This window comes from Barbatula barbatula, assembly GCF_947034865.1.
Source record: "Barbatula barbatula genome assembly, chromosome: 16".
NCBI classification, from domain to species: Eukaryota; Metazoa; Chordata; class Actinopteri; order Cypriniformes; family Nemacheilidae; genus Barbatula; species Barbatula barbatula.
The window spans coordinates 3,788,849-4,077,206 of NC_136779.1; the positions used below are offsets into that span (position 1 = coordinate 3,788,849).

The 288,358-nt window shown below is 38.9% G+C and overlaps 4 protein-coding genes across 11 annotated transcripts; 2 read left to right on the plus strand and 2 right to left on the minus strand.

Moving 5' to 3' along the window:
• The first annotated feature begins 12,165 nt into the window (after positions 1–12,165).
• sdk2b (sidekick cell adhesion molecule 2b) lies at positions 12,166–238,542 on the plus strand. The gene is made up of 45 exons (XM_079477253.1): positions 12,166–12,245; positions 171,595–171,754; positions 181,878–181,984; positions 184,751–184,898; positions 192,286–192,419; positions 192,818–192,929; positions 193,115–193,305; positions 194,829–194,912; positions 195,936–196,130; positions 197,117–197,233; positions 197,493–197,660; positions 197,808–197,910; positions 199,718–199,894; positions 200,899–201,035; positions 202,219–202,366; positions 202,883–203,023; positions 203,575–203,756; positions 204,424–204,539; positions 206,730–206,925; positions 207,070–207,168; positions 207,510–207,701; positions 208,786–208,907; positions 209,005–209,114; positions 209,272–209,422; positions 209,506–209,743; positions 210,757–210,872; positions 211,163–211,352; positions 211,509–211,607; positions 211,837–212,031; positions 212,757–212,958; positions 213,450–213,553; positions 214,154–214,224; positions 214,863–214,998; positions 215,532–215,588; positions 217,404–217,505; positions 217,591–217,706; positions 218,180–218,366; positions 219,430–219,567; positions 220,824–220,985; positions 221,112–221,237; positions 222,001–222,165; positions 222,258–222,398; positions 223,863–224,001; positions 228,033–228,162; positions 236,771–238,542. Exons 1-45 carry the CDS (start codon positions 12,206–12,208, stop codon positions 237,179–237,181), a joined length of 6,555 nt encoding a protein of 2,184 aa, XP_079333379.1. The 5' UTR covers positions 12,166–12,205; the 3' UTR covers positions 237,182–238,542.
• Positions 238,543–242,174: 3,632 nt separating this feature from the next.
• On the plus strand, positions 242,175–259,446 carry cdc42ep4b (CDC42 effector protein (Rho GTPase binding) 4b). The gene is made up of 2 exons (XM_079477239.1): positions 242,175–242,437; positions 255,510–259,446. The coding sequence occupies exon 2, from the start codon at positions 255,704–255,706 to the stop codon at positions 256,688–256,690; it is 987 nt and encodes a 328-aa protein (XP_079333365.1). The 5' UTR covers positions 242,175–242,437; positions 255,510–255,703; the 3' UTR covers positions 256,691–259,446.
• Positions 245,415–263,957, minus strand: LOC306906110 (uncharacterized protein). 8 transcript variants are annotated; one of them, XR_013787807.1, is made up of 5 exons: positions 263,498–263,957; positions 263,280–263,387; positions 262,358–262,447; positions 245,762–246,833; positions 245,415–245,664 (listed from the first exon to the last, which is right to left on the minus strand). XR_013787807.1 is itself a non-coding variant. In XM_079477237.1 (5 exons), the coding sequence occupies exons 2-5, from the start codon at positions 263,547–263,549 to the stop codon at positions 246,927–246,929; spliced, it is 318 nt and encodes a 105-aa protein (XP_079333363.1). In that variant the 5' UTR covers positions 263,550–263,568; positions 263,806–263,916; the 3' UTR covers positions 245,536–246,926. The 8 variants fall into 8 exon arrangements, 7 of the variants coding, with proteins under 7 accessions (XP_079333362.1, XP_079333363.1, XP_079333361.1 ...); XM_079477237.1 differs by having other exon boundaries at positions 245,536–246,994; positions 263,498–263,568; positions 263,806–263,916; XM_079477238.1 differs by lacking the exons at positions 245,415–245,664; positions 245,762–246,833 and adding an exon at positions 259,304–260,433 and having other exon boundaries at positions 263,498–263,568; positions 263,806–263,951.
• Positions 263,958–264,599: 642 nt separating this feature from the next.
• On the minus strand, positions 264,600–269,106 carry LOC306905384 (zinc finger BED domain-containing protein 4-like). Its single transcript, XM_079475955.1, has 4 exons — positions 268,954–269,106; positions 268,746–268,793; positions 266,832–266,882; positions 264,600–266,673 (listed from the first exon to the last, which is right to left on the minus strand). The coding sequence occupies exons 1-4, from the start codon at positions 268,994–268,996 to the stop codon at positions 265,223–265,225; spliced, it is 1,593 nt and encodes a 530-aa protein (XP_079332081.1). The 5' UTR covers positions 268,997–269,106; the 3' UTR covers positions 264,600–265,222.
• Between the last annotated feature and the right edge of the window lie 19,252 nt (positions 269,107–288,358).

Here is a 288,358-nt window from a genome sequence, read left to right on the forward strand (position 1 = left end):
ATTAAATTAAAATTACTCTACAGTTAATGAGCATTTGTTTGTTTATGCCACTGAATCTCTCTATACAGTTATTTTATACAAGAAATATTGTGAACGGATAACAGGGTCTATAAAATGTAATTTAGGTGTAGTAGCAAAATTTGAGGTTTAGTAATAGTGGTGGGGTCGTTGGGCTAGTTTTGTCAGATCTGGCAGCCCTGCATACAGTTAGCTGTTTATTTGCTCTCCATTTAATATCATTGCTTTCTGAGAGAAAAAGTGGAGATGTTAAAGATATCTCATCTGGGATGCTTCTGTTGTAAATAAGCAGACCTTGTGTGTTAAAAGCAGGATTACAAAAACATTAGAAAATTGGGTTAAAGTGTCAGAGCATGTTTGCTAACAGCGAAGACACAGCTTTGACTAAAAGCTACTTTATTATAATTCTGACATTATCGTGAGGCAAATGTCAATTAAAATTAATCCGAATGTGACACATTGACACCACAACACAGAGCTATAGCCATTTGTAGCTTTGTGTGTAGGGTGATTTAGCCTCGCCGCCGCTAACTGGGTTTCTTTTATTTGTATGGAGAGATAGCAAAGTTGACAGCTAGTTCTCCACACATCGAACATGCTGGACGCAAACGCTCGAGGTTGTTAAGAGAGTGTTGTATGTATAAGAACATATGGGTCTACCTTCAATAATAAGCTTTGAAAAATTGCTGTATAACTTTTAATGCAAATGCGCTTATAATCCGTCCAACTTTTAATCGGCCATTTCTCATTGTTACGTTGTCATTTTGTCAAACCCACTTTCTAAACGCATTAGTACCGTAAAATATAATTGGTAAGTCTGAACTTGTTTCCCAAATCATTAAATTTGCAATTATGACTTCATTGGTGATTATACGAGTCACTTTGAAGTCCAGCTATGGTTAGTACAAATGCCATAACATCTAAAGACCCCTAAGGTTTTTCCGACAGGTCGAACCTTTTTCTAAAGGCAGTCATTTTTCTGTGAGGTGCAGAACCTCGGTTGAAGCACCTAGTGCCATTTGAACCCGCCGCTCTTCATTTAGAACAGTGGAAACTACGGTTGTCAGGGAAACCAGCGGAGCCTTTTGAACCAGGAGTCTGCGGAGGTCAGAACTAAACTGCGAGGGCTTGGAAGCATATTTCTAACTTTCTCTTTCTCTGTTCCTCCGACCTCCCATGAAATCAAGAGGTGGAGAAACATCAATGATTCGTTTGATGTTGGTGTCCAGCGGACTTACTATTCTTTCCAATTACCACAAGGCTTCTGTTCGTCTGTGTGTGGATTTCTGTGTTGTTGTCCGTGTGTCAGCTCCATAGTAGATATTTTCAGGTTGCTCTATTTTAATCTCGGGTCCTCTGAGGTTTGAGGGAGAGACGGTTGACTCAGGTTGGCGATATGGATTGGATTACTTCACAAACACATAGCTGTGAAATAGGCCCTTTTTACAATGATGCCGTTCAACTTTCGCCTTTCACAAAGCAGTGTATCATAACTTCCGTTTTACCAACGGCCAAGAATTTACACCAGTGACTGAAAATACGACTGGTCAAGACATCGGTAAGATTTTTATTGTGTTTAGTATCAGGCATGTTAATATTTCGTAACGTTATTGACTGACAGAACACTTATTCGAGTACTTATCCAAGCACCTTCGCTAACGCAAAAAGAAAACACTTACTTTCATAATCAAAAGGGGAATGTTCAACAAAGAATTTGTATCCTTTATCTAGCTTTTGAACTTGTCACCTAGCCATACTTTTGGTAGCTATGCAATGTGGTAAACTCCATTGAGGCGCTAGCAGAAGTAACGATACACTGCTTCGCGGCAGAACGGAAGATGCGTGATGTCATGTGAAAAGGGCCTATTAGAGAATACGGACGCTACACAGCACATATATACAAGACGTGGCTCTTTGCTCCCAATTCAATAAGTTTTGAAATAGGAGGCTTCGTTTCGGCTTTGAAAGAGATTAATATTAATTTTCCCCTTTTCTGCAAATAAAAGGCCAAAAAGACTCTGGATTTATCGACAGCAGCTCTGCAACGGCTCACATGCTTTGTCACTTCTGGTTCATCCTTGAGGATGTGTGCACAAATATCAAGTGGCTTAATATAACCTGAGGTCTTGTAAGATTTGTTCTGGAGCTTTTGCATATTTTTGCGTGAAAATATGTAATGTGATGACACAGGAGACAGTGAATTTGTGCAAACATGTTTCCTGAAGTCTTGAGAAAGTATTTGGAAGAGTGTGAACAGATGGTAAAACTTTTTTTTATCAAATTTTTTATTGTAATTTTAATTTGTTTAGTTTTTTCTTTATTGTCTATTTATTCATATTTATATAAACTATTTTTACGTTTAAATAACCAATTATACATATTTCAATAATAAATTATTTATATACACAGCCGCATAAAAAATTAACAGACCATTTTTCTTTCTTTTTACTTTAAAAAAGTTACTATTTATATGTGTTTAGGTAAAATTATAGTCAACTGCTAACAATATTTTTACCAAATTTCAAAAAAACATATATGGGTAACACTTTATGCATTTTTATGTATCAATTTACTATGAACTTACTATTACCTTTTCCTATGTCCGACATCAGCCAGAGCGCTCCCACTGTACTAGTGAATATTTTCCATGAAATAATAATTTCTGGAAAAAATTACACATGCTTTCAGCCAAAAGCAATAAGAAATTCGGCAATATGCATTTTTACTACGTAATAAAGATCGATGCTCAGCCTAAAGGCTTGTCCACACTGAGACAATAATCGCTCGCGTTTATCGTCAACGTTTAACACCTCATGACTAAATAAAGTGTGCATTTTGCAAACCAGCGGGCAAAATGGCAGGCATAAAAGTGTAATTTTTTTAAATACGCCTCAGGGTCGTTTTTTTGGTTTGATGCAGCACTTTAAAAACTGGCCTACCAATGAGATTGCCGTTTTTGTTCACATAGCACTAAAGCACAAAACGGTCTTGCCGAGCACACATTGACGTATAGGAACAAGATGTATTCTTCTTCTGTGTGACAAGAGCGTGTCAGAAGACAGACAAAGGCCACTTCCGCTTCCTTAGCATGTCCTAGGACATACATAATGTTTTGCTACACCCTAAAATGTATATCCTTTTCCAATACAAAACAGTACACACTTTTAGTGCATAGTAGGCGAATTGGGACGCAGCAATAAAGTTGTGTGCCGGGGTATTTCTGTTTTTCATTAAGCGCCACCCATGTCAGGGAGGGAATTTGCATGTCATGAGGCTCATCGCCAGAGAAAATAATTTGGGTATGAATGCAGAAAAATGTCTCAAACTGCTGGCGATAAGCATGTGCGATAATCGTCCCAGGTTTGAAGTAGTCATTGCTCCCTGGGCTTGTTGTAACAACATAACGTCTGGATAGCGCCATTGGTTTGTGACACGCTTAGGGAACGGGTGAAACTGTGATTATGACCATAATGATAGAATTTGACCACAGATAAAATTCGGGCAGTGTTGATGAGATGCAGTCCTTCAGCGCGGCAGTCAGTCTAGGAGTCTGTAATTGTTGTACATTATGACAACTAAGATTCACTTGCGAAGCACTTTTTTAACTCTACTGTTTCATTTTCTGAACAAATGGCGAATAGCAACGGGGGTCCCCTAATATCGGCCTTATGATTGATCTGGTCGCCTGTCAATCAAACTCCACGCGAGGGGTCAATTATGATTTGAAATGCACCGTGTAATGCAATTTTTTATTTGGTCATAATTCTTTGAAACAACATTTAAGGTATTACAACACATGCTTTGAACAATTACAATGTATCATACCATTTAATATCCCTTTATAATGTATTATACATAAAGGCTTAAAGTAAAGTGTTACCAAATATTATATATACATATATTTCATATATCGCAATGTTTCTTTTAAAAATCTTGGATTAAAATATTCTTGGTTCTTTTGAAGAAGTTTTGAAGAAGGCTGTTAACCAAACAGCACTGGTCTCCATTGACTTCCATTGTATGGACACAAAAAAACTAAGACATTTCACAGAATATCTTTTGTGTTTGCCTAAGAAAGAATCACCTGAAGGTTTTGACAAGAGGGTGAATAAATGATGACAGTTGACATTGTACAATAATAGCATAGAGGATAAAAAGGAAAAGCATAAAACAGCATTTTTAACCTTATAGCATAAGAGGAAATTATGCATATAAATGTGTGTGCGCTTGTGTTAAGGGAACAGCGTATTAAAACTAACTCCGCTCCATATGTCTCCTGCACTTACAGAACCGAGAAACTGAGATCCTCAACTGCGACCTACACCAGCTGTCAGGAGCTCACTGTCTGCAACCCGCTAAAACACAGAAGCTGAAAAATCTTCTCATTGATAACCGAGTTCCAGCACTGGTTACCAGCACACAGCCGAAATGGATGTAGGTGTCATGGCTGTGCGACTCCTACACACATATGTACATCTCTAACTCCTCTCTGCTCTCTTGATCTCTCTTCAGCTTTCTCACAGAGTTTATATCGTCCTTTCACCCTGCAGTCGCTCCCTGTGTTTGGAGGAGAAGTGAAAACTTTGGTTACAAGTTTGGTTTCAGTGCCAGTGTGTTTTGGTGTAATGGCTCTATAACATTGCTGAACGGGAAAGTCACAGAACAGTGAAGTTAGAGATTTTTTTAGTAAAAGGTTGTTGTTGTATTGAATAGAACGCAGGGTAGTTATTACAATGTGAATTCGCGCTATTGCTACTAACGGACATAGATCAAACAATGAATTACTTCAAAGTCTTTAAAAACTTTAAAGGTTGAGTAGACAATCCTGTCTAGAATCCTACTCTTTTTGTCATCCTGGTTGGAAGTCTCTTAACATCCATATAAGAATCAATAAGTAAATTGATACGTTTATATTTTTATAATTATATATCGTCTGTGAAAGGCATAGGACCGAAAAACTTTGCCTCGGCCAATGATCATTAAGCATTTCAGTGATGCGCTTTCAAACTTTTGACCAGGGGTGCGTTTCCCAAAAGCATTGTTAGCAAAACATGGTCGCAAATTTCGGCATCGTTACACGATTCAAATGTTTCCCAAAACATTTGTTCTCAAACAGCATCGCAAAGTTGCGTGGTTGGAACTACAGGTCTAGAGCTTTGGTTAAAAGCAGAGTTCCTTATTACTATGACACGTAGACTTACATACATCATGCTTTTCAGCAAGGTGAGCAAGCAACATGCCGTGCATTTGATATCCATCATTCTAAATTTACAAATTCAATTTGACATCTTTTAGTTTGAGAAGAAAATAGAAGCGTTATTTTTTCAAATGCGCATGTGCCTGGGCCTACATGCTCAAGGGCCCTGGGGAAGAGCAAAAAAACGATCACAAAAATAGTTTTCAGATGCAGCGAACATAATTTACAGCCATAAAATGACATTAAATAGATCTAAACGTATTAATTAAATGATGGCATTACTCCACCGCCTATCTGATGTCATGTTGTTGAACCAACATTGTTCAAACGACAGATGTGCGACAAAGTTGCTATGTTTTGGGGAAAATTGGTGAATTGCTAGTTAGTTTCTCAAACAATGCATCGTACTATGGTGGTCAACCCCAGTACTGTACATTCATACCGCCCCATTCAGTAGCATTGGGTAGTCCGTTAGGAATGATTCATCTGAATCTATATCTATATCAATCTATATTAATACAGATGATACTACGTAACCCCAAAATTCTTCATTCTCAATCAATATAATAACTGTCAGTGGGGCACCCATTAGAAGAAACTTTGAATACCATTCATCATTTATCTTAAACATAAAGTCAGAAAGATGAAATATTATTCTTAATGTCTAGGACAGAAAAGTTCAGCTTTTTCTTCTGTCGTCTCTAGGTCTGTGTGAAATTAGTGAAAGAGCTTTGTGGAGTGGCAGTGCTATAGAAAGACAATAACACTCGATCAGAGCTGCTGTCTGTCTTCGCTTTCATCTTAAAACTTTTTGGCCCAAGCGTAACCTCTCGGTCGCTGACACTGTGTTCGATAAGGTGATGTCACCAAGGTGTAAGAGTGTCAGACCGTCACGACTTGTTTTATTCTCTCACACTCAATCCCTTTTTCATCCTCTCTTCTGAGAAACAGAAAGCAACAGATCGAAGTGGATGTGAGACTTTTGGTTTTACAGGATGAACTGACACACAACTTTATGCTTGTCCTTGACTTGTCGGCGAGATGTTTGATGTACACCTACAAATCCTGCTCTGCCGCCATCATGTGTGTTATAAATGTCACACAGCCGACGAGAACACCTAGAATCGATAAAAAAGCTATTATTTACACCTACTCTGACCAGCCTCAGTCCTTGGCTATGCAGTCAAACTTTAAATACCAATAAAGTGGGCTGTTTTTCGCTCTGTAAAGTTTCTCTCCTCTCATTTTTCAACTTATTTAATTCCAATGAACTTCTCTGGCTTTTCACCCTCTCACCATCTGTCATAATGTCCACGGTTAAAGCTTCATATATTAACTAAGTCTGTCCATCAGCTTATTAATGTCCTGCAAGGATACGAGGGCTCCCTCTTCCTGCATCCTCACATTGTTTACTCCTCTAAGAGTGTGACAGCGTATGACAAAATTACTTGAGAATCAGAAGCTTGCTGATGCGTTCCATCTTTGTTCTCTTCGAGTTTACTTACAATAAAATATTTTTCCTAAGCACAATTTTTTATCTTTTTTATCGCTGTCCTGTAGCTCAGTGGTTAGAGAATGGCGTTAGCAACACCAAGGTCATGGGTTAGATCCCAGAGATTGCACATACTTACATTATACTATTCATTTTGTTTCTAAGTCGTTTTGGATAAAGCATCTGCCAAATGCATAAATGTAAATGTATCTTGTTTTCCCGTATACTTTACATCAACACATGTTCAGTTAACTTTAGCTTTCAGAGATAAATATTTTTCTTACCTTCACGCTTAAAAATAAAGGTGCTTAAAAGGTTCTTCACAGCGATGCCATAGAATAACCATTTTTGGTTTCACAAAGAACCATTCAGTTAAAGAACAATCTCTTTCTTACTTATTAATAATCTAAAGAACTGTTTTTCGTGATGGTCAGTTATTTTGTGTGCGTATAGTGTAAATCTAATTTCTGAAAAATATTCTTATTTAATGTCCTGAACTTGCTTCTGAAGTATATTCATGTTGTGTTATGGATGTTTTGATATTTTTACTCGGGGAAAAGACAAAATATGAAACTTAATAACTGAGTTACTTTACAACACTTTACGATAAGGTGGTATTTGTTAACATTACATAACGAATTAGCTAACATCAAACAATATTTCTACAGCATTTATTCATTTTTTCATGTTGAATTAAACATTTTTTTCTCACCCTCAAGTTGGCCAAGAACTGTTCGGTTACAAGCATTCTTCCAAATATCTTTCTCCGTGTTCATCAGAACAAAGACATTTAAACAGATTTGGAACAACTTGAGTGTGAGTAAATTATGACAGAATTTTTTTATTTCTTAAATAATAATATAATGCTTTAAAAGTAACATATCCCAACACACTCTTTCCAACTTTACTGTACTTTAGTTTCACTGTTCCCTGAATTATTCAGTACTGTATCTGTCAATCCAGCACACAAGCGAACCTGTAACATTCAGTTTGGAATCCTCCGTACGCCAGTTTCTTCATCCGTACCTGCTGTGTCTCCAGCTCTGAATATCAAAGGTGAGTTGGGGAATTATGTGTTATAAAGACTTGTTGAACTGAGCAAATCACTTCATCCATATGTGGATTTGATGAGGCTCGGCGAGCATGCGAATAAGGATATGCTAGGAAGTCAAAGACAAGAAAGCAAATGTTAAATGACTCTGATATCAATTGTCAAGAGGAGAGAATAACGCCTTACATTGATGGGTTTAAATGAAAGAACAGTTCATGTTAGATCAGGTACTTGAAACATTACCTTAACTCTTGCTTGTATGTAAGGATAGTGATTTAAACAAAGCTTTAAACATTGCTCTTTAGACTTGTGCCAGAGAGGAACCATTTTCTCCTAGTAACCCCATAGTAACTTACTAAAATGTTTGCAGAAACAACATTAGAAACCAATTATCCATGTTATAAGCAACCACAACACTGCAGCAGGTATTCTAACCAAAACTTGTTTTGTTTGGTCTGTCACTGCACTCTTTCTCACATAATTCTTTAACCTCCATATTGTGATTGAAAGAAAAATGAATTTATGGATTTCTAACTTCTCTTAATTTGATCCTCCAATGGTGAATTCTCTGGCAGTCTTTCCAAAAAGCAGCACTGTTCCAGACCACAGACCTTGTTCTGCTTTCAGCACCCCCCGTCATATTTCACGAAGACTTTGTTATGTAATTCTGAAGCGATACATCTCTTCTCTTGTCTGTTTTAAGATTTGTACTCACAGAAATGACTATAGTCGTCAAACTTGTTCATTATAAGGGGGCATGCAAATTTTTGTCCATAAAGTGTACATGTCATTCAACAATAAGATGTGTTAAAAGCATAACCGTGGAGCCAATTGATTTAAGAAGAATTACTGTTCAACATTCGGCATTTTTACAGTAATGTTTTTACAGTGTGGCAATATTTGATTTGTTTGGAATTACGGGAATAGATAAACACATTTAGTGGTTATCTATTCAGACACTACAATTCCATATAGCATTTAAACTATAGGGACTTTTAGAATTGACTGTTTTGTGATGGGTTACATATTTTATGCTTTTTTAAATATAAACAGAATGCCATTTTATCGATAGAAGTCACGCCGCCTTGTAAAAAGAGCCAACCATCAATTGTAAAGACCAATGATTCTTTAGGGGAGGGGCTCTGTACAGTCTTGTGAAAAATGCAATTTGAGCTTAAGACAAATTTAACTAAATTAGAGTGACCATACGTGCCATTTTTCCTGGACACGTTCTGGCCAGCATTTCGGGTGCGTCCTCCGGTGGTCGCATTTGTCCTCATCAAGGTTTATTATTTCAGGTTTTATTTTGGAAAAAAGCAACCGTTACATTCCTTTCAAGGTAAGAACTGATCTACATTGATTTAATCGCTTTTAAATGTATAATATTGCATCGAAATAGATTGAAATGTATAATATTTTTTTACATGAAATGTGAGAACCTCGATGATGTATGCGGTCGACAAATGCAACTTCCAGAGGACGCAGCTGAAATCCTCACCAGGACGTCTCTGGGAAAAATGCCCAACATTTCCTGTTGCTTTGTGTCACGCACACTATATGTTTTACTCTGTTACCCTAAACTCAAGTAACTTTATTTTGGAACAAAACAGGAATTATTGCAAAATGTGCCTCCGTTTTGTTTCCATTTTACGGTGGTATGATTTACGATCATAATCACATGCTCTTTGGCTTTATTTTATTTATTAAAATAATTGTTGCCCCGGGTTCACTCCAAACGTCCCTGCACGTTCTATAATCTTGTGCGTGGTAAAGGTTAACCAGATCAGATTGATGTCCTTGATGTCCTTAGCCAATCATAAGGATCAATTTGAAGTCTACGCTCCTTTTCCCAGTCCTCGTTTATAATAGAAATAAAGTGGAAATAATTGCTGAATGAACACGCTTCTACCCAAACTTTCTCAGCGCTAACCTGCGAGAGGTCCAAGTCTATAACATCTACAGCTCCAGTGTCACATCTCCCCAGCGACGGCTGGTCGACATGTAGTTCTCTCTACCTAGCCGTAAAGCTACTTTACAGGGTTATTCACAGATTAGCTCGGACCCTCTGACATGTATGATTAACCCAAAGGAGTGCTGCTTGATGTGGAAGTTGTTTTTCCTTCAGGCCAAAGGAGATCAATACTCTTTGAAGTGTGTGTGTGTGTGTGTGTGTGTGTGTGTGTGTGTGCATGTGGGCGAGCAGGCTCTGCAGAGGGAGAAATCAGACCGGCAAACTAGTCCACTGATGCCTGATGCCAGTTTGTTCTGCAATCTGACCTCCATTCTGGTGAAGCACTTACAGTACATACTTATAGATTTGAAAGTGCTCTAATTTGCATATTTGTGCGTGTGTGCGATTTGCAAACTAACCCGTAGTTTGTGAAGGTGTACGTTCTAGGACCTAGTGCTCCAGAACATGACAGGAGCAAGACTGCAGTCGTGGATCAGACTCACTGTCAACATGACATTAACTATTCTATTTTGGTATAGATACAAATCTGAATTTTAATTTAGACTGTTATTGAATTCAACATAGAAATGTCACAATTAATTGCAATTCATTATCTATCAAATTAGAATTAGAATACAGTAGAAATTATGCATGACAACATACCCCGATATAACTTTTACAGCATGACCCGACATGACATTTATAAAAACACCCTTGTCCTTTAAACTTGATGTTTTGTTTCTCTCTCAATTTCTTGATCTCAAAGTCTCTATTTGTGCTACAAACATCCATAAATTGCTAATATGAGATCTGCATTCCCAGGCAAAACGCACTTTCATTGCTAAATGAATCAAATGTAATTTGAAAGTAAACCTGGTTTGAGGTATGGGTTTGGGAATGAGTTCAGATTTTAAATTAGACTACAATTGAATGTAATGGAAATAAATGTATACTTGCAGTTAGATCTTTTCACTCGGCAGTTTCTGTCCAAAAAGACTTTAGGGGAAAAACAAGCCCAAATGATTAAACACAAAGCCAACTCGACACAAACATTTGGTGAAATGTTGATTTGCACTCGTTCGTATTTGCATTGGAGGAATATTGAGAACAGTTCTGCATAAAACAAACAAAAGACTGATTGATGGGCAGATAAAGACACAGATGGCCAGCCAGACAGATAGATAGAAGCAATTGTAAAATAGATTAATAGAATAAACCTGTTTCACAGTACGGAAAAAGCGTGAGCCAGTCCGATTATAAGCTCCTCTGCAACAGACTGTGCCTCTGATATACTGTCCTGATAAAAAAAATATATATAAAGCTTGAAATGCAAACAAAAAATACATGAGATGTATAGGAAACGCGTGAATGCCCAAAGGTCATGCATATTGAGTTAAGTCATCTAAAAGTCAATGCCAATCACTTTCATGTCTGTAGACACGTGGCTAAACAAGTGACCTTATGTACGTTTCACTCTATTCAGTATTTATATAATTTGAGAGAGCAATGCAGTGCGTAAAACACACACGCACTGATTCTGACGGCATTTATCCGTTCAGTCCGTGTAAGCGTTAACTATACACGTTCATTCCCGTGCATTCAGCAGCCAGCGCCCGTGTGTCTCACAGTGTGTCTTATTAGAGCTCACCGCGCGGTGGCACCGTGCATCAGCCCCCTCCGTGCGCATCGCCGTCTCCGACCCGCTGCTCATATGATGCTCAAGATCTTTAGAGGTTCATACCGACGGGTCGGTTCCAGCGAGACACACACCGACCGCGGTTTGATGTTCTACGCTTTCTGTTTCCAACAGCATGGTTCCTTTGGACCAAGCGGCACCGTGGCGTACTAAAACGGGACTTGGAAAGTTACTTATGCCGAAGGAAGCTTATTCTGCGTCTGGGTGGACTCTGTGAACGGGAGGTTCGTCACTCGTGTTGGAAATAACGAGCTGCAAAGCAAATTTGAAAAAAAACTTTTGGTCTATCGGGAAGACGTGAATTTTTGCATGAATGACTAAATGTGACTTAACGTCCTTGCGCGCAGGATTGGGGATATAGTCGTTGATAAAACATTTGTTGAATGAAACGCCGGTAACTGCGGTAGAGTACAGGCACTGGATGTAACATAAAAAGTCACCGAGAAAACAAACCCCTTGCAACGGAGTGCGCGCAGCTTCTCAAAGTTTTCGCATTTTAATATCTTTACAAACTTGGACCTACAAGGGAGTTCAGAAATATTAGAGTCGTACGCATTAATGTGCCATATGGCTGAAGGATCGGTCTTTAATTGAGTCGCACAACACATTCATCGCGCAAAGGAGCAGGACGCGCCAGGAACCGCAAAGGCTTCAGAAAATTACGCACCGTCCAACGCTCACAACTGTGGAGCAACATGTACCCGGCGTGCCGGACAAACCTGTTCAATATCTCTCCATCTGCTCTCCTGGCAATGTTTGGGAAATCGGGCAAACCGAGGAGGAGACCCTGTTGGATTGTAATGTTGCTGTCGGTGGTCCTTCAGCTGGCATCAGCGCAAGGTACGGGGCTTCAAGTTATTGTACTCTCTGCAGACCATGATGGACTTTGTTAGAGTCTTGACTGGCAAGGTCTCTAGTGACCTCTAAACCTAAGAGACCGGGACAATATAGGCTTGGAGTTTTATCAAAATGTGGTTTTGTATAATTTCAGTTTATTGAAAATAATGCAACGGAATGCATTTATTGATTATTAAAAACCGAGCGCGTATTCCCTTGCGCGTGTACAGTTACATTTAACTGTCTTTTTGGGGATGATAAGGAGAACGTTTGATAAGTCTTCAGGCATAAGTAATACATATTTTTCCTCTTCTTTTCATACATTTTACGTCTCTCTGCCACACGTACACGCACTCTACATCCGTTTAAGATTATGAGAAATAGCCTGCATGGAAGTGTAAGTTCAGACCTCACGCAGCCAGTGCGTTATTGCGCGCACCAGGTTATTTATACACGACATGGCTACGAAATTAGGCTTAGCAATTTAACGAAGTCTGTAGATTAAGCATCAAAATTAATGGACTCCATGTTTTATTACTACACCTAGCTGGAGAGCTTTGCGGAACAGAGAACTTTCCAAAGCTTGCATTGATTTTCTTGCTCATAAAACTGTGTCAGATGCATGCTCATCCAGCGTGGCTTATCAGACTGCTCACAGCCTCTTCTAAGAGAATTAATGAGAGGATGATTAAGTATTTGTTAATTAATCAGACTGCAGGCTCAAAAATGGGAGCTTGGCACCCAACCGGACCCTAATGTACCAGTGTAACATTTCTGAATGTAACTTTTTTCCCAACAATACGGACCATTAGATGTTTTACCAATGCCGTGGGCACATGTGCACCGTAGATGCATGCCATTAAGTATAGAAAGTATCCCCTCGAGTTGCTCAGCGTGTGTAGCACAAGGCCTTTTAACTGGCCACTTGTGGTAATTTACCTCTCTTCTCAGCTGATAGCCTCAAGCAGAGAAAATTGTTTTCGCTGAAATTTTCCAGACAGCAGGCGAGCAACACAACTGTCACTTTTCTGCTTTCTGACTAAACAAAGGATTTAAGCACCATCATTGAACGCTCTGCATTGGCCAAACACATTCGCAGTCACATTTTCTAATATCTTCCCATGCGACGTATTTCCCCCATTGCGATGCGATGCATTTATTACGTATCGCTCCAACTTTCTTTAACATTTCTGTGGCTTGCAGCGTAGCTGGGTTGCAAAGGCAGGTAGTTGTTATGCAAGCTCAGGTGGGAGTGTTAGGAATGCATGAGAGGTGCAAACTCTAAGCCACGGTTCGGGAAAACAGGCTATTCTGTAATGCTGCCTGGAGAGGAGAGCACGGCATACAGGGATGTGCCATATATCCATCATTCATGAGTGTATGCAGCTGTCTAACCTGACATTTACAATAAAGCGATAACTTACACATTGGATTAGGGCACCGGTGTGTGTGGAGTAAAAGAGAGCCAGGTGTGACACAGAGATTCTTTATGGTACCAAGTGTTTGTGTCGTCAGTGGATTCGTTCTCCACTTTGGATAAATCTCGCAGGTGCTATCGTTCCTGGGGTTTGGCGCTCTCACCTTAACCAGATTCAAACAGATTCCCACCACATGGCCTATTATCACGGTCTCCCAATCTTGGCAGGGTTTTAATGAAAAATCTATTGAGATGTTTCCACTCAACGGAGGTAATGAAGAATGGTATTACCAGACAGAACTGTGAGGGCCGGTTGTTCTGATTCCGTTGTACAGACGGCATAAATAAGTGTTTATCAGAATCTTGATGAAGTGCGTTTTGTTATATTAAACAGCAGGGACATTATTATTCAAGTAGTTCAAGTATCACAATTATTGCTCATACTTACCGCCAGGGATTTAAACAAAGCCCTAGATGAAATGCTTCACCAGATGTTTTGTTCATTTAGGAAGCAGAACGCTACATCTGCAGAGCCTCGCTGAGAGAAGACTGTGGTGTGCTGTTAGCAGAGGAAAATAAACAGAGTTTATGGGGGTGTATGTGTGATGTGAATGTCATGATTGAAATGTGTATCAGCTGTTTAGGTTACCTAGATTATCTCGGCTGTCGTGTTGGGGAATTGTGTGTCTCAGGCTTTCAAAATGTGAAACAGCATTGATTTTGGTGTCAGGTGTCTGGTAGAAGAATGCATGTAACCAAACAGTGCTTGGACCTCATTGACTACCATAGTAGGAAAAATGACAATGGTAGTCAAAAGTGTCCCAGAACTGTTTGCTTTCTTACATTCTTTCAAATATATTTTGCGTTCAACACAACACATACATTTTTGAAGCAACTTTTCCTACTATGGTTGTCAGTGGTGGCCAAGAACTGTTTGGTTACAAGCATTCTTCCAAATAGCTTTCTTTGTGTTCATCAGAAGAAATACATTTTATACAGATTCGGACTACATTCTTGGTTGAACTGTTCCGCTTCTGTCTTATTTTGATTCATTTGAAGACATCTCAAGACCCCCTCTGATGTTTGTTGAGGCCAGAATGGCAGGAAAATGATGATAATTAGTCTGGGCTCTGTGGTCAGTCTATTCTTACGCATCTTAAGTCCGTCACAACACGGCATAATAGAAAACCCTACAAGTGAATGTCATTCTCTGCTCGGCTGTACTGTTGAAGTGAAGGTAATGACACATTGATTGGAGGTGGTTGTGATTTGATGATGCTCTTCAACTAAAAGCCTTGTCATTGACGCGCTGTATTTTTCCCAGAGTGCCTCGACGTCGTAGATATGAAGCACTTCAGGAGAACATTTTCTGTCAATTATACCGCGTATGTATCTAAACCATAATTGGTCTCTCCTCATATGACCTCATTTCCAGTGTAGACTTGCCACGGGCGGTGGAAAGAACCGCAGGCTGATGGGGCTTAAGATGTTTTTTGTAAAGCAGAGATTGTTTTTATACCTTTACTGTTTTTAAGGGAACAGTTCACCCAAAAAAAAAATTCTGTAATTATTTTCTCACCCAGAAGTTTTCAAACCGATATACATTTTCTTATTGTGCTTAACACAAAGAAAGATATTTGGAATGATGCTTGTAACCAAACAGTTCTGGGGCACTATTGACTTCCATAGTAGGAAGAAAAACTACTATTGTAGTCTATGGTGCCCCAGAACGGTTGAGCTTCTCACATTCTTAAAATAAAACAAATATTCTTTTGTGCTCAGCTGAACAAAGAACTGTATAGAGCTTCGGAACAATGATGACCAAATGTACTTTTTTGGGTGAACTATCCCTTTAAGTTTTCCATGTAAGGCAGTGAAGGATTGCTAAAATATAGGACCATTTTGGGTTTTATTTCCAGTATTGCTTTCATAACATTTCAGCATGTTTTAAATCATATTTTTCTATGCATCTACAGTTGTCCACTGATCTTAGAACAGCCCTTGAGACAAGCTTAGACACAACGACAAAAGATCACACCAGGGTATTTTAGGCTTAGAGGTACATTTGCTGTGGTTTTCAACTCAAGATTGACAGATTGATTCGCGGTGTCCAAGAGCCTGACCTTGGCGAGTCTAGAGTTTTCAAAGCCCAGCTAAATATCAGTTAAGTTGGCTTCTATTGGCACTTACTGTAGGAAGCCGCTCTGTATGAACAGACTTATCGAGTCCTCTTTACTTTTTCATAAAGATCCCCTCTGGCTCTCGACTTTACCTTTTTATAAAGATCCCCTCTGGCTCTCCACTCACCTCAGAATCCAGAGACAGAGGGGAGGAACTGTATCGATCCAGTGTCTTCCTTTATTCACTCCGCTATGATAAACAGGGCAGGTGTGAAGCTCACCCCTACCACTCCCTGTTGGGTCAGTCTGGGTCTACAGGGGGGCATGGCTTTCTTCGGACATACTGTTGCCATGGGCGATGCCTCTGGCCATTTCCGTGCCCGAATACCAATTGAACAAACTTCAATTGCTGTGTGGATTCTTTGGTTGTATCAATGGCTCGCATGTGAACTGAAATGAACGTAGCACACTCGGAACATGTTGGGCAGTGTTCCAGCGATAGACTTTTCTGTGTTATGAGGAATACATGTTAAATTTTATTTCAAAAAGCACTTTTTAAATGCTTTCTTATATAATTCTTTGCCTTTCGATTTTAGATCTGAGTTTGTTACGCTCGCCGTGGCACATCAAATGTCAAGGGTGGACTGGTTGGTTTCTCTCTGAGCTTTTTCTGTTGTTTGTTAATGCGCGATTTTATAAACAAAAGAGAATATTTGTGTCTTGGATTGATATCAGTTGAACAGACGTGCACTAGTTTCCTGATTTTATTGCCACAGATTTGAAAACTTTTTAAATTAAAATTTTCAATGTATTTTAATTAAAATAGTTATTTTTATACTGTATTGTTTGCTTCAAAGCAGATTCAAAAGAAGAAGACGAAAAGTGTATATAGTAAAAACGGAGAAGAATGCAATTCATGGTATATTTGCAAAAGTAAAGAGGACCACACTAAAAAGAGCAATGTTAGAGAATTTGACCTTATAGTTTGTATTGTTATTCTGCAGTTTTGGGGTTTCTTAGAGGAATATTTCACCTTTAAAATGACAATTCTGTCATCATTTTCTCACCCTGTCATTTTAAACCTGTCTGGTTTTTTAAGCAAACTTTGTAAAATTTTGGAAACCAAAAACCATCCCTTGACTTCTATTGTATGAACACAAAACCAATGCAAGTCAATGGGGACCCACGGTTTTCTGTGACCAACATTTTTCAAGATATCCTCTTTTGTGTTCTGCATAAGAAAGTTACACAGGTTTAAAATGACAAGAGGGTGTGTCAATAACGACAGAATTTTCATTTTGAAAGTGAACTATTCCTTTTATTAAATTATTATTGTGTTGATCCGTCATAGGCTTTTGCCTGATACTTTTCCACTTTTGCTACAAAAAACCTTTCTAGCTAGTTATAGCATCCGAAAATGTCAGAGAGCAGAATATCTAGTCTTGAGGGGATGGCTTCTTCTGGTGTACAGTACTTTACAGTTTCCCTGTGGAGCTTAAAGACACACTGTGTCTCAACAAACCTTGAGAAACGTAATAGAGTCCGTAGAGAAGTCCTCACTGAAACCTTGGAGAATTGGGTAGTGTATACATAGCACCTAGTGTGCTGGTATTTTGGGCTCTTCGCATTGAGGTCTGCAAATATTAAATGTCTAAACCTTTGGGAGAGAATGAAATCAGAAATGAAATGTCACCGATATTTTTTCACGCCAATCAGATAATGAAATGTTGACTAAATCACGCTCAGTTTAATATATCTGCCTACATTTATGATTTCTCCCTCTTCTGCTCTTTTCAACCGATGTGTTTGTATTATGATGAGACACGTTAATCCTTCACTCTCGCTGTGAAAAGAAGCAACGGTTAAATGCTCGGACAAATCCATCTGTAAATGGAGCCCCTTGGACTCGTGCGTGCCAACAAATGCAGACAAACGCGCTCACACACACCGACGCACTCCCGAATACTAAGTTCAAGGACTGTGCCAGGGAGGCATTTAGCCAAGGTACATGTTTTAAATGCTCGATGTGAGCGCACAGAAGCAGCCGTTATGCCTTCTCGGTGTGTGGAGTCACGGTCGCTGAAGAACAAACTAGGAAATGTCACTGGGGACAGACTTCTGGTGTGACACAGTTCCATCTCAGACATACATTCTTGGTGTATTTTGCCGTTGCGGGGTTTCACAAATTCTCACGAAAGTCTGTGCTTGCTTAGGCCCTGTTATTTACAACTGTGTTTATTTAAAGGTCCCGTGTATGAAATTTAGCGCCGTCTAGCGGTGAGGTTGCAAATTGCAACCAACGGTTCACTCCACCCCTCACTTTTGAAGGCTGTTGACACAGATCTAAGATTTCGTCACGATTTCACTTCTTTGCCGAAGGAGATAACGTATTTACAAAACGCGCTCTGTAGAACAGTTTGTCAATTTGGGCCACTGTAGAAACAAGATAATAGAAATAGCTCATTCTATGGCCATTAAAACATAACGCTTTATTATGTTAGGTCTTAATACGCCTCTGAACGATTAGTTATGTATATTATATTGCATTTCAGTCAATGAATCCTCCCAAAAAATTTGACACCTACGAAAATACTATCTTTTTTGTCGAGAAAAATAAAGTCGTACTGGTTTGGCACTGCCTTAATGTTTACCAAGGCGTGAAAATGCGAAGCATTCTTCAGAATCGAGATAAAGTTTAAAACAACAGACTATAAGCATATTTTATACATCTATCATTTTGCCTGAGGTTGAAATCAACCGCTGGACAAAAAAACTAGTGAAAGTGTGAAATGTGTGTTTTAGAAGACAGAAAGACTGAGACACATCAGTGATAAAAAGAAAAGAAACAGCTAATGATGCTCGTAAATTCTGAAGATAGGTTGAGGAAAATGAAAAGAACAGAGGAGCCGGGCCACTCGATGGTGCTGGTCTCCGGCCGTAATTGATGCAATGCTGCAATTCTCTATCTTTACTCACATCTTAACTCAATTGGGCTTATTGTCACTCCAGAGGCCCTGTGTGTTTTATTCGCCCAATGTATTACCACCTTTATTTGCGCTTTTGCAGCAATTGCTCTTTTAAATCGTATTACATAGGGGGACTGCTAGGGGTCACTTTCAAGCTCATGATAAAATAATTTGTACAATTAATATTGAACGGCTCGCCCGGCTCATATTGCTGTTTGTTGAAAAAAACCTGTATTTAATTCTTTGGATTCTGGTTTATTTTGGGACTAGTGGGCTACTGCCTTGTGGGGTAGGTGGTTCCGGGCTTGCTGTAGGTTTACACCATTGACCGTATGGAAATTCACTCCGAGAGGTCAGACAGTTGCTTCACTGTTTCAGTCTCGGGGTCAATGTGACAAACGGTTTGCATAGTGACCATTCTAGAGTTGTGACTAGTTGTGTGTGAGTATTGGTTTACATTTTAATCGTTCATTCGTTGATGGAATGTCATTTGGCTTTGAAATCTTTAAAAAGGAACGTTAGTAGGCGCACGGCCGCACATTTAACATCTCCGCTCTGAAATGTTGAGTTAACGTTAGTGCGTCTGCCTGCTGTGGATTCTTTTAAGACATGGGTTCCTTCTCAATGATGTCAGACCTGGCTTGGATCAAGGCAGGAGGGGGAAGAAACCTTATAGGGAATGGCATTTCAGCATGTGTGATAGCAGTGTCAAGAACAGCCACAGTATCTGATGCTATCTCCCCACCCAAGCGTTTCAGACTGGAAAGCTTTTTGCCGCCCCCCTCTCACCCTGCCCACATCTTTTGGCTCCTGCAGTCAGTTGTCAGATCCTTTTGAATTGCCCAAGCAGAACCACACCTGGATATTACGATACGGCTGATCTGAGATCAGCTCTTCTGTGTCCTGGTGTTTAATAGAGAGAACACCAATGCAAAGTTTGAAAATATAAAATGCGAGTTAGATCTCCAAAATCGTGTCATCTAGTTCTCCATCTATGAACTTATGATTTGAAAGGAAGCCAGAAATCCATTTTGATTAAATGAGCATACATTGTAACGTCAACTTTATCAAATTGAGATGCCAAGGGTGTCATGTAAATAGCTTACTTTATTTCAAAGCTACATAAAAATGTAAGTTTTTCCGAAAATAAGTCAGTTTTTTGTAGCCTTGAGTAATAAATGCGCCCATCAATGGTCCAAGTGTAAAAAGCTGGATCTTAAAGGGATAGTTCCCCCCTAAATGAAAATGATGTCATCTTTCATTCTCTTGTCATTTCAGACTTTGACGAACGCAAAAGAAGATATTTTGAAGAATGTTGGTAACCGGATGACAGTGGTACCCATTGACTTGCATTGGTTTTGTGTCTATACAAGAGAAGCCAATGGGTACATTCTTCAAAATATATTTTGTGTTCTGCAGAAAAAGAACCAGAAACCAGAAAAACCTGGAAGATTGATTATATAAACAATAAACTTGCTTTACAATATTAATACGAAAAATATAAAAAATTATGTTTTTGTTTAAAAACATCCCACAGATCTAGTGTAGCTGACTCAACTAGTCTGTTAAATCACAGCATTTGTTAGTGTGTCAAGCTGATCTGTTCAGTGGGTTATACAATGAAAAATGTTTTTTAATAAGACGACCGTTAAAATCCCTGTATGTATACAGTACTGTCCCTTAACCCTTTATTCTAGAGGGACAAAGGAAGCGATGCAGAACCGTGTCGGTCACATTATTATTAATAATTCCCGACAGAATAGTAAAGCTCACGCAACCACCCATTCAGGCACTCAACCACATATGATCCCCGGCTAACCCGAGCCTCCCCGAAAATACCAAAGCCGTGACTCTTTTTAAGTCTTTAATGCAGTAAATCAGACAAACGTGCCTCAGAGAGCACCGCACTCGAGAAGTCATTCAGTGTGTAATAGTCAGCCGTATCCCAGACCTTTTAAAGTACAATTATGCAAAGCGAGAAGACGGTTCGAGGCGCTTTTGGGGTTGTTTACCAGAGTCAGACAGTGCACGGAGGAGCGGTAATGAGCATGGACTGGCGTGCGACGCGTTGTTCGCGAGGCCTTAATGCCTCCGATTCTGAAGCAGTGAGCTATGCGCTCAGAATGGAAATGCAATCAGACCGGCCAATGCTAAAGAAACCACCCATGAACCCTGTAATTGCCGCTTCACCAGGGTGCGTATGTGTGTGTTTGTAAGCTAAAAGAGGCCAGCGATCTCAGAATTGTTGTGAATAATTGGACCTGTAACTGCCATTGTGACTCCGGTATGGTGCCACATACTGTATTCCCTCAGGCGTTAATGATTTCATCGCGAGCTGCGTGCCACACGGCCGAAACACAGGGGGTGAGTTGGCGGGGATGCGGAGACGAGATCTTCCAAAGCTTATCCAAGGGCTACGTGTAATGAGCTGTGTGTGAAATGTGAGTTTAAATGTGCCATTGTATCGATAAAGATATTTTCATTGTACTTTTGAAGCTGAAAGAAGCTATTTTGAAGAATGTAGGAAAGCAAAACAGCTTTGGGGGACTTTTGACGACCATTGTCATTTTTCCTACTATGGTAGTCAATGGTGGCCGAGAACTGTTTGGGCCCAAGCATTCTTCCAAATATCTTTCTCTGTGTTCATCAGCACAAAGACATTCATGCACTGTTCCTTTAATATACTAAAAATATAGCTTTTTGTGTACTTCTGTTCATGGTGTCTCAAAACAGCACAGTGTAGTACACTTGAATCATTTTACGTTTATCTTAAGAAGTACTTTTTTTGTAAATTAAGCACAAAATAATTATGCCAAAAATGGAACCACTTTATTTATATTGAAGTGTATTGTAGTGCCCCTTTTCACACGTGAAGCTCCAATACAGACATACATCCATTATTAAAGATTTCCATATGATACTATTAGATTAATGAATATCGTCTTAAGCAATAAAGATGGATTGGTAAGGGAAAGCAATACATACTTTGAGCTTATTAAAAAACAAAAAGAATGCTAAATTCAAATATTGCAACACAAATAAATCTCATTGGTAGTCGTGTCTCGTTGGCAAAACATGCGTACGACAAATAGTCACGTAATTTGTGCTATTCCTTGAAATACTTCAGCTATGGGGTAAAGCAACAATGCAGACATTCGGTTTCACACTTCATTAAAACAAAGAGCACATTCGAATACAGTTTGAGATAGAATATAACATAACATAACATCTTCTAATCTAACTTTGTTGTGCGTGCACATGCGTGACAGTCGGCATATGGTGCTCGCCGCTATCTCCGTGAAGATGCTATCTCTCCCAGTCCACAGAGGAGCTGAATCAATCAATGCCAGAGAGCAGAAGTCATTCGCCAGAGGAAGTCTAGACCCCTGATCAATTCCCGCAGATACCCTTGGCTTCCGGAACTCTCCGACTTATCTCTCTGCCCCTTTGAGAGCTTATTTACCCATGCGTCATTGAAAATAATAAAACACTTTCCTTTCTGGATTAATCGGCTGTAACCATATGCTCCCTATGAAATTACAGTGTAATTTGGACCACGGAAAACAGCTGTTGCCATTTTGAAAGAACAGGGCTGTGGTAGTATAATTGCCCTAACTTTGATTTGTCGGGTGCTTCACTTTGATAAGCGAACGCATTTGTGTATTTCACCCGCTAGCAGATGGGGACGAGAAACATCGTTGTGGCCGTAAGCTGGCGTTTGCGAGTGCATTCAGATGACCAACGGCTTCACACAAATTGTGATAATGCTATGCTAATGCTAAAAAATCTATTTTTTGGGTTGCCTTGCCAACATGATGATTATCTCTTGAATTCCTCTGTTAATCTGATGATGGTATGCAGCGCTCCATAGGTTGTCACAGCAATCGTTTTCTCTAATCCTTCAGGTAATTGAGGCGGCTTTCTCCACCATCGTTTTCACATGGTTAGGAATCAGGATTTTGGTAGGGTTTACAGGCTTGCAAAGCCTCACCTAAAATGTATATTCTGTCATTATTTATTCAACTTCTTGTGATTTCGAATCTTTATACGACTCTTCCATCTGTGGAACACAAAAGAAGATATTTTGAGAAATGTCTCAGTGGTTTTGTGTCCATACAATGGAAGTCAATGAGGTCCAGTGTTGTTCGGTTACAATCGTTTTTCTCTGAAAATGATGTTGTGTTCTGCGGATGAAGAAAGTCATAATGGTCTGAAATTTCTTGAAAGGTTTTTCGAAATATTTGAGTTCTTTGGGTTGCCATACTGTGAATGATTCAGATTAGTTGTGATATTTGAAAATGTAATGATCTTTTTAGACACTTTTTGAAAAATGGCTGCAAAATGCGTAAATTTAAATCGCAAACATACATTAAATATATTTTATAGTTTCTCTGGTTTGGCCTTACCAGTAATTCATTCTTTATACTTTATGCATTTATTCAATGAACATATTGAGATTATTGTCTCTATAGTTAGACTTTTGACCTCACTGTGTAAAAGCTCATTCATACTTGTGAGTATCGAGCAAAGACAGTCCAAACTGATTTCATTTAATAATGCCGACTAGCTATAGCACTGTATGGTATATGCTCTCTCCATGTAGCTCCACTTGAAGAGGGTTGTTCAAATCTCTTTCTTTATTTTCCTAGAAGTCATTCGCGGAGTGAAGGTTGATTCACAGAGGTCTCTCAGATGGGGATTTGGTCAAATACACTTTAGATTACTTCTTTCTATAACTCTTTGTTGTAAAGATGAGAGCCGGTTTCTCCCACGCACTCTTTATGAAGAACCCACGGCATCAGAAATCGAATCGAGTTCAGCACACGCCATTTTCATCCACCTCTTCTTTATATACTAGCCTCTGGTCAAACATTGTGTTATATGCTGTAGCAGGCGGTTTCCTCTCAAAGAAATGATCAAATAAAGTTCAAAAAATCTGCTCTAACAAGACTCAGCTTCTCCCAAACCTGGATGTGCTCTTCGACGGTTCTGAGAGACAGTTTCTGGGCGTTATACTGTATATATATATAACGGATATTGAATGACCGGGATCTTCAAACACCCGGTCAGGTGTGATGCTTGAAGCTCCTGAGATGTTTCTTCAGTTGAGTTAAACTGCAATATCAATGACATGATCTATAAACTGTACAACACTTTCATAAATTTGAGCTTTTACTCTTATACTGAAATACTGCAGTAGTTGTGGGATTCATGACCGTAGCTAAATTCAGTAGCTAAAGTGTCAGTTTGATATCTAGGTTCTTTTAAACCGGTGGAATTGAAATAATTCAGGATGAAATAATCAATTAAATTCAGTATAAATGGGGTATGTTTTATCATGAATTTTACTGGAAGTTGCAACCAAGTGAAATATAGAGTATGAGCATTGAGTATTATGAGCAACAGCAGTGAAATAATGGTAATAGTACTGTGTCTTAACCATATATATGTGTAGCAAAAGAAATCACACATAAGCAATTTTAATTTCTGTGTAGACAACATAGAGATTTAAGGAGAAAAATCGAGCCTTTGCTGACGTCTTTGTTTAATTCGTTATTTATATTATTCGTATCTCAACATTTGTCTACTTTGCATTTTTTATATTTATAGACGCTGTCTATATTTATAGATGCACGCATCTGGCCCTTAGTTTACTTCCGGTCTGTATTTGCCTGGTAATATAACCATTTGTTTTATGTGTTATACATATTAATCTGCTTTATTGTTCATCAATTTATGCAAGATGCATATATTAAATATTTTATATTTATATAAATATGCCTGCATGTATACATCTATTTAGTTCAACCCAAAATATATAAAATAAAAATGGTCACCCTAATTTAAAACCTGTATATGACTTTGCTGTGGAGCACAAAAGAAGATATTCAAAGAAGTGTCTCTGTAGTTTTGTGTTCATGCACGCTTTACTGAAAGTTACTACGCTCACAGACCCTGCGAACAATAAAAGGGACATTAGAGGTTTGTGTGGGCTGAAAATTTAAAACAATGTCTATTTCATCAGAACACACCGCCCTGTTCTTCTGCACATCATGTAGCGTCCACCATTCTGATTGGCTCTTGGCTCAGACGTGCAGTGGCGTGGCAGTCCTCCATCCATCATGATTTGTCAATAGCTACATTTTTAATTACACCTGAGTGCTGTCAGCCCTACACAATGAATGTGGGGTGATCGATCTGCTCCTTCTAATTGATTCATTACTTCAGCGATGAGCAATCTCTGCTCTCCTTTAACATCCCGTGTCACGTCTGTCTGCGAAACAAGGGCCAAATACCAAAGCACCTGTCTGTATTTAGCCTGGGTGAAAAACCTTTGTTTTACAGTGTTTTTTTGGCAGCGCTGTGAGTAGTTTGGTCGGAAATGAATTCTGGGATGGAATGACCGTACATCACTCTTGTGATTATATGTCAGTTATGGCGGGTGCGGATAGTGAGGGCAACAGCCAGTGACTTTAATTCCTGAGGCCGTTTTTCAGTCTCTAACAGCCATTTTGCCACCGTTTCGGAAATGGAGGAGAGGATATATGTTTGCTATTAAACAGAAAACAGCACCTTGACCAGTTCTTCTGTTTTCAGGTCTATAAAGCATAAAAGAACAGGCTAATAGAAACAGGAGCTCTGCAGCCGCCTGTTGTATCTGGAAAGATATGTGCGGTGATTTTGTTAAGGCAGGTATGTAGAGGTGATGTTCACAAGTTCTTTGGTTTCGCAAGATTTATCCATATTTAATATGCAGGGGGCTGCAAGGTGAGATAAGAAAACAACTTTTTCAACAACTTATTTGTGTAAAGGTACAATAAAGGTTAAAAATAAAGGTGCTTCACGATGCCATAGAAGAACCTTTTTTTGGTATAAATGGTTCCACAAAGAACCTTGACATGCGGAGAACCTTAAGTACTGAGCACCTTTATTTTTAAAAGTGTAGTTTGTCTAATGGCATTGTGGTTTTGTTTAGTACAACAACGGCCAATTTCTGACCCGATATGGTCTTTGAATCTGTCTGAGATCTGTCGGTGTATGTCTTTCCATTTGAGAAAGATCGTGATTTAGATACTATCGCAATTATAAATGAGAAATCGAAACCTTTCCTTATTTGCTGCATTTATATTTTGTTACCGAGGTGAAGAGCTAGACATATCACAAATGTCTCCATTCGACGGTTTCAACAATGTCAAAGAAGTATTCAAGGAATATTAATTGCTGACTTCAATTCAACTTCACTTCAATCCAGATTATTTTACCTTTACAGCTCCATACTATTCATGTATTTTGAACAATTTTCCTTTCATTTATAGGTCTCATTTCTTGATTGTAGAAATATCTAAGAATAAGCTGATATACTTAAATAAAACACATTTGAGAACTCCATCAATTCTCTTGACCTTTGAAAGGGCAACATCTGTGCATTACCATTTTTCTCTGGGTGTGTGCGTATGTATATGAAATTAATAAAGCAACCTGCAGCTGTACTTGACAGCCAGCGATCGTCTTGCATTTTCGTCGTATGCAAAACAGCTGTTTTGACACAATAATAATAGCTCATATTGTATTCTATGTCACAGATTCAGTGACATTAGCATGGGTGAATGATAACAGAATGTACCATTTAAAACATGAATGAATTATTTTCTGTCACAGCGTGCCTTGATCAAACTTCAATGTCAGAGGTAGGTTTTTTTTTTTTTGCTTTTATTACAAATCTATTGTAAATTTAGCTGGCTCAAATTTTGGTACAATTAACCCTTTAGTGAACTGTGCATGGTGTGGATTTCGATTTGGAGAGGTTCTTAAGTTAAATTGTGGTAGCAGGTAATTCCTGAAGTATCTCACAGGTGATACTGGTTCTGCACTTGAGATCCATCTATTCGAGTGACAAAATGCTCTTTGATAGTCTCTAATAGTCTCAACACCACCAGCTGTGCTTGATGCACGGGCTTGGTAATCATTTTGCATGCAGAGCGACGGCTGTCTGTCTCCACATCGGGAAGAGGTGTGTGGGCCTTTTAATAGACATAGAATGTGCATTTTAGAGACCCCGAGAGCTCAGAATAGAGAAAAAAAGTGAGACACAAAGAAACAGAAACAGACGGGCCAGATGCTGTACACCTTGAATGTAATGACCTGAGTGCTGCCCATGTGTGACAAGAGGACCAAATCAGCCTTCATTTTATAGAACCTCTGCCGCCCCGCAATCAGCCACGAAAAAGGAAACGGAAACGTGAAAGGGGAATTGGAGGGCTTCCATTGAACACAACACAATAATGGCAAGGTAACCATTTCTTAGTAAGGTGACAACCTTTCTTAAGCAACGCCTGTGGAACAAAAGGAGCTTGTGAACGAATGTTGATTGGGGTATTTGTGTGTGGATCTGTTTGTGACGTATCTAGCACCGCTTGCGCGCTTTTGAAAGACTGAGATATCCTTCCCGTCTGTGGAATTATTCACGTAAACGACTAAATACAAAAACACAAAGAGAATGTAGAAGGGCTTGTCTTTGCAATCTGCCATGGTGCAAAATGACCAAATCTCTCTCTCTTTATTTTGCTTTCTTTCTTTGTGTCTCTCGCTTCTTTAAGCAACAGCTGACATGTTCCGCTCTAGTGTAAATGCAAGAGTAATGCCACCTGAGTGATCAGGCAAGCCGAGGAACGGATCATAAATCGATGCCATTAACTCTTTGCGCCTCATTGCTACTGTAAATTGAAATAAACAAGCTTAACCGAACGTCTCTGTTGTCATGTGGGTGACAAATGTGCTGTTTTCTCTTGATATGAGCTGTGAAAAATAACCAGACGCAGATCGGTTTGGGCTAAATTGTGGATTGCTGCAGTCTGTCGCAGTCGCCGGCCGGTGCGGATTTCGTCCCCTCAGCGCGTTGCTCAGAAACATCTCATCGTGCAGCACGGCCTTGACCTTTTGACACGCCACCTGCACATAGATACTTTAAATAGCAGATGCTGATAGACCAAACGCCTCATTGAGGACAAAACTGTAATTTTTCGGTAAAGGTGCCGGTGGATGTGGAAGTCCAAGTGCTTTCTTAAAGAAAACAGAGATTGTGCTTTGTAATGCTCGTCTTTTCAGATTCTAGCTTTCATCTAGTTGTAGTGTTGATCTCTTTATTGAAATGAGTAAAAATGACTTTGTAAACTTGTATAAAATGGCATGATGATAACTCCAACAATGCATTAAAGCACATGAAAGTATTGAAGTTTAGTCACTTCTGGTTGATGGATATTTACATTTTACGCTGCAAGTCAATTTAATTCTATACAAGTCACAGAGAATGTGTGTAAAAGTTTGCTGAATGATAATTGTCACCCAGACGTTGCTTGGTAGCCTGGGAAGTCGGGACCAGAAAATTATTATTCATAAGTTAAACCTTCACCGATGTAGAATCTGTTAATTCGTCAAGTGATTAATGTCTGTTTCTGCATTCCAGCCAATGAGTTAGTAGAACATCATGTGCTGTAATTCATATTCATGAGCCACCACATCACTGTAGGGCGATTTGTAATTTATAGTGCGTAGACAGTCCAATAAAACAAAGGTTCAGAGGTTTACGTGCACCTCAAAGAGGATGTGTGGTTAACGATTTATTGTATGTTTTAGTGACAAAGACCTTTCAATTATAATACAGAAGAGATCATTAAGGAAGGTTTGATTTTTACACATTCATATTCAAATGTTCATGTTGCTCGGTAGTTTCATTATCCGTAATACTGTATATTTTATATGAAAGTATCTCTAGATTTTTTGCTCAGCTCAAAAGTGTGAAATATTAACCTCATAGTCTTCAACTATAACTGTGCTTCTAACACCGTGTCAAGACTGGACCCGGCATGGTGTGACGCAACAAAAGATAATTTCGTGAACGCATTATAATTTAACATTTTGTCGACACTGGATGCGGCCCGACACAACAATACCATTAATACAATTGTTTACTGCTGTTACACTTAAAGCATACATGTAAGTTTACTTGTACAAACTAAAAAAGTGGGCTAGTTTAGCTCCAAGTATTCTACTAGTACATTGATATTAGTTTCCTAAACATACCCTACAAGTATTGAACTAGTAAACTGAGGGTATTCCTCTAAGTGCACTTGTAGTTGAGTTGCATTTACATGACAATGCATGAAAGCTAACTGTGTACTCAAAGTTTAATACTGTTGAACTTAAAGTAGACATTAAAGTGCACTTGCGCTTTACAAACTAAAAAGTATGCCAATTTAGGCACTAGTAAGCTCCAATTACATGATGTCAGTATACTTACTACAGGTACAAACTGAATACTTAAAAATTTACTTGATTACTAAAAATGTGTAATTTGTATTGAGGCTAGTAAACTGTCAGTATACCTCCAAGTACAACAGTACAACGACATATTTGTAAACTACAGTGATTCTGTACTTCGGTTAACTTTTGTTACATCTACACGACAACGTTTTTGTTCTAAATAGATTTGTAGCTTCTCGCCGCGCCACAACCAATGTGTACAAAATAGAATTTTCTAATGCGTTTCTGATTGTCTTTTGCTGTGTCCATCAGTCGCATCCGGCACACTGCGTTACACATAAGGTATACATCAAAGTGTACTTAAATAAACTACAAATGTGTGCCATTTTAGTCCTAAAATATGCTACTGTTACACTGATATTAGTACTACAAATAGAATACCTAAAGATATACTTCCACTTCAACTAAGAAGATTTATTGAAATTGCGGTGAAGTTTAGTTATTTTTGAAAGACTAAACCAGCAGAGGCTGTCTGTATTTGGCTGCTGAGAGACAAATTTGTCTTGTACAAGTTGTAAACCACATTACCTGTGCAAGGATCTATAACGGAGCTTCTTCGTGCATTTCCTACCAGCCGCCCATCAAATTCATCACACAAACTGACTCGCCGTGTGAGAGCCCAAGCAATTTTGGTCAGTATTTTGCACACACAGGCCAGTACCGCCATATTAAACATTTAACACGAGTGAAATTGACTATAGCAGACCACTACACCCCGTACAAGAAATATGAATTACCCTCTATAAACTCGTCTCTCTTCTGAGATGCATGCTGACATCACTAATGAAAATAGCCGTAACCCCTGTCAGAATTCTTAAAGCATGTTCTGTTCCAGCATTCCGGTTGCTAATGGTTAACAAAATTCGCCTCATCACCGTAGCGGGGCTGGAGCGTGCCACGCATACGTGATGCGGTTGGCAGGGAGCCTGGTACGTCTACCGGGGCATCCCATATTGGTGAAGACGGGCGGCCTTCCTTCAGCCCGCTTCCTATGGGAGCACAGCTCTGTTTGATGCCACTTCTACTTTTTAGTGATTGTTCCTGTGTTCCCTTCTTTCTCTCTCGCTGCTTTTGTTGCAGCTCGCTCTTGTTTAACTTTCTCTCTTTATCTCCTTCTCTGGTACTGGAAATGAACTGCCAAGATCTTTCAGAGAATATGTGGAATTGCTTTTTCTCATGAGAATTTGAAGGTCTTAAAAATAATAGAAGCAGCATGCTAACATGCTTGTGAATTGTGTCCATGATTGACACCACAATTAATAGATATATTTAGTATAAAATGTTTCAAGTGCAGGGATTGTGTTGTAATTGAATACATTTTGCGTGCGCTGCACCCATCCGGGCACAAAGGTTGATGCGTTGTTTTGTCTGTAGTGTACTTCACATACTTCAAGCACTCAAAGGGATTATGAGAGTTTTTTAGTGATACCAAAGTGGTATAAATGGATAGTTCACACAAAAACTTCTTCAGAACACAATACTTACATATATTTAGCAGAATGTTTGTAACCACACAACATCAGACCCCATTGACTTCCATTGTATGGACAAAACCACTGAGATATTTCGCAAAATATCCTCTGTTCCACAGAATAAAGAGTCATATACAGGTTTTGAACAACATGAGAATGAATAAACTATAACATTTTTATTTTTGGGTGTACCATTCCTTTAAATCCAATAGCCTATAAAGTAGACTATAGACAGTATTTTTGTTTTAATTAGATTTAATAGGCATATTAACTTTGAACTTCATTTCATTATAAACTAAGCATATCGGTCATGTTTTTTCACTATGGTATAAAAATAGATTTTAGCCTTCTTAAAGGAATAATGTGGAGATTTTACCGGCATCTAGCTTTGAGATTGCGAATTCCAACCAACGGCTAACTCCACACCTCGCTTTTGTGAAAGCCCATGTTTAGCGAAGCATAGTGTTCTACTCTCTGAATTCCATTTTATTTTGACTTAAATATCAGTTCTAACGTTTTGCATGTTGGGGAACGTGTGTATAAGTAATTGGACTTCCAGCACCTGTCTGTATTTATGAGTCTGATACAACCCCTCCCCTCAGGAAACATTTCCCCAGCATACTGTACGCATATATTTTTCCATTCCCTGCACACAGCGATGTAAAAAGTAAGGCAAGCTTCAGCGAGTGTAAACTAAAGTTCAGCACATCTAGTCTTCCTACCTGTTAATGAGGGTTCAATATCCGATCCTTGGCTCAGCCAGCGGGCATTTATGAGCTTCTGCAGTCTTCCTGCATGAAATATAAAGAAAGAAGGGCTGTTTTAACATCGCCTTACTGTAGTCCCGAAACCCAGCTGTTAATCTTCCCCCTTTTATACGGCTCTCAGAGTGCAGGCTATCATAATTTATATCCAATGGTATTGGGAATCTTGGTCAGCATGCTTCATTTTCGCCATATCTATGCTTGTTATTTCTTTGTCTTGGACCTAGCCACTGATGTGCTTATTTTTTCACCTTCGACCACATAGATTTTTTGTTGCATAGAGAAAAGTGTGTTTTGCTGAATGGATACCATATACATGCAATTACATTTACACTTTACATTAAGTCATTTGGCAGATGCTTTTATCCAAAGCGACTTAGAAAGTAGGGGAAAACAATAGAAGATATTTGTGCAACAGAAGATAAACAACATATAGGTGCAGTAAAACTGGTCTCAGCAAGCCATCCACAGTAACAAAGCTAAGAATATCCTTCTTTTTTATTGTATATTTTGGGGGGGTAGAAAAGTGTTGGAAGAGATGTGTTTTTAGCCAATTCTTAAAGACATCTACAGAATCTGTTGATCTTGTGACAAGAGGGAGATCATTCCAGAGTTGTGGAACACATCCGGAGAAAGTGAGTGAGAGTGATTTTTTCCCTGTGTGGGATGGCACTGCAAGACGTTGTTTGATTGCAGAATGCTCGGGCGGGTGTATAAGTCTGAATTAGCCAGTGAAGATATGAGGGGGGCGAACCAATGGTGGTTTTGTAGACCAAGACCAGATATTTGAATTGGAATCGAGCGACTATATGAAGAGAGAAGTGGCGTCTGCTCTCTTCGGCTCGTTGAAGACCACTCTTGCCGTTGCATTCTGGATCATCTGCAGACTCTGGTTGTACAAGCCTGAATACCAGCCAGTAGAGCATTGCAATAGTCCAGTATGGACAGGACAATAGCCTGGACCAGAACTTGCGTAGCATGCTCAGACAAATAAAAGGTCTAACTCTTCTAATTTGTAGAGTATGAATCTAAAGGACCAGGTGGTGCTGGCAGCATGATCTGTGAAGTTCAGCTGATCATCAATTACCACTCCCGGGTTTCTGGTTGTTCTGGAACCAAACCATTTGGAACTAAATGAGTGTTGTCTTCTAGCCAAGTCCATGGAAACGCGTCCATACGCACCGTAATGAAACCACAAGGCCTCGGGCAGAATATGTCATTTTACTTATCAGCCATGGGTGGGAAGCCACGCTTTAAGACCGATCATGGCATCTCAATATGAGGCTTTTATACGGTTCGTCATCCTGTAGTCATTGTTATTCGTGTGTCCGCTTAATTTCCACTGGCCTTTCTTTCTTTAAACTGTGCAAAGTGTTTCTTTAGGCAAATTCTGCGGGTTTATATAGTCCAACGTGTACTACGAATCCTTGACATAAAATAACATGTGCTTTTATACAGCGTTTGGTTTTATCTCAGTTGATACTGTTCTCACATTGTCTGTAGTGCTTGTGTTGAACCGTGTCAAACTTTTCAAAAGTATTCAGCCAATTCTTTTCCATTAAACATGCTAGGAGAGTTCCAGCCCCACAGATTTGCCTGCAGGTCCAATGTATGTGTGTGGGTGAGGATGTGCCAGAACACTGCACGTATTCACCCATGAGAGGTAGAAAGTGAGAGAGTGATTGAGTGTTCGAGATATCGAGGGAGACGGGGCAAAAAACGGTGCAGAGTTTATATTTGGAAGAAATACATAAAGAGGAAGTTAGCTTGTCATCTTTAATGACTAATAATAGTTTCAGATTAGTCAGCTAATAGAGCTGTATCACACTGTGTTAGACAAATGCCAGCCAACCCGCTCTTCCCGACAGGGGTCAATTGATCACCACGGGGGGCAGAAGGAGCTCTTGAATCCGGCTAACCTGCTGTGAAGAAGCCCTGAAGGGGAGGGACCTCTTTAGTCTGGAGGTAGACGTGGAGTAGGTGGGAGATTTGGCTTCAAAGCGTAAAATTTGGCTTGCGGTAATGCAGGCCTCGAAAGAAAATGCCACATTACCTGAAGGAAGAAAAGCAGGTTTGGAAGAACGCTGTAGGTGGACACCGTGGATTAATTTGGTTCAGATTTCGGCACCTAGAGGTGTGAAAGCTGTCATCGATTGGTGGGCTGAGGTTTTCTTCTGAAAGCCTTGTGGAAAGTGCATGTGATACAATGCAAATATAATCTTGGGAAGGTATGATTAAAAAAAGAAATATCAACTTTAAAAGAAGAAAAGTGCTTCCTGCGGCTGGGGACAATGACACTTTTAGGAGTCAGAGTGCTGTTTTATTAAGTCGTCTTTATATCCTATCTTAGACCGCAACAATCACTGGATGCTTTTCTGTGTAGCCGGTTTATTACTATGCATGCAAACAGCTAGACTAGACTAGCTTTGGATCAGTATGCAAAACATTAAAAAGCATCAGAATAAACAGCAGAAGTTTGAGTAGATGTGTAGTAATGTGGTATGATGGCTGGTTGATTCTTTAAAGTGGCTCGAGCATTCCGTTGAACTCCCATCTGAGAATGTTCAGTCAGAATGAAACGTTCAGTCAGAATGAAAAAGTAACTTACTACATTAATGGTATTTAAGAAAAAAATGGTTTTAATTTCAATCGTATGTGCAATGTTGAAATAAAACACCATATGCTGGGTTAGATACGTTTTGATGCTGGTTTGCTTGTTTAAGCTGGTCAAACCAGCATCAAAACATACCTAACCCCAGCATATACTGTTTTTGATCATTAAACCGTACACGTGTCCGATGTTGCAACTAGCAAAATATAGGAAAATTAAAAAAATGAAGATATATCGCTCTTCTGCTATTTTATATTAAACATATAAATATTGTCAAAAAAAGTATATAAAATAATATATTATTCATAGTTGGTTTTCTAAGTTTTTGCTGTTACACCAAAGGACACATTACCTACAGTAGGCTATATTTGTCAACTACCCATATGTAAAACACATCCCTTAACCCTTGCATGTTCATTTATTGAAAATATTAGATATAAAATCAATGTTCTGTCAGCTCAAACGCAGTTCATGATGTTAACATCATACTACTTTTGAACCTTTATGCCTCAGACAGTTGTGTTTATCCAAAGCAACATACCATGCTTCGAACCATCATTTTAAATAACACCGTACGAATTGAACTACAGGAACACAAAATCAAGTAAAATCGACATTACTTTTTCCTCAATCTCACCATCTGTTTGAGATGGTGCATGTTAGTTCACTTATTTCTAAGTCAAAATAACATGTCCAGTGACATTGAACCCAACAGCTCAAATATTATAATAAAAAACATTATTATAAACTTAGCGTTGCAAGTTGGGATAGAGCGATTTGAACAAGGATTTTTATGAAATATGTGCAACTATTAGGTGCGATTAGCACCTTCTCTCCCTTCCGCCTATAAACGCACAAACGGAAGTGCCATGTACTTCCAAAGGTCACATTTAAAAAATATATATTTTGTTCTGTGCATCATGCAGAATGTTTTCATCTGCATTGCCATGCATCGTGAAAACTATTATTTTCCACAGCTCTATTTTTAACCCCCTCCATAAATTACAGATTCAACACAATTTCCTAGTCAACATAATTTGATCTGCCGAAAATGTGAAAAGTCTAAAAATGTTGGTCTGGGCTTGATGGGTTTCAAACAAATGGGGTCGTTTGAAATGAATCCAAACAAAGCCATTTGCTAAAATTAATCAGACGCTACTTGAGTGAATGTGGATCCGTGCGAGAGAAAAAGAGAGAGGGATCTTTCGCCTCTGCTTTCCAGCAGCACATTGCAGTGTGATATCAAACTCTGATGAAAAGCAAGTAGCTTCATAAAATGTATGCTGTTTTTACACCACCGAAACAGCATATTCTCACTTATACTTACAAACACACACATTTTCTCCAAAAGTGGAGGTCTCGGTGGGCCCGCTTTATGTTTTTAAGAGGCTCAGTCGAGGTGAGAACATTCACGCTGCCAATGTGGCTAAAGAATGATCTCCATTCCAGGTTTAGTGTATATACGGTGTATAGCTGAGGAGAGTTCACCAGTTTTCAGTAACTTTTCCACGATGAAAACAAGCAAGACGCTGTGGGATTATTTTTGGTGGCATTCGTATTCCTGTGAGGGTGTTTTTTACGGTAGAGGAGTCTAGGTGTGTGTTCCTCGGCTCTCACACCCTCCCGCTGTTCTCCGGGGGATGGAGCCTGTTGGTGGCTTCAACACCTGCTGCTGTAACAGTAGATGCGGTTTTACCCAGAGATGAGGTAAAAATCCCCCACTGAGTAACAGGGAGAAGAAAATAACGTGAGGTTTCCTCCAAAGTATGGGAATCTGCCTTCACACACACATCGGGTGTAGCAAGGAACTATTCATGCGTCTGCGAAAACTTTTTTAAAGGCAAAACAATATGACACGAAGACGGGACTCGCTAAAGAGGTGCTAAGCTGTATTGACAGGGTTGCTAATGCAGAAAGAGTTTTAACCACAACAATAAATGAATGTGTGTGTCGTTCTGAGGACTTGTGGACGAGTTTGTGATAAACACAGATAAATAGTGTTCATGAAGGATGCAATGAGGGAACCTTGTGACAAACAGGAGCTAGTTTTTTTAGACATGTGTGTACTGTATTCACGTTTAGCTGTACTTCCGAACCCCCCCAAAAAATGTTTGCTTGTCAAAATTGTATTAAAGGGATAGTCCACCTGAAAATGGAAATTAGGTCATGAATTACTCATCCTCTAGTTGTTCCAAACCTGTATACATTAGGCTACCATTGGCTGCCATAGTAAAAACTAATTTAACACAAAAATCTGTTTTTAATAATGTACGAAAACAAACAGTTGTGTGGCATATCTATCTATCTATCTATCTATCTATCTATCTATCTATCTATCTATCTATCTATCTATCTATCTATCTATCTATCTATCTATCTATCTATCTATCTATCTATCTATCTATCTATCTATCTATCTATCTATCTATCTATCTATCTATCTATCTATCTATCTATCTATCTATCTATCTATCTATCTATCATCTATCTATCATCTATCTATCTATCTCTATCTCTATCTCTATCTCTATCTCTATCTCTATCTCTATCTCTATCTCTATCTCTATCTCTATCTCTATCTCTATCTCTATCTCTCTCTCTCTCTCTCTCTCTCTCTCTCTCTCTCTCTCTCTCTCTCTCTCTCTCTCTCTCTCTCTCTCTCTCTCTCTCTATCTATCTATCTATCTATCTATCTATCTATCTATCATCCATCCATCCATCCATCCCTCCATCCATCCAATCTCTGTCCTGAAATGTTCAAATGTTTCAGTACAGATGTTGTTACATCGCGTCTCAAAGCAATCTACTCGCGTTATTATTTACTATAAAGGTGAAAATTGAAGATGCAACGCAGCGTGATTCATCACGATATTGAATCGAATTGTTGACATGATAAACGAATCGTGAATCGAACTGAATTTGAATCATGACAACAGTGAATATTCACACCCCTATAATATCTACCTCATGTGTTTTGATTATATTAGTTGTGAGAAACATCAGAAGCCAATGAGCTGTCCATTAACTATTTATTCTGCGTATGTTTCATGTGTCATTAATGAGGTCCAATTATTTTTTTCTTAAGCAAATGATAATCCAAAACAAACCTCATTTATAAAACATGAAAACGTGAACGTAAGTGTAAATTGTTGCACCCAGCACATACATGCTTAAGGGTGAAGAGTCCCAACTTTGATATAAACCAACAAACATACATTGGTTCGGGCACCATATTGAATGTGAAAAAAAACGTCCCGCTGTGAAGTGCATATATGTACTAACATTTGTCCTCACAACAGTTCACTTACGCATTACCAGATCTGTCCGTTCAGTCCTGAGGGCTCAAGCATAGATTTCCATTACAGCGTAAGGGCTTCCTCCAGCATGGTGTGAGGATTAACCAACAAGCTTCCTGATGAAAGGATAAAGCTAGGGGAAACATCACATAATGGCCTCATTTTATCTTACCTTTATCTCTTCGTCTAACCTCCCCCCAAACCTCACGATTGTTTCCTCATCCTTGTTCTGTACGTGTCCCCCAAGACTGGTCCAGTCGTGGTCCAGTTGACTCTGTTTCTGCCGATACTGAATCTCCTCATAGTATCTCCCGCAGGTGTTTCATGGGATGTGCCAAATCCTATTAGCATGCTCGCGCCTCTCATGTCTCACAATTGATGTAATTCTCAATGAGTTGGGCTATAGAGCTCCATCACAAGAAGGGGAAACATGTGTTTCTGCTGACTACTGCGTCTTTTTTATGCTCGTAGAGGAAAATCTATGAAGGTCTGAATGGATTCGGAGGAATAGTTCACCCCATCCAGAGTGAAATGTTGTCATAATTTAATCACCCGAGAGTGTCTTCTTCCATACGGTGGAGGCTGATTCATGCTACACTTTTGGTTCACACAACTCGCATTATTAAAGCAAGACACATTTCATAGAGAAGCAATAAGATAATATATTAAGTCTTGTTACAGAGAAAGTCTAACAGAATGTTGTTATGTATTTGCCTGTGGGGTTTATTTTCTATTAAATTGAGTTCATATTCAAACCGCTTTCGACAGATGTGTTTCTTTCTCTTTTTTTAAGCCCAAACCACTTAAACTGAATGTAACCAGGTTTGTTTGGAAATGAGATTTAATGTTTTCTGTACATGTATATGTGAATCATTTTATGTGGCTGAAATGTTTACGTTAAGATATAATTTTTGTATTTAGTTCGCAGAAAAAACACTTTTCGCCTGACTTTGGAGAACTCATTTTTTTTGTAATGTTGAAGAAAAGTAAGTAGTAGTTTATCATGCTGTTGTGGCATTTCATGAGACAGTGCTGATATTTAGACTCACTGCACCATACATTTAAACTCTGAATACTGCAGTGGATCACATCCAGACGCGGAAGACCATGGAAGCCAGGGCCTCTGAAAGGTGTTTGAAAACACACTTTAGATTATTTTTATGGGTTGATTACATTGGGATTCTAAACCAAGTGTTAGGACAGTAAAGCGCGCTGTCCAAAATGTATGTTATATTGAGTGATACCAGAATAATGTTGTCGAATTAAAGGTATAGTTCACATTCGAAATGAAATTGATATCATCATTTACTTACCATGTCGTCCTTTTTAATCTGTGTGGTTTTCTTACTCTATTTTGAAAAACCCTTGGTCCCCGTTGACTTCTATTGTATGGACACAAGACCAAAACAAGTCAAGGAGAACCAACGTTTAGCTTTGACCAACATTTTTCAATCACTTACAGAAGATAGAAAGTCATACAGATTTGAAATGAGAATAAGTAATGACATCATTTTCATTTTGAAGGTGAACTATTCCTTTAATGGCATGCGATGACACTGTTTAATATCGGTTTATTATCAGTTTAGAAGGCATTTTGCTATTGCATTTAAGATTACACTGGGAAATACAAACGGCTCTTTACAAAAAGGATATTTTTCCTTTGCATTGTCTAGATGGGTCCCTTCAAAGGTTTGGGAACCACTGCACACCCCCAGGATTACTAGAACCTTTTTCTGCTTTATCATGCTTAATTGTTTTCATTTATTTTAGATGTACTTCACCTAAAAAATATATTTGTATGTACATACCCTCATGCCATATCATTTCACCTGTTAGTTCTTGTCTAGCGGCTAAAGAGCTTTTCTTGATGTGCTCTGGGTAACTTCACTTGTTGGATCAGAAGCTTTATATAAAACCTCTTGCACTGCTGCCTTAGCACGTCTGCGCGTTCGGCACGCTACGGTTTGTTTGTCCCATGATGTCTCGTAAATTCTCTGCAGCGTGACTTAACAGCAGCAGTGATGGCTGCGGTCGGCCTCTGGAGATCTCAGCTGCACCTTAATTAAGACCAGCATTCAACTGAGCCCGCTGTAAAATCACCCAAAAAAACATCCAAGACCCCGAGGCCCACTCGGCCATTACAGTACAGTGAATGCTACTCAGTTCTATCTTTACTCATTAGTTTTGGTTTGTGCGGCCCAGTGGTAATTTGTTAGGCCGGGTGTGAAGGATCGCTGGGGTGTGTGTTATGAGCACGGAGCTCAGAAGCTCTGGTTGGGAAACCGGTGCACTCGCTGTACATGCAGAATTCTTTGCCATATGTCGGCCTGGTGCTGAAACTCAGGCTACCAACTTTCTTTAAAATATCTTCTTTTGTGTTGTGCAGAAGAAACAGGTCTGGAATGACTTTTGGGTCTCCCCATTTAAGTCGTCCCATTTTCATAAGACCTAAACAATGTGAAATATCCATCAATCAAAAGTATTTTGTGTCTTTTAATGTATTGACAGAGCTGTGTGGATGTTTTTAGACATTGTCCATCACTAGCTAGGTGACTGACACACAGAGGTTAGGGTTCAAAGGTCATGTCCCCTCTGGCTATTTATCTTGCTCATTCTTCTCTTTCGGTGACTGGATTCACAGACTGTGGGAATGTCCACAGCAGGGTCTGGTCGGTTCACCCGAATTAACCCGAGGAGAATTCAGTCTTCAGTCATGAACTAAATGCATTTGAACTGAGCCTGGGAATGTCTCGTGATTCATTTAGTTTGAAATGTGTTGCGCATTGTGATGAAGAACGAATCAAAAACTAGCTGACAGCGGTAATCGACCAGTGGACCATAGTGACCCATATCTCTTTGGTATGCTCTTTCCGAAGTTGGTTTTCTTGAAGGCCAGGGTGTTGCAGTATGTATTATAGATGTCGATGAATTCGCTTTTGAACGGACTGCTTGATATTCTTCTTTGTGGAAAAGCAGTGTCTGCATATAGATGGTAGATAATACATCTCTCACATGTGTGACCGTGTGATCAGATGTTTAGCAAACATTGCGAGTGGGCAAGAGATGGTGTCATTTCGTTGTTTACACTTTGATATTTAGTGCTAGATTGTAACTGTCTCGTTCTTAATGGTGTGTTAGAAAAAGAAAGAAAGATTAAATGAGATTATTGAAATGTGCATAATATGATTTTTCAATCATAACAACTTTCAGTGATTCATTAATCATGCACGGCAAGACATGCAATGTACACAAAGAGAGTAAATTTTGGTAAACAATCAGAGGCTAGGAACATGTTTATGATAGAGAATTTACACTGTGTCAGCTGTACGTCTTTTATTACAATGCTAGATACGTTTTAAGAATTAAAGTGTTTGTTTACCCCGACTTGTAAACATATCGATGAGAGGCTATTAGACAACGGTGTGTGCTCACCTTTAAGAAAAATAGTTGATTTACTGGTGGACAATGTAGCAACCCCAGGCTGTTTTAGTTTTGTTTAGTTTTTGCATTCTCTGTGTTTGTGTTTGTGAACATGGGGGGGTTCTCATTAGTCTGTCTTCGGGCCATAAGCGAATCTTGCATGGCTGCATTTGCACCGGCAGGGCCTGCGACAGGCCATGAAGAAATATGCTTCAGCCATACGGTGATGGAATTGCAGTAATGAATGTGGGCTGCCGGTGTAATGCGGCCGATGCACTCGTTTACTTCTCCTTCCATTTCGGTCCTTTCTGTTTGCTTTTTTTCTCTTATCTAGGGTATTAGCGTCTGATATATGATCGTTTTGGGTCATGCCATGGAGTAAGAGATTTCCTAATATGCTACATGGAGATATTTTTTATCTACAATGCTATTTAAAATGATTCAAACTTATTTTTGAATCTATATTATTTTAAAAGGTTTAAATGAAGATCTAGAACATATACAGTTACAATGTAATGTCATGTCATCTAATGTGTAAAATATAATATAATATGTCAAACCTGTTACAGGGATTTATAACGTAACAGAACATAACAACGTAACATCAGCCCTGTTACATACAGATTTTCTGTAACAGGGTTGATGACTTTGATATAAAATAATATAATATAATATAATATCACTGTCAGACACTGTTCCCCCTGTTTTCTATTAGATACAAAGTTCATACTTGTCTCACATTAACACTGCTGAAGTTTAACAGCACAACAAGTATGTTCTCTGAGTTTTAGCCTGACAAATTTCTATCAAAACAGGAGAACTTACCCTGAGAACAAAGAATGTTGCTGTCAGATAAAGTTCAACACTACAATCGTCTGTAACAGGGTTGACAGCTTTGATAAATGACTAGATAAATACTCAAGTCTATTGTTTTAAAAACTTTTTTACGAATAAACACTACTAGTCATTGTTAAAATCCTTTTTCACAAGGAGCAATATGAGCGACACAAATGGCACATGTTTCTCTCTGTGAAAACATTTTATAGGCCACGGTCTTAGATTTGTTCATTTATATATCTGTCTTTCTCTCCACTCCTGTCTTGACGGCATCCCATCCATTTGTTTCTTCTTCCTACATGCTCTTATAACCCTAATCTTGCTTTTTTCTCTCTTCCGTCTAAACTCTCTGCACCGTTATGTTTCAGCCGCTCAGCGCTCTTTTATTGGCTTACAGTACAGGGTGGCCAAGAGGTTAGTCTGATATGGTTCTGGTTACACCATGTTTGGGAAAAGTGGCATCGAATCCCCGGAAGCAGATGGATAAAGCGCTTAGTCCTGTGAATTCACAATCACAAACATGTAAACGGAAGTTCTTCCCGTGTCGATTCGCACCCCAGATGCCGCGGCGGACAGCGAGGTGGTGACCACACAGAAACTCATGGAAAGGGATAAATCTAACTCTCATTCACACACACACACACACACACATACACATATATACAGAACTCCTTCAGATCACATAACAGATGTCATGACTTGGATTAAAAAAAGATCTCATGCACAACCACGCAAACATTCACAAAACCCTCTTTCTATTCTGTAGATTCATGCCGGAGTTCCCTGAAGCTCAGCTCAGATTTCTCAGTATTGAGTCACTGTTTTAGTGCCATTTAATGTTTACTCGTGTCTGTTTTTGCTGTTTCCTGTTAATGGAGATGTTAAACAGTCTACAAGGTTTATGAGACATGAAACAAACCTTTTCGTCTGACTAAGCGATCAGAAGAAAGAATACGTACCGCTCTGTGAAAGCTCTTCTCATTTGTATTGTATGGGGCGTATTCAGCTCGACCGTCTGCCTCTGTAGCACAAGCGGCGTTGAGCCTTTCGTCCGCGAGGATCTTGTTCATCTTCCAGAACTGTGACTTTGATCGCAGAGAGCCGTGTTTGTGCAGATAAGCATGTACAACATTGCCACAAACAAAATGCGCCGCAACACGGTTAAAATGTCTGAGCTGCAAAGAGCAGGGATGAACTGAGATTTCAAGAGGGTGAGAGGGTAAAAAAGCAGAAATGGGTTTGCGTTCATGGGTTTTTCTTTCTGTGAATGAAGGAATTTGGAATATGAACCGAATGTGTGCAGAAAGACTTTCCATAATCGTCTCTTTTGACTTGACTTTTAATATGAGTTACACTCAATTTGCAGCAAATGTGAAATATTGTCCATTACCACACATTCTGGATTTTCAGGAAGGGCATGTAAAGGATTGAAAAGTAAACAAAATGCTGAATTGGATTGGAGTTCAAGCTTATACTTTTTGAGAGTATATTGATGTATAACAACTTTGGGTTATGCAATACCAACATCATTTCTTTTAGTGGAATGTGCCATGTGAATGTTTTTTTCAGTTAGCAAAATAGCAACGGCTCATTTATTTCTATAAATCTTTTCACATTCATTTTTCACATTCTTCAAAGTGATAGTTCACGCAAAAATGAAAATTCCTCCTTGATTTACTCTGTAAATTGATTTTCTCTCTCTCTCTTTACGTGTTTCACAAAAGAAGATATTTTGAAGAATGTTGGTAGCCGAACAGCGACTTTACCAATCGACTTGGATTTGTGTCTTTACAGTAGAAGTTAATGGGTACTGATGTGGTTCGGTTACCAACATTCTTCAAAATATCTTCTGCAGAAGAAGGAAAGGCATACAGGTTTTGATATGACAAGAGGGTGAGTCAACGATGACAGAATTTTCATTTCTTGGTGAACTATCTCTTTAAAGTTATGTTTGTGTTTACATGCTCATGACAGATTTCAATATTGGAACTGAGTAAGACGTCTCTACTTTTGAGTTTTTGAGTATTTTAATGCTTATGAGGGCTTCACGTTTTGGTCTTTCTTAACTTAGTTTAACTTATATTGACATCAGAATGTTCTTTTTAAATTGTTCTTCTATATTTGAACCATAACTCTCTTTGGACCTGTATTTGAAGGAATTCAACATCCCGGATAGACGTCAACATGAATGCAGATCTTCAAAGTTCTCAATGTTAATTCTCGCTCCCCCTGTAGTAATTGAAACATGCATTCTTCAAAAGCTGTGTATTATGTCAGACAGTGTCACTCTATTGAGAACGCTTTTTGCAAGCGACACCAGGCCACAGCTTCCCACATCCCGGATTCCTCTGCAAACACGCACACACAAACACACATTCGAGATGCATTCAGAAGTGTTTCCTCACATCTCACAAGGCTTTGGTCTCTGAGAGTAAAAAAACAAAAGCCTAATGAAAAGATGTGATTAATACGCAACAGTCAATCATTTCAATGTAATTAAAATGCTGAGGCTTTTGTGTAGATGAAGAATACTTTTTCAACGGTATCTGTGTCAAATGAACCAGCGAGAGACTTCACACACATACAGGCGAGTTGACTCGTACAAACTGTTCTCATTCGACAGCCCTTCAGTCTTTTGACAATGCAATTCAGCTCGAGCAGTACGTATAGAGGAAGTCAGCGATGCGTTCTAGTTTTTGCTCATCAGTTCAATAGGATCCACTGTGTAAAGAATACATGATTTCCTCGAGAAGCAAGCGCCTTGCTCTCTTCGGCGGAAACTTGAGGTTCTCTTTAGGTATTTTATAAGGCAGTGTTTTCATAACCAAGAAAGATGGATTGTGGAGACGGATATTTAAAATCAATGTAAAGGCCATATTTAAAGGGTGCATTTCAGCTCATGTAATTTAGTTCGAGTATTTAATATATTCATGAGCAAAGCTAATAACGTTAATATTGTTGATGTTTTACATACCCTTTGGAAAATGAACCGTGGTTAAATCACAGTAAAAGTATGGTGGCCACGGTTTTTCATAATAAAAGTATAGTGTAGTCGCCACGGTTTTACCGCGGTAAAATTGATGTGGTCAGGGGGTATGGTGGCCACAATTTTATGTCGCGAAAGTACAGAAATCCCATTTGTATCCTTGTAGAAGCATGGGAGCCATGTTTTTATCATATTAAAGGAATGACACCCACGGTTTTGACTTGAAAACCGTATTTTTGCCACAGTTTTATCATGATACAATTGTAGTAGACACGGTTTTATTATAGTGAAAGTATGGTGGCTGCTGTTTTAGCATTGTAAAAGTAAAGTGAACACGGTTATATCATGGGAAAAGTATTGTAACCACAGTTTTATAGTGTATGTAAGTTTATATTCATAGACATAACATCCATTTTCACGTTCATAGTTTGTTTTATGTGTACACTAGCGGAATTCTTCACGCTATACTGATGATTAATACAAGATTATTTACCGCCATTAAAATAAACCCAAGGCACTTGGTTTCTATCCTCTCCACACACTCCGCACTAGCTTGTTTGGTCTGTGTGTCGTGATAAAATAAGCACTTTACCGATGGCCGCTGTTTCCTGCTCGAGTGTGTTGACATTTGTCCTGCAGGAATGTTTATTCTGTACAACCTACATTAGTTACGTGACGGTTTCTTTGTAACAGGGTCATTATATTTCACAACGGTGTGTAGACGAGCAAGCGCGTGCGTTCTCCATAGCGGTCGTCACTTATTCCAAGTGCCGTTACTCTCGTATCGTTCAAACTCGGTTAAACAAGAGCTGCTCTTAACATAAACACATTGACTGCTGTGGTCAGACGCTCCAAGCTTTTACCATTTAAGTAAGTAAGGAGACGGCCACCCGGCTTGGCCTTCATCTGTTTCTCTCTTTCCCTGTCAACGGTCACCGACACAGTGCTGGTTACCGATGACCTTTGACATCTTTTAATGAGGGGGGGGCGTCCATCTCAAAGCATTTGCTTTCCTATTTTATTTCGTGAAACAAATCCTCTTTTTCTCTCTTTGTCCTTCTGTTTCTCACAATAAAGAGCGCGGTGTATTCTAGCATCTTTTTGAACAAATATTCAGTAATCTTGGCTCGCCTAAGACAAATATTTGTAAGAGAAGTTTGCAGACAAATGTTCTCTCTCTCTCTTTCTCTCTCTCTCTCTCTCTCTCTTTCTCTGGTAAAACTACAGAAAAGCTACACTTCATACAACGTTGATTAAAAGTCCACTTTCATTTAAGCTACAGAAGAGTGCAATATCTGGCTTAGTATTGTAAGCTGTATTGTTTATATATTTTGAAATAGTCAGAACTGTATTTTTTATGTTTTTTTTATTGATAAGTGTAGTTTTCAGTCTATTTACAAAATGTTTTAATTGACCGTTTTAAAAGCGTTGACAGAATCAGTGAATCTTTTTTAAAGTGTACAATATATATTTTTTTAAATATTCAGTACTGTATTTTTCTGACTCAAAAGCTAGTTTTAAATGAGCATATTAAATGTGGTGAAATCTTTGAATCCGTTATTTTGAAGCCATCCAACGTGTTTGCATTTTGTCTCCGTTCGCCTGAAACGTTGCTTGAAAGAATTAACATGACGCAAATAGCTTTAAAAGAATCCTGGAAAAGCTATTTAAAACACTTATAAAAATAGCTGAACTACAGAAGCAATCCTGTAAAAGTAGTTAAATTGGTACCGTCGATCTTTTCATTTAGTTACTCCCCAGCTCTCTCTCACTGTAATGAGGGCGTGGGGTTGAGAGAGGCAGATGGAAGTGCCTGTGGGATTGTGGAAAGGCAAAAAAACAGAGGAGAAGAAGCTACGTGGATGGCTAGGGAGGCTGGTTAGGGTGGTGCCATGTGGTGCCAGGGTCCGTTTCTGCCCTCTGGACTTTCTGCCAGTCCCGTTTGGTGGTCATCCAAGCTCACACCAGCCTGCCAATTAAAGACCAGCTCCCAGGCTGCCCCTGAGCTTTCCATTCCACCTCGCCTTCACTCTGTCAGTCTCCCTCCATCCCCTCCCCGTCGCCCTGTGCGGTTTCCGCCACACGTCTCTCTTGTTTCTCCTCGGTTCTTTTCCTCATCATTATCCAGCTTCAGTCCTAAAGCCAGATAACCCACTTTCAAATCTCAAAGCAGGATCTGGCCAATAAACCCCTTCCAGCCTTGACATACTTAAACCACACGTTTAATATTACGTGGCCTGGTATTCATATCGGTGTAAACAGGAGTATGTGTGTATAGATACATGTTTTATATTCAGACATGGATATATGGAGAGAGAGAGATAGAGAGATTTGCGTGACTCTGTGTTTGTTGTTGGCATAAGCCGAATACCGTGGTTTGAAAAGTGATGGTTTTACAACCACGAACATTTTCTGATATACCGTTTCCAAGGATCATCAAAGATGGAAAGTGTAGGAATCCATCAGGTTCTATGCAATTTTTTGTTTATTCTTAGTTTGTTGTTTGCTCATCTGCATTTAATTGATTTATATTTCCGTATATGGGTCAAAGACGAAAATAAATATATTGTATTCAATGTTTTTACTTAGACAAGAACACAAACCTGTAATTGCAATACCGCCATAACGCGAAACTGCGACATTTTGGCTTAATGTTATCATACCGTCAATATCTCACACCCGCATGCGCCTAGTTGTTAGTGGTTTGTTATATAGTGTACTAAACGTGTGGAAAACCTTTATTATGCTTTTAATTGTTTTGTGGGCTTGACTGGTGTAATGTTTGTTATGTTTGGGGCCAAATTGACCCTGAAGCAAATTTGACATCTGAAAATTATCCTGTTTTATTTTGAATCCTTGATTCTTGAATATAGATAGATCCCTTTCAAATGCATACATGTACATACAGATGCTCACATAAAGCAATCTGGATTGTCCCATTCTTGATGGTTCCAAAGACTTCCAATGGCATGCATGCACTTGGCCCATATAAAGTGGACCGATGTTACAGGGTGACACGCCCATCAAATGCCCCTTAGATTAGATTTTCCACCGGGTCCCCCGAAGCCAAGACCACTTCTCGTTACGGCGAACACCGATCCACATTTAGTTCGAAGTCTTGACCACCTGCCACACCTGCGCCCTTTTACTGTCTCCGTAATGGCTAACTTATATTATTCAGGCAGATTGAATTGGTCTCGTGAGTGGTCTTAGTGAAAGGTAAGAAAGGTTGTAGACCTTAAAATAAGCAACATGTCTTGTGAAAACCTGGGGATGCCAGTGTGACCGTGAGCTGGACCAGAAACCAATGTAAATTCTGCTTGTTGACAGGCTCCATTGGTAACATTGCACGGATTAGAATGTGGGGCCTTGACAAATGGAGCACGAGGCAGGTTCAAAGGATCGAGCTGGCTGTGTACAAGATCCTTCCTCTGTTTTATCATCTCCCCTCGAGCGGTGTTGATAAAGAAAAGGCACTCAAGATTTTGTCTTTGCGCCTACAAGACCGCTCGGAGGAAACAAAATATGTATTGCTTGTTTGTTTTCTCGTCCTTGGACACAGGTTGGTGTGTGCATATAACAAATAACTGTAGATTGTGAAACAATGTTAAATTATTTAGCAAAAATGACATCATGATATTTTTAAATGTCAGTTTGAAACCAGAAGTCTCACTCGCCTCGCTGCATTCCGAAGCCTGTAGCTATTGTGAGAATGTACGTCTGCCGGTTTAACATAAGGGAAAGAAGAAATATGTCGAATGTATTCTAAGCATGGCTGGTGCTCTAATTGGGCCACTCGGAGACCTGAGTTTGTTTGCGGGAAATAATAGCATAATGCAATGGCTATAGACCTTGGGTAGAGACTGCTTGTTCTCCATTGGCCCGAGGAGCTCTTCCAGACCTCTCCAAAAACCCTTCATCCGCTCTCACGTTGAGAGCGTTTCATCCGTCCCTGCAATCCTTACCTCCTTCTGAAGGATCCAAAGAGCATGCAGATAAGCTTCTACATTCCCCCAGTCTTTTACTTTTCTAGAGACAGTCTCACCTGATTATATGCTAGTATGTACTGTAACTGCTACAGATGTTTTTTTCTTTACAATCATTTAAGGTTTATAGTGTTAACTATTATTTTTGTGTTTGTTTTTTCTTTTTTCTCAAACGTTACGCCCCACATTGTCATGAGTATTGGAATGATCCTGATACACTGACACTGGCTGATTTCAGATTACATTTCATGTAAAAGTAAGTAAGAATGTCCCGCATCAATTTTAACACCACACAAACGTTTGATGAAAATATGACCAACGAAATATAAAAATATTATTTAAAAATAAATTAGATTAAAGGAAGCCGGACCAATGTTAAAATTGTATTATAATAATATATTTATAATAATATGTAATAATTAAATGTAAACTGGAATGTATTCATTAAATGTGTTTATTTATACCGGCATGCCTTTTTGTATTTAGTTAAGTGTCATTTTAATACATTATTTCAAAATGATACTAATTGTAATATTTTTCCATAGTGTAAACATTTACTTTCAAAGCTGTGATTCGTAACTTTTGCTCTATATAGCTCTCTCTGACAGCTCGATTTATAAAGAAGGAGAGAAGATGGTTTTCAACACTGCTTTTTATTTGTACTTGCTCAACAATTGATTTTTCTAGCAAAAAGGTGACAAATTGCAGTTTTTAAAATGTGTGGCAAATAGCAGCGGAGACATTCGACCCGGCATCTCCTGTTGCGTTCCTTAGAAGATGATATAATGCATCATTTAATTCCCAGCCTTGAAATTACAGCATTTCTTATCCCTCCTGACTAATGCCCAGCCTACTTGCCCTTTACTTCCCTCCCGGGGAATTATGGAAACTTTCCAAGTTTTCATCCTGATAAATGTCTAGCCAGGTCCTCCTGATGGGGTAAACAGACCCGGGTTCCATATTTATGAAGCCACCACTTTAGTGTTGTCATCAATAATGAGCGCCCGTGAACAACCTTTCTGTCATTAGAGTGAAAAATAAAATCGCAAGCAGCACAGAAAGGGCTGTAATGAGACTAAGCGCAGGGATCCTTTGGGAACCTGAGATAGAGGGCTCGGGCTTGATTGACATGATGTTTGCTGGCATCTCTCCATCCTCTATACAAATTCAACAGATGGTTTTGGTGGGGTCAAACAAAGCACTGATTTGGATTCTACATGACCGTGTTTTCTTTTCCAATTAGGTTCAATATGGACACACAAGCTTAAGTGTTGTTTCTCAGTGCAGATAAGGAGAACAGAGGGAGGAATCGGTGAATAAAGAAAAGAAATGGGTGGAGAAGTCCTTCCCAACCAAAGCAGAGCACTTGCTTGTTTTATTGACATCTCCATGTGTCTTTTGAGATGCAGTAGTTGTGCCGTAGTAGTTCCTGTTATTTCAAGTACACAGTTAAAAAAACAAGAACCTAATAAAGTAATCTTACTAATAAAGTGATGACTTAGACATTTTTACAGCCGTAGTAATACATTTCAAACCTTATTAAATGAATTCCTTACTATTTTACTATGTGACTAATTTGTGCGATGTGAATCGTACAGAAATGTATGATTATTATAAAAATGCAATACTGAAGCCCCTCCTCTTACCACACCCCTAAACCCTTAAGATCACTGACAAGAAAGCAAATTGTACATTTAGCAACCAGTTACATTTTTCACTTTATATTTAAGTGTTCAAACAACTTTTTTTCCTTGGTTTGAAGGGATGATGTGGAATATTCTGCTCTCGTTTTTCTTTCTTCACACTCTCTCATCACACTCGCGCCAATTTCTTGTCATTCATACGTGCAAACTTGTTTATCACCCCCACCTCATCTGTTCCTCCACTATTTCTCCTTTCTCATTCTCTACTTAATAATCCTAGGATATTATAGATCATTGTTTTGGTTGTGTGTCTCCGCGGGGAGATGTGGAGAGCATCTTTACAGCCTGAAGGATGACAGGACTCATAAAAACAGATTCACACAGGAATTTAAACAAGTCAATAGCGTTCATTAAAATTAACGAATTGCAAAGCTTTGGCACCAGATGCCAGCTTCTTAAAGTCCTCGGTGGTCACAGAACGTGACTCAACCAACCGTGCTTTCCCCCTAAAGCAAGGACAAAGCACACACAAGATGTAATTTGACTTCAAGGGAACTGGCACCAACTGCTTGATTCCTTCCCATGATAATATAGGCGCTCCGTCCTCGACTAAATATTAGCATTTCATATCTCTAGATACGCATACATAAGGAGGTAACCGGTAAAATAGAGACGTGGTGTGATCACCCTCAGTGAAAGCGACAGCGTTGAGGGGAAGTTTTGCTCGCATGACCGAGAAATCGATAAGCTTTAGCGGACTTGTTTAGGGTCTTGCCCCAGCAGATTAGTCTGGCTTTGTCAACGCCAACAGGCTTGGTGTTCACACACTGGACTCAAGGAGGTTTATGGGCTTCTATGTCGGGTGGTCAATGATGATGTAGTGTTAGTGAGAGAGGAAGGGGAACTCCAACACGGTTTGATTAAAGTCCCAGACAGATTATATCATCAAAGATTGAACATAATCCCATTTAATGAGACACGACAGAGCTGGATTGAAGTGAACGTGCGTGATATGGTTGTAATCGAATGCGTTGGTGAGAAAATAGATTCGATCTGAAGGTACAAATATATTTCGGAAGTATTTTTGGTGTGTTTTGGATCTTTATTTTCTTTTTTTATTATTTAACCATGAACTCAGCTGACATTCTGTTCTGGAAATAATATGTCTCAGCCTTAGCACAAAGAGATTTTTCTCCTGTTGCTGTTAGAATATAATAAAGAAAAAAAGTGAAGCAAATTAATATTTTTCTACAGCTATAGAAACAGTAAATATAGCTGAAGAAAATGTTTGAGACCACTCGGTCTTTGAGAGTTTACTTTTTCAAGGTGTGTGTTTAAGTAAAATGATCCTTTTTTGTTTCATTCTGCGGACTAGGGAAAACATTTCTTCCACATTCCAAATAAACATATTTTTTATTTGCAAATTGAAAAGTGACAAACTGGTCAAAATAAGCAAAAAGATGCAGATCTTGAGGACCGCAAAGAAAAGAAGTTTGTTTTCATGTTTAAGCAACACAATACATGTTTTTACATTTAAATTAGGATCAGTTCAAACTATTTATATATGGTGGAATAAGGCTTATTCTTTTTCACAACTTTCATTCGTCTCTTACACTGTCTAAAAAGCACCTCATCCAGTGTGGACACAATTTTAAATATTAATGGTTATCCGCGTCAGGTGTAGACACGGTGTTAGTCTTTCACATTGTTGTTAGGTGACTTTATTCATTCATGAGGTTCGGCTGTTTTCCAATTTAAAGGGATACTTCACCCAAAAATGAAAATTCTGTCATCATTTACTCACCTTTGAGTTATTCCAAAGCTGTATACATTTCTTTGTTCGGATGAACACAGAGAAAGATATTTGGAAGAATGTTTATAACCAGACAGATTTTGTCCCCCATTGACTTCCACAGTAGGAAAAATACAATGGTAGTCAAAAGTGCCCCAGAACTGTTTGCCGATCCACCGTCTTCAAAAGGTCTTCTTTTGTGTTCAACAGGAAATAAAAAGTCATTTTTCCTAGAATGAGAGTTCGATGGGGCAAAATCTGTCTGGTTATAAGCATTCTCCCAAATAGCTTTCTCTGTGTTCATCAGAACAAACACCATTATACAGATTTGGAAAAACTCTATGGTGAGCAAATGATGACAGAATTTTTGGGTGAAGTATCCCATTTACGCTGGACGGAAAATTGACGCAATAAATACAAAAATACAGATTCTGCAAAACTTGAGTGGTTTCATGTCATGGTGCTTTTTCAAGTAACTGTATTGTTTTGTCATCACAGACGATATCTGACCTTTGTCAAAGTCTAAAAAAACATCCAAATACAAGAGATTCGGTTAAGAAAAAAAGAATTATCTGATCATTACCTGTTGTTATATGGTTTTATTGAAAGTTATAAAGAAAAGCATTTCATCATTCTGAAAGCAAGGACAGGTTCTTTTCAAAGCAGTATCTTCACAGTGTAATGGAACTGGCGGGATTTTTAGTTCTGCTTATGTGATTTTCATAAGTGATCATTTGCACGTCATGCAAGCTTTCTTTTCATTTCAAGTGCTTATTGAATCACCTAGGAATATCTGTAAAACCCAGCGACTCGATTTACAACAGTGTCCTTCTTCTCTTGAAGCTTGAGTGCTCGATTCTGTTGCTCCATGTGAAGATTATAGCTGTCTTCTGTGACACTTGAACACCTGAGAGTGTGTATTATGTGTCCATCAAGCTGTCCGTCCACGCAGCGAGTTCTTGAAGCCACGTGTTATTAGAGAAGTTTGTTGAAAGGGACTGAGAGGACAATCGTCAGTCGTTGTGCGAGGATTTAACTTGCTCGATCGGCGGAGTGCCCCATTGATCCCTTCAAGCTCATCACAATGATTTTTATTAAAGAACCAAATAAAACGGAAGACTGGCTCTGTCAAATCTTCACTCACACCGCCTCACCTGAGTGCGAAAAGACGCACCCACCTTTCTTTTCCTTTGGGCGAAAAAGACATTTAAGGCCTTTGGAATATGTTAAACTCAATAGTCTGTGGTTTATGAAAGCGCTAAATAGAGCACATCATGGATTGATTCACGCCGAGCTGTTGTCAACATGCCCTTTTCACTCCTTTGAAATTACGTATTAATTTTTTAACGCGGCCCCTTTGATTGAGCAGACTTGGGAGGAGGAGGGCTGTGTCCACTTTATTCTCTGTATGTTTTGTCATTTTTGGATGACTGCGATGGCTCATGCTTGACAGCATTATGTAGAAGGGGCGGTCGAAGTACGGTCAATATAAACATAATACATCTTAATGACAGCAAATGAGGTAGTCGCGGAGTCGCAGAAATGAAATGCACGCAGTCATTTAATTCCAAAAAAAGAAAGGAAGATTGTTCAATCCGTTTACGAAATTGTTTTAAAATGGTCTTGACGCCAGAGGAGGTTAACACTTACAGTAAGTCAATCGGTCATGCAGAGAAAATGGCAAAATTATGTCGGTGTGTAACTTGTTTCGCTTTTGAAATGTACTGTCTATGACAAAACACTACATTTCATTGTGTGTATTTATATATTCATTGTATGCATACGTATGCATGTACTGTATATATTTATATACTGTGTGTATGTGTATTATACATAATGAAATGTGGTGTGTAAAAACGTATAAATATGAACTTATTAATAAAGTGTATATAAATATTATGAATATTTGATCAATGTATACATACAGTACATGATATTATGTGTATGCTTATACTGTATATGTACACATACTGCATATTGAACGTAAACTCTATGTATACATCTATGTATACATCTTAAATAAACTCAAAAATGTGTGTTTATGTATGCAGAGCTTGGAAACGAGATGATGTTTTTTATGATGTTTTTAGCGATATGTTTTTTGTCATTACGGCTTAAATCAAACAAACCAACTGCAGAAAAACTATAAAACACTTTATAATGGATATCATTTTGAAACCGATGCAGTATTAGGCGTAATACATTCATTTATTCGAGGTCAGAACCTTTAGATACTAAAGCATGCAAAGCGTAATACTCGCAGCCCTGTCGAAATGTTCTCTTCATGGGAAAGTCTGGCGGATTGTTTTAAGGCAATAATCCTTTACTCAGATGACTTTTGCACCCCTTCAAAGGCTGAGGATGGGCAGAGAGACAATGTAATTGATGAGTCTGATTTGCCAATCTGTTGAGAGACCTGTGCTATTCTGGGATAAAGGGGTGATAGTCCATTACTCAGATTGGAGACGCAGATAAAAAGCTACTCTCAGGGTCCAGCTGTCGGAGGCATTATGAAGGCCTAATGCAGCACTCTGTGTTGTGATCTTGTATAACAAACATAATCGTGGTGGCTGCGAGTCCCTCATTTGGGCCGAATCAGCAGTGTAGATGGGCTGGTAATTGCTACAAGCTGCCGGTGATGTAGAGCAGTTGTTGTTTTAGAGGCTTTATGAGGGTCATCACGATCTGTGGGTAGTTTGCGTCACATCTCGCATTGATGACTCCAGGTTGACCATACCAAAAATTCCACTTGTGCGTTTTAGGTGGTGAATGTGGATTTTTTATCCAGTTGTGGTCAAGCTGGCTTCTCTGCGCCGCCGTTGATGTCCACGGCCGCCCCTACAACAGAGTCTCATTTACAGCGGCGAGCCACAAAGCGGATTTTCCTTATGTGGCTGCACAAGGTAACTCTTCACAAGGTTGATTCAGAGGGTGAGGAAAGGCTTAGAACCACCTGGTGAGCTCTTAAATCCAACCATATGGAGCAGATTGGTTCTGTCCCTCCTCCTGCGTCCAATCTTTCAGATGTGGCATCGTACCATGACCCTAAGCCCACGCTAAGCCCACCCAGACTCATCCCAGCCCCAGGTCCCAGAAAATAAAGAGGTGGGGACACACGCAAACACACGGGGACCGGGCCCAACCAGGTGCAGGATTAAATTAGGCCATTTATCATGACACACGGAGTCCAAACCAGAAGAATCAAATTCAACCGAATTGCTTGTCATGGCATTGGATTCACTATTCTTTATTTGATATAAGTTACATTTGTGTGTTTTTTGTGGAAATTCAGTCTACTCTGGCAGAAATGTAATGTCTGTTGCTGGCATTCATTACCGGTTGCTACATTTAGATGAAAGTTAGACGGGAGACACAAGCTGTATGTTGTAATTTTTGCGGTCAGACTTGAATTTCCCTCATTGTTTGGATTCTAAGCGACATTTTTTTCACAGGGAAATGGGTTTTTACAAGCTGATTTTGGCCATTGCTGGTTTTGAGGCTTCGGGCGGTAAGACCTTACAAGGGGATGTGAGCTAAGGCTTGCAATTTCTTTCTCCATATATAGTCAAGTTGCTTGACCACAAACCAAGAGTAGACGCAGAGTCTGTAGAAGAACAGGGTGCGGCCCACCGTCGGTCTGCGTGTGTACGGATTCATGACAAAATGCTGATCGGTCTCAATGCAAAAATCTAAATTCACCCTGTTTGCTTTCTGACTGGAAATCTGCGTACCGTATTTTTTCATGTCGCTTTCTCAACCCCTCTGAGTCCCGTCCAATCATTGTGCTCCATTCTAATAGAAAGGCTAATTTACGCAATCCAATAATCCAGTTGGAAAAAATCAAGTCCCGCCCATGTTTTCCTTTTTGTAAATATCGCCTTCTACTCAGAAATATGCCAGATTACAGAAGTATAATGGGATACAAATGATGCCCCATGTGCACCTGTACTTTTCATGAAATATGTTACATCTCATTTTCCTGTGAGTGTGTTTTGAACTGAAGTGGCCTGGCGTCACTCTGACTTCACTAAGTCAACATGACTGTGTATATACACGAGCACATCTGCTGTGTCATGTCAAATGGTGGCGTAATGTGATGTAAATATTATGACCCGAGCAGCCTTGTATAAATAAATCAATGTCCATCTTTTGAAGATGATTCAGAGTGACACATTTGCTGTGTTGAGCACAGGACAGTGTGCATGAGTAAATGACTAAATAGCAGTGCTACAGTTTTCAATGACTGCTTTCCATGTAATGTGCATAACGCATACTTATTTCTAATGCCATAATGTTACATAATAAGTCCAAATAAATGAATTGTAGAGGTACTTTCAGGGATGCTATAGATGCAGTTATATAAATTATTCTATTTATGTGTTGCACTTAATATAACTGTGTGAGTTTATAATGTTGAAATTAAAATGCACCATTTTTACAATCTTAATATTACACATTTCCATAGTTTTTGTAATAACTTTCTATTCAGTGACTTTAAAGTTCGCTTACTTTTTCTTCTCTGTATAACCTATTTCCGTCAGAAGTTCGTCACATTATTAAAATATGTTCGCAAGCAATGTTTCATGATGAAATAAGAATACATAAAGACTTGTATTGTTTGATAACAGCACCCTTATGTAGCTTCTTTTTGAAATGCTGCAGTGTAGATGACTCATTTACGATTGCTAGCATGAAAAGGCACCAGTTTTAAAGTACTATCAACACTTTTCCCTCTTGTGGAGAGTGAGGTGGGAGAAAAGACGTGTGGAGGAAAAAGCGTCTGTCACCAGACATCAAAGCCCAGACTATAAAAGCAATCCAGATCGTGGTTTATAAAAGAGGCGGAAGGTAGTGTTTGGGGGCCGTGTTAAAGAGCGAAACGGGATCAAATGTATACAAGAACATTCAAAAATGTCTGTGACGGTTGTTAATCACCAGCGACGACTTCACACGAGATGCATTGACCCAAATGCCAATGCAGGCTTCAAACAGGAAAGATCCACTTTTTGGATTCCCCGTCGGTTCCACAGTTTGGCAGATTTGTGAATTTACTCTCAGACCCACGTCACATGGCTGTTCAAGTTGGAACATCAACTTTTATCTTAGCTTTACTCAAGATTCAGAGAGTGAGACGTGAATAGTATGTCTCTTTGGAGAAGGACATGGTTGTGTTGGAATACTAGGAATGAATAGAAAGCAAGGTGATGAAACTGACAAGGATTGGCTTTGTTTTGTAGTTTTAGTTGACATTTGATGAATCTACAGACCGTATAGAGTGCTTGTGTCATTATATATTCACATACTGTGCAATTGATATGCAAAGATATTGCTTATCTTTGTTGTTGCGGATGAATCTATTTTACAGACGTATTTTACACAAAATTGTCTATTTTTCAAATCAAGTTTTTTTTACATTTACAATGTCCTTAAAATTACATTTCATGCAAAAGTTATGCAAAATACAAACCCCTCTTGAATCGCAGTCCTTGGCAAAAGCACTTCGTTTGTCTCATTTGTAACGGAAGTGTTAACAGATTTAAAGGGTAATGTGCCTTCTTGTTCATGCCACATGTTTTTTTTTCTAAGTTAATTGCTCAAAGACGGACTCCTCGAGAGCGGGCTGAACATCTTCTGTCAACAGGTCGAGCCCACAGGAACAGCTGTAGTCGTATGGAGAGCCGGGTCTCAAAAGTTCTCAGACCTTCACAAACCCACAATCATCACCTCATTCTCTTCGGGACCCCATTTATTCTCATTCAACAGGCTGTCCTGTCCTCCCCATCCTTTGCTGGCATCTCACCAGTCGCTCTTTTTAAGTGAAAACATGTGGCGTAACCTTTTTTCCTGTTTCTCCCAATGCTCGACTCTCTTTCAAGCCTTCCCAATGGGAGAAGACTCAATTTTTCAGCCTACTGTTCCGTCACCTGATACCCTTGAACAGACGCTTCTCTCCGGAGTTTCTGTGTAAACTGGAATGTGCTTCTGCGGGACTCGGCTGATCTTTGTGACTGAAACCAGATGAAAAACTAAAGGAACTTTGGCCCCGCCGTGTTTAGATTCTTGCTCTTTGACACAGATGTTTCCTCTCCTCTCATGTGTGTTTTTCTTTTCAAGTGGGAAAGGGTACCGGCGATTTGAGGTCAGGGTGAGATGGACGCTGGTTTGAGAGGATATTGTGTGTGCTAATGCGTGGGAGGGTTTTTCTCGATTGGTTGGCAGTTGCGTATTTATTTAAAGTTGGCAATGCAGTTGGTGAGGAATCATGAAGAGATAGTTTGCTCAAAATGTTCAATTGGTATCATTTACTAACCCTCATGTAGTTAGAAAACTGTGTTGTTTTCTTAAGTGCAAACTAAAAGGGAGTCATGCAAACAATTACTTTTTCAATTGAAAATCGTGAAGAACAGTTCTTTTTATTAGAAGTGCAGTTCGGTTAATAAGCCAGACAAGATAAGCATGTTCACACCAAGAATGATGACTATAATAATAACTAAAAAGAAGTTGAACATTTTTTGGGGAGAATTTTGTAGTCCACACTACAACTACAGTATAACAATAATGAAACAGAGAAACAATATAATTGAAAAACTGCATTTTGTCGTAATGATCGATAAAACACTGACAGCCAATCAATACATTTTGATATTATTTTATTACTTTTTGATGCTTTAGTACATTTTTATCCTACATCGAAAAGGCCAATGCATGTGCTTAAAGCCTATTTAAAAACAATACAAAACACTCAGGATTGCTCATTTTACTGGGAATAATGTTTCTCATTAGTTTTGTTTAAATTAGATTCCATGAGTGCGTTATTTCATTTTATTTAAAAAGCCCTGTTGACTAATATGTTAATTTGTTTGGTTTGTACCGCAGGCAATTGTCGCTCAGTTATTTTTTCTCTCAGGTTAAACACCATTTGCAATGGAGCGCCAAAGCCACAATACAAAATCTATTAATGACTCCATATGAATTTTTGAACGTGTGCAAATTATGTTTTCGATCTTTTCGAAGGTTGTCTAATGAAAATGGTTTAATTAAAAGGTCTTATTAGTCTACAATAAGAATGCCAAAATTATGGCATATCTGTTTGTCTCTCTCTCTCTCTGGATGTGTTCATCTGTCCTAGAAATGTAGGACAAATAAAACATCAATCAGCCGCTGTTGTTGCTTCTTCTAAAAGCTTGGAGGCGTTGGAGGCTACGTCAGGCACTTCAAAGAGACCATCATCTGCTCAGAAGAGACTGTGACATATTTGAGACGTCTCGTGAAAACTGAGTGCGGTGACCAAACAGCGGCGGAACGTGAAAAGAAGGATCCCTCTCGACACAGGCCGTTCGTAATCAGAATGTAATATTTTACAAATTGGTACGCAAGATCGTAATTCATTTGGCACGGCGATGAAATCGGCGACGTGCGTCTATTATCCGGTGGATTTTTTTCTACCTCATACCATTCCCGACCTTCCGACGCACCTCAAGGCAGAGACACGCTGCCTCCACCGCAGTTTTCCAGTTGCAAGATAGACAAGGTCACATCCCCGAAGCATTTCAAAGAGCTGCTTATTGAAATTTCAGAAGTGGCCAACTTAGCAAAAGGTCAGTGTGCATGACTTTGAAGGCAAGCTCAACTTAGCATCGCCTTGGCCCTGTTCCAATCAATTATAGACTGGACCTCAGAAGGCTCATAAGAGTGCAATAAGATAGAGGGATGGAAAACCTGAATGTGGCCCGGTGTGATTAATATGTCAATATACCGTTCACACACCTTTAAAAAACTGTTTGATATTGAATTAGACACACTGTAAAAAAGGATGTGTTGACTTTACTTAAAAACCATAATGCAAAAATAGTGCACATATACAGTATTTTAAGCCAATTCAACTTAAGGATGTGTTAAGTCAAAATGACAAGAAAATCTTTGTTGCGTTTACACAAAAAGAGTTCACTTGACCTTTACTTATAAAAGAATGTAGGCCGAGTTCAATCAACATACAGTGCTCGCGTAAGGCTGTACATATATATTTAATTCATTAACCTTTATGTTCATATAGCATAGTGAGGTATATTATTATAAAAAATGGTATTGAAATAGCTGATGACTGACTTGATGTCAGTCATTGAATAATTTTCAACAGAAGCACAAAACATGCATTTCTGATAAGTGTCTTCCTTATTGTGGTTTGAAATATCTGTATCTATATCCGTCTATATAAATGCCCCAAACTGCTTATTATTTGAAAAACGCATGAATAGTCAAAATTGTCAGGCGCAAAGGCTTATGGGTTATCTCCACAGCATTTTTACTGATCATATTGAATTCATTGCACCAGAAATGTGTGCTAGGTTTACTTATATTAACTGTAGGTTGCACAACCCAAAAATGTCATTCACGTTTTGCATACTTTTGAGTTATTCTTGAATTCTTTTTTGTGCTGCTTGAACTAAGGAATTTAAGTTAAGCAAAACATGTTATAAATGTGTATATTTTTAAGTCTTAACCTCGTACAATATGGTTGTTGAGACAACAAATCGCTTTTTACGTTGCAGGGCTAATTATAGATATATTGGGCATGGTAATAGTCAAATGTTTTGAACGCCACTATTTCGGTTGAGTCATTTAAAAGCATAGATTGGTTGGTGCGGCATTAGTGCGGTCACACAGCCGTCAGATGATGTTGGTTGCGGCCTAAAATTGTTAATACGTCTCGGCCTTTTCAGCAGTAATGCTTTGTTGCCTTTAGCAGATCTACTTAAACAAATAAATAATTGAAGAAATAAATTAGTATTAATAAGGAAGCTTGAAAAGAAGAGGATATGCCTTTTTATTGTTAAGCATGCAAACCTCTAACAGCAGCCGTTTCTGTGTAATTACCAAGCTTGTTTTCTTTGTTCAACAAAACGCAGATAACAGTAAAAAATCTGCTCATTATACAGGGCAACACGGGGTTATAAAACAAATAATTGTTATAAAACTGCATTTACATTAACAATAATTTGGAAACAGGATGTTGGTTAAATTCTCTTTGGTTCCAAATTCAAAAATCTGTTGTTGAGCAAGTATATAAAAACAGTCTGCCTCTTATTCTTATTCTGATTCAGGATAAGATAAAATTATGTTTTAAAATGAGCTGTGGGGTAAAGGTTTGCTGGAAATGTTAGTTTATACATTTGTAAAAAGTAATTGCGATCTAGACCACGGGGCCAGAAGAACTTTCTGTTTCAGTTTTTTTTAACGCTGCATAAAAACCTTTGGACAGAATATAACATAAGATCATTTATAAATCTATATCAACCGAATCAAAATATTAAACAAAGATGTTTAAGATTTAATCATATATGTGAGATTTAAAAATGAAATCAATAAAAATGAGAGCGGAAGGGCTTCTGGTCCAGCGTTTACATCTTGAGAAGAGGTCTATAGATGCAAAAGTTGAATTAGAGCTTTACGGCATTGGGTTTGGCGTCGCTGAATAAACGTTGCTTTTTTGCAAAAGCAAAAGGCATCCAGGTCTAGGACAATCCGTTTCATACATTGCGACGTGAGTCATGCGTTCGTGTTTATGAAAATGCGCCAGAGATTATGTCGTCTCCATTTCAGCATTAATGTTAACATAATTGGATTTGAGTGAGGGATGTGTAATGTCAAAACAAATGCCAACGTATTGTTTGTGTCCTCTGATTGAAGCTTCTTGGCTGTTCTCATCATCATTACTGCCAAAGATAAGACACCTCAAGTGTAAGATGAAAATGAAAGCAAATTAAAGAGAGGTGTCTTTTTATGATTTTGTATGATTGGGCGTTCAGGATTCGTATGCATCCATTTATAATCCATTTGCTTGGAGAGAAGAGAGACCCGTGGGTATTGTCCATAAGTCAGGGTTAGGATGGTGTGACCCCACCGCTTGTAAACTTATACCCGTGCCCTTGTGAACCAGCGTGCCATCTCTAACTGACCGTTTTCAGCCTGCTGTAAATAGAAAGGATCATTGCCGGGAGCTCTACTCATCATTGAAAGACACTATATACTGTAGAGCTGGGTGATGTAGCTAAAACACACGTGGATGATTTTGATTAAAAACTGATCCTGATGTTGCTTGTCTTATCACTGGAAACATTTCAACCGCGTTGTGAACATTCAGTATACATCCACAAAAACACAACCATTATTGCTTTTACAATGAAACACTCTTCAGATGTCTTTAATTCTTGCTCCTACCGAAGACATATATTGAAGCACATGTATCATATCACAAACTGTATAGTTGCTTCTGTTTGCCTTAGGTCTACATCATTCTGAGAAGAGCTTTCTGTTGTCCAACAGTACTCTTAGATTACTATATGGCTGTTATGGTCTCTCTCTCTCTTTCTCTCGCACATTTCTTTCTTTTTGTTCACACCTGTTTGCTCTTGTGGCCTCTCTACAGCTGTTATCATTCCTCTGTAGCTTTGTATTAAGCTTCATGTTGCCTGTGTGTCTGGACTATGACACACGCACACACACACACTTTGACTCAGACACCCTCTGCTTAACATGTGTTAGTTGTATAGTCATAAAGGACATTAATGAAGGGCAGAACTTATCTTCTGAAAGTTAAATCTATATGTAAAGCACCCATCGGATGGTGTTGACCGTATTCTATTCATACTATTGGTGCCAATGTGGAGGTCCACAGGAAGTATTGATACTGAGTTATTGCAGCCACTTGAATGTTGGATCTGTTAGCTAGAAAGATTTGTTCGGATTCATTCCATAATTCTTCCAGTAACTCTCTTTATTTGTAACAATGAAATAAATGAAAGCCTACATAAACTAATTCAATAATAACAATTATTTCATTGCGTGCACCGCAGCATTTGTAATTAACGGCAACTGTGGCCATCAGTCATTTTTATACATTTATACATCTGCACTCAGTATACTGTATGTACAATCGACACGACTCATTTGTTTAATTCGTTCGCATGTAACATGACAATTTCCATGTTCATTTAGACAATTTGTAAACTCCAAAGCAAAGCAGTCACGCACGTAACGAAGAATGGATTTATGAACCGGTGCATGGATGTAAACAAAAACACGCAGATTCATTTACTCACAATATTAGTTGCCATTCACATCTCAAACACCTCTAGTCCACAGAGACTCGGCCGTCACATTAAGTATAACAGCCTCGCTGTACAGAAGCATTTTAGCTCCTGGAACACTATTTCGTTTTTCACACACCCACACAGGGTGAACACCAGACTGAGCGATTACTCAGCTGTGTCGAATAAATGTTGGTGCGCGAGTTTCCAAAATAACCCCATTGTTAATGAAATCAAATGTAACGCTGGGCCTTAAAGCCTGTAAGTGTAATCTTCTCAGTGCTGACGCGAGTCTGTATTAGGTTTACTGCACTAATAGCAGGTCGGAGTGCCGCTGAAAGTGATTTGGAGCTAAAGATACGTGGAGGGAAACTGTTGTCCCTGCTGTGTCTGCCGGTTCCAGTCGGGCGGCCCCGGGTGCCCGACTGATCGCAGAGTAGTTAAACATTACCATTGGGAGAAGAAAAGAGAGTTTAGTCAGGTAACAAATGTTACTGCAATTCATCTTTCACCGGAAAACAGTCCCCGAGGAGAAGCGTTGAGCTTTGAGAAGTAGCGAGAAAAGAGAAAAGGATAAAAAATGATGAAAAGGCAACAAAGGAAGGTGAAAGATTCAGGCAGTGTGATACATCAAAGAGATGATGTGAATTCAAAGTCGGGTTTTCAATTTGACTTTAAATGCAAGTCGAGAGAAATACAGAGAGGGGAGAATTATGAGTATATAATATAGTATATAATCAATGGGGATTGTTTAAAGACTATACAGGACGTATGGCTTGATCAGAGAATTTTTTTTTAATATTAAACTGATCAAAATGTGACAATATTTAGAGTGAATATCTATTTATTAAGATTGTAGAAAATATCAAATTGGTTCTTGAAATGTTAACCTCTTTCTTTAGAAAAAAGAAAGTAGCCATTTGTATCGGTCTTAGTAGAGAAAGATGAAATCGCTGTGTCTAATTCGTATGGACTGAAATCATTTGAAGGGAAACTTCACCCAGAAAAAAGATTCTGTCATCATTTACTCACCCTCGAGTTGTTACAGATCTTTATAAGTTTCTTTGTTCTGATGAACACAGAGAGAGATATTTGGAGGAATGCTTGTGTCCAAACAGTTCTTGGCCACCATTGACTACCATAGTGGGAAAAAAATTACACCGGTAGTCAAAAGTGCCCCAAAACTGTTTGCTTTCCTACATTCTTCAAAATATCTGCTTTTGCGTTAAAGACATTTACAAAGAAATGTTTCCTACTATGGTAGTCAATGGGGGCCAACGATTACTCAACTGTTTGGATGCAAACGTTTTTTCAAATACCTCTCTAACTTGAGGCCGGGTAAATGATGACAGAATTTACATTTTTGGGTGAACTGTTCCTTTAATATTGTACTTTTCTAGAACTTGTGTTGTGAGTACAAACATTCCAGGAAGACTTGAAAATGCATATCCACATATCTAAAAATATGATCCTAATAAAGTAAAGGTTGATGTTTAGTCGATAAGAGGTTATTAACTCAACTTTTTGGGTTTCACTTAGAGGTGGATGAGCTCTTCTGGGAGTCTATGAGGACACTATTGCAAAAATCGTATTGTTAGTTGGAAAGTGAGGCTGCCCGGAAGCCAAGCTTTGCTTTAAAATGATTGGTTGGGCTGTTAAGTGTGTGGGACTACGTAGTAAAAGCCAATAATGGCTATTTAAATGATTTACAGGGATTTCAAATGAAAAGACAAAAATGCTGTTACATAAAATGTACATTTTTTAAAAATGGCATACCTCTAAAACTGCACATCTGAGTTTAAGTTGTATTGTTTAAGTACTGTGAAGTCATTGTTTAATAGTAAGAAGAAGCTTTCAGGAGCAACACCACAGACATCTGCAAACCTTATGAGCGGTTTAATATATGTGTATGTCAGTTTGAATGTCTTCTTTCTAGTCTTTGAAAACACCATCAGTCTCCCCAACTCCACGTATGAATCCCTGCTGCTGGCAATTGTCAATCAAATTATTACTCCAGATCAGCTAAGCGACTCGCAATCCATCAAACCTTCCGCGACGCCCGTAATGTCATCATCATCATCATAATAACCCTCAAATATAACCGTGACTGACAGCCAAACGGATTAGTATCGACGTGGCCGTTTAGATTTCCAGAACGGCCTCCGAGTTTCTCGTCATCAAAACAATCGGATCAGCCCGAGCGCTGACGAGAACATATTCGCTTTTGTTTCTGACTCTTTTGACACGTTATTTATTTATTTGCAAAACTTCATGAATTATTTATGGCGGCCTACATAATTTACCAGAGCGGGGCCCAAAGATTTACACAGGCCTGTTTGTCAGATTTTTATTTGGTGGCATATTCAATAATTGTTTAATATATCAAATTGACTGGAAGGGGAGTCTCGTGTTATTCACGACAGCTCCGTGAGCTCTGATGTGGCTGCGTCTTGCTCCAAACGGTAGAAAGAGGAAAACTGCCAGCGCGTTTCCGCGCCATTACTCGTAAATCTCCATTTTCTTATTGGCAAAAACACTAGTTGGAAGTCAGAGCGGAACGCTAATGAAAAGCTCTTGAACATTTAAATGTCATTCAGAGTGAGATTTGAGACCCGGCCTGCTGTACCGTTCAAGCGTGCACTCTAATTCATGTGTTTATGTACGGACATGTATGGTTGTGATTTGAATGTTTATGGAGGCGTGTGATTCTGAACACATCAGCTATGCAAACATTCAAACCTGAATGTGACTCTATCTTCCGTGGAACACAAAATAAGACATTTTGAGAAATGGTGGTTTTGTGTCCATACAATCAAAGTCATTATTTTTTAGTTATTGTTCTGCAGAACCAAGAAAGTCATAGGCCTATGGGTCATAATATTGCGTTATTGGTCACATGATACACAAGGCTGTTGTGATTGGCTCAAATAAGTGTGCGGAACTAAGGACCTCGTAAAGGAAATATGTTGATGCTTGGCTGTCTCTGGGTATTTTAGACCTACTTGGTTGAAACACTACAGACTTTACTGATAATTGTTGTTTTGCGATAAACCGCACTCCACAAAAACATTCCTTGCTTGCTTGTGACTCGAGAAGTTGCAGCGTGGTAAAATTTCCACCTTGGGCTGCTTTTTCTGTTTGTTATACCTGAGTGTGCGTTTATGACCATTTGGGGTTCCCTACGTTCCAAGTTTCATTTAATGAACCTCTTGTTGTGAGCCCCATAAGCATTTCATTGTATCGCCATATGCCCGCCAATGCTTTCTCATTCCATATACTCGTGAAAGTCTGCAGTAATGACTACAGCTTGTTAACCCTCTTGTTCTGAGACCCCCAGGGCCCTTATACGATCTCTGAGAGACATATGGAATAGTTCAGTTTAAGACGTCGTCAGTTTTTTGCCTTATGTTATTTCAAAATATCATGACTTTCTTCTGTAGAACGCAAGCGGGAAAATGTTGACGCTCATAAAGTGAAAATATAGAAACTAACCCGATTGTTTATGCTTGATATCATTTGTGTTCCACAGATGAAGGAAACCGTTGTGGGTTCGTAACAACAAGTCAAGTGGGTGATGGAAAATGACAGAAATGCCATTTTCGGTGAAATATAAATTAAACATTTAAAGGAACAGTTCACCTCAAAATTTTAAGTCTGTCTTCATTTACTCAACCTTGAGTTGCTCCAAATCTGTATAAAGTAATTTTTTCTGATGAACAAAGAGAAAGATATTTTGAAGAAAGTAGGAAAGCAAACAGTTCTGGGGTACCTATTGACTACCATTGTCATTTTTCCTACTATGGTAGTCAATGGCTACCAATAACTGTTTGGTTACAAGCATTCTTCCAAATATCTTTCTATGTGTTCATCAGAACAAAGTGGGGGTGAGTACATGATGACATCATTTATTTATTTGTGTATTTGTATATTATAAATTGTTTTTGTGTATTTTGAACCGGTATTGAGCGTTATATTGAAAAGAGAAATGCTTTTGATTCGCTCTTGGGGTGCTCCACAAAGCTCATTTCTATGGTTGTGTTGGTTTCTTTATCTCTGTATCCCTGTGTGTTTTTCACCGTTGCCCGTCTGTGAGCTGTAATTTAACTGGTATATCAGAGTTTCATCGGTAAAAACAACAAATCTAGCAGGTTTCCCTCACGGCAATTCTCTGATCTCTACGCCCGCTCGCTCGCTCCGCCCCGGGTCTGATTGAAAAGTGCCAAGCTTGGCCTCCAATGTCCGGTTTATATGCAAAGTTTAATATATCATTTATAGTTACCGCAGATGAGATCGGAAACATGTCTTTTATCACGGGACACACGGCTGATTTTATCTCGCCCTCTCTGTGCCTCTGAGGGAAGATAGGCTGACTTGCAATTGCAGAATGGTTTCCGTAGAGCAAACATAGATATTTTTCCAGTAATCTAGTCCAATCTCACATTCACTCACATCTTCTGTTTTAATTTTCAATTGCGTTCGAGTCCAAACCGAGTTATTTCAAGTCAGCTCTCTTGAAAGAGAACTCAACAAATATATATCTACCGGGTTAGAGATCAATATTTAATACATTTGTGAAGTCTCACGAGGAAAGGAAAGATGCTGACAAAGCGTTTGGAAGAGGAGGGCGTGCGAAAGCACACAACCTCACATTTCAATGCATCCCACATCACATTGCATCCCGCCTTATAAGCAGTCTATCTAAAACATTTTATTTAACCATGCTGCGATCTTCGGAAAATTTGCTTTGTGGCATGGATAGATGTTTTGTGCAACCTGGCATGAAAGCACTGCATTTGCATTTGCATATGCAGATAACCCGACGATCTGATTAAATGTGTTAGCGTTGACAGTTCAGATGCTATCCTGAGGAAACAATCCAAACAAAACGTGTAGTCAATAATGCTATTCGCTGGGGTCATTTTGATTCAACTGGGTTGTTTACCTTTAGAGCATAGAATTGGTAACACGTCTGTCTCCAAAGCATGAATGAGGCGAGAGCGTCTGGGATACCGCTGTGTAACACTGAATGTCTTTAGCGAAATGTATTATGGGTTGCCAGACGTCCTGATTTAACTAGGGCAGTCTTGAGTTTCACAAGGTGTGTCTTGACAATACACTGCAACACGCACATTTGTCCTGGTTTAGCTGTTCGGCTCGGTGACTTAAAGGGATATTTCACCCAAAAATGAAAATTTATTTCACCTTCTTGACATTTTAAACCTTTCTTTGTTCCACAGAACACAATAGAAGATATTTTGAAGGCTGTTGGTAACGGAACAACGGCTCAAAACCAATGCAAGTCAATGGGTACTGCCGTTGTTCGGTTACCAACATTCTTCAAAACATCTAGTTTTAGCTAAGCAGCTTGGTTGCCATCACAGTAACTTGACAGCTTTTACATTTTAGCTACCAGGCTCAAATGCATTTTCATTGTCGAGCCAAAATGAATCATTTCGTAACTCTTGTCAATTTTGTAACTTTCTTCTAGAAGAAGTTACTTTTTCTATTACTATTTTAGACAAGGGTCGATGGCCACTTTCTGTGAAAAAAATATCACTGCCATTCCCTCAAACCCCCTGGGTTTCTTTTTTCATCGTTTTCATCGCAAAACCCTTCGCCCTGGCGTAAACCCACAGTGAGTTAGCCTGCTACATTTAATTGAATTCCTCAATATAGAGAGCTGTGCCTTAATATGCGGAAGAATGGACGCTCCACCCGACGATCATCGTACTCAGATGGCTTCAGAATGGAAAATTGTATCTTGTCTGCAGATGAAATCGCAGCCTGAACGTTTGACATGCGGTCAGATCTAATTTAACACAGCCAATTAAACCCAGTGTGATTGTAGAGCCCTCACTCTGCGCTCAGTTTCTCGCTGGTGACTCGGCATTTGGCCCGGTGTCACGCAAACGGTGAAGCCTGGGAGGTAAATGAACATTAGCCATGGCAAACAGTGGCATATTTAAAGACGTCTTCTGTGGAGAAAAATGACTGGTGGATGTGTGATGGGCTGTGCGCGTGTTCGATCATAATCTCAAAATCGAAGCAATCAGATGTGCAAATAGGGACATGAGGGGGATGGAGATGGGGGTTTAGACTCAGAGTACAAATTTAAAGCGATAGCTCACCCCAAAATGAAAATGCTGTCATCATTTATACACTGTCATTGGAAATGTGTGTTTGACTCTTCGTATGTGAAACACAAAAGAAGATATGTGGTTTTGTTTTTACACAACGGATGTCAGTGATGTTTGGTTAGCAGAATTTCTTTAAATATCGTGTTTTGTATTAAAATGAGTGGGTGATCTCGTTTTTGGGGGGAACTATCCCTTTAAAACAGCTGTACAGACAATCAGACAGACAAAAAGACAATCAAACCGATGACCTTGGCACCACGCTCCGCCAGATGAGCTACAAGACGACGCGAGATAGATGAGAAAAAATGACCAATAAATAACACAAGAGACAAGGAGCTTTTTTGTGGGTGATGGAACTGGAGCTGATGATAGAAATAAGACAAATAGAGAGGAGACACGGGCGTGAACAGAAAACACAGTAAATGAAATGGGAGATAAAGAGAAATAGACAGAGGCTGAACATTTTGTCCAAGAATGACAGATAGACTGAACTTCTAGAAAAAGAGAAACTCTATACCTGCTATTCATTATTCTTTTCTCGGTTTCATTCTCATCTCATTCTGTCGATCATTGCAGTTTTTGCTCACTCTTTCTCTCTTTCTCCCCCTCTCTCTTACTTCTATTCCTATGTCAACTATATTAATGTAGTTGTCTGATTTTCCATTTCTCCACCTCCTGGTCCCCCATTTTACTTTACATACCCGTCAACATGAGAAATTCTGTTGCTTGCTTAAAGTTTGCTGCCCTCAGGAAGTAATATTCAAAAGCAGCATAGGAGTGAATGGTACAGCGTGTTTTCATGCATTACACGACCCCCTGCTTGCATGACGTCTCTCCCCCGCTGCTTTTCAACTCTGATGGACATTTGTCCCCCGTCCCTAACGGCAATGTGTTGCGGCTTCTATTGGTTTATCGATTGCAATCACAGGGCAGTAATTTGCTAGGGAGTATGGGGATGTGATTAAAAGCCCTCCGGCCCTGTTGCGGGGACGTTGGTTGAGGTGGGTGACAGCATGCAGGCCTATGGGGGGGGGGGGTGATGTTATGAAGACCCAGAAGAGATTTATGAAGTCGTATGTCACATGGCATGTCTGTATGTCTGGTTGTATGTTTTTGCACTCTAAAGATGGTTGTGTTAAAAAAACGACAACACATTTTGTGATGTCCCTTTTACACCAAATGAACACAGCATGACACATGATGGGGTAAAGCCACTTCATTAATTCTTAATTAACATCCTTTTTAGTCCTTTTTTCAAATGTATTTACTTTCCTATTTATTCATTTATTTACTATATTTTTGATTCATTCATTTTACAATTTATTAATTTTACGATATATTTATTCATACATTTTCTATTTACAATTTATTTATTCATTTGTTTATATATGTTATTTATGTTTGCTCACCTAGAAAGTATGGTTTACAGTACGTTGGATTTTGGACTGTCACGGTTGCCTTCGTATTGTGTATACAGTGGTTCTATAATAAATAAATTGCCTTTATATTGTTATAAAATTCACTATGGCCGTTCTTTAGAGTCTGTAATTATATTCATCAGACAGCTTCAAGTCTGATCGGACACACTTGTGCAGGAGGACAGGACAAAAAATGGCTATAATTACAGTTCAGTTCTTCAATACCTCATGCATAAGGCTAAAAGGTGCTGACAATAAGACTTACTGTGTAATTTTCTAAATGAGACCTCTGACCGCTCTCTCTGTGCTTCAGATTGAAAAATGAAGGCAGGACTGATTGGTGATTCTGTGGGGCTTTATTATAATTAGTCAAATAGATGCACGGGATGTACGGGAGGGCGGCCATCTCTCCTCCAGCTTGTTTTAAAGAATCATCGCCGTTGAGCTACATTTAAAGATCGTCTGAACCATACCGAAGACCCAAAATTGAATACCAAACGTGTCTGTCCAAAATCAAAGTCTTATTAGATCGGAAATAGAGGTCGATTATCAAATATCACTTTCCAATCCACGATTAAGAAGGTTTCGAATTTTCATTCAGCGTTTATAGACTGACTAAGCGAACCTCAATCAAATGACCTACTTTAGTTTTGCCTGTGACTCACGCCTGCCTGTGGCTGTTGACATCCAAAATGGCTTTCCCAGTAACTACACTCAACATTCCAAAACCATGATCCTAGAATATAAAGCCCTTATTGGCTATAATGACTAAAACAAAGCGTCTGCTCTTTTTTCCCTTCCTTTGGTTTTCAGCCGTCTACCCCCTTTAACCATCTCAGATTTACGAATAGGAACCTCATAAGAACTTTAGTCTGAGATCAACATTTTAGCAGTCAGCAGGGGATCCATAACATCTTTAAAGGCCTGGCTGTCATTTATTACAGAATTTAAAGCGTTCTTAAATATCGAGCTGCGGGTGGATGAAAGTTTTGAGTCCACATCTGAAGACACCTGCTGCTACGGGCAGCACGTTTTGCAGCTGCAGGTGTTCAGAAAAGAGCGCAAATCATGGCGGCTTTCATGGTTGGTTTAGTTCATCATTAGTTGATCATTAACTTAAACACTCTGGTTCTTAGCGATTTGGTTTTCAAGGAGACTCGAAATGTTATTTGCAGTGCATGTAACCAGGGACGGTATTGGGGGGAGAAATGGACCACCCTTTTCTGAACTGACGGTATTGGGGGGAGAAATGGACCACCCTTTTCTGAACTAGCTGAATAATTCACTAATTTTTCTGCTAGTGAGAAATCGCAATGTTCAGTATGGTGGAAAATGTAGAAATGGAAGTCCAATCGTTTAGTTCAGTTTGGACAGTAGAATTGTAATGCTTGTGTTTCATATTTTTGTCTGCACGGTTATATAAACAGAACACGAAAAACATTTCACAGGCAATTTTATTAATAAAAAGTTATGACAACAAAGGCCAGGAACATTTATTAAGAAAGTAAATGACTTATATTTTGATTTTAAGTTGACATTAACTGAGCTGTGAGTACAGTGTGGTCTCATTTATCTAGCGTTCCTTTATTGTACACTTTATTCTGTTCTCTTCTTCTCTCTCAGGAATATGTTATATAAATGCTCTATTGCCTTGTTATGTGTTTAAAACACGTTCTGCATCCGTGCTTAATACCTTTAGTATCACAGTATTACCACCCGCCCAGTGACTCTCAGACTCTAAACGTATGGAAATGTATAAGAGGCAGGCGGGCCGTGGGACGTTTATTCACTGCTGAAGAGGAAATAATACACATGCCACAGGAAGCATTTGTACCACAGTCTTTAAACGTGTTGTGTTTGTTTATTCAGCTGCGTAGGAAAAGACTCTTTTGTTAAAGGTGTGGCGTATTCAATTTAGCTGGCATCTAGTGGTAAGGTTGCGAATTGCAACCAACGGCTCACTCCACCCATACCTTTCGAGGCACTACAGCGATTGACACAAAACAAAAATTTGGTCACCTTTTTGCTTCTTTGCCGAAGGAGATAACATAATTACGAAACGTACTTTGTAGCGCAGTTTAGGGCTACTGTAGAAACAACATGGGGAATTCCATGAAAGGGGAACCACGCTGTATGTAGATAGAAATAGCAAATTCTAAGGAAATAATAAAAACATAACGCTTTGTACACCTCTGAAGACATAGCTATGTATATTATATTGCATTTCTGTCAATAGATCCACCAAAAAATGACACACTGGACCTTTGAAAAGGGAGGGGCATTAGTTGCGTGAGTGTCTATAATGCATTTTTAGTCCAAGTCTTGTTTCTATGAGTGGTTGTCAGGGTATTGCTGTTCAGATGCTAAGGTATTCCGTGTGGTTTTCAGGTGGCAGGTAGATTTGTGGAGATTTTGTATCAAAGTTTATTATTTGTGATGTTTGATATTCCCCGACTACAGGTAGTTTCAAATGTGACTGTGGGAACCCTGATCAATACATGTTCTCCGGTTCTGCACAAACAGTGATAACGCTTAACAGTGTGTTTTTACAACACGGGAGAGAAATAAAGAATTCAAGAGTAAACTCTATTGATTTCTGCCCTAAATGACTCACCAGCTTACGATTAGCGTACAAGTATTTTTATTTTTGTCGTGACTTTGTGAACCATTACTTGTCGATGCACATCTACCTGGATAATTAAATCCTTTTAATGAGATAATTACAATCCGGAATCCGTCTCTGAGATCGGAGCGCGATTGTCTCTCGCTGTTTCACTCTTTCTCACCATATGACACATTTGTCAAAAACAATGGCATAAGTTTTTATTTTGTCTCAGAAAACATAAATGTACCCGGTCTAATGCATTGCATTTACTTAAATATGAAGCAAAAGCTATAAAATAATGTAACGTAGACGTTTATTAAAGTGAATTTGACTAATATTTTCTCTCTCTTTTTGTCTTTTCCGGCGCTGCTGTCTTGAAATGGTCACACAAACAGGTAAGACAATTTTCCACTTGTTTTATTCACAGTAGCTCAATTTCGGCTTGATGAATATAAGAGCGTAAGATGGGACATTCTTTTAAGTGCTTGTGAAACCATAATTACTATCAGGCTATTTTGATCCCATCAACACACAATCACGCATTTCCAAGCTTGCATTGTTCCTCCTCCCTCCTTTTCTTTACAAATGAGAAACTTCATACCCCATTAATAGCCATGTTAATGAAAGAAAGAACGTCTCCCTTTGTAAAAAACATGATTTTGCTGCAATTAAATCCTCAGTAGTTCAAAGGTGAGGAGTTTTTAATAACCACATTTGATTTGACTGTAATTAACGCATTTTACAGTAAACAAGTCAATATCAAAATGGACCCTGCTTACTTTCTTAATAATTGATTCTGCTGTGAAAAGCTGTTTTTTTTATTCCTGTATATCTGTGTGTCTGTAAGTGTGTAACAGAACATCATTTATGTAGTGTAGTCCGATCGTGCCATTAAGCGGACACATTTTTCCGGTTGATTTTGCGGTAGTCGTCTATATACTATACGGCAAATAGACATGTGCTCAAACATATGAATTATACACTTATATTTGAATTCAAACCATTGTTATCTGTCTGTAAACATATGTTGAGGGGGTTGGAAATTTGTATATGGTAGGCCTATAAACTGAATGGATGTTCTTCTGGCTTGAATAGCATCCATACGACAATAAGGCAATGCTTTCTGCCAAGCGTGAGTCATCGACTGTCCATTAATCTTAATAGAATGTCGCGTGGCACAGAAAAGGCTCTAATTCCTGCGCTCCAGTCATCCAAACAAACTTGACTGTGAAGCATTCGTTCTGGCCCGGAGCTGAGGGCATTTATCGATCTATTTTTCCATTCAATTTGTACACTTTTCAACATACTCGTTCAAGTTATGCAACATTTCATTGTCTTGATTTGAGAAGAAGGTCTTTAAAGAGCACAGGGTTTCCTCTGGGCAGTAGTTTTAATGAGTAAAAATTGTTTCCCAAAAGGATAGTTAGCCAACTATGGTCGCAAGTTCCAAGCATAGTTCAACGATTCAAGTGTTTCCCGAAACCCTTGTTCCAACGATCAATAGCAAAGTTGCGTGGTTGGAACTTCAGGTCTAGAGCTGTGGTTAGAAGCATAGTTCCTTATTATTATGACACGTAGACTTACATATTTAATTCATTCGAAGACGGTAGTACTCGACCACCTATGTGATGTCATCAACTATATTGTTGAACCAACGTCTAGATGTGTTCAAACGACAGATGTGCAACAAAGAAAGAGTCGTGAGTAGCTAGTTAGTTTCTCAAACGATGCATCGTACTATAGTGGGTAACTAGCAAGGTATGTCGCTGTTCGGGAAACAACAACACCCCTGAGCAGATATTATCCATTATGAACACAGCTGAGGCTTGATTTTCGCCTGATGTTGATGATCGCTGAAGGGGACGGACTATCTTTTTTAAGCACATGACTCCTCAATTCAATAGCAGAGGATTAAATAATAATTTTAAGGGGCTAAATATCTAGTTTCAAGTTTTTAGTTTTTGATTCATAAACTAGTTTATTCAGGTAGATGACCACAGGTTTTGCTTGAGAGTTTTAGGTGGTTTTTATACTACATGACTTGAATGTTTCTTGTACACTTGCTTTGGGGAAATTGAAAGAAATTGAGACATTCAGTGAAGTGTATTTGCTTAGAAATTTGCAAATCTTGGCCTATCTTTGGCGAAATAGTGTAATGGCAAATCTGAGCAATGAATTTCTTGCGTGTGCAATAAAAGCAATAGAAACATATTTTTTATAGGAAAGACGGACTTAGATAATGTATGCATGAGGGATAATATCATTGCTCTCTCTGTGAAATAATTAAAAACTGTTTTTACAGTAAAACAAAAGCATATTGTGGAGAGCCATGAGAGGAAGATGAATGTCTTTATAAATAACTTAAAGTCCAGTGCCCAGAAAAGTGCCAAATGCGTTCGTGTTCCCCTGCGCTTGGACCAAAGGATTAAGGTCATTGAAGGGATGGAACACACAAAGAACATTCCTGTGTGCAATGACTGTACAAACTGAGAGTTCAAGCGAAGCAATCCATCTTCCTCTCTCAATCCAATTATTCACCTCGCTCTCTCCCACAGAGAAAAATGGAGCAAACGAGGGAGAGTTTAATTAGTGATAATTAAAGACCAAAAAAGGAATGGAGAAAAAACACCAAATATCCTGCCAAGTTTTCACCAAAGGATGATGAAACAAACAGGAATGAACACTATAGAAATCTTACAGGAACATAATGAACACTATGGACATTTTTACAGGAGCTAAATATTTGGTATAAAAGTGAAGCACAAAGAAGCACATCCCGGTAGTGTACTATAGAAATGACAGTAAAATAGTTTTAAACTGTGATGTTTCACTGTTTGTACCGACTTATGTTGATAAATAAACAAATGCATATTGTTTGTGTATAAACTGCACATTAAGAATTTCAATAAGAATAATATTAAAGTATGAATTAGAGAAAACAAATGTTTGACAATTTGTTCTTAATTGTCATTAGCATCATGAAAATTCAAAAGAACATTCGGGTTTCAAAATGTAAGGATTCAACGTTTTGAAATGACTAATTTCATATATTAGCATTAATTAAAGACGCTACAAGACGTATTATAAATAAATACATATGTTTAAATATTTCATTGTCTTTTTTCTCAGCATTATTTGGAATAGTATTATTCCAGCACATCTGTCACGTGCAGTATCTGTTTCTCTGTCCTTTCCTCTGTTCTCTCTTTCCTCATAAGCTCTCATCTGTAGGTCCCTGTGTGCTTGGCCTCTATATATCCTAGGCGCTGACCCTTACGCACCCATAATGTGTTCCTCTGACCCCTCCTCATCCCAGCAGTAAAGTGAGTCCCAGCTGGCCGGCAACAGGGACGTCCTCAAGCAAAACAGCTCCACCTGAGGGTTCAAACTACGTCTCTATTTACTCTCTCTTTCATGTTTTGTCAAAGCCTAATAAGGATACATTTAAAATAATAAATCCTTCCAGTGTGCTGCATCGTATTGTACGACTATCGTCGAGACCCAGCTTTGCTCACTTTTCAACCGGTGATAATTTGGTAGCTACTTCTGCGACCGACATGACATTATCTGAGACCGAGCTGCAGATGTCCCATCACTTTATCCCTTTGTAATCGTAAGCACTACGCCATTTTGCAACGAATAGTCGTCTTATGTTTGTTTGCATGTTTGCATTTCCTGCATTTCGAAGATTAATATTGACCTCTGTAATTTCAGAGCATTTCAACAGCGTTGCAGGTGTTACGGCTCATGTGACTCAACCATTATCATCCACACAAACAACAAAGACCCACAGCTGTAGCACACACGCATACTCACACACACACACTTATTTACCTCGAACGCACTGATGCAGTAGACAGTAATTGTGTCACTGTAATTAAGTCTCTAATAAAAATCTCCACACACACACGTGCAGCTGTATATGCGCTTGTGTGTGTGTGATGGTATGACAGACAGATGGCCACACTACGCTCTGGTGAGCACTGGAAACTCACAAATTCTCGTCAACTCTGCTCATCTCCTTTGCAAATAACTCGATGCTTCAAAGAAGTTCAAGGCTCAAACTGCATGATAAATGAATGTCAACAAAAATTTATTCTATAAGTGACTAGAATGTACATCTGCTAATAAGACTAGGCCTAATTGCTGCATATAATGTGTCGCACAGATTTATATCCCGTTTTATTAAGACCATTTTTCTAAAAGCACTACTGCAGAGATGACGCATTTTTGTATGCAAAACCCAGAAGCTAGTTAGTCCCCAAGTCAATGTTTTTTTTTATGGGTTTTATGGTAAATGGCTAAAGGAAGGTTTGTGGTTAACAAAACCTTTAAATATCTTCACGTTTTAATCTATAACATAAAACACACCAGATATAACCTGCTCGTGATTTTTAAAGTGGACATGAAATGGAAGTAGCGATTTTCTTTTTTTATACCCAAGTGAAACGACTTCTGAAATGTGAAAACATTTACGGCAGGACTTGATTTCATCCGCCGAACAACTCGATTGGACTGTTAAAAGGTCAAATATCTGTCAATCATTGCAGCTCCGCCCTCGCAACATTCCCCGTGACCACAAGTGAAGAGAGGTCGTTTCGGGAGCGGGAGGAAGTTAACGTTTTTGATTAAAGATTACAAGTGCAAATGAATGTAAAATAAATTATGATTAATAATTTACAGTAAATAGTTAGTCAAGTTGCTAGCAAGTTGCTAAAAGCGACCACATCCTTTGGCATTAAACGTCATCGCGCTAACAAATCTAAAAATAAAATGCAACACGGACACAAATGTCTAAAAACGTGGATGAAGATTCATTGACAGAGGATTTACCTACCAGTGAACACAAGCCAGATATAGTCAGTCTTAAAGATTATCTTGATACAACTTTATTTAAGTATCATAAACCCATATCATAAAATCCATAGGCTTTCAGTTGAGGGTGCCAGTGCGGCGCTAACTTCTGATTTGGCCTACAAAATAACCTCATCCTTGCACCTGTAATGTTCAGTGTTCAAGCTGTTAAAATAATTGTTCTTGAGTTGTTTGATGGTTTCATTATATCTTATTTATAGATGAACATACAATAAAGTTGCACCTTATGCTTCAAAAAACCTTTCTTGAACTATTTAAAACAAAGAGCTCTTATGCCAGGGACTTTTCTAATGCCATTTATGAAGTACAACAGTGTAAAGACTCCAATAACTACTTTCATTGTTGATCTGTTGCCTCTTATCATTTAGTTGTTAAAGGCCTTTATGTGATGGTCTGTGTGTGGATTCCATCGGTGTTGTTTTGATATGTATTTGTAAGAAGTAGTGTGCTTATCTGAACATCTGTCCCCGGACGTTCACTAGTGAAGGGAAAACCTTTTTCTTTACACAAGTAAACATGTTAACAGACAGGTACCACAAGGTCATATTTCCTGTCTTTTACTGGATTCTGTGCTGTATGTCTACATCCATCCTCTTACATCTCCCACTTCTCTCCTTCCTGTGTCTTTGGTACATGTAATATTTATCGAGCACAACGGACGGTTCATAACAGCAGACTCAGACGACCTTGATCAGGCAGCCATGAGAACAATTACAGGAAAACAAACCAGCACAAAATTAGGTTTTATGTGTTCCTCCCCGAGGTGAATTAATGTCCCAATTAGTTCTTCTGGTTTATTTTTTTTCTTTTTGGTCCAAATTTCATCCGTCAATTACCTGTGATCTAAAAGTGAAAATGCTGTCATCATTTGCTCATCCACATGTCATTTCATGCCTGTATAAATTATTTTGTTCTGATGAACACAGAGAAAGATATTTGTAAGAATGTAAGCAATTTTCAAATCTGTGTCATCATCAAGTAGTTGGGTGAACTAGTCCTTTAAAGGCCTTAAAAATGGTCTTAAATTTGACCCGTGTTCTTCAGAGCCCTTATAGAGTGTTCACACCAAACGCGAATGAAGTGCTAAGCGTGAGTGATTTACATGTTAAGTCGATGCAAAGACTAGATAGAAGTACTTGCGGTGCGATTTATGCGAATGAGGCGCCGTTGAAAAAGCTGAACTTTGGCGGAAAATTGCGCCGCGTTACCCAATATGGAGCTTGCTCGAGTAGGGCCGTGATTATGACATAGCGAGCAGAGGCAGAAATCCGAAACAACAATGAAGGACTGCGCCTCCGAAGGATCTGATGGACCCAGACACGAGTCTACGTCATTCCGTAGCAACAAAATCCATGTCAGCCGTTTCGCAACAAGACTGAGCCGCCTGGCCGAAGCCCTTCCCATGACGCGAATTTGCATCTGTAATTTCAGACGCGAATGATCAGACATTCAATGTTCAAGCGTCCAACTACACGCGAATAGCGCAATTTACCACGTTTGGTGTGAACACTCCATTAAAGGAATTGTTCACCTAAAAAAATCTGTGGAACACAGATCAGGGGGTAAATTGGGGGTCAGCTGTGGCCTAATGGTTAGAGCGTTGGGCTTGTGATCAGAAGGTTGCCGGTTCTAATCTCAGTGCCAGCAGGTCATGACTGAAGGGCCCTTGAGCAAGGCACCTTACCCCTGATTGCTCTGCAGTAATGTGCCACTGTATAAAACTACTTGTAAGTCGCTTTGGATAAAAGCGTCTGCTAAATGAATAAATGTAAATGTAAATGGAACACAAAAGAAGATATTGTGAGAAATGTCTTGGTGGTTTTGTGTCCATACAATAGAAGTCCAGTCCGGTGACCAAGATTCTTCAAAATATCGTTCGTTTGTGTTCTGCATACAGGTTTGGAAAAGCATTAGAATGAGTAAGTTCATTTTTGGGTGAACGATCCCTTTAAATGAAGATTTGAACCCAAAAATGTACCGGCATAGTGTTGAGTCAATAGCCTCAGAATGTTCCTTTTTGAGCAAATTATTTCTTTGTCAAGCAATTTCTATCCTTGGCTTTTCTTAGAGTTCAATCACTGATCACAGTAAATAGATACAATTAAACTAACCAGCTCGAACCTTCCCACATCAGAACTGTTTCTCCCCGGCGCCCGAGAGAGATCGCTCTCATTCCCTCCGCTAATTAGGTGAAATTCCTGCTCACATTTCTCAGAATTGCATCCCTAAAAAGAACACCGAAATGTCAGAAATGTTTTGAAATGTTTTCAGCCCCTATCTTTCTCACCGCAAGTTACTAAAGCTTCTTTTCTTAGAAGCGTCTCTGATCTTTGTCTCGAAGCTTAATGTCAGACTACATTCACCTTCAAGCCCCGAGGATGGAATAAAGGATATCAAAGTATAATGATCACAGGTGATTTAGAGAGACAAGAAAGAACGGGGCAGATTGGAGAATTCAGAACAGAAACCAAGTTCCCCATAAATGCTTCGAGGGAAGGCGAACGCGTCTCGGGGACTGAATGATGGATTCCCCGTGGCTCTAAGCATATGGCATTGTTCATGATGTCATTCGTTCAACGTTTGTACCTGAATGCGTCGCGAAACATTCATAAATCACGCAGCGGCTATAGGTTTCAAGCAATGAACTTGGAGTCGTCTTTGCCATGGTTTGAAAGATACTGCTGTTGTTGACTCCGCGGGGATAGACATTTAGTTACGTTCTTGATTAAATTGCACCTCCAGCGATTGGTTTGTATTGAAAATCTTTAAAAGCTAAGGCCTTACTTCATCAGTATATGGAAAACCAGTCCGAATTAAGTTCTCGGGGGTCAGTTGAAAATGACAATCGATATTGCGTCATAATTGTTCCTTGACACCCACAGGAATCTGAAAGTAGACCTACGTTTGATAATCAGATTTAGACCAATCCAGATGTTGTAAGACATAAGTCATGTTGACCTTCAAAGAATGGTTCTCCCCAAAATAATGTTTAACAGAAGATTAAATGAACACAAATTTAGAACAAGACGATGGTGAGTATTTTTTATTTTCAGTGTCTCTTTGTCTGTGCTGTGAGGAGTTCGGCTAAAGTTGTTTGTTGGCAGGGACGTGCGAGACGCCTGCGTGTCCCGTAGTGTTGACGGCTGACGTGGCACAGGACTTCAACGGATGCTCATAATTTGATTGTTAGCATATGGTGCTATGCTTACGGAACGGGCTCGACTCATCAAATATTCACGATTACAAACAGAACAAAAAGCTCTCCCACCCGCTGTGACATTCATATTTCATTTCCCTCCCTATGTTTTCGCTTCTCTCTGGCCCTGCAGGTTTTTATGGCATTTCTATTGTATTTCGTATTTTTCCATCTCTTTCAAGATGCACTGGGTAAAAGCTCTCTCTCAGCACACCGGTGTCAAGGTTTTTCTTTCACCGTTCGGTTACCAAGGTTCCCCCGAAGGACAGGGAGTGTTTTCGATAGGGCGGCGGTCATGATTCAATCATAGATGGTGACAGGGACTCTGTGAGGTCATTGGCTTATCGGGCTGTCCATCAGTACAGGCAAAGGTCAACACAACTGGAGTGACCTGACATTATCAGATCTCGTCCAAAGTCAGACTTGGTGCAGGTGTAATGCTTCAATGCCAAGCATTATTTAGCTGCTTGTTCATTTTTCTTCTATTTGAGGTAAACACATATAGGTTCTTCAATGGGTGATATCATATTTAAATTGTATATATGTTTTCTATGAACCTACATAATATAAATTATTGTTTTTCTATTTATTATAATTCTTTTATTAGTTTTAAGAGCTTTTTATTGATAATCTCTGACATTCATTTGGTAATAATAATAATATGAAATGATATTAAGTGATAGCAATGGTCATAAAAACTAAACAATTAACACAAAACAATAATTTATTTCTTTATTCTCTTGGGTGCTACAAGTTTGGAAACGCCAAATTGACGTTAGTCCGTAAATGTACCCGACAATATTAACTCTCACATCACAAATACAAGGCTTTAAATATTTTTTTTCTGCTTGGTCAGTCTACTGGGTAGGAAGATTTCTGTTTGAAAACTTACAATGAACTTGTTTCTAAACATCAAGATTTAATGACTCGGTTCCTGCTCCAGTCTTAGACCCAAAACTCCGCACATTGAGCAACCACCATTGATTTCCCCCGGTCTGCTGATCCTGTTTAGCTTTTTGGTGGACCTTCCACGGCCTCTTTCTAGCTCACAATACTTCAGGCTACTAATTACAACCGAGCAATTCACTTATCAGGGAAGCACTTTGCCATAAATTAATAGGATCCTGAAAACAAATCTCATCTGACTCTTTGGGTGACCGAAGTGTTTGAGTTTCCTGTATCTGATTCTGTGACGCCTGGGAAATTTAATTAAACATGCCTTGTCACATTTCACATTGTTCTCTTATTGCTCCCTATCTTGCTTTCCTTCTCCCTTCTCTCTCTCTCTCTCTCTCTCTCTCTCTCTCTCTCTCTCTCTCTTCTTTGTCTATGTCTTCACATCTCCAGATCCAGTCACAAGAATTGCCATTTACATCTGGTATTAACATGAGCCTAAAACATGTCATATACGACAAGACATTTCGATCATCTTAGTCAATGGTTTTCTGACTACAAGTATCGGGTGCACCGAGATCAATGTTGTTTTTCTTCTAGTGTGTGCATATGCTTTTCTTATATTTTAATAGGACTGTAATTTTCTTTTAACGTCCAAATAACTTAGTTGAAACCTTTCTTCGCGCTGTGTTTTATCAATAGATGAAGCTTCCCCTTTGCTGTTTTCCGGACACATCAGGATGCATTAGCCAGCGTTTACACAACAAGTGTAATGTGATCGAATGCATTTCTGACTGCCTGCGGATGCGCTTTTAGTAATCAGATCGCAAACATTTTGGACTCTGTTTACATGTATTTAGCTCCGTCCACTAGTGTTGGCATGAACTGCATGACGGTTCAGTTAGAATTACATTCGGACTGTTAGATTGGAGTGGCAGAAAGTGGGAGACGAACTCATGCAAGCATCAAAAGTCATAACACTACAGTAATAAAGTTGTTATCGTGAACACTTTTAATGTCAAATCATTCTGAGGTTCGTCGAACTGGCGTGGGCTCCAAAACATTGTGTGGGTTGTGCGAGTGTGGATTTTTATAATCAACACCCTCGCACTTTTTACTTTGACATCTACTTCATAAAATGAGTTTTGGAGGTTGGAGGGGTAAATAAACTTTTTCACTTCCTTAAGAAATGCTAATTGTCTAGCCGCTCTTCGGAGACGTGGCATTTGGATTTGCTCAGGTGTTCCATTTCCAGTCTTACCTTTTTTTCGCAGGCAACTCTATTTTTATACCCCTCCTGTAGCTGTTTGACTTGTTTTTTTGTCTGTCTGGCTAATTAATCTGCAGGGTAAATTAACCGTCACGCACCGAGCATTATATTATAGAATGGATTTTTTTGGAGAAAGCTCACACCGATCAAAAGTTTTCCCCTCTCGAAGGGAAAAAGGATTCGAACAGGCCGCCGAGAGCGGCATGCCCTTAATGCAAATCGATTAAAACGCGGAGCCTTCGCTTTTTAGTCGGACACTTTGAAGAGCTTAAACTGACCTCGGCCTTAACCCTCCCACCCTCCAAATCTCTTTCAGCTGTCTCACCGTGTCCTCTTTTTTATCCTCTAAACTCTTCCACCTCTCGCCCCGCAGTCTCACATTTGTGCTGGTGTGCAGTTGGCATTCCCAAAGCTCCGACTTTTGTTTGTTTATTTGAGCGTACGTCTTTGGCTCGTAACGCCTGCGATGTGTCCCAGCATCTGCTCAGCAGCTCAGTAGTAAACACAGGCTGAGGTGTCCAGACGAATGCTAAAGCAAAGAGATGTGCTCAGGGGCCGCCGTGTGCCTCCTTTTGGCTTTGCCTGCGCATGTACTGCAGGCATCCAGCACAGGATGAGTGGGCTGAGATCCACTCCATCACTCGGGTTGGAGACAACAGCTGGAAAGGACACACACACGCACGCACACAGCTGTTGGGTTTGGAGAGATGTGACAAAGAGGACTCGCTGTGACTGGCTATCGGCGAGAGCCATCAGTCCTGTGAATCACCCTGTGCTCGTGTGTGTGAGGAGGCGGTGTGTGTGAAAGCTCGCGCAACAGGATGTGTTCTTGCATTCATCAGAATCTGGATTAAATGGCACTCGTGAAACGGTATGCTTAAAAAAACAAAGATACAGATTAAAGACATCCATGACATTCAGATCTTCCAATGCATGTGTGTACATCAGTGTTGGGCGAAATAAAAAAGGGTGTTTCATTTAATAGGGTGTCGTTTTAAATACCTTAGCCACGCCCCATTGTATGATGATTGACAGGGGTTGATTGGTATGTCAGTGCACAGCAAAAAAGACACAAATTGTATAAGTCCAACATGATTTGGGCTTTATTTTGAAATCTTTAAGGTAAATTAGAGCATTCTGGAAAGGGGAGAAATAAATATAGTAAAGCTCAATTCATAACTTTTGTTAAACATATATTTTTAATTTATTTTAATCCTTTACCCTGAAGCTTATAATAATGTTTATAAGTTGAACTAAATTGGGTGTGATTTCATGTGAAATCAGTTTGATGTCATTTCACTTCAACCAAGGAAATAAGTACATAAAGTTACCTGCTATTTTATGTTTCAATGAGAAACGAAGAGGCAAAAGTTATGAATTGCAGCTTTATATGCAAGTCGGCTTTTTGCCTGGTTAGTTATCGTCTGATTTTCCTGAAAATACTTTGGACTGTATGTTACGTAGTGCAGGTGGAACTCAAAAACACTTTGGATGTGAACAACCCCTGAGACGGTGTGTGTATGAGAGTTAGAAAAAACTCCTTTTGAGAGATACAGTATGCATTCAAATATTTACAGTAGGAACGGGAAGGTATGAAACCTGCGAGATCCTCCGATATAGTCTGTGTATTTTTTAGAAAGATAGAAGAAGAGGAAAGGTGATGAAGAGAGATTGAATAATCACATCTCATGAGAGAGGAGGCCAGTAATGAAAGGGTGAGAGAGAGAGAGAGAGAGAGAGAGAGAGGTGCATTCAAGAAAAGTGCATTCAAGAAATCCTCTGCTGTGCAGTAAATGTGTATTGATCACGGCAGTGGAGCAAGCAGAACTGAAATACTGAAATATCTCTGCTTATGCAAACCCGAGCAGCCAGAAATTCAAAGCATCCACCATCATTTGCCTCATTTAAAAAGGCTTTGCATCTTAGCTGAAAATTAGATGCAGTTACCCAGAATTCCCTCTGCGCTCGTGTCCATTTCGTACATTCGCTTGGGCACCCCATATAACACGAAGCATTTAATTTCCACCCTGTCAACTTAAGGAAAAAACAATCCGTTAGTTTTATCATGAGCGCTGTGCGCAGCTGCTCGTGTAGCGGCGACGAGTCGAAATTAAATAAAGGCTCAGCTTCGTCTTTGGCATCTTCGTCCACTCGTCATTGCTTTAAAGTACTGGTGCTTCAGCACGCCGCAGTTTCACGGTTCACGGTCAAGTGCGGCGCAGATATAATTTCTTTTAATTTGTAAACTGTATGCTTATTCCATTAGGGAGCAAGAGGAGAAATAGACAGTCTCGGTCTGTCTGGCGCATTGGAAGAGAGACAGGTGGACCGTGGTAATGGAGTAGAAGACAATGGGCTAGTGTAGTAAGATGATGCACAGTGGTCTCTCTCTCTCTCTCTCTCTCTCTCTCTCTCAATGTAGCAACTGTAGGGCACTAATTAGTGGACAAGGGTTTTCCCCTTGACATGGTTCTTGCCAACCCTGTGTAGTGTAAGAATAGCTGTTTTGTATTCATGTCTTTCTCATTAATAGTCCATGAACACTGAAACAATATTAAACATTGCTGCTAAACATTTTTAAAAGCTCTCTTTTAGCACAAATTATAAAAAGTGATTTGAGTGTTTACCAGGGTTCCTATAAAGGTCTGAATCTTTTTAGTGTTTTTAAGCACAGACTCGCATGTGGTTATGGATGGTTGCTAGGGTGTTGCTAGGTGGTCACTATAGTTTCTGCATATCCTCACGCCTTTGTTTCTTCCAGCCCATATTACAAGTCGTCTCCTGTCCAATCCACACCTCCTTTCTTCCTCGGTCGGCCGCGCGGAGAGCTAAATTGCCCTTAAATAAGATGATAATTGGGAGAAGTCGCTTCCCGGCGACAGGACAAATGGTGAATATAGTGTAAAGTGATCCTGCCGGGAAATAAAAGACCCGACAAGCTCTGACATGGTTGTGACAGTTGGCACTCGGCTTCTTCATCAGCACACAAATTGAGTACACGCTTAAGGAACAGTTCCCTCCTAAAATGAAAATTCTTTAGTTGTTCCAAATCTGTATACATTTCTTTGTTCTGATGAACATAGAAAATATTATTGGAAGAATGTTTGTAACCAAACAGTTATTGGCCTCCATTAACTACAATAGTATTAATAAGCTTTATACATTTCTTTGTTCTGTTAAACACAAAAGTTGTGTTCATCTGAACAAAGACATTCATACAGATTAGGACTTGAGGGCGAGTAAATGAAGACAACATTTAAATTTCTGGATGAACTGTTCCTTTAACAGAATACACCTTACAATGAAATAGAAACATCAAACCTACTAAATTCGACCAGGAGATTTGCATTTACATCAGAGATAGAACCCAAAGACTTTCATTTTAATATTCAACGCCTTCACTCGCCATAAAACATACGTCTGACTAAACAGCGGTCGCCAGTTGCTAAATGGAGTCGTGCCGAATCCCAAACACACAGGCAGACGGGCGATAAAGCGCAGAGACCGTTTGGAAGCCATTGGTTACATGTGGCCGACTGTTCTTTTTGTTGCATCTCAAAACACAGCAGCAACTTGATCCGTTATAAAAAAAAGACTGAGAGAAAAGTGTATGGAATCAAAAAGAACAACATGATGTGGCAACAGCTGCCGGCTCGCTGCCCGGTTGTTTGAGGCTTTTGCTCTTAATCACAAATGTCTCGCTCTCCAAGGGATAAAAAACACCAGAAAATGCTCCTCGACTCTAGCAGCCCTTTCTAAAAGCATTGCTGGATAGATCATCGTATCAGGTGAGGTCACAGACCTTCACCGCCCAAACATTTCACCAGAATGGAGGATGTGTAACTTACTTGCCTCGGGAAGCTACTCTGAAACTGAAGTTGTAAAAGAAATTGAATAAAACTCTACGCACTCTAAAAACTGTTGGGTTATTTCAACCCAAGCGTTGGGTCAAAAATGGACAAACCAAACCGTGGGGTTATAAATCAACCTATGCTGGGTTGTTTTAACCCATTATCAGGTCATAAATAACCATATTCTGGGTTTATTTAACCCAACTGTTTTGACCCAATGAAGGGGTTTAAATAACCCAACATTTTTTAAAGTGTTTATATTGAAACAAAGTAATAACCAGCAAAAATGAATGTAATATTCTGCTCTAAAGATCTAAAGTGACATGCGGACACTTAAAAAGGAGCAACTTTGTAGTGTCACGCTATACTGATGCTTTATATGTTTTTTGAAGTGGCTTGTTATTCAATACACTAAAACAACAGCTGAACTAATGTCACTATAATGAACAATATAATTAAGTTTCTTGCATTTTTTTAATTGGTCCATTTAGAAAGGATGCTTTACATTTAACGTCTGTGTCATTTGCTGTGCATATTAAACCAAACAGGCTTTTGAGACGTGTAGTTTTAAAGCAAAAGCATTTGCTGAATAGATAGCAGACTCTTTTATAAACGACGAGGTGACAAAAGCAAAGTAGAATGATTGTCAGCCAGAGGGAGTTTGTAAAAGCAATACCCGAGTTTGATGGGGAGATCTTGCATAAAGCTTTATCATCGCGTCCACAGCTACTGTTCCCGAGTTTCTGTGACATATAGCACACAGCCACAATGACTTTGAAAGCAACTCCGATTTATTATTTATTTCAGGAGAAATATTAAAATCTCATTCATTTATTTTCCTTTTGACATAATGGATTGGAGATTCTGGGAAAGTAAAGCAGGCAGATTGAATGGAAAAGTCTTGTACCTTTTGAATGCACGCTTTTGAATTCTTTGAGGTTTTAGGAATGTTTAAAAGCGTTCCCTGCATGTCCATATTACATCTAGGTTAAGATGAAGCATGCAGGGAATATCTGAATTTGTATGACTTCATGCATGGGCATGCAAATAAACTGTATTTGTTTTCCTTTAGGTCTGTAATATCTGCATGATGAATGCGATGCAAAATAATCAATTTCTGTGGAAGAGAGAGCGGCAGAGACATACAGCCTATGAATTATGCATTGAGACAAAAAGAAAAGTTTATTCTATTCTCGCTAGTGTTGCTCTTCTCATTGGCCCAGGCTTCACTTCTGCATCAGATAGTTTAACTTGTTACAGTGTGAGAGAGAGAGAGAGAGAGAGACGCATTACAGATTGAAGATGATGATCTGACAGACTGATGGGAAGAGAAACGAACAACGTTTCTGATTGGATGGGGAAAAAATGGAGAATTCTTGGAGGAGCTCTCGAGCTGGCATCCATTAGAGATGGACCTGAATGTATTCTGAGGCTTGAGTTAGGTGTCCGTCTCTAAGAGTTTTGTGTCGGTTTTGTGGTTCGGTTTTGTGTTTGTGAATTGTTTGGGGTTGACAGTTGAAAAACAGAAAACGGGAGATATCCAGAGATCGGTTTTTAATGTAGGTGGTGCTCAAAGTATGCACATGATGAAAGAACCTCCTCGTGCTTTTCCGACAACAGCATCGCTCTCTCCCCCACGTACACACACTGTTTTTCTTCAATTTTTTTCACCCACACTGTGCCTTTGTAGTCATTGTCAAGTCAGAATTGACCCTGTCTAAATTCTCAATACTCCTTTCTGGAAACAGGACACTTTGATGGGGTCATTTTTCATTGGAATTTGAATAATTCCCTCTGTCTGTAAAACCACATTCAGAATGTATTAAGAAATAATGTATAATAAACTATTTTCATTGGTTTATTTATTTATTTTTTGTAATTTTTTGTTATTTATTTCTCTTATATTTATTCAATTATTTAAAAAAATTCTGTCATTTTTTATTTCATAATTTTTTTATCATTTATAAAAAAAGATTGTTCATTTAAGCAGACTCATTTGCTGTCATTGAATTATGTATAGATAGTTGACAAATATACCGTACATGTGTCCTATGGTGTGACATAGCAAACATCTTAAAAACAAACTGTTGATAATATATTGTTTAATAGTATTAATATTTATATTTATATTTGTGATATAAGATAACAATGAAGAGGAATCTCTCTGATGCTAGTCTTTTTTTGTAAATTGTTGAAGTCACACCACATCTACACTTTAGTTAAAAAAAATGTTTTTGTCTGACTGGGAAATCAATGAGGGTTTAAGCCTCACCCGTCATCATGCGGTCCCATAATATGCCTGTTGCGGTGTAAGTAAACAACAAACCGTGGGCGTATTTGTCTGAGATGCGACTTTATTCCTTTTTAATAAGCAGCATGTGTTTCGGACAGTAAAATGAGTGGAGCAGATCTGTAATTGGAAGAAATGCATTGCCGAGTCATTTGTGTGACCACAGGGAGAGCCGAGTCTGTCTCGTTTTAATGACTATGGCAATGGGCAGATTAAACGCGAAGAACGCCGCCCGCCGCCGAATGAGGAATTTGTTTACCTGCTTATACGTTCCCTCTTTCTGTCATATTCTCTCTGTTTTTCTGCCGTCTCGCTTTTGACAGGAAAGCAGGTATGCAATTATTTTATATTGCACACTTTCATTTGCGAATACAGGGGATTCTTGGTTATGGAGGCCTGAAGCGAGTGTTGGACGTAATCACATAATTATAAAAACATCTTGAATTATTAGCAAATAAATCTTGCCCACAGAGACACCTTTTTTATTTTATTATTTTGTTGTTTGCTTCTCGAACGTTTATTTATTGGGAAATGACAGGCAGGAATCGAACCTGCAAATGTTGCGCAAATTGTCAATAGATTCACAAAAGTGGTTGGCACAGTTTCAAAGAAGCAGTTTATCCAAAAAGGATCATTTTGACATTATTTACTCATCTTATAGAATTTACTCACTTCATTATTTACTGAACTTAACAACAGCTCAGTTAATGGTTCATGTTACGATATTCAGGCAGATTTCAGTCCCCATGCTGGTAGAGGACCTCTCAGGAGACCTCCTTGTTGACAAATGTAAAATTTTAAAATGTCATTGGCATCAAATGAAGATCAGCAAGAGCTGTTGGCTAAAATAACAACCAAGCAGAGGAATGTGAGGCCACTCTTAAAAAATGAATCTTATTTAATGGATGATATGCAACAAAAAAAAGGGGCATATACCGTACATCAAAATGTTTTAAATGTTTAAAGTCACCATGTTACTTTCGCTGATCGGCTTTTTGCTCTTGGCTTATTGTTTTGTGATTACTCGCAGACACTGAAAGGTTTTTAACGGAGAAGCCAATCTGTCATTCTAACCGAACTGCATTTGTGATATTTCTTAGATGTTTTTTTCCACAGCAGTTCTGGCTAAAGCGACTCATTTTGATTAAGTGTAATATTAAAGGAAGTTCCAACGAACAATACATCAATAAAAATGAATATGAGTAAAGCATGTGCCGAGCGTTGTGAAAAGTGACAGAATTGATCGTTCATGTAAACTTTAATTATGTGACATTTTCTAGAAGCCGTACACTCGGGACACACTTTTATTAAAAACGCCCGTCTGACACTTTTGTTCAGACCAATTGGTTGATTTATGTACTGTATCATCCGTTGAAGTAGAGAAAATAACAAAACCTGAATGAATAGGATTTAAAGCACTATAAATTAATTCATGTATTTTCGTATGCTTTTGTGTTGTGTCTGCTTATATAAGGCTCCTTTATGTCTTGAATTGTGTTCCTGTAGAAGCTACAGTGCTGCAGTGCAGCTCAAGTGGTTGGAGCGTTGGATTAGCCATATAAAAGTTATTTGTTTGTGATTTCCATAGAACACACGTACTGATAAAAACTTTTGTGTACCCAACAGATATTCTGTCATCATTTATTTATAATTTTGTCATTTCAAACCTAATGACTTTCTTTGTTCTGCAGAACACAAAAGAAGATATTTGGACAAACAACAGCAGTTCCCATTGACTTTGTGTTTGTGTTTAAACTATAGAAGTCATTGTTCGGTTACCTATATTCTTTAAAATGATCTTATTTTGTGTTCTGGAGAAGAAAGGCATACAGGGTTGAATTGACAATGACAGAATTTTCATTTTGGGGTGTATTATCCCTTTAAATTCCTGGAAGTCATATGGATAAATGCATCTGTCAAATGCATACATTAAAAAGTGAATTGCATTGGTTAAGTATCAAAGAACAAGAAGGTTCATAATTCCACCAATGACACACGATTATTGTTCAATCGAAGCTCTTCCTCTTCCGTCTCTTTGCCAGAGAAGCTTAATGCTGGTCTCTGGAAGATTGAAGGGCACTTCAACATGGATACCTGACAGACATCTCATGACATCTGCAAGAGTGATGCAACATCGTGACACGTCTAAGTCATGCTCAGTTTTCAGATGTTTGTCTTATTTTTGTGTCTGGCTTGACAAAATGGTGAAATTGTCTCTCGACTTGAACGAGAAGGTCCCTATTGATCTCAATTTGGCAGATGCAGGGCTCATCACACCTACTGTTAAGGCGTCTTGTCACATCAAGGAATAAACACAACGTTTCCTGAAGATCTCGTCTACCTGTTGTTGAATGGGTTTGTAAAGGTTTCCTCTCTCTTGTCTCGTAGTTTTATTGTTGAGCATCTTCTTGCTTGATCTCTGCTGTCCCTGTCTCCAGATCAGCTAGGGCTTTAGCAAAGCTGCTGAAACGTTGGAGGATCGGCACGGACCGGTGCAAGGAGCCGTCTCTCCTGTCACTGACAATAAGTCATGAGGAGAGAGAGCGTGTCGGGAAAATGAAGGGAGAAGGAGAGGCGCGTGGTTGCAACCACTCCGCTAGCGTCGGGGAAATAAATTGCGGTGTTAATGACACCCGTAGCCGCATTACGACTTTGATTACGAGCCATTTGTTTGCTTTATCACAAAGTCCTAAAGTCCCCCGGGCTGTTGTGACTCAAGACGCAGGAGCACAAGACCAAGCTCTGTTTTCGGAGTTGTGCAATGCCAGACAACAGAAACTTAATGACAGTCTTTAAAACTGGTGGAAGGGGAAAGTTTGAAGGAGGTGCGGATCGCAGGGGTGTGTCATATAAGCAATGTTCTCTCTCAGTCATGCATGCGCTTGGACGCTTTGATTTGTTTTCATCAATTAGTCAACAAATTGACGTTGAACAAAACAGTTTAATTTCAACATTATTTTTAAATCAGACGATGTATTTGTTAACATTAGTTAATGCACAATGAACATGAACAACATAGGCAAACAATAAACATTCGTATCGGTAATATTTAATTAAACAAAGATAAAATGATCGTGTTAACTAATAATGAATAATGAATGAGACCTTACTGTAAAGTGCTACATATCTTTTTTTAATATTTATTATTTATATAATGCATTTGAATTTGCTTTGATTTTCATTATAAATGATTAAATAAAGCACATTAAATATATAAATAATTGTAATATTAAATAAGAATTGATTTATGTAGCTTAGGCGGCCAAAGCTTCCATCCAATAGAAATCGTTTTGCTCATTACAAATAATAAGGGTTATTGTTGTGAGTTTTTTGAGTCTTTGACAACTTTTTAATAGACTTATTTCACTTTGAGCATGTCTTTGAATAATGATAACTACAGTTATAAATATCCCGAGCGGGGTGGCGATCAATTATGATTTACATTTTTGAGTTTTATTATGCTTGTCGAGACAATAATAAGCATGATAATGAAGACAATGGTAATGAAGACATGATTGATGCTAATGATGATCATTTTCTTTTGTAAAGCAGTGCCAGTATCAATTATAAAATCATGTCCAGATTATGTAGAGTGACGGCCGCATAAATAAAATAATAAATGCACAAAAGTGTAAGAGTCCCGGTCTAATATCCTCTCAGCATTTCCTGTTCTTGTTTCTGCTCAACTCTCAAGAGACGCCATTATCAATCATTAACTAATGGCACACTGGTTGGCACCTGATGCTTCCTGTGCAGGTAAACAAACTCAAGCAGGTGGCCGGCTGCTTGCATTTTCTGTTTTCTCTATTTTCTGTCACCCCGCATTTGCAAGACACGTGTTAATGTGCAACAGGTTATATATGGGAGGTTTGCAAAGCATCGGGAAGCAAAGTGTTGCTTTTTAACTTAATGTTCTCAGATAATTCTTGCTTTCTTGTGGCCACCTGGAGACACCGGAGTTCCTTTGACATTCAACATCCGCCCTGATTGTTTAAAAAGCTGCAGGGAGCCATCCTGTCATGTTGCTCAGGGTTGCATTAACACTTTAGAAAAATATTGAAAATGTGAATTATGATTTACAAACAACCCCAAAACAGCATAGCCTGATACTGTATTCTTCCTGTACAGTATATACAGCTCCAAAATGTATTGCAGATTACAAATATACGTTTTCGGGAACAAATGAATATGCATACTACAACATCTATTGTATCTTAGAGGAGACACGTTCCATATATTAAAACAGTATACCTTTCTTGAAGTATTTCATTGGCTAACATCTGATAATGTGTGTTATTTAAGTTGTTAATAGTGAAATCATATTGAATAAAATAAAGCCTTTGCAACACAAACGTATATACATATACTGTATATATTTTCTTTGTATTTTGGAACATATGCTAATTTCTGTCTTTAAGTAAGCTTAAAACCGATGACAAAATGCACTGATGCTTTTGTTTGGCTAAGTTGCCTGTTTAGGGATATTTAACCTGTTTGCTTAAGCAAGATTTTACTGCTCAGAGTTTGCTCTTTTATATCTCAGGAGATGTTATGGATTTTTCAGGTGTATGTGTGATTTAAGTATTAACAAATGTTTTTTCTAAAATAGCTTTATAGCAAAAGATTAAAATGAAAGAACCGTTACTATACATGCAGCCTAAAACGGAGAAAATCAGAGTTGACCTCATTTGTAAGTCGCTTTGGCTAAAAGCGTCTGCTAAATGACTAAATGTAAATATAATATTAATGTATCTTAATATTTTATTGTATATTGATTGTATGAAATTATATTAGAACTACTCAACAGTTCTTGAATCATTGTAGAGGTTAAGTTTGGGCCACATAACGTTTGTTTATGTTGTTGCCGTTGAAACCTTCTGTATGTAAGATATCAGATTTTTTTGCCTCAAGTTAACGCCAAAATTTTCCTTGGCTCTCCATGTTATCTTTGTGTCTAGGAGAAACAAATGAGACCATAAAGAGAACTCAACTGTGTGCACGCGCGTGACAGCTTAAGTTGAACACAAGTTCAACCACATGCCTTTTCAGAACTGTTGAATAATATCTTTCACGTCATACATTATCATTCTGACGGCATGAATACATAGTCATATGTGACCTTTTATGCTGGCAGGTACATGCCAGAGGCCGGGGAAGTTTATTGAAGGTGATGTATAATATTGAAATAGGTAACATTATACATAGACTACCGCTGTGAATGCTGTCAGACATAACCATGTTTTGCTGACAATGCACAACACGGGCATATGCTTCACCTCACGCTGTCTGCCATGACGCTGTGGGTATTTGACAACCCTTCACAGTTTTATGCATTATACATATTGTGTTTTTAGAAAACACGCTTTTAACGCAGTGCCATTTTGTATTATATGATCCTTCATAAAATATAGATGGAAGTTTGCAACCACAAAACAGAAAATCATTTTGTAACATTTGTTGTGTATCAGAATAAATTAAAGGTCCTTCACGTATGTTTAGATTACATCATTTATATGTCAAGCAGGCGATCAATCGATATTGGCCATGATTACATGACTCTCAGTTTAGATGAGAGACTTTCACAGGTGACACTGAATGACAATAAGGTCCAGAGATTTTGTGGGTGGCGATAAGGCGGCAGCTCTCGCGTATGAAGAATGAGCTGCCATTCACGCTCGAGGTATTGATTGGAGGCCATCAGATCAAGATTTATGAGATCTATCTGTCTCCAGCTTGATGTGGAAGTTGTCATCACTCTGTCAAAGTTACGCCCACTCCATCGCTGTGATTTGCAACCACCGACTTGTCGAATCATCAGCTTGGAGGCTGAGCAGGGAACACCAGACATACTACAGTGTAACTCTTACGGATACAGTCAGGCTTAAAGGGATAGTTCACCCAATAATCTAAATTCTTTTATCATTTACTTGTCTTAATGCGATTCTAAACCCGTATGACTTTATTTGTGCTGTGAAACCCAAAAGAAGATATTTTCACGAATGTCGGTAACCAAACAACAAGCCCAATTTGACTTTTATTGCCTGGAGACAAAACCATTTCTCAAAATATCTTATTTTGTGTTCCACGGATGAAAGAGTCGTAAGCAGGTTTTGGAGAATTTTAATATTTTGTTGAACCTTTAACGTAAATAGTTACTCGTCTAACTCATTGCCTATTTGGTGGAAATAAAAATTATGTTGATGGAGGGTGAAGCTATAGATCTTAAAGACAACAGTCCACTGACATGGCTAGTAAAGGTTCGGGTGAGCTTGGAATTCTGGGAGTCGAAACGTCACCGTATACAGCTGACAACAGCGTCGGCATTGATTTATGACTAATTGATTGCACACTTTCCAGCGGTATAGTGCCAGTCCTCCATCCCAAAGTTTGGCGCCAGAGACTAATAGCTTCTCTCAACTCTGATCAAGGGAAAGTTTTTTCACCGTGTTGCCATTGCCTTGATTAAATCTCCCGTTTGAAGAAAGGCTCTCAGTGGCATTGCGATATGGAAGGGGAGAACAAAATGAAAGGTTCCCATTTCTCACCGATGATTATATTATTGAACCTGGCAAGGCCGGACCATCGCCGGCATCTCTCTCGCTCTCGTAAAAGACGAGTAATAAAAACCGTCTCGCTTGCCATTCATCGCTTAACACACATAAATAAATCAGCACAATGTAAACCAATAAATGTTTTGGTTAATCAGTGGCCTTTCCGGTAAACATTGCAAATTGATGCAGGCTCGTCGCTGGTACGTTCGCTACCGGAAGGGAGAGGCAGCGCTCAGGGGACCTAGATGCATTTGGCACTCGACCGCCTGCAGTTCACTCAGCGATACAAAGGACTGATAAGTGGATTAGTTTCCTGGACCCGAGATGCTGCGTGTCAGTAGAAGTTTGCTGTTAAATGCAGAGGGAGGGAGGGATAGGTGGAGTGTGTTGTGTCATCGTGACTTCAGGTCTGGAAATATAATGCTTTAACAAGGCCTGAGCTTTTTTATTTTCTCAAGGTTTGCCTTTAGCTTTTCAGAAATTGTCTTGACAGATTTCACACACCAGTCAGACAAGTGGGGTATTGGATGCCTGTGGTAATCCTTCGGATAAGTTTAGATAGAGCTGATTTAACTTAGAACAGGTGTTTTAAAGGGATATGTACGTATGGCTTAATATATAAACAATGGCATTGACTTTATAAATGTGAAATCAAAAACAGTGTAACTGTCTCAGTACACTTTGTTACAGTACAAAAATTGTATTCGGAGCCCACCATTTGTGTGTGTAAAAAACGTGACGTAAAATGGTTGCAACCTATACCAGTTCTCTTAACACTACGGCGAAGCTTACACGTTTTTGAACAGATTTAAATATATATATATTTGAGACGTCAAACATTACCGATCGGCTTGCTTTTCCGGCAAATGACAGTGACGAAAACTCCCGCTCAGAGGACACGGTATCCTATTGAAACAAAAATAAATAAATTCTAAATGCCTTTAATTCAGGAAATGTGCTAGTTTGGTTTATGGTAGTTAAAAGGGATTTTTCTAAATTTCAAATTTATTGTAATTTCATACCTGCATAGCGTTATTTCTTCTGTAGAACACAAAAGGACACTTTTTAAAGAATGTTGGAAAACAACATCGGACTGTTGACTTCCATTTTATAAACATGAAACCATTGAGACGTTTCTCAAAATGTGAATTTTTTTCATATACATGTTTTGAAGGACATGAGGTGATGCTTAAACTATCCCTTTAAAGCTAGCAAACATTTTAATATACCATGACCACCTAACATTTAATATTACAATAATGTCATATCATTTATCAGAGATTGTTATATAAAGACCATCATGTATTAAAACTAAACATTCATTAGCATTAAACCATACAATCCCAATTTTGCCGTCCTACAGATTTGTTTGATCGAATCTGCATCGACTGTATCTCTTTTCAAAAACATTTTGCATGCCAGCATCCTGCCAGCTCAGGTCAGCACTAAATGAAGTACAGGTCATAACCGGTGTATCTTAAACTGCTCTCTGCAGACGCCAGAGGAATATGTAATAATAGGTCCACTGCAGTACTGCCGGGTGCATTAACCTTCCGCTAGATGAGCGGAGAGTCCTGTGAGGCCCACTCCAACTGCTGGCCCGACTCCATTCGGCTCTGAGATGAACAGCAGGAGGTAGAGTAATCTGATCCCAGCGTCTGAGATCTCCCCGTTCCAGCGTCCGCCGGCCATACCCTCCTGCATCTGCATAAACAATCCGGTCAGCTTTCTCTTTTTGACAGGCAGTTTATTAGCGCTCTGAAATCTCAAATGTCTAGCTGCGTCTGGGCTCCTTCCCCCAAAGGTTGTGTTGTGAAGGATCTTCACCTCCATTACTCAGTGGCACAAGTGCCGGGCTTAAATGAGACGGAGAGAGAGAGATTGCATAAGAAATTCCAACAAGACAACAAACGGAGGCTGGGAACACAAACTAGGTTGCTTCAGTCTTCCCTCTCACCCTCCTTTTGACAAATGTAATGTATGCATCCAGTTATTATAAATAGCATATTGATATATTCCTGGCCTGCATGTTTGTGAAGCCGCATGGATGTCAATTTAAGTAGGCCGGCTGTTGAGCGACTGAGCGCTCGCCCTCAGCCGAGTGGGACGCTCGCAGAAGGTGCTGTTCTTTAGTATATACAAAATGTGTCTGTTTTCTGTAGAGCAAAAACACTCATTTGTGTCCTAAGTGTTGAAGAAAGAAGAGGTTTTGACACAAGATCAAGATTGACGTAGTCTGCCAGTTTGGTCTGGGTTTGCTGGTTTTAAAGGGTTTTGAAGGATTAGTTCATCCACAAATGAAAATTATTTAATAGCCACCATGTCATTCCAAACCTCTATGACTTTCTTTCTTCTGCAGGACACAACAAGAAGATATTTTGAAGAACGTTGGTCACCAAATAACTGTTGACTTCCATTGTATGGACATTTCTTAAAATATCTTCTTGGTGTTGCACAGAAGAAAGAGTCATACTGTAGACGGGACTTGATTGACAATGACTAAATTGAATCTCTTTATACACTTGTTAACTGGTCTAGCTAAACAAGTCAAGACCAAGTGCTTAAGCCGTGGGGATCGCAAAAATCAACCTAAATGTGAAATATCTATTGTCACTGAAACCTGTTCCAGACTGGCTGGTTCTCAACAGATCAATAGAAATGAAATGCATTGACTTATGCTCCAACAGAGGCAGTGAAACTTATTTCTCAAAGTGCAATGCAGTAAGAGTAGAGAGTGAAATGAAGAGCGATGGAATGAATGGGGAGGAGAGGGAGAGAGAGACAGATGTATATGGTTTTAATAAATGGCAGGGAGAGGGGAAATAGAGGGCTGTGAATGTCGCTGGATGATGGAGAGAATAAGCACGAGAGAGAGAGAGAGAGAGAGAGAGAGAGTCATTTCTAATTAAGAATCCTCCTCTATAAAGGCGAGAGGAGAAAGGCTTGGTGCCGGAGCAGAGGTGAGTTATTATACCATGATCTGAGGTACTGTAAAGAAGAAAAATATCTTCACGCTGTTGGTTTTTGACATGATTTGATAGTAGAGTTACAGACTCAAACAGGACAAGAAGACCTTTTACGTATTTTCTCTACATTCGACCTGATCACAGGAATTGGTCACTTTTTTACCAGGTGGCTTTTTCGTATGAATTTGTACGTTGTGGATCGTACAAAAACATCTGAAAATAGTTAATACTGAAGCCCCACCCTTAACCCCGCCCCTACACCTAACATCACTGGCGCGAAAAGAAATCATACTAAAATGAGCGAAAGGTATCGTATGAATTCATATGAATAAGCCAAAATTAGCCACATCGTAAAATAGTTATGTTTGGGTTCAAAACCAAAATAATGGGGACATGTTTGAGGACTAAATAGCCGAGATGTTTACCGTCTGCTAGAACAATTAACAAATCTTTGCTGTTTACATTTTTGAAGTACATTCAACTTGGCTTTACAAATAATTGCAACTAACTATTTCAAGTTTTGGCCAATGGTAAGTTTATATAACTTGAAGTTGAGTTGATATTACTTTTAGAAAAGTTGATATTACTTTTAAAAAAGTTGATATTCCTTAACTTATTTTATTGCGTTGACGTAATGTCAAAAAAAGCTGAAAAGACTTCTAAAGCCAAGTCGATTTTACTTAAACATTTATGGCAGCTAAGAATTTTTCGCAGTGAACCGGGTTAGTTTAAACACTTTTTTATTTGTCATGCGTATTTCTTCACTGTTATTTTCAGGGATGATAGAGAAAGTATTCCGGCGTGTTCTTGCTAGCTAACATGTACACAGGCATACTCCTTTACCTGCCAGTTGAAAAATGTTGTTCTCCAGCCATCCCAGCTGATGTTCCGTTCCCACTGTGCTCCTCTGCTTTACAGACCTATAGGAATTCTGGGTTCATGGTTTTCATCATGTAAGGATCACAAGGCTATTCCAGGCTCTGCAGTGAGACGTTCAAGAACCACATCATGGGTCACTTCAAAACTGCATGTGTCCGTTGTCTACAGTGCGAAGTCTTGGCAGTTTTCGCTTTCTTTTCTGTCTTGGGACTGGAATTTGTCTAGTCAGGGGGAATCATTTTCATTTCGGTGGCTGTGTGTTTTATCCTGCCAAACCACACTGGGACAACCAAGCCACTCTGGATGTTTACCCAAGAGACTGAGAATTACGTTTTTTTTCAAAATCCCAACAGAAACCGAGGCATGCACGCACACACATGCTCTTTGTACTTTGTTTATTTAGCTTTTGACTTGGTCTTCACCTCCTCTGAGCTTTCACCCTTTTGGGCGTCTTTGTTCTTAGTTCATGTGGTTGCACACACACTCAAGAAGAGTCTTTGCTTACATGGAGTTTCAGGAGTTTTTTTTAAGGTTTCTGTGGCTCACCACTAGATTCAAAAGGGAAAAGATAATTGCATCTTAACAAACTCTGTCCTTCAGTTTTTTAAAGCAAAAATTGTAAATGAAAAATATTTGCCTTAATGATTTTATGATTGAGTTTTATTAGGCACGGTTTACTTTTGCTAATGCAGGTTTATAAAACAACTGTACGATGGAACGTAAATAAGAGCAGTTGTGTACAGATAAATGGCACGAGAGACTGGTTTAGCTCACTGTAAAATTAACATTAACAGCAATAACATTTTATAGACCTATAGGCAATTGTGTAGCCTATATTCCTGTGGATATTCGGTGCCTACGGCCTGAACATGCAATCTGGCTCTTTAACACACGACAACTGGCTAATTCACATTATACAATCATGCAATTTCATTTCTCAGTTTTACAAAGAACTGCTTTCACCCCAGTACTGGTTAGAATTGGGGTGGAGCTTTTTTTATTTTGTCTAGATATAGACCTAGTCAAAGGCCAAGTAATTGTTTTGTGATTAAAGGAACTATTCACCCAAAAATTAAAATTCCGTCATCATTTACTCATCCTCTTGTTGTTTCAACAACACATCAAATATTTGAAGAATGTAGAAAAGCAAGCAATTCTGGGGCACGTTTGACTACCATTCTATTTTTTCCTATATGGTGACTAAGAACTGTTTGGTTACAATCATTCTTCCAAATATCTTTCTCTGTGGCCATCAAAACAAATACATTTATACAGATTTGGAACAAACTTGAACATGAGTGAAAGAATTGTTCTTTTTGGGTGAACTGTCCCTTTAAAATCCTTCTACATAAGGTTAAGACCATTCTGTAAAATATTACCTTGATCGCTTTAATATTGACTAGGGCAAATAGTGAAATTAAATCAACGTTTGAAACTCCTTTTATAATTAAATTTTTAGACTTTAGCCTGCTTTTCACAGACTGGGTCACATTCATGTGTTTTTGTATGATTCACATCGTGCAAATTTATTTGATATTGAGTTTAGGTTGCTTTATTAATGACCTTAACCACAAATTTAAGTACAATATTTGATGCTTGGTTATTTATGAATTCATTTATTTTAGATCAAATCTAAATATCTGAAATACAAGATGATGGCCGGGAATGCTTCTGATTCCTATAATGTTATCTAATGTTGTGACATTTCTAAGGTTTTTTGTTGTAGAATTAAATTAAATTCAATTTTTTATTAAATACAGTTGATGTATTGAGCTCATTGCCATGTATTTTCACTTTCTCAATGAATAACACAAGCGATGATGTCTTAGATTTTGGTCAAATGAAGTATCTAAGAGGAAAGCAGCTAATGTCTCCCTAATGCTGATCTGTAGCCATTTGGACTAGCAGAATGTGGTCACCTGTGGATATGAACAATGTAGAAAGAAAATCTATATTTAGCAGGGACTGGGAAACAATACATTGTAGGTTTGTCAATTTTTAACAAATAAACTAAAACATCAAAACTGATTTTTGAGCGCATTTCGCATGGTTTTCACTATAAAAATCAATAAAAATCTCATAATGTCAACAGATTTGTGTAACGCTTAGAATTTAGAAAAAATCTTCATGATAGGAAAAAATTGAAAATCTATATGATGTCCTTTGTGAGAGAGAGTGAGGACAAGATCTGCTGCCTTTTGAGAGTTGCTAAGAATGAGGTCAGCCGTCAGATCGCGTCTCAAAACACAAACAATGGCAATGGCATGGATGTGATGAGCTCACGCCCTGGCTAAGACCTCTGGCCCTTCGTAAAGCATCTTATTTTTAACATTGTTCCCTAGTGGCTGTTCTTGCCTTAACGTCTGTGGCCTTGGCCGTGCAAACAGGCTGCGCTATTCATAGCCCGTCTGACCAGCGCGTTGATGCATGAGATTTTGTCATAGATTGACATGGGAGAAATGGCGAAATGCTGCTTCCATCTGTGTCAGACTGAAGTCTCGCTGTTTGTGTTGGAGATTTTAGGGTTTTGTGATGTAGATGCAAACAGCTGAAAGCGACAGAATGCAGAGAAACGGTCGAACAATGACGAAAACGCACTTTGGGTTTAGTGCATGAACGAAGGAGGAGGTGAGATGGAAAGTTTTGATCTTGCTTCTTATAAAGTTAGGCAGGTGTTTCAAGATTGTATTTAATATGTTCATTCATAACTTCAAAATATGATGATTTTTAGTGCTGGCTTATTTCTTTAAATCATTCATTTCTTTTCATAAAAAAAGAGAATGTTCCAATCATTCTTTTCCATCCAATGGAAGTGAATATGGGGACTGTCGTAACACACAATCTTATATATCAAGCTCTATCTAAAGCTCTGAAAAGAATTGCCGGAATATTCTTTTAAACTAAAAATGTGTATGTCTCTTTAACAGCAACCCTTAAGACGGATAATTATTTGCATATATTCATATATTTCTTCATTATCTCTCTTGGGCTCCTCATCTTCGTCCTAAGTGACTCCTGCACCAGGCTGTGTGATCAATGCAAGGCCGGTGCGTTTTTAAGTGTTTCCACGCCGCTCTCCATCACTTCCTTTTGCCTTTGGCTGAAACATCAGCCACTGTTTCCACCCACACACCCTCATCCGTCTGAGCCCATGAATTATTAACCATCTCTCGTCCATGACATTATCTGTAGCCGGCCTGCAATTATTTCACTCCCCTACACACAGCTGTGTGTGAGCTCACGTCCATGACGATGCATCTACTATTCTACCCTGTGTGTCTGAGGAGAGAAAAAATGAATCTGTGTATCACAAAACAACCGAATGCATCAACCGGTTTATTCATACAAATTTTAGATTTTTACTGTCAAGTTCCGAAAGTACAAAAAAGTGTCTTAAAAGTAAAATGATGCAGCTAGTTGCCAGTAACTTACTGTAGATTTATATTTATCTAATTTATTGGCAACAGTTTGGTCAACATTGAAATTTAACATGTCTTTATCTTTACAATGCAAAGCATTCTGGGAACCAGAAATCCTCATCAACTCTTTTCTGTTTTTTTATTTCAAATTTTGGTTCCCATAATGCTTTGCAAGTTTTTTTCTGTAAAAAAAAGGTTTTATTTGTGTTTGATCAGTGTGTGTGTTCTATTTCAGTGCATACTGAATTTTAACTCTCATTAAAAAGAGAAAATCATACAGGTCTGAAATTACATGATGAGTAAATGTTGACATACTTTTTATAAGCGAACTAAACCTACTAAACCCCTAAACCTGTGTTGTGTTCCGTGTGCTACATCACACTTGAAAATCCAGCAGAGGGGTCTTTTAATACCACACCAGCAGGAACTGCAGCGTTATACAATGTAATTTAATAGCACAGCCTGCGTTTCCTCTTCGAGTTTGGGCTCCTCTCATTTGCATGTTAAGACGTGAGCTCTCTTAGCAGGTACCTGAAAGATTATGTGCATGCGCATTTCTGTAACCCCAACCAACAATATAGCCTGTAGTTATGAAAACGATCAAAAGAAACCGAGACGAATGTTACTTGGCTAAACTTGTCTCTCAAATATTTTGAATTTTGACTCCGATACCAAGATCAACCGCTAGATGTCAATGTACCATACGGTTTATTTAAATGCGACCAAACTACACGACCCATTCAACAGTGTTTTTATTTACAATTTGTTTATTTAATTCAACTATTTACAGTAAAAAAATAATAATAATATAAACATAAATTAAATTAAATTTTAATAGTTATATTATTAGACACTAGCGAAACGTTAACTGGACGTGTCTGCTGAAACGGTCTATAAAATCGAACAGTTCTTTATCATAGTTTATCACAAAGCCATTAAAGTGATTTTCACCCCAAAATAAAAAAATAAAAGTCTGTCATCATTTATTCATACTCATCTCATCTTAAAACCTGTGCGTGACTCTTTCTTCCATGTAACACAAAACAAGATATTTTCATGAATATCTCAGTGGTTTCGTGTCCATACAATGGAAGTCAATGGGGGCCAATGATGTGTCGTACCATCTTTCTTCAAAATATCTTCATTTGTGTTCTGCAGGTGAAAGAAAAGTCAGACAGGTCTGGAATGACATGAGCGTGAGTACGTGATGAAAGAAATGCTATTATTGGATGAACTATCCATTTAATTCCACATTTAGTCACGATTCCTTTACCCACATCCGAAATGCTAGAATAAGTGTACCCAACATGCTATCTCCGCAAACATTCAATTTAAAGCCAACACGCCACGGGTGCATATACTGTATCTAGCTGAGTTAAAAGCTGTCTCATTCAAAAGTGCCTTTTGAGACCTGCGCGTGTTCACGCCGGCAAATCATTCTCACGCTTCACCCCATCGGCATCCTAATGTCTTTTTTCCATCGAGTAATTCATAATTCAGCCCATTCATGACGTTGAAAGGAGTGCTGCCTATTCTCAGGACCCGTCTGGCCGCACCACAGCGTATATATTCATAGAGCGGTTCGATAAGAGGAGCCTCTGAAGGGTCGCTCCAGAACGCGGCTGAGGTGTAAGATATGTTTACCCAGAATGCAATGCGGCGGGTATCAGCTAGGCCTGCGCTACGTGACAGGCAGAGAGCTATTTCAGGTCTTTTCATATCTGCCGTCTGTTTATGGACCGGGTCAGATGAGATACGGTGGAACCAGATCCAGGCGCATTGACCGGATCCTTTGTTGCCTTTTGTTACGCTCGATGTGTGCGTGTCATTTTGAGAAAATAAAACCTGTGCTGCGTTTAACCGATTTGTCAGGCGATATTAGGAAAAAGAACAAAACGCTCCGCTCATATCCGAATAATTAATGCTCAGGAGGAGTTGCTCTGGTTGGCCCCAATTATCTGTGATTTTCATGTGAGTTATTTCAACGCAAAATCTTGCAATAATAGCTTGGAGGGTGTTGTTTGTGGGAGATAAGATGGTCGACATTTAGACACTGTGTGTGCGTGTGGGTTGGTAGTTGTAGTGGTGAACGCGCACGGTGTGTCAGTATGTCTTTAGAGCAGCAGGAAAGATGTGGAGAGCTGTACCGCCCACCAGCCCTATTACAGGCAAACAACCACTGTCACCATGTCACGTTGATGGTACGGTTGAGCTGTTAGTCACACGTGCACACACACATACAGCACATTGTCTCCAAACTAACAAGCAGTAACCTTCACTTTGACATTAGACAGGACAGAAGCAACTTTGTGGCACATTTTTTATGAGAAGCTTTATTCATTCTTGATCAGAATTGGCAGGCAGTTCTTCGATAGATTTTTAGTCATGCACGACTGTGGTATTGCTTTGAAATACTTTGAAACTCAAATAAGTGAAAAATGACTTTTAGACTTTTATTAAAGACTTTTGTATTAAAGAGAAATGCAGCAACACGTTCCTGTAGCTCAAGCACTGCTTTGCATACATTGCATACTGTAAAACTATCTGCTAAATGCATTAATGTCATAGAGAATATAAATGTCCATGCGTTTTATGGTTAATGACGTGTGCGAATATGATTTAAAGGGATAGTTCACCCAAAAATTAAACATTCTGTCATCATTTATTCACTCTCATCTGGTTCAAAACCTATGCATGACTTTTTCTTCTGTGAAACACAAAAGAAGATATTTTGAGAAATGTCTCGGCTGATTTGTGTGTCCGTACAACGGATGTCAATGGGGGCCGATGATGTTTGTTTGTTCTTTTTTTGACCTGCAGAAGTAAGTTTGAAATGACTTAAAAATGACCACTTGATGAAACTTTTTCATTTGTGCATGAACTATCCCTTTAATTGTTAAATGCAGCTATGCTATAAATGCAAGGAAAATATCAATTTTGTAACAATCCGGCCCACTGTAAACGGATTTGCCTTGTACTGTAGTATAGTGTGTCTCAACTCTGTAACGTGGTTGGATTTTATTGGATTTTATACGAATGTGTACAGTATGTGTGGCCTCAGGGTACTTGGCTCTCAGGGCCCCTGGTCAGATTCTTTTTACCTTTGCTCTTCTGACCCAGAGGAACAGGGCCAGTTCTCTCTGTTCACACTTTCCCTCACAAGAAAGAAAATCATAGCTTTATTTATTTACTCTACCTCTGCTCCCACCCTATTTTATGATCTTGTTTTTTGCCTTTTTCCATCTGTATAGACTACCAAAGGAAGTATGAAACTTTGCAGCAATGAATTACAAAGTTTGTGTTTCTGTGGATTTTATTGCCCCGTTCTGAAATGACAAAATGTAAGCTGTATATAAACAATCATTTTGAATATTTAGAATTCGTATTGTACATTTATTAGACGTTTCAATTATAATGTTAAAGTGGTAAAGAAGATATTTTAAAGATTGTTGTTAACGGCACTCATTCACATTGGTTATGTGTCCAAACAATACAAGTGAACGAGTGCCGGCTCTGTTCAGTTACCAACTTTTTTCGAAATATCTTTTGTCTGGAAGAGAGAAAGTCATACAGGTTTGAAATGACGAGAGGGTGAGTAAACAATGACAGAATTCTCATTTTTGGGTGAACCATGGGAAACAGACATTTGTCCTTTGACTGTAACATGTTTACGTTTGCACCTTCTCAAAGTTGAGTCGAAAGTGTTACACTGCATGTTTCTGTTTTTCACATCTGTCCATCCAACGATATCCCCTGTGGAATATCCCAGAGTTAAATAGGTTTAGAGCATCACACACACACACACACACAGTTTCTTGGGCCGTTGTGATATTGGAGTCACGGTTGTGAGCACACATAACTCTTACGTCACCTCTGAGTTAAGAACTCCAGTATGCTGGAGGCCATTGTTGGATTTGGACGTCTGAGTGGATTCCATACCGGTGAACACAAGGCTTCTATTTTCACCTTAGAAGGTTCTGCTCATGTCAGCAGGGGAACAAAGCGCTTCTCAAAGCATGTCATTTATCTGCCATCAGCTCTCAAGTAAACTGACCGAAACTTTTATTTCCATTTTTGACTGTGTTTTATAGCTCTGTTTAAGAAAACAAACCAAATTGGGTTTGTATAAACTTTAAAAGAACGGGCACATGGGTTCTCGGAGTGGATATCACACTCTGAACATTTTGATTCCGACAGCTTTAGATGTTCTTCTTTCCGATTTGTGAAAATAAGATGAATTTCAACTTGCCACCTAGATTGTGTTAATCTGTAGATGACGACTATATTGTATGAGTTGTGAATGACATTATGTGGTGATAATTAAAAAAGTTTATTATTAAAACGCTGTTCGCAAGGTATGAGTATAAAACAACAATCGCGAGAGATCGGGTTGAGACAGGATCACATACAGCATCTCAAACTGTTGCTGAGATCACAAAGTCTCATGACCAAGTTATTTTATTCGTGTCGATTTATGACAAATAATTTTAGACGTGTAAAACAAAGCTGATTCTGAAATGAAACATCATCTCCCAAGCTTTAAAAAGATCAACCTCTTAGCAATAATAATTTCCTTTGAGACTCCCCCACCCGGATCATGCAACGCAATTCCTTTGTTTCCATCTCAAGCCCTTTGATTTTTTCTTTCTCTCTCATCACATTTCTTTTTTTATCAGGCTGTAATCACATAGAGTATGAACTTCAGAGCACACTTATTTTACTTGCCACTCGCTCCCTCACCGCAGCTCGCCCAGCGATTACTCGTCAGAGTCTAGCGAGGGTGTTTATGTGGGAGGAAGCGCGTGCTGAGAGTGTGGAGGATGGAGGATGACTCTTAGTTCCCCTCGCTGCTGGTGGTCCGTGCCACATCTGGGGAGATGCTGAGGGCGTCTGATTGGTGCTGGTATCGACAGCTTTTACAAGTCCGTGTAAGTGGAGTTTGGCGAAACTGAGTATAGTTAAAAGAGTAGAAGCAAGGCGTCCCTTGGGAAAGGAGTGACTCCGGGGTTTCGCTTGATCAGAAAGCAACAGCTGAAACTCACAGCATGAGATACAGTTAGCGTGTGCAGCTGTCACCGTGGAAACGGAGTTGGTTCAGGGTTTGGCAGGTGCATCAATAGGTACCTGAATACTATTGGCTTCTTTTTTCAATCTCAGATCATATGTTGTTTATGTTGTAAGGACACCAATGGTCTTTAATAATAATTAAAAATATTATTAGTATTATATGGAAATATTATCATATGATATTGTAATACCATGAGGGTTTTCATTTCATGGTACTGAATGACTTACCATGGCATTAACGTTATATCCCAATGTACATTAGTGTCCGATCATGATGTCCGGGGGCTTATTTGCTTTTATTTAACGCCATTAGTTTCACTTTTTGAAACATATTGTGCAAAATGGAGAAAACTAAACTAATTTAAAGTATTGATTTATTTATTATAATGTATTGTAACATGCAAAAATGCATAAGAAAAAAAAGCTTACAGGAAATGAAACACGTGTTGTCCAATTTGATCAAGTATTCATTTTCTGGATGGTCCTTTCTTTTTTGCCAAGTCACATAAAATTCTTCTCAGTGCTGAGCTTCAGTTTACATTCCAAGCATGAGCAATTTGAAAAACACCTTTATTAATATATCTATATAAAGGCCAACGACATACTTTTTCCAAAGTTGGGCATTACTTCTCGCTGCTACTGTATGGTCAAAAACAGCAGGGGTACTACCATGGTAAACAGACCATTTTATTTTATATTCACATAGTACAAAGAGAGAAGAGATCAGAACCTTTGTCACCCGCATGAGCACCATGGCCAATCGTCATCCATTGGTCTTTTAAATGTGCGTTTTCATTCCTCTTGTAGATGAACCAGCTGGCTGTTATATTCCCTCAGTCATGCCATCTCTGTTACTTACTACGGTTGTCAAAACAGAAAGAGGTGTAGGTGTTTACATTTGCAATATAACTCCATATTTGCATCACATATTACTGGAAGAAATTCTTTGTTTAGCAGAGAATTCAGTAGACATTGTAGTATATTGATATACCCCATCGGATTTGCATCATGCTTTATACTATATTACTACAGTATTTACATTTATGCAGATGCTTTATCTGGAGTGAAATACATATATATACCTGTATATTTTATTAGTGTGTGCATTCCTTGGGGATTTATAACAATTGATTTACGAATCAAGGAACACTTTTCATCTGATACCATCACTGTACCTCCAAACGTAGAGAGGAACCTCAAAACTGATGTTAACGGGCGCACTGTTTTTTATCCTCCCTTAATAATGGCTCTTTAGAGCAGCACGTTCAAACTAGCCTCTCCCTTCCAAGCATGCTAGCGAGGGGTTTACACACAAAGTAAGTGTGAAATGAAAGATGAGCTTTAAACAACCGATAATGAAGAGCCGCACGGGCCGGACGCGCTCAGCGTGAAGCGAAGGGTGAAAAGAGATATTATTGCACCGAGGAACTAAAAGCAATCCAGACTTATTCATATTTAATAATCTTGTCTTTATCTTTTAATCAAATGCGCTAAAAAGTGGAAGGAAGGAATTAGGCGGAGAAGAAAGAAGAAATCACTTTAATGAGCGTATTTTGGAGAAGACCTGACAGCAAACTACCGAAACATTTCTCAAAATATCTTCTTTTGTATTCCACCCACACACATGTTTAGGGTCACACAAGGGTCATTTCATCTATGGGTAACTTTGAGAACTCTCTTTCTTTTGTAACTTCTTCACTTTGTATTTTTCTTTGTTCATTAATAAACATCAGAGTATTTTTGTCACCAGACCTTGAAGTGTTTCTTCGTACTCACTGTGGTGAAATCCAACTGGCAGATACTTTTACACATTTCTACTGTGTTTCTGTCTGTGAAAGTCATGACTGCACGCCCAGACTACCACACGGGCCTCACAGATGATGTTTTGACGAAAATACATTGTGCTTTAATTTATTTCAGCTTGTTTTTAAATCGAATGTAAAAGATGCACTGGAGAAATGAAACGTTATTGTTGTACCATATGTCTATATGGAGCGTGTGTGCGTTTCGTCTTGGGCATCGATGAGACATATCAGGGCTAATGACTCAGCATGGTGCCAATCTCTCGGCTTTGATTGGTCAGCAGGAATGTGAAGGTGAGAGGTTATTGCCCCTGACAGCGGGTTGGCACATGAGTGTTTATCTGACTTAACTTCCTAGTGTTCAATATGTCACCTTACTGTACTTGATGTCAGGTTTTGTCTGGTGCACATACACAAATACACACTTAACAAGATGCCTCATAAATGCATTATATTATGGTATATTATGTACTTCACCCCATGCATAATCCTCACAGAAACATAATTTCAACTAAAAGGATTACATTTGTAACTCGAGCTTTTTTACTTTTGTGGATATACTATATCATTTGAGGAAAATGTGTCTCTAAAGTATAGCACACATTAAATCCCCTCATGAACACACAGCTGTACATTTTATTGTAAAAGGGCCTTCTAAAACAAGCCCGTACGCATTTTAAGAACTTAAGGAGATTCCCGCATTGTCACATCAGCCATTAACGTTTTCATCCCGGTTTAAAATCGTCTGTAAGAACCAGGAAGATTGAAACAGGATTTAGGTCACGTCACTCTGGAATCTGTCATAAAAGATGCAGCTGCAATTCCTGAGTAAATGTCACTTTGTGGCCATGTGCACATTTGCATTCTCTTTGTGTATGTGCTCTTGCGATTCTGACTCCAAACATTCATCTTGTGTCAATAAAAGTCAATCACCATTTCCCAAAATGCACCTGGTGTGTGTTCATCCCGTGACCCCGTCGTTGTTATTCCATCTCTCTTCATAGCAATCAACACCTCTGCAGGCAGGTGACGTGTGTAGGGGAAAAGATTATACCTCTAGGGGTGTCTAAGCTCCTCTAGGCTGATTGGACGGCTAGCAAGCGTATAATCCAGCTTCTGTATGAAGCCTGTGTCCAGTGTCACATTAGAACCTGTTTGTCCCGCCTCTAAACACTGGCGAAATGTATGGCTTCAATGCGTTGGATTTGCATATTATGACATTTTTATGCAAAGCAACTTACATTTTTAACCGTATGTGTGTTGTTTAGGAATGGAACCCACAACACTCTGTGCCTCACCATTTTTATTATAAATCACTTTATTGACGTACTGTACAGTCAAATTTATGTCTATGCGGATAACTGAGATGAGACCTTTTTTTCAAATATCATGTTTTTTTTTTATTGTGAATTCCGATTAATATCAATCAAACTGCAGTTGGTTTGTTTTGATTTAAGCCAATATAACAAAAAATACAGCTAACTTAGACCATAAAACACACTAGAAACATGATAACATGATGTTAAAATGAGTTATCTTAACTCTTCATACACTATATATATTTGCGGAAAAAGTTAACAAACCATTTGAACAATATTTTCAATATTGATATAATTATGTGTTTAGGTACAATGATCGTTTTTTGTGTCGTTCTGTGAACTACCAACAACATTTCTCCCAAATTTCAAATAAAAATATTGTTTTGATTTATTTGCAGAAATTTAAATCTGCCGAAACAGGTCAAGTAACAGAAAATACGTCTCGACTGCAAAGAAAACAAGTTACTTTTAAGCAATACGAAAAGTTCAGCAACTGGCCTGAAAAACATCCGTTAGTGTCTGTGTGCCAGTGAACACAATGCAGAAAGAAAGCACATCTGTTTAATGTCTGTATAATTTCAGGATATACAGTGCCGGTAAAACATAATTTATTTTGTGGTGGTGCTGTAGCTTTGCCGCTGAAAAGCGGTGCAGGAAACACTGCGGGGGGACGTGATAACTGTTATTGATTCCTTTCAAAGTGTGTTTGAGAGTTGTATGTTCTACAAATCACGGTAGACAGAAACATGTGTAAAAACAGTACTTAAAATGGCACTCCCAGGTCATAGCACCAAGCAGTTGGCAGGCCATTCAAAGCCCTTTGTGAAAACCATGCACAAAAATCCTTGTTTATCTTTGTCTTTTGTTATAATATCTAAGCATCAGTACGATAGAGTAGAAAGTAGAAAGGATCTTAAAAGTGTGTTTAGTCTTGTTCCAGGCGGTTGTCAACATCCTTGATTTATGATACTATTTTGTTAAATTAAGAGGTTATATATTCCATATAGTTCAGGAAAAGCGAACCTCGGATCCAAACACTACCATCTTCCACAGTTTTTTTCAGCAGCATCGCGTGCATCCATGAACCAGCTCTTTTTGAACAGCTGTTGTGCACATAATGATGATTGCATTTGCATACTTTTATTAATAATCAAAAAAGTGTGAATGAGTTACACATGCAAATGTGCCATTTGGAAAGGAGGCGGGCGGAGGGAGGGCGCAGAGAGGAGCGGAGACAGAGAAGGTCAGAGAGTAAGACGGGTCACATGATGGATGGAAGAACATTAGATCCTGACCGGGAGCGGTCCGGAATGGGAGAGAGAAAAAGGGGACGGGCTAGTGCTGAACACTGAGCCCAGGGCCGTAGCAACCATTATAACTTTGGAAGGAGGACGTGTCCCCTAAACTTCATGAGCTTTCTAAGTTGTTCTATCCTTTGGGTTAATATTTAGTATATTTGAACTGTTTGAACGTGCTTGGACGCTGTGCATGTTGTCCACAAGTAATGACATTAACATCAAACTGCCATTGTTTGGTTATCAACAGTCTTCAAAATATCTTCCTTTGCGTTTTGCAGAAGAAATAAAGTCATACAGGTTTGAAATGACATGGGGGAATAAAGGATGGCAGAATGTAAAAATTAAACTTTATATACTGTATAATAAAGTTACTGTAATATACTCTTTAAAAGAAGAATACATATCACACATTCATTTCAGTCGGATGGATGCAGACGGTGTCGGCCAGGTGGATCCGATGTGACATTAGCATATGCTGAAGCACGCAGTATGAAAACCTTGCTCGCATTATTTTCATTTTCACCTTCTATTTTGCTGCTGTCACCAGCATAGCCTCTCCAAACACATGGTCATGCCCATCACACGGCGTCTGCGAATATACTTGAGCGCGCTGCGGAGAGGTGTGCCGGCGCATGTCGCATCAGATCGAATATGTTTCACATTCAGAACAGCAGGGCTAAACTTACTGGATCTGACAGCGCACACAGTCACATGCGTGTCTAACAATGCGTTTTCTACTTTGCTGGTTGCGCTTTGACTATTTCCTTCTCCTTGACATTTTCTTCACCCCCTACCGTAGGCAGAAGCACTCCTCGTGTGAACAAACACGCCGTCAATCTCAAAGTAATCATTCGTCCAAAAAGGAAAATTCTGACAGCGTTTACAACCTTGTGTTGTTCCGAACTTCTTGAATGAAATACAAAAGCTGACTTCTCATGGGGCGAGAGCCGGTGAATGATGGAACAGCTTTCATTTTTGGGTGAATCCATCCGTGAGTGGTCAAATGCAAGACATTGTTAGTATATGATAATATTACGTGAATCTAAATTCTGTCGGGCATTGGAACAACCTTGTGTTGGCTTTGATACCTTATGTTGTCACAGTTCGGTACATTTTATTCTGAATCAGACAGAGCGTACCACCTGAGGCATTGAGCCCTCAGGCTGCGGTCGACCGACCTTCTCCCGAAAACAGCACCCTTTCCCACAGGTACCTGCGTGATGAATCGAGGGCCCCGCGGGAATACTGAACAACGTTCCCAGAAGTCACACGTTGGGTAACTCTCAGATGGACCCAGAACACAAATAGAATAAAAAAATTGACTCTACAGTCTTCAAAATTGAATAGATGCAAGTTTATTTACATATTGTATAGATGTACTTACTACATTTATGTGGTTGTGCTGTTTTTGTGCAAAATACACTTCAAACGGTTGGTGCATGCGCCGTGGTTTGTCTGTGGGCTTAATATCATAGGCTGTGCGTTCTTACAGCATCACAGGGACGTCAACTGCCCATAAATCCTGTTCTCATTTGTTTGTATTTCTAGTGTTTTTCTCCAACTGTTCTATAGTTTATTACACTATATTTCCTCCATATCCTGCCGTCCGAGACTCTCAATCTTTTCGTAATCCATCCTTCTGTCAAATATACATACTCCTACCCAGGGACCGCTAGCTGCATTCAGATTTCCAGTGGGGGGTAAATCTGTCTGCAGCCCACACAGACATACAGTACGTATTAAATAAGTTGTTGTTCTGAAAATATACAGTTGATATGCTATACACTTTGTCTCATTCATGGAAAAGCCCTGTGTGGGTGTCTAGCATTGTGTTTTTATGTAATATTTTCTTTGAAATGCTTTGAATTAGAATATCCCTTAAAGGGGCGATGAATTAAGACATCAATTTTAACACGAGCTTTTGTTATATAAGAGGTACTCGTATTCAAGCGAACATCCTTTAAGTGTCAATACTGAAAATGGCCTTGTTACTGAAATGACAACAGCGAACGGCAGGTCCTGCCGTTGAACCAGAGCCATTGAGAGAGAGAGAGAGAGAGAGAGAGAGAGAGAGAGAGAGACGCGTCTTCTTGGTTGACTCCAATGGAACAGTTTCCATAGTTCCCGGAAGTTACTAGTAACGCATGAAGCCGCGACTAAACAGACCAACTGAGGTAAACTTTTAACCCATTAAAAGACGAAAGCCATTTAATGAATAAAAAAACCAAGGAAATATGGCATTTAAAGAGAAAACATCACTTCCTGGAACTATCTGAAGGCTCCATGAATCACGTGACGCTCCAGCAATTTGGACTTCCGTTGGCAGAACTCTCTCTCAATGGCTCTGGGTTGAACACCGCCACAGAAGAATATCAGAACCAGAGCGAGCAAGCATTAAACATACCGTTAAAAGGATCGCTCAATATGGTGCAGTGCCTGGTTGTGGAAGAACACAGTCGCTGCGTAACCTTTTGGATTTGACATTAGGAATGCGTGGTTAAAGTTTATTTTTAAAGACGTTCCAGCTCTGGATTTGCAGAGAGGCTCAAATAAAAAAGCATTGCTGTGCAGTCAATATAGGATATGACAGAAATGGTGCAGCGATCTTATGTGAGTAAAACATATTTGTTCTATGCGTCACTATTGCTTTGTTAGAGATCGCTGGATATTTCCCGATAATGTGTAAATGTGTAGGCAGTGGGCGTTTACTTCCAAGTCTTCAATGCGGCATGCCCATAAAACAGAGCGTTTGTCGAGCTGGCCTTAACACCCGGTTAGAAATTAGCCTTATTACTTATTGATTTTTGAATGTAAAAACCACACGAACCGTTATAAGTAGGCCTTAGATAACAGTATAAAACTATAAAAACGGCCAGTTCAGGACACTTCATGAAATGCCATGAACATTACCCCCTAATGTCATATTATGTTATATTTAAAACCAAAAGACAGACATTAGTGCCCAATTTGAATTTTGACATCCATTCATAGTTCCTGATTCAGTATAGGGTATATGTAAGTAGAGAGAGAGGTGGAAAAAGGGACCTTGAAGAACAGAGAGAGAGAGAGAGAGAGAGAGAGAGAGAAGAGGAGCATTTAAGGCGACTGAAGAAAGACAGAGAGAGAAAGATGCAGACAAAAATTCACAGATAGAAAAGCCCCCAGAGGTCTTCTGTCAGTTTAGGCGTTCATACCCTCAGCTCTCAAACATGGCATTTATTCAAAGACCCACAATCCACCAGGGAGCGGGGCAAAAAAATGCAAAGGTGTTCTGTGGAATAAAGCATGTCTTTTTAAACAGAACTTCCACCTGTGTGTACTTTTGCACTTTCGCGTTTCATTCTCTCGTATTACAGAGGAGGGTGCAAGAACTTTGCAACAGTGATGGAAAAACAAAGAGAAACTAGATTAACATTTCATAGAGAAAACTCCAGCAAGGCGGTTTAAGAACAGTGGCTTATTGGTTCACTTAACCTTTAGGGTTCTGTAAGGGATAATGTACAGGCAGCCAGTTGTTATTGCAGAAATAAGCCCCGACAGTGCGATCAGGTCCCGATGCGAAACGGGGGGTCTTGTATCACACTGAAGGGGCTTATTTCGGGATAACAGCCGGCTGCTTGTACATTATCCCGCTTATTGCACGGCTACTTGCTAATTTTTACTGAATGCAGACCACGAGGAAAAGCCGTTTAGTTTCGGTTTTAAAGTAAGAAACAACGTTCAAATGTCACGAACAGGCACATTGATTCAATCATTCGTAAATATAATGTCATATATGTTATTAAAAGACATATTTATTATGAATTTTTGTGTAATATTAAATTGCCCCTCTTAAAATGATTTGCAGCATCCGGGTTACAGGGTGTTATTTGTATTGAGGGGTTGTTATTTGAAAATATCAACCCTTGGAGTGTCGCGACTGGCCAATCAGATTCAAGCATTCAATGTAATAAGTGAAAATAAATTGCCACAACAGAGGCACCGTCGCTGTTGTCAACTTATAATGGAACACAGTCTTTGCACTGTAAGAGAGGAAAATGTTTCAATAGATGTAATAAAAAATGACAATTTCTCACTTTTCACTAAAAAGACCGACTTGATCTGCCACTTTCTAAAGCAATATCAAACAGTGAATGTTTGGAATATTAAAGACAGGAAAGTTAGAGACAGAGGGAGAGAAACAGATACAAAGAGAGGACTCTGTCATTCATTTATGAAGCTTTAATGGAAAGAATGTTATGTTCTGAGAGGTAAGACCTCTTAAAAAGTTTTTATGTCACATTTACACAGAATTAATGGAAAAAGAAACAATGGGAAGATGGAAAATACGGATAGAAGAAAAGCGCAAGATAAATCAAAATGAGTTCGAAATTTATGAAGATACAAGAATAGTCAGAGATTGAGTTTGCCGTTTCGTGAATGTTCTCTGCATACTTCATCCAGTCCAGTGTCATTGTCATATTTAAATAGTAGAAACTTGTCTGTGATGCCAAATCTGACTTCATCTGATATCCCATAATGCTCTAAATCCATCTACCCCAGTTCGCCCTCCTGAAACCACACCATGTTGTTATTTAACCATTCCTTCCTTGATGCATAGACCCCGATTCCCACATTAAACGACAACACGGTAGCACAGGGCCATCTTGAAGCCATTCGGTCAGGAAATGGTATAATATGGGCATCTGGTTCCTATTGAGGTCTGGACGGCTTTCAGTTCCCGTAACGCTATGATAAGGGCTTCTGGGGCTGAGAGCAGACGTCACGCTCTGGATGTGTCCCCATCATAGTAGCCTGCATCCTTTCTCCCGGGAGTTGGATTAAAGGCTGGAGTTTACTTTCCCTCATTGGGCCGTGATGTCAACATGACACAAAATTGACTCCGTTTACTCTTTTTAACGCATGCTTCGGTGTTTAAAGTCAATATGAATCACCATTCGCAAGCAACTTTGGTTTTGTAATCTGATGAAAGATATTCAACACGTCACCACATAGGACAAGACTTGATTTTACGTATTGGGAATTGATTCGTTTGATTAAGTAAAATGTGATTATGGAAGTAAAACGGCCTGGCGTTTCGTTTCGAGTTTAATAAAATCCAGCAATCAGTTTATCACAATCAAGCGCCGCAGATGTCGGTTCTGCTTCGGTTGCTGTGCTAAATAAAAACCCAAGCTTAAATGCATTTGGAAGCTCTGGCAGGTTTTCACATCTAGTCGTGGATTTTGCATATAACATTTTTTTGAGTAGTATTACAATAACCACCACATGGAAGCGATTTGGCTTGCTTTTTGCATTCACGAATGCACGAGATGGCAGCGATTCAGAACTGTACGAGTTAGGGAGGTGATAACCCTCTCTCTCTTTGCTCCGCTGTCACTGGGAAATCGATAAAACCTGTTTGTCCGTTAATTAATCTTCACTCTGCATGGCTGCTTTGTGTTTTGTTTTAATAAGCGCCGTGCGCGTTTCTTCCAACGTGCTCTATTTCCCAATTCAATAAAAGATAATACCGGCGATCACGTGACCTTATCTGTATGTTAATCCAGCGAGCGCTTATGTACAAAAAGGACAAACAAGAGGGACATTATTACATCCAGTGCAATGATGTCACTGATCCCTGCATGATCCCCACCTAATCAGATGGACTGGAGAGTTGAAGACTAACAGAAAAACAATAGCATTATCACAGCAGGATTACAGCAATAGGATTTGGATGATGTGACAAGGACAGTAGGTGTGAGTGTTTGTGAGTGTCTGGGCAACAGACGGTATGCTGGAGATACAAATCGCATGAAATGCATTGCTTCGTTTGATTCAACTTTACCATTCTAGTTTCTTTATTCCATTTAAGATTACTGCAATTGAAAGAAGCGAGGACGATCAAATAGAAAGATCTGCTGTCTTTTCATTGTCTTTGTATTCATTTGCGGTGATGGCACATTCAATTTAGACAGCGAACTCACAACTCGGCTGAAACATCAATTATTTTGCCTGTGTTCCTGGAGGTTCTGTAGCAGCGCAGGAAACAGTGTCAAGTGTTTTCGTATAGTGTTACATTTTTTAATACCTTTCGGTAGACACGTATGACTTGATACAATTATTCACACACTGAAAGTAAGTGAGGGGACTCTTAAGGAACATATGCTAATATTGACAGTTAAAGGAACAATTCACCTTAAAATGAAAATTCTGTCGTCATTTAATCACTCTGTTGTGTGATTTTCCTTCTTCTGCATAACACAAAAGAAGACATTTTAAAAAATGTTAAAACCAAAAACCATCAGCCCCGATTTACTCCTATTGTATGGACAGAAAACCACAGTCAATTGGGACCAACGTTTTCGGATACCAACATTCTTGAAAATAGCTTCTTTTGTGTTTTGATGAAGAAAGAAAGTCATGCAGGTTTGAAATGACAAGAGGGCGTGTAAAGGTGAACTATCCCTTTAACTCTCCCATTCATCTTACCTGAGCTGTAAATGCAACATGAATTTGTAACCCTTTTGTGACGTTTCTAAATTATATCTCATTCATAAAATGTAGCTTTGTGTAGGTGTAGGGTGGCGCTACAATAGTGGTGTTTCTAATAATCGTATGTTGTTGTTCTGTTCACATTGTACAAATTAAGATGAATTATTATTATTATATTATTATTATAGAATTATTAAATATTACCGTGAGATCAGGCTGGTTAAAGACAAGTGACTCGCTTTGGAACCAGGAAATGAGGCGCCAATGCCGACTGTTCCCTTTCAGGCCTTCAAAGGATATGTGGTAAAACATTTACTTTAAGAAATATATAAAACATGTGCATAAACAGAAAACATTGCATACATAGTGTACTAAATTGTGTAGTTGTAGGATTATCCACCAGGGCCTGACATGGCCAAACCCTGACCCCATTGTTTTCACGAGCTCACGTCAGATTAAAACTCTAAACTCAAATTCTATAATCACTACAGGTGACCTGCTTTAATTTGGTGGGTCTTGAGAGTGTTGGATTAGGGAGTAATCCTACCTCATCACCCTCGAGTGGGCTGTCACTTCTTGAGAAGAGAAATCAGAAAGGACGCAGGCCGCTAGAACGGTCAAGAACGTAGAAAGCTGACTCTACACTCCTCGTTCTGGCTCTAGTTTGCTTGGACGTATCTCAAGGACAAAGTTCAGGAACAGTTCATTTTCACTGTGCCTGACGACTCCGGAGTGAAAACATATATAAGTATAAGATTTGGTGAAATAGTATATTCAACTTCATTTAGTGCATCATGAAAGGATTGTAATGTGATTCATGGCTGTAACATACTAGAATAACACCATGGGAGGTGAATATATACAAACTGATTCCTTTTAAATCCAAGAATGTTTTTTGAATAAATATGAATTTAAACTTTTTTTGTGTTGGCGGTAGATGTACAATATGTGAGGGTTATTTTAATTTTGGAAGAATACAGAGATGCCTGAAACCAACTCAGCTCCATGAATATAATTATGAATTCATTGAAATGCATTTATTCATAAACACTTAGCATATTTCCTCCCTTTTTCTTTCACATTCTATTTCTCTAATTCTCAAATACTTGATGAGAATGGCAGAAGTGTTCATCACCTTCAGACATTATTAGTTTCAACACAAAGAACTGCATTCAGTTCTGCTGAGCCTTATAATAGAAAGAAAATAGGTCTTGGAAAAAGAACACGTTAGAGGTTTTAATAATTTGCTGTATTTATTTATAACTTCTCAGCGGGTATTATGGGAAGGATAATGCATTGCATATTCATTACAAATAGCCATAATACGCAACATTTCATTTCATTTGCATGACCAAACTAAACAACCAATTTAAATAATTAAATAACATTGTTATTATTACTCTGAGACAACTAGAGAAGGTTTAACCCACGAAATCCTAAAATGCAGATATTGATGACCATGAACATACAAACTGGTGAATTCTGTCGGTGACCGCATCGAACCCATTGAAAGAAAAGCGCTGTCTCTCGCAAAAGCGAGCGTTTTGAAGTTTCATAATACATAAAATAAAATATAAGCGTTTCTCCTTTCAAAAGTTCCGTCGTGTTTCTTTGGGTTTATTTAGTTGGTTCGTGCAATTTCGGTTGAAATAAACATGAACTTTTTAACATGAAAAGGTGATGTACATCGGTTGCACATAATAAAGTTAATAAGATGTTAACTCATAAAAATGTTTATCAAACATAAATTTGGCAGCTTGAATATAATGAAATGTTTCTATGTTTACTTCTCATATTTTCATTTACGCTTCAACATAAGTGTTCTTAGTTAACTCTAAAAAGAAATAAACGACCTACAAAATAACAACAAAACTTAAATCTATAAGATAAATCTAAAAAATAAATGAACATTAAACCCTAACAAGTATTCCCTTGACTAAAAAACACATAAAACAACACTTAATTAAGAAAATAACTCAAAATGCAAAGCACGCTGGGGAATGTACATCCGCTGCCTAGTTGTAACAATCATATGTTAACACAACACGAATAATGTATGTAGTGCCGACATGAATGGATTAAGGTACATAACTGAACATGAAGAAATCATGTGCAAAAATTATGTGGATTCAACTTATTTAAATTAGTCAAATTGGACAAGCAGCTAAAATAAAAAATGTCAGCTTATAGTAAAACCACAGTACATTTTCCTTAGAGGTACAATGCACACACCTGACCAAAAATGGCTCATTTGATTGGACCATTTATTTTGCATTGACATTGGCATTACACACTTGAAGGTACACACACCCGTTTAACTCTGTATTAATATTATTTTAGGTTAGTCCCAATTACTGAAGCATAGAAATGCCATTGCTTGTCAATAACTTTTAACAGCCCAAAATCGGTAAAATGAATTTGAAAAAAAAACGTCAAGCAGTTGATGAAGTCAATAAATGTGGAATAACGTACACACGGCCTGGGAATTAAAAGCTGAAAATGTTTCCCGTCATGTGGATAGGCGCCAATTAACAGGGGATTTCATCCCTTGTAAGCTATAATTGAGTTCAAGACGAGAAATGCAGCAGACATTTCAAATCCATCCTGGCCTACAGCCTCAATCTTCAGTGTGTCGAGTGCACTTAAGCGGGACAGATCCCACGGGAGCCGTTTTGGTTCGTGTTGTTCTGTCGTTGATCTGTGTTTTTCAGAACATGTTAAATGTTGACACGTGTAAAATGCGTCTCTCAGAACCAGACTGTGATGGATGCAAGATTTTGTGCTCCGTCGTATCAACCAAATGTTTACGTTCTGCTCTCATCTTGTGTTCCTCTGTGCGTCCGTCTCTGGTGCGTCTTCATTATTTCATGTTATCTCTGAAAAAAGGAATTCTTTCTTGAAGCTGAAAGAGAACTTTGGTTGAGGAATTTTCCAGAACAAAGTTTTCAAAAAAGCTGTAAACACGCACACACAAACCTTAGTTGTTTCGGGAGTGTTTTTTTGCTTAAACTTTTCTTTGGCCGTGTTTCACCTAGGTCAGTCGAGCTGGGTGCCCCAATGCATAACACACCTGTGCGAACACACACACACTTAAGGCATATACCTGGTATGTGTCCCTGAGGTAAAGCGTGACTGTGATTCTAATGTCTTTTGTCATTCTATGCAGAGACGTTATATTCACCAGAGATCTTAAATGCATGAGAGGGCGAGACGAGTGCATAGTTAATTAGAGTAAGATTAACTCAACAGCACTTCAAGTCAAAAGAGATCCGATGGCTTTAAAGCATCTTGGAATGAAGACTACACGTCTGATATGCTCTTCTCACCTTCACCTTTTAGTTCCGAGACCGTTCGAGTGCTACTTTGTACACGTCAATTTTTCAAAACCACTTGAGCTTCGAGTTTTTGTAATACACAAACGTCCTCTTGCTCTTGTTTAAAAGGACTAATTCACCTAAATATGACTATTCTGTCATTATTTATTTATCCTCGTGTCCTTTCAATTATTATTTTGTAGGACATCGTGTAGGAGAATTACGCAACCTTGCTTTGCAAAAACACGAGTGCAGGTAATATTCCGATGTTAGGGAAGCTGAAGATCTGGTGAAGTTGTTTGGACCAACTTTGTGTTTTTTTGTTTTGTTTGTGGACTTTGGCGGCCTTGGTCAATGCACATATATTTAAACTCTATAATAGATCTTTAAAAGTTTCTATGTTTGAGTTGCACATCTAGGAAAAATAACTGTGGATGGTTGAAATGACATGGGAATGACAGGATTTGGGTTTTTCAGTGAACGGTTCCTTTTATGCGACAATTCTTAAGGATGACACACGTTTTGTATTATTCTCATCAGAGGCCTGAAATGTTTCTCTCCCTCTTTTACCATCTGTCTTTTGTTGTACTATTCCCTCTATTACGGTTATTGTAGGAGAAATGAGTGCCGGATTGAAATTGTAACCTTAGCAACAGCAGGTCACTGTCAATCACTAGTTTACCAGGTGACTGGCTCTTTCCATTTTCACACTTTCTATTTACCTCTTGTACTTCTGCCTCGGAGGAGTAAATTACCGTGCCGACCACTGCCGGGAGAGGAACAAAATGTGTTAAACTGCTTCTTTTCTCTAAATGTCAGCATTCAAAGTGCTCAAATACTCACTGTCACTATCTGGAAAATGGGGTTCAACCTAAAGGCCTTGAAGACACGGAGTAATTTGCAGATTTATATGTTTTTTCTTTGTCATCATTGTCATGATGCAGTATTTTTTGGTATTTTGCGTTCTAAAGGCAGCAATTTAGCCCGTGTAAGTGTCGTAATTGTCTCCTGAGAAAGATGTTGACATGGTGTGTGGTGATGAAGTGAAAGTGGTGAAGGCTTTCTTCACAAAGCTACCAGTGAAGTCTTTCTTTTCTGTACGAAAAGAAAGCCCCAGACGGTCACAACTTGTGATGTTAAATGTAAATCTGCATGGCAGATTTTGGATCTATGAGGTTTTCCTATGGGTTGCCAAACATGACAAATGTAAGAAGTCACTGTACCTCCTGTTGTGGTTGCAGTCACATTTGGTTAGCATCAAAACTCAGATTTAGATGTAATTCACGACAATATTCAAAACCTCAATGGTGGATAATGGTGTAGGTATGAATGATGCTAGTGAAACTTTGTTTGGCTTTGAAAGTAAACAGTACGGGTGAAGCTGATGCCCAGAATAGCTGTTGAGCCTGAATGAATGCTCAATGGCACTGCTAGAAGCCAAAAACAGATCTACGAGGCAGGTTAATGCACATTGACGAATAGTGGCACCTTGGCAAGGTAATATTGGCATTGTTCTCTGGCACGCACTGGTCGTTTTCTTTCTGGAGTTTTGCCCTGGGGCCGATTGCAGCTCGATTTCTGGAAGCTAGGTTGGCTGGCATTGGTTCCCACATCTTAGGAAAGGTGTTCGGTTTATTTGGATCTAAATACGTGTGATAATCTTTTTGAATAACTAATGACTGTTAAGTCAGAAGGTTGAGGATCATTCAGGGAATTGAACGATGCTCTGTTTGTGCAGCAACATAGCTTAAAAAACTAAAAATTGGATAGGCGGGTATATAGATGATACAGACAGATGGATATAGATAAATAGACGGATAGACAGAGGGAAAAATCGAAATGAAGCTGTGTGTGGTGTGCCACTTCTTAGCCCCTGCGTTCTGAAGACAGAAAGCTTAATGTAAAATCAATTCCCATAGAAATGGGCTTTCTCGAACAGGTAATTAAAAGCCAATAGAAGTGCACTGTCCCTCCATAAGATGTGAAGGTCAGATTAATAGCCAAATAGATCTGCCCCGGGCATGTCTGGTCACCCATTCCGACTGCAAAATGGATTAACAACCCCCTGTTCCCTGATAAAGATGCATGCCCATTGATTCTCATTGCTGAGTGTCAATTTGTCACTTGACTGAATGAGTCTTTCCGCAATTATCTGAGACACGCTGCATAAGGTGTGGTTTAATTTCTGTTTGCTGAGGCTAAAAATTCATTAAGTCATCATTTACATGTAGACTGCAGGCGAATTTTAAAAAGGAGCTCTCTGATTGGATCGTGCCTGGTCACATGCTTCATGCATGGGTTTGTGGTTTAAACCTGTAGGAGAAAACATCGGCAGCCTTCGTGATTAGAGGATTTGACATGTTAAACTCAAGAGAATATTGGAGATGGTTTGTTAGAAGTCGTCTGAAATTGTGATGTATTTCATACATAGATGATTACCGTTCATTAATATGATTTGTGTCTCTTTCCATCCCGATTAAAGGGAAACTACACCAAAAAATTTAAATTCTGTCATGAATTACTCACCCTCTAGTTGTTCGGTTGAACACAAAGAAACATATTTGGAAAGATGTTAGCAACCAACAGTTCTGAGGGACTATTTATACAAGACATTTATACATCACTTCAGGGTGAGTACCAATTTTGGGTGTCCCTTTAAAGAACGGGTAAAGAGAAATCAGAGAACTTTTACTAAACACATCATAAATGTTAGAAATATATTGCTGAAACACGTTTCAAAGTATATAGCACTGAATTGTGGAGTTAAACCGTTTAACAGTTTTTCACCAATTCTGTGTTCAGGATTTTCTGGGCGGGCCTAAAACGGATACTCGATGACGAAACGGCCGTTCGAGCATGCATGGTCCCGCCCCTAGCGGTAATTGACACTTGAAAAACAGTGTCAACGGCCGCTTTCCCGCGAGTGGGCGTGGTTTCAGTGGCGACAGCCGCCACACCCCCAGCGTTTGAGAGTCTTTCCAAGATTTTGATCATTTATTTTTTATTACTGGGTGGTTAATAACACACTTTTCTGTTGTTCGACAAACTCAGAACGCATATTTTAATGTCACTTTTAAGATAAGCTTTCACAGATTGTCTGTTATAAAGATAACTTCCGTGGCAGTTTATCAAGGTAGATTAAGAATTACATTGAGCTGAAATGATAAATCTACAGGCATGAAACTAAATAAATGATTCTGTCCTTGGCATCGTATTTACGGTTACCTTTTCCTCATTAGCTTTGAGCTTCACATGCTACATTACACTCATTAACTCCGTCCCATAAAAAATCTTTTTTTTCTTTTAATGAGGACATTTGAGGTTGCGGTGTAATCGCTTCATTCAGTCGCTTCATGTCATGGCAGTAACAGCCCATGTACAGGTGATTTTCAGCGGTGCGTTTAGCTGGTTTTTCAGCCTGTTCCTTTGACTCCAGGTTTTTTGTAAGAACGCAGCATTGTGTTTTACACAGCTCACCAACGGAGACGAATACAGTAAACAGAGCTTAATCCTCATTTAATACTCACAGAAATCTCGTAAAGTGTGAGCTAGCTGGCGTGGTAATCCATGCAGGCGAATATGTAAGCCATTCTTTTGTTTTGTCTTTCGTATCAAGCTGCGTTCTACCTTTTTATTGTTCATAGTTCAGCGGACCTCCTGTAGACATCCTTGCTATTTCCTTAATTAAAAAAGTTGTTCCCTCGGAGAGAAAAGACCTGCTTTAATTAACCCAAAACTAAGTGGCTGAAATAACTTTGCCGTGACCTTCCCGGCAACACTTTTAGCTCCGAAGCGTTTAGCTTTTTTCACTGGAACACACAGTGTGCTTGGATATTCTACACATAATAATGGCAGGTACCGTACAATCAGATAATAGGTCCCCCTGGAACCAAAACTGTGTTTAAAAAGTAAAAGGTTGAACGAGGTTATGAACGATTTAAAGATAGAACTCACAACTGGATGCGTGATATCAATTGCATTTGTTAGTGGCACATCGTAGCGAGTAAACTACATGGTTTTGAGCAGAATTGTGTATTGTTTTGAATTTATTTATTTATTTTTATGTTAACTTCTCTACTTTTGCATAAAAAAACTTTTGTAGGGTTGTGCAGCGATTTAAAGCATCCACAACAAAATATTTATAAACACAAACACGTAGATATACAGATAAATACATTTGGGAAAAATTGACATGCATTTATTTATATTTATATATAATTGAAATGATATGTAAACATTTATTGATTATGTATTTTCTTAAATACATACACATACACGTTTTGTCTTTATAAATGCAAATGTCTTATGCACAGTACACATATTATGTAAACACAAATTTGAATTCTGGATGCGATCAATCGCTGCACAACCCTATTTTGATCACAGTCTACACGCGTGTTCTGGTCATTCATGAATATTTTCTGTATAGCAGTTTGCAGAGGTGACATATTTAGATTTTTACCATGTCTGTCAGTTGTTCATTACAATATGATTGTCTTCTGTAAAGCCGCCTCTAAATAACATAAAAGGAACCAAACTGTGGTGGGGTAGTTGACATGTAAACCGTGAATGTGGCTTATGGTGTGACAGCAAAAATGTAAAAAAAAACTGTTAATAATATATTTCTTTATATTATTATTATTTTTATTTGTAATTAAAGTAGCATAAGAGAGGTTTATCTTTATTGTCAGGCTTTTGTTTTTATAAAATCTGTCCATCAGGCTGTCTTTATCTTAAACTGGACCAGACTTTATTTCGTCGACTCTATTATCTGCAGTTTGTCCTGTATCACACTCCTCATTTTGAAGCTAATATGTAAAAGCAGAAGTCAGTTTTGATTCAGCGCCCTTATGCAAAAATGCAGGCAAAAAAAACTTGGTTCCTGTCCAAAGCCCTAAATAGATCAGACAATAGATCTGCTTGAAATGATGTTTTTGATATGAATTATCAGACGGGCCGCTGCTTCTGTGCTGTTGTAGAACTCTTTAAAGCTGGATGATGCTGTTTGATCGTAGGACTGATGTGGTTGGCACTGGCACAGACTCTTATTGAAGTCTCACATGTATCTCTTTCTCTGTAGTTAAAGAAGCTAACAGAGAATCCTTCAGATAGCTGTCAATCGTGAGCGTTGGAGAGTAAGTGTTGGGAATGTATTACAACATGGCAGGATGAGAATTTTTTTTGTGTTTGTATCTTTCCCCGTCAGGCTTGTATTATCAGAAATTTTCCGCATTCACATCTGTTCAATGTGTAAAAGGCTATATCACCGAGGCAGACCGAGCCATTTTTCATTGCTCTTGCCTAGAGCGAAACTTTCTTGTAGCGTAATGAAATGTATGATGCCGCGTCGAAGGTGGACAAGCATCTGGAGTTGTTGGTAAATGTTATTTTTATGTTTTTGTTTCTTTCACTACACACTGTTTGCCTTGGCAATTTGTCACCGGAGATTAGCTGCGTATCAGTTCTCCAATGTGTATCCGTTTGTGCGTGTACCAGGGTCAGATATTTAATGCAACCGGCGCAGGAACAGCTATCAGAGAGAGTTATTTGAGCTGGGAGTCTTGGCAGCCGAAGGGTGCTATCTCGAGGACATCTCTGTGATCTATGAAGGAGGGACGTGAGCGCGAGAGGCGATTTTCAATGGATTCTGAAAACCCTGAGCAGTGTATCAGACGGGCTGAATGCAGTCGCATTAGTAAAAATGTGACCGCGGGGAGACGTCCAGGCCCCGAGAGCACAAAAGGGGCAGTAGCTCAGATGGCAAAATGCAGATTGATAGGGACTGACTTTGGGGGGAAGTTTAATTAAACGCTGTCTTTTTTAGAGAAGAATTATGCACGGATAGCTTGCTTTAACAGAAGTCATATAGTGATGCATTTGTGGTTAATGTATTCAATGGTTGTAATGATTGTGGCGAGTGTAATGATGTGTGCGCACTTTCATTTCGGACGAAAACATTGCATTATCTGCTAATGTTTTTCTTTCTCTCTGTCTTTCTTTTGCATGTCATGGCGTTTTCAATCCACTGGACAACCAAATAAAAGGTGTGAAACATTATTACACGTGATTATTCTTGGTTGTGTGACGATTCACCTTTATTTCATTCTTGGGAATATTATTGTTATGCTGTATGTTTCATAAATGTGGACACCCGTCACACTCCGTAGAACAGGAAAATAATCTTGAGAGTTTTATGTAAAGGTTTCTTGGGGCTTTTGCAAAAACGAATAGTGTAGCAGTTCTTTTCGCACGGGTTTAGTATTACCTGGGGACCTAGTCTTTGTAATAATTGCAGCGGTTGTCTGTGATCCTAATACTGGGCCATGTCTGTAATTTGTACGTTTGCTGTACCTCCCATATTTTGACCAACACAGATGTCCTGTGATAATATTAGTCCAGTGGTATTGGGCCTCTCTGTGATTTGGCGGGCTCATATATCCTTTTCAAGGTTTTATCCAGCGTTTGCAAATAATGGAGACTGCTTGTTTTGAAGTGTTTTGATATTATTTCGGGTGCTGGGTCATATCCATACCTGCCAACACTGCCGTTGTTTCCGGGAGTCTCCTGTTATGTTATTTCTCATGGAAACACCCGGACAGAAGATCCATGAACGCGGGTATCAAATGCTGACAGGTACGGTCAAATATCATTATACACGATGCCACTACATGTATATAAACTATATGCAAATAGTCAGTCAAATTGTGTTAAATAACAGGCTTCACTTATCCAGGGAGAATGCGCCACCTGAAATACAGATGCGGGGAGGTCATTTCTAAATCTCACGAGGTCCCTAGATAATACTTATCCTGTGCGAATAGGGCTAAAGACAAATAACTTTTTCTGAAGGCCATTTTTCGCATGTATACATGTGTCTGTGTGTGTCATGCCATTTATGTTTTTGGATTGCATTTTCAACCTTGTTGTTCCAAAATGAACACAACGTAAAGCAATCACAACACCTAAATAATCACAGAATAAGAATTTGAGACTAAACTACATTTTTTTTAAATGTCGAAATTGAACCTTAAAATTCCAAGGCGTCATATTGTGTTCTCTACCTTCCACTAAGAATAATTTGAGCATAGGAATGAATGTTTTTGACTTTTTACAGAAATATACGTCATTAATATCTTATGTATGATGAATAAAAGCTCATCGTGGTTTTCCATTTTTTTTTACAAAATGCGTATAAGATATTGACATTGTCAGGGGGTTATGGTAATTCGAGTCTACATTTCCTAAAGAAATGAATGCTTATAAAAAATGTTTTTAGGGCCTAATTTCTAAAAAGTATCTAGTAAAGTGCTTTAAAAAAATTATGTTCGACATGTTTAATCCAAGATGTGGGTAGAATCACCCATAGAAACAACTATTCATACAACAAACGTTATGGCCTGAACAAAGATCTGATCTCACGGTCATCAAGTCAATCTGAGAATTCATGAAGAAACAGATGAAAACTGACAGCCTAAATCCGTAAGAACTGACAAGATGCTTGGAACAACCTACCTGTAAAGCCACCATAAAATACGTAAGGATATGTACTAAGCAGTTCTAAAGGCAAATTATTGTTTTGATTTACTTAATGACAAGAAATTGATGAATGGAAACATATTCATGACATTATTTTTGAAACATTATCACTTTACAGCAAGTGCCTAAAACGTTTCACAGTACTGTGTTTTCAAGGTAGGTTGTTCCAAGCATCTCGGAGATGTTGCCATGGTTCACAAAGACTTTTGCACATATCTCCTGACATTTCCACAGATATAGCTTGAACTCTACAGCTGCAGAGCGCTGAGTCGCAGTTTCCCTCCCTTAAATCCCTATGCTGTCAGAATGCCTCTTCCTCCATGTTGTAATGGTTTATTCTATTTGTCAGGCTGAAAGCTAGATCCATTACAAGCAGCAGACAGCATCATCTCGTCTCTCCTGCTGAAGATGCTGACAAGCTTTATGTTCGTCCTATCAAAGCTCTCCTCACCGCACCGACAGCTCTTACACGCTCTTTTACTGCTCACAGCAGGCTTGTGTCATGCGTCGAGTCCCCGTGTGCTGCCCCTGCTGGTTTCCACAGGAACGTAGAGTTTACGTGGAGCTTGTTGGAGTTTGCTGGAGGAACAGTTCACCCAACAACCATGACATTCTGTTTGTGTGAACTCGCCCACACGTCGTTCTGAGCTCGGTGCTGTTTCTGTGGAGCGCAAAAGGTGAATTTTAGGATGTGGCCAAAAGCTGTCAGACTCCAGAAAAAATGCACGTGATGTATCATTCAAATAATAAAGTGACAAATGTAAATTCAATGTAATTCAAGTTTTTCTTTAATATATCGTAAAAGTGAATTTAAATTTTTAAAGTAAACATTTAAATCGTTTTTTTCTTCATTTCATGTTTTTTCTATGATTTGAAACGTAATTTATCATAAAAGCACCATATATATTTTTCACAAACGTCAACATCATACAGGTTACGAACGAATAGAGGGTGATTTAACATTTCATATTTTGGTAGAACTGTTCCTTTAAGAACTAGAAAGGACGGAAAGCTGTTTATATGTGTGCGCGTGTGTGTGTGTATATGTCTGTATTTTCTGTATGGATATACAGAGGGTAATGTTCTCTGACTGTGTGCATCATTTGATCTCCATCGCTGCTCTAATGATTGCAACAATATCGTCGAGAAGCCTATGAAGCATATTTAATATGAAAGCACCAAAAACAACAACGAGAGAAACGTAACCAAAGCTGAAATATGTGAGTCTCTTTGCATTAACTTGGCCTTCCTGTCAGCTGTGTCGGTTCGAACACAAAGAACAACAACAACAGCCCTGTCAAAGTGCACTGTGGTATACAAACTCGCTGGCATTGAGGGGTTTATTGTATGCAGAATGATAGACCTTAGTTTGGATCCTGACTGATGTTTATTGTCTCTACTTTTGTTGTTGCACTGTATTTCCGTGTTGGGTCTGCAGGACTAAGCATCTCATTCTATCCACATGCGATTACAATGATCATGACACATATGGTTGGACCGGTTCTCATTCTGTTGGTTGTAATAAGGAGGGTGTAATCCCCGTTTCATCTGTTCATCTCTGAAGGGGCGGCAGGTCTGGAATTTGCCAGTCTTTTTATCTGATGTAACGCTTTTGCAACACCCGACCTGTGACAGTGGCCACCACCCGAGACAGGAGCTGATGGATCTACTGTAGTGGGCGAGCGAGATAGACAGACCGGAGAAGAAGAGGCAGTTTGTTTGTGATCCTTTGTGTGTTTTTACTTTCTCTTGTCTTTCATCTCGACGCGAACGCCATCAAACTGAAAGAATAGAAAGGCAGAGAAAGAAAGAGAATGAAGATTAAAGGAGAACAAAATAACAACAGTATGTGGATTACAGCAGATTTGTGTTTAGGAATGCATGATAGGCCATCTCATCCTTTTATCGGCTTGAAGAGACATCGGAGAGGCTGTGAATGAGACGGGGTGAGAGAGAAACATGTGAATGAGAAAGAGAGAGGTCAGGAGAAGAAAAATAGGACGTGTCTTCATTCGCCATAAGATAAATTGCCTTATCTCCCTCCTTCCCTGAAAGAGGACTTGTAAGGAACTTTTCAAGGTCACATGTTTTTTTTTGCCCAAATCAAAGAAAATATTTTGCATAAAGATAACAAAGCCTATAATGCGTTAAGATGATTAAAATAATCATAATTATTTATTGTGTAGTAAATAATTTAGTTCATACTACTGCTACTAATAATATTAATTATTATTATTATTATTATTATCAATATTATTAGTTGCAGTAGTATTGTGAATTAAATGACAACAACAATAATAATAATCATTATTATTATACTTTAAATTCAATTTACTGTCACAATGCAAATCATTTGTATATTATTATTATTATTTGTATTATTAATTATTCAGAGAAGTAAAACAACATCACCAAGTCTACTTTGCCATTTTTTTATGGATTATATGGCGAAATGTGACTTGGACACGTTCTTGACAAGTTTCATTAGATTTACACTTCTAAAGCATCGAGAAATATTTTGTACTATAACGGGATGGTTTCACATCATCAGGATTGTGTTCATGCCTATTGTAAACCGTAAGAGTCCACATAAGTCCATCAACTCAGACAAACCCTTCTCTGTAATTCAATGGCTCTCTTCCACACTGCTGTTTAATTTCCCGTTTGGTTTGCCAGGCTCTGCAGAGCTACTCCAGCCCACTTGAGGGAATAAGCTCATGGGGTCAGTGAAGACCGCCACTGATATCACAATGAGCCTTCATTTCTCTCAGGGTTCTTCAAAGTCCCCCGAAAATGACATCTATGAGCTAGACAAACACTCTTGTTTGTGCTCTATGGACACATGTGAAGTTATTGCTACTCTGACATTTGGTTGGTTGTCTGAGCATTGCTATATGGTTGCTGTATACAGTATGTACCAGGGATTTGTTCAAGTCACTTGAACTTGGCGCTGCTTGACTAAGCAAATATCATACAGCATGGTTTGATCAGCACTTATGTCTTAAGAATAGAGGCAGCGTGATAAAATGCTTTAGTGAAGTGTCACCAATTATTCTCTCCTTGCTTTGTCATTATTTGTATGACTCTGGAAGCTTGCGAGTCCATTCTCGACGAGTCCAGGGCTTCGCTGCCAGCCTCGCTGCTGTGTGCCAAAAGCATAAACATTCTACTGACAAGGACGGTCGACTGTTTACTGACGAAGCAAAAGTGTTCCTGGCACCGACGACACGGTGTGTGTGTGTGCGCGCGTGTGTTACAGGCAGAATTAGCCCTTAATGTGTAGGCACTTTTGTAGTAGTTTGTTCTTAAAGGGATAGTTAACCCCAAAATAAAAGTCATTTTAAGGAATGTTTTTTTTATTCAGGGTTGCATGTTGAAAGGTCCAGTGTGTCATTTTTCAGAAAGATCGAATCGACAGAGCTGCAATATAAAATACATATAAATATTACATAATAAAGCGTTATGTTTATATTTATTACCTTAGAATGAGCTATTTCTATCTATATACACCACGGGTCCTCTTACATGGAATGCACCATGTTGTTTCTACAGTAGCCCTAAATGGACAAACTGATCTACAGAGTGCGTTTCATAAATATGTTCTTTCCTTCATCAAACAAGTGAAAACGTGACGACATTTTAGTCCTTTGTCAGCCACCTAGGCTTCAAAAAGGAAGGGGTTGGAATGAGCCGTTGGTTGCAATTCGCAACCTCACCACTAGATTAAAAGCAATTTGAGGTTGTGATTCCATGTTTTATTTATTGGCACACCACCATTGGAAACCTTAGCGATAAATTTTTTTCTTATTTTTCAATATCTTTCTCCGGTTCAGCTAAGGCTAAACCTTCCTTTCTCATGTCAGCAGTTAGAAGAGGATTGAGACTAAAAATCTGAATATCCTCCATCCCAGACAGATTGCGTTCATGTAACCAGACAATGTCAATTAATGCAATCCGGTGAATTCATTAAGCGGGTCAACACCGGCCAGCACTCTCGCAGTGCATCTCAGTCGCATTGAAAACCGCAGAATGCTATTATCTGACAATATGTTGAAGATGGAGCCAGAAAAAGAGAATGATGGAGAACGATAGGCTGTTTGGATGGAGGACACTTGGCATTGTGGAGGTCTCGCAGGATTCATGTAATTCAAATGAAATTCGTGTCTGTGTGCAGATACAAATCACTCGCAGTAGGTAGCACATGTTAGGATAAATATACACCCATAATCCTAGCTTCTCAGTCACGGTGCTGCTCTTTCCCAGCAGGAGGATCAAGAGTCAACCGGGTCTACTTGCTGGGTTCAAATGCGAGTGGCAACGCTCCAAGATTCCCCACAATCTGAAGCAATCGTGCTCCGTCCTCGTGTCATGTCACCCCAGCTACTGTACGTGCCAGTTTAAACCATACTGCCCTGTAGGGAATAGACGCTGCATGTGTTGGTTTGGGTGCCAGGTTGGACTTAAAGTCCTGGCTCAGTTTGGCGATCCCCTCGAGTGTTGGCATGGCACCTTGCACCAGACCATCTCTACCACCTGGCTTGCCGTCTGTGGCCCTGGTCTGACAAAAACAGCCCCACGGGCATGGTAGAACACTGTTTTCTCTACTGTATCTAATGTTAGTAAACAGGATATCCTGTTTATTCTTCTGTGTATGTCAAATTATTTTGGTAAACGTTGTCATATCTGGGTGTCATTTGGATTCAGAACCATGTCAAATCTACGGCAACTTTGAATTAGAACACAAAATGATGTGGAGACCTTATAACTGTATCTTGGATTTTTAGATTTGAGTGTTCTTTGGCCTATACCACGAAGCGAGGTGAACTAACACTAAACCAGACAAGACCAACCTGGTTTAGATCAGGTTCAGCTGTAGCACAACGCTTGGTATAAACGTTCTCTTTCAACTCCGGTCTGATCCAGCATTTGGGAGGCGTGTGCACCTAAAAGACACGTGGGGCAAACAGCCAATCCCACGGAACATGGAAAGCATCAACCGTTTGATTGACTTCTCGCGAGTATCAGAAAAATGAACTGAAACATTTACAAGGCAGGAATAAACATGGCTGCAGTTAAAGTTTGAGAAGGCTACGGACTATATCAATGCAGAATCGACTGAATTTTTGATATAGGTTTACAATAAGCTCAAAAGATAATATGTATTCTTCATTACTTTAAAGTGCTTTATATATTGAAGTTTATTTTTATACGAATATAGTTATGTTAATTAAAATGCTATGTTCATTAATATTAATTATCAACTCATATAATAATTAAATGAATGTGTTTTGAATTACAATCAATAAATGTAAAAATACAATAGAATTAAACACTTAGCAGCAAAAGATTGTACTCTAACATCGTATCACTTTAAACCTTTTTTAATTTGGAGCGAGAGATACAAAGGGAGTGGCTTCGCTGCCTCAGAGCTGAGTGGTCCAGTTTTGGTTTGCGATCTCTAACACAGAATAAAACCATGTAGCCTAAATTACCATGGCGACGAAGCCCGCTCAAAACCAATCCCTCTTCTTGAGCCCGAAAACTCGGAGCATGCTCAAACTAAACGCGAACCTTCCTGTGTATTAACCCAAACCGGCTTTGTGATACAGGCCACTTATCTCTGTTTATATCTGCCCATGTAAACAATGTTGCTCCTTTCATCTCTGTTACATCATTCATATTTGTAGGAAATGAGATTGAATCTTTTCTCAGGCGTCCAGGTTCTTGACTGCTGTTGCATGTCGTTGCGGTGATAAAATGCCTTCACACAGCATCAAACGTGTGAAGGAAGAGCCTCAATAGAGGAGACGGTTGCAAGGCAAGAAGAGAATGCGCGTATTGCATGTATTGACGTATCCGTTTTTTTCCAGAACTCTGTTTTTTCTTTGCTCCCAGACGGCGAAAGACAAAACCACAAAAGCAACATGGAATCGATAGCTCCAGATTATTTCTCACTTCCAGCGTCAAGGTGAAGAAAATGTCAGCAGGACCTGAGAAAACAGAAAGCTGTATTCGAAACGGTCGTGCGAGACCTCACCTATTTGCTTTGTGAGCTAACACTTGTTTGTTCGTCCCGAAGGGCTTTTCTCTCCGCTAATCAATGCTCATTTGGCCGTTGTGTATCCAAATGCCATCCTAAATCGAATAATTGCTTTGTGCCCTTTTCTTTCAAAGCCGTGTGCCTGTGGTCACGCAGCCTTCAATAGGCAATAAACTCAACCGCTGTTTCACGAGAGGTGAGAAACGAGTTTTAGTGTTCTTTCACGGGTTCTTCGGAAGGTTACGATAAACTTGTACAATTTATTTTATTTCCAGTTTTTTTTTTCACACAAAGTGGCGTGCATCAGCACCTGATTCGGTTCCCATCAGGATCTGTTGATAAACTCACGCAAGAGCCATATGACACCAGTCATACTGAGAACGCTGTAAACACATTCTTTTCTTTAGTACAAATAATAACAGATAGTACTTTAGTCTAAGCCAGTTTTTATCTTTATTATTCTTCAAACTGAAGATCCCCGAATTTGCTGAACCTTTTGTGATGGACCCCCTTCCATATTGTTTCCATAAAAATAATAATTTGCGATTTTTAGTCTCTGAGTTTTCTGGGAACCCCTTAAAACCTTCTGGGGTCCATGGACTATTTTCCAAAGTTTGCATCCATTATTAAATTCAGTTTTGAATTTAGCTAAACAAGTAAAGCAGCAAAACTAGTATTTATCCATCTTTTTGTGCTTTTTCATAGTTTTATTTTTTATGTTTAAGTAGTGGGCAGTGCTTAAAACAAAGTTCTGTGTTTATTTCTCCGTGAGAGAGATATTGAGAGTTGCTTTTAATAGAAATTTACAAAATAATTTCATTAAATCATATGTCATATGTTTTCATTTTATTTTCTTAGCCAATGCATTTTTTTCTGTTTCTTGCTAGGGTAGGCTATTGAAAGTATTTAAAAAAATAAAAAAAAAAGGTTTTCTGCAAAGAAAATGTTTTCTGTAAAGATTCTCTTTTAAAGCACATTACAGGACATTGAACATGAATTTATCTAACCAACAGTAAATGACACGATTCGCCCACCACCGCCAGACTCTCTGTCCAATTCCATTTTCATTAAATATCTGGCATGTCTCTCCTCATGGAGTCCAAGTGACCTTGACAGTGAGTCCAGGTGATAGAGTCCATGTAAATTGGTTGGGGTGAGGAATGTCATTCCCCCTTTATCCTCAGGGCGATCAGAATTTACTATACCGCCGGGACCCTGCAGCTATCCTCGGTGCAGTCTGTCTCTCTTCTCTAAAGACAATCCATCTGGTTATTGCTTACAGAGAACGATCCAAGCTGGCACTGCCGTTTTTTGGCTTCGGTTCTAAAGGGTACATTTTGCAGTGTTTGTGTAGGGTTATAAAAACAACACATTGGTCCCACAGCCGGCCGTCGCTATGTGTTGATAATAAAATCTGCATTGAAGCCTCATCTAATCTCAGTTTTTACTATGAACCCTTTGTGCCAGGTCACACCTGTTCTCCGAAATGGCCAATTGAGGGGGGTTAAACTGAACCCCCCAACTGATACCCATGCCGCACCACCTGCTCCCTCCAGACGTGACTGTACCGTAGCCAATCTCCGCTTGGACTCTCCCAGGCTCGTGAACCAGAGGACCTCATGCGTGGCTGGCATGCCACAAGCATGGCCTCTGAATTCTCCATGCATTCCCGGACGGGATTAGGCGGTGGGCCGGCCAGTTTAGGGTGTGACAGCTGGGTACGACCTCGCTTTCAAGGGGCTTCCATTTCTGGCGCCTCGTGTGGGATGCCACCATCGCCTTTGATATTTTATAGATGCGAAGACAGCTTGTTTGGATTTGTGTGGAGAGAAACTATGTTTGGAATTTAAACAAAGAGCTGTTTTTCAGTGTGCAATCAGGCTCAATCCATGATTCTGTTTTCTACTTTTTTTATCCATTTTCTATGAAGAACTAAGTGAGGTGAATCATTCTAATACTTTCAATAAAATTAAAACTCACGCTCTTTTCATTTAAAATTGTGACATGTATTGGACACACGTTTAAATATTTTTCAGCATGCAATAACAGACTATGAAGTAACAAAAGAGGCAACAAATGAATAGCACGCTTTTCTAGCTTCTCAGAATTATTCCACAAGGTCAAGAGAACATTTTATAGGATTGTGTGGGTTGTTAACCAAATTTAGACTGTTCAAGTTCATATGAAACATATTTTATGAGGAATTGGGTGCACGGCGTGTCCCTTTATATGCCTCAGCCGTCTCTCTCAATCTTTCTCTCTCTATCTTCTCTCACGCCTGTCCCTCATTGCCTGAGGACTCCTAAGAGATGTGTTGAAACTTCCTCGGCTATCTCTCCCCTGCAGGCACCAGTACTGAATCATTTTTTCCCACCAAGCCCCGTGTCATCTTTCCCAAAAGGGAAGGAGAGAAGGAATAGGCAGCCGGAGGAGTGAGGATGCACTCTTCAATGTTGTGAGCAAGTGAGATAATATGATGTTGTGGGGTAAAAAGTTTTGTGTTTGGAGTGTTTTTTGGAATATGGACTAGTGTGCTTTCATGCAGCTTGGGACAATACGATTTGCTTTACGGTTTAATGCATTGCATATTCAATGGTGAGAAACAACTTGAAAAGTGATAAGGTTGGTAAATATTGGATTTAATATGCTTTCGCTGTTTAGAAATATGGATTTGGTTGCAAAAAATCATATGCCTCCTCTGTGAAGGCTGATGTGTCTCAAACTAAAGGCAGATTACATACTGTCTTGCATTCATCTTAGCAGAAACTTTGTTGAGGTAATACCTTCAGCCGGAGGTTTTCGAGTGCAGCCGCTTGACTTTTCAGAAGAGCAGTCTTGTGGAAAAAACAGCAGAGGGTGAGACCTCCAAATTAGCATGTAGTCACAGACTGAGAGTCTAATGTTAGTGCCCACAATGTGTGGCATACCCATTACAGCCAACTATTAAACGCTTTAGTATTCAGAGTTCAGTGAATCTGCATGAATGAATTCAGGATGAATTCCTCTTGCTCAAGACATGTTATTTAGTTAAAGCTTAAAAGAGGCGTGTGGTAAGAAGTGATAAAGTGCACAGTTTTTTTGTCTCTTTTTGTATTTACTAGATGCTTGCACGGTATTCATGGATATACCAATGTGCATAACCAAACCTATTTTTAGGCTTTTTTTTTACTCAACCTAGTGTCATCCCAAGTGTATATGGCTTCCTTTGTTCAGCTAGACATTTACAAATATTTATTATACTGTCACTTATTTCCCTGTGTGGGTACCAGCTTGTCAAAAGTTCAAAAGGACAGTATTTTTAGAAGCAAAACAATGGATTCATGTGAAGATCAATCGATATTCAGTTTATTAAGCTGAATTTATATCAAAACAATGACCATCCCAGCTCCAGATCAGGCAGTTCCATCCCCAACCAAAAGCAAAGATGGACTACTTGCCACATGACGGCAGTTTGAAGTTATTGCTGCACTCAGTTACACTATGCCATTACTATTTTCCCTGCGTATAACATTCCTCTGTTTTCTGATATCGATCACAAAATAAGACCTAAACAACATGTCAAATTTCCTAAATCACTACAAATAAGTACAAATTGGGGATGGAACCGAGGCCATGGTCCTCAGTCGGAAAAGGGTGGCTTGCCCACTTCAGGTTGGTGGAGAGTTCCTGCCTCAAGTGGAGGAGTTTAAGTATCTCACGAGTGAGGGAAGGATGGAACGGGAGATTGACAGACGGATCGGTGCAGCTTCTGCAGTAATGCGGTCGATGTACCGGTCTGTCGTGGGGAAGAAAGAGCTGAGCCGCAAGGCGAAGCTCTCGATTTACCGGTCAATCTACGTTCCTACTCTCACCTATGGTCATGAGCTATGGGTCATGACCAAAAGGACAAGATCCCGGATACAGGCGGCCAAAATGAGCTTCTGGGCGATCCCTTAGAGATAGGGTGAGAAGCTTGGTCACCCAAGTGGAGCTCTAAGTTGATCCGCTGCTCCTCCACATCGAGAGGGGTCAGGGGTGGCTTGGGCATCTGTTACGGATGCCTACTGGTCGCCTTCCCCTGAAGGTGTTCCATGCCCGTCCAACCGGGAGGAGACCCCGGGGAAGACCTAGGACACGCTGGAGGGACTATGTGTCCCGGCTGGCCTGGGAAAGCATCTGTGTCCCCCCGGAAGAGCTAGAGGAAGTGTCTAGAGTGATGGATGTCTGGGCATCTCTGCTTAGACTGTTGCCCCTGCGCGACCAGACCCCGGATAAGCGGAAGAAAATGAATGACTACAAATAAGCTCTCCCTATTTTTTATAAACATTTACTTAGTAACTTTTAATCAAAGTCACTGAGTGCAGCTGTGACACGTCAGATGAGTACAGTTTGAGCAGTTTAGGGCTACTGTAGAAACAAGATGGGGAATTCCATGTAAGGGGACCCACGGTGTGTGCAGACAGAAATAGCTCATTCTACAGTAAGAAATGCTTCATTATGTAAGGTCTTTATACACATCTGAACACATAGTTATCGCATTTCTGTCAATGTATCCTCCAAAAAAACATACTATTTATTCATTTTTAATTTCTAGATTTACAGAAACTTGATTCTCCAAGATCATATTTACTTGTTGAAAAAACATATTTACATATTTAAAGTTGAAGTTTAAATACTACAAAACTTCCATTTAGAGATGTTATCTAGAGATATCAGTAAAGCGTGACAGTCGCTCTACTTTCCATCTGTGTATATTTCACTTATTTTCAACTAATTTTCAAATGATGGCATGGGACGCAGTGCATACTAGTTCCCAAAAGATGCCCGCAGATACTAATTCGGGAACAGGGGCGGAGATGAATGGCTAATGTGCGGTAAGCAAAGCTCCTTTTATCTCTTTCCCCCATGTATTTAATCTGCTGTTTGCTGGGATCCGCAGAGTAGCATCATAGGTAAATCAGAGCACTAATAAAGGTCTGGCATGGAGGCTGCCTGATGGAACATTTCTCTCATCTTGTTCCATCTAAGGGGCCTTTTGTTTGTTTAGAGCGGGAGCTTCAGGGCTTCTCCCCTCTGCTTCTTCAAAATGTGTTTTTTTCCTGAGAACTTTGACAAAATGTGCATTGTTTTGCTTGCGAGTTTGAAATGTCTCTTGTAATCATAACAGGAAAAGACACTTGCTTGAAAGGAATACGCTAATATTGTTGTCATCTTAGTGTAAACACGCATTAACTGTACATTATCATATAATTAAATGTTTATAAAATGTAATATAAATCAAAGATTACCTTCATCTTGGTGAGATTGAATACAGTAGCTCACAGCTACTTGAATAACTTCAAATTGCAGAAGTCAATGGGGACCAACGGTTTTTGGTTACCAACATTTTTTTAGAAGAAAGAAAATCACACAGGTCTAAAATGACAATAGGGTGAGAGAAATTATGACACAATTTTCATTTTGAAGATGTACTATTCCTTTAATTTGTCATTCTGTCACTGAAGTTGTGAACGTGGGTTTAGTCTTCAGACCTCAAAAACTGGACTTGTTTTTGTTGCATTTTGTAGCCTTTGAGAAAAAAGCATTTATACATCTGCAGGCTGTCATGGATATGGACGAGCCGAGCTGTTGAAAAGATCTGTCGGCTGTTATTTGACGACAAAATGTTCAGCCTTGAGCACTGAAGAGAACATTCAGAAACGACAAGCTCCTCTGATGTCCCTTAGATAACTCTTGTGCTTTTCATCATCTTCACAGTTTATGGAAAAATACTCCAAAAAAGAAAATACCAGAGTCGTGTTCTGTTTCAAACTCTTTGCTGAGCAAGTTAGTCATAACCTTGCCCTCAAACATGAGGATGCTGTTGCTGGTGTTGTTAAATGTGCTGTAGATCGATCTGATGGTCTCAGGTGTTGGTGCCTTTGCGTGTGGACATTGATGGAAACATCAGATTTAAAGTGATGGATGTTGTAAGTCTGAAGGCACACTGCGGTTCAATTCTGTCAAGTTGGACATACATAATTCAGCTTTTGAATTCTGAGTAGAGACGCTTTTGAAAGATCATGAAGTTTGAGATTGTTTAGGATGGTTGATGGATTCAGGGCCAGAGCAGTGTAATGTTTTTGTAAAAGTTTGACACAACTTCTTAAAACTTCCTGTTTCGCCTCTCTACTCCTTTTCTATTCCCTTTCAAACCAAATGGATCCAGAATGTATTTAAAACAAAGAAATTGGAGGATGGTCAACATGATGAAATCAATGGTAATGATTTAAATGTCGTAAATACATGATGTGTAAAGCAATATGACAATTATTTCTCACTTTTTATTGTAATTATATATACATATTATACACATATATATGTGTTATACACATATAAATTTATTTTAACCTCTTTAATTTACATTCCAGTCCAGTTTTTGTGGAATTTAAACAAAATCAAACCTCAGTAGTGACATAAAGTCACCCTACAGAAAGCAGGACAAGACGTTGAAAAAAGAAAGGTACATAAAAAAACACTTTTCCCACATGTATAAATATGACTGTTGTATGGTTTAAACGTGAATATGAAGTTTTCATTCCAGTATTTTATGGTCTGAAAAAATACAGAGCAACGTTATTTTGACGTGTTTCTCCACTTTTCCTTTTCGGCAAATAAATTCAAATAGAAACAATACTTTTATTTGAAATTTGGAAGAAATATTGTTAGTAGTTCACAGAATGGATCAAAATTTATACTTTTACCCAAAAATTATAGTAAATTCAGAAAAACTGAAAATAATTTTGAAATTGTCTCTTATGTTTTAGCCACTGTAAATAGGGAAATAGATCTGCTCTGGCAAGCTAAACAAAAACTGGGCCGCTAAACTTACTTGTCTTGTAGTTGTTTCCTCTTTCTTTGTCTTTTTTATCTAGCACAGCAAATGAGCCAGAACTGGCAATGTTGCCCCCTAAAAAAAATAGGTGCATGGTGCCCCTGTTCAGTTTTACTGAGCGTCAGAGCTTCTTGTATTTTGGGTTATTTTCTCCTCTTGTTTCTGTCCTCATGTTGTCTCACCACGGGAAGTCCCATGTGTCTCTCTGATTGCCTTTTTTCTACTTCCTACTCCTCTCTACTCTCTCTCCATCAGTTTGATCATTCCTGTATCCATATTGCTGTTATGATGTTTCTCTCCTTTAAAGCATTGCGGAGTGGCTCCGGGATTGATCCAGAGCCCACGCGTCTCCCTCTAACCATCTATCGATCTCAGACACCAGACAGAGATGCTCCAGACTCCTCGAAGGAGAAATGGAAAAACCGAATAACACCTCCCGAGCGGATCCTCAGGAGGGAAATTAGAGCTAGACGCGAGTGTACGTTTACGTCTGTAAAGCAACTGCTTGAGTGGTCTCACTTTTCAATTCACGCACTGCTAAAACACCTCGCAGATGAGAGCGGCGAGGGTGACAAAAAGTAAACAAGGTAAAAAGTTGTAGGAATTCAGATTGATGTGAAGCCCACCTCAAGCGAGCATCATGAAACGCTTTTGGAGTTTTGCTTGGCTTGCTGAAACGGCTGAGGAAAATACGGCATTAACGAGGATGGTGTTAACACGCGAGAAATGCCGAAAAGTGTTATTCTTCATCTTTGTGCAGTTTCTTTTTCTCTCTCTTTTTATCTGAGCAGAACTGTGGGTGAGTGTTTTCGAGCTTGTTTGGTCCCCTCAGGCTTTTGGCTCAGAGTTGACTTCTGCTAAATTAGTGAAGTGAGAACTCGCTTTTATGTTCGGCTCAGTGTCTCGAACAGAAATCTACAGCTTTGTCCTTTTTGAATTCATCCTGCGACGCAAACAAGTCACACGCAGAGATATTCAAAGTCCATTGAAATGCTCACAAAAATGCTTAGGCTACTCCGCCGTGGTTTCAGAGTTCTTGACGGACCAGCGTCTTTCTTCAGCGACGTTGGAGAGTAAACGGTTTTGGATAAGAGAGATTAGCTTAGCATGGCTCCTTCTAAGGCACCTGGGTTGATGTGTTAAAATAAGGCTTTGAATAATTAAAACCAGGTTAGAAAAGAAAAGTGAGCAGTCGACAGACCCACAGAGGATTATTGACTAAAACACAGTAAGCCTTTATCTCAGTGTGGTAAAGCGTTGGCAGCGTGTCACATCGGGATGTATTTTAAGTGTATTTATGTGTAAACGTGCAAATCAAATGTTAGTTTGTTGGCGGAAAGAATGACAGTATTGTCTGAACTATCCTTTTGAATGATGGACAGTTCAGACTGAGCGTCATAGAAATCCCATGATGTTTGTGTGCAGGATGCATCTTTCTTACATCAGCTGTGGGTGAATCCTCCGGAACAGGCAGCACTTGCAGGTTTTTTGGGAGAAAGAGTCTTTGGCTGCTGTGCGCCCGGCCTTTGGTTATGCTAGACGTGTCCCAGCATTGGGAGGTGCTCTGGCAGCCATGCGCGACGCAGCATGCTCCAGGACAGAATAGACGAGTAGGAGAGACAGCTGGAAACAGAGGCAGAGAAAAAATGAGCGAGTGCAATATCCCTGTCTGGTTGTCTGTCTTTTCCATCTTCCCTTATTTTTACCTGCGTGATTCCAGCTTTGGCTGTAGGCTGGGATTTAAAAGCCAATTTTCTTTTTGATAGTGCGTCTGTATGCCTGGAGAGACAGGAAGTGAGGTCAATGCTGTCAGAGCCACATATCACGGTGTTTCTATCTGACTAATTCGTTTTGGAAAACGGTTAACATTAGCCGCCATTGCTGTATGATTTATTAGATTAGAATCTGTTATTTCTTCTCTTTTAGTTGTTTTTACAACTATTAATCAGAATTACAATGAAACTTAATCTTTTTTGCCCAAATCAAGGACACGAGGGAATTCGATTTGGTGTTTTGAATGATCTAATTAAGTTCCTATGATGTAAATGAATACATATACACAATGTACAAATGATGATTAAGTTAACTCAATAATAATAATTTAAAAGTAATACTTATATCATACACAGCACACATAAAGTACATATGATTATTCTTTTTTTATTTTATTCTTTTTTATTTTTCATCTAGTGTCCACTGGACATTCTTAGAATATCCAAATTGCTTAATAATAATAATTGTATATATTAATAAAAAATTATTAATACGAATAATAATAGTAGTAGTATTTGTATATTGTTATCATATTATTAAAGCAAAAACAGATCCATTTTATTTTAATCAAAAATCATGTTTTTTATTTTGTATTGCATTTAATACCAATCAAACTGCATTACGGTAAGTAATACTAACTCAAACAAATACAGGTAACTAACACAACAAAAACACGATAATATAATAAAACAAATTCAACTGCTGGATTGTAATTGAACCATTGTTTAATCGAACATAATCCATTTTCTGGGTAAATTTCGCGCAAAAGTTGGGTTTGTCCATTTTTGACAAAACGCTGCGGACAGCACTTTATAGAGTTTAGTTGCCATCACCTCATGGCTTACATCATCAGTTTTTTAGAGACAGAGCAAGTTCATTTCAAAGTTTAAAAAATCATTAAATATGGAGATATGAGGTTTCAGAAGGACAGCAGTTAGATTCTACTTCCGTTCGAGATGTCACGAAAAGTCATACTTTTTGTGAGTGTCACGTTCGAATGGAATCACCAGCCTTTCTTAGAAATCGGCTGGCTGAATGCACAATCAAAGCACGTCTCTGGCTGCCCACATACCCAGGACATGCCTCCGGGCATGTGTGTGGGGGGTTACTCTGGGCTGAGCTGTCAAGTTGACTCAAGCAGGCAGGTAGAAGGCCTGCTGCCATGGTCTGGATCAGGCTTTTAGAAATCCTAATAGGCACAGCAAGCCTAATGGCTTTTATTGTCTAGTGGTTGTCCCACAGAGACATCACCCCGACCAGCCTCTTCCTTTCCTTTTATTTCCAACAAACCCTTCTCCGGCTGAGATTTGAAGTGGACTGCTTTCATCATCTGAACTTTCAATTGCTTGTTAGTACTGATATCTGTCTGTCTTTACTTTACCCTCTCTTTCCATTCGTATTCCATTTCTTATTCATTTAAGCATCATATTGGAAAGGGAGGTGGTGACGTGTTGAAGGTATATTCTGGTGATGGATGTATTGACGCAGACGTTTTTCGCATTCATTTTTGCTGTTTAATAGCAGAGCCTTAGCAAAAAAGTTACATTTATCTGAAAGATTTTTTGAGGGTATTATCTGTTGGTATATCAGATTGCTCGAGGCTTTTGCTGTGATGATTCACGTGATGATTCCCTCAAGATGCTGGACCCTGGTGTAATTCTCTCTATAGATTAGAATTGATTTGGTGGCGAAACATCCGTCCGTAGGATTCCCTGGCTGTGAACTTGAGGGTGAAGGATTGATTCGATTAGACATGTGGCTTTTTTTAGGTTTTCCTGAACCCTCAATAAGTCTTAACCATGTTGCCGTACAACACGCTGGCAGAATAACAAGCTGCAGGTAATTCTGGGAAGGATTAAGTTGGGAGAAACATCTTTTTTTTGAATAACATGTTTTTCTTGAAAATAACACGACAATTCTCATCAGTTTTTCCACTCTTACGTCGCTCATGTCATGTGACAAAAGGTAGAAGATTTTGAGAAATATCTCAGTGGTTTGTTGCCTATATAGTGGAAGTCAATGGGGGACAATGTTGTTTGGTCATCAACATTTTTTAAATATCTTATTTTGTGTTCTGCAGAAGAAAGTAATACCGGTTAAGAATAACATAAGGAAGATTAAATGGTGAAACAATTTTTAGTTTTGGCTGTACTATCCCTTTGAGTTGCATTTAATATAAGATAACCATGAAAGGAAATGATCTGCATTTGCTTAAATGTTTTGAATTGGCGGATCAAAAAATGCCAACAAATGAATGTTGATGTTTTCTTAGACCTGGAAAAAATATGAATAAGTAAATGACTCTAAACCTTAAACCGGTCATGTACATTACCATAAGGCTCAATTTGAAAAAAATCCAATGTTTATCTCTTTTTCAAACAGCATTTAAAATAATACCCAGCATTCTTCTGTCAGCAATACAGACATAGAATTGCTGTCATAAAAACCCTCTGTACTGAACATTCTGACCTAATAGACCGGCACCAATATCTCTCATTTTTCTAAAGAGTCATACTGACCCCAATCCCCAGCTCTTCTCCGGAAGAAACAAAAGACTTAACTTCCCGAGTCCATTCCTTAAGAGAGCGTCTTCCTCTCTGGACCTGGAAGCCCGAGTCCTTTTGGCAGCCATTAGCAACCATTCAGGGGAGGATACAGAAAATGGGAATGCTGGGTAAAATCCGCTGGGAAGTCAGGAGAGTATTGCTTATTTTGTTTTTCCGAATGGCAGGTGGCAGACCTGAGGACCACAGGGAAGGCAGATATACGCTTGCCTGCTCCTTTTGTTTCATAAAACAACAAAGTGCTATTTTCAGGGACCGAATCCACTGCCGATCGCAGAGATGGGAAAGAGAGAAACCCGTGTACCATTAAGGAGCTTTATTACTTTTTTATCAGTATCAGGAGAATAAGACCTGGGATTGAGAGCGGACCCAGCGGGGAAGAAGGAAAAGCATGAAGGAAAGAAAGAGAGTGATGGGGTCGGGGTCAAATCCCAGCTGCGCGTCAGGGCCTCTATCAGAGGAGGGTGGGGCGACTCGGAGGTCGACGGAACAAGTCAACAGCAGGATTTTTAGGGGATAACATCTCTTCATTTATCATTCTGACACAACGTCAACATTTTTCCTACTTCATTTTTCTTTACATCAATCATTTTATGCCAGTAACAATAGAAGCAAATGTGGAAACAGTGCATTTGATTACTTATAGCTTCATAGATTTTCTATAAAACTCAATTGCAGAAGCAGCGTGATGGCGGGAGCGGTCGACTTGAGAGACAGGCTTTCTCGATGGCTCGCTCCTGGGATTCTGTAAATGTGTTCGAGTTCGTACACTTCATTTTAATCCATTTTGCACATACAGTATAATGGACTGCAGCTTTAAATCACCATATATGACTGTTTTTCTTTTTAATGTAAGATTCAGGGTTTTTTAAATGATATTTAACTCATCTTAGGTGTTACCTTATATAATGTAATTTGACGTCTGTACTGTATTGCAGGGAACATGCTTTTGTCTTGATCTAAATGAGCATTAAAATGTATTTATGGATATGTCACTGTTGTTTTTATACCAATTTAATCAACTTTCAGTTGTTTTGGAGACCTTAAAAAGCTTCTTTAAAAATACAGGTCACAAAAACAATTTCTAATAATTATGCAAAAATTAAATTAGCTTTAGATACAATAGAATGTCACATATGTAATTTCAGCTGCCCACGTATACAGTTTTTCTTCTGCGTGCTTACTCTGTTTCAATAACTCTCTTTTCATACTCCATCTGTCTGTCAAGCACACCCACTCTGGGTCGTATATTGTAGAAGACTGTATTAATCTCTATGATAATGTTCGCTCAGATATAGTGTACAGTAGATGAAAGATAAAGGTGCAATTTTGGCTCTTTTTCTGGAGACAACTGGGCAACACTGGAGCAATTTCCTAATTAATAATAATTTGAATCAATTATTTTCCGTTTCAAACAGGCAAATCTCCAATACGGCCTCTGGCATCTCTTGTTTTCTTTCAGCCACTGTTTCAAAGGAACTAATTCTTGCTAAAATCCTCAAAATATGTGTTTGCATAAGGTTAAGATGCTAAAATCCCACCGGGCCTTTTTATCTAAACTCGGTCTCATTTATGGCGTCTTAAGAAAAATGGAGAAACAATCATTTCTGTCCGCTGTCTCGGATTCACCTTTGATTTCACAACAAGGACCAGCAGAACCCACCCCCTCCTAAAACAATGTTTAATATCTTACATTTTCTTTTGTACTCTTTTCCTGGAAGACCTACAGGACCCGGCGCGCGTCGTCCCGTTGTTTATTTCAAGGCAATAGAAACAAGAGTCTCCTTGCAACGCCTGCTCCACTTCCAGCTGTCAGATGTACAGCCCTAAATAGACACGGCCGCCCGCCACGGCTTGTTGCATACCGATGCTGAGATTTATTAGTGATGTGGGACAGCTTATAGACCCATCGCCACATTCGGTTAGTGTTGTTTAAATAAAGCTATAATCTACAGAGATATACTCTTGACATGTTTAAACGATATTCACTGAAATTAAATGGTATCAGTAGCCTAGAAAAAGCGGTTTTGTGTGACATAAGAGCGTCCCCGGTCAAGGTGGAAGTTGTAAACAGAGATGACTTTATGGAGTCAAAATGAATGACTTGCCGCTATAATAAAAGCAGACATAAAGTTTTTAACTGTGTTATAAAGAAAACTTATTTTTACATCAAAAGTAATAACACACTTTAAACTTGTGTTTAGTTTGTTTTGTGGTATTTGCTGGAATTTGTGATGGTTAAATGACTTGACAGTCCATTGTGATGTATTCTCCCGAGAGTGACGCACACGGCTGCGCATGCAGAAGCGCCTTACAAGCTTACAACTACGTCTTTTGTCAGGAAAAGAAACAGCGGGAAGGCAGAGTTTTGTTATGCACGGGTAGGAACAAATGACTGGTAATAAAACTAGTTCTGACATTAATGTGGAGGTCTTAGGTAATGAAGGCGGTCTATCCATTTGTTTGAAATCTGAAGTACTTGGCATCGGTTTGTGAATGGTTGCGCAGACGGCACCCCTCGGGGAAATGCAGGATCAAGACGATTGTATAAAGTCAGAGAAGGCCGTTCAAGGAAAGAAATGATCCACCCCTTCCATTTTTAACCCTATTCTGTAGATACAAATTCGGCCTCTCTCTGATCTTATTGCCGTTGTTTTCTGAAGCATTATGGGCTACGCCACTTTCAGGTTCAACTTTTCTTTACACTTTTCTGTGTAACTTTTCTGTTTATCTCGAGTTTTTAAGGTGATTGGTTTTGGTGCTGATGGGTAAAGTCTACAGAATCTGTCTGCATTTCCATTTATTCCATCATTTTCTGTTTTCTTTGATTTTTCCTTTGCGATGTTACGATCGATCTGAATCGCCCTCGCCCTCGCTGCGAGAACACCCAGACTCTCACACAACCTCAGAGAGAACGAGAATCTGCTTTCATGTGCCAGGCGATGCATATCAGGCAAAGAACGCTTTATGGCTCTAGCAGGATCTTATACATATTTAATGGTATCTGAACCGGATTTTTCTGTAACCTGCCCATTTAACCTGTTGTGTCTCGGAAAAGGCTTAAACATGTGCTGTTGGGAATATTCGAACATTTTAGAGAAATATTTCAACTAATGTCATTTTTAAGGATTATTTGGCTTGCATAATATAGATAAATGCATGCATCAGGCTTTGGATTACAGCATTTTTGCATGACCAGAAGGGCTTTTTTTAGGTTGTGAGGATTTAAGAACAGACTGTGTGTCAGAATATGCCAAACATTGATGCGACACACATTTAGGTTGGACTCATTCTGAATCTATTGTATTGGGTGTATATTAAAACGGCCATACAATTTTACCATATTATTAATGTGGATTTAATAAATTAAATAATGACACAAAACGTTTTTTGTGCATCACGTACGTAAATAAATAAATAAATCACAGCAGCTTGGATTAGCTGCTTTGTAAAGTTATGCGCATCCAAAGTACAATGTTTCATCCTTATTAACAAGATATAATGACAAAAAAGTGTTTATAAAGAGTTTTCAGCAATTTATATTAAGAGATTTTGAAAAGCACATTTAACTGATAGGCCCAGTTTTACAGTCAAGGATTAGGCTTGTCCCAGACTAAAATGATTTTTTGACCTTTCTTAACTGAATATACAGTAACTTTCCCAGAAATATCTTAAAATATATCAGTGCCATTGTATTGTCTCAAGATGCAAACTGGTAATGTATGCTTCTAAGGCAATTTTATAAAAGCAACATAAATATCTTAATTCAACTGAGGCATAGTCCTGGCATAAGATAAACCGGGCCATCGATGTCTTAACTAAACATAATTTACACTGACATACCTTAAAATACGTCAGTGCTATTGTCTCAGCATCTTTATGAAATCCACTTAAACGTCCTAAATTAAAGGTCCAGTGTACGAAATGCAGCGGCTCACTCCAACCCCTCCCCCTTTCCTTTTAAAGCAATAAGGAGGATGAAACAGAATTAAGATGATGTCATGTTTTCTCTTCTTTGCTGAAGGAGATAACATATTTTTTAAATGCACTCCGTAGAGCAGTTTGTCCCTTTAGGGCTACTGTAGAAACAATATGGAGAATTCCATGTAAGGGGACCCGTGGTGTATGTAGATAGAAATTGCTCAATCTATGATAATAAAAACATAACCTGAACCTCTGAACACATAGTTCTGTATATTACATTGCATTTCTGTCAATAGATCCCCCACTACATGACACACTGGACCTTTAACTAAGGCATAGTCATGGTTTAAGGTAAACGTTGTCCGTGAAACTAGGCTTTAATCCTTTAATTCACACTGTAGCCATTTTGATAACAATAAGAATCTTTCGCATGGTATAATCACCATCCTTCAATCTCTTGCTCACATATACAGTACTATAACATAACAACAAATTGGCTTCAGAAAATGTGGAGTGTCTAAAGCTAAAGTGGAGTGTAAACTAGTTTATTAGTACTTTTTGTCTTCTGTGGACCTTGACAGCCCCTAGTCATCATTCTTTTATTAAATGGAAAAAATGAGCATTATGTAAAATGTCGTCAATTTGACTCGGAAGAAAGGCAGTCAAGCAGGTTTGAAAAGACGTGAGGCCGAGTAAATGTTGACAGAATTGTCATTTTTAGGGGTAAGATGCAGTTTCATGACTTTGGGATAATTGCGTCATGTAACAGATGGTGTGGTTGTGGTCAAATTTCCTCACATACAAAAAAAGGATTTGCTCTGTTGTCTGGGGAATAGAGCAATAATGTCCAATATTCTGCTGTGAGGTCTTATTTCCAGCAAGCTGCTTCTGGCCCAGAGTGTTCCAGAGAGTGTACTGGTTTCACATCTAACCACAAGTATATAAAGAAAGAGAGAGATATGGACCGGATTGGGGAACGAGGGGTGTTGTGCACAGGGTGGATGGTGTTTCCATCTTGAGTTATAATCCACAGAGATTCCAGATATTTTATTCGCAATTATATGAAAATGAAAGCCGTTTAGTTAAAAGTTCATTTTAATCACTACACAGAGAATCATTTTTCTTTGTATTTTTATTTATTAATTGCATTATTTATTCTTGAATTGTGAACACTCAATGATGTCAGCGTCCAGGGGGTTTAAAGACAAAAACTTGTTATAGCACTTATTGGCAACAATGACGATTGAATGTCATTGTGGGTTTAGTAAATTTACACGCTATTATACACCTGAACTTTGACTTAATTCATTTAGAATTCAGAAAAAAAGTGAGAACGCGAGTAAGAATGTTTCTTTGAAGATGGCTGGTAACCGAACAGTGCCGGCACCCATTCGCCAACCAATGCAAGTCAATGGGTACCAGTTAACAACCTCCTTCAAAATATCATCTTTTGTGTTCTGCAGAAGAACGAACGTAATACAGGTTTGAAATGACACGAGGGTGAGTATGATGACAGAATGTTCATTATTGAGCGAACTATTACTTTAAATACAAGAGGATGAAGAACTACATTTTTTCGATTCCTCTAGCCATTCTCCCTCTGTTTGTGCTACTCTCTATCCATTCTATATCTTTACGTCTTATGTTTGTGAAAGAGCGCCTGGGTATCCCCCTTACCAGATCCCGTTTCCTTGCATCTGTGGTTTGTCTGCAAGAGCTCTCATGGGGACACTGAGATCGAAACTGATGCTGGAAATAGCTTCAAATAACCCATCAAGAGACAGCACACATAGTAGAGATATTTGGACGAAAAGGCAGAATATAAGAGGTAAGGAGAGTGGAAAATGGTGCGAGGGTCTATCTGTCAGTGACACCGGAGGACTTATGGTCTAGTTAAGGAGTAAAAAAGTACACATAATTAGGGTGTAACTGAGAAACCTACCAAGGGGGTGTGTGAGAATGATGGTAGATGTCAGGAGGTCGTACTGAAATAGGACTAAGTGACCAGAGTGTGAGAGCGGTAGGCATCTGTCATCTCAGGAGAAAGGCGGAACACCAGGAAAGGACATTGAACGCAGTACGATGGCTTGTGTCGTGGGTACGGTGGCTGAAGAATTTGCTCATTCTTATGAATATGTATGTTAATGTAGCCAGTTGTGTGCAATAGGCCTAACATCTTATTTTGTTACACATATAACGAACGATGAGGTGACGGAAGCGATGCATGTTGGAGTTGAAAGAATCTACCCGGGATACTAAATCGTGGATGTGATTATATTTTTAGACCAATTTTGAGACTATTTGAATGTTTTGTATTACCACAAAGGGGTCAATTTGCATAAATGACGACTGAATGTACATTATACTTGGCTGTTTGCTTAATAAATAAGGAGTTGACATTATTATATTATGTGAGAAGAAAGTGAACAATACAGAAGGGATGAAAATACCAGGGATATGTTGAAAATTGGTTGCTGGGACATCATATTGATGTCAGACCAATTATGGATCAGAGTTAAATGATGTATTTTCACGTTATAACTTTATGAAACGTATGATTAGATTAGTGAGTTCATGCATTGAATCCATTCAAGCTGAGGGCGAAACTTGTGTTCGAACATGCATGCAAACAACTTCCGCTCTGTAACGCATAGATCGAGTAAACATATCTGCACTCCAACGAAATAATGACATTTACATTTTTGCTTTTTTGATTTTCACGTTTGGGCGGTCAACCTTTCTCTTCTTCTTATTTACATAGGAAGATTCTTCCTCGTGTTTAATCATGCGCTTCTAACAGGCCGCACCACGACTACGCATTTATTCCAAATGCACTTTCATCAAACTGCTACTGCACAAAGGTACACACTAGCTCACGTTCCATCTTTCCTGCGACAAACGCGATTAACTTGCCTAAATGGACAATGACCGCGGCAAATGGCTGTGGATAGCATTTAATTCTTTGCAATTATTGCAGACATCATCATTAGCATCAGAAAGCAGTTTAGATTATTAGCACTGTTATTAGCATCGGGGGTGATTGATCTCGTAATCGCATGGGGTCACGGAAGGAGGTTGCATATAAATGAAATGCAGTTATTCTCACATTTCCATGAAGCGTAGTCATAATTGTGTTCATTTACTTCACAGCGTCGTGTATGCTTTCTTGTAACCCAGGCACAGATTCTTCCAACTCCTCACGGCTGAACTTTCTGGTGTGTGTATGCCCTTTGATCTCTCCACACACGGATTATCCACAGGGAGGGAACGCATATGCTGCGCTTCCACGGTAGCATGATTAAATCGTGTGGATCCTGTAATTGCTGCTTTTAAACAGGACTAGATTAGCAAAGATTTCTCACAGGAATGTTTGACTAGCGGCACAGGAGAAAATATAATTCCCATGCAGCCGAGTGAGTGGCATGCTAAATATAACGGAAACGATGCAGGAATCTGTCTGGATGAGCCCAAATGCGTTGAAGCAAGCGACCAAAATCGCTTGCATTCGCTCTGGGGCGTTTTGAAAGATACAGCTGACATCTCGAGGAAAAGTGCTGTTGTCTTCATGGCCGTCCGATTTGTCTGTGCATTTCAAAGGAGGAACATCATATCCGAGTTAATATAGCTATCAGTGTTTTTGCTAACAAACCCGAGCGTCATCCACAAGACTTTTCAGTTGCTGTTCTTTGAGTGATTTTATCCAAAAAGCATTCAAAATATGTTTATACGATGTTCGTATCCTTGGAATTGAACCCATGACCTTTAATTCATTACACAATGTTTTGCCAACTGAGCTGCAGGAACACAAATTCAATTATTTAGAAGAATTGTGAAGAATAGGAAAAAATCTAGCCGCTCTCTTTCCAAGCACTACGGCGGCTGACACAGATCTAAGATGTCCTCAAGTTTTCGCTTCTTTCCCAAAGTAGATAACGTATTTACGAAATGCGCTCTGTAGAGCAGTTTGTCCGTTTAGGGCCACTGTAGAAACAACATGGAGAATTCCATGCAAGGGGACCCGTGGTGTGTGTAGATAGAAATAGCTCATTCTAAGGTAGTAAAAACATAACGCTTTAACAAACATAACGCGTCTTTATACACCTCTGAAGACATAGTTATGTGTATTATATTGTATTTCTGTCAATAGATCCTTCAAAAAAATTATTAAGCGAATGCCTTTACATTAACATGTAAATAATTTCTCTGAAAAAATGCACTGTATTATTTACTGAATATATTTTCTATCAATATCTTGAAAAAGTCATTTCAGGCGGTCTTTTTACATAAGATATATAAAGATGAAAATAGAAAAAATAAATGTCTTTTAAAGTCATGGGGGAAAGTCATTTCCTCACACCAGGAAACCTGTCTTCAATTAATTTTTTATTGATTTGGCCAGTGGTGGAATCTTTGAAGTTCTGATACCAGCTGCGGGGGTCTGAATCATTTTGGGGAGAAAAAGTAATGTTTGTCTTGATGATGCTTTACAGACATGTGGGGAAAAAACATAACGCATCAAAAACACAATATTCTCTATGATTTGAATCCGCACCAAATGCGTGACTGAAGCAAGCGCACGGTTTGATTTTTGGCTCGTTGATATTCTGAGCAGATTTGTGTTATAGAAGAGCAACGTAGACCTTGTAAGAATATGGACCTGGTCTTGCACCATCCAGAATACATAGAGCATTAAGAATACCATCTGTTCCCAGATGTAATCCTCAAATCATCCATGGCTGCAATACAAAATGTTGCCTTGATTTACATTATTTAGGAGTGAAAGCAATTTTGGGTTGGTGTACCAGGGCAGAAAATATAGCCAGGTTGTCCTCCATAATACAGACAAGAACATCAACAAATCTAACCGTTATAAACAAAACACTACATCCACACCGTAAATTTTCCGTGTGAGCGATGTATGACAGATGAAACATCTCAAAGTTATGTCAACATATTGTTTTTGTACTGTATCGCAGCGGCTGGCGTGGTGTAGATGGCATTTAAATGCTTGAACGTCTGCGCCCTGTGGGGACTGCTGGGTGTTAAAGGTTACCTTTCTACTCCGCACATATATTTTCACCCGTTTCACATTGTAATTTCACGTTAAGATTTGTTTAACCATCTTCTCGCCCTGTTGTTGTGATTTCTTGGCTATAACAAGCAGATTGTCGGCCCGCGTGTTTGGCTCCAGGCTACCGCTCTTGAAGCCGCGCGTTCTCCCTCTCTCTTTTCAGTAGGTAACTTCTTGTTTATGGGGCAGAGATTACGTATTGTCATGCATTTGACTCGAAACTGGCAGCATGGAGAGAGACCAGCTGAGGTTATTTCCCCTATGCTTAGAGGCATCTGAACGCTGTCAGCCCATGCCATGCGCTTTACACATCTTTTACTGAACCAAGGATGCATCAGCACATAGAAAATGCGTAAACAAACTTAAGATTCCAGTTTATGAATACACATACACATATTTCACTTATTTTACGATATAGTTTGATGATTCAGAACTATACAAAAACCTTTGCTGCATTTGTTTTTTGTTATCATGAACTTAAATCAAATAACACAGCTGCGGTTTGATATCACTTGGAATGTACAATAATAAAACAATAAATCTTCAAATACAACCATACGTAAAGTGTAACTCAGTTTATATGGAAAGTAACCTGCAATTTCATGATTTAAACAGCAGGAGACCAAGTTACATACTGTTAATTTAAAGGGATAGTTCAAATTCTGTCACGAATTAGTCACGCTCTAATCCAAACCTATACATTTCATTGTTTAGTTGTGCAAAAAGAAAGATATCTGGAAAAATGTTAGCAATGGGGCGTCATTGACTACCAAAGTAGGTATTCAAAGGTGTAATGGAACGTTTTCCTAAATTCCTCAAAATATCTTGTTTTGTGTAAAACAGAAAGAATATATCTACAAATCATTTTCCTAGTATGGTAGTCAATGGTGCCCCAGAATATCTTCCTCCGTGTCAAACAGAACAAAGAAATGTATACAGGTTTGGGTTTTTATTTGTTTAATATCTATATGTTAATTTTAGTGTGAACTATCCCTTTAACGTTCAACGTTTTGCAGATCAGCAGTTAGATGTGGTGTGCCGTCTCATCGTAGCACTGTCAGAGAGTCTTTCTTCATCCATACATCTCTCCGTTGCGTATTTCGCAGGCCGCAAGTCTTCGCTAATAAGGGATTAATTACGCAGGCAAGTGTAAACAATCACGGCAGATGGTGAGAAACCTCTAAATGAATGCTAATGTCCTTGAATTCTGATAGGTTGAAATCTACACTTTGCTCATTGAATTATTCCGTCTACTTTTGCAAAGTGACACCGTTGTTTCTGAATCAAACTGCATGAGTCTGAGCTTTTCTGGGTTTGTCTGTCTGCTCTGTTTTGTGTGTGCGCGCGTATTTACTAATTGGATTAGCGTTGCAGATGGTCTTACCTTTGTGCGGTGTGTGAGGCAGAGATGATCAAATGAGTAAATGTTGCTTCCTCTCTCCCGAGGAGCAGATTTCTGTTAGTGTGTGTGCACGCTGAGTAAAATCTTTCTCAAGGCTCCCACTAGATAAACTCGCTGCTGTGAAAGAAACTGTGTTTCTAAATAGCTCGCAGTCCATTCCAAATGTCCATTAATAGAAATATACATTTTCATGCTTTATAGTCATCTTTAGGTAAAGTCATCTTTTTTATGCAAAAATAAAACGTACATTTCAGTTATGACTTTCTTCTGAAGGACACAAACGAAGAGATTTCGAAGAATGTCGGTAACCGAACAACGGCAGTACCCATTGACTTGCATTGGTTTCGTGTCTACAATACCGGTTTGGTAACCGGTATCATTCAAAATATCTTCTTTTGGGTTCAGCAGAAGAACGTCGTACAGGTTTGAAGTGAGCAAATGATGAGAGAATTTTCGTTTTTGGGTAAACTATCCCTTTGTGTTCCAGTTGCTATGTGCAAAAAACGAAATGGTTTGGTGTCAATTTAAGGTCACTGTCTTCCCTCCTTTCCTCCAATTCTATGTTCTCTTCTCTTTTTTTCTGCGTGCACTTATTCTTCTCAACAATTGATCGCTGTGCCCTGTTCGTCTCACCTCTCTTTTTCTCACCTTCTGACCCGAGCTGAAAACTCACACTGGGATCTTCACCAATCCTCCCTATATTTAGGACCGGATGCCACCTTTGGTCACCACTGACAGTTTCCCAGGACGTTTGCATTGACGTCTGCGTTCCTTAAAGCACACGCAGCGTTGCCGTGCTTGTTTACTTCCTGAGTTATGTTGCTCTGTCGTTTTTCTTGGTGGTGTCGTCCGTCTTGAACCCTCTTCATTGAAGGAGCTCGATTTCCTCATGCTGACAGGTGTACAGGGGTGTCTCATTTGCCTTGTACCCACGTCCCAGAACATCTGTCTCTCTCCAGTCGCATCACTGTCACGTCCTCACCACTCTTCGCTCCAAGAGGAAGGTTTTAACTCAAACTCTCCTCTTCATTCTGAGAAGACCAGCATTATTGTCCATCAAGGTCCAGGCTGGTTTTTGCTTATTTATATTGGTCTGGTCAGGCTGGTGGACCACCAGTATTAGATAAAGGTTAGGGCTGTCAAACGATTAGTGAAACTCATATCTCCCACCTTTATGTATAATTAAAATGGTTTGGAGAATTGTTTAAAAGTGTTTATAAATACAAAATGAATATGCACAGTAAACTAAAGACAATATTTTAGTTAATAAAGTACAATATGAACGTGTGACAAAAGAACAATTTAAGTATATTATTGAAGTTTACTTAAATAAAGTGTCCTCAGTGCACGTTTTACCTGTGTTTAGAGGTGTGTTCGTACAGTACCATCTTTGGAAAACCAGGCCAAGATGCTTTCAAAGGCCCCCAAGAACTTCCCATCTATGCCGTCACCTGAAGGAAAAAGCATTTTGTGCTTTGTCATAGAAAGCGGGAGAATAATGCATCTGGAAAATCCATTAGGACTTCATCTGCATCAGAAAGGGAGCGAACGTGAAAAGCCCTGGGTTGCTTGTCTGGCTTTTACATTCCTCTGAACATTGCGTGTCTGTGGAAGCCTTATTCTGTGCATTGCACTGCATACGTGTTTAATAAGCATTCAGACGTTGTTCGTTTAATTGTTACTTTGATCGTTTCTTGGCTTTGCTTCAGGCGGGGCAATTGCTTTGCAGGGTATCTTCTCATTAGACCGAAATACAAACATTGGTGCTTTGAATATTAAGGTTTTCCTCCTTGAATTTTACACAAATGCTTCATCCAATAATCCATTAACCTCGAGAATGACACTCCTGACTTGTGTTTTGTCATGGTTTGCTTTGTCAACCACTGTATGTTTGTATAGAATGTGTTTTTTCCATCGTTCAAGGCCAAAATCTCACAAAAAGCTTTAAAGGAAGAGTATCATCGCACAATGTTCCTGTAATTGCACTTCTTGCCTTTCAAAAAGCTGTTTACAAGAAATGTATAGATGTTGCATAGAAACGTCCAGCAAGCAAGCGATACTGTGCTGTTGTAATGCATGTTTTGCTTTCCCGTGGTTCAGTGGTTAGATCATGGCGCTAGCAACGCCAATGTCATGGGTTAAATCCCAGGGGTTTGCACATAGTCGGAAACAAATGTATAGTACAATGCAATGTAAGTCGCTTTGGATAAAAGCGTCTGCCAAATGCATTAATAAATGCAACACTATCCCATGAGGAAATTGCTTTCTGAATTTACGAAGATGTATATGAGTGAGTGTTTTGTATCTTTAATGCCAAAGGGCAAGTAAGAAATAGCCGTGACCTTCCACTGCCACATTTGTTTGTTTACTTGCTGAGTGGTAGATGTGTTCGAAGATGCCCACAGTTGTTATTGGTTTCTTCCTCTATCTGCCTCCACGGTCAGAGATTTTAAAAGCAGCATCTAATTAACTTGTGTAATCTTAATAACTGATATGGCTGTGAACCTTCTCCATTCTTTTATACATTGATAATTGTGTTTGACTCCTTGGTCTCCTGTTTCACAATGGGTATCATAGAACAGCCAAGCAAGTTTAAATGGCTTTCTTTCGCAGCCTCCGTTGGGTGGTAGGATGGGCCGACGTTGCGCCATTGATTGATTGCGGTACGTGATGCAAGCAGAGGTCTTTTTTGCAGCATCATTAGATGCCCGGTTGCAGATAGTTTAAAAAGAACTGATGTCTGGAACATTTATCATTCAGACTGAAAATTATTCATTATCAAAAACTCACAGTGAAAAATCCCTTAGGCCACATAAAAATATATATAAAACCAAATATCGCATCTTACTTGCATTGGTTAAAGTCAAATGACATATAACTCATAAATTATTATTATAAGCTTACCGTTGTGAATTGAGGTAGGGATTCCATTTTGAAAAAAAAAATTTGTACTTGCTATATCACCAAAAACAAGTTATTCCTATACATTGATGCAGTACAATTGTACCACGTTGCAGGCATCTCAAGAGTTGCATTGTGGAGCTGAAGGTTTAAAGTGTTTTAACTCCGACCCCATCTGCGTCTGATCCTTTGAAACACAATCAATAATTCACAAACAGTTTGAGGTCACAGGTCAAAGCGTCACTTGTTATGAGGTGTAATGGACCCCTAACACATGTCATGTGAAAGACATTGACTGTCAGAGTAACTAGATCATGCTTGTTTCAATTTGTTTGGACTTGACTCCTCAAGCCAGGGGTTTTATTTATTTTTGCTTGCACAGTTGTTCTATGTCGTTCACAGCGAATATCAAGATGCATGACAATTTATTCGTCGTTAGGTTCTCTCAAACTTCCTTAACACAGCAACTCTCACAAACACCTTTTTACTTGCACAAAGAAATGAGAAGATTGCAGGTAAAGGTACGAAAAACGAAACTTTGACTTTTTCTCCTCACCTTCTCAAACGTTACATGACTAAGCCACTTTTTACTTTTTAGCTCGTTTTAGTTCATGTGAAAAATGCTGTAAATATATATGGAGCAAGTGACAATATATTCCTCCATTTTCTCTAAACCTTTGAATAAGGAAAGTTTAAAGTCTCATGTGACTGAAAAGTACAGAATCTGAACCACACTGTATTGCTTATTCTGAATCGCCCTCTGCTCGCATTAGACCAACTTGTAAATCAACCGGTTTATTTTAAAGACATTTGTTCAAATGAGCTCTTGAGGGCTATGTGTTGTTGTTCTGTATATGTTTTGTGAGAAAATAAAATATTTCACATAAATACCTCAATGCTGTAAGCTAATTTATATAAAACGTATAATGCATACAGTATTGTGCCACTGACTGGTGTTTTACATTTCTATAATTCACTCTCTCTCTCTCAATAGCTCTAGCTATACGGAGTTTGCCGTGCTGTATGTGTGATATCCTGTGTCAAGTTAAAGTGTGATTTTTTTGTTTCATTAACACCAGGGCTATTCTCAGGACTTGCTCATCGTAAGGTGACAAATCACAGGCTTTAGGTTTAGAAGGCGCTGCGTGTGTGTGTCTGAAAAGGACATTGTGTATAGTAGTCATGTAGAGGAAAAATGCTTGGTGAGAAATTATGATGCATTTTAAAAGGATTTGCATGGATATCAGTGCACAAATGTCTCCTACTTCTCAGAGAAATCTAAAAAATGGCTATAGTTTTAGAATCACAAGGTTATTCCTTTTGCTTTGGGTGAGAAACAACAAAGTCTAATTTGTGATTTTATTATTTATTATTTATTATAAGAATTTATCGTTTTTGATTATTTGTAAGAATTGACTAAGTAGAATCTTAAAAACACGATTTACTTTTTATACACACCCTTCTTGTAAGTAAATTTAATTTGTGCAAAACGTGAAAAACCAAAAAATTAAGGAAATCCTACAAGTTGTTTCTTTTTCAGCGTTATGTCTTAAAGCAAACAAACCAGATGTTAAATGGATAGTTCAACCAAAAATAATAATACTGTCACAATTTATATTATTTATAATAAAAATTATATTTTTTTGTTCTGTTGAAAACAAGAATTTAGAAAAGCTAACAGTTTTGGGCACCTTTGACGACTAACATTTAAATGTTTCAAACTATGGTAGTCAACAATCGCTAACATTCATTAGAAGGTTCATTTTTGGGTGAACCATCCCTTTTTTTTCTTTGGGCTTCCTTTCTTAGACTTAACCTCAACTGTTCATTTAGTGTCAGTGTAATGAGTCTTTGTAAAGTTTTGTAACCTAAAAGTTTGATTAAATTTGGATGTGTGTGATCATTGTCCAACAGGGGGCAGCACACAAGCTGTCAAATCTGATCGCTCCGCTCTTTCCTGTCCTCTCAAACTCTTTCCATCACAATTGTGCTTCATTTGCAAAAGATCTCTCGGGCGTCTAAAATAAAGACGTCTTATTCTAGTGACAAGCCTGGAAAGTTGTCTGCTGTCAGTGGACTTTCCAGTGGGAGGAGATCACACATTTATGGAAGTGTGAAATAGAATGATGGGGTCATTGGAGCTGTCAATCATTCACATGTTGATGGACCAACTGGTTTAGAGACGTGTCGCTCAGCATGCCGTCCGGTAATGACATAGTCACTCAGGCAGAGAGAGTCTCTAAAAGGGGCGGGACGGAAGAGGAGACGGACAGGTCGGTCAATAGAGGTGTCAGTAAAATTGACCTTATTGATAGAGCAGCTGGAACATATTGAGATAAAGTAAGGGGATACAATTGTAGGGATACAATTCAATGTTTTTTGTAATATTCAATTGCGTGTCTCCTCTCTTCTTCGGTTATAGGTAACATTCTCAATGTTATCTATAACCGAGGATCTCAAGCATATGTGTGGCTGTTGATTCCCGTGTATTGGCAGCTGATGGGCTGCTGGGAAAAGAGTTGACATATGGTACAGCGAATCTGTGATGAGGGCCAGAAATGAGTCTGTTCTCATCTGCTTGGCCTGAAAGGCTTGTACCTAAGGCTAAACTCTGACTATGTTGTTGCGTACAGTATGTTGGCATGGGTAGCCCAGTATCGTTGGACTGGATTCACAGTAGCAGAATGTAAGTTTTCCCTTCAGTAAGTTGTCATACTGAATGTATGAACTGTACTAAATTATTCCAAAAGCATTTTAAACAAATACGAGTAAGCATCGGTGTTATTTCTGTATGCGGTGGTTTAATGGTTAGTGGGAATTCAGGGAAAATAGCCACAACATCTGGATGCGATTGGGATCTTTTCGATGAAATACTGGAATAGGACACTGTAATATAGTGGGGAGTAAATATTGCTTTGGACATTTTGACCCTGTAGGAAGTAAAACAGTGAGCTACAACAAAAAAGGTCTCACTAATGCAGACACGGCTTTGTAAAATCTGAATGTTTTTATACCATCATCATTATGGAAATTGCCATAATTAGTTATAATATTTGAAGAAAAACATATATAGTAATTCAAATGTACCATTGTGTCACCGTAGTAACCAAATTAAACTATGAAAAATGCAATGTATATAATGTCAAAATAGTACCTAGCCTTAAATGAAAGCATCATTAAATCTACTAAAATTGTGGTGATTTTACACACTGTAGACTTGAACGTTTGCCATAATAACATTTGTAATGGTGAAAAACAGAACTCAACTGCAGCAATTGCAATAAAATTTAAAAATGTCTTTCTTTTTCTTTGACTCAGCACTTTATTTTTTGTCTGTACGTGAGACACACGCAATGTAATGGGACAAGGTTTCTTCATTAGTAGCTCCTTAGGAGTGAATTAAGAATTAGTCTGGCCTGAATGCTCACAGCCTTAAGATTTCTCTTCCAAAAACACTCGAACCTCACAAAACCAACACCGCGGGACAGCTTTACGATAACAGCATCGACCCCATTTCTCATTTGGAAAGAGAATAAATTATGTATTTAGGAACTTTTAAATGTATTTTAGGCACTAAAGTCAAATTGTGGCTGGAGAAAGATGAAATGCACACTTGTATCTCAGTCAAGTCTTGCAAATGCAGAGGGTGACTTGGGAAGGAAAGATAACATAGAAAAATAGATGCTATATTGTGCATTTCGTATACTATAATTCTCATGGGTAGATTTGGTTGTACAGTGTTCCTGTAGCTCACTTGATACAGCGTTGTTTTAGCAGTTAGATGGGAACACACATACTGGTCAAATATATGAATGCACTGAAGGTCGCTTTGGGTTGGGGTTAGTATCTGCTAAATTAAAAAAATATATCGTTTTTTAAAGCAGTGAAAAACCACTGACCCAAATATGTGCAATGCTTTATCTTCAGCCCTTAAAAGTGTGTCCAACTGAGCTATTTGACTGTAGAAAAGTTTCTTGTTCCATAGAGTTTAAACGAATGTGTGGGTAGCATGCTGCTGTCCGTGAGTCGTGTGAAAAAGTCACTTGACCTATGGCTGTGACAAGGTGAGAGATTGCTGTGACCTTCAACTGTGATGGTAGATTCAAAGCACATGTGCTCTAAAAGACACGGCACTCCATTGATTCGCATGGATTGATTCCTGAGCGTTCTATGTGTGTGTGTGTGTGTGTGTGCGTGTTCAAGTCTAAATGTGTTGTTATGCATCTAGAAGTGTTTGTTAGGGCATTAACAAGATACAGAATCAAGCCCATAAGCCTCTGGTGCACTTTTGTACTTCCTTAATATTCAAGTGCACTGGAAGACTATCACAAGAGTAGGACTCTATACCTGTAATGGTACACACAAATAAAACAGAAACAAGCATGCAGTATAAAGAGAGAAAATGCAGAGAAAGAAAGATATACAAGCCTAATTTGCTATGTCCTGTGTAAATGAATATCTACAATAGTCAAATTAGTGATAAATAACAGTAGAATAATAATAAGTCCGTTAAAAGTATACTCAATGTTACTTCTCTAATCATTCCCATCTGCTCTTAAATGAAATTGTGAGGACGGCAAGAGTGCTCAGATAATAGCTTTGCTTCATTTGTCTCCAATGGGCAACCACAGCTCCCATGATCCTCCTCTCCGCTCGCCTCCTGCCCGGACGGCAGCAATTAGGACAATTATACCTAAATAATTGTTTCTGCTCTTTTTCTAATAGCAGAAAATTCAGAAGTTCATCAGATTAAAGGACAAACATGCTGAGGTATGAGCACGAATACACACAAAGATGAAACAGTCTTTAGTCTAGTGCTACTCAGCACACGAGTGCTTCAAGTCTGGACTGCGTTGGAAAGTTGTACATTTCGATCAAGGGAACGAGTCTAGCTTTACAAGGACAACGCTATTTCCCATAATGCTATTCACACAGCAAATAGCACTTAAAGTTCACAAAAATAAGATGTTGTCTTTTATTCATGTCTCTTTCTTCTGTAGAACACGAAAGAAGATATTTTGAGAAATGTTTCAGTGGTTTTGTGTCCGTACAATGAAAGTCAACGAGGGCTTATGTTGTTTGGTTACCAACACTCTTTAAAATAACTTCTTTTGTGTTCTGCAGAAGAAAGAAAGTGGACTGACATTAGGGTGAGTAAATGATGTGTGGTCAGAAAGATGGACTATAAACACGAGCCTTTTGGAGCGAAATTATACCTGCTTTTTGATCGTCTCACCTTTTCCTATTCTCTTTCTTCTACTTTCATTGGTTCACCTAACGCCACGAGCATTAAAAACGCGGCTGCCTTCTCCATTTTTATAAACTGCAAAGGTGAAGCGTGGTCAGTTTGGCTCCCCCGGGGCTCCCATAGTGCTGAAAAATGAAGGCAGTCAATATTCTTTCCTTTTTAATAATATATGGTGTGTTTGCTTGGGAATGACACACACTGCATATAAAAAACACATACACATACATGCACCTGACAAATTGTACAAAATATGTGGTGTGAAGGTACGTATGATAATTTCCAGCCATATCTTGCAGCTACAGGTACAAGCACAGTTTATAAAGTTTTTTTACAATTACGTTGTTGCGGATAGTTCATCTTTGCTTATCTGACAGGTTTAAAATGAAACTAGAAACCAAACTAAAACATCTCAGCATATCACCTGTTGACTTGTAATGACTGAGGTGAGATTACACCTGCGTCAGTGGCGCGGATGGCTGTACGCTGGGGTGACAAACTGCCTTTGTCTGTGTTTCTGACATGGTGCTGTGCCTCTAAGCCAAATTTATCGTTCGTACCCGTATGAAGTCATCCCAAGAGTATTTGGTCTCACATAAGGATGTTTGCTCGCATTAGATGACGCTGCATGACATTATAACCCCAGACCACTTTTATCTAAGTGTTTTTAAAGTGTTTGAAGGTGTTCTATTTGTGTTTGGTATAAAAAGTTATATACCGTAGAGGTGTATGCTGTCCTCTATACTGGAATATCCTTTGACTGCTGTGTTTTCTGTGGTAATGTGGGATTAGATTTGCTTTCCATAATCATAATGCCATAATTTGCTTACAGTCCACTGGAGAGATTTTATTCCAGCTGTGGGGAAATTAAACTTCCTCGCCCACACACACATTTGTGTCAGGCCGAGGACTTCTCAAAGACTTTCATTGTTATTAGGTTAATGATATTTTCTATTCCCGAACCTGTTGATATTATTAGATTCGTAAAACATGACTTGACAACATTTTTTAATCTGTAAACCAGTGAGGAGGACCGACCGAAAGGTTCTCACAGGTCAGTTTCGACTTAGATCAAATCTTTTTTTGTGCTTTTTTGCGCTAACATTGTATTGTATTTCAAACTATATTTTACTGTACTTAACTTTGCATTTATTCTCTCTTTGTATATTTGCACTAGTGCAATTGTTGTCATGGCAATTAAGCGACCTTAAAGGGAGAGTTCACCCATAAATAAAAATTCTGACATCATTTACTCGCCCTCGAGTTCTTCCAAATCAGTATTAATTTATTTGTTCTTATTAACACAAAGAACTTGAGGGCGAGGAAATGAAATGAAACTTTTCCTTTAAATTGTATTGAAATCGAGAAAGAGAATGTGAAAGTGCACAATGTAAATTCACTAAATGATCTACTAAATGTTTTTTGGGTTTTTTGAAAACCCCAAAATGCTAAAAGGTTTGTGCGAGAGTTAGCTTTTAGAATAAAATGATTTCATACAGAATAAAAGTCATTATATCCATGATGTATACAATCAAATGTGTGTTTGTGTGTTCTGTAAGACATCTGGGCTGTTATTTATGTTCAAGACATTCAGTAGACGTTCCCAAACATTTTCACCACAATCTATTACAAGGTCCAGTCGCTTTCATTGAATCTTTTCAATCGCTTAACATTGTCTGGGATGAAGTGGAAACTTTTACAGAAAACACAAACGTCTTGTGTGAGGCTCTATCGTGCCACATTTTAAAGGGATAGTTTACTCAAAAATGACAATTCTGTCATGATTTATTCGCCCTCAGATTGGTCCAAACCTGTATCATTTTCTTTGTTCTGCTAAACACAAAGGAAGATATTTGGAAGAATGTCAGTAACCAAACAGTTTTCATCCCTTATTTACTGCCATAGAAGGGAAAATAAATACTATGGGAGTCAATGGGGGGGTGAGATCTGTTTGGTTACTGACATTCTTCCAAATATCTTCACTTGTGTTTAACTGTCGTGAACGTGGTGGAAGAACCCAATTGCAGGCAGCGTTGGTGAAGGGGTTAACAAGACTTTAATATATACACAAAACAGAAAACAAACACCCACGATGGGGTAACAAAACAAGAACAGGGGACACGATAAACTGATAAGAACTTAACACACTTGACAAGAACACTAACTACAAAACACCAGGACTAAACCGAATACTCACAAAGACTATAATATACTTAAAGGATTCTCATGACGAGGGCCCAATGAACAAGGCATCTATACGTGGAAACAAGTACAACGAACGAGCACAGGACAATGAACACGATGATGTTTTAAAGGGGAAACACAGGATAATTAACAAGGGGCAGGTGTAGGTAATGAAACACTAAGGGGAAGGCTAATGAGACAAAAGGGCGGGAAACACCGACGAGACACGAGAAAGCACATGGCAAGTCAAAATCTAAACAACGCCATGTCTTTCTCACACAAAACCTACGGCTATGCCATGACTCCGCTGCAAGACCAAGAATAAGCATGACATGATAGCGGAATCATGACATTAACATAACAAAGACATTTATTAAGCGTTGCAACCATCTTAGGTTGAACAAATGATGACAGAATTTTCATTTTTGGGTGAACTATCCCTTAAGGTCTCAGTGTATATTTACGGTGCACATTTTAGGTCTAGTGTGGGTGTTCTTGTCTGGCAAGAGAATTAATGGCCCCATAGATCAACTGACAAACTGTACATTGTTTAGCTTGATATTTCCATTCTTTACACAAGTGTTATCGTACTCCATCATTATTTTTAATGTTTGTTTGTGTTTTGTGTCAGACCTATGTCCATTGTGTTGTGTCATTTTTGTCTGTATTGCACTGGGCTCCATCTCTATTAGAAGAACCCTTGAATTTTCTGCAAATCCCAAGTCCCTAGGGGCACCGTCTCTAATCTCTAAATCCCATTTTAAAGCAACATATTTCATATTTTAGCTTCAGAGATAGTCCAGCTGCACTGTTGTTGGAGAGGGATTAGTAAGGCATTCTGGGAAAAGCAGTTTATTAAGGAACAGAATGGCCTTGTGGTTATTGTACTGGAGTGTGGGACTAGTGTTTGCGTGTTTATGAGCGTTGGCCTTGCGCCGGTTGTCTCTCTGGGACGCACACATCCGCACTCAGGCTAAATAAAGACAAACAGCGCTTTAGCCACCGCCGTGACTCAGTCAACAGACGCCATGTGCCCAGAGTTCACAGCTGTTAAAGATGTGTGGGTTTGAGATGCAGTTTCTCGAAGTGTCCATGGCTTTAAAGCAAACCCAGAGTTAGTTAAAACCATAAATGTATTTGTGTGTTTGTTTTTGTCTTTATGTTTGTAAGCATGTCACACCTCCAGTTCTCTTTAATTAGTCCAAAGCGTGATGGATCATTATGAGAGCGGGTGTTAGAAGGGCCAGAGGTGACCGTACTTTTAATAGAAACCAGATAGACTCGGTTTAATTATGGATGTTACCCCCTGGGCAGTGTGTGCATGCACTTGTGTGTGTATGTGCGATACTCATTACTGAGTTTAGAAGCGTATTCTCTTTGTGCCGTGGTTTTCGTGCCACGCTGAACCCTTTTGGCTTCCCGGCCACCTGTCTCCAAAACAACCAGTGTGGTCCCCGGGGGCGCTCACCTGACCCCTCTCCTCCTTTCTCCGCACTCACAATAACAAGAACAGAAGATGCAGAGACCATAATTGCTGTGGATCTTCTGAGAGCACATAACCTCCCGTCTTGAACCCCTCCGACAGGTTTTTTAAAAACCACGGCTGTGAAATTTACTGTTTTCACTGCCTAACACCAGCGCTTATTAGGGTAGCTCGTCTCAGAAGACTTGCTATGGTAATGCAAGTTGTGTTTTTCAAAGGCCCCTCTCTCTTAAAACGTTCGTCTTTCCACCCATCCGTGCGCTTTCATATGTGTCAATTAAGTCCCGTGTCCCAACAGTCCCTTTACAATTCACACAATTTGGTCCCGGAGTACTTGTTACCGGTTGCTCATGTATGCTTACGGCGGGTCGTAATCCCATCACTGCGTCCGTTTACAGTATCAGTAACGGAGACGATGTGATCTTAGTGTTGTACCTCGGCTCTTTTGGCCCCTCCGAGGCCCATCGGAGTGTTAGTTAGCCCCATTGACGGATCATTAAGGCTTTTAGCGGGCCGGATCATTTGTTCTCTAATGAGGGAGAAACCTGAGTCCTGATAATCATCGATGATCAATGTCTTTTCCCCTATTTTAACTGTATCTTTCGTTCCAGCTCTCTCTCTCGCATGCTCGCTCGGCCTCTGTCGTATTATCTCTCTATCAAAGATAAAAGTGCAGCTCCGAACGCTTGGGAACAATTAGCCTCGGCCGTCTGATCAAATCTCTCATGTGCAGCTCCTTCCAGCTCATTTTCATAAAAGTTTGCTAATATCCCAAACCATGCATCGCATTAACACCCCTACACTTGCTCTCTTTCATTCTCAGACCTCACGTGTCCCTCTGAGTAACCGGCTTTTGCTATTTGAACATTTTTCATATTAGATTTAACAGTGGTTGAATCCTACTTTGCACACTACAGTATCTGTTCCAAATAATATGCGAGATTGAGATGCATCTCATATTAGCAAGTTTATCTCAAAGTTGCATGGATGGTGTAACAGTTCTGGGGGATTTTTGAAGTATGCATGCTTTTTTACAGTTATCTAGACATGCTTTTTAGGCTTATATAAGTTATTGTGCCATACAATATGCTAAGAAGAGTTTACGATGGATGTCTTTTCAGTTGAAAAAGTTTGTTTGTTTGTTGATATATACCTTACATATATATATATATATATATATATATATATATATATATATATATATATTATTTACACATTTTTGTATTATTATCATTATTATTATATTAATACAGTACGAATTTTTGAAATTTGTTTTTTGAATATATATCAATTAATGAATAATAAAAGATGTATATACTGTATATATTTGTTTAAATTGTGTTTGTGTTTGCTTTAGATACATTTAACTTGGTTTGGTATTTTATCTTCTGTAATGATATTAAAAAATGTTTATATACTTTATATATGTTATATGTACTGTATATTAGCTAAATGTGTAAATGATACGATAATAAAATATTTTTACTACATATTTTTTTTTGTATAATATAATTTCTGTGGTCACCTCATGTAAAATTACTTTCTCCTGTGGAATTAGTGAAACCGGAGACATACGGCAAACCGTCGGCCCAATAGATCATTCTGACAGTTTAATTTTAATGCTTGATTATCATTCGATCTTATAATTTTATTATCCAACCGTTCATTTAATTCGGTCTATATTTACAGCGATGATTAGGATCAGAATCGAAATTTCAGTCGCAGGCTCTGGGTTACTTATCTGTTATGGTAGAGCTCACTATCTCTTCCTTCTACAGCAGAAGAATACTCATGTGCTTCAAATATCTTTCCATTAGATTGAGCACTTTATAATATTATTTTTAGATACCTATGGACCTACTTAGAAGGTCTGGACATGCTTGTGTTGTGGTGAAGTCTGTGAACTGTCTAAAAGCTCAGGATTGCTGGTCCCCAGCATATATTTCGGAGACTGGTCCCCAGCTAGTTTTTCCTCGAGAATTCCACAGTATTTTCTTGCTCACTCACTGTCTGTCTGTTTTTATCTTCCTGCAGATGATGTTCCACCTTACTTCAAAACAGAACCGGTACCGAGTCAATTGCACCTGGAGAGAAATCGGTTAGTGTTGACGTGTATGGCTGAGGGGAGCTGGCCTTTGGAGTTCAAATGGATCCACAACGACACAGAAATCACACGGTTCTCATTGGAATACAGGTTAAATTCGTTTTTTGTCCATTTTTGCACGTATTTTGTAAAAACATGAACTTATGCTTATGTTATTGACACATTACAGAGCTGCCAGGACGTCTGATTTAAAACATTGCTTTCAGTGTTTTAAACAGTGGCCAAAAAGGTATTTGGCCACTTGAGCTATGCTAACAAATGCATGAATGTATTTACATTATATCAAAATATTGTCAAGTGGTTTTTGTGATTAAGGGAGAGATAGCACAAGCAAAACATTTCACATGAATATGAAGGAGTTAACTCAAGTTCAGTGCAATACTTTGTCTTGTCTACAGGATGGAGGATTTGCACTCCATTTTCACCTGTAAATACCTGCAGAAATACCTGACAAGGCGATACCTTTTTAGAAGATATTTTGGGAGTATGGTGTCTGCTGAGAAAATACGTACAAACCAATATTAGAGGTCTAAAGGTTTCTTGAGATTAAATGGTCACAGTCTTAGATAATAAATACTCCATACACTTTGGTATGCTGTACTTTTTCTTTATGTATATTTAATTATAGTATAGACGGTATTTAAAGCAACGCAACCACATTTGCGGTACGAATTTAAGAGTCCCTGTAGATTATTTCTGATAACAAGCAAATTAAATAACAAATAAATTACATTAGCTGGCAAGTTTAAATTATGTCTGTCTACTAGTATTGGTTACCAGTAGAAGAACTGTTACCTGGCTACATTTAAATGCAACAAAGTTACACGACCCATTAAACAAATTGTTTATTTAATAAAATCAAACATTCACATGAAGTAGTAGGTTAGGTTCTAGTTTTTGGGAAACTCTCTGTTGTTGTGTCTTACTGGAATATATCCGTAGTTAATGTGATGAACTCGACCTGTGGTTTGTCAACTGGGAAGCCTGTGTACAGTAAATGACGTTGGAAACAGCTGGTTAAAAGTCATTACAAATGGATCAGAAAGTAGGTTTTTTAATAAATATTTGATTTGTATTTTTTCGCCCTTACATGGAATGTTGTTTCTACAGTAGCCGGACAAACTGCTCTACAGAGCGCATTTTATAAATACGTTATCTCCTTCGGCAAAGAAGCAAAAACATGGCGACATCTTAATTCTGTGTCAGCTGCCAAAATGTTACGAATGGGAGGGGAGGTGTTAGCCGTTGGTTGCAATTCGTGAGCTTACAGCTAGATTTCGCTAAATTCCATACACTGGACCTTTAATTAATACAAATAAAATGTATTTTAGTTAATTGTTTATTAATGTTAACAGATATAGTGTTAGAAAATCAGTTACTAAATGTTAAAATTAAAATCAATTTGAAGTATTGTTCATTGTTAGCTCATGTTAACTCATGTTGCTATTGGTCGTATTTTGATGCGTTGAACCTTATGTAAAGTTTTACCGGAAAATCATTGTTATAAAATTGGTTTTTCGTTTAAGTCCATTGATTTTTTTGGGTTGATTGCTTTGTGTTTATTGGACATTGTACTTTATTTTGTAGTACGTGTAGCTATAGTGTACCCACAGTGTACTTACCTAAGAAAGTACTGAGTAGTACAAGGTTAAGGGGTAGGTTCAGTGTTAGTACCTAGTCATTACCCAGTTATTATATATATATATACACACACACTACCCAGTTATTATATGTAATAAGTGCACAGTATGTACATGGGAAACAGGACTGTAAAATATTTAAACCTGAACCTGAACCTACCCCTAAATCTAACCTCATTCCATGTAGTTACTTTAAATAACCCAGTACTTTCTTCAGTAAGAACATTGTAGGTACACTATGTGTACACATACTGTAAAATAAAGTGACGTGATGTGACAGATATTTTTCGGTCTTTATTGTATAAGTTGCAAAGTAAAAATTAGTCAATGTTGGAAATTAGGAATTCACATTTAAAGATCTGTGCTATTCTCACGTCCCCCGATTCAGAGGTTTTTTAATGAACTATCCTTCTTTATAAACAGTATATAAACTGTGGAGCTGTGCTGAATGGAGTTTTAATTAAAAGATAATGGAAGCTGATTAGACTCCGATACACAAGGTGATACACACATCTGCTGCGTCTGGTCGCCATGCTCTTTTCAGACACGTGAGTTTCCTATCAACTCCATCTCATTTCGTTCCAGATCCTTTGCCTTTTTGTGACTGAACCCGGACTTAAATCGACCAGAGTATATATGTTTTTCTACACCTAGCATGCACCTAGATGATGGAAGTATTGTTTGTGATGCATTCAGTACACGTGTGTTTGTATCAGATCTTTCTTGTGTCATTGGTGCAGGTGAAGTCATGTGGTGAGTCGGCGAAGCTCTGTAATTTAGCCATGGAAGATTTTCATAGGGAGTGATAAATGGTCATTTAAAAGCATCCCAGCTCTCACATTGACCTTTGAGAATGTGACTGTGTTTGAATATGAGGCCGCGGTCTGTCGTACCCAAAAGAGACTTTCCCAAATGAGCTCAATCGATTGTTTTCTGGCAGCCGTGTTGTTGTATAATGTCAGCTCGGCTGACTCTGCTACTGTGACACTAATGACATCAGCCGGCCCGGGCATCTGATGTGCTTAGTCATTTTCCAAAAACAATGACATCAGAAGCATGCGCATTACGCATTCAGTGTGTATTCCCCAACCAATAATGGCGGCCTTCATACTGCTTGGTGGTGCTGCGTCACATATCCATTATCATTTCTCCGGCAAAGAGTTTATGTACTGCAGCACTACAACCAGCGGAGACATAGTATTTATATATTATAAACGCACATACACGCCGACGGCGACTATTAATAACGCTTTTAGCTTAAAAAATGGAATGCATATGTACGCAGGAACGTAGGTTTTTTTTGCTCAACAGCACCATCCACTGGCCTGGCATGCATAATACAGCGTTTGTACCCGTTTTCCCAGATCCATGTAAATGCAGATCGGAGTGAGCCGTTGGTTGCTGTATCAACACCAAACAACATTAGATCCCATTGACTTCCATTGTATGGACACAAAAAGACATTTATCCAAACTTCTTTACCTTTACATAAAACGTTAATGATCAAGTTTAACCACCGTTTCTGAAAGTTAGATTCTCTCTGTGTTCTAGGCAAACAATCTCCTCTCTCACGAACGAACTTGAGACCATATTTTCATATTAAAAGAAACTATTTCACGCCGAATCTGCAGGAAATTAACTCGAGTTCAGTGCAATAATTTGTCTTGTCTACAGGATGGAGGATTTGCACTCCATTTTCACCTGTAAATACCTGCAGAAATACCTGGCAAGGCGATACTTTTTTAGAAGATATTTTGGGAGTATAGTGTCTGCTGAGCAGTGGCGGTTTTAGGCATGGGCGAACCGGGCAGTCGCCCGGGGCGGCATTTTTTCATGTCACGTGGGGGGCGGCACCGGCACGAGCAGTAAAAGAAACTCTGGGCCGCCGCAAATCGGTTATCTATTATCTATCATTCATTCATTGTGTGGGGAATTGGCAAATTGGCGCCCCTGTATGCTGAAAAGATAAAGGTATGCAACTATAATGTTCTCTCTATGTTGCCAAGTTGTGTGAAAATACACTGCGGTGTTTAGCCTAGTCGTTAGAGCGCCCGACTCTCATTCGGACAGACACCGGTACGAGGCCCGCGCAGGGTAGGTAGAACCGACAACACTTATACAACAAATTTGGTTTTAAGTCAACAAACACGAGATCTAATTTCACCATAATATTGTGCTTTGCAACAAAACTGTTACAAGTTCAGTTATTATTATTTATTTCCATCAGTTGGGTTAACGTAAGGTCCCGTAATGAGCAAACAGAATTTTCCAATCTGTAGCTAGTTTCTAAGACGAACATAACCTTTGCTATTTATTTGCTACATCACACATGTCATGAATATGAAGGTTTTATGCATGTTTATGACAACTGTCATTAAGTGTCATTCGCTCAATTATGACATTTTTAATGCAAATATTGTTTGTTTGAGGTCTTTGTTGACAACTTTACATTAACTAATACATCTTAACCTGTCATAATTGTCATAAAAACATGACATAGCAGATTAATAATTGAATGTAAGACACTACTTAGCTGGTGTTTCGGCATCTAACCATATTGCCTTAGAGACACTTCTGTACGCGTCACAGTTGTTTTATTTGACAGAACAAACATTTTACTTGTTCCGTCAACAGAAAGTTGGCCATCCCATCGCTCACCCCCTACCAACCACGACAAACAATATAACACACCGGATATAAAGGAAACGGAAGTGAACACAACAAAACACGTGATTACAAATAACCAATAAGAAGATACATGAATTAAGGCCACTACAGCTGGGTTAACCGTCATATTGGTTTTGACATTGGCTGTCATGAGGCCATTATAACTGTCATGAATCTTTTTCTGACCACTTTTTTTCCAGTGGTACAAATTGAATGTCAGTAAAATATCATTAAGTGTTAATACTCTGTCAAATTGTTTTATAACAATGTCATGTAAACTTTTCTTGACCTCAACTACAGTGGTACAATTACATTTTAATGACAAATTCAATTTGTACCACTGTAGTTTAGGTCAAGAAAAATATGACATAATTTAGTTTTTTCGAGGGGGGGGGGGGAGCGCTCAAAGATGTTCTCGCCCGGGGTGCAATTCAATGTAGAACCGCCACTGCTGCTGAGAAAATACGTACAATCCAATATTAGAGGTCTAAAAGTTTCTTGAGATTAAATGGTCACAGTCTTAGATAATAAATACTCCATACACTTTAGTATGCTGTACTTTTTCTTTATATATTTAATTATAGTATAGACGGTATTTACAGCAACGCAACCACATTTGCGGTACGAATTTAAGAGTCCCTGTAGATTATTTCTGATTACAAGCGAATTAAATAACAAATAAATTACAAATAAACAAATAAAAATCAAGTTTAAAGTACATCTGGCCAGTATTATTATGGGTTACCAGGAGAAGAACTGTTGCCTGGCTAAATTTAAATGCAACAAAGTTGCACGACCCATTAAACAAATTGTTTATTTCATAAAATGATTATACAATAAGATATTGATATAAATTAATATGAATATAAATCGTTTAAAATATAAATATTTTTATATTATTAGCCACTAGCCAAACCATTAACAAACACATACCAGAAAGTAACCTCCGGCCAGGATTGTCCGAAGAAACCCTCTTTATTAGTATATGCTATTGTCGGCAACCACATGCAGTCAGTGTTTGACCAGTTTAGAAAGGATTTAATAAATTTACTTCTTATCTCTGACTTAATTTACTCTAGGAAATAAATCATTATTCACATGAGCTTTAAAATCAATTGTATTGGACTCGTTTGCTCTCTTTCCAAGAAACACAGTTATCGTTTTCGATTTCAACATGGCAGCAGAGTCAAATCCGTCTATACCGCGGTAATAAAAAAAATGTGTTCCTCCAGTATTCCCATAATGCTTTCTCCACGACTTACTCAAAGAAACATCACTGTCGTGCCATTAGTGTCACTATAACAGCTAGCGCCGCTGTTGTTTGGTTACTGCAAGGCTATGCCATTCATCAACTATATGCACTGATTGTTCTATAGGCAACAGATGTTATCGGTGCTTCCCGTAACACTGCCTGCGAGCCGAGCGCGCTGCATTGCCAGCAAATTGAATCACCTGCAGTTTAGGTTTGTAGACCTGCTTTCTTCCTCAAGATATCCAAAAGGCTTCATATGTAAACATGATTTGTTGTCTGTGATCTGATGTTGGCACACTTTCATTGCCATGGATTCGGTCCAGAATGCTTCTCAGCAGATTCTCTCCTCCATCAAAAATGTGAGACATCAACAATGCTATACCCGGTTCGCAGCGTGGGTGTTCAGGTTTGCATCTGTACCTATGCATCAGTGACTGTCTAGATCTTTTCTGAAGACATCAAATGATTGAGATGATTTGGACCGTGATCGCCATTGTTGAGGGTCATTTAGTCCCCCCGGGGGTCTTACAGTATCAACCCACTGATGTTAATGCATTAGTTCAAGGAAGTGGACAGTTCCTGAGAAATGCTGAAAAAGAGCTTCAGATTGCTTATGCAGGTTCGTCATACGCCATACGTTACTTTCTATAGGACGAGTCTAGTGTTCTTAAGTTGTTCAAGTGCAAAGTTTTCTTTGATATATTTGAAGAGTTACCTGCTCGCTTTTCTACAGGTTGCCAAGGTAACATCGTCGCATAAAGGTGTCTGTTTGTCAGCCATCTCAGTGAGGGAAGGGGCGGAGGGGGATGCTTTTAAACCTCATCTCCTGGTCACCCCGTGCTTCCACTCTTTATCTCCCTCCTTTCCTTTCTCAGTTAACAGAATGCTAATTAAAGGAGACTTGACACTGCGCTCCGTTGGCCGGAACATCAATCAATCAATGTCTGAAGCCCTGGCCCCTACTGACTCCCTCAACCTGCTGCACGAGCTCGTAGCTCTTTAAAGGTTAATTATATTCATTAGAGACGGAGCGAGAGAAAGAGAGAGAGAGAGAGAGGGGGGGGGACACAGAGGAAGTCACCCTGAATTTGGCGGGCTTTAACACTTCGCAGAACTCCGCAAGGTTAAGCTTTAAAGCTCTTGACTTGTATGCTACGTCCACAAACTAAATTGAAAGATTTTTGGGGTGTACACTATAGTTTAGACAACATTTGGAAGTACTAAAATAATTTTTATTAAAAATATTTATATTTCATTTAATTATTTGTATTTATTTATTTAGTTAAAACTAGTACAATATGCATCTTTTGATATGCACATTTCACTGAAATGTGTTTCTTTATTTATTCCTTTGTATCAATCAAGTTTGATAGAAAAATAGTTTTTGATATAATTTTAACTTATTATTAAGTGGTCAGCTGCTGTAACTTACACAAATAATTTGACATTTCTTAACCAATTTTGCTATGGGGAAGTAAATAAAAACCTTGAGTAGAATTTTTTTTTTAATTAAAATGAATTAGAAAATTGAAATAAAGTTGACATTTTATGTTGGAATTAATTGTAAAGTATATTTGATCGTTCTTAAAAATTTAAAGCAGCAAAAAAGGATCATTTTTATGAGCCCTTCATGAAAGCTTGTATGAGCAAATGAACGAATCAGGGAACAATTCTGAATGAATCATTTTGGTGAATAGATTCAAAAGAGTTCTTGAGACTTAAAGTAACCCAGTTGGTAAGTAACTTTGGATAACACATCTGCATAGATTGTAAAAAGATTCATAGACATGAATCAAACCCATCACACTCCACCGTGCAGAATATAGACATATAGACAATGGCAGATAAGTTTCAGGCGTAATCTTTCACTCTTTGAAGTATACTCCCCTCCACCCCCCAAACTTCTTAATTAGTCCATTAGCGCTAATATACTCCCCACAAGAACCAATTTAGCGTGCCTAGCAGGATCCGCAACCCGCTAACCCCATCACTAATATCGCTTGATAGTTCATTATAGTCTGTTAATAACAGCTCTCCTCAACTCCTGCGTCCTAACAAGATGGCTGTCACTCACGCCCCGCCACTTTTCATCTCTCCAGGCGTTCACTCCCACACAATCTTTCTTCGCTCACCGATAGTGTGGGCTAAGCCTCAGGACGTCAGGGCTTCAGATAACACGTACTATCAATGTTTCTCTTATTCTGGAACTGATTTATTAACAGTATTAAAAAAAGTTGACTAACATTGCCCAGTCTTTTTTGAACCGCTAACTTTGCAGACTGAGCAGACCTTTGCAAATCCCCTAATCCATCCGTCACACTCCCTCAGATGTTGTCCGTGCCTCTAACACCCTGCTCTCCTCCCTGTTTCTTATTCCTAGCATTATGTTCTCCCTTTCCTCATTATCTTTCTTTCTCTCTCACTTATCTCTCCCTCTCTCTCCTCTTCGCATTCTCTCTGTCTGGACAGATCTCTTTACTGTCTCTACTCCATTGTTTGTATTGATTGCCATCCGAGGTCAATGGCTTTTTAAAGCATCTAGATCGAAACGCAGAGTGTCGTTCTCATCTCGCACCGCCTCTCGCATTCCTTGCCTCTATCTCTCTCCTTTTTCTGCTGTTTCATTCTTTTATCTCGCTCATCATTGATCCATTAGGTCGGAGATCATTCCAGTCCAGTAATGCAGTGCCGCCGGGCCTCCGGGTCATTTTAATTTGAGTTCAGGTCAGTCGGGCTGATAGAGATGTGGTTTGGCTGGATTAAAACGGTCTTTAGGACGATCCGATATCATCCGCTTCACAAGAAGTAGTAAATTAAACAAGGTTAACAAGGCTTTTGTTGGTTGCAGGTCCTATCTGAATTTCTGACAAAATTGTGCATTCAGGTTAGAAATATTACAAATAAGGAACATCTTGTGTGATTCAGGGTTGCCGGGTGTGCAGCTTTCATGCAAATTTGGTGTCTGTTTGGTAGCACTTTATTTTACAGTCCCTTTTTCCAAGTAAATACTGTGTACTTGTTATAGAAAGTATTATAACTGGGTAATAACTAGGTACTAACCTTGAGACTACCCCTAAACCCTTACCTTATCCCATTTAAATTACCCTGTCATTTCTTAGGTAAGCACACTTTAGTGCAACCCATTTTTTATTCAACGGGTTGGATATAAAAGTATAGATTTAGTAAAGGTGGCGATTGCTTAAGTAATTTTATCTCACGTACAAATTTTAACATCTTTACTTATTGAGAGTGTTTTAACTTTGGAAACATTTGACCTTTTAACACCTTGGTACAAGCAACTTATTCTCTTTTACTTAAGTGTTTTTACTTTTCACTTTTTTACGTAGGAAAGTACTCGATAACTAAAATTCCATTTTAAAATATATTTATGAAATATTGTGAAGTAAGACTATGACATATGCTTTATAATGTGGTCGAGTAGTTTTTGCCAAAGAAATATAAAAAAACGTACAGATACTCAAAAAGTGTAAAAGTCAAAATACTTAAGTAGCCTAACATCCACCTCTGAGATTTTGCTATTTATGGTTTTGAAAGTCATGTTTACACCGTGATTTTCAAGTATAAATTGTGTGTAATATTACGTGTAAATGATGTATTTATTGGGAAAGATATACGTTTTGGTTTTGAGATGTGGTCATTGGGCTAGTTTTGGGAAAGTGATAGAACATTTGGTTTTTTTTGCAGATCTGGCAACCCTGGTCTAACGTCACTTAAAAAACTAAAAACTAATTGTGTTTTTGGATGAACAGTTGCTTTAATCTTTTTGTCATAATATTCTCACCCTCATTGTACTCACCCTTTTCAAGCTCAAAAAATATGTGAATCATCACTCAGAACAATGGTATCAATGGTAAATCTTTATCCTCCAAAGCCTTTTAATTTATGCTCTGTCTTCCATAAATGAAAATCTGAAGCAATTAGAGGGATAGTTTAAAAAAATGCAAATTCCTTCATGTGAGCACGTATATTATTCAACAATATCCCAAGACACCATTCACTTTCATTGGATGAAAAATTAGCTTTGTCAGCACTTTTTAAACTTCACTTGTTTTCCCTGGAAGAAAAAAATTATGGATTCGGAATTCAATGAGGGTGAGTAAATGAGTGGCTATTTTTAAGTGAACCCTCCTTTTAATGGCTCTGGTCTTGGTTAGTTTTATAGGGTTTTCTAGAACATTGGCTTCACATCATTTTATCATGTGTGCCGTTTATTCACTCGTGCACCTAACTAATCCCAGGCCAGCCTCTTTCATTTCCACTCCATCATTCTGTAGGTTAGAGGACCACCTATTGAGGAAAATATGGTATTACAAGCACATTAACATTCTGAGTCAGTGAAATTCAAGGTCATTACTGCTAAATGGGAATAAAAGAAAAAATACTATTTCATAGCAGTGTTTTCACTTTCTTTGGAGTGCTTCCAAAAGATAAGGAACATATATTGATATGAAAAGGAAGTTCGCAGTCGCTCTTGACTGATAACATAGACGTTTGATGTGTGAAGGACGAGACTAACAGAAAGAATAAATGGATGAAATATACGTACACAAAGGTTTTAGGAATGGGATTCTGGCATTGCTACTGTGTATGCTTGCATTTTAAGAAGCTTAACGCTTTCATCTTTCTCTTGCAGGTATCTGATACCCTCTTTGGACAGATCGCACGCCGGCTTCTATCGTTGTATCGTCAGAAACCGAGTCGGGGCGTTGTTACAGAGGCGAACCGAAGTACAAGTGGCATGTAAGTAACCATATACAGTACCTCTCAAGCACTTTGCATTCGTGTCTGCTGGTCCTCACGTGCACGCATGCGCAATTGTGACCATGCGGTTATATGTTGCGTCCTTGTGTTTGTGTTTCACAGAAAACAGCATCTGTTGGTGAGGTGTAAAAGCCCCTCTCCAATGCCACAGCTGGTCCACTTTTACTTTCTCATTAGTTTGATGAGGTTGTGGCGACCAATCACTTCCCCTGCTCCGATTTTAATTCATTCCTCCATTTTGTTATCTGTTTAGCACGAAGAACAGCTGCTGCGCTTGAACCGAGTGGCAAGAATCCGATGCTACCATCCAGATTCCAGATTCACTGCCCACTGACCTTGCACCGGCTGTGTTCGGTCACTATCGAAGTTTCAGTCTCTCGGTTAACGTGGCGAGAGCTTCGGTTTGCACCAGATAAACTTTGCTTTCTGAACTGTACTTCATTTATTCATTGTTAAAGTGGTCATGTTGCGCAAATACTTGTTTTTCTTTGGTGTGTTATAAATTGCCCATGCATGTATTAGAATAACGAATCCTCACCCAAACCTCCCTCAAACGCCTCGTGTAACCACCCTCCCAAAAGTCTACATCAGTTTGTGGTGCGATTTGACTAAGACCACCCAAGATTTGACGCAAGTAAGGTGGCCGTACATATCAGTACAATTGCTTTGGAACCTGATGTTCCAAATATGGTGAGAGACATTACATTTCCGTCACAAGCTTGCAGTACTCGACCAATCACTACGCACTGGTAAATTGGCCAATCAATCGCTTTTCAGAGCAATGAGCTTTGTAAAAAATCCACAGGTTTATGAGACGTGAGGCAAAGAGGAGACACAAACATTCACAGTATGTGGGTGTTTTTAACCTTAAATCATGTATACACATCGCATGACATCTAAAACACACGATAGTATTCTTTTAGCTGTGTTATATGACCCCTTTAAAATGTGTACGCTTTGCTTTTCTCATTTCCCTTTCAAGCACCTTCGCAATAATTGGTGTCCGTCTTGCGTTTCATAGGGATGCTGGAGATGGAGGGCAATCAAATGCAGACGTCAATATAAGAAATCACAAAAGTATGATATCAAAAGCAAAACGTCGGCGTGCTTGATATTCTGTTGTTTTTTTTAAAGTGGGTTTTGCTTAATTAGCTTTTGATCTCAGGGAAGCCGACTTTCATGTTTAGATCTTTTCCTCAACAGGAAGCTAATAGAAACCGAGGGCTAGTTTTTAGTGTTAGGTCATATCCACTTTTTAGGACAATATCATAAATACATGTAGCCAGAAGCTTTTTTTCACAATAAATCAATTCTACAATAACAGAGTTGTTCTCCTAGAAAAGAGAAGTTTCTCGCTCTCATATTGCTCCAAACATATTATTTTCATTGTTCGGATATTGTGTCTTGGTTCTCCTTGTTTGTTAGAAGGAAAAAGGATGAAAGATAGTAATATAGAGGTACTACATCACAAAGGGTAAATGAGGACAAAAACATTTGCTGTGAAACGAAGGGAAAACAGAAGCAAGCACATTTTGTATTGACTTCAATTTGTATTGGACAACTTAATCATTTCAATATGTATTATATCTAAATTACCAAAAGTGACGTATTTTACCAATATAGGAGCAGAACAGTTGTAAACATCTGATATGTGTTTCAAAGATTAGTGGCTTGTCAGTTTTCCACCTACAAGGACATTTGTTCCCCTAAATCCAGTGGTGTTGTAAATAAGAATGACTGCTGATTTAACGCATGGTGAATGTCTGTTCAGACGAATCAGTTCTGGTCACTGTCATGGCCGCTAGCTAGCTGGCACATATCATCTCCAGTCCGACAGCAACCGCGACGATGTCTGGCGGTCTGTCAGAGCGTGTCCGTCAAACGCTGTCCAACCAGAGCAGATGTTGAAAGACACTGTAACCGTGAATTGCATGTTCTTGACATCTCTGGTGTGGCGTGTTCCTTGTAGGCAGTCAAAACAAAAACAGTTTTAGGTACAGCAGACATTAATATTTTGTTTGTATTTGTTGTTGTAGTTGGGTATTAGGCAGGTTCTAGAGAAGACCGAGGTGAGTTGTAAATCCTGTTGGCAATAGTTTGTAAGCATCTGTGTAAAACTAAACCCAATTTATGAAACAATACAGATTTGTTTGTGCTGTGACCGAACAGCTGTCTGAATCAACAAGTGTTCATTTATATGTTTAAAAATACGTTATGGCTGTTTAGCAATAAATGAAATTCTATTTGTGGCGGGAAAAGGTTATTCAGCTTATAAAAGGTAAGAAAGAGACGGTTCTATAAAGAACCTTTGACTGAATGGTTCTTCGTGGTACCAAAAATGGTTCTTCTATGGCATCACTGTGAGGAACCAGAGTTATATATTGTTATGTTGTAAAACCGGTTGTAAAATTGGGTCATCATCGCAATTTTTTATTGGAATATTATTTGAATAAAATATTAAAGTGCGTCTCGTGTATTTTTCTGAAGTACAACTGATAAAATAAATTGTCATGTTTTGAAGTTACAGCCACCCCACTAAGAGTACATTATAACAACAGCACTGTTTGTATTTGTCAAATATTTTCACAGTTTCATTTTTTAAGATATTTTATAGCGAATAAGTTTGGAAATATTATACCAAAGGTTGCAAAATACGAACTCAGTTGCAGTTAACGTCACTCTCTGCCCCGTGTGATATATATATTTATGTCATGCAGTTTTGCTCACTCTACCTTCTGTTTATAGATATGGGAAGTTTTGAGGAAGGGGAACGGACCCAAGCCGTATCCCAGGGAGAAGGAGCTGTTATCCCAGCCCCACATATACGCTGTTACCCTCAACCACAGGTGACGTGGTTCAGAGATGGACGCAAAATCCCTCCTAGCAGTCGAATGTAAGTTTCTACATTCCAGAATTTTTGTTGCTTTTGTGTCTCTTTCTTTCTTTTGACGATATTGGAGTGTTGTTGAGGAATCTTTGTGGCCATACATCTTAGAAGAAACATCACGTCAAGACATAAATGTATGTATATTTGTGTGTGAGCTTCTATATGGTTTTGTATGTTGGCTTTCGAAAATGTGTTTTGTTTCTAACATGCTGAACACATTCCGTAGCCGTATTTCATTTTTTTGTCTCCACTGTCATTGCAAAACCACTGAATTACGCGTCCACATATTCACGCTTTTTTGTTTTCCTGGTATGCTGGAAGCCAAGGTTACCTCGTGCAAATGAGCGGAGCAGATAACATTTATTCCAGGAAAATCATTTAATTGATTTTTAATCAGGCCATTGGCACCTCCGTAGCCGTTTCAAAGGCTCCGTAAAACATGAAAATAAGCGTAAAATTGACCGAGAAACCCACAGAGGGCCACTAGCCTCCCTGAGAGCGAGAAACGCAGAGGAAAACTCTTTCGTTTTGCCCTCGATTTGTGAATGTAATCTCTCTCTGTCTTACTCTCTCTGTTGGTTTTTCATCGGATTGCACTTGTTTAAATTCATTTCGGCAAAAACTAGCTACAAGGCCCGAGGGTCTTAAAAAGGAGCGATTTTAGAAGCACAAGCATCTTGACCTCATCTCATGTCCATTTTGTTTTCTTTCTCTCTCTAATCATGCAATCTAAGGCTAGATAACAGAACAGGATTATTATGGGGTTTGCAGAGAGCTGGGCTTCTACAGTCCCGTCCCTTTTATCCTTCAATTCACAGGCACAGATTCGCACTGCTCTGGATGTTAAAATGATGTTTTCACAGGAATTATGTTCAATGTACAGTATGTTGCGTCTAATGTGTGTATTACAGATTGGCATCTACGGTGTTTAATACGTAATGTATTAAACAAAATTCGCAATTGTTTCTTTTTTATGTCTTTTTTAATGCCTAATGTTAAAACTTTCAGCTGACCTTTAACCATACATGACCTAAAGTGCTGTCGCTTTAATAAACAGAAAGCAAGTCACAATTTTTCCATAACTTGTGGTTCAAGTTCAAATACAAAATAGCACACAGTGAACTCAGTCTTTTGATGGCGGTATTCATCTGTAGTTGTGAGGTATATAGGAAAAATTTTACTCAGAACTTTTCATCTTTTCTTTACGTGTGTGTATGTGTGAACCCTTGCCCCCATTTGCCCATCAACCAAATGGTTCTTCGTTCTTTCTGTTTCTTATGTTGGGCAAGAAGAAAATGAACAGATTTTGTTGTAAATTGAGCTGTAGATTGGTAAAGCTTGTCCAGCAGAAGACGCATTCTTTCTCTCTCCACGCTCCCCTGACTGCAGTTTTCCCTTGATGAGACAATTTCATACTGAGAGGCTGCAACTGGGACTCTCTCTCCTCCATTCCGGCTCAACGTCCGCTTCTGTTGTCCATATACTTTGAGGTGTGCAGTTTTCTGTGACGCTTCATGCCAGACTGTTTGCTCGTGACTTTCTTTTGAAGATCTTCAATATTTCTTTAAAACTCTTTAATGATGTATTGTACATCTCTGAAACTAAACCTTGAAATCAGACTGATTGTCAATGTATGTATCTTTCTGTCTGTCTATAAATGGGTCTATTTGTCTGTCAGTGTATGCTCTTGCCTGTCTGTCGATGAATGTCTATCCAGCTGTCTGCCTGTCTGTAAATCTGGCTGTCAATTAATGTGTGTGTCTGTCTGTCTGTTTACTTGTGTACTTCAATGAACGTGTCTGTCAGTCAGTCATTGTATGTGCCTGTCTGCTTGACTGTCTGTCAATATATGTGTCTCGTTGTCTGTGTGCGTGCGCGTGTGTATGTGTTTTTCTTTCATGTATGTATGTATGTCTATCTATCTGTCTGTCTCTCGGTCAGTCTATCTGTTTCTTATTGAATGCGTCTGTCTGTCAATGAATATGTGTGTGCATGTATCTGTCTGTCTGTCTGTAAATGTATGTGTGTGTCTGTCTGTTAATCTTTTAGGTATATCTGTTTATAAATCTGTCAATTTGGGGTCTGTCTGCATGTATATCTGTCTATTTATGTGTGTGTATGTCTATATACAGTGTATATATATATATATATGTGTGTGTGTTTATCTATCTGTCTATATATTTGCCTCTGTGTCTGTCTGTCACAAAAAGAATGTCATTCTGTGATCGTGTCCATAGTCTGTCCCTGACCGGTGCGTCCCACAGCAGTCCTGTCTGTTCTGGCATGATGGAGACGCCGTCGCCCTTCATTACTTTCCTTTCCTTCGGGAGAGAGGCCGACTCGAAAGGCAGTCATTTAACCTCAATAGCCATTAGTCTTTCATTATTGAATGAGAATGCAATTGAAAGGTCCTTTTCCACTGGCTGCGTTTGATTTGTTGTGTTATTTGGGAAGGCTAATGTTGTGTATAATCAGAACCTCTGATGGCAAACACATTCCTGGAGCTGCCCCACTCCAAGTGTTAAAAGAAAAGTGCTATTATGGTTTTTCATTTTGTTCCTTTCCAATATTCCGGCCCATCCGCTAAAGAATTAGCTTGAGAGAAGGACAATTGTCTTCAGCGACTGTTTTTCATTGGACACTTTCCTTTTTCAACATACTGTGTAGTATAAGGGTGCTCTCAACCAGGTGCTTGTTTCAGACAGTCTAAAGCTTGCGTATATGATGTTGTATGTATATCAGAGTACCAAAGGATTTGACGTGAATGTCTATTGCTTCGTTTTTCCAATAATTATTTTTGTCTTACTATATAAATCAGATTTTTTTTCAATATTATATTACTTTCGTCTATATCTATATCAGAACATCAATGACGATATATAACTGGATCCGAATTGTGACATCCATACAATTGTTTCATTCAACAGCAGATGTCGAAGGTCTCAAAGCCCAAGTGGTTTTTATGCAAAAAAGCATTGCATCTATTTTCTCTGACATATTACGCTTACAGCGGTTTGGCAGGGCAGTTTGACACGTTGCACATAGCTCGGTTTCCTTTTTTGTATAAAATCTAGGTTTTATTCAAAGCCTGAATATATTTGACTGGAGTGTCAGAAAGCATTTCATTCCAACAGACGCTGATGGCACTGGAGAGCCAGTTTGTTTTTTCTGCAGCATAAAACTTCTCATATCAGCAGCAGTATTGTGTTTGTTAGACAGGGGTTGCTCGCGAACGCAAACTGTTCTTCTCCCATTGCTTTTCCATTCCTGAGCGTTTCCCTGGAATATTCAAGCATATTCTGTCCGTCAGTATTATTTGACCATCTGTGTTCAAGCAGTGTGTGCAAGCTACACGTCTGCGTGTTCTGTCAACATGTGTAAGTGTTGTCACATATATTTACTGTGACCACGGCTGTGGTATTCGCTCGAGACCCTCTTCCCTCTAAAGGGAAAGTGGCTTGTGCCGTGGGTATTTGTCTACGTGTAATAGAGGTCATCGTCTGCCCACTCGGCTGTTCTCTAGTGAGTGTAGAAAGAGCACCGCACTGACAAATGCCATTCCACTCGCTATTGTGTGCATGTAACTGTTTTAGCGGGTGAGCAAACACACGCAAGTTAACCGGAGGCTTGCACAAGATCGGTTCCAAAACCACTAAACTGACTTGCTGTTTATGGCTCATTCAAATGCATCAAGTGTGCATCAGTAATGCTGACTAGTTAGGCAGCGTAATAGGTTTCGGAACAGAGCTACAAAAGTCATATTTCTGCACACGCATGAATTTTCACGTTTTGTGCGAATCCTAAATGCGACATTGCAGTAAATTAATCTGGTAAACCTTGACGGGAAACGCAACTCACAATAGGCATTTTAATTTCTCAGATCTGTGATTTGACAAATTCCTACAAACAAGATGAACAGAACATTGATCGCAGAATCTGTGATAATACACATAAAGACATACTTAGGCGTATGAACAAGTGTTGATACAGTTTTATAAGAATAAGGCTCGGTGCCAGGTGGTTGCTAGGAGGAACTATGCGGTTGCTATGTGATTGCTCTCTTAAATCTTAAGAGTAGACCCCTAAACTTCTTCTAATCTCCATGGCTCTTGTCACTCTTCCAGATTAAAACTATGCGATATTTCGCACCTATCTGTATTTTGCCACGGCTTGGACTGGAGGTTTATCCAAATCCTTAAAGGTACAGTACACTCCGAATATGAAAATGCTGTCATCATTTGCTCACCCTGAAGTGTGACTCTAATTTCTAAGAAATGTAATAAGAAGATATTTTGAAGAATGTTGAACAGTTCTGGGGCACGATTGACTATGATAATGGACTGTTTGGTAACAAACATTCTTTCAAATATCTTTCTTTGTGTTCAGCAGAACAAATACGTTTACACAGATTTCAAGCAAGTTGAGGAAGAGTAAATTATGACAAAGTTTTCATTTTCGGGTGAACTGTTCCTTTAACTTGAACGGTGTAGATCTTGCATCGTGCTATTATTACTGTATACCCACAAGGGGTTTATTGACTACATTTCTGAAGGCCACCTGGGTTATACCCTTTCCATTTCTAACTTTCTAATTAAAATCCACCACACTATGTTAATGCAGTAAAATAGGTTCATCTCATTTTGTATTCATGCCTGTCCCTCTAAAAACATACAGTATATCAGTATTGTTGTCAATCGGCTTTGGTAAGAACCTAGGTGTGTATGCAGATCAAATGTACATTTGAATGTGTGAGTGTATGTATTGGTGCATAAGGGAAAATAAATTGCATAAACACGCGTGTGCGCTCTCGACTGCCTCATTAGCTGCTCAGCCTGCTAGCGATATCTCTATTCCCCCTTCATGCGCTCAAGTTCTGGGAATCACACGAGATTAATTTGCAGGCTCGGTCCGCTCGGCGTCCCTCTCCAGATCCATAATTTAGCAGCGGTGTGGCTCTCTACCTGACACCTGGCACAGCAGGACCCAAGCAGAGTGAAATATTCACTGCCGATCATCAGGCTGCAGCCGCTCGGCCTTATTAACTGGCCCCTCATCCATCTGCAGAGATGCATCTTGGGCCGAAAACAGAAGAAGTGCATGAACAGATATATTTAACTCCATCCGGTCTTATTTCACATCTGTTCGTTGAGCTGTTGTAGTCTTGCGGTGGTTGTGTATCATTTCACTTGTTCGATGTAATGTGAACATGTGACGCCCGACTGTAACGTCTATGTAGTGGTTAGATACGATTTCAGAAATGTTTGGTGTTATTTGGCAAAAATGTACCTGCAAGTTTATGTTTTAAACGGAGATGGTGATGCAGAAGCAAAAGATATGAATTGTATATCATCTTTTTTATTAAAAAATGTTGTGAATTGCATCCCGAAAGGAAACTTTGCTATTGCTATGTAAAATCTCAATTCAATGAATGTAATATTCTGTTTACGTTATCTTTTTAAGAGCTGATGTTTAGTATGTATTATCGGTGTTGGTTTCAAAACTAAATGCATTTTAAATTGGCGGATTCTTGTGAATATTTATCCAACATTAATATTAATGTAGTGCATTAATTATGGAGGGTTTTGAGTTATTATGTTGATGCTTTTCCACAGATGTCTTTGCGAACAGTTTATTATTGCTAATTATTTTTATTGCTATTTTCTTTTATTCTTTTTTTAATACAGTCATAACATTGCATTGACACAAAACATTACATTTAAACTATATACAGCCACGAAAAATTTATTTTCAGTTCTTCTGAATTTAAGTGCAATTGTCCTTTTATTCATTCTGTGACCTACTAAAAATATTTTCACCAAATTTCAAGTCAAAACATTGTTTTTATTTGCAGAAAATAACCTGGAGAAACAGGTGAAAATAACAGAAAAGATGCCCTGTAGGTTTTCATACCTCAAATACTGCAAAGAAAACAAGTTCGTATTCACTTTTAAGCAACACAAAAGTAATTTCGTAGCATACGAAATGCTGATCAAGTTGAACACTGATAACAGTTTGGAAGGGTCTCTTAATATTCTCCATCGCTGTTTAATAATGATCCACTCAACAACTTGTACTGCTATAGATCCAAGAGAGTTTGACTAAAAGATCTGTCAGTTCCTTCTTAAAAAATATGTCGACTTTGTCAGCGCCTGCGGCCTTGTGCCGAACCGCTGTGGAGCTCCACATTTGGTATTCCTACAGTGAGACGGACAGATTCCTATTAGCATTCCACTCCCCAAAAGACCCGTGCCGTGGAACGCGGGTGCCAGCTCGGACATCGCCGGGATGTGCGAGACGGGTCGAGGGCAGCCACGCAGAAAGAACAATTCTTCCCCAATTGTCCAACACACACTCATAATGAGAAAACATTGATTGTAAACAAAGGAGGAGCTGTAATTGGCACTCCGTGGGGCAAGTGTGAGGAATCGGCCCAGTGGACAGGGCTGGATTGCTCGGGCGGAGACTGAATTTGGCGTGAATGTACTGCTAAAGAGAAGCAATGGTTACATTTGTAATACATTGCTGCTTAGTGGATTTTTTTCAGTCCAATGTGTTCTTTAACAACTGTAACGTTTTTGATCCCTGTGGTGAAAACGCATCAGTCTTTGCATGCACGGAGGGTCTGTGGCTAATTGTATTTTGTGAAATTTTTGGATGGATAGGCCATACGGTTTCCTGGCAACTAGCTGTTAAAATTGCAATATTCCAAACGTCAGCTGTACTACCCTGTTTAAGTTAGAAACAGCATGTTTGTGAAAGTCCCTTTTCTAACTGGGAACAAATTTGCCTCAAGGGCAAACATGTTCCACAGTTAAATTAATTTCATTACATTTATGCATTTGGCGGATGCTTTGGTCCAAAGCGACATCCAGTGCATTCAAGTTTTATCCGTTTGCATTTTCCCGTGAAGTTGAACCCAGGACGTTGGCATTGTTGGTGCCATGCCCCTCAAACAAAGCTACTTGATATTTTTTCAGTATTTGACATTTGAGGTTTTTTTGGATCTTTGGAGCAAGTTTTTCAGACACCCCTAATTATTTATAGGAGTTAAGTGATTTTGCGAAGCTGTTGATCGGGAAGCATAAGGAGAAATTAAGTTTCTTTGTTCATCTCTGAATGACTCACATGTCATTGACAGTGAGAAAGCAACAAAACACCAAGAAAGAATCCTTCCAACCTCTGTCATGTTTTTACAGACATTTACTCTGCTGTTTGTGTCTCATTGAGACATAATGAGATGCTGGTGAATTAACACTTTGTATTTTTGACAAATAATTTCAGAATCTTGCCTTCGGCTCGGTGGAGATCTTGCAGATTTAGTGTTCGAGTCTGATGTCTTCAGCTGCCAGCTGGTTTTTTGAGATTTTTATTCTGTTTTTATTTTTGTTTACAGAGCCATCACCCTGGACAACACGCTGGTTATCCTGTCCACAGTGGCCCCGGATGCCGGGAGATACTACGTACAAGCCGTCAACGATAAGAACGGGGAAAACAAGACGGGCCAGCCCATAACGCTTTCTGTGGAAAGTATGAACACGTGTTAATCGCTTCTGTTATTCGAAATTAAAACTGCATCAACACTTACTTACAATCGGTGCAGAGGATTGAAGTTCACGGTGTGGGTGTAAAAAACATTGTTTCCCCGCAAACTTTGCAATCGCTTTCTCTGCAGGCAATGTGCTGACAGAACACAACAAACATACACACTGCTGACAGGAGAGCAGGTTTATAAGTTCCCTTTGCAAACGCAAATCTGTCACATGCCATAACAACACATACAGTAAGATACACCAGCCGTGGCTTCCAATACCCGGACGAGCGTTCACACCTGAAGTTGACACATGAGGGTTCAATTAAAAACACTCACTTTTACCTGCATGTCAGTGCTGGTGCTCTCATCTTCACTTTTCTAACTCTGTCTTTAGATGTCGGTGGTCCCGCAGACCCCATCGCTCCCACTATCGTCATCCCACCAAGAAACACCAGCGTCGTTTCTGGAACGTCCGAAGTCATGATGGAGTGTGTAGCCAATGCCAGGTGACCTTTCGATCACTCATTTTAATTGTATTTCCTGCATTGCCCTGCACTTAGCAATATTGCGACTGGATCTAAATGATTTTTTTGTGTTACAGATATTGTCTATATTAAGTTGTTATGAAGCCAAAACATGAAATAGAATTTTTTTAGTAATAATTCTCTTTTGCTCTTTAATTCTCTATAAGGCCTTTAATAAAACTGAGCATCAGTTGGAAGAAAGACGGTGTTCCGGTGAGAAGCGGGCTCAGTGATTTTAACCGCAGACTGACCGTGTTGAGTCCGGTTGTCAGCGACTCTGGATTCTATGAGTGTGAAGCTGTTCTCCGCAGCAGCAGCGTCCCATCCGTCAGCGCTGGAGCGTACCTGAATGTGCTCGGTAATACACACGGATTTCATAAAGCACTGAAGCTACATTGAGAGAGTATAGATCTGTGAATGCAGTCGAGATTGCAGAATGACGTATGCTGCATTTTTTGTACTTTAGATTTCGTTTTGGCAAAGCTGACTTTTGTCAATAACAATTGAATTTTACTGCGTGCAAATTTCTATAAAATATAATCCTGAATATAAGTTACTTTAAATAACTGAACCGTACAATGCATATTAGACAATATGTGTTATGTTAATGATTGTATAGTGTTTTACATAATACGTACAATATCATATTAAAGAAGTTTTAAAGAAATGTAAATATACTGTATATGTTACTCTGTTAACCTTCAAAATTTGTGTAAAGCTTATTAGAAACATAACATACAAATATGAATTGAATTGGGGCTGTCAAACGATTAATGGCATCCAGAATAAAAGATTTTCAAAGATGGGGTAACACACGCAGTTTCTGCAAATCTCATATAAATCTTGAGTACCTACACAGTACTACTGCATACGTCGTATCTTCGAAGAGTATTTGATTTGATCAAATGTATAAAAGAGAGATACAGATTTACGATTATTTCCGGAAAAACTCGAGCTGCTGGAGGCATGAAAGGGTGAGGGAACTACAGCACTAGCACACCATACATCATCGCATTATCCCTTCGTGATGTTTACATTTTGCATGATTGCCAACAAAACACAGACATATGATTTAGTTTGACTTACCACATGCGGTTCATGTCCGGCACCTTTAAGTGCTATTAAAAAAAGTTTGGGGCCCTGGAAGCCTGCACGTTTAACAGTGTAAAGACGCTTCACGAGTCCTGTAGTTTGGTTGTTTTAACTTGGTTTATAAGTTAGCAAAATGTTTTTTTTATTTACATGGGTGGATGGATTTACAACTGCTTGCATATCGCAGTTATTATTTACAATAAATGCTTATGGTCACAGTATGGGAAATATTAGAAATAAACTCTTTACCAAACTGCAGCCTGTGAGGGCAAATGAGCAGTGGCTCAAGCCACGGAGACCACCCCCTGTGAGTCCGGATTTCAAAGGAGAAATAACTGAAATACGGGAGTTTTACGGGAGAAATAACAAAACGGGAGGGTGGTGGGTTTAAAAATTAAAAATTAATTTTTTATATTTACATATATTTACCAGTTATTGAAATGATATATATATGTGTTTATATTTTATATTTTCCCTAAAAATATGCATGTAGGTGTGTTTTATCAATACATCAGTACACATATCGACATATCTTATGTAAACGCAAACTTTTATTCTGGAAGCGATTAATAGATATTCATGTTTTTGACAGCCCCAGTTTTATATTTGACTCCACAGTTGTCACTTCAAATGACCTAATATACAGAAGGTTTAAGAAGCATTCATTTTATATTTTAATGGTCTTTTGTCTGTCTCCGTTTCTTTAGCAATTCCCCTTTAATAAATCTTATTTCATTGAAATGTACAAAAGGTCAGCACCCTTATCTGCCCTTTCTTTATCTCTCACAGAACCACCTCAGTTTGTGAAGGAACCAGAGAAACACATCACAGCGGAGATGGAGAAAGTTGTGGACATACCCTGCCAGGCCAGAGGTCAGACGTTCCTGACATCTTAATCAACTGGTTTCTCTGTGCTGCACAAGATGACTACTAATCTGAATGTATTGGATGTTTAATATAGAGCTAGGCCTATATGGAACAGGATATTGGACAAATGAGATTTCGTTGTAGGTGGGGATATCCATTAAGCAAGTAATTCAAGTGGGGAGAGTTGTGATTTATCACTTTGTCACATCTAACCTGGTTAGGTTACGTTACCATAAACATTCAGATATACACAGTGTGCTGTGATTTCTTTCCACATTTAATAATGCCAAATGACTTATGCGCACCTATACGTACAGCATGCTACCAGCCAAAAGTTTGAAGCTTGAAGATGCATTTTTGTTGAGTCATATATCGTATCGTATCATATCTTATAATAAATAAGGATGTAACAATATGAAAATCACCCTGTGCCATAATACCTCGGTGTAAAGTCCACGGTAAGATATGAATTGCTATTTTTAAAATGAAAAACGATGGCTTGGAAACGTGCCGTAAGCACCCTCTTTTCGATCATCATCCTTCAATCATAAGTGTTGCCTAGAGGTATGAGTTATAGTATGAGATGGGTCAAATGACCTAAAAATCCCTTTTATAAAACAAAATAATTGTACCAGATGGACCAGGAAAATTTCTAACATTCTCTATGTTAGGCCTGGAAGACCTATTGTTTCATAGTCATGTGAACATGGTAATATCGAGTCAATTTTGCTATTGCGATAATGTGACATCGATAATATTGTAACATCCCTAAAGGCCATTGCACATTGAGTGCGAAATCTCCGCATGTTAATAAATAAATACGAACTCACGGTGTTTCACACACATATTTACACACCAATATTTCCATCCGTCGTACATTGTTTTCAAATTTTCTGCATTTTTCGCATTTTGTAGCAAGCATACGAAAAATACGAAAGACGAAAAACTCATACGGACTGTATGTGCACAGACCTTAATGATTAAATCGAAAAACAAATCATTTTAACTTTCCACGCGTGCTTCTTTTAGGTGTCCCTCAGCCTGACATTGTATGGTATAAAGACGCCATACCCATAAGCCCCGTGAAGACCCCTCGATACAGAGTGCTGGCGGGTGGCAGCCTGCAGGTTAATGGACTCCTGCCTGATGACACTGGAATGTTCCAATGCTTCGCCCGCAACCAGGCCGGAGAGGTCCAGACCAACACCTACCTCGCTGTTACGAGTGAGTTCGTCTTTTGGTCCTTCTCGCCAGATTACATCTTTCCGCTGTCTCCCTTTCTTCTCCTCATACTCTGTTGCACAAATGCATTTGGACATTTCTCTCGAAACTCTCTCTTTCAGGAAAGCTTTTTATGCCGCAGCAACAATCTCTCCCTTTCCTTTCTTCCAGTCTCCACTTTCTCAGGCCGCTGCGCTGCTTTTTTGTCAGTGTGCCGAGGCTGTGATTAATACCCTGTTGTGAGAGGAATAGTTAGAAAGAGAAGGGGGTCTGACGGAGAGACAGAGAGAGATAAAGGGGCTTTTATGGAGGACTGACTGAGCTTATCTTGCCGCTTAGAAACAGACACTAAACGTAGAATCTGGCTGCTATTTACCTCGTTTTACGACGAACATCAAGCCCCACGTATCTCTCACATGTAAACTTCTCCAGACTGCCTGTCTTCAAATCCCGGTGTATTGTTTGTTTGTGTTTATCGTTGTTGCGTTTGTTCCTATCGTCCTTTAGATTTTTTCTTTGCTTGTTTGGGTTGTACAAACTCTCAAAGGCAAAACTGTAAATGTGTCACTGAATTATTAATGATATTACAATATATGAATGAACACAATATCGATAATCATGATTTCACGGTTATTTACAATACAGGTATATTGTGACCCCATCTATTTCCCCATCTCTGTTTGATACATTATATGCCCAGTTGTGTTACATATTTTTACATTGGTTGAGGTCAAATGAAGTTAAACTGACATCTCGCACCAAATCGTAGCCAAAAACTCAATTTATAATTCATTCTTATCGCTGTGAATCTGGGAATGTTAAGGAGACGGTTTTGAACACTGAAGTTGTATGTACCTTCGTGCGTACATATATGTACTCATGTCCTAGTGATTTCCTGACATTTACAAACAAAAGAAAGTTCATAAAGCGTGTCGGAACGCCAGCGCGTGTTTCGAGTTTTTTATTCAGTGTGGGTTTCTCTCTCCAAGGTATCGCTCCGAACATCACGGCAGGCCCTTCAGACAGCACGGTGATTGACGGCATGTCAGTTATCCTGCACTGCGAGACCTCAGGAGCTCCCCGCCCTGCCATCACCTGGCAGAAAGGTGAAGAACACGCATCCCTCACTTTCCACACTCACACGCTCCTGAAAACCATCTAAAAAGCACAAGCTCCCAGGATGCACTTCACCCCGACCCCTCTCTGTTCCTTTAATGTATCGATGTGCCTGGTTATTTTCTGCCACTTCATTCCACCACAACTATTTCACCGCAACGTCCTGTTCACGCATGAAACCAGACATGCGATGGACATTTCGTCGTTTCTTTGTGTGTTAATTCCTGTGTCCATTTTTGATCTCCGCAGGAGAGCGTGTGCTGGCGAGCGGCTCGGTTCAACTACCCCGGTTCACTCTCCTGGAGTCGGGAAGTTTACTCATAAGCCCCTCCCACATCTCAGACGCCGGTACCTACACCTGCATGGCCAGCAACTCCCGCGGCATAGACGAAGCCTCGGCCGACCTCGTGGTCTGGGGTGAGTGTGTGTGACGTGTGTTTGAAGTGTAGATCACAGACACGAGTGTCTTTGTACTTCATGTATGATGCGATCATGTTCTGAATAAAGAGACGTGTGAGTGTGTTTACGTGACATCTGTGTTATACACACCTTTTCTTCTTCCAGCGCGCACACGCATCACGAATCCTCCTCAGGACCAAAGTGTGATCAAGGGAACGAAAGCCACCATGACCTGTGGCGTGACCCATGACCCCAGCGTTTCAGTCAGGTGAGACACACTTACGATGGGAAAGTTTGATTTTGAGTCAACTGTCCCTTTAACTCTTTCATGTCCTTTTAAGGCTTAGATTTAAATCCATGGGGATTTTTAATCCACTTCATCCTCATGTTTCAAGGCATCATTCGTGTCCGATGAGTTTAATATTTGTATATTATACCGCACATTTTTCCAATTCAACTCTCTGTTTGCTGTACGCAAGTATGTCACGCTCTAGAATGTGTACGCCGTTGTATGTTAAAAAAGGCTCTTCTCCAGGTTACTCGGCACCGCTGCGTACTGATGAGGCGTTACATAATCTTAACATTTACAGCCAAACATCCTCATAACTCCCAGTGCAGATCTTCAAAAGTCCTTTGAATCTGTCTGGCATCTCAGCGTGCTCGATTGGAAGCCTACAGCCTCGACCTTCCTCCATTAAAGCAGACTGACAGAGAGAAAGTGATGTGAAGGCTACACTCAGTCTGGTTAAAAACTTTCAATGAGTTCCTCCACAAGTGTGGTCTTTACTGGTTTTAGCTGATTCGGGGATGTCTCTCTCTCCGATCACGCGCTTATTTGGTAAAGAATGACGGATTTGTTGGAGGGGTTATTGTGTTGGATGGAAGCAGTAATTGATAACAGCAGTAAAAGGATTTCCAACAAGCCGGACCACGATGCAATTAATCTTGCGTGTTTGTGCATGTGTTTACAGCATGTGTAAGAGAATCTTATCGATTGCTTGAGGTTGGACACATCTGTTAGAAGCTTTGGACGACCTTGGATGTTCCCTGTACGCTATACTGTGTGTTTATGATAAATGTTGTATGGGGAAACGGTTAAACGCATGGTTTCGTACGCTCTAAGGTGTTACGTGGTATCTCCTGTGTATTTGTGAAATATCATTTGGTGGTGCAAGAGAATCAGTCCGTGCAATGTTGCATTAAATCATTTAAAGGGATAGGACATCCAATAATGAAAACGCTGCCATCATTTACTTACCCTCGTTCCAAACCCGCATGGCTTTCTTTCTTCTGCGAAATACAAAAAAAGAGTTTTGAAGAAGAGCGTTGGCAACCAAACAACACTTCCATTGTATGGACACAAAATATATCTCAAAATATCGTATAGTATAACAATACAAAACATCATAAACGGGTTGGAATGACATGAGGGTGAATAAATGATGACGGAATCATTGTTTTTAAATAAAGCAGCTTGGTTTCTTCAAAACTCCAGTTTCAGTTCCTCAACTTATGTTTAATTTAAAGACTATATGAAATAAGAGTTGACCCTATTTACTTTTTTTAATAAAGCTTCCTTATTGGATGCATGATTTATGAAAACGCATTATTCTGAGGAATTTTAAAGACAGTTTTTCATAATCTTTCATTAAAATGTAATAACTTTCTTCCCCGCTGAAATGACACTTATTTTCTGCTTATGTAACCGGAGCTGTATGGACAGGGAAAAGTCATTTTAAGCAATAAAAATATGCGGGTGATAAAACGAGTGCAAAAGTCACAGTGATCTGGGGTTGTGTGGGTGATCGCCCGGTGGTTACTAGTGTGTGGTTTCGTTTTTTGCTTCTTTTAAGTGGCCATACTTTAGATTTGGCTCAAATCTTTCCTCCAGTGTATGGGATTTGTCTGTTTTTAACATCAAGGCAAATATCATGAGTCTCATTGCTTGAAATCGTATCTTGGATTCATGTTTGGTAGTGTTTATCAGAACTAAGTTGCATTATGGGTAAATGGTTGATGCATGAAGTGTAAAGATGTGCCACTCACTTGTCCCTCGTGTATGTTGGTTCCACCAGGTTTGTTTGGGAGAAAGACGGTCAGGTGATCATCCCTCAGTCTCTACCTCGACTGCGTCTTGACAATAACGGGACCCTGCACATCTCTCAGACCTGGTCAGGTGACATCGGCATGTACACTTGCAGAGTGACATCAGTGGGCGGCAACGACTCCAGCAACGCTCACCTGCGTGTGAGGTCAGAGATGAAACCGCTTTCCCATTATCCTCTCTGATTCTATTCATGCAACTCCTCATCTCTTCTCATCATTACTTTTTGATTTCACTTGCTCTCCGTAAATTGTGTCTCATCGGGTTTTTCAATATCTGTGTCCATCACCTCACCTTATTCTTTATTTCCACCTGCATTTTCAGTCTCATTCTTGAACTTTTTTATTCGATTCAGCAGTTATTGTCTGCACATGTTTTTTCTTTTCATACTGCAGATCTGTCTGTTCATTATCTTTATTCTCTCTTTCATTTTCCTCAAATGTGTCTGTTTCGTCCTCTCCAGTTTAACTTGAATGCTTCTGATCGATTGATAATCTCACGTTGCTCATTTATGTCCACTTTCCGACTCTGTATGTTATCTTTTTCAAAGCCTTGTTCTCTTTCTTTCCCTCTCGACACTTATTCTCTCTTCTACAAACACGGCTGAATGATTTTCTCGCTTCTTATTTTTCCTTTTGTTAGCTTTCTCAAGGTTTTTGATCAGATATTTGTAAAGTATTATTTTAGAAATACTTATGTGTGGAGAGCTCTAAGAGGGCTTTAAAGAGAAGAGGCTCTGGAGGGAATTATTGAGAATAAATTGCAGTCATTGATAGCTCCACATGCTATTTATGATGCTTTTCTCCATCATTTCATTTGAAGAATAAACACCAACATCAATTTTAAACCTGCAATTTGTAACTTTTTATCAAATATAAACAAAACATGAAATTATAAAATAATATTTTTTGAATCATTGTACTGAAAGGGCACCTGTTTTTCATTTCAATTCTGGTTGCAGATGTAAATTCCTCCGTCCTGCATATTGTCTGCTAAACACTGTTGCACCGGTGAACGGTTTTCTCGCTCCTTTTCTTTTTTTGGGTTCTTAAGCTATCCATATGCCTGTGTTATTTTAGAAATAATGTTGCCTGGAGCTCATTAAACTCAAGACTTTCTCTCTCTCTCTTTAAATAACACGCGACCCCACAGGCAGCTGCCTCATGCCCCTGAGAACCCCGCAGCGGTGTTGAGCACTACAGAGAAAAGAGCCATTAACCTGACGTGGGCCAAACCCTTCGACGGGAACAGCCCTCTCATCCGGTACATTCTGGAAGTGTCTGAAAACAGTGAGTAGCGAGACTTGGTTCAGTGGTTTAAATAAGGATACCTGCTATTTGGAGCGTCAACCATGGAATTTAAAGTGTATTTTTTTGGAAACATGGTCTGAAAATCATTTTACAGGACACCCACATTTTAAAGCTCTCCTGTTGTTTTACTGTACATATAGGACTAGGCTAATACACCATTGGGAGAGAAAAATGTCAACAAAAACAAATTAGTAGAGTATTTTCTGTGTATACCGGAGCATGTAAATAAGTGGGCGTGGCTAATTCTGCGGTCAGACTTGACTTTGAGCATGCGAAATTCGTTCAAACGATGCTGCGAAAATGGATCGATTCCTCCAATTTTTATATTTCTGTACTAAGAGGTCACGCTGTGATGTTTCCATCTTCTATTGGTCTCACGCACCAACGTGACGCGAATTCGCAGGTCAGAGTTCACCAAACTTGATCTTTGCTACGCAGCTAAATATCTTTGGACGGGCTTGCGTTTCTGGTCTGTCGCATTTGCATGCGTATGAATGGTAGTCAATGGAGCGAAAAGAAAAGAGTGAACGCGGCTTAGTCACGTTCATGTAAATGTCAACTATAGACCACTTTGCAAAATAGAAACACTATTCCTGAAGCACTTCCGGTTTAGTTTTTATTATTATTATTTTATTTTACATATATACTGTATAATTACATCTTAAATATATTTGTTTACAATTTGTATTTGTTTATAAATGTTTTCCGAAGCGGTCTATATCATTGTGTATATTGTTACCGCAAAATAAAAGTACTTGTAATACTGCCCACCCTTAAACACATACAGTTATGTAAATAGTAGTATTATCTAATATCATTAAAATAACATAAATTAATTATTCTAGTCTAAAGGTAGTAAATGTTTGATTCTCTGAATAGGCGAACAACAACTTTCGTTCAAGAATTATTCATATTGTAAACTATTAAAAAAGCTTTTGTAACGCATAATTATTATACATTATAGGTTTTTGAGATAATCATTGGTTAACAGAGAAATGAACCCCTCCTGGGAAGCATCCATACGTAGAGTTCTAAGCATCCACAAAGCCTAAAAACATGCAATAATATATTAAAATGGTTCTTCACATTATAATACCCCTTTTGGAAGCCTTTGTTTTTCATCTTTACGTAGCTCATTGTACATTTTATGTGCTTTACATAGATGCTCCATGGACAGTCCTATTGGCCAACATCGAACCCGAGTCCACAGCCGTGACCGTAAACGGACTGATCCCGGCACGCTCGTATCAGTTCCGCCTGTGTGCCGTCAATGATGTCGGCAAGGGCCAGTTCAGCAAGGAGACTGACCGGTGAGCAGATCACAGGGTCCTAAAGCCTGCCAAGTACCGTATCTGTGCCCTGTTTGACCATAAAGATAACTCAATCACTCTGTCACAGCATGTGAAAATTGCTTCGGCTCTCATGGGCCGCACGGGTGACAGTGTATATAGGAGGATTTATCTGTCTGAAAGGTTTTTATGTGTGGAAACGTGTGTATCTTTCAAGGATCAGCGTCTTCAGAGCCCTTGGCTCGCAAGAAGGCTTTTAGATGCTTATGCTAGACGTCCAAACGTCCCCATTGGAATGGACACAAATCCCTTAGGTTCTCCTGAGGTTTGAGGAAAACCTCATCTAGCCAAGATGATCCCAACTGAGATGTACAGAATGGGCAAGCTTGTGTGCGTTGCCATTGTGGGGTGCTTTGTGTACAGTACACAAGCGTATACGTTATTTGTGCGTTTATCTCATCCATCCATCGCTCGTTCTGAGAAAAGTGAATATCAGTGATTTCAAATATCAACAAATACGCATCTTCTCTCCTCCAGGGTCTCTCTTCCGGAGGAGCCGCCCAGCGCACCGCCTCAGAACGTCATAGCTAGCGGTCGCACCAACCAGTCCATCATGATTCAATGGCAGCCTCCACCAGAAAGCCATCAGAACGGCATCCTTAGAGGATACGTCATCCGGTGAGCCATGAGTTCATCGTGTCTGAGGTCCTCTAAGTAGATGTTACCCTCCTCCAAGTGTGTTTTAATAACATTAGACTGTATTCTTCTTATTTGCACAGATTTGAGGACCGCTGTTATCGTATTATATTTATATTTCAAGGGTTAGAGCGTGTTTGTTTCGTTTCCTCCCCGTCATTGAATTAATGAAAGCGAAAGGGAGTTTTTGTTCTCGCGTATGTTTTAACGTGAAACCCTGAGGGGCTTCTTTGGTTTTGCAAATTTAAGTAATTATGCCTGACCTTGGTTTTACATCCACGAGGTCCGCTGCATAGGAAAAGAACTGATCACATTTGAAATACGAAATTTCGCCTGTGGCTCTGTGTCGCCCTCTGTTGTTTGTAGACGGTACTGCCACATGAAAAAAGAATCAGAATTAAAAGAATAGATGACCGTGTGTGTATTTATAGATGGTTATCAAAGTCATTGAGACAGGGTTATCACATTGCATCTCTGTTTACGGAGGCTATCCTTGTTCTCACACTTATAATGTAAACATTCTCTAATCTCAGGTATCGTCTGACCGGTCTTCCCGTGGATATTCAGTATAAAAATCTCTCTAACCCTGAAGTTACAAACCTGCTGTTGGAGGATCTCATCATCTGGACTAACTATGAGATTGAGGTGGCTGCTTATAATGGAGCTGGGCTGGGCGTTTACTGCCATAAGGTTACAGAGTGGACTCTACAGGGAGGTGAGGATTTACTGTATATCTGATGAATGGATTTAACATCCCTCCATTAGAGTAAAGCTTGTCTGGTAACTATGACCTGTTTGTCTATATCTTGGGTAAAGCCAAACTTAAATTCTGATTGGGTGAGCCATTTGTGAAGTCCCGTTTACTTCTTTATTTTTATAAAATCTGTGACTTTAGGCACATACACAGTATGTCCTAAATCTTTAAAAGGTGGAGATAAAATGAAGCTCCAAAAAGCATTTTCAACCACCATTGTTATGCAAACAACATTTTTGTTTAAGCCAATGAAATGCATTATTATTAATTTCATAAATGTAACTGTTTATTGTACTTTAGTGTGTTTTAATGACACAAAAAATTTTGGAGATACGTTAAATATTAAAAGCATTGGGCTTCCAAATGCTAATTTTGTCAGTGTTTTGAAAAATGTTTGTACAAATATAATAAAAGGAACAGTTCTGTGCTTTCATACATGTAACTGTTTATTGTACTTTAGTGTATTTTAGTACTGCATATTGCTATAGTTTAATCTTGCTTTAATTCCAGGCAAAATAGCTAGCCGGCATTACTCGCTTTTTTAAAGTTGACCAGCCCAGTTGCTGTAAAAAGAAATTTCATCTCCTCCTGTCTCCATCTTCCTTTTTCCATTTCACCCGTCGATCAGTTCCCACCATCGCTCCAGGCAATGTGAAGGCAGAGCCCGTCAACTCCACCACAATCCGGTTCACCTGGACAGCCCCGAACCCGCAGTTCATCAACGGTATCAACCAGGGCTACAAGGTAAACGCGGAAAGAATAAAAATCCACCGGTCTGCACTCTTGCCTGAAAGACTCACTGAAGTACCTCGAAATGCGCAGCTTCGTCTGATGTGTAGACGTCACTTCAAGTCGAACAGGAAAATGAAGTGCAGAATGATTTGAATTTCCATTTTGTCAGTGTTTTGAAAGATTTGTGTACAACTATAATTAAAGGAACAGTTCACCCAAAAATGAAAAGTCTGTCGTCATACTCGCCCTCGAGATGTTCCACATCTGTATCCATTCCTTTGTTCCGATGAACATGGATAGATATATTTGGAAGAATGCTTGTAACCAAACAGTTCTTGGCCACCATCGACCACCATAGTTGGAAAAATATCTATAAATGTCTTTGTTCTGTTGAACACAAAAGAAGATATTTTGAAAAATGTTGGAAAACATGCGTTGTATGGCACTATCATTGTCATTTTTCAAAGGTGACCAAGAACTGTTTGGTTACAAGCAAGCAAATATCTTTGTATACAGACGCGGGGTTGAGTAAGTGAAGAAGAATATTCAGTTTTGGGTCAACTGTCCCTTTAAGGCTAAAACCTGGAAACCTCAAATGTGGTTTCATGGCGAGGTTTAGAACAGAGACAGGTTTTGTCAAAGGAGCCAATACTCCACAAAGCAATGCGTTTTTAGAAGATGTTTGTCCCGCATTCACTCCTTTGCACCGAGAGGAAAGAAATTGATCCGTCCGTGGCGTGTGTTGTTTATATCCAGAAAAAACATACTTCGGGACAATTAGAAATGGAGGCAGTCAGCCTGACACATTAGTCGTAATGGCTTATTAAGATGCTTTAGACTCGCTCCCAGATTGCAGCCGCTTGGATTGGTGGGAATATCAGAAAGCAGGCGGTTTGTTTTCTCTGTGGGCCTCTTCTGGAACATTCTTCTCTCATTCCCTATTTAATGGCCTCAGAGGAGAGTTTTCAGCGTCTATAAACTTTGAAATGCCAATAGTACGGGAACAAGCGAGAAAACCTGTCACAGTTGAGTTGTTCTCGGGGGGACGATACACGTAGAATGAATTGCGTACCCTGTTTATCCAAAACCATTGTTCGCTTTGTTTGAGCATCCAATTCACTAAAGAAATTATGCAAATCGGGAAACGGGGCAAAAGCGGACACAAAATTAGCGTTTTGCACGAGGCGCGTCCGCGGCTTTCACGCCTGTTCTGTGATGTGTTGTGGAGGTTGGACACCCGGGAACGTCACGTGGGATCACAACTTCACACCGCCGGGTGTGTAGTATAGATAGGTCAATCTCTGTTTTGTTCCTGTATCTCCATTCAGATGCCGATATCTGAGTCATCTCTTTAACATGTCGAATGGCTACACGGCGCATCTGGATACGTGCCCTGTACATCCCTCATCTCCATCATTTAATTATGATGATGAATTACCGCCGCACTAGGAAATGTACACAAACATGCTTTTTAAATAAACCTGTGTTTACCTCCAGCTTTCTGTGGGCGGTAAAAGCAGCACATTAACCGCACCAGGCAGCGCCGATGTCTGAATCCCAATCATCCTGTAATAAGCATCATTTACGCGGAGAGAATAAAAATGACTTGATTTAAATATTCAGGTTGAAGTGCTGTGTTTTGTGCTGAAATGCGGTGCATTTTCCCAAGTGTGTCATTTTGTGAATTCTTTAATACGATTTCCCTTGTTTCTCATTGGTCAGGGAAATGGGCCCAAACCTACATCATTGATCGAGACAAATAAATATTTTTAAATATCTCATGATGTGAATACCTAATGAATAGGATATATGATTAGGAAGTTTGTAAAGCTTTCTGAAGTTACAGAACCAGAGTTGTTATCTTTTTTCAGTTTTATTAATATTTGAAATAGCCTAGCGTTTTTTTTATTATAAAATGTTTTAGCAATTTGGTTATGCGTTGTCATTTTGTCATTTTGTTTTTATATGTTGCTATATAAGATTAATGTATTCAATTAATTCTGTGGCAACTTTTACATTTTTCTCTTACTTACATCATATTTTGGCCAACATTTTAGTTGATTTCAATAAACAGAAACCTTTTCGAAATCTTAATTTTAGTAAACGGTGTTAACCTTGTATAGAACACACACACTAAAACTGAAATCATTATGTTATTATTATTACAAAGTTATTTTTCATTTTGTATTTTGTATTTATTAGCTGTTGGCATGGGAGCCTGGAAAAGAGGATGAAATTAAGATAGCGACGGTCCGGCCGAACTTCCAGGACACCGTGCACGTGGGCCACATCACAGGCTTGAAGAAATTCTCTGACTACTACACCTCCGTTCTCTGCTTCACTACACCTGGAGATGGACCCCGCAGTCTTCCACGACGAGTGCGCACGCATGAAGACAGTGCGTGTTCAAATACACACTTTACAATATACTTAGTTGGGAGCAAGAAATCGCGTGACACCTGTATAATACACACCACATGCTGTAAACTACACCTGTAATGTAGGTTTTTTTAAAGGTCTCATCTCTGTCATTTATTTTTAGCCCCTGGTGCTGTGGGTCACCTGAGCTTCACTGAAATTCTGGACACATCTCTTAAAGTCAGCTGGAGAGAACCGAATGAGAAGAACGGAGTTCTGACTGGTGAGTAGTTCTCAGGTCCTGGTGACTCCAGGAACCTTAACCTTAATAGGGTACCCAAATTCTGTCATCTATTATTCACCGTCATGTCATGTCATGTATTTGACTCTTTCTGGGAAACACAAAAAACTATATTTTGAGAAATGTCAGTGGTTTTGTGTCAACACAGTGGAAGTCAACGGAGTCCAATGTTGTTTAGTCTTTAAAATATCTTCTTCTGTGTTTTGCAGAAGAGAGTCCTACAATTTTGAAATTACACCACGTGACCCATCCCAAAATATTGTTGACCAGTGCATTATTAAACTTATGATATTGTGATATATGATATAATATCTCTCTCCTAGGTTATCGTATATCGTGGGAAGAGTATAACCGAACTAATACACGGGTCACGCACTACTTGCCTAACGTTACTCTGGAATACAGAGTTACTGGACTGACAGCCCTCACCACATACACCATAGAAGTGGCCGGAATGACCTCCAAGGGTCAAGGTCAGCTGTCCTCTTCAACCATCTCCTCGGGTGTACCACCAGGTAAAGGCTTAAACTCAAACATACACACACACGTTAACCCATCGCTCCTCCAGACATTTAAACCACCACCGGTTTAAGTGCTCCCATTAAAAGCACATCAGAGGGTTATAAAGTTAAACGTCCGAGCTCTGGTTATTACACAAACACTTGCGTCCAGAGTCACAGAGTAACTAACAGGAGTCCCGGACAGCGTGGAGCTCGCCATAATGACTCCCACAGCAGTGATAGTTCCTGCTTCATTGCTTCATTAGACAACATACGGCTTCCAGGCTTGAACAGTGAGCCCACTGCGCACATTCAGAAGTAAACGTAGACTTTAAAGATGTATGAATCCAGAACGGTTACGGAGAGCCTGCTGTTTTAGAGCCACATACTGCGTTTTAGTGGAGACATACTGTATGTAACAGCTGTTTGGGTGGGTTTGTACAATTGAATGCTTTTACCCAGATATTTAACTGTAGATTGTTTGTGTAGTGATTTTTAATTGCGCTTGCTAAAGCTGTGACCTAAAACACGATAGCAGCTGCATAGAAACATCTGGAAAGCAACCCAGGACACCCTAACAACCACCTTTGCAACAGGCTGACAACATTTTATTGTTTTCATATGAAGTCTCATAAAACTGTTATCAAATAAGGAAAATATAAATTATTTTTGAACAAAATCCGACCTAAAGAGGGCACCATAACACAGCAAAAAAAATATTCTTTCATGTTTAGTTTTAAAATAATTTAAATAAAAAATGTACACCCTGAATGCACTTTAAATCAATGCCAAATGCATAAATATATTTCTTTCCTACACAGAACGTGTTAGAAAATATATTCGGCACTAAATAATACTACAATAAATTGTTTATTTATGATTTATTTGACACGAAATCTGATCTAAAGGGGGCGGCATAGTACAACTAAAAATGGTTAAACATTTCTTTAACGTTTCAATTAAAAATGATAAAAAATGATCAATGCCAAATGAATAAATATATTTCGTCCAACCCAGGATGTGTTAGGTAAATTATCCAGCACTAAACTCAAATGTTGATTTATTTTATACCGGAGCACATTTCTCTCTCCTGATACAGAACTTCCCGGACATCCCACAAACCTGGCCATCTCAAACATCGGCCCTCGAACTGTTACCCTGCAGTTTAAGCCGGGCTATGACGGCAAGACCTCAATTTCACGCTGGCAGGTGGAGGCCCAGGTGGGTCACCCTTTATCCATGGGAGCACAAGCTTTAAGTTGCCGAGTAGATCGTTTCCGAAACGCTCACATGAGTCTTTCCTCACCTCTGCTCTCAGGTCGGTGTTGTAGGAGAGAATGAAGATTGGCTGATGGTCCATCAGGTGGCCAATGAGCCTGACGCACGGTCTCTGGAGGTCTCCGGCCTCAACCCCTATACATTCTATAGGTAACACCTATGCACCCTATAAGAAATATGTATACTTTTGCACTTAACAGGAACATAAATGACTTTTTACAGAATTGACTTTATTCCTCTTCTAAACCATCTTAGTTTCTTTCTGTTTACATGCAATATCAAGTGATGAATGAGCTTGTATTTGCAGGTTCCGTATGCGTCAGGTCAACATAGTGGGCACCAGTCCACCCAGTCAACCTTCCAGAAAGATTCAAACCCTGCAAGCTCCTCCCGATATGGCCCCGGCCAACGTCACCCTGCGAACGGCCAGCGAGACAAGCCTTTGGCTCCGATGGGTGGTATGTTAAATAAAGCCCACTCTATATGACGGATCGAGACACAAATTCAATGCACATAACCTTTTTTGCCTTTGTTTTCTCAGCCTCTTCCTGAGTGGGAGTACAACGGGAACCCTGATTCGGTGGGTTACCGTGTGCAGTACAGCAGGACTGGAGCTCTGTCTAAAGCATTGCTGCATGTTATAGCCGACCGTCTGGAGAGAGAGTTCACCATCGAAGACCTTGAGGAGTGGACCGAGTATGAGGTCAGAGTTCAGGCCATTAATGGCATCGGAGCAGGACCCTGGAGTCATCCCGTGCGCGGAAGAACCCGTGAATCTGGTAAAGAAGAGAACAGGCTTCAGGCATTTTTATTTTATACATTTATATATTAGCCTAACTTAAAGGAATGGTTAACGTCAAAATCTTTTATCATTCACTCACCTTCGTGTCGTTCCAAATCTGCATTTGATTTCTTTCTTATATATATCTTTAACGTTGGTGAAAAAACGATTTGAGACCCCATTGACTTTGCTTTCAAAGACCCATACAATATCTCAAAGAGACATTTCTCAACATATCTTCTTTTTGCGTTCTACAGAAGAACGATTCACGCAGGTTCACGACGTGAGGCTGAATCAATGTTTTTTTATGCTATCCCTTCGACTAGTTTTTCATTTCCAAGCGGCATGAAGATCAAAGTGAATGAATTCTGCGAATGAATAATTGCATTTAGTGCATTTGAAAATTGGTTAAATTACAACATCCCTTAAATGTGGTTTAGTATAATTAAAATCATATTTTAGGGCTGTAATATAAGTTTCGTATTGAACTTAAGATACCTAACATTGTTCACATATGTGAACTTCAGTCTTAAATCATTTAGTTTATACAGTACGTGGGCGCAGGATATCCTGTTTAAACAAACTTAAATGGGCACAGATCTGTGTTTGGGGGGGGAGACCACCTCCGCTTCTCCCTCTTTACCTCCGTCCGCACAACTGGATCTCCGTGGTGACCAGATTTCCGAGAGGCAGGCTTGAGATGAATAACCGTGTGTTGAGGAAATTGGTAACACATGGGGCTGTATGCATGACTCCCCTGTTTTTTTGTAGAAGTCACACAGACTTCCACAATCCAGCAAACAATGTCTGGGGATTAGTGCCCGAGTGCGAGATACTGTACCCAAAATAGTGAACATCTGTCTCCGTTATTTTGTGATGTGTGTCCAGCAATCAGCATCCACTTCATCTCTCTTTATCTTTCACATTCATTCACAATTATAAATGTAACACACATATTTAACTACATTGAGAACTGTGAAGGCAATTCTTTGTCTTTCTCTTTGAATGCAGTCCCTTCCTGTGGCCCCACCAATGTCTCCGCATTTGCCACCACCTCCAGCAGCATCCTGGTTCGCTGGTTTGAAGTCCCAGAACCTGACCGGAATGGACTTATCCTGGGCTATAAGGTCTCTAAATATAAATTGTGAAGTTTAATCACAATTTGTCTTTATTTACGATTAATATTACATCCTAAATGACTCTATTTACTTTAGGAATATACTGTATGTACATTGTCTGATGGTAGACAAATCAAGAATGATGTTTCTCTCTGTTGATGTGCTCGACATACTGGGGGTGGGAGATAAAAATATTAACTTAACAGTTCAGTCAAATCCAGGTCCCAACCTATATCGTTTTCTTCTAAATGTTCTGTTTTCATTAGGTGATTTTTAAAATGTCCCATTTACCCTCTTAGGTTGTGTATAAAGAGAAGGACTCTGATTCTCCTCTTCGGTTCTGGATGGTTGAAGGAAACGGCAGTCATAGCGTTCAGCTGACCGCACTTGGGAAGTACGTTCTGTATGAGATCCAGGTTCTCGCCTTCACTCGTATCGGAGACGGCCGGCCAAGCTCCCCTCCGATCCTGGAGCGCACCCTGGATGATGGTGAGCCTGCTAGCACAGAGAGACAACACATTAACATCAGATGGGTTTTAAGATGGTTCATCATTTGAAGAGTCGAGAAGCAAAACCCTACAGAAGAGCTTTGTGTGTGTGAGACTGGAAAAAGTGTACGTAGAATATGTCATGTTTGTATTTTAGTGCCGGGGCCGCCTGTCGTCATTCTTTTTCCTGAAGTGAGGACCACATCGGTGCGACTTATCTGGCAGCCCCCCTCTCAGCCCAACGGCATCATTCTGGGTACATCAGTTTGTTCAAAGTAATACTTTTACCAATTTAAAGCAAATTCGATTGGATTGGACTCGATGGCGTCCTCTCTGAAAGACTAAATTAGTTTTGCTTTGGTTCATTAGCTTGTGTTTCCTTCAATCATGCAACAAGGCTAAACACAAAAAAATGTTGTTTTGATTGCCTGAAAGGAAAGCGCATCCTGTTTTGATTTCTGTGATCTCATTGGTTTCCTCTCAAGCCTATCAGATCACGTACCGCCTGAACTCCACCAACAGCAACACGGCCACGTTTGACGTGTTGAACTCCAGCGCACGGCAGTATACGGTGACCGGACTGAGGCCGGAATCCGTCTACGTGTTTCGCATCAGAGCGCAGACACGCAAAGGCTGGGGGGAGGCGGCGGAGGCTTTGGTGGTCACCACAGTGAAGAGAGGTAACTTATGTTAGCGTCACACGTAATCGAGAAAGCAGCAAACTAAACATCAGATCAGTTTGTAGATTCATATCGAAGGTCTGATTTGAATTTTCAGCATTTAATTTGAATGCAAATAAAAGATGATCTTGAATGCTGTGCTTTAGGGAAAGTTGATGGCAAGTAATGATTGACAAGAGGCTCCAAATACAATGTGGGGTCTCGCTATCCTTTACTTGCAGTCTCTGTGAGAGCATCACAAGTATTGTTTGCTTTGTACAAAGGATGTGTGATTGTTTAGTGAAAAAAAAGATTTATTGTTTTTGCTTGTTTTCTGGTACAAATATCGAAATATTAGCTTGAGATGCAAAATGCCTCAAGATATTAGGTCTTATATCTGAAATTTCTTTATGCTTAAAACAAGAAAAACGTCTTTTTTTCATGTTTAAGCATACATTTTTATTTTAGAAATCAAGACTTTGTGAGTCATATTGTAAGCTTCTCAAGTAAATATATTCTGATTTAAGTACAGTTACAGTACATCATTTTACTGGCAGAAAAATCCAAAATACTGAGGATGAAATGCATTTTTTGTGGTGCGGACACCTATCTTCATGTTTCTGTATTGGTCGATCTGTCAGACGGTCAAAACTTTTGCCTGTAAAATACGAAATACATTTTCTTATCATTTAATTGTAAATTGCGTTGGAAATAGGTTTTACCGTTGTTTGACCTTTGACCTCCAGCTCGACCCCAACCCACCAGCCGCCCCACAGTGCCTCAGGAGAACGTACAGGCACGCAGCGTGCTGCTGGTGTGGGAGCCAGGCAGTGATGGTTTGTCACCGGTGCGCTACTACACTGTTCAGGTCAGAGAGCTGCCCCAGAAGAACTGGACGGTCCATTCTGCATCCGTCAGCCATGAGTCCAGTTCCTACATCGTGGATAGGTACAACAAAGACATCAGTAGACATGTCCTGCGTGATTGAACAAAATACTTTTAAGGAACAAAATTATAGCTACTAAGTGTCATATAGAGCCGAGGGAAAAATTAAGAGACTCGTTTAATAATTTAATAATTGTTTCTATTTGCTTTTATTTGCAGAAAATAAAAACTGGAGAAACAGGTCAAAATAACAGAAAAGTATTTTTTCAAACCTCAAATATGGCAAGGAAATCAAGTTCATATTCCCTTTTGTACATGAAACATTTTTTAAGTGATTACCTTGGTTTTTATCACAATTTTAAAACTATTTTCACTGATTTGCTGTTGTCTTTCACTCCTGAGGTTTGACTTTAGAGAAATTTAACAGACACCGGACCGAAATGGCCACAATACCTCTCGAAAATGTGGAATGCTCTTTTAATTGTTCCTGATGCTGTGTATTGATCTATTTGACTCTGAAGAGACTTTTAAGATTCTCTGTTTTTGTGTTTCAGACTGAAGCCGTTTACTTCATATCAATTCAGGGTAAAAGCTACCAATGATATTGGAGACAGCGACTACAGTGATGAGAGTGAAGCCATCACTACGTTACAGGATGGTAAGAACATAAATCATGTCCGACGTCACTCTAATATGAAACATTATAACAGATTTTCAATATCAACACATGCCTTTTCGAATAAATATCATGAGACCTGTATATGTGAATATCAAAACCAATACAAACTAAGTCTTTGACTACTGTTTTTGTAAACAGTTTTTGTTTGGGTTCAGTTTATATTGTGACTGCATCAGTTATGCTCAGGCAGCCACTATAAAGCCAGTTTATTCTGTACACGATCTCACGAACTGACCATTATACAGCACATAGATTCTATTCTGCTTTTATAAGAGAGAGCTGTTTTATATCCACAATAGCAGCCAAGCTTTTACAGCAAACCCAGGTGATGCTATTGTATCCCAGCGATGATGTCATTGCTGGAGGCAGTGGAGAAGATGAGGTCATCCAGTATCTCTGGTTGCTATGAGACTCATTTGTACTGCTGCAACTTTAGTATAGTTGGCGGGTCTAGCAATGAAGGCTTTTGAGTGTTTGTGTACCGAAAGACATTGCAACTTAAAAGACAATATCAATATCGTTGACAAAGACCCGACTTTATATCTGTCCTTTTCCATTTGTATACGTTTCTCTCTCCAGCACCAGATGAAGCTCCTTCCATCCTCTCTGTCACGCCACACACAACAACCTCAGTTCTGATTTGCTGGCAGGTAAGCGGGCGGGACTTTGCTCTTTTTTTCTTTTCACACATCCCACCAGACAATGCTATCAATCATCTGCTTGTAATAACAGAGCAAGAAGACGAAGCATGTATGTTAAACACATGCTCTCAGAGTCACCCCTGAATAACAGTTCGACAGGCGCCAGGTTCAGGGTTTTATCTATGGAGGTGGAAAACAGGCCAGTGAATGGGTTCCTCCCCCTGAACGCTTTCATTCATGCTATAATAAGGGGAATTCCTCTAACTTGCCTGAACGATCATAACACTTTAGAATTGGTGAAAGACAGGTTTTTTTGTTGATCGTTTTGGTTTTTCGGTGCAAACCTAGACATCTTCCCTTTGGCTTAGGCAACATACGTCAAAATTGTAGAGGATGTTGATGCTAAGGCATCACAAAGTGTGATTTAATCCCATCCACAAATCACACAGCAAAGCTGAAAGGTCATATCTGTGCAGTCATATTTAACATCCATATATTCTGTCCTTGTTACTCTTGAAAACTGTAAACATTTATTTAAGTGAATTCTGACATCAACTTTTTGTGCCGGAGGCAGATGCACACGTGATGAACTTTGATGACAATGTTGATGATGCGGTGATGACATTTGCATATCCTGTCATTCTCAGCCCCCTCCTGAGGAGAAAATAAACGGGATTCTGCTGGGCTTCCGTATCCGGTACCGGGAGCTTCTTTACGACCGGCTCCGGAGTTTCAGTGTCCACCCCATCAGCAGCGCTTCAGCCGGATGGACAGAACTCACCTGTAAGCAGAACATCATACTGTACAAGCGATGTGTACTATGAACTTTTGGAAAAAACAAAGCTTACTTTGGGTACTTTGAAAGCCTTTGTTATAGGCTTTTAATTTCAAGAATAAAATCTAATCAATCTAATGATATGACTAATAAAAAATATGCTTAGACTAATAAATGTTTTATATGTGTATTTTCATAATTAATGATTTTAATATCACTTATATATACAGTAAATTGCATATATTATAATGTATTATATATAATAATAATATTATATCCAATAAAATATAATATATAGAATATTAGAATAAAAACGTCAGACAAGTGCATGTAAATTTAATAGATTTTTATATATACGGTGAGGTTTTAGGCCACCACCAGCTTTGTTGTTTTAGCGTGATGAGAGTAATAAAAAATTCAGAACAGAACATTGTTAATCTAATCTAAATCTTATACTTTTAAGTTTTAGTTTCTGTATTTATTTAGTTTTTCTGTACAATTGATTCATCTTCATTATTGTCTTCTTCTTGCTCTCCCGCAGCTCCGTACAGCATGCGAAACATCAGTGATTCATCTCTCACTCAGTATGAACTGGACAGTAAGTCACTTCCTTTTTCTTCATACAGTTTCATTCTCAGTCCATAAAACTTGACAGGCAATGACAGGCAAAGCCTTTCCTAAGAGTAGATAATATGCAGTGTCTATGACCCCTATGTTTTGACTGTCTGCTATCAGCGAGCGTGTTCTCACCTCACTGCTCAAGGCTGTGAAGAACGGCAGAAATACATGTAAAGGGTCATAACGCAGGTTTAAAATGAAGGACGAACACCTGCAACCTTCATTAAGTTTATTTTTAAGATTAAAGTGGTTAATTTTTATCTTTTCAGTCCATTTCACCAGCGAATGCGATTGTTTTTGGTGTGAATCTACAGTAGTTGTGCTTCAGGCTCCTCCTCTTTCTTGCAATCTCCTCCCTTTCCCACCCCTGTTCCCTCCCACTTTGCTGTCTCTTTTGAAAAACGTTTTTATTGGCCGTTTTATTATTTTTATTATTTTATTGTGAAGAACCGTGGCTGAAATAGGGTTTTCGTGATATCTGAAAGGCTCAGTCTGGATCTGTCTGGTTAATTTCGGCTGTTGACGGTTTCAGGAAGAGCAGTGTGAGTTCAGATAGAGATAACCACATAGGCGGAGTTTGACATTCGAGCCAGGGGGGGCAAAAAAAAAGTCATTGTAGCAGCTGGGACCTGGGCTATCAATTGGGGAACACAGCCCTAACACATATGGACACAACAAACATGCTAAATAAACACATATATGTATTTTTAACCCAAAGAAGAAGAAAAAACAGTACAACAATACAATCATTCTTTTAGTAAACAGGTAAGCCACTTGACTGCATCGCATCTTCGGACACAATTAGGATCAACGCAATAAAATGCGGACCACTTTTGTTAAAATATTATCTTCAACCAAAACGAAAAGATTTTTAAAGTTTTTCTTTCCTTTTTTCAAAACACATTGTGGCAATGAGAGCGATTAAAAAACAACTTATATTTCGCATTTTGTTGTACTTCATGAAACATTTAAAACATTTTGAGACAAGGGGAAAAAATAAAAAAGACGCCATGTGAGAGGCTACAGTATGCATAGATACAAAATTGCCTTTCTCTTATAAGTGTGACAAGACGGAACATTTTCAACTGACAGTCACACAATACTCCCCACTTTTAATTTTTATATCAGTGGGACCCCCGTCCCCATCCCTCAAAAGACAGCATATTGAAAGCAGTGTGTTGAGTTTAAAGCAGTTATTTGGCAGAGAAATCAAATTTACAGACCTAGACATTGTCCAGACTAGTGCAACAGTAATTTTCGTTTTTTGCGTCCAGCATATGCGTCGATAATGGTCTCAGGTGAGAGCTTGGCCGTAATGTCGCTTTCGATGTGAAGGATCGCAAGAGAGGAAAACCTGGCTGCTCCCATCGTCAACTGCAGCCAGTTCCTTATCCTTATTTAAGATATTTATAATATATAATTTTTTTAAAGAATGCAATTATTTTTTTTGTTGAAACAATGCAATTACCCGTTTCAGTTGCCAGGGGGGCAATGCTCCCCCTGCCCCCCCGCAAACTCCGCGCATGGATAACCAGACTGACTCATCTCCTTATTTTACTCTGACCAAAAACACAAAGTTTTACACAATTCCTATGGTTCACGAAACAAAAACGAACCACACAATTGAACTTATATTTAACAAATAAATAGTTGTCTTTTCTAGATTGCAGTTTACAGTTACAAAACATTCAAATAACTATTGAGCAAATGAGGTCAAACTGTGAGTTGTGTTATAATTCGCCAGGAAACATTTATGAGGAATGAAAATTGCAAGTTTCATGTTTTTACATTGTAGATCTACTGAAACACAAGCGCTATGAAATCAGAATGAGCGTGTACAACGCTGTGGGTGAGGGTCCAACCAGTTCACCGCAGGAAGTCTTTGTGGGTGAAGCAGGTAAATCTTTTATGAACTACTCTTTGTTTATAAATCGCTTTCATGTCCATTTTTCTCTGTTTCAATTTTTTAATCCCTCCCACAGTTCCAACTGCCCCGCCTCAAAATGTGGTCATCCAATCAGCTACAGCAACACAATTTGATGTGACGTGGGACCCGCCTCCACTGGAGACCCAGAATGGAGATATTCAGGGTTATAAGGTCAGAGTCTGACGAACATTTAAAAACGGTTTTAAATGTCATTTTGGTGCATATTCTCGTATTTTTATAATTGTGCATATTGTGTTTTTTTGTACATACGCACAGTGATAGTTCACCCAAAAATAAAAAAAAACGTCATCATTCAACCCGACGTCGTTCAAAACCCGTATGTCTCTTTCCTTTGTGTAACTTAAAAGAAGATATTTTGAGAAATGTCTCAGTGGGTTTGTGTCCATGAAAGGGGGGCCGATGTATTGATCTTCAAAATATCTTCTTTTGCGTTCTGCAGAAATTTTGAAATGACACAAAGGTGGGTAAATGATGAAAGAATTTTCATTTTTTGATGAACTATCCCTTGACTGGGGGAGATGTGGGTTAAATTCACATTTATCTTTAGTTTTTGTTAGTCCTTGTAAGTCTAACACATATGCGAAACACTAATACGAGCGGGATTTATTTGTTTACCTCTGCAGATCTTCTTTTGGGAATATCAACGTAAAAACGAGACGGAGAAACTCCGCACTCTCTTCCTGCCCGAGGGAATCGTGAAGCTCAAGAATCTAACTGGCTACACCACTTACATGATAAGCGTTGCTGCTTTCAATGCAGCTGGGGACGGCCCTCGCAGCCCCCCGACCAGAGCACGAACGCAACAAGCTGGTGAGGAACCTTTACCCAGTTGCCTTGTTATCAGCATAGATAAGACGAAGATGCTGGTTCCGGCTCTTGTTTTAGGAACATGATTTTACTGGACGGCCGTTACTGTGATGACTCATGCTAAGATAACTGTCATTTGCACATTTTAACTTGTTAGATGTTGCAGTCCATAGTATTTCAGATGTAGTGAGACCACCTAGAGTTAACAATCTATGAGTAACATTAAAACAACACAAAAGCATTTTGTGCATTTTGGAAAGTCTATATTTATTTCTAGTCACACGGGCAAATTTTCCCAATTGATATTAAAATGTTAGTCCACTCAAAAATGAAAATTCTGTCATCATTTACTGGCCCTCAAGATCTTGACCCACATTGACTCTCATATTTGGAAAATGTTATATTATTTTGAATAGGAAAGCAAACACTTCTAGGACACTTTTGACTACCATTGTATTCTTTCCTACTATGGAAGTTAATGGGGCGAAATCTATCCGGTTATAAGCATTCTTCCATATCTTTCTCTGTGTTCATCAAAACAAATACATTTATACAGATTTGGAACAACTCGAAGGGGAGTAAATGGTGAGAGAATTTTCATTTTTGGGTGAAGTCCCTTTAAAGACGCCAATTATTTTACAGACAACACAGTCGGTCAGAGGTTTGGAATGATGGAAACTCTTTGAAATTATTTATTTGTCCAAACATTTCTGGAATGTGAGCCATTGCCAAGATACATCACAAAACCCAATAAGTTCCACCCGTGGTTTGAAAAAAGCTATTTCAGAAAGCCATGACTGAAAATGATTTTGCCTCATGCTGATCTAAGAAGTACAGGCGTTACAAAAAATCTTCGTTGGTTTTACACTGGCTGCGACACCATAGTTTTTTAAGCAGAATGTTATGTATGTACCTATTTTATCAAAAATAAAATACAGGAAGTAATAGAGCTGTTTTAAGTTCCTTGATGAAAGGGAATTTCAGGAGAGGTAGACAGACAGATGCGTAATGAAGCTTCAATGCTGTCTTTATCCTTATCTTTGTCCATCATTTTTTCCTCTTTCAGCTCCCAGTGCTCCCGGTTTCATCCATTTCAGCGAGCTCACCACCACGTCCGTCAACGTCTCCTGGGGCGAGCCGGTTTTTCCCAATGGCATCATCGAGGGCTACAGACTAATCTACGAGCCCTGCATGCCTGTTGATGGTCAGTGTTTCTCTCATTTTTACTATATAAATTATGTAATGGTTAAAGACCATCAGTTATCTGATGGGATTCATTTGTTTATAACATTTAGATAATTTTGTTAGATTTGTTCATAGATTTAATTCATTAGTTCAACTACTAGTACTACAAGATAAATACATTTCATACGTTTTACTCACACGGCTAGTTATTCACAGAATAGTGTGTGAATGTGTGTTTGTGTGTGCTGGGTGTACATTTGCGGGGTGTAAGAGGGCACATGGGGTCACCTCCGATTCAAACCCAGTCTCACGGCAGTTCGTGGCATACTGTAAAATTTAGAAATTTGTACATTTGGAATCTGTTCATGCGTGTTCATGGACACGGATATCCCCATTTTTTTGTGTCAGTGAGCAAAACCTTTTTTAATGTCACTCAGCACGACTTTCAATACACAGACTGCGTGTGTATTTACATTTATATATATATATAAACTGAATATTTTAGGATGTGGCTGACTAACAGCTTACATCACTCCATACCCTAAGATCATTGCGGCAAGGGCTCATTTAGCTAAAAACGCGAGTTACACAAGGTGGCAAAACAACTGTGAATGACTCCCCTAACCCCGCCCCTAAACCTAACGTCACAGGGACAAACATACCAATGAGATCGTAGGAAATTGGAATTTACATGAATGAGCCACCTTGTAAAATAGGCATGAATTCCCATCAGATTGCGTTGATATATATGTACACATATGAAAGATACCGTGTTTTATAATAAAAAGGGGACATTTTTGTCAGTAAACACAAATTAATATATTACAGTTTTTGACAATTTCACGAGTTCCTTTGTTGTGTCGTTTATTCATATTTACAAAGGCAATGTTAAAAAATCAATCAGGACCCAAAATTGACTTTTTACCCAAAGTGGTTGAACTAGAAAATTCACACATCACAACTGTTTACGTTTCATCGCATTGGGTCTTTACACATGATCAGTTCCGTTGGCACATCGTTCCAGCCCTATTCTTAATAAAGTTACCTCGCCAATCATTTATTTACATTTAGGCATTTGGCTAATGCTTTTATCCATAGCATCTTACAGAGCATCTTACAAACTGAGAGTTAGCGTACAATAACAAGAGCTTGATGCCCTCCGTGTATGTGTGAGCGTGTACGTGTAGAGCTCTTGTTGCCTGAACTAAACGCAGTGTGTTTGTCTAGAGTCCTCAGTGGCCTGTGTCGACTGTCTTCACTCCCCCTCCCCCCCAGGCGTCAGTAAGATCGTGACGGTGGACGTGAAGGGAAACGCCCCCTTGTGGCTGAAAATCAAAGACCTGGCTGACGGCGTCACGTACAACTACCGCATCCGTGCCAAAACCTTCACCTACGGCCCAGAAGTGGAGGCCAACATCACCACGGGACCTGGAGAAGGTTCGTCTGTATACCTGTATCTAGACAAGAGAAAATCATTTCTTGTTATAGGAGGTTTTTTTTAAATGCTTATAGCACATCATGGTTTTAAAGTAATGAGCAATGCATTTTCTTCTTTGTGATAAGGAGCCCCAGGCCCTCCTGGTGAACCCTTCATCTCTCGATATGGCTCTGCCCTCACCATCCACTGGGCCAATGGGGATCCTGGACGGGCACCCATCACACGCTACGTCATTGAGGCCAGACCCTCAGGTGAGATTTTTGAAGGAATGAAGAGACATTTTATACGTCTCGGCCAGGTAAAAAGTCGCTGGTGGCATCTTGTGTCACACGACAGAGATTTATGGATGTGATCTTTTGCTAATCAGATTACCTCCATGACTAAAGAGCAGCCCTTAGTCCCAAATGTAAGAAGAGAGAATCATCTGGTAGAGGTGCAGATGGGACTCATTTAAGAAACTGTGTGTGTTTCAAAGACGTATCCCAACTGTCTTTGTATTCGGTTGGAGCACACTTGCTGGAATATTAGGTTGCCGTAAAGAGACTGCACTGTTATATCTATACCAGGCCTGGCATGTGTTGATCTGCACAAACCATTTCTGCAGACACTTTGGGTTCCCGGTAGTGCGTTTAAAACGTTAGACGAAGCTGAAATGAATTGTAATGTATTGCCAAGATCGTCCAGTGAATATGAAACTGTGTTTGATGAGGTTTCGCCTGCGGATTAATAGTTCTGTGAGTTGCTTATTAACTTATTACCTTATTCATAAGTGAACGTTCTGAAAGGGACTGCTCACCCCAAATAAAATCTTCATGAATTGTCATGTCGTTCAAAACCTGAATATGATGTATTTTTTAAAATGTCTAAGTGGTTTTGTGTCCATATAGTAGAAGTCAACGGGAGGCAATACTGTTTGGTTACCGACCGATTCATGGGACATAGAGGTTATAAAATATGTACAGTAGACCATATTGCAATGAATGACTGTTTTTCCTTTCTAAAACTAATAATCAGATGAAGGCTTATGGGACATCTTAATCAAGGACATTCCCAAGGAAGTGACATCATACACCTTCAACATGGATATCTTGAAACAGGGAATCAGCTATGACTTCCGGGTCATCGGGGTGAATGACTATGGGTATGGCTCTCCCAGCCAACCCTCCCCATCCATATCAGGTTAGTTCAAACGCTCAAGGTGGTCTTTAATTTAGGTAGACAGATTAGATGTGTCAATTCTTCAAATGATCAATGCATGTCTTCACGTCCAGCTCAAAAGGTGGCTCCATTCTATGAGGAATGGTGGTTTCTGGTGGTGGTGGCTCTGGTTGGTCTTATATTCATCCTGCTTCTAGTTTTCATTCTCATCATCAGAGGCCAAAGCAAGAAATATGCCAAAAAATCAGACTCAGGTATGGTCCGTCTGTCTTTCTACCTGCTTGTCTGTCTATCTGTCGTTGTGTCCATTTGACTGCTATAGGTTTGTCTTTTTGTTGTGGATGTCTGTCTGTATATCTCTATTTGGTTGTCTGTCTCTCTGTCTGTATACATTTCTGTCTGCCTGTGACCGCTTGTGGCTGTCTGTCTATCTGTCTTGACTGTATCTAGTCCTTTTGTGTATCTATATAGCTGTCTGTTTGTCGGTCTGTTTGCAGCTGTCTGTCTTTCTGTTTCTGAATGCTTGTTTAAGCTTTCTCACTGTCTATTTATGAATCTGTCTGATTGCATCTGTCTGTCTTTGTATCAGTCTGTATGTTTGTTTGTCTGTTTATCTATCTATCTGTCTGTATGTCTGCCTATTTGTCTGCATCTGTCTATTTTACCTGTTTATCTGTCTGGTTGTCTATCTGTGTGTGTGTCCTTATATCTGTCTGTCTGTATCTTTCTATGTTTGCATCTGTAATGAACAAGGCAGTGACGTAATTGTTAATGAGTATCAGCTGCGCGTTGCACCGGTCTTGCACCTCTCATGGAGGAGCTCAGGGAGCATAAAACTACCAGCGATAGGGGGGTATGACGAGAGATGCGAGACCGGTGCAACGCGCACCTCTCACTCATTATCAGTCGCGTCACCGGCCTCGGCCGTCCACTCACGGCTCTCGTCTTATCTATTTGTCTGGTGTATCTGAACAGTATGTTTTTCTATCTGTCTGCATCAGTCTGTTGTGTCTGTCTGTCTTTAGTGTCTGTTAGTGTTTATGTTATCTATGCTAGATCATGAAATAAGTGAGTCTTCTGGACTGATGTAGTATTATTGCAGCTGTGACATCATCAGTTTGGTATGTGTGTGTGTTCAGCATTTCTGAACTGAATGCACCGACCACAATAGCGTGGCAGGGCAGAGCGTCCATGTGGGTCACTACATGCACTGAGGGAGTACGAGAGGCCTAGTTTTCTCACACAAGCACCCTTCTTCTCTAACACACACAGCACTTTCTCATAACAACACCTGCCGGCCCAACACTGTGTTTTGTTAACAATGTGTTTTCCCAAACAGTTAAGTGACATTGAAAGCCAATATTTATCAGTTTTTCTTTTATACTGTAGGCTTCTTACACGAATATTTTGACCTCGAGTCAGTGAATTGGTTGAGATTGTGAGCCTTATTTAGTTACTCAAAATAGATACCTGATACGGTACAGTAGCTTAATGCGTTTTGAAGGAAAAGTTCAACCTGAAATGTTGTCATCTGACTTAGATCATGTGGTTTGTGGTGAGTTTTGTTGATCCACTTGTTATGATCAGTTCTGAACACATTTCTAATCCATTAATGAAGTTAGACGTAAAGCACGTTTGATAGTTTGTTGTGATCTGGTTATTTGTTTATTGAATGTGGCCAGAATGTGGTCACATACAGAATCTATATCCACATACAGGCAACAACTCAAACTGCAACGCGCTAACACATGGTGAGATGGTCAGCCTGGACGAGAGTCGCTTCCCTGCCCTGGAACTCAACAATCGACGGCTGTCCGTCAAAAATTCCTTCTGCCGCAAAAATGGTGTCTACACTAGGTGAGTCTTTCTTTATTTATTTCTTTCTTATTCACCTCACTCTCATTCTTTCCATCTCTGTTCATTCCTTTTTCGTTCATTGATTTACGGTGGCCCACTAGTGCACAGCGAAACGAAATTTTAAAAGCAAATATAAGTTCACAATACAACGCAATCAATCCACAACACAACGGAATAAAGCCACAACACAATAGAAAAAAGCCACAACGCAATCAAGCCACAACACAACGGAATAAAGCCACAGCGCAATCAAGCCACAACACAATGGAATAAAGCCACAACACAATAGAAAAAAGCCACAACGCAATCAAGCCACAACACAATGGAATAAACCCTCAACACAACGGAATAAAGCCACAACACAATAGAAAAAAGCCACAATGCAATCAAGCCACAACACAACGGAATATAACTCGATTAATTTGTGTTGTGGCTTTATTCCGTTGTGTTGGGACTCGATTCATTTGTGTTGTGACTTTATTCCGTTGTGTTGTGACTCGATTCATTTGTGTTGTGGCTTTATTCTGTTGTGTTGTGGCTTTATTCCGTTGTGTTGTGGCTTTATTCCGTTGTGTTGTGGCTTTATTCCGTTGTGTTGTGGCTTTATTGCATTGTGTTGTGGCTTTATTATGTTGTGTTGTGGCTTTATTATGTCGTGTTGTGAACCTATATTTGCTTTTTAATTTTGTTTTGCTGTGCACTAGTGGGCCACCGTATTGATTGCCTATTTTACATTTAATAATCACTGCAGGGATTTTAGAGGTTTGGTTTTCTCAACAGATTTTCGGCTTTCTGCGTTTTATGCCAACATCACATGCTGAGCTTTACATTATGACTGGAACACAAAAAAGTCTCAATTCAAGCACAACAATGGTTGTTACTCAGCGCTTTGTCTGAAAAACAAGTTACTTTGAAGGGTTATTTTGGAGTTTTGTAGTAAGCTACATGGTCTTATTTTGTTCTTTGTCTTTGCACATACTGTACAGAAGTCTTTTAAACGTCCATTATGTTTCAACCACTTGCCAGTAAAGAAGCAAAAAATAGCCGTCATCCGTTTCATTCATCATGGAAAGACTAATGGAATTGCCAAACAACTATCTTCGTCAGACCATACTTTCCATCATGAAACTCAGTATAAAAGTCTTTGACGTGTCGCAGGATAAGTGAAATAACATAATATGGATTCTGCCAAATGTCTTTCTGAAATGTAATTGTAATAAAATATGTATAATTTATATTTATTTTAAAACATTCCTAACAATGCTATATTTTAATTTATTGTCTATTAGTTTATATTATTTTTTATCCAACTAGATTACCTACACACTAAAGTTTAATACTTTTAGGCAATGCTAGTATTCATCGCCTTATTAGGCTAAATTAATCTGTAAATTAAACATTAGTTTACTAATAAACTAAAATCCTTTAAAATTGTGTTTGCTCGCCCTTTAAGAAGGAAACGGGGGTGTCGAGTCAATCCCATCAACAATCAGGTAGAGAAATCTGTCCCGTTATCACTTCTTGGTTCTTATCTTCCACTTTCATTCGGCCTGGGTCACCTTGAGATGGATCAAAGGTCTCCTGGTCTTTGAGAGGATGCCAGGGCTCTTTCCTCTGGCTGGAGATTAAGGGAAAGGTGTAAAAGGAATGCACAGATGAGGTTTCTGAAGTCTTTGGCGCTGTGAAAAGTAAATGAAGAACAACTCTTACAGAGCGGGACGGTGATAGAAGTTGAAAATACCCCAACAGGGCCGGTTTAAGTTAGTTCAAGCATGCTATTTTGCAGTTATAACCTCAATAGTTTTATGAAATATAATAGCTCATGTTACACAATATACTCACTGTTTGAAGGACTATGGTCTTTCTTCAGCATCTGTTATTGGCCTGTCTGCGGTTCCTCAATCAAAACCCAGTATTGTGGTAACTTACCTCACCAACGTTGAAAGCAACATATTGACATATTTTCTGTTTTTACTTTAGCAATGCACCAAGTTGTGTATTGAGTACAGCGCCGCCGCTCCCACCACGCGAATCACGCGCTGTGCGTAGGGCACCAAGTGCTGAGGGGGCACCAAAAATAGCCTTATGGAAATGTTCTTGTTTTTAAATCTAATATTATTTCATTAGGCTATAGAAATAGTATTAGGCAGGGACATTTTGATCTGCACTCACTGTTACGTTCAAATGACATTTCTTTATCATTTGAGTTGTATCAGATTTGCACTTTTTGTGTTTATGTATATTAAAGTGAGTCACTATTTGCTGCATCTACACAGGAAGACGACATCATCCTCATATCTCATTTTTTTCTGTTAAGGTCACTCTATAGGGATTGTGAGTTATTTACAGAAATTTCACAGTATATATATTTTATTAATTTGTTAAATTAATTGTAATTAATCTTAATAATTGTCAAAGCCTTTAAACAGATAATGAATTGCCATAATGGCAATTATTTAATAGACAATAAATCATTAGCCAAGTTTCATCATCATGCCAGCCCAGTAGCTGACCAGGCATGTTTATAACACATACAGATAACAGTCAGCACATTCTGCACGTCACACACACACACACACACACACACACACACACACAGTTATACTATCCGTACACTGGGTGCAGTGTTTGGAAACGTGACAGCAGTTGGATGTGCAGAAACAGAGGGATCTGTCTAAAGATGTATTCATTATCTGAATGAGGTAAACACAGGGTTAGAGGTTACATCACCCTCTCCAGCTGTTTCGTCTCAGTCCTGAGTCCCACCCATAGCCAAGAAAATCAGATGCCTCAAATAGTGCTTATGTTTGCGTAGACGTATTTGCATTTAAAGATGTAAATCTTTGACACCATTCTATCTCTAAGAGATAATTCACCTAAAAACACAAATTCTGACATAGTTCATTTACACTCGTGTCATTCAAAACTTTTTTCTGAGGTGCACAAAAGAAAATATTTTAAGAAATGTCTCTGTGGTTTTGTGTCTATACAATGAAAGTCAATGGGGGCCAGTTTTGTTTGGTTATTCTGTAAAATTTGTGTTCTGCAAAAAAGTGATAATGTTGAATTTTCATTTGTAGAGTAAACAGTGTATTTGTGTGGCTTTTTGCTCTCTGTATGTTAACATTTGATTCATTTGTGTCTATTTATTTACTAAGAACATTTCTGACGAAGTTGATTCATAAATGGGATTCCACACATTAATTCAGTAAATGGCATGTGAATGCAGATTCACAGATAGCCGTGCATTTATAGAGAGAAGCGCAAACATTTCTTACACAAACAAACAGCAGACATCAGCACAAAACAGATGTTATGTGGATGTTGGGTTTGTTTTGGCACGATACAGCATCAGAGGTTAATGATTCTCAAAACTGTATTGGACAGCAGAATCCAATGTATTTCTAAGCTGAAAACAACATTCAGCATGTATTTGATGTCCAATAGAAAAAACTGAATTTATTGATCTATCTGCTCCATTGTGCTGCGCAAGTTTAAAATGTTTCCAAATCAGTACAATGCAGCTTTGTGTATAACCTGCTCGATTGATCTTTTCAGGAAGGAAAAGTGCAGACAGTAAAAGGAGATTTGTCTTTTTACAGTTGACATATAAACCTGAATTGAAAATATATTTTTATTCCTGCTATCCAGCAATGGTCCATAGAGGTCTATGCAGAAACCCCTCTGGGCTGGCATCTCACGGTGGTCTCATGATGCTCATAAAGAATCTCCACTAATACAGACACACACTGTACCTCATTCACCCAACAAAGAGACAAGTGTCTCCAGTCAGAGTTACTGAGTAGCCTACTCGAGTCATGAATATAACTTATTTTATTCATTGCTGTGTCCTTTTTAACATTCCAAAATCACATTCTCTGACATTTTAATCATATTTATACTTTTTATATGATTTTTGTTGTTGTTGTGACAATTGTTTCCAAGTGATTCCAGTCATTACACAACACACCGGCCCTGTTGGTGTAATAGAATACTATAAAATAAATTCTGACACCATCTCTTTTCCTCAGGTCTCCTCCTCGGCCCAGTCCAGGTAGCCTTCACTACTCAGACGAGGACGTCAGCACCAAATACAACGACCTGATCCCAGCGGAGAGCAGCAGTCTCACAGAGAAACCCTCAGAGATCTCAGATTCACAGGTAACAAATGTTCTGACACGTGAGGTTATCGGTCTGTACGGTGTCTGCTTAAAGGGATAGTTCACTCAAAGATTCTGTAATCATTTAAGCACCCTCAGGTTGTTTCAAACCTATATAAACGCCTTCGTTTTGTTAAACACAGAGAAATATATTTGTAAGAATTTGTGACAATATCCTCTGCCATAGTATATTTAGCATATATTTGGCATAGCATATTGTGTTGTTCCGTTGAACACAAAGAGAGATATTTGAGAGAATATATGAACACAAACAGTTCTGGGGCACCATTAGATTTCCTACAATGTCACAAATATCAATGTTCAAATATCTTTCTCTGTTCATCAGAAAACAGGTGTGAAATGACACGAGGGTGAGCAAATGATGACAGATTTTTATTTATCACTTTCAAAACAAACTTTTGACATCACATAGGATCGAATTAAATTGTACTCTGTGTTTCTGCTTTGGGCATGGCTAAACCATTTAGATCTATTTACAGTATTTTGACAGTTTTTATGTTGAAATAATAAAAATAATCATTTAATAGTCTTTTGTTAAACTATTGATTAACTTTATTATTTTTATACTTTTTTAAATTATTTTTATTTTTTATATTGATAATGACAATGATAATATTGTTGACGATGATGATTTATAATTATTTATTTATTTTGCTTTGTACTATATTTTCCAAGTAGCCCGAGCACATTGACTGTCTAATTTAATTATACGTAAATTGTACATACTGTATATCTAAAATTACATTGGCAACAAAGTCCTGTTGTTTCTAAGAACATCTTTTTGTAGAAAAGGTGAGAGAGAATACTGCTGTTGTTTTTATTTGCATGTCACCATGACAGATCTCCCAAAGTACACTCGCGTGACCCCAAACAAAAGTTCTTAATTTCATATCTCCTCAGTCTTCACTGTCATCTGCTAACCACCTTCCCGACCGCTGGCATCTGTCCGGCTGTGCCTCGTGCTCGGGAACAGACCGCCTCCTGTTCCCGCTGCACACCGTGCCTCAGTCGGGTGTCATCGCCGTCAGGCAGGGCGAAGAGAGAAGCCTGAATGTCTCTCAGAAGTTTTATTGAGCGGATCACTCCAGGCTATTGCACATCCATTGAGCTGTCTCTATAAGAGCCAGAGCTGCCGCTGCGACATATAAGGCTGTCATTGTTCATGACCAGAAAAAGAAGTCCTAAAGAGGACTTAAATTCTGTCGACAAGGCAACCAACCTGAGCTCCTCTGTGGCCAGGACTGTGCTTGAATTGAGGCGTGGGAGAAAAATGAGATGTTAGACAGGTACAATTCAGTGTAGTCTTATATGCGTCTGTGTGTGCGAGTATGTTGGATGGAAATGCACTTACAAAGTCATTTTTCAGTCTGATTTAAGTTGCTTTTGGTTTTTCTTGAAAGAAAAACGCAGGCGTCGCGGCTGCAGCAAGCAGCGGGATCATACAGGCAGTCTTCCATAACAAAGAATCTCTGTGTTAACTGGCCGTCTCACAGTCATGTCAGCATCTCAGTGTAAATACTGGAATATTCATAACGGAGATAGCTCTTGGAAGTTCCTGCTGATGGAGATTGTTTGTCTAAATCACTCTTCATTTATTGTGGAAGTTCAGTGTCTTTCCGGATGCCCCACAGACTTCCATTAAGAGTTTGTGACAGCTTGCCACAAATACTCTCACTTAAGGGTGACAATAATTGCACACAGATGGACAGATTCAAGCCCAAAGTGTATCCACAAAGTGAATCGCATTCTTCAAACTCTTAAAAATGTTATTACAGCCTTACTTTAAACGAACTAAGAAGGCCTTCTTAAAAGTTTTCTTAAGTTCTCCTGGGTATTCCTTTTAACAAGTATACTTAAAGGAATCATTTACCCAAAAAATGGTCTCCATTGACTTTCCATAGTTGGAATAAAAATGTATCTACTCAAGTAAATGCGGACCATTTTTTGGTGAACTATTCCTTTAAGTATATATTTATTAAGCATACTTTGTCATAATTATACTATAATATAATAGTATGTTGTTAGTAAACTATTTGGATTGTAAATTGGCTCACTTTTTAGTTCATAAAGGTATACTTTTAAGTAGTCAGTAATAGTAGTCAAGGACAGATTATGACTTTGATGTGGAATGGGCACAGACGTTTCAAAGGCCCCCTGACATCACCTATTTTACGAGAACAGTGTTCCACCTATGCCCACATACACAGGACTTAAGAGCGGTTCGTACTGAATGCCTCTTTGCATCGAAAAACACATGACACGGCGTCAGGAAAGGTTTAAAAGATCGCAGCGCAAACCCAGAGGGTCTCGTGGCACTCTTTTGATAACCGACATTGCCACATCATGCCATCTTGCTATTGTAAACAAAAGCTTACGAATCTTCGGATTGGTCAACTGCTGCGGAACTGACATTGTTGAGCGCCGCCTGTGTGTAAAAATTACAATTATTTCAACTCGACACAGTGTATTCAAACCATGGCGCTTATGTGAGAGATGCTGCAAAAAGAGCGAGATGCAGACATAAACACATCCGTCTAGACGAGAGCGTGTTTACATAGAAAAACTGTATAAAAGTAGTTCAGCAGAATAGAAAAGCAACACATATTGGTTTATTCATATTTCGCAGTACACAACACCTAAATAAAGCTTCTCACCTCTCCAACTCATACTTCGTGGGAATAGGCTTATTCCTTGCATAATTTACATTTCTACAAAAAACCAACGCATTTAACGTTATCTTAATAAAAACGTTTATTTTAACTTAGCTGAGAGGTATCTTTCGTGATTTTGTCAGAGAAAATACTTCCACAACATAATCCAAGTCCAGCTGTCTCACAAGACTGCATTCAATGGCCACTAAAGACAGCGTACCGAGATGTCTTTGACATCTGTGCTTTTAAACTCATTTTTTTTTATTTTGCCTTCTACATGTGACTTCTGCACGCTTATATTAGGATACACAATGTTTTTTTACTCACCTCTAGATGTCCCTCTCAACAGCGCGGAATGTTTAGGATTATTTATTTGATTTATGCGCTACGGTTAACACTTCACAACTGCAAAAATAAGCCCTTCATTTCACAGTATATAGCGCTATTGTATTGAGCAAATAAAATAAATAAAACATTTACACATATTGAATTTACCAGGGACCCCTGCTAGTCTAGTGCCCCGGGCACGCACATGCCCAGCAGGCCCGTGGGTTAATCCGTCCCTGGTAGTAGTGAGGACACAACTAGTTTACAAAAAGCCTCTAGCACTACCCAGGTAAAAGAAGTGCACTACAAAATTAGGGATGCACTGATCCTAAGCTCATGTACTCGTACTCTTAAAAATGCGCCGATACCTCATGTGTCAGAACTGACTGAAATGTGTTCTGAATTTTGCTTTGAAAGTTTGTGAAAACCACATAATATGATGTATTTTTTCATAATGTTTAAAAGTTTAAGGTATTGTTTATAATTTTGAAACCATTTTATTTATTACTCTCACTTTTTTTAATGTGAAGCCATCGGTACAGGCATCGCTATTGGCGAGTACCACAAAACAAATATCGGTACTCTTTATCCGATTCAAATTAACTGATTAAAATCTTTAATTTTAAACCCTACTTAAAATGATTTGTTTTTACACATTATATTGAATTAAATACAAAAAACTGTGCCGTGACACACCGCGGATACAAAGGACACCATGAGTACAACAACTTTTTAGATTATTACAATCAAATTGAATGTGTGATGATAGAGCACTTTTTTGTACAGTTTTGTTTATGAAAGTACACTGTACAAGCACACGTGCAGTCAGTAAACTACTAGTTAAGTTGTTTTTATACCATATTATTAGTAATTTTAAGGATATTTCTGAAAAGTACAAAGTACACTGTGTCAATGAAGTACTGTATACTTTCTTGTGTTTAATTAGAAGCATACTAACAGCATACTTCTTCTTCGTAAGGACAAGCAGGCACATATAATAGTAATGCCAGTCAGATGACTCAATGCCTCTGCTTGCTTTGTACTTCCGACCTCCTGCTGTGCTCGATATTCTTGCAGCTCTGGAATATGAGATGCACACACACACACGCACCGCTTCAGTTAATCCCGTGCCACTATATGCTCCCTCTTTCTGTCTCTCTGTCCGTCTTTGTAAAGTTATGACTAGCGGAGGATCATCATGTATGACACTATGAATCACACTGGCCTTAAAATCTAAATCGTATTATTTGTGTTAAATCTTTAAGGCGTTCTGTTAGGATTTGACATAGAGATCCATCAACACATCGACAGTGTCACAGTATCTGTCGAAGAAAGAAAGTGTCCCGTTACCTTGTGTGAAAAGAATTGTCAGGCCCTTTTTCTCTCTAAGGGATCATATAGGGTCGGTGTTTGAATGTAGGTCCACAAACGAAGTGTAGTTTGAGACACCAGAAAGGCAAAGGATGCAAACCAGGATTTTCCAGATAAGATTGTTTCGTCCGACTTCGTCTCCCTGCTGGAGATTATCCTTTCCATGAGAAGTACCAGTGAGATCCCATCACAATGTGTGTAAGGCTTTTATTCTCTTATCATCAGCATTTTGTTCTCCCTATGCTGTTCCAGTTGCTTCCGTTGTTGACCTCATCTGTAAGTCGCTTTGGAAAAAAGCGTCTGCTTAATGACTAAATGTAAATTTTGTCTTGAGCCGGACATGATGTTTAAAATGTGAAGTATCTTTTTTTATCCTTGAGGAGTTCTTCTACCCTCAGTTTATGGTAATGATTTTATAGCTGATGACCTCTAATTGGATTATTTTCATACCGTGGTTGTCTTTACACAGAGGTATTTCGATTTTTCGTGTCAAACATTACACTATTTTATTTCTTATGAAAATACTAAAAGCGCTTTGTGTCTAGGTGAACAGCAGAGGAGTGGATAAATACACAAATTTCGCGAGTTTGGGTCACCGCGCTCTGTGTCTTTGTGACATGTTATGATGACCACACAGAAACACACAGTGAGGTCAGAAAAAGCTTTCAAAGCTGAATCAGTCTGATTCATGTTGGTATGACTGGAATGTCTCAAGGGGCTTAAGCTGTAAGGCTGCTGTTTTACAATCCTGTCCAAAAGAAATATCTAGGGCTCCGTTAAAAGCTGTGTGATTCTTTTACATTTAGTCATTTAGCAGATGCAACTTCAGGGAGAATTCAGGGAGCAATGAGCGATATGTCATAAAAGAGCAATAGTACGATAGGTGCTAATACAAAGTTACTAGTTTCAACAAAAGCTAGAACAATACCTGTTGAGAGAAAAGGGTTAGTGTACGTTTTTTTATTTTATTTGTTTCATTTGTCTGTCAAGTATTCACAGAAGAGATGGGTTTTAAGTAGTTTTTTGAAGGTTGTGAGAGATTATGAAGAACGTTCCACCAGGTAGGAGTTGTGAAGGAGAATGAGCGATTTAATGCCCTTATGAGAATGCCCTTTTATTTAATACTTGGGAAAACAAAAGATGCCAAAGTCAAATTTTCATGAGATTTCATGAAGAAGCCTCTCGGGCAGGATAGCTATGGCTGTTGGGTGTTTAGGGGGTTATGGGGCTGGTTTGGGGAAAACCGATTTTCTCTGTGGAATTTGAGTCGGAGGCATATGCATCACATGTGATGTTGCAATAATGGGAGACTGGACCAATCAGGGCATTGTCAATGTTTTTTTTTGCTATAACAGATAAAAGACCAACTTGAACTTTTGAAGGTAATGAAAAGACGTAATACTATTCCGGTATCTGTAGGTATCTGAGTATTTTACTTTGTAAAAATGACTTCTTAACATTGTAAAGCAGTGGTCGCCGACCCATCGATCGCTCAGACATTCCCTGTTGATACCTAAAGTAGGCTAATAGAGAAATATATTGTGCCTGATTAATGTTCAGTTCCCTCTTTCTCTTCATTCAGTGGTTGTATGTTTTTGAGTTCTGCATGGATCTTTTCATGTCTGTGAAAATAATGATGAGTATTTAATGCGACTGTTATCATAATGGAATTATGCTTAGGGCACCAAAATGGCTAGCAGCGGCCCTGACTGTGAGAGTAAATTCGACCTTTTTTAAAACTGGCGATTTTCCTGTGCAGTAATATACAGTATGCTGACACCCTAGTGAAAAAAAGCTCTTGGACAGTGTGAAAGTACGTCAGTAACTGAGTTGAAAGCAAACAGTGAACAAAGAATCAAGCCATTCTGAGAGTACCTGAATTGGAAATTCTCAGATTCTGAATTTCTGGTGAGAAAGCAGAGGCAGTGTTGAGAGTCATGATGTGAATTTACCAAACTCAAAGCCTTTTTCATCATGTTTCTGTTTCACTTGTTGGCACTTGGTGCTTTAGGATGGTTCTGTGGTCAACTCCATCAGCAGCACTACAAGTTTGAGACGGATACTGTACTTTTGTCAAAGTGAGGAGAGGCTAGTTGTTGTAAATGTGGTTTGGTGAAATGGATATTAATGGACACCAGTGATGGAGTTTAAATAGTGTTATATAGTTGTCTGTTGTTATAGTAGTTCCTGAAGTTTTAAAGAACATGTTGACATGTTGCTCATTACCCTTACAAAAAGTATCTAATGCAATATAAATATACCATGATGCAACTATGGTAATATATTGTGTTTTATGGATTCTACTTTGCTGATGATACCATGGTATTTTTTTAAAGTTTATGTAAATGTATTCTTATGGCTAGATGTACCTATCAGTAAAAATGAAATTACAACATGAATAACATTTAACGTTCTTAAACATTTTAATCTGCAGGTGTAAAATGAAGAAATGGAAAGATTTTCCACTTTATCCGGGTCATTTAAACACAAATTTTCAATGTGCAAAATAATGACGTCCACTAGGGCTTGGTATCGATTCTGATGTTCCGATTCGATTCCGATTCACAAGCTCTCGATATACCAAACACAATTTCACAAAATTAGCTGTAAAGAGATTTATATGAACCGCTGCCTTCAATGTGAAGGTGATGTTAAATTTGACATCACACCCGCATCCGCCATGTTAGTTAAGCAATGAATGAACGATATCCTCCCTGTTTTAATATCTACGGTTGTAAAAATGAAAGTGACATCTAGTAGCAATAACTTTTAAGTTAATGAATGTTCAGTGCTTACGTAAATACGAAAGAAACAAATCTATTCACAGCTTTTCAGAATCGATATCGAATCAACCGCATTTAAAACAACTATAAATTGTTTTGTTTTTTTTGCCCAGCCCTTACGTCCACCATATTATAGTTTTCAGATTTCCATTTGTTTCCTTCACCACCCTTTTCAAGTCATGCTGGGGTGACATACCAATGCATGCATATAAATTCTGTAATTTGTGTACACATTCCTGTTTCTGACGCTCGATTCTTAGAAAAGTACATTACCAACGCAAAAATGTTCTGGGTTGAATTGGGAACACACATGCTTATGAAATGTATAGCCTACCTTGAATGATTTGGATGAAAGCGTCTAATGTATATGTAAATGTGTATTTGACTGACATTTTTATGCTGATAATATAATTTGTAATAAAATTATGCATACATGCTAAATAGAGTTGAACATCACTAATGTGGACCTCACTGTATATCCAAGTACCATGATATGATCATCTGAACCATGCTACAACCACAGTACTTTTAGTAAGGGTACTGTACCATTTTTCTGCCCCTTGTGATATAACTTATGGTGTAAGGCCCCTACTGTACTGCTTTAAACCCCATGTCTCTGTTTACCTCTAGGAGGCGCTTGTTTTCTCCTTTAAGACTGGGGGCCTCCAAACTCTTCCAACTCAATGGGTGAGGACATGAATTGTGCATTGATTGACAGGAAGTTGCTTCCTAGTGCTTGTCCATTCCAGTCCTTTCCAATAGGTCCATAAACTGTCAATACCCCACCATATGGTGACCCTTATAACAAGAAATCGAAATGCAGCGTGTGATTGGTTCCAGTAGGTACGGCGCTAGCTTTGGAGGTATTGAGGTTCCATTAGCAATAGATTCCTTCGTTGTGCTTGTCTTTTCCTTTTTTGTTTTAGAAATGCAAGTTTTTACTTGCAATAAGTGTGGTTTAGTACGTGTGTACAAATCTGATGTTTTGGGGGAGAAATTTGGTATTTTAGTGTAGGAAGAAGTGAAATTATGAGTGGAATATTGTTCTGGATTGTTAGACCACCTTGTTTGGACTAAGAGTTGTAGCCACAGAGGGTCTTGTCTTTCTTCTCAAATAAAAGTTAAAATTTTTATTATAGTTTTAATAAAGTTTTCCAATTAATCACTTTTTAAGTTTTTCAAACAAAGTTTTATTAAACTCGTGTCTGTCGGTCTTGATTTTGGATCTTTATTAACCTTTATTGACATTACGAAGGCTACACAGTGCTTTTTTGCAGTGTTTTTATTGAGAATGATATAGCTAAATGATGGACATTTATCATTTTTAGCGCAACCTCTGGTTGTATAGATTACACCTGGACACCTTTTCAAGTCATATTTTCCTCATTAAAAATTTAAGAATGTGAAAACAATTAATTCTCAATCACAATTCTTTCATTCTCTCTCTCCCTCTCAGGGAAGCGATAGCGAGTACGAGGTGGACCCCAACCGACAGAAGACCCATTCATTCGTGAACCACTACATCAGCGATCCCACCTACTACAACTCCTGGCGTAGGCAGCAGAAGGGAATCTCTCGAGTGCAGGCCTACAACTACACCGAGTCTGAGTCCGGAGAGCCCGAACAACACAGCGCCCCTCCACCTCCTCTGCCCCCGCTGCCCCCGTTCCCGCCGCAGCTCAGCTCACCCACCCCTCAGAGCCAGCCTCAGACTGGCAGTCTCTTTAGACCCAAGGGCAGCCGGACTCCCACACCCTCCCAGCAGAGCTCCAACCCGCCCAGCCAGCATGGCACACTTTATCGGCCCCCCAGCAGCTTGGCCCCAGAATCTCGGGCACCCATCGCTGGCTTCTCCTCTTTTGTTTGATGGAATCAAAGTATCGGTACGACGAAGTGACAAAGGAAGGAGGATCTCTCACTTTTCCAAAGTCTGGCCAATATCACGTCTACAGAAGAACGACGACAAACGTCAGCCATCGACATTTGTGCTTTATTTGGCATTGCAAGCTATTTGATTTTTTAACTCTTTCTTTGTGCTGTGACATGCAAAAAACAGTATTGTTTTATTTTCTTCGCTTGCGTGTGGTTTTCACAGACAATCACTTCAGATGTTCTTTTATTTCTGGGGTTTTTTGCGCTGCCTGAGCAAACTGCATGACTTGGATTGTTTTTTTCGGTTTGCCTTTGTTAATATTTCACCATCAAATGAGTTGCTGGACGAATGCACCAACACGTGCAAAATAAACAAGAAACAATAAGGCCTGTCTGCCTGGGAGAAAAACATGACTGCCAATGGTGGTTAATGTCAATCGAGTGCTTTGAGATTTTTACTGTGGTGTTTTTGTTCTCAGACACGCTACAAAGTACTGCAGCGATTACAAAGTTCATTCTGATCTTGCGACTTCAAGACGGCGGTGTGATAAAGGCCTGTTTGCACTTAGCACATGCTTGAGATCTTGGAGAGCCACATCATTGATGTCACAGGTCGATTTTCACCAGTGCTCTGAAAAAGGCCAAAGGCCACATTAAGTGCTTCACGCTTATCTGTGTTTTGAATGGGGTTTTTTCCCGCAGGTGAAATGTAGGTTGTGTTTGAGATTGCGAGCACGAGTATATTTTACACACAAAGCTGTTAGATCAAAGGCCAAATATGAGTGTCTCATTGACTGCTATTTCTCTGAATGAAGCATTCTGAGTCGTCAGTGTTTGCAGCGGGTGTGTGTTTGAAGGGGCGGGGTCGTTTGTTGCTCCTTTTGATTTGACTCTATGATGTCACCCTGAGCTTCAGGTTGTACGAACTGTAACATTGGACACGGACTTCGAAAGACACCACTGAATACACAAGAGCCTCTCGGCAGTACCCGAGGATTCGTTTCTCACAAGTACCACCATCTTCATGGCATTTTCACATGGATTCTGTGATGATCCGGCAAGATGTGATCTCATAAGCCCATAACGTGTCAGAGATAACACAAGTAAGCACTTTGGATGACATGGATTATTCACCACTTTGCTTTGACGTATTCAAAGTTACAGAAGAAAATGGACTAAGGGACCCAACGTGAAGCCAGCAGTGAACTACATGGCACTTGCACAGCTTATTTTTGTGGTTTAATGATGTCGTTTGCTTCTTTTCTGTGAAGTGATTTTACTGTATGTATAAACAAGGTCGATCACACGCTCAGTCTGCCTGAACACGGTATATTCCCAAATAAATGGTTTTCTGCTAAAGTTATTGGCTTGAACATTGACGAATGGTCTTCTGAGAAGGAAACGCGTATGGGACGTAGTGGAGGGAGTGGGGAGGGAGTAAATCTAAGTGAGAATACCCATGAAAGAGAATCTACGGTACAAAAGCTGAGGTGTGCGGGTCCTCGTGCATACTGAGGTGGCCACATATCAACAATATCAACATTAAATGTCACATTATTTGTTGTTTTCGCATTAAAAAATTAAATTTATCAAAGTGATTTTGGTTATATGCTTAACATTAGGATTGTTTACAGTATTTATCAGGCTAAATTACAAGCTTTATTAAATAAAGTGAGAATAAGGGATTTAGAGTGCCACTTGCATAGTCCAGTAATGTGTGGGCTACTGTGATTTTACCTTGTAGGACCTACCGTGTTACAGATCCGGAGCCTTGCTGTTGAATATGGTTGTTTACGTTCTGTAATGTGTCAAAACTCGGTTCATAATGAAACACTTGCAACTTGCATTGTCGTTATAGATTTCAGTATTTGCGTAACGTTCTGCTCCTTCAGGCAATTTCAAAAGAATCCAACTGAGCTGGTTTGACCCACCTCATGAACAAGTTTGAAGCTAGCTTACTTAATAATAACAAAAACAGTTTAACGGGACTGACGTTTGAAGGTAACGGTTTGACCCCATTTAGTGCCGCAACAATCCAGAATTCATGTTGATGGTGAACAAGAAACATGTTTTCCAAAACGTGTGATTATAATTTTTATAATTTGAGTGTTTGTATATCTATGACAGGTGTCTGAGGGTCGCTACCAAGGTTATTTCTGAAAACCCATCTTAAGTGTAAATTGTATCAACAGACCTGTGAAATCGTGTTATACTGAAAACATCTGTTGCAAAGTTCCCCCAATTAAGTCATTTAGTCATTTTTGCCTTCATCTTGAAAAAACTGAACCGTTACTCCATATATCCATCTTTCTTTACCGTGTCTTTACAGTTTTGTCCCTTTCAGTAACCGAAAGAGAAACAAACTCTTATTTTTCTTGAGACCCACGCAGTATGGTCACAACTATAGGGGGTCTTGGGGCAAAAATGCCTAGAAAATTCTAAATGCGGTGCCTAAAAAATGCACCTTAAATCCAGATTTTTTTCATATATGGCATCTAAAATAGTTATTATTATGCAATTCCTAGAAAATATTATATGTGGCCTAGAAATTTTATACGCAGTATATTCCAATACATTAATTGAATGTATTCAAATGTATTTTATATACTGTATGGATAGCACACAGCATAGTTTGTGTGTGGTTGGAAAGAATAGACCTTTTTTAAATCATTTCCGTCTCTGATTCCCGGTAAAAAGTGAGAATAACACACACACATCATGTTTCTCATGCACTGTCCTCAGTCTGCTCTCAGCACACCCACTTTACGTCCTTTCAAGAGAAAAGAGAAACGAATCACTGTGGCTTTGTGGTGCTATCACAACATTTATATGTCCCATTGGCTTAAGCAATGGTGTGAATTTGTGATGAGACTTTTGTTTGATTAATAGGAGATTGGGTTGTGTTCTGTTCAAAAATCTAATGGCAATTTTAATTGGAAGATATGAAAATATGAACGTTCTCCTTTCAGACCGAGAAGACAGGTGCTTCAAAGCACTGCATGTCTAAAGCCAAATTAAAAGCCTTTGACGGATTAATGATTAATGTGCATCAGACAAACAGAAATGGAATGTGTTTATATAATCCCAGGTTATTTAAGGATTGTGCGTCTGAAGTTTAAAGATTTAGGAAGAAATGCTTTAATGAGTTCATTTATCAATAATTGACATGCAAGATAATTTGTACATGGGTATTTAGTCATTCATTACAATGACTTCATAACAAGTGCAGCTACCAGTTGGCAGGAACAATTATAACTGTTTAATACTTCAATAAACCAGCTGGAAAAGGATTTAAAATCGCTCATCTAAAGATGCCAGTGATGTTTTACAGCTGTGATTCATGTTTGGACCATCTGCACAGTCATCTCCGGTTTGTGGGTACATCTGTGATTTTTGGGTTAATTATGAAAGTATATTGTTTCAAACAGTTGGATAAACGCTTTTGATGTCAATTACAGAGAAGACGTTTTACCACTGGATATGAGCTGTGGTAAATATCCGCTTGTGTTTGTGAAGAGCACCTTAGAAAGAACTTGGGATGGATTGTTGACATTTTGCAAACAGGTGTGATGCAGAACTTTGCTTTTAAAGCTCTGTGGAGTTGTTTTATGTGTTTTAACAGTTTTGAATCATATATGCATAAACTTAAGTAGCCTAAACTACATTAGGTTTGGCCTGTTGCTTTTAGCTTATCATCCATCTTGAGAGAAATATCATCTGTACTTGGATGCTGTGGGTTCATTTGAATGTCCCTTTGTGTATTATAACTTTTGATGTTCTTTTTTACCTTGACATGATTTGTGGATGTACTCTAGGCTATGTGCGAGTGAGCTGGTCTGAACAATTATTTGTGTTGCAGATGTGCCGCCGTATTTTACGAAAGTTAAAGTGAAAACAAATGATTTTTTTTCACTATTTTAGATGCAGATATATTGTACAAAACACACTTATTTCTCTTTTATTTTGTTCCACATGGGGGTTGCACACATTGCCTTTGAGATCCGTGTAGAAGTAAAACCTAAGGATGTGTAATGAATATAGAGCGCTAAAATGAAGGTTTATTCAGATATAAATGAAGGAGAAAGAGTGTTTATTTTCATAAAAAGGGCCTGTATTTCATTGTTTGCTTGGCCAATGTGCAATATGAGGACTGTGATCATGTATCACCAAACCTTCTGATACAGAGGATGTGTGTGGTTACCGTATTCCTCACAAATTTGTTCCATGTGGTTTTTGATTCAACATCAATGCATCTGTTAATTGTATCCAGAGGCCTAATGAAATGTAAATCAAGCTTTTTATTCACCAAAAATCATTGTAAGCACATGTTTTAACTTTTTTTTACATATAATATTGCTAAACTTAATTTGAGTGTTTGTTACTCTGAACCACCAGACCTGCATCGAAGGACTTTTACAAAAGGTTCATTTTGATGGCCTGCCTATTGGGATGTATTGTATTATAATGAGTGTTTAGGGTAAACCCTGTGATCAAATATGTATATTCTTGACCATGTGAAAAATCTAAGTATCACGGTGAGCGGTCAATAATCTTTTGGCTCTTAGTTCTTTGTCTTCGGAGGAAAAAAATAATAAGAAGGCTTGATGACAGAATTATTTTCTAAATAAAACAAAGTCGAACAAGTCGTTTTGTGAGTTTATTTCTATCTACACTTCACACTTAAGTTATGTGTAGGGGTTCCCACAACTACTGTAAATACACTTAGGACTGGATATTTTTCGTAAATAATAAAATATTTATGTATAACTTCGGATAACTTTAATCAGATAATCTGTGCAATAACTTCAAATAATGGCCCATACAAATCGTGACTAATAATGCAAAATACACCACATTAAAGTACAGTTTAGACATTTTTAACAACACACGCTGATGGGGCGGAGCTCGGTGGGTGAGGCTCCGCGCAGTGGGCGTTGCTATGGGCGGAGCTCTAGGCGGGGACACTATCGTACTGCATTCATGCGCCATGAAGCTTCAGTGTGCGAGTACGCGCTCGCGTGAGTCTCGCGCTGTTTGTGTTTATCTCAGTAAAACAGCGTGTTTGCGCCGTAAAGCTGCCGAAAGTGTGAAGGACATTTAATACATTTGTGAAGCTGACGCGGTGGTCCGAGAATATATTCTCAAGAGTCTTTCGTTTGGAGTGGGATTGAATTGAACTTGGTCCATTGTTGTTGCGTGAGAAACTCAACTTGGCAGCTCCCGGGGTCCAAAGGTTTGGAGACACAAAGTGGTGAGACTTTTATTTACAGTCATTAAATACATTAACTCATCTGTTACTTTTACTCAAGTCTTTCAGGACTTTTGTGTGTTTGATGAAACAAAGACGCTTTTAGATCAAAGTCTTTGCTGACTTGCATTGATAAGAGTTTCCATCCGAAGTATTTGTCATTTGTTTGGTCTATTTGAGATGTTTTTATGTGGGCAAGTCAATAAAACAAACAACAGAAATCATCCCTGAAATGTTGGGTTTAATAGATATAATGGAAATTGTGTTGGTTTTAATGGAGACTGTAATGGTCTCTGGGGGTCACTCCTACTGGTAAAGTGTTGGGGCGATGCTCTATTGGAGAGGAAAACCCACAAAAAAAAACCTTTCTACTGAAATGGACCCCAAAACGCAATAGATAAAGGGATTTTGTAGTGGTTTTAATGATGGTTCATAGTGGTCTTTGTAATGAAAACCGTGATCATGTTTTTTTCAGTCTTAAAGGTATTGCATTAGTTACAAATAGGCATCGCAACCCACCGTGTCCCCAAGAGATCTATATACATCTAATATTTTAATTTAGTTTATTAGTTCTGTGAAATTCCACTGTGTGTAGTTTGGCTTGTCTTTGTGGGTTGGGTTTATCTTTTGGCACAAGCCGTTTTCAGCAGTGTACAATAGAGTGATTTTATAGTTATTTCTGGGTAAACTGTTTGTAAATCAAATCAAAAATCAAATGTATAAAGAGAAGATCTCCTTTTGGACCAAGAAGCTCCCCTTTTAAGTCTTTTATAAAATAGAGTTCCCTTGCATTCCTTTCTAGATGCTGTTGTACTGGGACAGAAGTGAGTGAATTATGGCAGTGATTAAATAATTACTAATGGGCATGAAGAGATGTTTGTGATCATTATCATAGTGCTGTTAAATGCTTGTCAAGACTGGCTTCTTGCGTATGGATCGAAAAGAAACGGTACACAGTTGAAACGCACTCTTATATAACCACCTAAAAGGAATGAAAGGAACCACATCACAGTGAAACAAGACTCTCGTACATTTTTCCAACAATCCCTTGGTAATTTCTTTCCACATTATTTTTTTCACATCGGATTTTCCATATTGGATGTTCAATACAGATGGTCGAGATCCACATCGGAATGAGACCAATTGAGCGGTTGGTTGCAATTTCAGTTACTTACACCCCTGTTGTTTGAGCATGCAATCTTGGCACGCGTGCTCCTGTGTTGTATGAGGTCAACGGAGTGAAATTGATTGGCTTCAATGGTTTGTTTCAACTTCACGCACAGTGGATTGAAACGTTTGAGTGCGGAATAATGCTATTTGAACCAATATCTGAGTCTTGTGTGACCTGAAGCGTTGACCTCTAACCTTCGACATTTCTGACCTTATCGTTGTCAATATTTGTGAAATTTCAGCAATCCTGATGCCAGTGGTCTGCATTCTCAGATAGACGAAACACCTGGAGTTAATGCATCACGAGTTTTGTTATGTTTGATGTCAGAATGGAGACCTGGCAGGCAGAGAGGCAGTTTTGTTATAATGTCAAGCAATGGAGATATAAATCAAGGTCGATTTGTGTACGTGCAATGTTTGGCCGAGCTGACGGATGGATTGATGCAATGTTCTTTTCCTTTGTTTTCTCCGACTTTTTATCTTCACCTTCTTTTCATTTATGGCTTTTCGAGTGTCTGCCTCTGGTCCTCTGTTCGTATTTAGAAGAGACACTTTTTTTGCGAGGCCTAGATGACTTCATCCTCAGGAAAAAAGGTTGTTTGCAGAGTTGGTGCCAGATTACAATCGTTTGATTGACGACTATTCATTTGTACTAAGAAAGCAAATAGGGTCAAAAGGGTTTTACTGATGACTTTAAATGCATCTGTAGTGCGTCTAGAGAGGGGGCGAGCGTTTCTATACAGTTGTTGAACTGTTTTAAGTGCGTGTGTGTGTAGTAATAGCTCTGGATTCTCGCCCATATGCTGCTGCAGTGATGTCATTCAGCAGCTGCAGTAAAGTGTGCAAGTGTGTGTGTGTGTGTGTGTGTGTAACGCACAGACTAGCCCAGACTCTATGATACATCTTTACTGTATATTGGTGTAGGAACACCTCAGTGACTCGGCCTTCTGGTGACTCAGCAACACGAGTCACTCGCTCTTCACAGGCGGTCTCGCACCCCCCTGATGTAATCAGCCTTACTGTTGACGCATGATCTACGGGAGGTCGAAATGTCCCCGTTTAGAGAGATTGAAGTTCAAGCGAAGGGGCTTTGAGAGCAAAACCTTGCTAAATGTAGCATGTGAGTCATGGTGTGTGTGTTTGTAATTGGGGTTGGTTAATCCTGGGCATTCCTTCTCATCTCCATAATGAAACTGTACATGCAACGCCTCCTCAGTTGGATTGTGTAACTGCTGTTTGTGTAAATTTAGAATTGATGTGATATTGGGATACTTCTTATAATGACTACAAACCTGTGTGTTTTATTTTGGAGACTCCTTTGCAGATCTTTTCTATATCAAAGTTTGGGAGTTCATAGGCACGACACGTGACGCTTTCTGGATCTTTGGAGAGAATTGAATCTTGATCTATCAGCTTTCATATGGCAAAGAATTCTTCAAAAACAACAATCATCTGTCAAACGATCAATCGCAATTAATCGTATCCAGAATAAAAGTTTTACATAATATATATCTGTGCTCCGCATACTCATTTTGTATTTATACATACACATACATGTAGGCTATGTATTTTAGTTTTTAGATGTGTTTACTTATACTTACCAATAAATGAAAATGTATAGAAACATTTATATTTTTCTTAAATAAATACAAAATGAATATGCACAGTACACAGACATTTATTCTGGATGCGATTAATCGCAATTAATCATTTGACAGCCCGTGTTTTATGGTGGACAGTATGTAGATGTGACATTGTGAGACAGGATTTGAAAGAAAATATATACGACATTTCAGGACTACAGCATTTTGACATTAGCTTTTTATGTGGCTGATTTATTTTCCTTTAAAAGCCACAGTATTCGCAGTGGCCGTACATTAAAACCCTATATCAATTGATTAGAGATTTGATGAAAAACAAGAACTCTTTTCAATATTATGCCGGTTGAAAAACGTCTTTCAGCAGCCCAACACAATGACCGGAAGCGTCTGCGAGGCGTTCTCAGCTCTCGGCTTTTATTCAGAAGTCTTTGAACTCTCTTCAGATGTAGATTCTGGATTCTATTCACATCACAACACAACACAGCGGAGAGTAAAACTATTTTAACCACAGTCGAACGTCTGGCCAAAAGTCAATATTTTTGCACTGTCTCCTCACCTCTGTGAAGTTGAATAAGACATCTCCAGCTTTCTGCTTAAGAACCAGCTGAGTCCTCAGGAATTTGACATTCTAGATGCACGGAGGCGTATTCCTCTGAAACCATACCTTCAGCTGGCCTTCAGGTTGACCTGCTCTTATACTAGGCAGTGAGCCAGTCCTTCAGATTCCAAGAAGACCGGTCATAAGACCTTTCTAAACTATTTGGAACAGCTTGTAGTCTTAATAACTGAATGACAGACGCAGCAATGTTTAACTATTGCAACTATAACAAACATCTGATGTCGTCTTCTAGTGAAAATTAGAGACGAACTGCTCGGTTTCTAAGTAAAGAATTCATAAACGATGACTTGGGGGAATTTGTTAAACCAGGATATGCTTTGAGCTTTAAACTTACCTTGGTTTAGAGATGATGCCCTTGGTGGACTGCCAAGTTTCATATTGAGATAGCTGGTAGACACTGTTGTTCACTTTCTTTTGTCCTCTCTCAGTTTAGTGATGACAAAATTAGGATGTTTAAAATGGTGTGAAACCAGTTTAGGTCAGGGTTATTGTATAAACACACTGGGGTTGAGTCACACATTCCAGTAGTTACAACATCGGCATCACACTCTGGAAAAGCGGCTCTTCACTTGACTTTCCTGTTTCTAGATCTGATAATCTCAAAGTATAATATTTAACACCCGCCACAGCCCAAGAACTAATCCAGCTATATGTTACGATACTTCTTAATGATTATGTTTTTCATAGGTGGCTCTGTGAACTTATTTGGCTATAATGTACAGACTTTTCAATATTGCCATACAGTATTTCTCCTCTATTAACATGCGTTTTGCATTGCTAGCCTTAACCCGCTCTGAGTTTTTGTATAAAAGCATCTGGTACATTAAACAAACTGCTGCTAAGTTTATCTTTGACCATAAAATTAAATAAATAAACAAAATGAGTATTCATTCAAACTTTGGATTGTAGTATCTCATACTCATTCGTTCTCTCTCTCTTCATCTCTTTCTCTTCATCGTTCTTTCATCCTCTCGTGTAGAATAACTGGTGGTCTCCGTCAAGCATGTGGCTGGTGAAAAGAGAAAAGGAGAAATTTCATTTCTCCATCTGGGTTCATTTTCATTCTAGATGCTCTTGGCTTCACTTGAGTAATCCAATATCCTTATAGATCCATAAGGAGCAGATGCCCTCTGTCACTCAGCGTCACAAACCTCGGGGTAACCCACAGATCTGGAACAAATTCATAGCCTATTAACAGATTAAGTTGAATGTTTAGGGGAAAATATCATATCTTTATACATCACAGTGGAGGCGATAACAAGGGCAAATAGACAGTTATTTGTTCAAAATTTAGATTCAAGCAATCCACATCCCCTAAAATGAGCAAACTAACAGTTTTAACCATGAGAGATTGTTTTAAGAGTTCTAATGACTGGATTAGATGTGTTATATTTGTACAGGTATCGGCTCATACTTTAAATCTGTTTCTGTTTATTTAAGTGTATTGTGAATGCTGTGACTCTGGTTCAGCGGCTTTAATGTCTTTGTGGACAGACAGTGGGGTGTGTGCAGGGAGGGTCACTTAAATGCTCCAGTAAGCTCAGACACTAGGTCAGTGTCTGTCACGGAGGGTGAGTTGGGGGGGATGTGTCCTGCCAAAGTACATTCTATTGATTCATTTTTTTCATGCTTCCTATTTAATTGAAAGTAATTAACAAATCATTATATTTAAATGTTATTGATTTTAGATTAAGTGATGTGGGGTCTGTTTAACCTGACCACCTTGAAAGACTTTGAGAGTAAAAAGCACATCACCACCCATGGAAACAAATCACCAAAATATTGACCTTAGTAGTACTTGTTTATCAGATTTTGGTGTCCAATGCTAGTGAAATTATTATTCTGCGGCATTTCATTTTGCAAGTATCTACAGCGATGCAGATTTTTACATTCATTTTATTAGTTCAAGTTAAAAGAATTCAAGATAAAAAGTTATTCATTTATGTTTTATGTTGTCAGTGAGTCACCGCGTGTTCAATAATGTGCACGATTATCTAAATATTTTCCCAAATGATCGTAATATATGATTTTTGTCATAATGGTGCAGTCCTATACTGTACAAATTGTTTACTGTTTTTTTTTCCTTTATTTTCAAAATAACAAGAAAAAGACAGCAAATGTTACCAGAAATATTGGAAAAACTGGTAATTGTACAAGAAAAACACTGTTCTTTTATGGTTTATTTCTGGCGCCTCAGCTGCCAGATAATTTCAGTTTTTTTCAAGGTATTTTTTTTAGTGTTGGTGGGACTATATTGGGATGGGAGTGACCAATGGCCAGGCGTCCAATTTCCAACGATCCAATAAATTCCCAAAGAACGAAATCAAGTCCTGCAATACATTTTTCTTTCCCGTAGCCATTTCACTCTGATGATGCAATATGGACAAAAACCACCACGACCCATTTGTCATTTCATGACAACAATGGAAGACTTTTCTTTTTGTTGATTCTTTTTTATTATTCTCCAGGCTAACCTGCTTCACAGTTTGAGGTTTCATCCATGCCTGTTTCTGGTCAGGTATTCTGTGATTTCCCTTTCAAACATATCATTTGGTCTTTGTGATCACCAGGCTTTGAATGGAAAGAAATAAGTCAACGCATGGTGCAAGTTTGTATTTCTCAAGGCGCTCATGTGTCCTACGATGGGGAATTCCTGCAGGGCGAAACAAAAAGTTGTAAATTAGAGCCGTATCGTCACGTGAGCGCAGCCCTCAAAAATGCTGTTTAACTGGTGTCTTGTTCACCTGTACAGGAGGTTGTTTTGAAAGCAGGGCTTGTCACTGTTTATAGACAATATAATGCAGAAACATGTGCTTCCTTCATCGATGACTCATTCTGTATACATCAATACACACGTTAAGGTGTATTGTTGTGAACTACTAAAAAGTGGTCCGTAAATAGTACTTTTGCTAAGAATTTAGCATGATAGAAATGTGTGATGGCTCACGGATATCAGAATTATAATAAGACACGTTGACCTAATTTCTTCCCTGCCTCTATAGTGAAATGTTGGGTTTAAATAGGTCAGCAATGACTGAGCTCAGCCTGCTGGCACACAGTCTTTGTAGCGCCCCTGCCAAGATGGCACCGGCCAACATGGGTCTGCATTTCTTCAACAGTCTTATTTGTTTCCAGAGATAGTAGGCCCCAACACTTCCATCAACACCCTGTGGCAGTCTTGCTGTCTGTCTAGATTAACAAGAACTGTGTGTTTCATTGATGGTTTGTTTTCCATATGACAAATACTATACCTAAAGGCAATGTAAATAATATGTGTCTGGAAATGCGTTAAGGTTCGGAAAGCGCTGCAAACCCCAAATCTTTGCAGTGGCTTCTTATAGAGCAGAGCAGAGCAGATCAGAACAGCTAAACCGGTCCAAAGCGCGATTTCACGCATTACATTTTCAAGATGCTTATTTGCATTCTTTTCAGGCTGTTTGTATGCAAAGAACGCAGCTGTGAGAGGACTGTTGGTCCGTTTGTAACTCGGGGCTTCTGGCAACAGAAGACTGCAGGAATGCGTATTGGAAAGGATGTGGAAAGTCAATCATCTGCTAGATTAGTAAGGCCAAGTTCTTCTTTCTATACGCTGCGATTACAAAAATGCAACTTTGACCTTGTGTAGGTAACTGAGAGTTAAAAGCACACTGCATCCTGGAAGATATGAGCGTGATGTTTAAGTTCCCTAATGAAACCATATTTTCCTTTATATATTAAATGATTTGTTTATTTGTCACCACAGAATAATACAGTGCCTATATATCACAATATATTGAATGTACTATTCAGTAATTGAATAGTTTCATATTTTTAACAATATAGCACTCGGTTCCAATTTTGAAATGTATTAAATAATACAGCATTATTAAATGTATAGCTTATTTTCAGTAGTGTTGTCAAAAATAATTTACATTGTACAAATTGATACGAATTAGCCACCTTGTTAAATAGTTACGACTTCCTGTAAGATCAGTCTGGTATGTTTGTGTGTGCGTATAGTACGCACGTGACTCTGGGATATGAGAACATTATTAAATTCACTTTAGTGATCTTTAAACTTGGATAGACAGAGTTAACCCGCTCTGTAAAAAGGCAAAATAATGTGTGTGTTTTTGTGTGGTTGAAACACAATTTGTAGACTCTGATATGTAATCCTTGTGGTTAGTATCAGCGCGTTTGGCAGAGGAACCAAAAGCACACAGACACACAATATATCTGTTTACCCCGCTGGCTGCTGAATTCAGACTAAGCTAACACATGATGTCCTGCCTCGGCTGAGCCAAGAGAAACTTTACAAAAGTTGAATGCAACAGAATTAGTATTAATGCTCTTTGTTGTGTGTTTATTAGACTAGTTTCTTTAGACTAAATCTTGTTCGTGGAGGTATAATCCTTTAACGGTTACGTCTGTCATGTCTGCTATCCAAGAGTTATAGGCTTTAAGCTTTCTGGCATATTTTAAGTTGTTATTATAGATCATTGTGGCACTTTTTCAAATACTCTATAAATCATCATCCAGCGGAGAGGTCATCATATACCCAGAGTTCAACCTAAGGCCAGAAACACACTGGACTTGCAGACATGAATGCATGGCCAGTTCATACAAGCATACAAACATGTGGTTGTGTTGAATCATGCTTCCCGCTGAGAGGTTAACAGGAAAAAAGGGTTAACAAGCTGACAGAGACATCTGAACATCGAACTCTTTTTGGCTGCACCCTTTAAGGATTTCCTGTGTTGTTTGTGTTTACGGCGTTTGATTTCTACTTTACCAGTAAATGCAATATTATTAATTATAAGATGGATAAACGCTGTCGACTAGGGCTGTCACGATTATTAAGTAATTGTCTCATCGCGATTGTTTGACGACGTCGCGATGGTTTCAGATCATCGCAATTATCTCTATAGAAGACACTAGCGGGAGCTGTAGTGCCTGCATATTTTAATGTGTATAATATTGTAACTAAAACATGGTAATACTTGTAAAATGTACCACTACAACACCGTCACTTAAATTTTTTTAAGTACAATTAAATATTATTTAAGTTAGTCTGGGTGTGAAAACCAGCCAAACATAATTTCAGTTACAGAAATAAAACTTTATCGTAGTCTTGCAAGTGAGAAAAAAAACAGACTAGATAGGTCTAGATAGGGAGAACAGTCCCTTATTGGGCAATTCTCCCTAAGAAGAGTTGTTACGTAACGGTTTTTCATGTTCGAAAAAACCTCTTCCGAAACCTATACGAACCTTGGGTGCAGAAATACTACGCAACATGTCCAACTCGTTTTTTGACAAGTTGACCATGTAAAGCATGAGAAGCCAACTGTAAAGAAGTCAGAACGCATGAAACGGTGTTAAATCACCCCTTTAATGGTAAAGATTCACTCATTCATGCAATAGAATTAAACATTGATAAATCTTCTAAACGGCATTGATTCTTTGAAATACTTTTAAAAGAACAATTTATGTCTTTGAGAACATCTCTAAAGTATATTATTACATAATGCTTGAGGTTACATACTTTACGTACACAAACATACAGAGATGAACCATGTATTTTCTGCTGTTGCCTCTGACTGTTAAATATCTCAAAATGACAATGTTAATGCGGCGAAACTAAACTATTTTATAATATTGCAGTGTTGCGCTGAAGAAATGCGTCACAATTTAATTCATATTTGACAGAGACGCTCAAAATGAATGATTTGACAAATATCTCGCCGTAGGAATATCTTCTGGAGTGTGTCTAGTGTCTCTCTTTCTGAATGTTGTAGGTATTAATGTTTCGATGACTGCAGCAGCGTTTTAATATGGGGAACATCAAGCCAAACAGACAGGAATCATACTGTTGGCACCTGTGACCCCCTCAATTTCATTGAAATAGTGAAGACTGGAAAAAGGAATTATAGTACTTGGAGAATATTCAGGGTGCCTTTCTAGTGTTAGACAAATGGATCAGTAAGTCTCTGTCACGCTGCCCTACATCTCAATGTATCTCAGCCTGCGTGCTCAATCCTCTTTACCAGACGGATGTCTCTAATGAGCTTTTCCGCGGCTAAAAACAGAATTGTGTCACCTTTCTCTTATTAACCCCCATCAGGTTGATAAATGTACTTTAGCAATAAGTCAAATATTTGTTTTGTGAACCGAATGCTTTACTGCCTGTATAAAACACATGGTTCCAGTCCTGGATTTTATATAAATCTGCTTAAATTTTTCTTTGGTTATTTTTGATTAGGAGAAAAATATTATTTGTGCCGTTTACATTTTATTATGTGGTAACAGTCCTAGCAATAAGGAACTGCATTATATAGCCTACTGTATACACTATACATCACAATATATAAGCACAGCCTACATAATAAGTACAATATTAAAGAGAGCCTATATATATATAGCCATAACAAAAAAGGGCCTATATGTAATTTAGACAATATAAAAAGCTGTGTCTATATATATATAATGTATACTATATATAAAAGAGAGCCTATATATAATATAAACAATGGGAGGTTTGTTATGATCTCAGCACATCTTCAGCTTGTTTATTAAGTAATGGTCTGGTATGAAAGATTAATACGGGTCTTTAAATAGTAGCTGCTGTTTCATTTGCTGCAAGATTCTCATCTGACATCTTCCCATGTGTTTTGCATGAGCGCCCTGCAAGTGAATGTGACATCATGAGCACTCCGCATGGGGGGAATCGTGGGAGATGGTGTGCTTTTGGACAATCTTTCAAATGAATGAAAGATGTTTGTGGCAAATATCAATTATTTATACTACTTTGCTTTATTTATTCAGGTCTGAATCACTTAATGCGAGACTTGGCCACATAAAAGTGCATTATATAAATCCGAATATGTTTGACACATACTCAAATGTCCCTGAATATTTCTTCCCTTGCTTGTTTTTCTGTAGTCGTAACGGCCTCCTGCCGGGCGAGACAGATCGAGATGTTTTCTCATGCAAGTGTGTGTGTTTCTTGGGAATGTTAAGATGTGAGCGGGTCTCCTGGTGTCCCGGCTCAGAGTATGTGGCATGGGGCCCTGTTGATATGCAGCCCTGCAGATGCGAGGTTAGACCCTCACCGAGTCTGAACACAACACTCTGTGCAGCTGTGAATTTGTGGGTCTCCGGTGAGCTCTTGTGTACACACATTGAAGGTCCAGACGGGGAGAGAGATCTCAACTGGTGTTCTGGGGTTCAGGGGCTGTTGGGATTTTGAACTGATGTGTAATGATGCGTAACACAAATGTTGTGTCCAGAACTTCCTTGAGATTTAAATGAAGCGCGTAGATGCCGTGATTGTCGTGTACATCATTGTCTGTTTTTGTTAAAAATTGGTAATCGGGTTGGTAATATTTGGAGGTTAAATACATGGGGTGCAAATTGAAGCAGTTGTTGTCGTTCAGTTCTGAAACTCGCAACTTGGTCTCTCTCTCTCTCTTAATTTGTATTATCTAAACATAACAGCGGCGAAAATAGTACATGTATAAACCAGAACAATTGTGAATAAATGACAAATTAAACCTTCAGTTTGTGCTTCATACATCATGTCAACTGCTTATTCTTTCCCTGAATAACGTTATGGTGACATTATCGCAAGCAGTCAATTTGACAAATTCAAACAAACACTTATACACAAAGCATTTATCTGGGGATCTCAATGCATAGGGATAAACTTTTACAATGAGGTCAACCTGCCAGCGGGCAGATCTAAATCCCCCGCAGAGCCACCCAGTTTTTGACTCGATGAACGAGCTTATCATTTATCAAAACCCCTTCTGTTCACTCGCAGCTACGGTCACTTGTGACCTCAATGGGCTTTTGTTGTCAGAGATGCAAATGTTTCGGTGGGGCGACGTGTGCTTTGGATCTCATTCACCCCGATGGCACGCACGCAAACCAAAGGAGGGCGTGAAGTCATTTTTGAAAACATGGGGTTTATACAGACGAGCGTCTAGATGGTTGATCCATTTACAGCTTCAGGACTGTTTTTTAAACGTGTTTCTGTGATCTTGGGTTGTTTGAATGAATCATTTGATGAGTCTCGAGGGTCTTTTGTCTGCTGTTGGTTGTCGGTCAAAGCTAACAGGCCTGTGTTAGGAACCAGATAATCTGCTTATTAAACCATAAATCACGGCGGCCAGCTGGGGATCAAAAAGTTCATCCAAACATTCTCTCTTTCACTTTCTCTTTGTTTTAATACTCTCCATGGCGACACGTCGATAAGATGATACAGCTGTCATTAGTCTTGTGAGACGACGCAGAATGTGTCTTAAGAAGGCAGTGTATAGACCGCAAACAAAAGAAAAATATTAAGACGCAGGAAAGATGGAAAGGGAAAAGAAATCGTTCCATTCAGTGCTAGGTCTGGTAGTAATATCTCAGTAGAACAGCGAGTAAAGGTCTAGATTTCCTGATGATATAAGAGTCTGGCACGTAGCAGAGAGAATTCCTGTCTGGATGGAGTTGACTTTGATGGAGAAATGCAACACTCTGCAGTTCCCTTCTCCCAGAATCCCTTGAGCACATGGTTATATAATCACAAAATGAATATGGATTTTAGAAAGAAAGGGTTTGTAGGTGGGGTTGTGGGGTCCCTTTTATTGATTTCAATCACATTGTGAAAATAAATCTGTAAAAAACCCTGACAATTTCTTTCAGCTGGCGAGCGACAATAATATACAGTAAAATATATTTTCCCTGTAATATGACAGGATATAATATAATTTTTCTTGTAAATTAGCGGTCTACGATGATTTTTTTCCCGTATTTAAAAAAAAAAAACTGTAAAAAAACGAGCAAGGCGCCAGAAATAAACTGTTTTTCCCTGTAAAATGACATGTTTTCATAGTTTTTCTTGTAAATTTGCTTACGTTTCTGTAATTTACTTTTATTTTTGCGTATTTTAAAAATACATAAAAAATATGCAAAATTCGTTTTTTTTACATTATACGTGGAACAAGATTTCTGTTTATCTCTGTGCTTTTTTCCACACCAATAGTGACCCTCAATAATACTTTATCGCTCTAAAAGTCAGTCTCAGGCCCTAGAATTAGATTTGGAATTTGTGTTGTGCAATTCCTGATCTAACCGCCAAGTAAACAGATGGTTTAAAGGTTTATATCAATGTCAAGTTGAAAGCACAAAGCTTTGCTTTAAGTGGTGAAGTGTTCACCACCATGCAAAAGTAAATCTTTCAGTAACATAAATCTACGCTTGTCCAAGTGTCACCCAGTCGACACGCCACTTCTTCATCCAAGAACAATAAAAAGGATTATGGGAAATGGGATGGAGTGTCAACCGGAATTCCTTTTCTGATCGCTTCCATTTGTCCTTTTGTGTAATATGAAGCAATATTTTAAGTGGCCTTTTGTGTTGAGTGCTTCTTGTTGGCATGTTTACTTTAAGATTTACATTGACGGTCTGCCAAAGAATGCAGCGTCTGATGTCATTGACATGGCCCAAACTCATCATTTCCAAACTCAAGAAGTTCTTGTTATTTCAATTTGTAACATTTGTAGCCATGTTTTGAATTCTATTTATATTTACACATGTAGATTCCTCAGTTGAGGAAAGATCAAGTTGTAATATACAATATCATACATCTGAGAGTTTGTACAAATATGTTTGGCTTTGAATTAAAAAGACAAATGACATATGTTTTTTCTATCTTCTGCAGATTGCTGAAATTTACTGCTGGACCCTGTTGCACATCTTGGCTTAAAATGGCACAGAGTCCAACATGCTGGAAAGTGTTTTCGTCCTGACTTCTGTCCTGGATATACAGAGCTTGAGAAAAGATTGACCTTGTTTGTGGACAAAAGACTTTAGAGGTTATTTAGTTTTCTCTCTCAGAGTTCGGGAAACGTCATCATGCCTATTCTGAAACAGCTCGTGTCCACGTCCTCCCAGTCGAAGCGGCGGTCTCGCGCAGACCTGACCTCTGAGATGATCAGCGCGCCTCTGGGAGATTTCCGGCACACTATGCACGTGGGTCGAGGGGGTGATGCGTTTGGCGACACCTCCTTTCTTAGCACCCGCACCGGAGAGCCACCCCGGGAACCTGAGGTTAAGGAGAACTCACCCAAACAGAGCCTACTGTCCAGAACGTTTAGGAGCAGCAAGCGCTCGCAATCTGTCAATCGTGACAAACCTGACAAATCCAAACTTGCGCCTCCTGGTGGCTCGCCAAGCTATGTAAAAAACGCCATCTCGTTGCCTTATCTAAATGATGACAATTATGAACGAAGTGCTGGATTCAACTTTCCGAAGAGCGTGTCCTCAAGTCCCTTAAAGCAACTTCCAGAAGACAATATAAAGCCACTTAACGGTGCAACAGCTTCCCTTGCTTCAGACCTCGAGCTGGACGAAAAGAGCTTCGGCGAGCTGACCGACCTACGCCCATCGGCTCCCTACACCGGAGGCATGAAACACGCAGAGTCCATAATGTCTTTCCACATTGATCTGGGTCCATCCATGCTGGGGGACATTCTGAGCGTCATGGAGAAAAAGGGTTTGGACGATGACGACCTCGGCTTCGAAGAGGAAAAAAGTAGCGAGGGGCGCAGCTCACCTCCCCAGAGCCCTCCCAACGAAGTGGAGGAAGAGGAGCTGCTTCCTCCGATTCGCCCTCCCCGTCTAATGCCCGGCACCAACCCGTACACTCCCGAGATCCTTACCAGGAACCATCAACATCTAGACAGCTGTTCCGTGTCCAGTTCGGGGTCTACCGTGATGGAGGACAAACCTCACAATCAACTTTATGAGGACAACATGGTGAAGTACAGCTCGCCTAGAGATCAAGACGACAGGGATTTCTCATACATGGACGACGATGAGGATGAAGAGATTAGGGTGTAAAGTAAACCTTGCGGTGCCAGACGGTCTGTGCAGAGATCAAAAAACAAGCGGACGTTGACTTTTTCAATTGGTGGATGTAAAAGCTAGCACAAGGACTGTTTTTATTACGGATATGAAAGGGAAGATGTGCATTTAGTCCTAGCTAGCCTAAAACTCTCTCTGTTCTTTTTTTTTCAACTGCAAGTTCTATTTCAGGTACACAAACGTTCTGTTTCTAGTGACTTTCACCAGAGCGGCCACAGCTGTGAGAAGAATGTGCCTGCATGTTTGTTTGTGTGTGCCGTGGGATAGGAATTCCATTTAAAATGGCCATTTTTGTCCCGCGAGTATCATTAATGAATTCCAGTGTTGACCGCTGCGAGTGCTGATACGAGCGGTATGTGTGGAACCAATCGTCATATTCTCAAATGATCGTCGGACGCCTTTGAATTCCGCCTTTGGAAGATGCTTCTCAACTAACGCCAACAGTCTTAAGTTTTCTGTCTTTTTGCAGTTGTTGTTTCATCACAAGGTTTATAGCTAACCCCCCAAAAAATGTATACCTTTACACACCCCAGCATTGTTATAAACGTGCATTACTTTATTTTTGTAGTGGAACACAAGAGGAAGAAATCTGTCAGCCACTATTTCTGTCGAACATCTCCTTCCAGATTCGGAAATGATGAGAATACTCATTTAAAGGGATAGTTCACCCCAAATTTTTTAATTTTCACTAAACATTTGTCATTTACACAACCTTGTATTGATGTAAATGATTTGAAAACCATAAACTTGAAGGATCTCTCTGTCATGTGTTACCTTCATTCCCTTTTAATTTTTAATGTTGTAGGTCTGGATTTTGTCATGTGTTTTGTGTGTCAGAGGATTTCCTGTTAGGTAACATGCAATTCTTGGTCATGGAGATGTGTGGAGGGTCAGATTGAGGCGATGCTTAAACTAAAAAGAACAGTGATGTCGGATTCTTATTGTGCATAAGGAACAATGACTGGATTAGGACTTGTTGGATTGAATGGTTTCTTGGGAGTGTTGTGTTTGAGAAAGTAAAACAGATCGTCAAGAGGTTTGTGTAGTTATTTTCGTCAAGTGTTATTTCAGTATTGTTGTGTAGGCTCAGAGATATAGAAGTATTGTTCTTCTCTTTAGAATCTAGTATAGTGTGATTGTCTTCAAACAGTTCTCCTCTGAAGAAGTGGTTTTCGAGGGGTTTCATCTCTGGAAAACTTCTTTGTAAATTCTCAGAATTTGGTTTTGAAAGGAGATCAACACCCTGTGGTGAAAGCAATAGCAATAAATTGAGGAGTTAGGGACAACCAAGGTTTATTTTTAAGCATAGATGATAAGAATTTATCCATTTACTGCTCTTTAGAACTGAAGTATGTCATTTCTGCACCACCTGGTGGGACCAAATACAATTGCAATCTGATTTCCAATACCCTCCAGGTGGGACATACCAACATTGGAAGAGCAGTGTGTTTGGGGAGGGGCTACCTGTTCAACCAACCAATAGCAGGGGGAATGTCGGATATTTTAAGAATGATGTTTGGTTGCGTTAATGATGCGGAAATGACACCATTCACCCATAGTTGAAGTCTTTAATAAACATTCTCCGACTACCAAAGTAAACTAGATTAGTATGCTTTCATGTCAGCGGACATGTGCACACGGGAAATGGATTTTCGATCACAAACTTTTAAAGTGTCTATATTTTGGAAAGCAATCCACATATACTGTATATCGACATCATGTTCAGTAATTCATTTACAGTATAGTTTCATCTTTTAGACAAGATTATTGTTCAGGCAAATGTGTCGGTGCTGTAATCTGGCATTACAAGCACACTAGGAGAGACAACCATTGACTAAAATGGGTTCTATTCATATACCTGGTGGGTTTTGTATGATACTATGGTACTTTTATACATCTTAGACTTTAACTTGCATTATACATTTGCATTAGACTTTCTGTGGCCTTATATGGTAACGTGGTGGTCTCAGAAGAAAGACAGCAAGCACTACAGCTTACCATAACTCATCTGTTTCAGTGTTTTTACTGGTTTGTGAAATCCACATGTTTGTACAAAGGGACAGGTACAGTGCAGTTGAGAAATAGTGAAATAGGGTTTTTGAATGGTTGGATATAGGGGAGTTTGAAAGAGGACGTGTGACCTACAAGGAACGTGTGTTGCCTTATATCCAGTTGAAATTCTGCATTGTGCCATTTTGTCTGAGAATAGACCAGTTGGACAGAATTCAGAAATTTGACGATTCTTTTCTGTTGTCCTTTTATTTTTGTTACTTTTATGGGTTGAGGAAGTGGTCTTGGAGATATCATCATGCACGAAAGACCGGATTTATGTTTTTGAGGATGAAAATGAGCTGGAGAGCTTAACTGTAACAGGGTTTGTTAGAGAGGACAATAGCTCCCTCTACAGGTAGTCTTTATTCAAGTCATAGAATGCATTACTGAAGTCTATGCATTTACAGGGATAAAATTGTACCATCCTTATTGAGTTTTGTACATGTTTTCTTTATTCTAAAAACCACAGTAGTATAATAATTGATCAAGTCTGTAATAGAAGAAATCCTACAGAAAAGGATAAAAACACTAAAGCTTCAGTATAAAAATAATCTCTTTATTGACATCTCTCATTTTTCTGACTTTTTGTCTGTATTATTTTGTTTTGATATAATATACATAATGCTCTGTGTCATCTTTCCCTGCTAAGTAACAGTTATATTTTTCAATAAAACTGACAAACTTCACCAGAGAGCTGTGATTTATAGCGGTGTTCAGACATGTCATTGTGAAGCTTTATGGTTATAAAATACCTGAACAAGTCTGTTCATATGATCCTTCATCTGGGTTTTGTTTCTATGCCATTTCATAACTAATAACCACAGGCATTAAGTCATTTCAGTGATTTTATTCTGAGAATAAACATGACCTTAATGGAGTGTGAAATATAGATATTTCAGCTCTGCTAAACGTTTTCTGTACCATTATTTAGTTCTTGACATCCCATGTGTTACTGTGCCGTCCCGTCTACAACTTTTGTGTTCACCAAAGATATAGGACATGCAGTGACCGTGGTAATCACAGTTTTATTTCTCTTATGTATTAGACTTTTTGTCATTTTCTAGTTTGAAATCTGATGGCTTAATTTGTAATGGGAAAAAACAACCATTTCAGATGCAAATGTACAGAAAGATCAATCGAGGGGACAAAGAATTATACATAAAAACAGGAAAGAAACGACCACAATAGGTTGTACAGTTTTACAGTAAGTATAAAATCATAGGAAAAATCTATGTAAATGTAAAAAGCTGAGCTATTGTTATGATAAAAAAGAAATCTGTAATATTACTTTTTTCACCTAATAATTGTGGATTTTCTATAAATAAACAGGATCTCACTAGGTGCCCCAGACAGCAAATTCATATTATATCAGTTTGTTTACCCAATAATCGGTATATACATGTAGCCTTTATTTTTATATACAATTATTTTTGTATAGTTTTGCTGCAGCAGTTTTGAAAATCTGTTTCAAATTGATTGTACTTCTGGGTACAAGTGTTGGGTGATAAGTATTCTGGCTCAAAGTCTACATTTAAGGTCACCCAAACGTGTTCAGCTGAGTTCAGATCTTGGCTTTATTCAGACCAGTCAAGTTCTCCCACAGTAGACTGAATCAATCATTTCTTTTTTAACCTCGCCTTGTCATGTTTGTCCTGCCCAAACTTTTGCTATAAAATAAGAACATTTACATAGTCAATTAGCATACGGCTTTATCCAAAGCAACTTGCAAATTGGGTAAAACAATGGAAGGAACCAGTGCAACAAAAGGACAACCAGGCACACATTAAAAGCACACCATTCTCTAGAATATCATTATTTGCTGTAGCATCAAGATTTTTACTCACAAATGACTAAAGTAACCTGTTCAGAAGAAGGTGGTGTCCCAAGACTTACATATACTGTATGTACATTTATACACATCATTTTCACGTTTCCTTCTAGTTGGCGTTCAAGAACAGGATGATATTAAGGTTTTTCGGGTCCAAGTTGCTCCTCCTGTTGATAATCTGTGATTTGTCAAATTGGTGCACGCGTTCCATTGGAATCGCAGTAGAGACCACTGTGAGGTACTTGCGAGCAACAGACGCCAGTTGTATAAACGTGGCTCTGGTGCTCCAGAATTTCAGTGGACTCTCTGAAATGTTTCTCATTTGCCAGTATTTTTCCAAAATCAACTCTTCATTTCTAGCATCATAACTACTGTGCCCAGTGTGTGAGTCTCCCCTCATCTGTGATCGGATTTCTTTTTTGACATCAATGCTGGAGTCCAAAAGCACACAGGTTTTGTATCGTGGGTCCAGTGCCGTGCTTATTGAGAACCAATGATTTAGCTTGATTTTGCTAGTATGATGCTCAAGTTTTTCATAGAGCGTCTGGGCTACTTTGTTTCCCATGTTCTCCGGTTTTCTCAGTTCATCCTGCAGTTTCTGGACCAGCATTATGATGTTTGAGATGGGTCTGTACTCATGACTTCCCATTTCTTTTGTAACCTCCTTCAGAATATTCAGTACTGCTACCATATCTTCCAATATTTTTCTTTCATATTCGTTTAAAGAAACCTCCTGTAGAGTGTCAATAAAAACTTTGAAAATGGCTGGCCACAGCGCTAAGATGCTCTTTAGCATGTGAAGTGTTGGAAGCCACTTTAGATCAGTGATCTGAATCAGTTCAGTTTGTTGGAGTTTAAGATATGAACAATGCTCTTGGAGACTTTCTGAGGCTTTGTTGTTTTGGTGGAAAAATGCAACTATCTGCTGACATTTTCTCAACAGATTTTTCCACTCGGAGTCCCCAATGGTTTCTCTGAACACTTTATCCAGTGTATGGGCAAAACAAGGTATGAATATCCATTTGCATCCACTCTTCTGGACCTTTTTCATGCCGTCTACATTTGTGACCACAACTTGAATCCTCTCCGTGATTTTCCATTCATGGGAAATTCTCAAAAGCTGCTGTAGGACACGTTCTGGTGTATGCTCGTTGAGTAAGTGGGCTGTGTCGATCACATAGGATTTCAGTATCCAGTTTTCAATGATCAGGTGGCAAGACACTGTCAGATAGAACATCGCTGCATTTGAACTCCACAGTTCAGCCGAGAGAACAAGATGACTTGTGTCTTTGACTGCTGTCTGTATTTCTTCTCTTTTTTGTCTATAAAGACTCTGAAGTTCATTTTGGATCCAGGACTTATTTAACTGTATTTGTAAATAGGGAGATAGACATCTTGCAAGATCCTGGTAGCCTGCTGCAGTGTTTAATGGCTGTAGGTCCTTTACGATCTTATTCAACAAAAGTGCCTTGAATCTTGAGTCATCGCCTAATGCGCATAAAATGCATTAAATGAGATTTGACTTAATCAAACTTTAGGACATTAAAAAAAAAAGTGTTTTATAAAACGGTCAGTTCTGGTCCTTGATTTTGATTGGTTGAGCTGAGTTATAAATACCCCCATAAAATAGCCCCATTTATAACTGCTGACCGCATTGCATAGCCAAAATATCACTTTATTTACTTTATTTGATGAAAACCTTCAGCGTTAAACAATGCACTGTAACCCAATGCTTCTTTGGGCTTATTGCTTTAACAACTCACCTCTGTGTGTCGGTGAACTGTGCAGATTGTGATCTAGCAGGTGTTCGCTTGAGCGCAGTGGCTGTGGATGGATGTTACCTCTAGGCCCACCTGTGAATTTTAAACGCATAAATAATGAACTGATGCTGCTATTGTTATGAAAGCACCACCACCGGAGAAATCTGACATATTTGTTAATAATGTCACGCATGCATTGTACTGTATGATACTGGTACTCTACTGGTCTTGACATTGATGGGATGGCATGGGCTATTACAGGCTTTGATCTTTTGCTTCTCTCATATGTATTATCTGGTTCAATTGGCGTCAGTCAGAAATGCCCCATTGTTTAGCAGCTTGTCAGTTAATGCTGTACAATGGGTTTGCATTTGCTTTAGAGTATTTTGAACTCTTTTTTTTACGTTTTGGTTTGTCCTATTAGACTTCACAACTTAAACTTACACTGATTCGGTGTAAAACTATCGTTCAAAATGTATCATCACTTTATTTTAGGCCTTAAAAAGTATCTCCTGTGATCCTAAAGCACAAGTAAACATTTTAAAAGAAAATAACAATTATTCGGTTTATTTTAAAATAATTTATGTTTGCCGTCAGGAAAGGTTTGATGTGTTCTGTACAGTAACTCAAAACAGTTAGTCAATATAATTTTTACAATTACAAATTCTCTAGTGTATATATACAGTTTCTGAATGTTTATTTCACTAAGAAATGTATTTGTGTTGTCAGTGACATGAATAAAGCGCATGTTCCTGTAAGGTTAACATCAGAGAAATAGGCTACGATTGATTGACACTCATGTGTGCAGATATATTTTAAGCATATATATATATATATATATATATATATATATATAGCCCAATGTGCTGGTGTTGTTTTCCACTTATAAAACATTTAACTTTTTATTTGATATGCTCGCACTTACCGTGCTCTGAATGGCTGTGTCGTCTATACACACGACGGTAGGGTAAAGGTACGAATTTGTGTTCAAATGAATGATGTTTGCTTCCCCTGTGAAGATTCTGTGCCAGATCTGCAATGTTTCACAGAAGCGTATATCAACAAACAGGATACAATTAACATCTGTGTGATTCAGTTATTGTGACATTGAAGCAAACATTAGTTCACACAATATAGACTTACCAAAGCGAACTCCATTCTTCTTGTATACGTGTTTGGATGGTACAGGGGGCATTTTTAGTCGTTTTCATGGACTGTAACAAAAGCAAAGTTTCCGATAACATACAGAAATCACGCAGGATAAGATCAAACAAACGACCTTCCAGTCCCAGGTCTAGGAAGAGATGTCGAATCCTTTTTACTTTCACTTCTGCCCCAAAACAAAACTTGTATCAGTTCTTTGGAAAACGTAACCGAACACGCCCCGTTTCTGACAAGAAAGTTTTCTTCACATGTGAACAAAGCAATAGCCTATTAATCTCAAGATTTACCCATTTAGCATCTTCATAATTCTCACACTCGTGACAACAGGTGACAGGCTATAAAAGACTAAGCACCATGAAACCAGCCTCGGTCTGTTAAGACTAGCAAAAGCACCTAGGCTCAGTCTGTTTATATTTCCTTGTTTATAAAACATGTTTGTAAAACAGTTTCACTTTCCAGATCTTCACGTATTCGCTTGTGCGTAATTTTTTGGCCGGGAGGGGGCGAAAAAGATTTTTCATTATTTCAAATGTACCTTAAAGCACCTCACACCAGTGATTTTCTTTAGCAACATTCTGTATAATCCAGCTATCAATTGTAGGCCACCATCCATATTGACAGGACGTTTTTATTAAATAATTTGCAACATCAAATATATTTGACCCATTGACCATTTTAAAGACTTCTGTTCACTGTTACATGTTTATTAATGATATTATGTCAAGTTCTATGTACTATATGTTACACGTTCGTTCTTGCATTATTTTATATTTTCATGTAGAGCTGGAATGGCATGTCTAGTTCAATACCATACATATTGTTTTCTTTCTTATTAATTGACTAAATATCCCATAGAAACAGGCTATACAGTATACTGCCTAACCTATCTACGAGGACAATAGATTTGCAATAAGGCTGTTTATTATAATCCACACGTATGCACTATATTTACATTTTGTGGCACTTTAAAAGTGCAAAATTGAAATTAAATTATGAAGGATTTTTCCTGTGTTTTATCCTTATTGTGTCAGAAGTGGGAGTACTGTATGTTGTGTAACTGTACCATGTGATCATTCATTGAAACAAGTTTATTTCTATAGATCATTTCATACATAAAGGTAATTTAACGTGCTTTAGTTCTTAACAGAAGAGATACTGAAAAACAAAGGGAATAATACAGACAAAGTTGTGTTTAAATGAAACAATAAGGCAAAATTGTGGACATAAAAGCAGTGTCAGTGCGAAGCAGCACAGCGCTGGGTCAATGCACAGCCCAACAGATTTGTTGAATGAAGTGAATTACTGGAGGGCCACAGCAACCTGCATATTTTTTCATTTAGTACAATAGCTATACATATTTTTACTCAGTACGTACTTAGGGAGAGGTTATACAAATATGCAAATTCTCTCATTATTTACATAGGCTACCTCTTGTCATTTCAAACCGGAATTACTTTCTTTCTCTGCAGAACACAAAAGATGTTTAGAAAAATAACAACGGGTGTGCCCATTGACTCGCATTGGTTTGGTGTCCTACAGCAGAAGTGTCCCACCTTGTTTGATTACAAACTTAAAATCGTATTTTGGGAGAAGAAAGAAAGCCTTAAAGGTTTGAAATGAGAAGATGTAAGCCTTTATTTAAAAAAAAAATGTCAACCCTTTTCTGACAAAATTTTGGTTGAGACGCTTGGTTTACTCCAAATTTTAAATTGAGAGTTTTTCCAACAGGTTATGTGAAAAACAGGATCTTTGTTCCCTAAGATAGGAACTGTTGCCATTTAGAAACAACATCATATTTAGATGTTCTGGATCCAAGCTACTTCTCCGACCAGCCACTAGTTTGGCTTTTTCCATGTCGGAGACAACGTCACCTGGAACTGCGGTAGACACGACAGTCAGGTATTTGCGTGCAACTTCACTTAAGTCCAAGTCTTCGTCTTTTGAGAAGTTCCAGACTGCAAGTGGATCCAAATGTTTCGGCAACATACATTTTTTCAAGTACCTGTTTAGAGCTTCCTCAAAATTGTCTGGCTTTTTAAACAGTTTTGGCTGTCTAAAGAGCCCCTCATGGTCGCCATCCATTTCACAAATGATCTTGTTCTTTATGTGTGTTGTTTTATCTTTGTCAGAGAGCACAATGTCTCTGTATCTCAGGTCAAGCGCTGTGCTTAGTGTCAGCCAATCGTTTTTGATGATTTCATAAAAATGACCAAAGAATCGTAATTCTAATTCCTTAGCAAACTCATTTTGACTTTGTTGCAACTCGGTCAGTTTGTTTTTTATTTCCTCCACCTGTGGTATAATGTCTGACAGCAAACTGTATTGTTTTGCCGTTTTAGCTGTTAGGGTGCACTGCAATGCTCTGAGGCATAGAATTGCCTTATTTATGTTGTTATGTTCATGTTCACTTAACAACAAGTCAACTTTACTTGCTTTAATTAGTACTTCACTTATAGCTTCTCGTTGCGCTTCGATTGTTTCTAGCATTTGCAGGCTAGAAATCCATTTATCAGCCTTGCACTCGACCAGGTTATAGGATGACAAATGACACTTTGACTGTGCCTTCTTGAGTTGACTCTGTGCTTCAACATTTTGGGAAAAATACTCTGCAATGTCACAACATCTTTGTACCAGCTCTCTCCAGTCTGAGGAAACTATGAGTGTTATTTTGAAGACATCATCCAGTTCCTTGGCAAAACAGGCTATGTGCTCCCATCCACATTTCTCCATTTCCTTTTCCATCCGATCAACATTTGTCACTACCACTTTAATCTTCTTTTCTATTCTCCAATTTTTTGCTATTCTCAAAAGCTGCACAACAACATTGCTCGGTTCGTAGTCTTCTGGAAGCGGTGTGGTTTCCAAAACCAATGACTTCCGAGTCCAACCGTCATCAATCAGGTGACAAGAAGTGGTCATATATGTTTTGCTTGCTCTGGTTTTCCATGCTTCACAAGTTAGCGTGACATTGTGCACTCTTTCAAGGTGGTCTTGCACAAATCCTGTTGTTTTTAAAAACAATGTTTGAAGCTCTGAGAGTATAACGTTAGCCGTTGGACAGTTGTACTTTATAGACTGAAATAATTGCACAAAGCCAGGCTCTTCAACTATGGTATGTGGATGCAGGTCGGAAATGATCATAACTAGCAAGGGATCTGCAGAAGACATGTCAACATGTTTAATTCATATTTAATGTTTCTCTAGTTTAGAAAGTAACTGAACTGAACTAAAGATAACATTTATTTTTATGATCACACAAGAATACGATAAACCTAGACATTTACTTTTTTCCCTTATTGTTTTACTCTCTCACCTGGTGGATCTTGCATGTAGGGATTGCATATTTGACTTCGCCTGGTCCTCCCTACAAATAAACAGTTTAATTTGTACTATTGTAGCACATTATTTGCCAACAAATTATTTGCTACATAAAACTAAAGTGAAACTCATGACATATTATAAACACTTGCCTTAAATATTAATTCCCAAAACGAAATAAAACAATTTCTAAAGAGCCCTTTTAGGGACATTGGGTGAAAAAAAAATTTTTTAAAGCTTTTGCATTATCTCGAACAACGCAAAAGGAGGTTCAACTAACACAGAGGTAAAATGTGAACTCTGAGTAGATTTACACCGAGATGCGGTTACAGAACAGCTGATGTGAGTTCGTTCTATCAACTTACCTTGAGTTAAGCGCTTGCACCACAACTACGACAAGCCGTGATCAATGGACCGCCGATATTACGATTCACATGGCAACACGGTGGCAGAAAGCACTTTCTGCTCTGCATTCAGTGGATTTACTGATTGTTTAAATAAAACAACAGGAATAAGTATGTTGTTTGTACAAAAAATTTTATTTTCTCACTCGCCACCAGTGCTCTAGTTATGCAAATGAGACGTCATGGTGTATAGGACACCTGTAGGGCGCATGCAAAGTTAGACTCTGAGCAGATTTGAATTGGAATGTCTGCATGTTAAAATAAATTGTTTATTACATTTATCGCTTCTGCATGTATGTCTGTATTTATTCATTTCTTTATTCATGCACTTTATTAAGTCATTTCTCATCGTCCATAGAAAAGATGCTCTGACGTATACACGTACGATGGCTGATGTTATTGATGTAGGGATGGATGAGCTATATTTGTATATATCTAATCCACTGTAAAGAAAAACGGCACAGTGCACAGGGAAATGACAACATTCCACTCGGCTCCTAAATTGCTCTCCTGAAGTACATCCCTATGAATGAATGCAGCCTCTTCACATACAGGATCCTCTATAAAAGCAAATATGACACATTTAGTCACTGAGATGGTCTCTGTGTGATCAAAATGTATGCCATGATTGATTATATTAATGAATGAATGCGGTACACCACTTGCGCTTTAAAAGGGGGAGGATGGAAAGAAACTCTGGGATACTAAAGAAAACCTGCTTTACTAAAAAAGTTCCTATGGTTACTGACTCCGAGATACCTCTCTTTTAGAAACGGGAGTTACCCCGCTTTCTCGGGTTTGACATACCTCGCATTCTGAAACGGTAAACCCGGAGTTTCCCTCATATCAGGGTTAATATACTCAACTAAAACTCCTTTCTGAAACGGAGATCATTCTATGTAACGTATACAATGAACTTTAAATTAATTTTCCGGGACGGGAGCAGGCCGAGACAAGATCGAAGGGATCGTCTGTAAACTGCAAAAGCCAAAGATCACTAGGCTACTAAAAATCGTTCTTAACTTCAGTACTACATAGTGTGGTATAACTAAAACCAGTTTAAATTCCGCATGAGAGCATTAATGTGTAATCTGAATACAGTGTGTAACATTGTCAAGATTTTCACTCATAATTTTAATGTAAATGTTTTGTAGTAACGTTTTTTTGCAAAAGCTTTCAAGCATATTTTTTCCACACAATGTCCCTAAAAGTTTTTTAAGTGTATTAATATTTGTGTTATAATCGGAGCATTGTGTCTTGCTGTAGAAATATATCTCCTGCACTTCCGGGTGTGGTGCCAAATGATAACTACTATGGTAAACATTAGGTGTGGGGTTAGGGACAAGTTTTTAAGACTAGGAAAATTGTTCATAGGTCATTTCATACAAAGGTTTAAAGGTAAAAGTGCTTTACATAGTGAGTCAAACACTTTTACAGAGATTTCTTTACAATGCATATATGCATTAAATGTAGTTTTTGTGCGAAACTATTTGTTTCGGTCTTACCACTTTCTAAAGGAGCCTTTCGTCTATCACGTCCATACGGATCTTTCGCTAAAGATGACAAACAAAATCATACAAATGTGTTATATCAACGATGTATCTCAGAGATGTCTATAGTAATTCGATTGCGTCATTATACTAACAACGTACGTGGCTATTGACATTTATTCTACAATATTTGCATTGACAATTATTGCCTGAAAAAACTTACCAGAGCGAGATTGATTGTTTTGCGGGACCCGCCACTGATGCATTTTTCCCTGATCTGTGTAATAAAAGACGTGATGTATTTGACTGATGCGCTCAATGATCACAGGTCTTCCAGCATCATGTGTCTAACAGGCTCGTCAATGTCAACCTGATTACGGTGGCCAATCAAATAAAAGAAGGCGGGCGTTACCGTCCAGAAGTCGGAAGATCAGTCTAATGAAAAGGGTGCAATCTAAGTAGCTAAACGTTTAAAATCTAATATATATATATATATATATATATATATATATATATATATATTACTTTACACGTATATATATTATTATTACACATATAATATATAATATATATTACACATATACACATACACATACATCATATACATACATACACGCACACGCACACGCACACGCACACGCACACGCACACGCACACGCACACGCACACGCACACGCATATATATATCAAAATATAGACTAAACTGTTTTTATTTATTTTTGTGTGTTTTATTGTTTATATTGACCAGGAGATGGCAGCAAATACATTTACAGAGCGTTGCGCTTGTGATCAGAAGGTTGCTGGTTCAAATCTCAGTGCCAGCAGGTCATGACTGAAGGGCCCTTGTGCAATACACCTTTCCCCTGATTGCTCTGCAGTAATGTGACACTGTAAAAAAAACTACTTGTAAGTCGCTTTGGATAAAAGCGTCTGCCAAATGAATAAATGTAAATGTATATTTAGTCATTTGGCAGACGCTTTTATCCAAACATTGGAAGCAATTATAACATCATAGGCAACAAAATATATAAGTGCATAAAAACTAGACCATTAAAGCCCACCACAGTATACAAAGCTAAGAATAGTGAGGTTAGTATATATATGTATATTGAATAAGAAGAAAGAAAGGGAAAATAATAAGGTTAATATCAATCTGCGACATGTTGACGGAAGAGATGCGTTTTTTGAAGATGGCAACCGAGTCTGTTGATCTCGTAGCAGCAGGTAGATCATTCCACAAATGTGGAACAGATCCAGAGAAGGTACGGGAGAGTGACTTTTTTCCTTTTTGGGATGGTACCACTAGTAGTTGTTCCTTTGCAGACCGCAGTGATCTGGCAGGAACATAGATCTGCATTAGCGAGTGAAGATACGATGGTGCAGACCCGGTGGTGGTCTTGTAGGCCAGGAGCACAGCTTTGAACTTTACGCAGACCTTACTTAAAAAACATTATTCTAAGATACTGTTATGATGATTATAATGCAATATGTAATCCAGTTGCAGGGAACTGTGCAAGATATATCTAGAACATATCTATTAGTCAGCCAAGGTATATATTGTTTTATATTTGCTATTTTAGTCATCAAAGACTGACAGATACACTTTTAAATCGTCTTTCACAGATTTTGTTTGAATATGGAGAATGTAATAGATTTCTTGATTAATAAATATGAGAAAATTAGGAGATGAATGTTCCTCGAGGCTTAAGCCTCATTTGCAAGGGCGTGTCAGAATGATGTTAATGTTCAATCTGCTACATAGTGGCATACCTTTTTCTTAGGTGCTAGGGATTATGGGTAATTACTGTAAATGGTATCCTGATTCAAAGAAGACATTATAATAATGTTTAGACATAACAGTACAATTGTTTGATGAATGCATGCGCGGTTAATATAAAAAGCATTCATCTCTCGTTCCCTCTGTTTTTATTAGAGGTTTAGCCCTGACCTTTCTGTGTGATGTTCTTGAATCTAGAAGAAGCATCGCGTACACCAGACGCACTGTAACAATTCAATTTTATTTATACAGCGCTTTTCAAAATGTGCATTGATCCAAAGCAGCTTTACTGGAGAAAATAAGAAAATCTGAACAACACAAAAAAGGTCAAACACAGCATAGTACATGGTGTTTATAGAACATTAAGTGAATGCTTGGCCGAAAAGATGTGTCTTTAATCTATTTCAATTGGGAGAGTGTGTCCGAAACCTCGAATAGTATCGGGAAGGCTATTCCAGAGTTAAGATGCTACGTATGAGAAAGCTCGACCTGCTTTGGTGGATTTAGTTATTCTAGGTGTTATCTAAAGTCCTGAGTTTTGAGATCATAGAGAGCGTGATGGCTGGCTGGATGGTAGAAGCTCTGTTAGGTAGGTAGGGGATAAACCCTTTAAGGCTTTATAAGTGATTTAAAGAACTTTAAAGTCAATACGATACTTAATGGGTAGCCAGTGAAGGGTTGATAACATTGGGGTTATGTGATCGTATTTTCTGGACCTGGTTAGAAGTCTGGCAGCTGCATTCTGAACTAACTGTAGTATGTTATTGATGATGCAGGACAACCACTAAGTAGCGCATTACAGTAGTCGTGCAATGGATTGCAAGATTTTGTAAAGAGGGCGATAAAGTACTCCAGAAATAATGACACAAGCCCAGTGTTTTTTGGCACCTACTGTATGTCTATACCCCTATGATACGGTACATAAAATTGTACCAGTTACATAAAAAGGTGCATAATTGAAAAGGTTTTATTACCCTGGAACAGGCCGTTTTCTTTTTTATTCCAAATTTGTAATAATATTTATAAACCCCAGATTTTGTATTGTATCGATGTATATTTGTAAAAATGTTTATTTGATCCCCTTTTTGTCGGATAACATTTCTGTTAACTCGTGTCCAAGCAGGGTGCCCGGAAACCTCTCCAAGTACAGACATCCAGTGTAATGTTGTTGCCTTTTCACCCTTTCTCTTTTTGTTTCCTGTTGTCATTGTAGAGACACTTGACAAGTTCAGGCCTTGGCCCCTGCTGGGTGGAGTGAGGAGAACTTCCTTCCTGTTTCACAAAGGTCCTTCATACAACAGCTCCTCTCTGCAATGGAGATGTAGCCGGGATATGACTGGATCTAGTAAAACCGATGCCATTTTGTTTCCGTCTTTTAAGGATCAATGGAAATGGAGATTAACATCGGATGCAGCTACTCACTTCATGAACAAAATGAAACGATGACTTCCTTTATCAGTCTCACCACTAACATACTGTTTCGTCTTTTCACCTGGCTACATCAGGGTTTTCAAGTTTGAATTGCAAATGAATGTTCTGGGTCATGTGACGGTGTGATTCTGATCCTTAATATTTACACTGTAAACAAGAGCGGCAGCAGGAGGAGCTGCGCGACTGCCTCGAACAGGCTCATCACCAGTGTGGCCATAGCTGGTTGTTAGGGGAGTTTGTCATGCCAACGGATCTGGTTCAAGGGCGGAGATAAGCATCTGCTGGTGTGTAATACTGTTTACTACAGATTGGAGGGATTTACCATGACGAAACAGAAAGCTAAGTGTAGACTTTATTCATGAAGATCGGTGAGTTAGATGGCTCTACAAATGGTTTGAAGATGCATTGTAGATCAACATTTTGATGGTCCTATCAAGTTCATCCAAATAGTACACTTAGATGTGTACTAGTACTAGTATTTACTACATGAAGTATATTTAAAATAAACTTTTATTAAGTGTCTTTGAGTGTAGAGCAATATTTAGAAATTATCACTCCGGAAACAAACTATACTCAAAAGTTATACCCTCTCTCCCTTTTACATAAGCTCACAGTGAGGTTTTAAAACCGGTTTAAATGCCACCTCCAGGCACATTCAATAGTTGTGCACACCAGAGTCTATCAACAGTGAAATCCTGAACTCACACATGCATACTGACATAATATACTGTGGTTATACAGCTAACCACACACACTCGCTCTCTCTCTCTTATAGGCATGAGAGGGGAGGTTACACTGTGAATTTAGGCCTTGTCTAGTGGGTGTATTTATAAGTGGTGAAACCCGCCCTGGCCTGCATGCTTCGGATGCCATGTATGTTACCAGAGTTGCTACCAAAGGCCACATACATTCCCGAAGCCTTCAGTTTTAAAGGTACAGGACAACCGTCCATAACGTTTATTTTCCACTTTTTGTACACTTACAGTATAGAGCGTTTCTTCCGTACTGTATTTCGGTGGAAAATAGCAATGCAGATAAAATCTTCCTGTCAGTTCTTGTGAAATCTATCAGAAAGTCTTTTTTGTCTGATAGCAGTTTTCCATTTTTCTCTTGTTCTCTATTACACATTTCTTCCGTTAAGCTGTCTCAAATAAAAGCCGCATTCATTACACTTATTTTTAGTGGTGCCCATCCCGAAACATTATTCCTCTCTACAGAGGTTCGGAAAACCTGAGAACATTCTTTGAAGTGCCAGCAGGAAACACAGCAAAGCTCACCTCTTTGCCAAAGACCGTGTAAAGATCCAAGAACGCCATCAGCGGTAGCACAGAACAAACATAGCAGTCTTAAATTTCAAGATACTAAATACTAGTCCAGTTAAATAAAAGACTGAATTATTACTTTTAGATCTATTTGACATCTCTTCTTGTGAAATGAACATAACAGAACAAAAGAACGAGTGTATTTTTACACAGTTAAAAGCGGATTAATTTTGCACTGACCCTTATATTAATAAGGGATTTTCTGATAACATGTTTAGTGGCTCGTGGCTTCATCTTTTGCCTCACTGACTTGCACTTGAAATGCATTTATTGTAAAGTGATTTTTATGTTTTTACAACCTGACGGGTGAGTCGAAACTCTGTAGGAATGAACAGCATGCCACAGATGTTATCGAGATTAAATATCTTCCTTCTGCATGTTTATGCGTGTAACTATGAACATGTTTGTAGCCTGTGACCCAAGATGCTCTGGTGACCCTGCAGAAGATGAGTGGGTTTGGAGAAATACATAGACGGATGTATGGATAGTAAAACAAAACAATGCAATGCAACTGGGAGTTAAAATGAAACTACTGAAAACAATCTTATGGTGTGGAAAGAAAGGGTTCTTCGGCTACAACCGATAAAGTGACTCATTTCAATTACATTATGATGATTCAGACGATTCAGTTGACATGTTTTTAATGTGGGAATTTTACAAAGATAATTTTAAGAAAAAAGCTTTGCTACATTTTAGAGATGATACACAAGGTTTATTATGTATGGCAGAAATAGATTCATGGAAATTTTTATTCTGGCTGAATTAATGCTTTGGGGAAACCCAATGGCATAAAAATGAAATAACAATCTTAAGGTTTTAAAGGGAAAACGTAACTGTAATAGTATGTGAACTCTCTATCCTGAATGTGTTTGTGTATAGTGAAGCAACAGAGAAAGCTTCATCGGCCAGCGCAGCGCATTCCAAGTCTGCCGCATTAGAAGACAAAGAAGTATATGAGGGAATCATGACCTAAAATATCAGTGGCTAAAATATCACGGGCTGCAACAAGTCATTGCCAGACATTTGTCTTTTAAAGTTCGTACAGCAACACAATAAACCGCAAAATGTCCTTTTTTCTTCCCAAATATGAACACTTCCAAACCCACAGATCTATTTCTGTCAGTTTTGGCATTAAAGGTGTCTGTCATTGGTGCAGTCATAATCCCATTCCTCCTCCCCTCCCTCTTATGCGTCTCTTTTAAAAATTGTTTCAAAATTTCGATGTAGGATGATGGTATGATATCAATGTTTGTGGTAGGAAGACACGTGGGCCGAATAATATGGCTGCCCTATCATTTTTGGCCACACTGTTGGATAAAGCTGCCCGTCAAAAGAAACAGAGTTTGGAAAAGACCTGACCATCTGACTGTGACCACCCACACAAAGAGAAAGTGTGAAAGAAAGGGTTTTCATTTAAGGATAATTCACAAAAGTGGGTGGAATAGCGTCACTGAACCAAAAGCTTAAACGGCATTTCCGATACACAAACCCTCAGATAATAATAAGCGGTATTCCACTCCTCCATATGAGTAATGTGTGACACTGAAGTTCATGTGAGGTTTCAGAATGCTCGCACCAAACTGAGATTTTCTGCAATGAGTTCATTTAAGGATCACAGCCAAGTGAAACAGCAAAAGATTGAACATGTCTTTAGTTAAAGCTCCAATTTTTTAGAGCATCTATTGACAGAAATACAATATACATGTATAAAGACCTTACATAATGAAGCTTTATGTTTTTATTACCTTAGAATGAGCTGTTTCTATCCACACGCACCGTGGTTCCCTTTACATGGAATTCTCCATGTTGTTTCTACAGTAGCCCTTTCACAAGTTCATCTCGCCTATAACAACTACTGATGGGGGACGGATATTATGCGTATTTGACGTTCGAGCGCCCCTTGTCCGGGAAGAGGGCCCCGGGTCCGGTGTGTGCCCGGACTCAAGTCGTTCCCCCCTGTTATGCTGGGTAAATATAGGCTTATGGAGTTGGGGTGGAGGAGGGATGCTGCGAAAATGTTGAGAGAATGCAATCTTGTTTTTCTGTAGAGGTTTTTTCCCGGGCTAAAAGATGATTGGTGAGATTGGTTATAGGAAGCCAGCCAGGTTAGTTATCCGAATGTGAGATTGGTCATGCAAAGCCAGCCGGGTTAGATATCTGCACAAGCTCCTCCCGGACTTTGTTAATAAAACATCATTAACGGACGAACTGCTTTACAGAGCCCATAAAAACATCACATTCAGCAAAGGTGCCAAAACGTGATAACATCTTAGTCCCGTGTCAGCCACCTTAGTACTTGGAAAGGGAGAGGTGAGTGATGAAGTGAACTCACTGCTAGATGCCGCTAAATGTCATACACTGGACCTTTAAAAATGACAGGCTGTAGCATTTAATGTTGTTTGTTGTTGCTATTTAATCTTTAAAAACATATACGTTACACGTTTAAAATCAACACGTTTTTGTGAAGCACTTCAGAGTCGAACTAAATAGTCGGCTGGAAATAATGTGGTGTTGCATGGAAACGACAGTATGTCTGTAATTAGTTTATTTTTGTATATTATACATTTTTAGTGTAATTATTCAGAATGTTGTTTTAGAGGCGAAGCAAGTTATTTAAATTTGAAGAAAAAACATAAAAATGTATTATGTTAATTATATATTTATATATTATATTTATTTTTTAAAGCGCATTCTTGGAGATGTGTTATGACATCTATACAGAAGGGTGTTTAATGGACAATCTGTGTTTCAAGACACCGATAGCAATATTTTTATATTTCTGTGTAGGTATGAGTTGGACCGTACAAGAGTTGGCAACTACGGACTCCTGCGACAGTCTGCCATACTGGGGCAAACCACATACACCTGACCCCAGCCATCTCATCCCCTTCTGACCACTCTCATCTCCATAGATGGTTCCAAGCTTGCAGCTGTTCTTAAAGGCGGGAACTGAATTTCAGCAGGTCATTAAAATACAGGCCTCTCGTGATTGTCCCTCTGCTATCCCAGGCAGCTGTAGACTAGAGGTTAAGGGAGGACTCTATCGTTCAGTCATCCCACCGAGGGAGTTCCGTTTTGGGAGGCCTGACTTTTGATGGGCACATGAAAACGGTCAAAGCTCCAACAACTGGAGACTAACCACACACATTGAGAGAAACCGAGAGTGAGCAATAATATCATGTGTCAGTCTGTGTTATATAAAAGATTTCGCTTGAAGAGTACCGTTGTCATTTCTGTGCTTCTTGTTAAAACAGAACGTTTGGGCGGGCATCAATGGGCGTGACCTTTTTTTAAATCGCCAATAGTTCTTTAATTGGTGACAGCCATGGACTGTGATTTGCTTCTTGGTTTTGCTTGAAGGCGGGTGTAAAAATAATAATCACGACATACTTTATTTTGCTTTCATGATTGGTATTTTCAACATTTCTATACTTCTGTTACATCATCATGATACAATCTTGTTATCGCATATGTTATGCACTGGTGGTTAATAGGTAATTATTTTACAGTTTTGACGACACCACTGTTATTCTAAAATGTTACACTGACATCGGCTTACGGGTTTCCAAACATAGGAGAGGTGTATAGCACGGCCTCGTTCGTCACGTTCGCGTAAGGTTCACATTCACGGGAAGCTCTGCATTCTCAGCTGTTGGGATTCTGTCCGTTCAAAATAAATGAACCAAAGCCATGTGGGTACTGATGGGACTTACAACTAGATCAAACATGTGACTTACAGTGTGCCTTTCAAAATTGGCCGGCTGGTGTAAGACATTAAAATATAAATATTCTAAAAATCACACTGACCATCAAATGATTCAAGACTGACGAATTTTCACCCAAAAATAGAAATTCTGTACTAATTCACTCACACTGGAGTTGTTCCAACTCTGTATAAATTGCTTTGGTTTTACAAGAGTAAATAAGTAAATGATGACAGAATGTTTATTTTTGGATGAACTGTTCCTCAAAGGCACATGCTACACAAATGCATGTCAAAGTCAAAAGTGAAAGACTGAAACTCACTACCTCGGTTAAGTATTCAGGCAAGAGAGGAACAATATCAAACATCTAAAAATGACAGTCATTGCTCAAATCAACTGTTTTATGTCTCAACGTGAAATGAATACACATGTTTCTAGACAGAAACAGAAATAAACTTTACAATTGTTCCCATCTGCCCCTCATTATTCTGACAAAAACTCGACCGCTTATTGTTCATTCACCTCATCAAAACCGAGAAAAGCACTGTGCGGTGAAACAAACAGCTGTTTTCATGAACCGACGCTCTCTCCCAAATTTTGCCTTCCCACTGGCTGAAAGAATAGCTCTGTTCTCCATCGGACAACGCAGTGCTGATACAGAACCAAAAGAAGTGTCTTGATAAAAGCCGTTCGAGCGGAGATTGATGACATTTCAGACACACAGAGCGAGCGGGTTGATGGATGAAAGAGAGAGAGTGGAAAATGTCACCCCACAAATAGAGCGATACAAAACCCTATTTTCTGATCTGAACCATAGCCACTTTCCATACTTTTCCCTTTCTGGATTTAATTTTGCACATACTGGAAAGGCCTGGCCAGAATGTAGCGTGCTTCACACATTTTTCCAGACAATCGATGTCTGTTTTCTGACTGAGAGATATTTGAGAAAAAGAAGACTGATAAGAATCTTATTCATACAGCAGGGAAACTTTCTGGCCTGGGATCAAGTGCACACAGATTTAACACCTCTTTATATGCATAGACTGTGTTTAATACACACAATCGGGTCGAAAGACATTTACTGTAATGTACTGTATATAACGCCCTTGAAACCACAACTTTGCTGTAGTTCCTAATTTAATACAGGTTTCATTACAAATAATGTCAAATTGAAACAATTACATGTATTTCCATTTATTGTTCATGTAGGTTTAAAAACAGCATGGTTTGAAATCTCACTGTGTGGTCTATCATTTTTTTTCTTTCTCTGAATAAAAGCAATTTGTAAGAATACAGTTCCTAAATCTAAACAAAATGCGCATCCCGAAATTCCAGATATCCATCAATTGTCACTTTTAACTGAAAGAGACATAGGGTGCTTTATGGCGGTGTGTCTGGGGGGGTAACTTGAGACCACGTTCATAAATTCATCCAAAACGTTAAATATGTGACCTTCTAAAACACCATGGCTTACTGACTTATCACCTTCAAAAAGATATATATATTACACATTCTGTTGAGGTAAAACTGCTTTGGTTCCAAGCTTTTTTGTACTCTATTGTGACATTGCAACCAAGTCTCATGGCAGTTCGAGACATGAGCATGAAATGTATGAAATCTCTTGATTTGTGTTCATGGACACGAAACTCCCCTTTTATCGTTTAAGTCAGCGTGACTTTTTTTCTGTGTCACTGAGACCGACTTTCAATATAAAACCCTAAAATCACAGACGCAAAGGCAGATTTTGCTAAAACGCACAGATTTTATGAGGTGGCAAAGCAACGATAAAGGCCCACCCTAATCTAACCCTGCCCCTTACAGTGGCTAAGTCAAATCATAATAAAAAGATACAAATGAGATCGTGCAAATTCACACGAATGAGACACATCGCAAAGTAGGTAAGAATTCCCATCAGTATCTTTATACAAATGAAAGATACTTCATGTTAAAATACATTAGATTGAAGTCGTGCTGAGTGACATGAAAAAGGAGAAATTCATGTCCATGAACACAAATCAATAGATTCAATTTAGTGACCATGTCACGAATTTCAGGGAAACTGTGTTGAACATTTGGATAGTTCTGGGCAGCTGCATACCCATGCGCGTGGATGGATGAGCAGGCTGCACCACGAGACTATGATTCATCGTACGGGCTGCTGCTGAAGTCGGCCAAAGTTTTTCAGCATTTACAGTACCTCCGTGATGTTTCATACTGGGGATATGAGAGCAGTTCTGCTTGGGTGAAACCAATATACCAAGCACAGAACTGTAAATCAGACCATAGTTTACAGCAGATTAAGATTCATTAAGCTTCCAGTTCACAAAACTTGAAATAGCATTTACTAAGTAAATGAGTTGGATAAAACACAAAATAAATGTTGTATGATGTATTTATGGTATCTGTTTGAATGTTCAACGTGTAAAAACTTCAACTTGCAAATTCGTTATCTCGTTATCTCCTTCGACAAAGAAGCGAAAACCTGACAACATCTTAATTCTGTGTCAGCCACCGTAGTGCTTCGAAATGAATGGGTGGGGGTGGAGTGAGCCCCTGGATGTAATTTGCAACCTCACCACTAGGTGCGGCTACATTTTATACACTGGACCTTTGAACAAAGATTTTGTTTGTTTTGTGTTGTCATTAAAACGAGTCTAAACAGTCGTTGTCAAAGTGTAAGTGTTATTTCAAGCATCTATTAGACAAAAAGAAAAATTCCTGTGACTTATGATAAAGATATTTCAAAGCTCATTCCCCAACAATGTGGACCGAGTTAGTCACGTTTACATGGAAACACACTTTTTTTCTTGTGGACTCAGAGTATGTCCGCTGGGCAAGTGAGATCCACACCCCTTTCCGCAGTCACACCAGCTCACCAGTTCAGCTCGAGAGAGAAAACGCCCATCGGGGTCTGCTGAGTCAGTACGTATGACCTCTGATGGGACACATTTTGTTGTGATACTTTTAAAATACACCTAAAATTAGTTTGTGTAAGGTTTATTCCTGCTGGTAAATGTGTGAGTGAATTTGAATTAGACAATGAAAATAATGGTTATTCTCAATATTGATTCAGCATTAAATCAATCATCTTTGCTACATGGGATATTTATTGCTACATTTCAATCTTAATTCAGATATTTGAAAAACGTACTCTCTTCAAAATGTGTGCTTTTGTATGTCAGTCAAATCTGTGCACAGTTGCCATATGTTAAAACGTTACAAACAACAGTTTGCTTTTAGAAACACCAATTGATCCTGTAATATAATATAAGACACATGATATACTAATCTTGAGATTAATTCGTCTGTTTTCTCTTTCAGTGTGTGTGTTAATGTTGGTATGTGTATAAAATTCTGCCTGATGACTCACTTCTTCCACAGTTGGATAAGCTCAGGATTCAAACATTGGACATCTGATAGACATCAGACTGCTGTAGTACCGTTGGTGACCATAGGGGGCAGACCATAGAGTTGCTAAACAAGATAAGACAGCAACGATTTCCCAAGACCATAAAAATGCTTTTAAAGCATAACAAACAAAATAACTCATTTTGATCACCGTGTCAGCTGATCATCTTACCACAGAAAGGACTTGCGCAAATGCATCAACCTCATTCCTTACGGTGCGCCAAATCTGTTTACTCGAGAAACACCCAGGATTACCACTTTATGGAGGGATTAGGCATGCATTTAAAACACAATTAAACGCTTTTCCACTTCAATCTTGAGCAAGAAGGAATGGCATCACGGTATTAAGATGGATCTTATGATCTTCAGCAATAGCCATTTCTGTAGCTGGAGGAGTAGATTATGAAAAATATGTTGTGTTAATATTCTACAGGAAATCCTGTAGAGAAGGTGAGAAATGTCCACCGCTGGCCCTACGGGTTCTGGAAGGAAGAAGAAAAACACAACACTCAAAGATGGTATAGAGACTTACTTTACATAGAATTAGATCAAACTGAATCTGAAGACATGCCCCTGTATTCTTTAAAGTGAAGTAGGTAGGCCTACTGTAAACTCTAGGTGCAATGCATTTGTCCATTATTTAATGATTGTTAACTTCTATACTGGCGTTCTCATAACCCACTAAGATGTGATGTTATAGCAAAACAACGACTTCTCAACACAGCGTCGATCGGTGAGTTGATCTACCATTAGCCTTAATCTCAAATTGAGAGTTCAGCGATCCTCAAAGACTGCAATGCTCTTCACACCTACGTCAGACGAAACAGACAGACAATGAGCCGTGGCATTTCGGGAGCGTGACGGGGTCGTTGGCAGGACTGTGTGCAGACTGGATGTATTGTAAGCTTGATCCTGGCCAGGCTCCCGGTTGGTGGCCTCTCCTCCGCTGGGCCGTGTGGCTCTGAAAGAATGTGATGACTGGAACGGCTAACAGAGCCCGGTATTCATGCCGTACAGCCCGACTGTAGCCCGAGCGTGCTGTCAGATATGTGCGGTGGTTTATGAGGTCTCCCTCTTTCGTTCGGTTCTTGATGTCTACAGTATTTTTCTCTCTAATGCATCTTTTTTCTCTCTTTGTGGGCTGAACATTTGATGTGGAAGTGTGGAAAACACTTGCACTTGTTAGATGTTTTCAATTCTATTAAGATGTCTTTAAGTGTTCAAATATATTAAAATAGGTTTTAACTAAAGCAATAAGCATCATGAGGAAATGCCATACTTGATGTGCACTTGTCTTGGGGATTTACGATGGCTTCCATGCTCATGTATGTACATTCCAGTCAGTCATTTTAGGTTTCAGAAAGGTGATCATCACTGTAAACCTACACTTGGCACATGGCTGAGATGTTGGCACATGGCACGCTCTGCATTAATGTGTCTAGTTTGAATATCACCTGGCAACCAAACTAGCTTTAGAAATGCAAAATATCGGTCTTTCAGTTTTATAGTGATTCTAAAATGGAAAGATGGTTTTAAGCCACCCTGTGTTGTCTATGAACGTAGTAAAATACCTGACACACATCTCATTGCTTTTCAACAAAACATCTCAGTTCAGATATGGTGTACAGTATTTCATTGCCCATGACAAATCGTATATCCTTTCATCTAAAAAACAAATATGCTGCGCTATATTTACATTTCGCCTAGATGTCCGGTGGCCCAGCCGTATGTCTAGACCTTTATTAAGACCAGCACTTTTTAAAAGGATAAATTCCCCCTGTGAAGGTTTATCTGCCATTGCTTTCCATGCGGTTTAACCTAATCTGATCATTGGCGCCTGTGCAGTTCCACTATGTTATCCAATACTGTACCGTACTCGGAACCTTCAAGGATTTTCCACGAGACCTACAGTGAAGTTTCTACAAAACTATTGTAAACATTAGCACTCCACTATGGTTTGGTCTTTGAGCCAAATTAGATGCATTAATGACCACATCGCTCACCAGCGATAACCGACCTGTTAAAAGCTTCAGACATGGATGAAAACGTTCGAGGGAAACATAGCTAAGGAAATAGAGCAAATGTTCTTTGTTATACACAAACCTAAATTAGGATCATGCAGACTTCAAAATGTAAAGTGAGGCTTTACATTGGCCTCCATATTCCATTAAACAGACCACCCATTGGGAAATATTTTCGGAGATTCACAGCTCGGTATAAATGGCACCTGAACTGTGAAATTCCAAGTGTCACATACAATCTTTCCCACATTGCCACATGCAAGTTTTTCATTCAAGGACTCAAACATTTTAAAGCATTGATTTAAAAAAAACAAATGTCAACCAAAGCAAACAGGATAAACTGAACAAGAACGTCATTGTGCATGTCAATAAAATAGATCAGAGTTAACAGTGTAAATTCTACTACATAAAGTGTAATTGAGTTTTATTGATCTATATATACATGCATTCTTTTTCCCTTCACTTGCAGCTTAGGTAAGAATTAAGAAACCGCTCAAGTTTGCCTTTGCTTGTTCAGTGTCTGTTGAATTGCAACAAAAACAAACCTCAGAATTGGTATAAAGTCACCTTCTGTAGGACACAGGGCTGTAGTCAAGTCCACCTTTGTCGAGGCCAAGACCAGGACTAGTTAAGACCGAGACCCAACCAAGTCTGAAGAGGTTTGAGTTCAAGTCAAGTCCATTCCCAAAGAGGTTCGAGTCCAAATGAGACGGTCAAGACAGAGACAGAAAAGAGAATCCTCTTTAAGACCACTTACTTAATTTGTAATGATCCAAAAAGCGGATCAAATTAAGTCATTCTCTTTACTTTAGGCATAGCAATTTCACCAGTCACAGTGCAACTTCAGATTTTCTGTCTTTTTATTGTAGTGTAACAATCAAATTCTGGGCAGCCAATGGAAAATGTTCCCATTCTCAGCTTGATGACTTGTCAGTTTTAACTGCATTGAATCAACGTCACTTTTGCAACCGCAATTAATGTTGTAAAAAGAGACTAAAACGTCTCGAGTCAGGAAACCTGAAAATAGATTTTTGCAGTTTTCTCTTAATTTTTCCTCAACTGTATATCTCTGCAGTCCTTCTGAAACCCTGAAACCTCATATACTGTATATTCCATATCTATTCCACTACGTATCTCACGATTTACATTTTTTGCCATATATCATTGTTATTAGTCACTTGGTTTTGCTTATGCAATCAATATAAAAAAAGATTTCTTTGGAAACACAGTATTTAATCATTTAAAATGTACATTAAGCACTTTTGCTTTTCTGAGTGCTGCAGGTTTTTAAAAATATAAGCTATTCTTGCTGCTTGTAAAGGATTTGGACGTTGACGGGTGCTCTATTATATACTGTTGACAAGACGGAGATCTTAAACTATTCAGCTATTTGGGAATGTATCGATTTTATATCTGTAAAAGATGTGTACACACAGTTTCTGTGTGTACGTTCGTCCTATGAATGATCATAAAATCACATTTAGGACGGTTTCTATGCGACATTTTATAAATGAGGCCCCAGATGCCTATGGCTCAGTGGGGGGGTTGCTATTGCTGATCAGATTTAATGGCTCATTGACTCTTCTGTTCAGGTGTGATGGCAACCCCTACAAACACCGACCATAAGCAGGTACAGTGCATATACTATTAACTGTGGTTGTCATACTGCGGATGTGAAAAACTTCTAAAAACATTTTTATTGTATGTTACTGGGATGACTTAGAGACTGGCCAATGTACAGAGGCATCACATAATCACAGATTTCTAGGAGTGCCGACAGCTAAACTTCAATGCTGATGTAAACGGGGGATGAGGTCATGAAAGATTAAATAGCGCGTGTAGCACTGCATATGACAGGTAGTGTGAGGAAAGATACAGTAGAGCACTAGTTTAACAGAGCAGGATGTTTAGGCTTCTCTGACTGACAGTCTGATGGAGACCCGACTGAGCCCTTTCCTAGTCCAATTTCCGTGAATTTCAATGGTGTTTAGATAGTAAAACACTCATTTCCTATGTGTCAGCATTGCCATACTTTGTGTTCTGCGTGTGTTTGTGTAGAAAATAACGGAAGAGTGGGATACGGATTTTATTGCCCGGCAACAAAGAGGAATGTAGACGAAACGGCCTGATCTCACCTCCATCACAACCCTCTACAGCATGGAAACCTGAGCAATTTGAGTGATCGAGAGTCAAGTTCTCTCTCTCTCTCTCTCTCTCTCTCTCGTTCAATCCATCTGATCCCTGAAATACTGGCCAGTGTCAGGTCTCATAGTGTTAACATGAAACCCATCCTTGCCGAGCCTTCAGAGAGCATTGATTCACAATAAAAGCACGGCAGTTTCATCCACGCATTCGATAACCATTTGCATGTGGCAGTTTAAATCTGACACTCCCATCAATTATCTATGTAAATTCTTGTTTGACGATCCAAAAGAAGGGCCTTTTGTCCATTTGTGTGTCTATTGTCGGAGCCATACAAAACGTTTATCTTGACCTAACACGAGACTCTTATTAAAATTGATGAGAATGACTTGAGATCATTGCATCAGATTGCTGCGCTGTCCATATTATTGAGCCCAATTGGGAGGGACAAAAACAATATCGGCTGAAAAGGATAGTTTACCAGAAAATAAAAATGCTGTGACCATTTGTTCACGTCCATGTCATTCAAAACATGTTCACGACTCTTTCAGTGGAACGCAAAAGAAGATATTTTGAGATTTGTGTCCATACAATGGAAGTCAATGGAGGCTAGTGTTGTCTGGTTACCAACGTTCTTCCAAACATCTTCTTTTGTGTTCTGCAGAAGAAAGAAAGTCAAACAGATCTGGAATGACATGAGGTTGAGTAAACTTTATATTTTGGGTGAACTCTCCCCTTAAAGACCAAATGACTTTTTCAGACTTATTTTCAACTGCATGCGGTTTCTAGTTAGCACGTCTTTACTGTACTTCTTAATATTCAGAAAATGCGTTGTGCTCTACACATTTATGGCATGCAGTAGTACACCACATTCCCTCTAGATGCACAGTACCGGTTAAATATAGAGTACTCTTATGTTTCAATTAAGCTGAAACCTATGAGGCCTAGAGCATTTAGTGTTTCGGGGTACATAAGAAATGATATCAACGGATCATGCCTGTACAGGACATATTCAACACAGGTACAGTTGAAGACAGGACACACTGACTAATTTTTTTGTGCTTGTGCGTATGTGGGTGTGTGTGCTTCAGAATGTGTGTCAGGAGATGGATCACTGGCACGAGGCCCCTTTGAATCTCATCTTACTTTGTTGACAGAAAGAACCGAGGGTTATCAGACCACCTGGTCATAACTGGCCACTCAGCAAACCAAGCTGTCTACTTCATAATGGGGTTAATAGATTTATCAAACATCCACAATTTAATTTTAACAAGGGCAGATGGTTCTCAGTCTTTTCCTGTTCTGGCCCCGGGGTGCCTCCTGCAACAAAGAATGTTATTTTAGTAAAGACGCAGACCTCAGGGAGAAAACCACAATGGGGTAACAAAGAGAGAGGATCTGTTGGGGAATCTCACATGGAGAAATCTCTGAAGATGTGAAATATTAGGTTCTGCAATGGAAAGGCTGATATTTCAAAAAATGGTTCAAATTACATGTCATTTTTGCGCCATTGTTTTGTTCCAATCCTTTCTAGAGCATAAAAGATAAAATAGATGTATGTGGTTATTTTGAACACAGTGACAATTTGAATGTAAATCAAACGTCAGATCTTTGAAAGTACTCTATGGTGCTTTTATTATGTGTTTGTACTTTTTGAAGCGGGTTTGGAAGGACATGAGTGCGAATAAATAAATGACTTTTTGTGAGCTTTTCTATTAAAGGAACAGTTCACCCAAAAATGAAAAGTCTGTCTTCATTAACTCACCCTCGTTCCAAATCTATATTCATTTATTTGGAAGAATGCTTGTAACCAAACAGTTCTTGGCCATCACTGACTATAGTCACCAGAACAAAGAAATGTATACAGACTTTGAACAACTTGAGTAAATCATGACAGGATTTTTATTTTTAGGTGAACCGTCCCTTTAAGCAGCTACGTTGAAGTCACTTCAAATGCATTTGAAAATACTGTAATGTTCCACAGAACCTTGGCTGTGGTTTTTATCAGCAAAACTACAGACAAACATTCTTTCCCACTTTGTCAGCGGACAAACCCACATGTTGCTCTCCAGTCCATTAACAATTACAGGGAACTCAGCAGACAAAGTGATTTTCCCTTTGCACGAGTCAATTCGCTAACACCCTCTTGAGAACAGAGAGACGTCACAGCCCACCCGATGTCCTGGACACATATCTGTGTCTCTTTGCCTGGACTGTAACAAGACACACAGGTGATTATTTTGTGTTAAACAGTCCAGTGTGCTCTCTTCCTGTTGAATGAATCATTGATAAGTCGGTGGTAACTCATCCTCATGAAGGGGAGGTGGATGTTTAGGGGGCCATGCAATAATTAGACGGTGTCACCTCTCACCAAACACAGAGATTCAAAGATCAGATTCCCTAAACATACAGTACTTCATTATTTTGTGAAATAACTTTTTTTCAAACTTGGGTGGCATAATTCTTATATAAAAGGATAGTTCACCCGAAAATAAAAAGGTGTATCGTTTACTCACCCTCGTGCCATTCCAAACCCGTACGCATTTATTTCTTCTGCAGAACACTAAAGAAGATATTTTGAAGAATGCCGGTTAGCAAATATTCGCCCCCATTGCCTTCCGAGACATTTCTCAAAATATTTTCTTTTGTGTTCCAACATGAACAACATGAGGGTGAGTTGAAATTTCAGTAACACATTACTGAAAGTCTCCAGATAAAACCAGAGTCATCAGTCAGTATATACAGCTGTGTAAGCAGAGGTGGATTCCCTTCGCAAAAAATTTACATCCATACTTCCAGTGGTATTTCCTGTACAGATGTGCCACACCCGGGCGACACGAACTCAAGACAATTTCGCACATGAAATATGTGCCGTACTTCCCTGTGTAAACACAAATATACAGCGACCTTTTCTGCATGTAGATCCAGGTCCGATTATGTCAAACGCCTTAAGTTTGATGGCCGGGTATAGTCTAGCAAAAGCAGATGTTTGCGATACTGCGAGTGGAGATCGATCTTAGTTTGTTTTGTTAAAGCGGTGTTAGCGGGAATATATTTATTAAATTGGATATCTTACATAGATTTTACACAAAATAATAATTTTACAAATGAAAGACTGTGCTTGTCATTTCTGCTTCATAAATTAATGATGAATGTACGCTTTATAAATATAATCTTTCATAGTGGCTGGATGAGCATAAAATAATGTGAAGCAATGGCAGACTAAAAGAATGTGATCTCAGTTCATCCGTGGCTGATCACTTTGACCCTGTTGAACTGTGTTACTGTTATGTGTCCTGAACGGGCACTGAACGGTGATGTGAAATACCTCACAAGGGGGTATGGATGCCTTAAAAGCATGCAGTCAGATTAACTGTGACAGACATTCTGACAGGCAAAGAAAGAATTTCGAGGAATGACAACTAGCTTAGAGCATGTCCATCAATAATGCACATCAGTTGCGTTCGATCCCCCACGCATGCGCAGAGGTGAACGGAGATCTGCGTAGGTGAGCGCTTTACTGTACACCTGTCGGCAGTGAAGACCTGTGTGAGAGCACTGTGAGAGAGACGGGCACGATTCCAATACAAGGTGAGCATTGACCTTATTCTTATTTAACAGCATGGGCAGCATAAAATGTGATTCAGAGATTGTCATGCTGATGTCGTTTGTCAGTTGGTAAAGTTTTGCATTCCATGCATGTTGGATATTTTCTAGATTAAATTATACAAATTAATGTTCTTTATTATGTGTCGTCTGCATTTATACATTTGCATGTGAACAAATATGTACCTTTAAGGTCTATTTATAATTTTTACCATTA

Bases quoted from the DNA above. Each gene is read 5' to 3' on its own strand.
- sdk2b (XM_079477253.1), top strand. From the start codon at position 12,206: ATGTTGCTGTCGGTGGTCCTTCAGCTGGCATCAGCGCAAG. The intron at 199,895-200,898 runs GTCAGAGATGAA...GCGACCCCACAG, and splicing joins AACGCTCACCTGCGTGTGAG to GCAGCTGCCTCATGCCCCTG. The intron at 203,024-203,574 runs GTGAGCCATGAG...CTCTAATCTCAG, and splicing joins CTTAGAGGATACGTCATCCG to GTATCGTCTGACCGGTCTTC.
- LOC306906110 (XM_079477232.1), bottom strand. From the start codon at position 263,549: ATGCCCCCTGTACCATCCAAACACGTATACAAGAAGAATGGAGTTCGC. The intron at 263,388-263,497 runs GTAAGTCTATAT...GAAACATTGCAG, and splicing joins GAAGAATGGAGTTCGCTTTG to ATCTGGCACAGAATCTTCAC. The intron at 262,083-262,357 runs GTGAGTTGTTAA...TATGCGCATTAG, and splicing joins CAGTTCACCGACACACAGAG to GCGATGACTCAAGATTCAAG.
- cdc42ep4b (XM_079477239.1), top strand. From the start codon at position 255,704: ATGCCTATTCTGAAACAGCTCGTGTCCACGTCCTCCCAGTCGAAGCGG.
- LOC306905384 (XM_079475955.1), bottom strand. From the start codon at position 268,996: ATGCATCAGTGGCGGGTCCCGCAAAACAATCAATCTCGCTCTG. The intron at 268,794-268,953 runs GTAAGTTTTTTC...TGTCATCTTTAG, and splicing joins AAACAATCAATCTCGCTCTG to CGAAAGATCCGTATGGACGT. The intron at 266,883-268,745 runs GTAAGACCGAAA...GTTTATTTGTAG, and splicing joins AAAGGCTCCTTTAGAAAGTG to GGAGGACCAGGCGAAGTCAA.